Consider the following 288,358-nt stretch of genomic DNA (forward strand, 5'->3'; position numbering starts at 1 on the left):
AATGATGTGGGGATTATCAGTGGGTCATTCACAAATAACGAAAATAATACACAAGGTGAAAATCGCCGATTAAAAAACGCTCAAAATGCCTCTCCGAAATATGCCTCGCATCGGTCTCTGAATTGACTTGAATTTGATGACGTCACTTTCTGTACGAGATGCGTGATTGGCTCTCCCACGTGAAGCTTCACTACTTGCATGCAAAACCTGTTGCGAGGGTACGTTTTCTCCACACTGTCACTGAATACTTCGATCACGAAATGAAAGAAAACCCAGAATTTTATCTAGATTTGGATTTTCAAATTGATGATTTTGAAGATGAAGAGAATGATGATGAAATGAACAACAAAGTGACGTAGTTGGAGGTAAATTGGGGGAATTACGCCGATGATGATGAGTCGGACAATTCAACTTGCAACACGATCACATGCCGATTCGCTACCAACTCATGCAGCTGCTAAGTGCTAGCTACACCGCGCGGGCCAAATTGAATTCATGAAAATGAATTACCACACTGTCCAGACAGAGTCTCTTACCCGCCTCTGTGACTATGAAGAAGGAAAATAATGATAAAACTGTACTTACAAACAAGTGAATGTAATCCGAACCTGAAGGCAACTCAACGAATAGCAGCAGACGATATGCACCGACGATAAACTTCATGTGGCTGGGATAGATTAATTTGACAAAATTACGAAACTCGGGGAATTATTTATCTATATAAAAATATAGCAACATCTCGTATTATTTTTTAAATTACGATAAAACCTTTTAAAAGCTCGTATATGTGATCGTAATCAAAATCACAAACATGCCGTATTGCTTGCTCGCCTTGGCTGAGAGAGTAGATCTATGCCACTGAACTAGAAATACGTACCGGTATTTCTAGTTCAGTGATCTATGCACGTGTTGCACAGCTCTCAATCAAGCTACGCATGTTGGGGATCTTTTACATCTAATTTTAATTTACCTCAACGTTTTCCTTCAAAAAACGTTTTATCGTAATTTAAAAATTATACGAGATGTTACTATATTTTTATATAGATATATAATTCCCCGAGTTTCGTAATTTTGTCAAATTAATGAGATAAAAAATACATCTAACAGAACGAGTGACAATCTATCCCAGCCACATGAAGTTTATCATCGGTGCATATCGTCTGCTGCTATTCGTTGAGTTGATTTGCCTTCAGGTTCGGATTACATTCACTTATTTGTAAGTACAGTTTTATCATTATTTTCCTTCTTCATAGTCACAGAAGTAAGAGACTCTGTCTGGACAGTGTGGTAAGTCATTTTCGTGAATTCAATTTGGCACGCGCGGTGTAGCTAGCACTTAGCAGCTGCATGAGTTGGTAGCGAATCGGCATGTGATCGTGTTGCAAGTTGAATTGTCCGACTCCTCATCATCGATTCCCCCGATTTACCCCCAACTACGTCACTTTGTTGTTCACTTCATCATCATTCTCTTCATCTTCATCTTCAAAATCATCAATTTGAAAATCCAAATCTAGATAAAATTCTGGGTTTTCTTTCATTTCGTGATCGAAGTATTCAGTGACAATGTGGAGAAAACGTACCCTCGCAACAGGTTTTGCATGCAAGTGGAGCTTCACGTGGGAGAGCCAATCACGCCTCTCGTACAGAAAGTGACGTCATAAAAAATCCCCAATTTCGCGGACGTAATTCTGCGTGTTTGAAGCATTCAGAGAGAGAACTTTAAACTATCAATTAACTGAGTTCCATCGGTCTCCATGATAAATGATGTACACCATCGTGTTCTCCTTATTTTCTCCTTTGATTTGATATATGATTCTCCATTTTTACGATTTTCAATATATTTCTCCTTTAACTTACGATCAGCTTTACGAAACGGCCCCCACAGGGCCATGTCCATATAGGATTATTTTATTGTTACTGGGGGTGCTGAGCATTGTCACAGCACCCCAGTAACAATAGATAATCATCCGTGGCCAGATCCCTGGGCCCCTAGGCAGGCATTTCATTAAGGAAGCACTGACTAGATTGTCAGTCAATGCTGACATTTTGTGAAATCCTTGGTGCTGATTGGTTGAGAAGCACTGGCATCTGACTATCACCATTACTGTCAGAGAAAGACAACTTGTCATTGCTGACAGCTTTCATGAAACGGTCTCTAGGACAACACTGCTGATTTGATTCACTGATTCTCGATAAAGACCGTTTGTTATGTAGGGCTTTTGACAAAAGATTACCTGCGTTATAGAAAACGTCTGCGAAGCGAAAATGCCCTATTTTAATATTTAGAACACTGTCCCAAGAACAATAAGTAATTTGGTGTTTAAACGCAGGAGAACAAGGGATATGATTTTTACCCGGGGGCACTGGCACTTCCATTGACGAGTGGATACCAGGCGCGACCATGGGGTTTCGAAAAGCACCCTCAACAAGTATTTTCCATATTCTGAAAATGCACCCCTTAACAAGTATTGGCGTGTGAAACACTACCCTGAACAAGTATTGGAAACAAAACGGTACCCTTGACAAGTATTCCCTGAATTGACCCCTAAGCAAGTACAGCGATATTTTAATTGTTACGTCACGGACCGCCCTACATCCCACACCTCTCTCAAATCACCCTAAACGAGTAGTGTTTGGGCAACATTAAAGTACATCTTTTATAAAGCATTTACCGGTAAGTCTTTTTTTACCCTCGCAAATTTAACCGTAAACACGTAGCTTTATTAGCAAAATATACACCCTTTCTTCAGTGTTTTAGTGTTTTGACACTCTTAACGTTACGTACGTAACGTGCCCAATCTTGAAAAAGAGATCATTTTTACGCCTTTCTTTGGTCACGCCTGGTATCCACTCCCCATGGGGGGGGGGGGGGTTAGAACATCGAAGAACATTGAATTTGATGTGCCCAATCTTGGAAAACAGATAATTTTACGCCTTTCTTTGGCCACGTCCCTCTGATTAAAAGACGAGAGTCGTAACCACTAGACCACGACACCCCCACTGGCTGCAAGTCACATTGTTTTAAGTTGTTATTTATTATTGAATTCATCCAATACATATAAAATATACAATATCACTTTTTTTTACTTTTCGAGTAACATTAAATATCCATAGCAGTTTCATCGTTCATTTGATTTGATCCAAAAACAAGTATCTGTAAGAATATTTACATAAGTAAATATCGCTCATTACAATATTTTACATCGAACTGATTTGATTTGATTATGTCGTTAATCGATTACAGGGTGAAATCGATCTTGCAGAAATAACTTCTGTCATAGCCACTGCACTCAACAGTGTGCCATTCGCCGTCATTCATGTGCATGCAGGCACATGGTTTGTCAGTATCAGGTTGGCCTGGAGTCCAATTGGTGAAGTCCACTGGTGAGCCATCCGTCCACGATACGAAAGGTCCTCCGCCCGGTTGATGGCGTCCTAACCACAAGTAAGCGTTTATCTGAAAAAAATATATACATGTATAAAGAATCGTCGTTATGATTGTATTTTGGAGGGGACCTAGATAACCTAACTGTAAGATTACCATCCACTCGTACTGGTTGTTTCAACTTTCGTCCACCTACCCACCCGAGATGGACAGCGCTATATAGAGTACCGAAGCGATGACGTCATTTGCCGTGGTGTCATGGCAGCCGGGTTCTATATACACAAATGAACCCGCCGAATAAGTGTGTGTTTCTCATAGGAGAAAACGGCTGCTATCGGAATTTGATCGCTTGCAATTTTTTTTTTTCAGATGAGCCAACGTGAACAGACGATCGTCAGTTGCGACTCTGTTTAAAACCAGCCCGCCACGAAATCATGACAACTGACGTCACACTTCGGTACTCTTTATCAATCGACAACGATGGTCAGTAAAATGTCGCTCATAATCATGCTGATAGATAATTGTGGCATACGTCACGTCATAAAGCGCATTATAATTGTGCGCAAATACAAGATCTAAGCCCCGCCGCGCCGGCCACCTATAACTAGTTGTGATCAGGGACCCGTTTCATAAATGCATACAGTTATAACAACTTTGCCATAAATGGTAACTATGTATATGATAACAGTGCTCAGCAGCCATTCACAATCAAGGTTTCCATTGTAATTACAATAGGCCCCTAATGGTAAAGTTACCACAATTGTAATTCTTTATGAAATGGGCACTAGAGTCCCGTTTCATAAAGGACTTACAACTGTTGTAACTTTGCAATTTCGGCAACTAACATGGAAACCTTGATTATGATTGGATGCTAGCTGAGCCCTGTTATACCATGGTAGTTGCCATTATAGCAAAGTTACAACAGTTGCAAGTCCTTTATGAAACGGGCCACAGGAGGAAGTTTCATGACAGTCATCAGTACTAACAATACCAATGAAATTCCAGGTTTTTATTGGCTCAGAAGCTTTTTGCCTCTTACTGTTACAATGTAATTGTCGGAGAAAGACATGATATCATCTTTACGTAATATTGCCGTAACTTGATAGCAAAAAATTTTGTAAGGGCATAGGCCCTGACAAAAAACTTTCATTATATATATATATATATATATATATATATATATATATATATATATATATATATATATAAAACACATACCCACACACACACACACCCGCACCCTCCCTCTCTCACACACACACACACACACGCACACACACATATATATATATATATATATATGTATAATTGTCGTTTTGTGCTTTGAAAACGGGGTTTTGAACAAGAGAGTGCTTCAATAAACAAGTCTCAGGAACGTCATTAGGCTTCAAAGTCAAACTTTTCATTCAAAAATACATACCCCATCCATGTTCCAGATAAACTCAAATTCTTCCCGGCTGTGAAAGGACAGTATGTTTGCTTGTCTTCCCGATATGATGACGTCACTACAATTCGATTGGGCCGTCTCGAATGTAGCCCTCTCAGAGAAGTATCCGTAACAGCTCCCTCGAAAATAGATCCAAGAATCTGGACAAGTCCAGGCTAATTAAGTTTGAAAGAAACGGTGAAGGCTGGTCAGTCAGAGTCCTTGAGATATCAACTAATCACATGCATGCAAGGCACCAGGCAAAAATCTTGGTTGCTGCTTCAGAAAACGGACGAAATACTATGGAAAGGTGCTTGAAATAACGCCATGGCTGGACCCGAACATACCTCCTTCAGTCTTAAAGGAGAGAATCAGAACAGGTGATTACTAGGAAATGATAAATATTGTGCATCGCCTTGCCTGCCCCACCCCCCAAAATATCAAATAAATAAATGAATAAAAAAAACCCCACAAAAACCACTGGTATATTCATTTTATACTGATTTCCGAAATTCTCCTCTAAACATTCCCGAAACAACGAGTTTTCAACCTCAAAATTGGTCGAATCGACCAATTATTTCATTCCCAAAAATCTGACTTTAAAAAAGTCGTTATGCCTCCAGGAACGGGAATTCACCGACTTCTTCCGTAGGCTTACACTATTCTTTTTTGCGGAACTCCCAGGAATGGGGTGCTTCGATCCCTCCCTTCCCCCATCTCCGAATAAGCTTCGGCCATAGACCTACCACAAACCGGTCCATAATATCCTGACTGGCAGCTGCACTCGAAACCATCAAGTGTCTCCATACAGCTACCTCCATTCAGACAAGGTGATGACAGGCAATCTACGGGTGAGTTAAAAAGAAAAAACACATTTTTATTACAATCTTCAATTGTTAGATTTTCAGGGGATTTTATTTGAAAGGGATATTTTTGGCGCCAATCTCGAAATGCAATCCATTGTCCTGAATTGGTTACGATTATCATTGGGGGTTCATGTGGGATCATGGCCTGGGGAGTGTTTCATCAACATTTTCATCCGACAAGTTGTCAGATCTGACATCTTTCTCTGATGTTGATTGGCTGAGAGGTACTGTTACTATGGTAACTGTCGGATAAAATGGGACTTGTCGGATAAAACGTCCGATAAGTCTTTTCATGAAACGCCCCCCTGTTCCTCAAACTTCCCTAACAATTGGAATATGCAGTTTGGGCCGATCTTCGAAGCCTTGCTCCCCATCTGTTCCTAAGGAAATAGGAATATAATAATGATGGGTATCATCAAAATATGATGATGATAATGATAGTGACGGTGATGACGATGAGGATGAGGATGAAGGTAATAATGGTGATGATGATGATAATGATGATTGTTATTATTATTATTGCTATTATTATTATTATCATTAATATTATTATTATTATTATTACTATCATCATCATTATAATTATTATTATTTTTACTCGAAAACTGAAATTACCTGGCTGTTTACAAATCAGTTTGTGAGTGAGAACCCGATCGAACTCAGGTGGCAACCAAATGTTTTCATCGGATACTCTCTTCGGAACCAATTGGATGGTGTCACCATTGCCCAAGACAGAGAAACCACAGGATAGTGACGTAAAGGGGCATTCCTCCGGAATCCCATCAGCTACGGAGGCGACAATAAAAGCTGGACATCAAAATGAAACGGTAAAAAAATTGTTTCTAATGGTTTATACGCTTATGGAATATTGTTGATGGATAATATGTCATTGATTTATTTGGATATTTTTCCATATTTGCTGCGCTCGACCCAGGAGGGATGAATGTGTGCCCGGCTAGGATTTAATCCTTAAGTTTGATGCACCAAGTGCTGGAAAGAATCTAGGGCTAAAGGGACTAAAGCCGAGGTAATAATAGTGCGTCATCGAATAGCCAACTATACAGTGCGTCCCACAAAAAACGAAACCGAGATTTACCGATGATTTATCATAAATTAATCACAAATACAATAGACAAATGACCTACCATTGTAAAGCTTAGGATCTCCTCTTTCATCTGAAATTACTCAGATTATTTCTCATTCACGCATGAGTGAGCAAAAACAATTTGAAGAGGAGATACCAAAAAGTCATTTGGCGGGCTGTATCTGGGTTTCAAAAAGAAAACCACATTTCTAAAAAGTTCAATACCTGCTCTTTAATTTGATACCTCAATTACAGAAAATGATCAAGAAATAACAAAGTTCTGGTTATTTGAAATAAGGCTTCAATTTCAATAATTTCATAAAATTAAGATGTTCTACAGGCTAGCGTTCAAACTCACTTGACACTTCGTTTTGTTGACGATCAGCCATGCATTAAGTATATTGTTAACCATGCGATAGCTTCTGTGGGAAACCGGTGAAAACACGTTTATTTAATGAAATTATGGAAATGCAAGCATTGTTTCGAGGGAACATAACTTTTTTAATTCTTGACCATTTTTTGTGATTAAGGTATCAAATAAAAGAGCAGATATTGAACTTCTTAGGCATGTGATTTTATTTTTGAAATTCAGATACCCCCGCCAAATGAGTTTTTGGTATCCTTTCTTCAAATTGTTTTTGCTCACTCATGCGTAAATGGGGAATAATCTAAGTAATATCAGATGAAAGAGGAGATTCTAAGCTTTACATTGGTAGGTCATTTGTCTATTGTATTTGTGATTAATTTATGATAAATCATCGCTTTATGTCGGTTTCGTTTTTTCTGGGACGCACTGTATATAGATAAACAGCTTTACTAAAAGCTGTATAAAAATAAGTCATTATTACATTACTATGGACTTTCTCGACCTAAAGATCAGTCATATTTTTTTCTGCGTCGCCCGCTGTCATGTAATCTTTGGAAGAAGTAGAACAAATAATGACTGGATTCTTCTAGAACGGTCCTTATCCTGGGGTCAGTCTTACAAAGGGTTACGACAGTTTCAAATCAAACTCAGAATGCAATTGATCTAAATGCCCATTTTCTAAGGCTTATACTACAAGGATTTAGATCTGTCGATCTTGCATGATCGCAATTTGGATTTAATTCGAATCCATCGTAAGTCTTTTTTTTTTTAGACGGGGGCCAGAAAATTGCTTTCACAATAATGAAAAATGAAACTGCAGGACTTACCACAAAATATCAGGAATATGGCAAAAAAATAACCCTTTCCAGTCCCAAGCGTCATGTTTAAAGCCGCTGCGATATTGCGGGAGAATAACCAGTCGGACGGTCGGTGATCGAGCCACACTGAAAGAGATCCTGATTAAGTACCCCAACCAACTTATTCAAAAAAATTGTTCATTAGGTTGAAAGGGGAATAAATATTTTAAACGGTGAATAGCAATGGAATACCATTGATAGTATGATACATTATTGCGTTCCGTAAAACCAAGGTGACATTTACGCTTTCTTTTTCTTTCGTTGCTTGTAATCAACTGGAGTGCGCATCAGAAAAAAAAGTTCATGTTTTTTTATAAGGGTAGGGGCATCATGGATGGAATGAGGGCAGTGGCGTACCCAGGATTTTCCAAAGGGGGGGGGGGAGCAAATTCGTCCGCCAAAAAATTTGACAAGCAAAAAAAAAGGTCTTCAAGTTCAAAAGAGGGGGCCACTTGTGGCTCGTCAGGGATCAGTTGTGACTCGTCGGGGGGGGGGGGGGGGGCAGGGGTACGTCCCTTGCATGAGTTGTGACTCGTCAGGGGGACAGTCTGCCCCCCCTTAGGTACGCTAGTGAATGAAGGTCTACTTTTCAAAAGAGATCGAAACATTCTATGACGTTATATTCTTATAAATCTATCCTAAGTTTTGAATTCGTTTTGTAGCTTATGGTTTGGTTAGAAGTATAATATCAATATGCATAATGTGTATTTCTGAGTTGCTAAGCCCCGATGATTTATTATTTATGCAATCATTTTTCAAAGTATTGAACGTTTTTGCATTTTATTTTTGTTTAATCACGGTCATATCCAAATTCACAATCAATGAAAAAAAAAGTATTTCGTTTTCTTCTTCAACCACCATTTCCATGATCACTACCCCTTAACTCTATTTCCAAATTGAAAAGGGTATAGTGACGATAGATAAAAGCATGCCCGTCAGTAGCTGATTGACAATATCTAATCATCATTATTATACGAAGCCCTCATATATCAATTATTGTAATGTGAATTTGCCTTCTGAATATGCCAAATGGAGCGAAGTAATCATACAGATAATGCAGCTACATATAGGCCTACCATTTCTACAAATCTGGATTGTACAATTATTTAAATTGCGATTAACGCCTACTCGTGCCAAGGCTGTGTATGTGGGATAAAGCTAATATTCATCTTTATTGAATTGATAATTCATATCCCCGTTCGGAAAATTTGCCACTTACCAGTTCAGCAAACGTTTACAAAAAAATATACTTAATACTAACACAAGGCTGATGTTTTGGAACAGTTATGATTGAGAAAGAAGTGCATGGTATTTAGAATCTATTTTTATCATGCAACAAATATATTTGTGCAAAATTTGAAATTTTTAAAGATTAAGTCTCCGTATAAGCACACACCTGGACATTAAAATGGAAGCTCTTAATTAAAAAAGGAAAAGTGAGTTTATTTCCATGCATATAATATTAAAAGGAAAAATGTAGACATTACGGGACTTAGGGATTTAGAATGAGAAAAAAAATATATAAAAAATACATTAAAAGAAATTACTGCGTATGTAGTCCAATCATTTGAAAATTATACATTTTCAATATCATTTTAGATTGCTGATCATAGATGCATTAATAGACCAGTTCGTATTTACTTCATGGACAATTGTGGTCAAATGACCTTTCATTTCTTTCATTATGATAGGCAGATTTCAAAACATGCCTTACATATAGCAGGATGAAGAAATTGATTAGACAATTAAGGGGAGCGTTTCATCAACATTTTCGTCCGACAAGTTGTCAGATCGGACACTTTTACCTGATTTTTATTGGCTAAGAAGTACTGTTTCTATAGTAGGCCTAACTGTCGGATAAGACATGAAAAAGGTCCTTTCATGAAACGCTCCCCTGGGCCCTGTCTTAATTAAGCTCCTTTTACAATTGACGTACGACCATTTGCGACCTTTTGGTCGTGCGACAGGCTGCAACAGGCATCAATCGCTAGTCATCTCATAAGATCGCACAGAAGCTTTCACAAATGCAACAGCTGTCGTACAACAAAAACAACAAGTAAACCTCGTTGCACGAGTAAGTCGCATATGCTCTTATTGTGCTCGTGCGATCACATGCGAGTGTTGCACGATGGATTGCGAGTGGAACGGTTGCATACATGCGAATGCAACGGTAGTGCAATGTTGTAAGCCTTGGAGATCGGTCTTGCAACAGTCTTATGGCCTATATATTATCGCACCCAGTCGCAAGTAGGTCGCTAGCACATGTGCAAGTGTCGTACGACCTCCAGTCGAGTAAATGCGACTACTTAGTTGTGCCAACTCTCGCATCAAGTCGTACAACGTTGAACAACACTCACACGATGATCGCCCGACCGATGTACGACCTGATGCGAGTGAATCGATCGCATTTTATCGCGTTTGGATTTTGAACATGTTCAAAGTTCAGATGCGACCAGTCACGACCACCTCGAGTTCGTTCGACCGTCTACAGCAACTGCGAGTGCTCGCAAGACACCAAGAGATTGATCGTGCAACAACAAGAAAAAACTGTTGCAGGCGGTCGTAAACTGGTCGTACATCAATTGTGAAAGGGGCTTTACAAAGAGTTACGATTGATCCAATCAATCTCAATTGCACAGAAACCCATCCATTTTTTCTACAGGAAATTTCCCTAGTAAACAAAAAGAATCACACTGAATCTTCAAGAGAATGACGAATGTGTGAATATATATACATCATATCTAGAAAACATTTTGAACAAAATTTGCATTTTAGATGTTGGCGTTGCTGGCCGTCCATAGTTGTGGTTGATCGGATCAATCCTAACTCTTTGTAAGACGGGGCCCAGGTGCATGACTCAGAATAGCACATCAATGAACACTCTATGAAGGTATTCGTTGCATTTCCACTTAAAATGCATGTTATAGCATGTTGTACAATGTACTTGACAAACTTTGAAATACCAGTCGTTCGTGGACGCATTGGTTTTTTGTGGATGTAAATGAAAAACACAATTCAAAAGAATATATGAATAATCAAGACATCAGAGTTTTGAGGGCCTTTTCAGATCTTACCCACATTATTGTTGATGACGTTGCATGTCAAGCCCTTTGGAATAATCCAAAAATGAAAATGAATAATAATGTAATATTTTTCAGGTCTTGGTGTGTTAATGGGGTGCGTTTTGTTAATAATATTTTGAGAACAGATGGAAAATTTCTCTCATATTTTGATTTTAAACGCAAATACAAAGTACACGTCAATTTTCTTCGATATTATGGCCTGTGCAAAGCCATTCCATATGGTTTCAATAAACATGTAATACCAAAAGCTATGGAACCTATTATTCCAGAAGCACTGCTTTTGATAATTAAATAAAAAAAAAGTTGTGCTCACATTTACAATATTTTTGAACAGGCGCGCCGGAACACTTTGGGGGGCAAAATCCCGAAGGGGGCACAATATTTTTGACAGCGTGAGATACCGAAGCGATCGAGCGGGAGAGGGTGTGGGACCCCCAACGGTAAGGACTTTGTATAAAAATGGAGTATAAAAGTTGCGTTTCTAAGAGCATTCAAAAAAAAAATTCTTCAGAATTAAACATAAAATTCACTACGAAAGCCTATACTCATAATTTATGAGAACCTTTGAAATCTACGCGAAAAACGATCGCTTTGGAATGTTGTTTTCATGTCTGATCAATTAAATTACGTATTACGCTTATATTGACTCAAAATACCAGAAATTACATTTTTCATGCAATATCCTTTCAGAAACATTTATTTATGTACTATTACATACACGGACGACGCGAGAGAGCACAATCATAAGTTTCAAGTAATTCCTGATGTCAGAACAAGGAGTGTATTAAGCAGAAGAAGCGTAACAACAGAAACAGAAGAAATTCTAATGAATGTCTTTTCAAATTCAAAATGTCATGCTGTTCTGACGTGGCAGACGTCGATAAGCACTTAAATCCCCATTCTATGCAAATCATTTCTGACATCAGCATTGGAGATAGTCCCTGATTATCCGTGCATGGGCAATACGTTTCATATTTTGTAACTGGAGGAAAAAGAAATATGACAAGCTTTTCTGAAAATCATTAAAGCTTAAAACATTACTCGATTTATGTGTTTCCTTTTGCATGTTTTGTATGACTGGGAAGCACTTTTGGATGACTCCTTCAAAATCTTCTTTTTTCTTTACATATTTTCTGGGGAAATTGTGACCATAACTAGGAAATTGCATTCCAGGAAATATTCATTTGTAAATAATCATGAACTGATTAACAAACTACCGCAGTTCATAATGTACATTATGTAACATTATTTAGAAAAAAACAAATACATTCCAATAGCGGATGTGGTTGACGGTACACCATGTGGAGTTTTCGAAAAAGTGGATAGAAGAATAAGTGAAATTGATAGGGGAGGAAGTGGACAGCTGAAAGTCGAGTAATTTTTTGTTTAAATGAGCGTAGTCCTGAAAAAGACAGTAAACCAGAAAAGGTTGAAGAGTTGAAGTCTATACTGAGTTGAAATGACCTTTGTATTTTCTTTAGGGCACTGACTTGTTATCATTGTATTAACTCAATTTATATTTAGTTGAACATGAAATAATTGAAATAAGTTTTCATAATTTAGATCTATATCTTTATTAATCTATACTTACTATTTCAGGGATGACTTACACAGGCAACAAGTATATATGAGATATTGACGACCTCGAGATGATTATGGTTTCTGGGCTTGACAGCTACATATATGACATAGATTCCATATGTTGCTCGAGTAACTAGCGTTCACGCGCGTTAGTGATATCGGGTCTGGGGGCGTTTCATCAACATTTTCGTCCGACAAGCTGTCAGATCTGACAACTTTCCTTGATAATGATTGGCTGAGAGTCACTGTTACCATAGTAGCTGTCGGATAAAGCATTACTTGTTGGATAAAACGTCCGACAAGTCCTTTCATGAAACGCTCCCCAGGTCTGAGCGTATCTGGGCGACCGCGCGTTTGTTAGCCGACACAGCCAGCATGCATTTGTGAACCACTTTCAATTTGCCATTCGGTTTTAGTCTGAAATGTATTCATTAAAAGGTTAAACGTTATCACACTGTAATAAGATGGAAAAGGGGCTTATCAAAAGTATGTTTCACAGAGGGACATGTTCGTCAAAAGACGCGAGGCTTACTCTAATATGTAATTGCCCCGTCAGGGGCGAAATTTTTTCATTTTTGACAATGGAAATTACAATTTTTAGGCAGAAAAGTGCCTTCATCGTTTACTTTTGTCCTTAAATAATTTATCATTTTTCTACTTTTAGGGGGGCACATTGGGGGGAGGCAAAATCTCGTTTTGCCCTCCCAAATTTATTTATTATTATTTTTTTTTTGGGGGGGGGGCATGTGCCCCCCTGACCCCCCCCCCCCCGCTTCCGGCGCCCTTGTTTTTTAAGTATAAGTTGAAAGATTGCAAAAGTCTCAACACATGAAAACAAACGTTTGACTTTGACAACACTATATGGAGGTTCTACTATCAAATACCTTTTTATTCAACTGCAGATGTCATCATGAGGTGGTTTCAGTTCAAAATAGTGAATAGAATTATTCATATGAAAGATGCTTTGTTACGATTTAAATTAGTTACAGATAACTTATGTACTTTTTTTTATAATAATAAAGAATCTATTATGCATATTTTTTGTTCTTGTGCCCACACAAACAAAATATGGTCTCAACTCGAAATTTGGTTTTCTCGTAACAATTTGCATATCAAAATTTCAAACCAGAATAAGCTATTCGGTTTTTACGGAAGCAATAATGGTGCTCTTAATTGTATTTTAATAATCGTTAGAAAAGAATTTTTTGCAGTAAAATGCAAACACTGTCTTTCAGTTTTCGACCATATTTTGTCTGAAATAAAATCTTATTATGGCATGGAAAAGTATAATATATAACACAAATCTGAAAGAGAAGAAATTCATAAAAGGTGGTCATCTTTTACTTTATTACATTAAGTCTCTCAGATATCATTCTAAAATACATATATATAAACCCCTCAAAAAGTTTGGAAATCTGAGTTTGGCCATTATTTCTCCTAACTCCCAATTTTACACAATGAATATTTGACATTATTCAAAAGATCATTTAATTCTCTTTAAAATGGTACCATGCTTGTTATGATCATGCCATCATGAAAAGAGCAGGATTCAAAAGTGTTGGATGAGGTCTGAATTGAAAAGCTGCAAAACGAGCAGAAATAGGCATGAAGTGTCAATACATAACATGATTCTTTTGTCTGTGTCAATACAGATGAAAATCCTTTCAAATCAAGCCCCTGCTTCTTCATTTTTTATGTTTGCTGTGGTTTATGTAGTGATGGTTCTGTGACACTGGCGTAAATCCCGGGGGGATGGGGGGGATATATCCCCCCCCCCCCACTTTTCGAGGAGGGGGGGATGGCCTGTACAAACACCCCCCACACTTTTTACGAAAGAAATGAAAAAAAAATCACAATAGATAATTGTTTTATCGGTGAAAATTCTTCCTAAAATACCGCTTAACAAATAAAACAATATTATTGAATCATAAATGCAAATAAAGAGCCATTTCACCATTTCCAAACGAAATACTTATGTCCTTATTATAACATTGAATAGAAACCCCTGTTTCTTCCAATTCATAAATGTTGGGGTCTTTGGGAAGGGATTAAGATGGAATGTCAATTTTTTTTTAATGTAATCTCTAATAAAACCATTAAACCATCATGGGGTAAAAAAGATAATAATATTGGAGGGGTATTTGCCATATGGACATACAGTGGCGTAACTACGGGGGGCATGGGGGGCACATTCCCCCCATCGGCTGACAAAAAAAAACGGGGAAAGGGGGAAAGGAGAAAAAAGGGAGAAAGGAAGAGAAACGTAGTGGGAAAGAAGAAAATATTCATTATAATGTTATATTATATTATAATTATGTAATGTTACATTACAACTTTATGAAACATAATTTGCCCAGGGCCTACGTCTTTTTTTATTGTTCCTGGTGCTCGCATTGTCTGTTTAACGAGATATATAATCCTGTTGTACTAAAACATCCCGTTTTCAAGTCAATATAAACCAAATATATTTCCTAGCACTTGAGTTATCATTGTTTTATGTAGTGACATATGCTTCTTTTTCATGACTCAAAAGTGATTGCCCCATGTTAAGGTCTTCTTATATATGAAACATTTCCTGTCCATGAATACGTTCGCACTAGTGGATTGGTGAGATATGTCTGATCTTCATGAATTCCTAAAATCAGTCCTTAAAATGTCCCTTCTGATCTGAATATCAAAAATTTTCAGCTCGCGCTTCGCGCTCGCATCATTTGGTTAATGAAATACGTATGGTCCTAGTTAATTCCTACAAAGAAACCTTAGAATGCCCCACTTCAGGTCTGAATTATCTAAGTTTTCAGCTCGCGCTTCGCGCGCGCATTGTTTAGCGAGACAGGTACCTATCATGATTACACACATTTGATTATATTGTCCCTTTTTAGGTGTGAATATAAAAAATTTCAGCTCGCGCTTCGCGCTCGCATTATTTGATCAGTGAGATACACATCCGTTTAATGACATTGTCCTTAAAATGTCTCTATTAGGTCAGTATAACTGGCAACTTAGCGCGCTTCGCGCACTCACTTAGTGATTCAAAAATTTTACTGGTGCCCCCCTCCCCAATGCCGTGACCGACGGTACGCCACTGTGGACATATCAATGACAATTCCTTGCATATCTAAAAACATGATTGCAAAAAAATTCCAAAATATTTCGGTCATCCCCCCCACTCATCAACACGGATTTACGCCAGTGTTCTGTGAGATAACATGGTTTTGGTCGTGGTTTGAAATACCCATGCGTGTTTTTTTGTTTGTTTTGTGTTTGCTTGTGCAGAGGTGTGTTTGATTCCATGTTAATGTTGATGTTAAGGTGCATGAAAACAATTGAAAGAAACCGCTGAGAAACTCACTCATCAACACGGAAAAAAACACAGTGACTTTCAATATTGTGTCATTTTGCAACTTTTGAATTTTGACCTTGCTCCACATTTCAAGGCACTGCACCTCCATGTAAACCATAATCAGATCAAGTAAGGTATTGTTTTAAAGAGGATTAAATGATATATCCATTGATATTATTTACACATTGATATTTACTAAAACCGAGGAGGGATTATCGATCAAAGTCAGATTTCCATACTTTTTTTGAGGAGTTTATATATCTTGTATGGATTTTTTTTTTCTTTGCACTTTTGAACTTTTTTTTAATACAAATGTTACAATTTCATGGAAAATTGTATTATACATTATACTGTCTTAATTATTCAATTATGTATTGTCGAAAAATATGAATTATAGTGATTCCAATAAAGGAATCCTGTGGAAGGGTTAAAAAGAAAAAAAGACATCAAAGTTGGTGCTTATCTCATTAAATTTTAAACCACCATGTCACTTTAATACCAATGACCTTCCTCTGATCATGCGCAGAGTGCAACTACGAACTGAAAATATGCCATTGAAGGGAACTATCTGACCAATCAGAGCACACTTCCGGTTTCGTCACTCTGTTTTATTTACTACTCTGGTATAACTGCGTATATGTTACCACCATCTATGACTTTTGGCAATGAGTTATAAAGGTCTATCACCATAATTATAACTATAATCATTGCCATCACCATGATCATCACCACCACCATCATGTTCACCATGATCACCATTACTACGATCATTACAACTACTACCACTGCCATCATCATGATCATCATAATCACTACCACCACCATCGCCTTCCCCAGCACCACCAACATCGTCGTGATCATCACAACCATCATCATCATCGTCCTCACTATCATCATCATCATCATCACCATCATCATCGTCATCATAGTCACCATCGTCATCATCACCATCATCGTCGTCGTCATCATCATCACCATTGTCATCATCATCATCACCATCATCATCACCATCACCACCATCATTATCACCATCATCTCCATCAAAATAATCACCATCAATATTATCAAATTTATTTTGATGAAATTTTCAGATGGACAATTACTCTATTCATTCAAATATCATGTTCACTCAAAGCATGGAGTACTCCTTTCACACAATGCAGAAACTGAAACATCACCAACTCACAAACAGGTTGTTGAGATAACGTACAAATGACTTTAAATACCATCTATACAGTAATGCTACTTTACAAAGATATCTTGCCGTAGTGCTGCTACATACTTAATTACACCATAAGAAGCCAATAGAGGGCAGCAAACAGCGAGTTACAGTTTCGCAGATTGTCAACTGCTTCACATAATACTAGTATACAAAAGCTCTTTCCCCCCTACATATGAGGGGAGTATTTCATGAAACAAATAGTCATTATTTCCAATAAAAACTGTTATAAGCTACTGAAATGCTTGCACCTGATTGGCTAAGAGCAAATTAGTCAAAGAAAATCACAGACAGTTTGCTTTATGAAATACTCCACATTTGATAACAGCCCTGGCAAGCTTCTACTACATTGAATTCGAATCACAACCCTAATGCTTGCCAGAGGTTCGCCCAACATATCACCCAAGTGAATGGTTCTTATTGTATCAGAGATAGTCGCATGTTAAGATTTATGGTAGAGGCATTCATGTATAAAGTGGTCCATTAAAATGCATGTTAATATATCACACTGCAGACATGTAAAATATAGGCGGGTAAGAGGGGGGGGGGGGGGTTAAAGGAACAAATTCACACTTAATTATGACAAGCCACCTGTGTGGCATGAACATCGTACATCGTCCACTTTCAGGGTGTATCAACCGTAGACAGAGATAGATATTAATGAAAAAAAATTGACAAAAATATTTACTCATAATAGGATGCCATAGGCATCTTGAGTCATGTGACCATGAAAAAAAATATCTGAGAAATTGATGTTTAGAACAAACCGTTAGGAAAAATGCTTGCCATAGTGAAGTATGACTCTAATCAATATTAGTACTTGCACTACAATTTAAGCTTTCATCAAATGGGGCTGAATCAAAAGAGCTTCTTTTTTGTAATTTAACAAATACATAAAATATGAATGGCGTCAATCAATAAGGTGTGATGAGACCTAAAATAACTGTTTGATATTTACCCCCTTCTCTCGAAACCTGCCATTAGACTGATCACGAGATACAGACATTGCCCATGTATCCTCTAATTTTAGCAATAAAAAATATGTTTACGAAAGAGGATTTAGGTTATTTGTCAAGTAGAGCTAAAAAAAGAGTTATTGTTGAAGAATACAGAAAATGGTGGGCACACCTGCTTATCTTAATATACATACATAACATATTGTTGGAAAATATGAATTAATTTTCTGCCTGGTGCATACATAAATTACATTCTGTGTATTTCGATGTCTTCATACGATCCTGTATTTAAATACGGACAATTTTATATTTACCCTGAAAAGATACACAAAACGTACCATAATAGTCAGTATTCCACCAATTTCTTCAATAAAACATAATAAAAAGTACAAAATCAGTAAAAAGACATTTTTCAGCTCACCGTGTTAAAAAAAAGATGACAGATTTACAAACATGTTCATAAGAGGGCAGGCCGTAAAAGTCAAATGTATGCCCCCCAAAAATTGAATTTCTCATGCAAGCCTCACAAACATCACAAACGTTATTTTGTGAAATGAGTAAAGACCTCCTTGGGCCCATAACAAAAAGCTTAGCAATCATTGTTAAAGAATATCTCTACAATTGATTGCATTGTCTACAATGTACAATCAATCATGAAAATCAAGCATACGATTAATCACCAACCTTCGTGTTACCATGGTTACGGGACCCAGGTTACAGTGAAGTTTACTCTGATTTTTTTAATTGAATATATGCTGCGGAGCATTGAGTGGAACTGAAAAATGAAGTTAGCAAAATATTTGATGTCAGCCCAGAATTTATAAACTGTATATCTAGAGATATATATGACAAAATGGTAACCATTCTTTGGCCTAAAAATAGTTCTTTTTTTTTTTTTTTTTAAGAACGGACAGGTATTTATTTGCATATTCCTGAAATATTGAGTTTCAATAAATTATTAAGTTGTTTGAAAATAATTGATGCATGTTAAAACTCTAAATAGCGCTAAAGGGCAGAAACAACCTTCAAACAACTCATCTTTCTTGAAGTCTCTTTTCTCTTCTTCTTTTCACTCTCTTTCTCCCTAGTCTTTATTCTTTCTCTCTCTCTTCGCCATCTTTCCCTTTTTTCTATCCTCCGTTCATTGCGTGTCACTTTAAATGTGTAATTACCACTGCAAATCTTCATCATGCGTACCTGAATCTGTTTGTTCAATTAAGTTATATTAAATTTTATTGATAATGACAATGATTTTCACTACATATATATATTTGCAACTTTATTTAATTGTAATAATTGCTTACAAAAATTATGTTTGCATTATTTCGGCGGATTACAAGTAATAGCGTATTCTCGCATCCACTTCGCGGACGCTTTCTGGAACGTTAAATCTATTGAAAAAGCCCCTCAAGTCACAATGGACAGATTAGAAGTCATTGTCGAAGAATTGATGAACCGCAACAGCACATCGTCTTAGATTCGGACCGGACGAAAACAATTCAAATAGGCCCTTGTCGTTTTTCCAGGAGATCGTTTCATAAAGCTGTTCGTAAGTTTAGAGTGACTTTAAGAACTACCTGTGATCCTTTCTTGTGGTAAGTGGTATAGACCAAAATGTTCATTGGCGATGGTTGCACGCGTACGAAAGGTTCACCATGCAGGCGTTCTCAAAATCACTCTTAACTTAGGAACAGCCTTTTGAAACGGCCCCCAGGTAGGCATTTAATGACAGCTGTAAGCACTGACTAAATTGTCAGTGCTGACAATTTCAATAAAATATTTGGTTTTGATTGGCTGAGTGGCACTGGCCTAAGACTGTTACTATGGTAACTGTCGGAGAAAGACAACTTGTCATTGCTGACAACTTTCATGAAACGGTCTCTAGGACAACACTGCTGTTTTGATTCACCGATTTTCGACAAAGACTGCTTTGTTATGAAGGGCTTTTGACAAAAGATACCCTGTGTTATAGAAAGCGTCTGCCGCGATTGCGAAAAAAATGTCTCATTAATGCTGCCCATAAGAACAATACTAGCGTTGGAACGCAGGAGAACACGGGATATGATTGTTAGAAATCGAAGAACATGGAATATTTGATGTCAAGAAAGCCGAAGGACACTGAATTTGCATTTTAGAAAGCGGAAAACTAGGGACTATGCGCTAAAGCTACTACTACTTGTTCTATGTGACCAGTCACCCTAAAACCAACGATAATTAAGTCGCCAAAGAAAGTTCTCGGTAATAACTTCGTCTTCAAACGTAAATAAATGCAAATTTAGTTTATCTGAAAGAGCAATTCTTCTTCTTCATACTGTCAAAATGCGAGGTTGGAATGTTAAATAAAAGATAAGATCCAGAGTTTTCTTTGCGCAATTTTTTACTGCTTGTAAGTTTGACTGAAAGTTATGTTTCAGTGTGCCCAAACTTCAAACCTTGTTTTTTCCTTATTCTTTGAAGCTCTCAGAGAATTTCTTCTACATCAACTTGTTTTGGTTAATATATAACACGGTTTTTTTTTCGAGTAACATAAAATATAGATAGTTGTTTAATCATTCATTTGACTTGATAAAAAAGAAGTATTCGTAAGAATACATATTAAGTAAATATCGCTCATTATAACATTTTACGTCGAACTGATTTGATTTGACTATGTCAAAATATGTCATTAATCGATTACAGGGTGATATCGATCTTGCAGAAATAACTTCTCGCATAGGCACGGCACATCCTAGTAAGCCATTTGCCGTCATCCATGTCCATGCCGACACATTGTTTGTCAGTATCGGGTTGGCCTGGAGCCCAATTGGTGAAGTCCACTGGTGAGCCATCCGTCCACGTTACGAATGATCCTCCGCCCGGTTGACGGCGTCCTAACCACACGGAAGGGTTTATCTGAAAAAATATATGTATATAAAGAATAGTCGTTATGATCACATTTTGGAATTGGGGTTAACTAAGAGAGAGGGGACCTAGAGAGCTAGGAACCTAACTGTAAGATTACCATCCACTCGTACTGGTTGTTTCAACTTTCGTCCACGTACCCGCCCGAGATGGACAGCGCTATATAGAGTACCGAAGCGATGACGTCAGTTGCCGTGGTGTCATGGCAGCCGGGTTCTACATAAATGAACCCGCCGAATAAAAGTGTGTGTTTCTCATAGGAGAAAATGGCTGCTAACGGAATTTGATCGCTTGCAAACTATTTTTCAGATGAGCCAACGTGTACAGACGATCGTCAGTTGCGACTCTATTTAAAACCAGCCCGCCATGAAACCATGGCAACAGACGTCACACTTCGGTACTCTTTATCAATCGACAACGATGGTCAGTAAAATGTCGCTCATAATTATGCTGATAGATAATTGTGGCGTACGTCACGTCATAAAGTGCATTAGATGTGCGCAAATACAAGCTCTAAGCCCCGCCGCGGCGGGGCTTAGAGCTTGTATTTGCGCAATAATCAAAGCGCGCTTTGATTATTAGTTGCCCATTTCATTCAATATTACCGGAAAATGACTCTTTACGGCCAGTACCGCATGTGTAAATGACACGTTTTAGATATTTCACTGTTTTAACAAATTGGATTGCTTAATGTATTTCCGATTCACGGTGCTCTTTGATGAATGATTGTTTTAAGTGATCGAAGATTATCAAGATAAAATGATAATCCCTTCAGACGTAATTTTGGACGAAACCATTTGACAATGGGGGTTTTAGCAATATTTTTTTTCATGAGCATTTCTTTTACAAATTGCTGCCGATTGCTGCGCTATAAATACCATGGCGGTCTTTGTTATAGTTCATGCTTTACATTGATACCAAATTTAGCTGCATATACGTGCATTTTCTGGAGATATAACCAATTTTCCAACAACATGCTCGCCGTATTTATCACAACAAGTGGAATGCCTCTGGCCGTCTCACCTGCATCACGCGATTCAATATAGCAGCAGTGCTGATTTTGAAAACTACTATAACTCGCACAAGATGTTCAGTGATACATGTACTTGGTTACTCTTATTTCCACGTTTTATGAACTAGACCAATACACTTATAGAGATATGATGGCAATTCAACAAATACCCCCAACGTGGCCAAAGTTCTTTGACCTTACATGACCTTTGACCTTGATCATGTGACCTGAAACTCGCACAGGATGTTCAGTGATACTTGATTACTATTATGTCCAAGTTTTATGAACTAGACCAACACACTTTCAAATTTATGGCTGTAATTCAACAAATACCCCAATTTGGCCAAAGTTCATTGACCCTAAATGACCTTTGACCTTGATCATGTGACCTGAAACTTGCACAGGATGTTCAGTAATACTTGATTACTATTATGTCCAAGTTTCATGAATCAGATCTATAAACTTTCAAAGTTATGATGGTAATTCAACAGATACCCCCAATTCGGCCAAAGTTCATTGACCCTAAATGACCTTTGACCTTGTTCATGTGACGTGAAACTCATGCAGGATGTTCAGTGATACTTGATTAACCTTATGTATAAGTTTCATGAACTAGGTCCATATATTTTCTAAGTTATGATGACATTTCAAAAACTTAACCTTAGGTTAAGATTTTGATGTTGATTCCCCCAACATGGTCTAAGTTCATTGACCCTAAATGACCTTTGACCTTGGTCATGTGACATGAAACTCAGGCAGGATGTTCAGTAATACTTGATTAACCTTATGGCCAAGTTTCATGAACTAGTTCCATATACTTTCTAAGTTATGCTGTCATTTCAAAAACTTAACCTCAGGTTAAGATTTGGTGTTGACGCCGCCGTCGCCGTCGGAAAAGCGGCGCCTATAGTCTCACTCTGCTATGCAGGTGAGACAAAAATCGTTCAAAGTTAGTGTCCCATTATGCACGTGCCGAACGTTGCGGGTGACATTAAACAAAAGCTTCTGAGCCTGTCATTTCGGCAACTACCATGGAAACCTTGATTATGATTGGCTGCTATATAGCTGAGCCCTGTTATACCATGGTAGTTGCCATTATGGCAAAGTTACAACAGTTGCAGGTCCTTTATGAAACGGGCCGCAGGAGGATGTTTAATGACGGTTATCAGTAATAACAATACCAATGAAATCCCAGGTTTTGATTGGCTCAGAAGCTTTGGCAAGACATCTTTCATATCATTCCTACGTAATATTGCCGTAACTTGAAAGCACAAACGTGGTAAGAGCACAGGCCCTAATAAAACAATTTTAATATATATATATATATTTAAAAAAAATATATATATATATTATTTATATATATATATATATATACATGTATATATATATATATATATATATATATATATATATATATATACATATATATATGTATATATATATATATATGTATATATATATATATATATATATATATATATATATATATATATATATATATATATATATATATATATATATATTAATGAGGCAAAGTGGTAATGCATTGTACTTTGTTCCAACAGTTTATTTTGAATTCCAAATTTTTGACGTTAAACATACGTCTTCCTCAGGGATACAATATATATATATATATAAACTCCTCAAAAAAAGTTTGGAAATCTGACTTTGATCGATAATCCCTCTTCGGTTTTAGTAAAAATCAATATGTAATTAATATCAATGAATAGAGCATTTAATTTTCTTTAAGATGATACCCTACATGATATGATTACGGTTCACATGGAGGTGCAGTGCCTTAAAATGTGGGGCAAGGTCAAAATTAAAAAGTTGCAAAATGACGCAATATTGAAAGTCACTGTTCTTTTTTCCGTGGTGATGATCATGAGTGAGTTTTTCAGTAATTTCTTTCAATTGTTTTCATGCACCTTAACATCAACATTAACATGGAATCAAACACACCTCTGCACAAGCAAAAACATAACAAACAAACATGCATGGGTATTTCAAACAACGACACAAACCATGTTATCTCACAGAACCATCACTACAGAAGCAGGGGCTTGGTTTGAATGGATTTTCATCTCTACTGACACAGACAAAAGAACCATGTTCTGTATTGACCCTTCATGACTATTTTTGCTCGTTTTGCAGCTTTTCAATTCAGACCTCATCCAACACTTTTGAATCCTGCTCTTTTCGGGATGGCATGATCATAACAAGCATGGTATCATCTTAAAGAAAATTAAATGATTTTTTGAATGATATCAAATATGCATTGTGCAATATTGGGAGTTGGGAGAAAGGAATGGTCAAACTCAGATTTCCAAACCATTTTTGCTCGTTTTGCAGCTTTTCAATTCAGACCTCATCCAACACATTTGAATCCTGCTCTTTTCGTGATGACATGATCATAACACGCATGGTATCATTTTAAAGAGAATTAAATTATCTTTCGATTGATGTAAAATATGCATTGTTTAAAATTGGGAGTAGGGAGAAATAATGGCCAAACACTGATTTCCAAACTTTTTTGAGAGGTTTTTATATATATATATATATATATATATATTTATATATATATTGTGTGAAAGAAAATGGATGAAGAGAACAATGGTAGGCGTAGCTTAAATGAAGGTTCCCCAGAGCTATCTACCCTTTTTGGAAAAATTGGTGATGCCGAAAAAATGTCCCTGCCGGGAATCGAACCCGGGCCCCCAGCTTTGAACGCCGGTGCCTTAACCACTAGACCACAGAGACGGGTTAGTGGCTAGGGCGACCCCGATCCAATTGACCGTCAGATAGACAGATTTTCGACACCATACCAATTATAATTTCCTTTGTCGGGTGAAGGTGGGTTTTGAACAATGACAAGCCGCCATGCCTCAGCTGGATCAAAGCTATTGCTTTGATACAGTACACGTATATATATATATATATATATATATATATATATATATATATATATATATATATATATATATATATATTTATTGCGCGTTGGTATCATCACCAAATGATGCAACCTGTTTTGGATTTAATAAATTCATCCCTGAAGAAGGTCTATGACCGAAAATTTGGAAGATTATGTCTCCTCACGGCGTTTCTATTAAGTCTTCGTTTGTTTCTATATATATATATATATTGTCATTTTGCGCTTTGAAATTGGGGTTTTTAACAAGATAGGGCTTTAATACAGAAGTCTCGGGAACGCCATTAGGCTGCAAAGTCAAACCTCTTTCCCGATCAAAACAATTTGCGGGGCAACCAGTCCTTGCCAGCAAATGTATTCCAATTGATTTATCAGTCAAAAATACATACCCCTTCCATGTTCCAAATAAAATTCAATTCTTCCCGGCTGTGAATGGACAGTATGTTTGCTCGTCTTCCGGATATTTTGACGCCACGACAATTCGATAGGGCCGTCTCGAATATAGCCTCCTCAGAGAAGTAGCCGTAACAGCTCCCTCGAAAATAGATCCAAGAATCTGGACAAGTCCAGGCTAATTAAGTTTGAAAGAAACGGTGGAGGCTGGTCAGTAAGAGTCCTTGAGATATCAACTAATCACATGCATGCATGGCACCAGGCAAAAGTCTTCAGAAAACGGATGAAATACTATGGAAAGGTGCTTGAAATAACGCCATGGCTGGGACCCGAACATACCTCCTTCAGTCTTAAAGGAGAGAGTCAGAACTGGTGATTACTAGGGATTGATAAATATAGGGTGCATCGCCTTGCCTGCCCCATTGGCGGCGGAAGTCTAAAAATTTCGGGGGGACCACCAAAAAATTTTGACAAGCCAAAAAAAGGTTACATATTATCAAATTTTAGGGGGAGGCCGACAAAAAAATTTGACAAGCAAAAAAAAAAAAAAAAAAGGTCATCAACGAAAAATTTAGGGGTGGACACGTCCTCCCCCCGTCCCCCCGGTTCCGCCGCCTATGGCCTGCCCCACCCCAAAAAATATTAAATAAATAAATTAATTTTAAAAAACCCACAAAAACCACTGGCGTATTCATTTTATACCGATTTCCGAAATTCTCCTCCCAATCTTCCCAAAACCAGAAGTTTTCAACCTCAATATTGGTCGAATCGACAAATCATTTCCTTCCCAAGAATCTGACTTTAAAAAGGTCGTTATGCCTAGTCTCCAGAACAGAATTTCAGTTACTTCTTTCTTTGGCCTATACAAAAAAAATTGGCGGATCTCCCACGAATGGGGTGCTTCCCGCCCTTCCCCTGATCTCCGGATCAGCTACAACTATAGACCTACCACAAACCGGTCCATAATATCCCGACCGGCAGCTGCACTCAAATCCATCAAGTGTCTCCACACAGCTACCTCCATTCAGACAAGGTGATGACAGGCAATCTGCGGGTGAGTTAAAAAAAAAATTACATTTCGCAATCTTTAATTGTTGGATTTTTAGGGGTCTTTATCAAAAAGGTATATTTTGGGGTGCCAAGTTCGAAATGTAATCAATTGTCCTCAATTCGTTACGATTATTACTCTGGGTTTTCTAAATATGTGGGCTCATGACCAGGGATCTGGGAACCGGGGGTGCTGGGGGTGCTGAATCACCCCCAGAAATTTTCCTGGGGGTGCTGCGTGTATTATTTTCCATAGACAGCACCCCCACGAAATCAGGTTCCCCCTGTATTTTTTTAAATATGTTATAATGTACATAATTATCACATCCGACAATCACAGATCATTTACTACTGTCTTTCACATATTCCAATAACATGTATCCCTCCTAACGCGACTTAAACAACAGATCAAGCTCCTCGATAGCAGGGAGGGACCATAGAGATACTAGCAAACTAGTAATAAATTTATATCTCTATTGGAGGGACATGGGTGCGGTTGGACTTGAAACTTCCAGGTTTATGTCGAATCAAGTGTGCGCGCGCCCGAACAACCGTGTTTTGTATAAACAATAACAAGTCAGACAATCGAAATCAAATTTTACAGTCTTTTTCGCTCTGTTCCATTGCCATGGGGAGCGGGGGTGCTGCGTGTGTTTCCTTAGGCACCACCTCCTGGAAATCTGGTACAGGTGTAGTTATGATAAATGACAGAATTGTAATGAAAATGAACGACCTTTTGTAGAAACCTCCCCCTTCAGAATTGTCCGACACAGTACTTGAGATAGCGTTTAAATTCACCCTTTTTCAGATCGGAATATCAATTATTTTCTGCTCGCGCTTCGCGCTCGCATTATTGATTTTTATAACAAAAAGAAATGTACTTAGAATGTCCAGATACTAGGTCTAAATCTAAACACGCGCACGCATGTTTATTCAGATACGCAGCTTGTTTTGGGGGGTACTCCGGGCTGAAAATATTTATTTCAAATACATTTTATCAAAATAAACAAATTTTATCAAAATCTGATAACAAGTGGCTAAGTTATTTAATTTCAAAGTTAAACAATATTTTGTGAAAACGGTAATATGCATGTCGTCATGAATATTTAAAAGGTGGGTTGATGATGTCACATTCCCACTATCCTTTTTCTTATGTTATTACATGGAATTAAAATTGTTTCATTTTTTTCATACCAGTGTGAATGATATGTCTCCCTTATAATGAAAAAAAGTTGCAGCAAAGAATATCTAATGGACTAAATCAGTTTTCAATTCAATTGTTTCGGTTCTTGAAGGGAAAATATTGAATAAATCTAATTTTATATTATAAAATACAAAAGAAGAAGTGGGGAATATGACATCATAAGTTTGCTTATCGAATATTAATGAAGACATGCCTGAAACTGTTTCATCGGCAATGCAATAACTTCGATATTCCTTGTCTGATTTTGATCAAATCTTTATTCTTTTGTTTATCTGATTTTTCTTTATCTGTTCAAACCATATTACATTCCGTCTGGAGTACCCCTTTAAACGTGCTTAATTCATAAAGTTTCAAATTAGAATATCAAAGATTTTCTGCTCGCGCTCGAATTATTAATATAAGAATATATCCAATTACCCATTATTTTCTTGATTTACAAAACATGAATAATGTCCCATTTTTAGGTCTGAAATCTCAATTTTGTTTCGGCTACCGCTTTGCGCTCGCATCAATTGTATAGTTATATACCTATCCTGTTCATGATTAGAAAAGTGCTTAAAATATCCAGTATTTAGGTCGGAATGTCATTTTTTTTTAGCTCGCGCTTCGCTCTCGCATTATTTGATTGTTGATATATGAATCGTCTTCATGGGTAACTGCAAACAGTCCTTGTGACAGGTCCCTTTCGATCAGGCCAGAGCGTATATTAAAAATATCTGCTCGCGCCGATCGCGCTCGCAGTTATTATTTGTTACATACGCATCTTGTTCAGGACCACAAACATTGCTCAAAATGTTAAATTTTCAGGACAAAATACATGAAATCCCCCCCCCCAAAAAAAAATAAATAGCTCGCGCTTCGCGCTCGATTTATCTGATTATATATTTAGGTTCTTTTATAAGAATAAAGCTAAGAAGTGACTGTCATATATATGAATATGTGTATATATATATGTGTGAGGGTGTGTTTGTGTGAGGGTGGGTGGGTGTGTGTGTGTATAAACGAACAATGGAAAATTCAATTGTGGCCCCCCCCCCCCACCTTTGAGGAGAGAGATTTCAGCACCCCCACTGAAAAAATCGTTCCCAGGTCCCTGCTCATGACCTGGTCCTCAACTTTCCCTAAAATTGGAATATGCAGTTTAGGCCGATTTTCGAAATCTTGCTCCCCATCTGCCTCTAAAGAACAAGAAACATTAGTGCAAGTTGTGGTAGAGATTTAAAATTGATTTTAATAATAGTCTGTCTCTGTATAGATAAAAAATATATATTGCCAAAGGATTTTGAACGAATCTGTTTCATATCTTTCATGCATGTTGGTAAAAAAATATATATCTATGCTGGGCAATTATTGTCCAATTGAGCAAATTTATTTCCCAATTATTAGTTTTATTACCCAATTTGGACCCTTTTTGCCCTACCTTTTTAAAAGTGTATTCTTTTCTATCGCGATCGCGATATTTCTTAATTATCATTGGGTAATTAAGTTTCATGAGGAATCAAAAAATATCTCACTGATTTTTAAAATTATCACATTTGTGAATAAGAACCAACTGATTGCCATTCTGGTAAATTGCCACTTGGTCTACGTCAGTATCGATTACTTTTGCAATTTAATCTTATTAATTGGAGCCCATACACCATTGTCTGATCTCCAGTTAGGTTGTCATCATCACCATCACCATCATCATTACCACCACATGATGTTGGTGATTTTGATGATGATGCTGATCATCATCATCATAATCACCAACATCATCATAATCACCATAATCATCATCATAATCATCAGCATCGTCATCATCACCATCATCATCATCTTCATCATCATCACCATCATCAATATCATCATCATCAATGTAATCATCATCACCATCTCCATGCACCAGCATCTCCACCACCAACACCAGCAACAACTTTTACGACCCCAGTCATCATCATCATCAAAATATGATATTATTATTATTATTATTATTGCTATTATATTATTATGATTGTTGTTGGTAATATTATTATTATTATTCGATAAAAAAATACCTGGCTGTTTACAAATCAGTTTGTGAGTGAGAACCCGATCGAACTCAGGTGGCAACCGAATGTCTTCATCGGATACTCTCTTCTGAACCAGTTGGATGGTGTCACCATTGTCCAAGACAGAGAAACCACAGGATAGTGACGTAAAGGGGCATTCCTCCGGAATCCCATCAGCTACGGAGGCGACAATAAAAGCTGGACATCAAAATAAATCGGTAAAAAATTGTTTAAAATTGTTAAAAATGTTTATACGCATATGGAATATTGTTGATAAATAATATGTCATTGAGTTATTAGGATATTTTTCCATATTAGCTGCGCTAGACCCATGGGGGGATGAATGTATACCCGCTTGGAATTTAATTCTTAAGTTAGATACACCCCCGGGCGGTCAAAAAGATTGCTGTACATATGCGGGACCCCCCCCCCCCCAAAAAAAAAAAAAAAAAAAAAAAAAAAAAAAAAACGCGTTTAAACTGGTGGGTTTTTTCACTTTTGGACGGGGGCGCGCGTGCACTCGTTAAGAGTGTCAAAGACACCGATATTCAAGAAAAGGGTGGTTTTGAAAGACTGGTCAGTGGTCAATCGCGGGGTCAAACGTATTTAGGGTATGTGTTATGGGTATAATTTGGTCACGCATGTGTACAGCAACACATTTGACTGCCCCATCCCCCAAGTGCCGGAAAGAATCTTGGGCTATAAAGGGACTAAAGCAAAGGTGATTGCGTCTTCGAATAGCCAACTAGATAAACGGCTTTTTTAAAAGCTTTATAAAAATTATGTCATTATTACATTACTATGGACTTTCCCGAGCTAAATATCAGTCATAGGTTTTTTTTCTGCGGTTCCCGCTGTCATGTAATGAAGATTGATAATGACTGGGTTCTACTGGAACGATCCCAATACTTGGGCTAGTCTTACAAGGGTTACAACAGTTTCAAATCAAACTATAAATGCAATCGATCTAAATGTCCCTTATCTATAATACTAGTAGCTAGTAGATCTGTCGATCTTGCATGATATCGCAATTTGGATTTAATTCGAATCCATCGTATTTCTTTCTGAGACGGTGGTCAAGAAGTTCTTGAACAAAAGTGAGAAATAAAACTGCAGGACTTACCATAAAATACCAGGAAAATGGCAAGAAAATAACGCTTTTCAGTCCCAAGCGTCATTTTTAAAGGACAAGTCCACCCCAACAAAAAGTTGTTTTGAATAAAGAGAAAAATCCAACAAGCACAACGCTAGCTGAAAATTTCATCAAAATCGGATGTAAACTAAAAAAGTTATGACATTTTTTAATTTCGCTTAATTTTATAAAACAGTGTTATATATGCACATCCTGGTCTGTATGCAAATGAGGGAATTGATGATGTCATCCACTCACTATTTCGTCTGTATTTTATTATATGAAATATGAATTATTATAATTTTCCCCTTTTTGTCATGTGAAAGAAAGTTTTGTTTCTCTCTGAACATGTGGAATTACCATAGTTTTAACATTTTATGGTTCAATCAAGTTGGTCCCTATTGTCAAATTTGTTAAAATTGAAATATTGTGTAATTCAAACAATTAAAAAAAAAAAATACATAGTAAGTGAGGGACATCATCGACTCTCTCATTTGCATGTTGCTAACTTGTGCATATAACTATTTTGTGAAAAATAAGCGAAACTTTAAAATTCGATAAGATTCTTGTTTTACATCCGATTTTGATGAAATTTTCAGCGGGATTTTTCTCAATTGATTCAAATCAACATTTTCAGGGGTGGACTTGACCTTTAAAGCCGCTGCGATATAGCGGGAGAATAACAAGTCGGATGCTTAATGAGCTACACTCAAAGAGATCCCGATTAAGTACCCAAACCTACTTATTAAAAATGTTGTTCATTAGGTTTGAAGAGGAATAAATATGTTAAACTTTGAACAGTAATGGATTATTATCAATACTGTAGTATGATACATGATTATGGTATTGTGTTTCGTAAAACCAAGGTGATGTTTGCGCTTTCTTTTTCATTTGTTGCTTGTAAATGGCAATTAATCAACTGAAGTGCGCTGAAGTGCGCATCAAAAAGAATTGGGGCATCATGGATGGAATGAGGGCAGTGGCGTACCCAGGATTTTTCAAAGGGGGGGGGGGCAAATTCGTCCGCCAAAAAGTTTGACAAGCAAAAAAAAAGGTCTTCAACCACAAACAAGGATTTCTTTCCAGAAAAAGAATTGATAAGCAAAAAAAAAGTCTTGAAGTTCAAAAGAGGGGGCCACTTGTGGCTCGTCAGGGATCAGTTGTGACTCGTCGGGGGGGGGGGGGCAGGGGTACGTCCCTTGCATGAGTTGTGACTCGTCAGGGGGGCAGTCTGCCCCCCCCCCTTAGGTACGCTAGTGAATGAGGGTTTACTTTTCAAGAGATCAAATTATTCTATGACGTTATATTCTTAGAAATCTATCCTAAGTTTTGAGTTCGTTTTGTAGCTTATGGTTTGGTTAGAATTATAATATCAATATGCATAAAGTGTATTTTTGAGTTGCTAAGCCCCGATGATTTATTATTTATGCAATCATTTTTCAAAGAATTAAACGTATTTGCATTTTATTTATAAAATCACGGTTAAAAAACCTGCTTTCAGCTGAAAGCTGCTAGCCAGCAAGGTCGTTAACAATGCAAAAATGAAAATGAGTTTACAAAAATAATAACAACGAAAACTAATATAACAATAAATGAAAATAATGCAACAATTAGAAAAATTAAAACTCAAGTTTTAAAAGCTGGACATCAAAATAAATCGGTATAAAAAATGTTTAAAATTGTTTGAAATGGTTTATACGCTTATGGAATATTGTTTATAAAAAAAATTTCATTGAGTTATTCGGATATTTTTCCATATCTGCTGCGCTCGACCCATCAGGGGGAATGAATGTGTACCCTCTTGGAATTTAATCCTTAAGTTAGATACACCCCCCGATGGGGGTCAAATATATTGATGTACATATGTGGGACCCCCCCCCAAAAAAAAAAAAAAAAAGTTTAAACTGGTGTTTTTTCAGTTTTTGGACGGGGGCGCGCGTGCACTCGTTAAGAGTGTCAAAGACACCGATATTCAAGAAAAGGGGTGGTTTTGAAAGACTGGTCAGAGGTCAATCGCGGGATCAAACATATTTAGGGTATGTTCTTTTCTCCAAAACTTATTCTTTTCAAGACTATCCAAGCGTGTTTAGGGTAAGTTTTATGGAAATAATTTGGTCACGCATGTGTAGAGCAATACTTATGACTGCCCCCCCCCCCCAAGTGCCAAAAAGCATCTTGGGCTAACGGGACTAAAGCAAAGGTGATTGCGTCTTCGAATAGCCAACTAAAAGCTTTATAAAAAAAACATGTCATTATTACATGGACTTTGTCGAGCTAAATATCAGTCATAGTTTTTTTTTCTGCGGTGCTCGCTGTCATGTAATGTTTGGAACAAGTAGAACAAATATTGGTGAAGATTGATAATGACAGAGTTCTTCTGGAACGATCCCAATCCTGGGGCTAGTCTTACAAGGGTTACGACAATTTCAAATCAAACTCAAAATGCAATAGATCTAAATGTCCCTTTTCTATAATACTAGTAGCTAGTAGATCTGTCGATCTTGCATGATATTGCAATTTGGATTCAATTCGAATCCATCGTATTTCTTTCTGAGACGGTGGTCAAGAAGTTCTTGAACAAAAGTGAGAAATAGAACTGCAGGACTTACCACAAAATACCAGGAAAATGGCAAGAAAATAACCCTTTCCAGTCCCAAGCGTCATGTTTAAAGCCGCAGCGATATAGCGGGAGAATTGGCACCTTTCGCAATCCTCACGGACGCTAGTATTAGGGTCCCCTAACACAAAAGTAACGCTTAATCATACACTTGATTTTTAAAGATTGATTGTACATTATAGTCAATAGAATCAAGCGTAGAAAACTGCTCTACAATCAATGCTAAGCTTTGTGTTACAGGGGGGTTACAGGCCCTACAGATCTGCTTTTCGTGTGCAAAATTCTTTCCCGCGACACCCGCGCCATACATGCATGTACATTACGACTGATGGCTGGAGATATTCGAAATGCAGGACCTACAATAGATTATGACATGGATAAGAAAGTGGTTTTTCAAACAAATCGAGTACATATTGAGTGAGGAAAAAGGTTAATGAATTAAGGCTTAGATATGGATCATTACAGTCCATCGAATCGATATTGCATTTAATGTGGATTATTGGTGGATCTCTGGCAATTGATTCCATGTGTCAAATCATCTCTCCAGCCGAAACCATTTCGCATGTGTTGATAACAAAGCATGTATACGTCGATCTGAACACGTACCAGCCGTTTTTCCGGTTTTTTTCTTTTGTTTACTCCTACACAAACGATATGCTTCTAGCACACAATGTAATGGGCATTATGTTTTACTTTCCCCAGAAATGGGGGATTAGATTCAAATTCCCGGGGGACCACTTCCATTGATGAGTGGATACCAGGCACGACCATGCGGTTTCGAAAAGCACCCTAAACAAGGGAAGCAAGGCTTTTCCAGATTATGAAAATGCATCTCTTAACAAGTATTTAGCTTGTGAAACGTACCTTACAAGTATTGAAAACATATCCTCCTTTTCAGTATTTTAAACATCGTTTTTGACACCCTTATAACGTAACATAGGCCTATACGTAACGTACTTGCCCACTCTTTCCCTTTTTACGCGTGGTCGCGCCTGGTATCCACTCTTTAATGGAAGTGGACCCCCCGGGCGGCCTCTCGAGCTCTGGGAGGAACCAAATGTGGCTTTGGAAAGTCGTCCTAAATCGGATATATCGCTGTTACCATAGTAGCAACCAGAAGTTTGTACACGAAACGCAGATTGAATGTTTCCGTTCCATATGCGAAACGAAAAAAATCTTATGTCACACAATTTAAATTGCAGGACAGAGTTTTACGACCATGACGACGGGCCCAAAAGTCTCTTCCAATATCAACTACCGTCGCAAATAAGCGTTCGCGTTCTCCAACGAAAGGTCGGGAATAACAAGTCGAACGGTTGGTGAGCCACGCTGAAATAATTCCTGATTAAAGGGAAATGAAACCTTTGGAACAAGTAGGCTTGTGTCGAAACAGAAAAATCAAAGAATAAGAACAAAGAAAGTTTGAGAAAAGTCGGACAAATAATGAGAAAGTTCTGAGCATTTGAATATTGCAATCACTAATGCTATGGTGATCCTCCCATTGGCAATGCGACAAGGATGTGTGATGTCACATGTGAACAACTTTCCCTTTGATGGAGTATAATATACCCTCAAAATTTCTCTTTTTGCTTTTTCTTATGGTGATACAAACTCTTTATCCATGATGTATTCTTTAAATATCTGTATTACATGCCCTCCTTTAGAAAGAACACATAATCTACTGATAGATGTGATAAAAGAGGCAATTTAAGTGAAATATATACTAAGGTAATGGGGAGAGTTGTTCAAAAGTGACATCACACATCTTTGTCGCATTGCCAATTTGAGGATCTCCATAGCATTAGTGATCGCAATATTCAAATGCTCATAACTTTTTCATTATTTGTCCGATTTTTCTCAAACTTTCGTTGATCTGTTTCTTTGATTTTTCTGTTTTCACACAAGCTATCTTCTACCCCAAGTGCCCCAACCAACTTATTAAACATTTTGTTCATTAGGTTGAAATGGAAATAAATATGTTAAACGGTGAACAGCAATGGAATACCATTAATAGTATGATACATGATTATGGTATTGTGTTTCGTAATGAAACCAAGGTGATACTTACTTTTTTTCCTACGTTGCTTGTAAATAGTAATCAACTGGACTGCGCATCAGAAAGTGCATGTTTTTTGGTTATAAGGGTAGAGGCTTCGTGGAATGAGGGTCTACTTTTCAAAAGAGATCGAATTATTCTATGACGTTATATTCTTAGAAATCTACCTATATTCTTAGAAATCAATCGCGGGGTCAAACGTATTTAGGGTATGTTGTATTTTCCAAAACTTATTCTTTTCAAGACTATCCAAGCGTGTTTAGGGTAAGTTTTATGGAAATAATTTGGTCACGCATGTGTAGAGCAATACTTATGACTGCCCCCCCCCCCCCAAGTGCCAAAAAGCATCTTGGGCTAACGGGACTAAAGCAAAGGTGATTGCGTCTTCGAATTAATAGCCAACTAAAAGCTTTATAAAAAAAACATGTCATTATTACATGGACTTTGTCGAGCTAAATATCAGTCATAGTTTTTTTTTCTGCGGTGCTCGCTGTCATGTAATGTTTGGAACAAGTAGAACAAATATTGGTGAAGATTGATAATGACAGAGTTCTTCTGGAACGATCCCAATCCTGGGGCTAGTCTTACAAGGGTTACGACAGTTTCAAATCAAACTCAAAATGCAATCGATCTAAATGTCCCTTTTCTATAATACTAGTAGCTAGTAGATCTGTCGATCTTGCATGATATCGCAATTTGGATTCAATTCGAATCCATCGTATTTCTTTCTGAGACGGTGGTCAAGAAGTTCTTGAACAAAAGTGAGAAATAGAACTGCAGGACTTACCACAAAATACCAGGAAAATGGCAAGAAAATAACCCTTTCCAGTCCCAAGCGTCATGTTTAAAGCCGCAGCGATATAGCGGGAGAATTGGCACCTTTCGCAATCCTCACGGACGCTAGTATTAGGGTCCCCTAACACAAAAGTAACGCTTAATCATACACTTGATTTTTAAAGATTGATTGTACATTATAGTCAATAGAATCAAGCGTAGAAAACTGCTCTACAATCAATGCTAAGCTTTGTGTTACAGGGGGGTTACAGGCCCTACAGATCTGCTTTTCGTGTGCAAAATTCTTTCCCGCGACACCCGCGCCATACATGCATGTACATTACGACTGATGGCTGGAGATATTCGAAATGCAGGACCTACAATAGATTATGACATGGATAAGAAAGTGGTTTTTCAAACAAATCGAGTACATATTGAGGGAGGAAAAAGGTTAATGAATTAAGGCTTAGATATGGATCATTACAGTCCATCGAATCGATATTGCATTTAATGTGGATTATTGGTGGATCTCTGGCAATTGATTCCATGTGTCAAATCATCTCTCCAGCCGAAACCATTTCGCATGTGTTGATAACAAAGCATGTATACGTCGATCTGAACACGTACCAGCCGTTTTTCCGGTTTTTTTCTTTTGTTTACTCCTACACAAACGATATGCTTCTAGCACACAATGTAATGGGCATTATGTTTTACTTTCCCCAGAAATGGGGGATTAGATTCAAATTCCCGGGGGACCACTTCCATTGATGAGTGGATACCAGGCACGACCATGCGGTTTCGAAAAGCACCCTAAACAAGGGAAGCAAGGCTTTTCCAGATTATGAAAATGCATCTCTTAACAAGTATTTAGCTTGTGAAACGTACCTTACAAGTATTGAAAACATATCCTCCTTTTCAGTATTTTAAACATCGTTTTTGACACCCTTATAACGTAACATAGGCCTATACGTAACGTACTTGCCCACTCTTTCCCTTTTTACGCGTGGTCGCGCCTGGTATCCACTCTTTAATGGAAGTGGACCCCCCGGGCGGCCTCTCGAGCTCTGGGAGGAACCAAATGTGGCTTTGGAAAGTCGTCCTAAATCGGATATATCGCTGTTACCATAGTAGCAACCAGAAGTTTGTACACGAAACGCAGATTGAATGTTTCCGTTCCATATGCGAAACGAAAAAAATCTTATGTCACACAATTTAAATTGCAGGACAGAGTTTTACGACCATGACGACGGGCCCAAAAGTCTCTTCCAATATCAACTACCGTCGCAAATAAGCGTTCGCGTTCTCCAACGAAAGGTCGGGAATAACAAGTCGAACGGTTGGTGAGCCACGCTGAAATAATTCCTGATTAAAGGGAAATGAAACCTTTGGAACAAGTAGGCTTGTGTCGAAACAGAAAAATCAAAGAATAAGAACAAAGAAAGTTTGAGAAAAGTCGGACAAATAATGAGAAAGTTCTGAGCATTTGAATATTGCAATCACTAATGCTATGGTGATCCTCCCATTGGCAATGCGACAAGGATGTGTGATGTCACATGTGAACAACTTTCCCTTTGATGGAGTATAATATACCCTCAAAATTTCTCTTTTTGCTTTTTCTTATGGTGATACAAACTCTTTATCCATGATGTATTCTTTAAATATCTGTATTACATGCCCTCCTTTAGAAAGAACACATAATCTACTGATAGATGTGATAAAAGAGGCAATTTAAGTGAAATATATACTAAGGTAATGGGGAGAGTTGTTCAAAAGTGACATCACACATCTTTGTCGCATTGCCAATTTGAGGATCTCCATAGCATTAGTGATCGCAATATTCAAATGCTCATAACTTTTTCATTATTTGTCCGATTTTTCTCAAACTTTCGTTGATCTGTTTCTTTGATTTTTCTGTTTTCACACAAGCTATCTTCTACCCCAAGTGCCCCAACCAACTTATTAAACATTTTGTTCATTAGGTTGAAATGGAAATAAATATGTTAAACGGTGAACAGCAATGGAATACCATTAATAGTATGATACATGATTATGGTATTGTGTTTCGTAATGAAACCAAGGTGATACTTACTTTTTTTCCTACGTTGCTTGTAAATAGTAATCAACTGGACTGCGCATCAGAAAGTGCATGTTTTTTGGTTATAAGGGTAGAGGCTTCGTGGAATGAGGGTCTACTTTTCAAAAGAGATCGAATTATTCTATGACGTTATATTCTTAGAAATCTACCTATATTCTTAGAAATCAATCGCGGGGTCAAACGTATTTAGGGTATGTTGTATTTTCCAAAGCTTATTCTTTTTAAGACTATCCAAGCGTGTTTAGGGTATGTTTTATGGAAATAATTTGGTCACGCATGTGTACAGCAATACATTTGCCTGCCCCCCCCCCTCCCCAAGTGCCGGAAAGAATTCTGGGCTAAAGCAGCGCTTCTCAACCCTTTTTTTACTCGAGGACCACTTTGACTTTCAAATTTTTTTCGAGGCCCACCTACCAAAATTTTAAGAAAGCGATATGACTATACTTGTCTCGACTCAAAGATAGACAATGATTATAATGAACATATTTGTGCGTATAACTTTAGTAGCCCGGCCTTTGAGCCCCTCTTCTAAACATATACAACCATGACAACATAACAACTTAATAACAAGAATACTGAATACCTTCAACATTCGACACACATTGCTTATGGTTTTGCATCACTGCCAGCCATGAAGAATCAAAATTTAATGTATTCAGAGTCATATTTTCTTACAGTTACATTCAGGGACTTTTCAATTTGTTTCCTCCCTCGCTCTTTTAAATCGCTTTAAAAAAGGTCCATTTTGATGACAGTAATTTTTCGTGAAATTTGAACACAAAGCCCTGAAGCACGTTCGAAAGAGCTTACGATAGCTGGCCTCTGCATTAATATTTATTTGTTATTGTTTACATGAATTACGTCTATATCTACTTGACTACTTTACAATTGTCACCTTTGTAACTTGGTCATTATGTATGTTTGATGTTATATCATTGTTATAAATTTGTAATTTTTGATTTATTAATAAATGCAGAAATACCTGCTTTAAAAAAAAAAAAACAGTTCAAGTACTAACTGCATTCGCAAAGGTCCGATAAATGGGCGACAATTAACTAAATTAAATTCTACACAATATGCAAAAATGATGAGGTTCACATCAAAGTTAGATCGAAACCATCATACTGTGTATGCATATTGCAACATGCATAAAGCAATATGCTTTAGCTTTGTTTGACCCACGTAGACCGATCAAACATAACATATTCGGGCTGTCGGACAGGTCCAGGTCTGTGAAACATGCAATAGTCATGATAGTTTTTCCTCCATTTTTTTTTCTTCCTCTGGAGCTTCTCGCGGCCAACCGTTTGAGAAGCGCTGGGCTAAATGGACTAAAGTAAAGGTGATTGCGTCTTCGAATAGCCTACTAGATAAACGGCTTTTTCAAAATCTGTATAAAAATCACATTACTATGGACTTTCTCAAGCTAAAGATCAGTCATAGTTTTTTTTTTCTGCAGTGCCCGCTGTCATGTAATCTTTGGAAGAAGTAGATCAAATAATGACTGGATTCTTCTAGAACGGTCCTTATCCTGGGACCAGTCTTACAAAGGGTTACGACAGTTTCAAATCAAACTCAAAATGCAATCGATCTAAATGTCCCTTTTCTATAATAGCTTAACTACAAGGAGTTAGATCTGCCAATCTTGCATGATTGCATTTTGGATTTAATTCGAATCCATCGTATTTCTTTCTGAGACGGTGGTCAAGAAGTTCTTGAACAAAAGTGAGAAATACAACTGCAGGACTTACCACAAAATACCAGGAAAATGGCAAGAAAATAACCCTTTTCAGTACCAAGCGTCATTTTTAAAGCCGCTGCGATATAGCGGGAGAATAACAAGTCGGACGCTTAATGAGCTACACACAAAAAGATCCCGATTAAGTACCCCAACCTATTTATTAAAAATTTTGTTCATTAGGTTTGAAGAGGAATAAATATGTTAAACATTGAACAGTAATGGATTATTATTAATACTGTAGTATGATACATGATTATGGTATTGTGTTTCGTAAAACCAAGGTGATGTTTCCGCTTTCTTTTTCATTTGTTGCTTGTAAATGGCAATTAATCAACTGAAGTGCGCTGAAGTGCGTATCAAAAAGAATTGGGGCATCATGGATGGAATGAGGGCAGTGGCGTACCCAGGATTTTTCAAAGGGGGGGGGGGCAAATTCGTCCGCCAAAAAATTTGACAAGCAAAAAAAAAAAGGTCTTCAACCACAAAAAAAGGATTTCGTACCAGAAAAAGAATTGACAAGCAAAAAAAAAGTCTTCAAGTTCAAAAGAGGGGGCCACTTGTGGCTCGTCGGGGGGGGGGGGGGTAGGGGTACGTCCCTTGCATGAGTTGTGACTCGTCAGGGGGGCAATCTGCCCCCCCCCCCCTAGGTACGCTAGTGAATGAGGGTTTACTTTTCAAGAGATCAAATTATTCTATGACGTTATATTCTTAGAAATCTATCCTAAGTTTTGAGTTCGTTTTGTAGCTTATGGTTTGGTTAAAATTATAATATCAATATGCATAATATGTATTTTTGAGTTGCTAAGCCCCGATGATTTATTATTTATGCAATCATTTTTCAAAGAATTAAACGTATTTGCATTTTATTTTTTTCAGCTGAAAGCTGCTAGCCAGCAAGGTCGTGAACAATGCAAAATGATACAAAAATGAAAATGAGTTTACAAAAATAATAACAACGAAAACTAATATAACAATGCATGAAAATAATGCAACAATTATAAGGAGTGTATATAATGATTAATGAAATGATAAATGATTAATACAGCGATGCATATAATTCAATACATTTGGTTGCTTTGTCAAATTGTTTGGAATCCCTCTTTTAATGTGAGGATAAAACAAATGTGAGGACACATTCCTTGAAGAGGGGGGGGGGGCTGTGTAGCGAACCCGTCCGCTACGGTGTTGGTTATAATGCATTAAACGTAGATGGCGCTATTGCTTTTGGCGCGTTAGAACCACAGAAATATAATACACGTAGAAGGATTGTTGTCATTCACCGTACACACACCACGATGGCCCCGCTCGAGCGCACACGCCGCCATCTTGTGTAGAGCAAAGATCCCGGGCGTCTACTGTATGCGTTCACAGCTAGAGCACTTTGCTGAATTGAAATTGTGAATTTATTCATCATGAAACGGGCATTTAATTTTGATTATTATTTTTTCTCTCTCTTCTATTTGCCACTTGTTAGTTTTTTCTGCCTTCCCCTTTCATGCTTCTATCTAACAGCTCTTCTGCCCCCTCTCTACTAGCTATATCTGTCTGTTCTTGGTAATTTTTTTCTTCCCTTTTTCTCCTCCTTTATTTTTATCACAAATTTTCTGCCCACCCTCTCCATTTATCCTTCTTCCCTCTATAGCCATCTAATGGCTCTTGGAAATTATTCTTGCCCCTTTTTCTCTTGAATGTCCCCATTCTCTTTCTTTAGTTTTATCCAACATTGCTTCTGCCCAACTTCTCTCTTTATCCCCCTCTCCCTCTCATGTCATCCAATAAATCTTGGCAATTATTTCTGCCCCCTCTCCTCTTGATTTCTCTCTCTCTCACTTCTGCCAGTTCTTTTCACCCATCTCTTTCTCTTCGTTAAGTGCTGAATTTGTATTCGCTCACTTTGCTCGGAGAATCCAATTCTCTTTCCAATTCTGCCTTTCTCACTACCTCCTTATGTTTTTAATATCTTTCTCCTCTTCTGCCTTTTTTTCTATTTGCTAATAATAAATGTCAATATGAGCAAGTCAGTTAATGACATAAAAAATTGATTCCATGGTTTCAAGAGTTTGATGTGAACAATATTTATTTCTGAGCTGTGGCAATAAGAAATGTGATAAAGATTCTTGTTAAAAATACAAGAAATGATAGATAAATATACTGCAGAACAGCACACAAACAAAATAGTACTGAAGTGGTGTACAATACATGTATATTTTCAGGAAATGAGTTGACTCCACAAGATCACAAGTCGTCCATAAGCCAAACGTAATCTTTACGAAAAACCAATCTGAAGCTGAACTTCATGCAGTTACAGCAATAAAATCAACTTATTTGTGTCAATTAACTGCATAAAATCATTAAGGAATACCGTTCATCGAGAAGTGTAAAAACATCTATATTTAATTCGCATACTGTACCTATCCAAAATTTCACAGCATGTTATATGTATGCTGTACTAGTATGAGTTTGAGCAAATATTGAATATCGTATGATAGAATCAACATAGGAGTACAAGGATTCGGAAGTACATGTGTGTATTATTGTGCACGTAGAGTATACTGTAGTTTCCTTTAAACTTGGAACATATTTAAACTTATCCCACCAGTAAAATCAGTTAAATAAAAGAAAAATCAAATAAAACATAGATTGTAAAACACTAAAAAAAATTTCACTTTCCATCATAAACAATTATAGGTACAGTACATCCTGGTTAGTATGCAAATGGGGAGCATCTGCCTACAGGTGCAACAGTACTTCAAAATATAAAAATGATATCTAATTAATGAGCACTAATCACAAGAAATCTAAATGAAAATGTGATTAGAAAAAATAATTGAGTTATTGAATTCCAAATGTTGGCAACTTTTTCTGAAAACAGCTGTTTGCATGCCATGAAGAATATGCAATAGGTGGGCTGTACATGTATAATTTCTGTGGTTGTATTCCTCTTCCAATACTTATATAATTTCAGTGTTTTGTTCGTCAGATTTGCCTCTACTTGTTCACATATTTTTCAAGCGTGGAATATGTACATGTATTACTTAAAAAATAGTGAACATATACATGTAAATTTCAAGGTATGTATAGACTAATACATTTAGCTGTTTTCAAATTTTCATCAAAATAAAGAATTTCTTTATTTAAAACACAAAAAGAAAATGTGTTGCAGATTTAGAATAACCCTAAAAATATATTATTTCTCTACCACTAGGTAGCATACAAAATAAATGACATGGCATTTACCCGTACACGTGACATTTATTTTTTAATCATCAACAATTATATGTATTCATAATGCAATAATGAAAGAGACAAAATATTGCAACACTATTAAGGCAAGTTTTGAATAGATATTTTGGCACTGAACACATGATCAAGGCTTAAGCTATAAATTTACAATTTTGTGTGAGACATGCACACTATACTTGAATACACGGTGCTTGAATGGTTAGACATCTTGTGCTAGCTGTCTTGATAAAATTCTTTTGGATTATCAATAAGTACATGTATTGATATTGCAATAATGAAAGAGTCAAATGAAATGTAAATATTGCAACACTATCAAGGCAAGTTTTGAATAGAAATTTTGGCACTGAACACATGATCAAGGCTTATGCTATAAATTTCCAATTTTGTGTGAGACATGCACACTCTACTAGAATTCATGGTGCTTGAACGGACAGACATTTTGTGCTAGTTGTCTTGATAAAACCATCAGTCCAGATGGATATACCTGGTAATAGTTCATATTGTAATGATAAAGAAAGAGTCCAATGAAATGTTTATATTGCAACACTAATAAAGGCATGTTTTGCATACACATTACGGTACTATACACATGATCAAGTCTTTAAGTTTTCTTAAGATCATTCATCAGCCTGAATGGATAACAATAATTAACATTGCAATGATAAGGAAAGTCAATGTTTTAATAATGCAACACCATTAAGGCTACATATTTACAAATTTGTGTGAGACATGCACACTATTGGTGTTTGAATGGACAGACATTCTGTGCTGGTTTCCTTGCATCAGTTGCATGCTGGCTAAACTTCTAAAGGCATCAGCATGAATTACAATTTTTTCTGGAAAGATGTATTTTTTGTAATTTGTAGCATGCATAAAACAAGGGAAAGTTGCTGGCACTTCCATTCCCACATTTTGCAATCTGGTAAAAAAAAAAAAAAAAATCCTTTGCCGGTGGAATTACAATGTACATGTATATGATTAAAAACAGGTCAACACTATGCAAAGTAATAAGTCATACATCAAACGAGTCCAAAATGACAGTTTAGGTTAATATATTGGCGTATATGGTACTGGTCTGAGCACAGGGTGGCATACTTGCTCGGTGTCCACTTGTCTCTTTTCATCTTGACCAGCCATTCCTTTAGATGGGCTGAACCAGCTTTGGGAAATCTAAAAATGGATAGAGAACAAAATAAAATGATTTAATCAATTTTTAATGTATTTGGCAGATAAAATAAAATAAAGTACTAACCTCACACTAGTGTGAGTGGTCACAACTAGCCAGGAGGCTCCTAGAGATTAAAGTCATACCACTGACGCGTGTAATCTCCACGGAACCAGGGATGGCATACCATTGCACTACACGCACCGCCATTTTCGCATAACTTAATCAAAATCGAAACTTTTCTCTAGGGTTTTGAGCCCAAATTTACATGTATTTTTACAAGTAGTTTAACTCCCCGAACGCACTAATATTTATTCAAATGAAGTGTTAAATTTAAAAAAAATAATACTAGAACAGGAGTGTTTACTCAGTCTGTTATTGTTGCAGTCATGTTTTCTTTGTTATGTAGCTTAGCTTCCAGACACGTTTAGAGGGCGGCAAAATCATGAGCGGTGCTAAATAAGAAATGTGTGCACTTGCCGATAAAGATAATGAATCTTACCTCGATGCTAAATGGCACTTCAACTGGTCTAGCGTGCAGGACAATTTAGCATCGAGGTGAGATTCATATTTATCGGCAAATGCATGCATTTTATATCTAGCACCACTCATAATTTTGCCGCCCTTATAGAAGGTGCAAGTCAGTAAAATTCATAAACTTCACATAATTTTTGTATCCAAAGATGGATTTCCTAGGGAAATCCATCTTTGTTTTGGTCTTTCTCTTATGCGTCTAACCGAAGAGTGTCAAGACGTTAATGATGAAGAAGTATATGTCATTATTTTTCAAAGTCATCATCATTGCGACCTCAAGGCTCACGACTACGGTATATCGTGACAAAGAATCCTAACATCGAGGCACAAACTGGACCCTCAAAAAAAGAGGAAAAGTTAGACCTCTATGTTGCCTACGTTCTCGGTATCGATCAGCCATTTTGTTTTCATTTTTGAAAGAAGAACGAACGAGACAGAACTTTTCCTTTTTGGGGGTCCAGTTTGTGCCTCGATGTCAGGTTTCTGTGTCACGATAGACGTCATCCATATAATCTAGGTTACGTAGGTAAGTGCATAATTCATTTTTTCCTTTTTATTTGGGGTGCTATTGTGACCCCATTCTACCCCATTTGAACTCTTGGAGAGTACCCACTGCCATGGCTAAGTATTGAAGTAAACTAAGGACAAGACTAAGAGTCTAACTTCTTCTAAGCCTAGGACTCGAGGACGAGTCCTGCGCTCCGAGTCTGAGTGACACGCTTGGGACCCGGAGCTCCACATCATCGTCATGCACATGGCCTGGGCTGGGTTAAACATGTTAAACAAACATTATTTATTTGAACATGACACAACCAGTATTCATTCTAATTATGTTCATCACTTTCACACGCATAGGGCCAGGCCACCCACCCAGGCCAGGGAGAATCTCTCTCGAGCTCTCCCTCTTCAGTGTCACTTGATAATATTCACACAAACACAAAACATAACGGATGGGACCGAAGGTCAGTACTGACTACTACTGGCGTGCAATGCGCGATGCGTGAATACAAAACGACTAAAACCTATCTTTAAACTCTTATTTTATCGATTATTTGTGATTAAAGTACCACTTACTTGTGAAATGTTTTTCCTGACCCTTTCACGAGTCGATTAGTACAGTTGATTGCGGCACAAGAAGGCATTTTGAAGGATGATGATGATATCTTTCATTGTAAACATGGTAAAGCACGTACGATCGGAAGCTAATTCTTTTCATGCGCTATCCAAGATGGCCGCCGGCTCGCACCGGAGGAGCCAATCAGCGGCCTTTATAATCCTTCTACCCAGGACCAAAATCCAGTTAAAACCAATTAGGGCAAAACCAATTGAAACCAGTTGGCCAACTGGTTTCAATAGGGAAATTGGAACAACTGGTTCCAATTGAAAACCAGTTGCCAATTGGTTCCAGTTAAAAACCAATTGAAAACCAGTTGCCAATTGGTTCCAGTTAAAACCAATTGGGCAACTGGAACCAGTTGGCAATTGTTGTCAATTGGTTCCAGTTGTTCCAATTTCCCTATTAAAACCAATTGAATCCAATTGGAGGCAACTGGTTTCAATTGGTTCCAGTTGAAACCAATTGGAGGCAACTGGTTTCAACTGGAACCAGTTGAAACCAATTGGTTTCCAACTGGATCCAATTGGAACTTCCAGTTGGAACGAACTTAATTAGTTACAAATTAATTAGCATTTGCAGTAACTATTTCTCATGCCAACACAGAAGCAGTGTTATATGTCTATTAATACCAATGTAAAGGGCATTGATAAAATACAGACTTTCATGTATATATATTTATATGGAAGATCTTCAAATATATGTACTTTTATTTGATGTAATTTGGTAACAGTTAGTGGTGTACTAATTATCCTTTAATCTGTTTTAATTATAATCTATAACATTTATGAACATGGTTTTAACTGCTAAGTATTCTAAATACTAATCTTTAAAAAGTGTGGTACTTGAAATTGTAAAGAATTAAATAGATACATTGTTAATGATGATTAATCTCATAAAACATTAATCTGTGCACACTGGCAAATAATATGCAAATTAACTGGTTTCAATTGGATCCAGTTGGGTAACTGGAAAATTTCCAATTGGAAACCAATTGGAAATAATTTCCAGTTACCCAACTGGTTCCAATTAGAATTCATTTCCAGTTACCCATCTTTCCAGTTAGAAGTCATCTCAGTTACCCAATTGGTACCAGTTAGGATTTCCAGTTACACAACTGAATGGTTCAAGTTAGGATTTCCAGTTACCCAACTGGTTCCAGTTAGAAATCATTTCCAGTTGGAAGTCATTTCCAGTTACCCAACTGGTTCCAGTTAGGATTTCCAGTTGCCCAACTGGTTCCAGTTAGAAATCATTTCCAATTGGAAGTCATTTCCAGTTACCCAACTGGTTCCAGTTAGGATTTCCAGTTGCCCAACTGGTTCCAGTTGGGATTTCCAGTTACTCAACTGGTTCCAGTAAGAAATCATTTCCAATTGGAAGTCATTTCCAGTTACCCAACTGGTTCCAGTTAGGATTTCCAGTTGCCCAACTGGTTCCAGTTGGGATTTCCAGTTACTCAACTGGTTCCAGTTAGAAATCATTTCCAGTTGGAAGTCATTTCCAGTTACCCAACTGGTTCCAGTTAGGATTTCCAGTTGCCCAACTGGTTCCAGTTAGAAATCATTTCCAATTGGAAGTCATTTCCAGTTACCCAACTGGTTCCAGTTAGGATTTCCAGTTGCCCAACTGGTTCCAGTTGGGATTTCCAGTTGCTCAACTGGTTCCAGTAAGAAATCATTTCCAATTGGAAGTCATTTCCAGTTACCCAACTGGTTCCAGTTAGGATTTCCAGTTGCCCAACTGGTTCCAGTTGGGATTTCCAGTTACTCAACTGGATCCAGTTAGAAATCATTCCCAATTGGAAGTCATTTCCAGTTACCCAACTGGTTCCAGTTAGGATTTCCAGTTGCCCAACTGGTTCCAGTTGGGATTTCCAGTTACTCAACTGGTTCCAGTAAGAAATCATTTCCAATTGGAAGTCATTTCCAGTTACCCAACTGGTTCCAGTTAGGATTTCCAGTTGCCCAACTGGTTCCAGTTGGGATTTCCAGTTACTCAACTGGTTCCAGTTAGAAATCATTTCCAGTTGGAAGTCATTTCCAGTTACCCAACTGGTTCCAGTTAGGATTTCCAGTTGCCCAACTGGTTCCAGTTAGAAATCATTTCCAATTGGGAGTCATTTCCAGTTACCCAACTGGTTCCAGTTAGGATTTCCAGTTGCCCAACTGGTTCCAGTTGGGATTTCCAGTTGCTCAACTGGTTCCAGTAAGAAATCATTTCCAATTGGAAGTCATTTCCAGTTACCCAACTGGTTCCAGTTAGGATTTCCAGTTGCCCAACTGGTTCCAGTTGGGATTTCCAGTTACTCAACTGGTTCCAGTTAGAAATCATTCCCAATTGGAAGTCATTTCCAGTTACCCAACTGGTTCCAGTTAGGATTTCCAGTTGCCCAACTGGTTTCAATTGGTTTCAACTGGAAATTGTTAAATTCCAGTTAAAACCAATTGAAACCAGTTGAAACCAATTGAAACCAATTGAAACCAGTTGGAAATCCAACTGGTTTCAATTGGATTTTGGTCCTGGGTACCTAGTTAACAATTCGTTGGTTAGAACCACTGAACTGGAAATACGTGGAAGTCGTGTTCACCCCACTGATCTCTCCCCTATTAGTGGAGAGATCAGTGGTTCACCCAAGCAAAACATCGCCGGCGAACTCGATAAGTCACGTGACGTATTTCCAGTTCAGTGGTTAGAACTAAATTGGTCGACGGACGCAACGCACTGCGTAAGGCAGCTCTCGGAGACTATAAATAACGCAGTGAACCGTTCCAAGACGGAAGATGAAGGTAGAGTATGGTATAGCGAAGCTGCCTTTCGATTTTGGTGTGGAGGGAGACATCGTTGCCATGGTAACAAGAGTTTTTGTGGAAATAGCAGAGATGTCCTTGTGAGCGCTCTACCTGCTGCATTACTTCTCCGATCATCTTCAAATGTGGCATGAAGGTCCATTATGGTAAAGCAAAGCCGCCTATTGATTTTAGTGTGGGCGGAGACATTGTTGCCATGGTAACAAGTTTTTGTGGAAATAGCAGAGATGTCTTTGTGAGCGCTCTACCAGCTGCATTTCTTCTCCGATCATCTTCAAATATGGCGTGAAGGTCCATTATGGTACAGCAAAGCCGCGTAACGATTTTGGTGTGGGTGGAGACTTCGTTGCCATGCAAACAACAGTTTTTTAGGAAATAGCAGAGATGTCCTTGTGAGCGCTCTACCAGCTGCATTTCTTCTCCGAACATCTCCAAATATGGCATGAAGGTCCATTAAGCAAAGCCGCCTATTGATTTTGGTGTGGGCGGAGACATCGCTGCCATGGTAACAAGAGTTTTGTCTCGCCCACCAGAGGTGAAGGCGAGACTTAGGGATCCAAATGTCGTCCGTCCGTCACAAACCTAATGACACATAACTCCACAACCGTAAGTCACTTTTCAACCATGCAAACTTGGATGGTAGATGGACTTGGGGGACCTGCATGTTATGCTGCAGTCAGAGGTCACATGGTAAGGTCAAAGGTCATTTTCAGGTCAACGTTAAAGTTTACATGCAAGACTCTCTTATGACACGTAACTCCGCAACCGTACGCAAGTCACTTTTCAACCAATTTTTTTCAACCGTTTTTTTAACGATCATTGCTAATGTAATGGGACGAGACCAAACGGAGATGAATTGAGCGTCAGAACACAATTTAATATACTTATAGACCGAAAGTTGCATCATCACCACAATCATCACCACTACCACCATTATCATCACCACCATCACCATCATCATTAAGCATAATCACCACAATGATTACCAAATCATCATCATAGTTATAACTAAAATAATTGCCATCACCATGATCATCACAATCACCGTCATGTTCACCATGATCATGCACCATCATCACCACCACCATCACAACCATCATCACCATCATCTCCATGATCACCATCATCATAATCATTACCATTACCACCACCATCGCCATCATCTTCACCAGCACCACCAGCATCGTCGTGATCATCACCATAATTATAACAATAAACATCACCATCATCATCACCATCACAATCATCTCCATCAATATCAAATTCATTTTGATGAAATTTTCAGTGCTTTTCCAGATGGACAATTACTCTATTCAGTCAAATATCATGTGCATTCACAGCATGGAGTACTCCTTTCACACAATGAAGAAACAGAAACATCACCAACTAAAAAACACATTGTTGAGATAACGTACAAATGACTTTAAATACCATCTATACAGTAATGCAACTTTACAAAGAAATCTTGCCGTAGTGCTGCTACATACTTAATTACACCATAAGAAGCCAATAGAGGGCAGCAAACAGCGAGTTACAGTTTCGCAGATTGTCAACTGATTCACATAATATACAAAAGCTCTTTCTCCCCTACATTATCAGGGGAGTATTTCATGAAACAAATGGTCATTATTTCCACTAAAAACTGTTATAAGCTACTGAAATGCTGCACCTGATTGGCTAAGAGCAAATCAGTCAAAGAAAATCAATGACAACTTGCTTCATGAAATACTCCACATTTGATAAGAGCCCTGGCAAGCTTCTACTACATTGAATTCAAATCACGACCCTAATGCTTGCCAGAGGTTTGCCCAACATATCATCTAAATGAATGGTTCTGATTATATCAGAGATAGTCGCATGTTAAGATTTACAGAAGAGGCCTTAAATAAAGTGGTCCATTAAAATGCATGTTAATATATCACACTGCAGACAGGTAAAATATAGGCGGATAAGAGAGAAGGGGAGGGGGGGGTTGAAAGGAACAAATTCACACTTAATTATGGCAAGCCACGTGTGTGGCATGGAACATCAGACACATTTAGGGTGTATCAACCATAGACAGATATAGATATTAATGAAGAAAATTGACAAAAATAATTGCTTGTTACGGGATGTCATAGGAATAACACATCTAGAATCATGTGAACAGGAGTCCAAAAATTATTGAGAAATTGATGTTTAGAACAAACATTGGGAATTGATATTTACCCCTTCCCTCGAAACCTGCCATTAGACTGACCAAGAGATACAGACATTGCCCATGTATCCTCTAATTTCAGCAATAAAAAATATGTTTAAGAAAGAGGATTAGTTAGGTTAGGAGTCCAGTAGAACTATAAAAGAGTTATTGTTGAAGAATACAGAAAGTGGTGGTCACACCTGTTTATCTTAATATACATACATAACATTTTGTTGGAAAAAATGAAATAATTTTCTATTCTGTTAATTATTCTGTGCCTGATGTATACATAAATTACATTCTGTGTATTTCGAGGTCTTCATACGATCCTGTATTTAAATACGGACAATTTAATATTTACCCTGAAAAGATACACAAAACGTACCATAATAGTCAGAATTCCACCAAAATTTCAAATTTCTTCAATAAAACATAATAAAAAGTACAAAAATCAGTAAAAAGACATTTTTCAGCTCACCATGATTAAAAAAAGATGACAGATTTACAAACATGTTCATAAGGGGGCAGGCCGTAAAAGTCAAATGTATGCCCCCCAAAAATTGAATTTCTCATGCAAGCCTCACAAACATCACAAACGTTATTTTGTGAAATGAGTAAAGACCTCCTTGGCCCATAACAAAAAGCTTAGCAATCATTGTTAAAGAATATCTCTACAATTGATTGCATTGTCTACAATATACAATCAATCATGAAAATCAAGCATACGATTAATCACCAACCTTCGTGTTACCATGGTTACGGGACCCAGGTTACAGTGAAGTTTACTCTGATTTTTTCAATTGAATATATGCTGCGGAGCATTGAGTGGAACTGAAAAATGAAGTTAGCAAAATATTTGATGTCAGCCCAGAATTTATAAACTGTATATCTAGAGATATATATGACAAAATGGTAACCATTCTTTGGCCTAAAATAGTTCTTTCTTTCTTTTTTTTTAAGAACGGACAGGTATTTATTTGCATATTCCTGAAATATTGAGTTTCAATAAATTATTAAGTTGTTTGAAAATAATTGATGCATGAGAAAACTCTAAATAGCGCTAAAGGGCAGAAACAACCTTCAAACAACTCATCTTTCTTGAAGTCTCTTTTCTCTTCTTCTTTTCACTCTCTTTCTCCCTAGTCTTTATTCTTTCTCTCTCTCTTCGCCATCTTTCCCTTTTTTCTATCCTCCGTTCATTGCGTGTCACTTTAAATGTGTAATTACCACTGCAAATCTTCATCATGCGTACATGAATCTGTTTGTTCAATTAAGTTATATTAAATTTTATTGATAATGACAATGATTTTCACTACATATATATATTTGCAACTTTATTTAATTGTAATAATTGCATACAAAAATTATGTTTGCATTATTTCGGCGGATTACAAGTAATAGCGTATTCTCGCATCCACTTCGCGGACGCTTTCTGGAACGTTAAATCTATTGAAAAAGCCCCTCAAGTCACAATGGACAGATTAGAAGTCATTGTCGAAGAATTGATGAACCGCAACAGCACATCGTCTTAGATTCGGACCGGACGAAAACAATTCAAATAGGCCCTTGTCGTTTTTCCAGGAGATCGTTTCATAAAGCTGTTCGTAAGTTTAGAGTGATCCTTTCTTGTGGTAAGTGGTATAGACCAAAATGTTCATTGGCGATGGTTGCACGCGTACGAAAGGTTCACCATGCAGGCGTTCTCAAAATCACTCTTAACTTAGGAACAGCCTTTTGAAACGGCCCCCAGGTAGGCATTTAATGACAGCTGTAAGCACTGACTAAATTGTCAGTGCTGACAATTTCAATAAAATATTTGGTTTTGATTGGCTGAGTGGCACTGGCCTAAGACTGTTACTATGGTAACTGTCGGAGAAAGACAACTTGTCATTGCTGACAACTTTCATGAAACGGTCTCTAGGACAACACTGCTGTTTTGATTCACCGATTTTCGACAAAGACTGCTTTGTTATGAAGGGCTTTTGACAAAAGATACCCTGTGTTATAGAAAGCGTCTGCCGCGATTGCGAAAAAATGTCTCATTAATGCTGCCCATAAGAACAATACTAGCGTTGGAACGCAGGAGAACACGGGATATGATTGTTAGAAATCGAAGAACATGGAATATTTGATGTCAAGAAAGCCGAAGGACACTGAATTTGCATTTTAGAAAGCGGAAAACTAGGGACTATGCGCTAAAGCTACTACTACTTGTTCTATGTGACCAGTCACCCTAAAACCAACGATAATTAAGTCGCCAAAGAAAGTTCTCGGTAATAACTTCGTCTTCAAACGTAAATAAATGCAAATTTAGTTTATCTGAAAGAGCAATTCTTCTTCTTCATACTGTCAAAATGCGAGGTTGGAATGTTAAATAAAAGATAAGATCCAGAGTTTTCTTTGCGCAATTTTTTACTGCTTGTAAGTTTGACTGAAAGTTATGTTTCAGTGTGCCCAAACTTCAAACCTTGTTTTTTCCTTATTCTTTGAAGCTCTCAGAGAATTTCTTCTACATCAACTTGTTTTGGTTAATATATAACACGGTTTTTTTTTCGAGTAACATGAAATATAGATAGTTGTTTAATCATTCATTTGACTTGATAAAAAAAGAAGTATTCGTAAGAATACATATTAAGTAAATATCGCTCATTATAACATTTTACGTCGAACTGATTTGATTTGACTATGTCAAAATATGTCATTAATCGATTACAGGGTGATATCGATCTTGCAGAAATAACTTCTCGCATAGGCACTGCACATCCTAGTAAGCCATTTGCCGTCATCCATGTCCATGCCGACACATTGTTTGTCAGTATCGGGTTGGCCTGGAGCCCAATTGGTGAAGTCCACTGGTGAGCCATCCGTCCACGTTACGAAAGATCCTCCGCCCGGTTGACGGCGTCCTAACCACACGGAAGGGTTTATCTGAAAAAATATATGTATATAAAGAATAGTCGTTATGATCACATTTTGGAATTGGGGTTAACTAAGAGAGAGGGGACCTAGAGAGCTAGGAACCTAACTGTAAGATTACCATCCACTCGTACTGGTTGTTTCAACTTTCGTCCACGTACCCGCCCGAGATGGACAGCGCTATATAGAGTACCGAAGCGATGACGTCAGTTGCCGTGGTGTCATTGCAGCCGGGTTCTACATAAATGAACCCGCCGAATAAAAGTGTGTGTTTCTCATAGGAGAAAATGGCTGCTAACGGAATTTGATCGCTTGCAAACTATTTTTCAGATGAGCCAACGTGTACAGACGATCGTCAGTTGCGACTCTATTTAAAACCAGCCCGCCATGAAACCATGGCAACAGACGTCACACTTCGGTACTCTTTATCAATCGACAACGATGGTCAGTAAAATGTCGCTCATAATTATGCTGATAGATAATTGTGGCATACGTCACGTCATAAAGTGCATTAGATGTGCGCAAATACAAGCTCTAAGCCCCGCCACGGCGGGGCTTAGAGCTTGTATTTGCGCAATAATCAAAGCGCGCTTTGATTATTAGTTGCCCATTTCATTCAATATTACCGGAAAATGACTCTTTACGGCCAGTACCGCATGTGTAAATGACACGTTTTAGATATTTCACTGTTTTAACAAATTGGATTGCTTAATGTATTTCCAATTCACGGTGCTCTTTGATGAATGATTGTTTTAAGTGATCGAAGATTTTCAAGATAAAATGATAATCCCTTCAGAGGTAATTTTGGACGAAACCATTTGACAATGGGGGTTTTAGCAATATTTTTTTTCATGAGCATTTCTTTTACAAATTGCTGCCGATTGCTGCGCTATAAATACCATGGCGGTCTTTGTTATAGTTCATGCTTTACATTGATACCAAATTTAGCGGCATATACGTGCATTTTCTGGAGATATAACCAATTTTCCAACAACATGCTCGCCGTATTTATCACAAAAATCGTTCAAAGTTAGTGTCCCATTATGCACGTGCCGAACGTTGCGGGTGACATTAAACAAAAGCTTCTGAGCCAATCAAAACCTGGAATTTCATTGGTATGGTTATTACTGATAACCGTCATGAAATATCCTCCTGTGGCCCGTTTCATAAAGGACTTACAACTGTTGTAACTTTGTCATTTCGGCAACTACCATGGAAACCTTGATTATGATTGGCTGCTATATAGCTGAGCCCTGTTATACCATGGTAGTTGCCATTATGGCAAAGTTACAACAGTTGCAGGTCCTTTATGAAACGGGCCGCAGGAGGATGTTTCATGACGGTTATCAGTAATAACAATACCAATGAAATCCCAGGTTTTGATTGGCTCAGAAGCTTTGGCAAGACATCTTTCATATCATTCCTACGTAATATTGCCGTAACTTGAAAGCACAAACGTGGTAAGAGCACAGGCCCTAATAAAACAATTTTAATATATATATATATATTTAAAAAAAATATATATATATATTATTTATATATATATATATACATGTATATATATATATATATATATATATATATATATATATATATATATACATATATATATGTATATATATATATATATATGTATATATATATATATATATATATATATATATATATATATATATATATATATATATATATATATATTAATGAGGCAAAGTGGTAATGCATTGTACTTTGTTCCAACAGTTCATTTTGAATTCCAAATTTTTGACGTTAAACATACGTCTTCCTCAGGGATACAATATATATATATATATAAACTCCTCAAAAAAAGTTTGGAAATCTGACTTTGATCGATAATCCCTCTTCGGTTTTAGTAAAAATCAATGTGTAATTAATATCAATGAATAGAGCATTTAATTTTCTTTAAGATGATACCCTACATGATATGATTACGGTTCACATGGAGGTGCAGTGCCTTAAAATGTGGGGCAAGGTCAAAATTAAAAAGTTGCAAAATGACGCAATATTGAAAGTCACTGTTCTTTTTTCCGTGGTGATGATCATGAGTGAGTTTTTCAGTAATTTCTTTCAATTGTTTTCATGCACCTTAACATCAACATTAACATGGAATCAAACACACCTCTGCACAAGCAAAAACATAACAAACAAACATGCATGGGTATTTCAAACAACGACACAAACCATTTTATCTCACAGAACCATCACTACAGAAGCAGGGGCTTGGTTTGAATGGATTTTCATCTCTACTGACACAGACAAAAGAACCATGTTCTGTATTGACCCTTCATGACTATTTCTGCTCGTTTTGCAGCTTTTCGATTCAGACCTCATCCAACACTTTTGAATCCTGCTCTTTTCGTGAAGGCATGATCATAACAAGCATGGTATCATCTTAAAGAAAATTAAATGATTTTTTGAATGATATCAAATATGCATTGTGCAATATTGGGAGTTGGGAGAAAGGAATGGTCAAACTCAGATTTCCAAACCATTTTTGCTCGTTTTGCAGCTTTTCAATTCAGACCTCATCCAACACTTTTGAATCCTGCTGTTTTCGTGATGGCATGATCATAACAAGCATGGTATCATCTTAAAGAAAATTAAATGATTTTTTGAATGATATCAAATATGCATTGTTTAAAATTGGGAGTAGGGAGAAATAATGGCCAAACACTGATTTCCAAACTTTTTTGAGAGGTTTATATATATATATATATATATATATATATATATATATATTTATATATATATTGTGTGAAAGAAAATGGATGAAGAGAACAATGGTAGGCGTAGCTTAAATCAAGGTTCCCCAGAGCTATCTACCCTTTTTGGAAAAATTGGTGATGCCGAAAAAATGTCCCTGCCGGGAATCAAACCCGGGCCCCCAGCTTTGAACGCCGGTGCCTTAACCACTAGACCACAGAGACGGGTTAGTGGCTAGGGCGACCCCGATCCAATTGACCGTCAGATAGACAGATTTTCGACACCATACCAATTATAATTTCCTTTGTCGGGTGAAGGTGGGTTTTGAACAATGACAAGCCGCCATGCCTCAGCTGGATCAAAGCTATTGCTTTGATACAGTACACGTATATATATATATATATATATATATATATATATTTATTTATTGCGCGTTGGTATCATCACCACATGATGCAACCTGTTTTGGATTTAATAAATTCATCCCTGAAGAAGGTCTATGACCGAAAATTTGGAAGATTATGTCTCCTCACGGCGTTTCTATTAAGTCTTCATTTGTTTCTATATATATATATATTGTCATTTTGCGCTTTGAAATTGGGGTTTTTAACAAGATAGAGCTTTATAAAGAAGTCTCGGGAACGCCATTAGGCTGCAAAGTCAAACCTCTTTCCCGATCAAAACAATTTGCGGGGCAACCAGTCCTTGCCAGCAAATGTATTCCAATTGATTTATCAGTCAAAAATACATACCCCTTCCATGTTCCAAATAAAATTCAATTCTTCCCGGCTGTGAATGGACAGTATGTTTGCTCGTCTTCCGGATATTTTGACGCCACGACAATTCGATAGGGCCGTCTCGAATATAGCCGTCTCAGAGAAGTAGCCGTAACAGCTCCCTCGAAAATAGATCCAAGAATCTGGACAAGTCCAGGCTAATTAAGTTTGAAAGAAACGGTGAAGGCTGGTCAGTAAGAGTCCTTGAGATATCAACTAATCACATGCATGCATGGCACCAGGCAAAAGTCTTCAGAAAACGGATGAAATACTATGGAAAGGTGCTTGAAATAACGCCATGGCTGGACCCGAACATACCTCCTTCAGTCTTAAAGGAGAGAGTCAGAACCGGTGATTACTAGGGATTTATAAATATAGGGTGCATCGCCTTGTCTGCCCCATTGGCGGCGGAAGTCTAAAAATTTAGGGGGGGACCACCAAAAATGTTTGACAAGCCAAATAAAAGGTTACAAATTATCAAATTTTAGGGGGAGGCCGACAAAAAAAAATTGACAAGCCAAAAAAAAAAAATTTAGGGATGGACACGTCCCCCCCCCCGTCCCACCCGCTTCCCCCCCCCCGTCCCACCCGCTTCCGCCGCCTATGGCCTGCCCCACCCCCAAAAAAATATTAAATAAATAAATTAATTTTAAAAAACCCACAAAAACCACTGGCGTATTCATTTTATACCGATTTCCGAAATTCTCCCAATCTTCCCAAAACCAGAAGTTTTCAACCTCAATATTGGTCGAATCGACAAATCATTTCCTTCCCAAGAATCTGACTTTAAAAAGGTCGTTATGCCTAGTCTCCAGAACAGGAATTCAGTTACTTCTTTCTTAGGCTTATAAAAAAAAAATTTGGCGGATCTCCCACGAATGGGGTGCTTCCCGCCCTTCCCCTGATCTCCGGATCAGCTACAACTATAGACCTACCACAAACCGGTCCATAATATCCCGACCGGCAGCTGCACTCAAATCCATCAAGTGTATCCACACAGCTACCTCCATTCAGACAAGGTGATGACAGGCAATCTACGGGTGAGTTAAAAAAAATTACATTTCGCAATCTTTAATTGTTGGATCTTTAGGGGTCTTTATCAAAAAGGTATATTTTGGGGTGCCAAGCTCGAAATGTAATCAATTGTCCTGAAATTTCGATTATTACTCTGGGTTTTCTAAATATGTGGGCTCATGACCTGGTCCTCAACTTTCCCTAAAATTGGAATATGCAGTTTAGGCCGATTTTCGAAATCTTGCTCCCCATCTGGCTCTAAAGAACAAGAAACTTTAGTGCAAGTTGTGGTAGGGATTTAAATTGATTTTAATAATAGTCTGTCTCTGTATATAGATAAAAAATATATATATTGCCAAAGGATTTTGGACGAATCTGTTTCATATCTTTGATGCATGTTGGTAAAAAAATATATATCTATGCTGGGCAATTATTGTCCAATTGAGCAAATTTATTTCCCAATTATTAGTTTTATTACCCAATTTGGACCCTTTTTTGCCCTACCTTTTTAAAAGTGTATTCTTTTCTATCGCCATCGATGGCTATCCAATTTTATTTCTTAATTATCATTGGGTAATTAAGTTTCATGAAGAATTAAAAAATATCTCACTGATTTTTAAAATGATCACATTTGTGAATAAGAACCAAAGTTCTGATTGTCATTCTGGTAAATTGCCACTTGGTCTACGTCAGTATCGATTATTTTTGCAATTTAATCTTATTAATTGGAGCCCATACATCATTGTCTGATCTCCAGTTAGGTTCTCATCATCACCATCACCATCATCATTATTACCATCTGAATCAAAATTATCACCATCACCATCATCATTACCACCACATGATGTTGGTGATTATGATGATGATGCTTTACGACCGCAGTCATCATCATCAAAATATTATACTACCATATATTACTATCATTATTATTATTATTATTGCTATTATAATTATTATAATTGTTGTTGGTAATATTATTATTATTATTCGATAAAAAAATACCTGGCTGTTTACAAATCAGTTTGTGAGTGAGAACCCGATCGAACTCAGGTGGCAACCGAATGTCTTCATCGGATACCCTCTTCGGAACCAGTTGGATGGTGTCACCATTGTCCAAGACAGAGAAACCACAGGATAGTGACGTAAAGGGGCATTCCTCCGGAATCCCATCAGCTATGGAGGCGACAATAAAAGCTGGACATCGAAATAAATCGGTAAAAAATTGTTTAAAATTGTTTAAAATGTTTATACGCTTATGGAATATTGTTGATAAATAATAAGTCATTGAGTTATTAGGATATTTCGGATATTTTTCCATATTTGCTGCGCTCGACCCATGGGGGGATGAATGTGTACCCGCTTGGAATTTAATTCTTAAGTTAGATACACCCCGGGGGGGGGTCAAATATATTGCTGTACGTATGCGGGACCCCCCGCCCCCCCCCCCCCCCCAAAAAAAAAAAAAAAAAAAAAAAAAAAACGCGTTTAAACTGGTGGGTTTTTTCACTTTTGGACGGGGGGCGCGCGTGCACTCGTTAAGAGTGTCAAAGACTGGTCAGTGGTCAATCGCGGGGTCAAACGTATTTAGGGTATGTTTTATGGGTATAATTTGGTCACGCATGTGTACAGCAACACATTTGACTGCCCCATCCCCCAAGTGCCGGAAAGAATCTTGGGCTATTTAAAGGGACTAAAGCAAAGGTGATTGCGTCTTCGAATAGCCAACTAGATAAACGGCTTTTTTAAAAGCTTTATAAAAATTATGTCATTATTACATTACTATGGACTTTCCCGAGCTAAATATCAGTCATAGTTTTTTTTTCTGCGGTGCCCGCTGTCATGTAATGAAGATTGATAATGACTGGGTTCTACTGGAACTATCCCAATACTTGGGCTAGTCTTACAAGGGTTACAACAGTTTCAAATCAAACTAAAAATGCAATCGATCGAAATGTCCCTTATCTATAATAGCTTATACAAGGATTTAGATCTGTCGATCTTGCATGATCGCAATTTGGATTCAGTTCGAATCCATCGTATTTCTTTCCGAGACGGTGGTCAAGAAGTTCTTGAACAAAAGTGAGAAATAAAACTGCAGGACTTACCATAAAATACCAGGAAAATGGCAAGAAAATAACGCTTTTCAGTCCCAAGCGTCATTTTTAAAGGACAAGTCCACCACAACAAAAAGTTGTTTTGAATAAAGAGAAAAATCCAACAAGCACAACGCTAGCTGAAAATTTCATCAAAATCGGATGTAAACTAAAAAAGTTATGACATTTTTTAATTTCGCTTAATTTTATAAAACAGTGTTATATTATATGCACATCCTGGTCTGTATGCAAATGAGGGAATTGATGATGTCATCCACTCACTACTTCTTTTGTATTTTATTATATGAAATATGAATTATTATAATTTTCCCCTTTTTGTCATGTGAAAGAAAGTTTTGTTTCTCTCTGAACATGTGGAATTACCATAATTTTAACATTTTATGGTTCCCTAATGTCAAATTTGTTGAAATTGAAATATTGTGTAATTCAAACAATAAAAAAACAAAATACATAGTAAGTGAGGGACATCATCGACTCTCTCATTTGCATGTTGCTGACTTGTGCATATAACTAGTTTGTGAAAAATAAGCGAAACTTTAAAAATTGCATAACATTCTTTTTTTACATCCAATTTTGATGAAATTTTCAGCGTTATGCTAGTTGGATTTTTCTCAATTGATTCAAATCTACATTTTCAGGGGTGGACTTGACCTTTAAAGCCGCTGCGATATAGCGGGAGAATAACAGGTCGGACGGTTAATGAGCTACACTCAAAGAGATCCTGATCAAGTACCCCAACCAACTAATTAAAAATGTTGTTCATTAGGTTTGAAGAGGAATAAATATGTTAAACTTTGAACAGTAATGGATTATTATTAATACTGTAGTATGATACATGATTATTGTATTGTGTTTCGTAAAACCAAGGTGATGTTTGCGCTTTCTTTTTCATTTGTTGCTTGTAAATGGCAATTAATCAACTGAAGTGCGCATCAAAAAGAAAAGGGGCATCATGGATGGAATGAGGGCAGTGGCGTACCCAGGATTTTTCAAAGGAGGGGGGGCAAATTCGTCTGCCAAAATATTTGACAAGCAAAAAAAAAAGGTCTTCAACCACAAAAAAAGGATTTCGTACCAGAAAAAGAATTGACAAGCAAAAAAAAAGTATTCAAGTTCAAAAGAGGGGGCAACTTGTGGCTCGTCAGGGATCAGTTGTGACTCGTCGGGGGGGGGGGGGGGGAGGGGCAAGGGTACGTCCCTTGCATGAGTTGTGACTCGTCAGGGGGGGGGGGAAGTCTGCCCCCCCCCCCTTAGGTACGCTAGTGAATGAGGGTCTACTTTTCAGGTTATTCTATGACGTTATATTCTTAGAAATCTATCCTAAGTTTTGAGTTCGTTTTGTAGCTTATGGTTTGGTTAAAATTATAATATCAATATGCATAATATGTATTTTTGAGTTGCTAAGCCCCGATGATTTATTATTCATGCAATCATTTTTCAAAGAATTAAACGTATTTTCATTTTATTTATATAATCACGGTAGCCTGCTTTCAGCTGAAAGCTGCTAGTCAGCAAGGTCGTGAACAATGCAAAATGATACAAAAATTAAAATGAGTTTACAAAAATGATAACAACAAAAACTAATATAACAATGCATGAAAATAATGCAAAAATTAGAAAAATTAAAACTCAAGTTTTAAAAGCTGGACATCAAAATAAATCGGTATAAAAAATGTTTAAAATGGTTTATACGCTTATGGAATATTGTTGATAAAAAATATTTCATTGAGTTATTCGGATATTTTTCCATATCTGCTGCGCTCGACCCATCAGGGGGAATGAAAGTGTACCCTCTTGGAATTCAATCCTTAAGTTAGATACACCCCCGAGGGGGGTCAAATATATTGCTGTACATATGTGGGACCCCCCCCCCAAAAAAAAAAAAAAAAAAGTTTAAACTGGTGTTTTTTCAGTTTTTGGACGGGGGCGCGCGTGCACTCGTTAAGAATGTCAAAGACACCGATATTCAAGAAAAGGGGTGGTTTTGAAAGACTGGTCAGTGGTCAATCGCGGGGTCAAACATATTTAGGGTATGTTCTTTTCTCCAAAACTTATTCTTTTCAAGACTATCCAAGCGTGCTTAGGGTAAGTTTTATGGAAATAATTTGGTCACGCATGTGTAGAGCAATACTTATGACTGCCCCCCCCCCCAAGTGCCGGAAAGCATCTTGGGCTAACGGGACTAAAGCAAAGGTGATTGCGTCTTCGAATAGCCAACTAAAAGCTTTATAAAAAAAAAAAACATGTCATTATTACATTCCTATGGACTTTGTCGAGGTAAATATCAGTCATAGTTTTTTTTTTCTGCGGTGCTCGCTGTCATGTAATGTTTGGAACAAGTAGAACAAATATTGGTGAAGATTGATAATGACAGGATTCTTCTGGAACGATCCCAATCCTGGGGCTAAAATATAGTCTTACAAGGGTTACGACAGTTTCAAATCAAACTCAAAATGCAATCGATCTAAATGTCCCTTTTCTATAATACTAGTAGCTAGTAGATCTGTCGATCTTGCATGATATCGCATTTTGGATTTAATTCGAATCCATCGTATTTCTTTCTGAGACGGTGGTCAAGAAGTTCTTGGACAAAAGTGCGAAATAACTGCAGGACTTACCACAAAATACCAGGAAAATGGCAAGAAAATAACCCTTTCCAGTCCCAAGCGTCATGTTTAAAGCCGCAGCGATATAGCGGGAGAATTGGCACCTTTCGCAATCCTCACGGACGCTAATATTAGGGTCCCCTAACACAAAAGTTAACGCTTAATCATACACTTGATTTTTAAAGATTGATTGTACATTATAGTCAATAGAATCAAGCGTAGAAAACTGCTCTACAATCAATGCTAAGCTTTGTGTTACAGGGGGGTTACAGGCCCTACAAATCTGCTTTTCGTGTGCAAAATTCTTTCCCGCGACACCCGCACCATACATGCATGTACATTACGACTGATGGCTGGTGATATTCGAAATGCAGGACCTACAATAGATTATGACATGGATAAGAAAGTGGTTTTTCAAACAAATCGAGTACATATTGAGTGAGGAAAAAGGTTACTGAATTAAGGCTTAGATATGGATCATTACAGTCCATCGAATCGATATTGCATTTAATGTGGATTATTGGTGGATCTCTGGCAATTGATTCCATGTGTCAAATCATCTATCCAGCCGAAACCATTTCGCATGTGTTGATTATGTACAAAGCATGTATACGTCGATCTGAACACGTACCAGCCGTTTTTCCGTTTTTTTTCTTTTGTTTACTCCTACACAAACGATATGCTTCTAGCACACAATGTAATGGGCATTATGTTTTACTTTCTCCAGAAATGGGGGATTAGATTCGAATTCCCGGGGGACCACTTCCATTGATGAGTGGATACCAGGCACGACCATGCGGTTTCGGAAAGCACCCTAAACAAGGGAAGCAAGGCTTTTCCAGATTATGAAAATGCATCTCTTAACAAGTATTTAGCTTGTGAAACCTTACAAGTATTGAAAACATATCCTCCTTTTCAGTATTTTAAACATCGTTTTTGACACCCTTATAACGTTACATAGGCCTATACGTAACGTACTTGACCACTCTTTCCCTTTTTACGCGTGGTCGCGCCTGGTATCCACTCTTTAATGGAAGTGGACCCCCGGGCGGCCTCTCGAGCTCTGGGAGGAACCAAATGTGGCTTTGGAAAGTCGTCCTAAATCGGATATATCGCTGTTACCATAGTAGCAACCAGAATATTAGAACACGAAACGCAGATTGAATGTTTCCGTTCCATATGCGAAACGAAAAAAATCTCATGTCACACAATTCAAATTGCAGGACAGAGTTTTACGACCATGACGACGGGCCCAAAAGTCTCTTCCAAAATCAACTACCGTCGCAAATAAGCGTTCGCGTTCTCCAACGAAAGGTCGGGAATAACAAGTCGAACGGTTGGTGAGCCACGCTGAAATTATTCCTGATTAAAGGGAAATGAAACCTTTGGAACAAGTAGGCTTGTGTCGAAAATCAAAGAATAAGAACAAAGAAAGTTTGAGAAAAATCGGACAAATAATGAGAAAGTTCTGAGCATTTGAATATTGCAATCACTAATGCTATGGTGATCCTCCCATTGGCAATGCGACAAGGATGTGTGATGTCACATGTGAACAACTTTCCCTTTGATGTACTATAAAATACCCTCAAAATTTCTCTTTTTGCTTTTTCTTATGGTGATACAAACTCTTTATCCATGATGTATTCTTTAAATATCTGTATTACATGCCCTCCTTTAGAAATAACACATAATCTACTGATAGATGTGATAAAAAAGGCAATTTAAGTGAAATATATACTAAGGTAATGGGGAGAGTTGTTCAAAAGTGACATCACACATCTTTGTCGCATTGCCAATTTGAGGATCTCCATAGCATTAGTGATCGCAATATTCAAATGCTCATAACTTTCTCATTATTTGTCCGATTTTTCTCAAACTTTCGTTGATCTGTTTCTTCGATTTTTCTGTTTTCACACAAGCTATATTGTACCCCAAGTGCCCCAACCAACTAATTAAACATTTTGTTCGTTAGGTTGAAATGAAAATAGATATGTTAAACGGTGAACAGCAATGGAATACCATTAATAGTATGATACATGATTATGGTATTGTGTTTCGTAATGAAACCAAGGTGATACTTACTTTTTTTCCTACGTTGATTGTAAATAGTAATCAACTGGACTGCGCATCAGAAAGTGCATGTTTTTTTGGTTATAAGGGTAGAGGCTTCGTGGAATGAGGGTCTACTTAAAAAAAAAGATCGAATTATTCTATGACGTTATATTCTTAGAAATCTATCTATATTCTTAGAAATCAATCGCGGGGTCAAACGTATTTAGGGTATGTTGATTTTTCCAAAGCTTATTCTTTTTAAGACTTTCCAAGCATGTTTAGGGTATGTTTTATGGAAATAATTTGGTCACGCAGGTGTACAGCAATACATTTGACTGCCCCCTCCCCAAGTGCCGGAAAGAATTTTGGGCTAAAGCAGCGCTTCTCAACTTTTTTTTACTCGAGGACCACTTTGAATTTCAATTTTTTTTCGAGGCCCACCTACCAAAATTTTAAGAAAGCGATATGACTACTTGTCTTGACTCAAAGATAGACAATGATTATAATGAACATATTTGTGCGTATAACTTTCAGTAGCCCGGCCTTTGAGCCCCTCCTCCAAACATATACAACCATGACAACATAACAACTTAATAACAAGAATACTAAATACCTTTAACATTCGACACATTGCTTAAGGTTTTGCATCACTGCCAGCCATGATGAATCAAAATTTAATGTATTCAGGGTCATATTTTCTTACAGTTACATTCAGGGACTTTTAAATTTGTTTCCTCCCTCGCTCTTTTAAATCGCTTTAAAAAAGGTCCATTTTGATGAAAGTAATTTTTCGTGAAATTTGAACACAAAGCCCTGAAGCACGTTCGAAAGAGCTTACGATAGCTGGCCTCTGCATTTATATTTATTTGTTATTGTTTACATGAATTATGTCTATATCTACTCAACTACTATACAATTGTCACCTTTGTAACTTGGTCATTATGTATGTTTGATGTTATATCATTGTTATAAATTTGTAATTTTTTATTTATTAATAAATGCAGAAATACCTGCTTAAAAAAAAAAACAGTTCAAGTACTAACTGCATTCGCAAAGGTCCGATAAATGGGCGACAATTAACTAAATTAAATTCTACACAATATGCAAAAATGATGAGGTTCACATCAAAGTTAGATCGAAACCATCATACTGTGTATGCATATTGCAACATGCATAAAGCAATATGCTCTAGCTTTGTTTGACCCACGTAGAGCGATCAAACATAACATATTCGGGCTGTCGGACAGGTCCAGGGGGGGTGTTTCATAAAGAGTCGTTCGTAAGTTAAGAGCGACTTTAAGAACGACTGGTGAACCTTTCTTGTAGTAAATGGTATATTGAATTGGCGATGCTTTAGCGCGTAAGAAGGGTTCACCAGTCGCTGTGAAACATGCTATAGTCATGATAGTTTTTCCTCCATTTTTTTCTTCCTCTGGAGCTTCTCGCGGCCCACCGTTTGAGAAGCGCTGGGCTAAAGGGACTAAAGCAAAGGTGATTGCGTCTTCGAATAGCCAACTAGATAAACGGCTTTTTCAAAATCTGTATAAAAATTACATTACTATGGACTTTCTCAAGCTAAATATCAGTCATAGTTTTTTTTTCTGCAGTGCCCGCTGTCATGTAATCTTTGGAAGAAGTAGATCAAATAATGACTGGATTCTTCTAGAACGGTCCTTATCCTGGGACCAACCAGTCTTACAAAGGGTTACGACAGTTTCAAATCAAACTCAAAATGCAATCGATCTAAATGTCCCTTTTCTATAATAGCTTAACTACAAGGATTTAGATCTGCCAATCTTGCGTGATTGCATTTTGGATTTAATTCGAATCCATCATATTTCTTTCTGAGACGGTGGTCAAGAAGTTCTTGAACAAAAGTGAGAAATACAACTGCAGGACTTACCACAAAATACCAGGAAAATGGCATGAAAATAACCCTTTTCAGTACCAAGCGTCATTTTTAAAGTCGCTGCGATATAGCGGGAGAATAACAAGTCGGACGCTTTATGAGCTACACTCAAAGAGATCCCGATCCCTACTTATTAAAATTTTGTTCATTAGGTTTGAAGAGGAGTAGATATGTTAAACATTGAACAGTAATGGATTATTATTATTACTATAGTAGTATAGTATGATACATGATTATGGTATTGTGTTTCGTAAAACCAAGGTGATGTTTGCGCTTTCTTTTTCATTTGTTGCTTGTAAATGGCAATTAATCAACTGAAGTGCGCATCAAAAAGAATAGGGGCATCATGGATGGAATGAGGGCAGTGGCGTACCCAGGATTCTTCAAAGGGGGGGGGGGGCAAATTCGTCCGCCAAAAAAATTGACAAGCAACAAAAAAAAGGTCTTCAACCACAAAAAAAGGATTTCGTACCAGAAAAAGAATTGACAAGCAAAAAAAAAGTCTTCAAGTTCAAAAGAGGGGGCCACTTGTGGCTCGTCAGGGATCAGTTGTGACTCGTCGGGGGGGGGGGGGGCAGGGGTACGTCCCTTGCATAAGTTGTGACTCGTCAGGGGGGCAGTCTGCCCCCCCCCCCCTAGGTACGCTAGTGAATGAGGGTTTACTTTTCAAGAGATCAAATTATTCTATGACGTTATATTCTTAGAAATCTATCCTAAGTTTTGATTTCGTTTTGTAGCTTATGGTTTGGTTAAAATTATAATATCAATATGCATAATATGTATTTTTGAGTTGCTAAGCCCCGATGATTTATTATTCATGCAATAATTTTTCAAAGAATTAAACATATTTGCATTTTATTATATAAAATCAAGGTTAAAAAGCCTGCTTTCAGCTAAAAGCTGCTAGTCAGCAAGGTCGTGAACAATGCAAAATGATACAAAAATAAAAATGAGTTTACAAAAATAATAACAACGAAAACATAATATAACAATATATAAAAATAATGCAACAATTATAAGGAGTGTATATAAAGAGGACATAACTCTCAGTATGATTAATACAGCGATGCATATAATTCAATACATTTGGTTGCTTTGTCAAATTGTTTGGAATCCCTCTTTTAATGTGAGGATAAAACAAATGTGAGGACACATTCCTTGAAGAGGGGGGGGGGGGGTGTAGCGAACCCGTCCGCTACGGTGTTGGTTATAATGCATTAAACATAGACGGCGCTATTGCTTTTGGCGCGTTAAACCCACTGAACTAGAAATACGTAATTCTAGTTCAGTGGTTAAACCACTGAACTAGAAATACGTGGAAGTCGTGTTCACCCAAGCAAAACATCGCCGGCGAACTCGATAAGTCACGTGACGTATTTCCAGTTCAGTGGTTAGAACTCAATTGGTCGACGGACGCAACGCACTGCGTAAGGCAGCTCTCGGAGACTATAAATAGCGGAGTTTCGCAGTGAACCGTTCCAAGACGGAAGATGAAGGTAGAGCATGGTATAGCGATCCCCTTCAAATGTGGCGTGAAGGTGCATTATGGTAAAGCAAAGCCGCGTAACGATTTTGGTGTGGGCGGAGACATCGTTGCCATGGAAACAACAGTTTTTGAGGAAATAGCAGAGATGTCCTTGTGAGCGCTCTACCAGCTGCATTTCTTCTCCGAATATCTCCAAATGTGGCATGAAGGTCCATTAAGCAAAGCCGCCTATTGATTTTGGTGTGGGCGGAGACATCGTTGCCATGGTAACAATTTTTTTTGTCTCGCCCACCAGAGGTAAAGGCGAGACTTAGGGATCCAAATGTCGTCCGTCTGTCACAAACCTTATGACACATAACTCCATAACCGTAAGTCACTTTTCAACCATGCAAACTTGGATGGTAGATGGACTTGGGGGACCTGCATGTTATGCTGCAGTCAGAGGTCACATGGTAAGGTCAAAGGTCATTTTCAGGTCAACGTTAAAGTTTACATGCAAGACTCTCTTATGACACGTTACTCCGCAACCGTACGTAAGTCACTTTTCAACCAATTTTTTTCAACCGTTTTTTTAACGATCATTGCTAATGTAATGGAATGAGACCAAACGGAGATGAATTGAGCGTCAGAACACAATTTAATATAGTTATAGACCGAACGTTGCATCATCATAAAATCATCATCACCATGATCCATTGATCATCACCACCATCATCACCATTATCATCACCACCATCATCATTCAGCATAATCACCACCGACAATGATTACCAAATCATCATCATAGTTATAACTAAAATCATTGCCATCACCATCACCACCACCGCCACCATCATAATCACCATAATCGCCATCATCTTCACCAGCATCGTCGTGATCATCACCACCACCATCATCAACATCACAACCATCATCATCATCACGATCATCACAACCATCATCACAACCATCACCATCATCTCCATGATCACCATCATCATAATCATTACCATTACCACCACCATCGCCATCAGCTTCACCAGCATCGTCGTGATCATCACCATAATTATAACAATAATCATTGCCATCACCATCATCATCACAATCTTCATAATCATCAACATAATCCCCATCACCATCATCATCATAATCATCACCATCATCATCACCATCACAATCATCTCCATCATCATCAAATTTATTTTGATGAAATTTTCAGTGCTTTTTCAGATGGACAATTACACTATTCAGTCAAATATCATGTGCATTCACAGCATGGGGTACTCCTTTCACACAATGCAGAAACAGAAACATCACCAACTCAAAAACAGATTGTTGAGATAACGTACAAATGACTTTAAATACCATCTATACAGTAATGCAACTTTACAAAGAAATCTTGCCGTAGTGCTGCTACATACTTAATTACACCATAAGAAGCCAATAGAGGGCAGCAAACAGCGAGTTACAGTTTCGCAGATTGTCAACTGATTCACATAATATACAAAAGCTCTTTCTCCCCTACATTATCAGGGGAGTATTTCATGAAACAAATGGTCATTATTTCCACTAAAAACTGTTATAAGCTACTGAAACGCTTGCACCTGATTGGCTAAGAGCAAATCAGTCAAAGAAAATCAATGACAACTTGCTTCATGAAATACTCCACATTTGATAAGAGCCCTGGCAAGCTTCTACTACATTGAATTCAAATCACGACCCTAATGTTTGCCAGAGGTTTGCCCAACATATCATCTAAATGAATGGTTCTGATTATATCAGAGATAATCGCATGTTAAGATTTACAGAAGAGGCCTTAAATAAAGTGGTCCATTAAAATGCATGTTAATATATCACACTGCAGACAGGTAAAATATAGGCGGATAAGAGAGAAGGGGAGGGGGGGGGTTGAAAGGAACAAATTCACACTTAATTATGGCAAGCCACGTGTGTGGCATGGAACATCAGACAAATTTAGGGTGTACCAACCATAGACAGATATAGATATTAATGAAGAAAATTGACAAAAATAATTGCTTGTTACAGGCTGTCATAGGAATAACACATCTAGAATCATGTGAACAGGAGTCCAACAATTATTGAGAAATTGATGTTTAGAACAAACATTGGGGAAAAAGCTTGCCTTTAATAGTGAAGTATTATTCTAATCATTATTTGTATTTGCACTTTCTTGCTTTTATCAAAAGGGGCTGATTGAAGGAGCTGTAATTCTTTTTTTAAACAAATCAGTCAAATACGAGAGGTGTCAATCAATAAGGTGTGATGAGACCTAAAATGACCATTTGATATTTACCCCTTCCCTCGAAACCGCCATTAGACTGACCAAGAGATACAGACATTGCCCATGTATCCTCTAATTTGAACAATAAAAAATATGTTTACGAAAGAGGATCAGTTAGGTTAGGAGTCCAGTAGAACTATAAAAGAGTTATTGTTGAAGAATACAGAAAATGGTGGTCACACCTGTTTATCTTAATATACATACATAACATTTTGTTGGAAAATATGAATTAATTTTCTGCCTGGTGTATACATAAATTACATTCTGTGTATTTCGATGTCTTCATACGATCCTGTATTTAAATACGGACAATTTTATATTTACCCTGAAAAGATACACAAAACGTACCATAATAGTCAGTATTCCACCAATTTCTTCAATAAAACATAATAAAAAGTACAAAATCAGTAAAAAGACATTTTTCAGCTCACCGTGATTTAAAAAAAGATGACAGATTTACAAACATGTTCATAAGAGGGCAGGCCGTAAAAGTCAAATGTATGCCCCCCAAAAATTGAATTTCTCATGCAAGCCTCACAAACATCACAAACGTTATTTTGTGAAATGAGTAAAGACCTCCTTGGGCCCATAACAAAAAGCTTAGCAATCATTGTTAAAGAATATCTCTACAATTGATTGCATTGTCTACAATGTACAATCAATCATGAAAATCAAGCATACGATTAATCACCAACCTTCGTGTTACCATGGTTACGGGACCCAGGTTACAGTGAAGTTTACTCTGATTTTTTTAATTGAATATATGCTGCGGAGCATTGAGTGGAACTGAAAAATGAAGTTAGCAAAATATTTGATGTCAGCCCAGAATTTATAAACTGTATATCTAGAGATATATATGACAAAATGGTAACCATTCTTTGGCCTAAAAATAGTTCTTTTTTTTTTTTTTTTTAAGAACGGACAGGTATTTATTTGCATATTCCTGAAATATTGAGTTTCAATAAATTATTAAGTTGTTTGAAAATAATTGATGCATGTTAAAACTCTAAATAGCGCTAAAGGGCAGAAACAACCTTCAAACAACTCATCTTTCTTGAAGTCTCTTTTCTCTTCTTCTTTTCACTCTCTTTCTCCCTAGTCTTTATTCTTTCTCTCTCTCTTCGCCATCTTTCCCTTTTTTCTATCCTCCGTTCATTGCGTGTCACTTTAAATGTGTAATTACCACTGCAAATCTTCATCATGCGTACCTGAATCTGTTTGTTCAATTAAGTTATATTAAATTTTATTGATAATGACAATGATTTTCACTACATATATATATTTGCAACTTTATTTAATTGTAATAATTGCTTACAAAAATTATGTTTGCATTATTTCGGCGGATTACAAGTAATAGCGTATTCTCGCATCCACTTCGCGGACGCTTTCTGGAACGTTAAATCTATTGAAAAAGCCCCTCAAGTCACAATGGACAGATTAGAAGTCATTGTCGAAGAATTGATGAACCGCAACAGCACATCGTCTTAGATTCGGACCGGACGAAAACAATTCAAATAGGCCCTTGTCGTTTTTCCAGGAGATCGTTTCATAAAGCTGTTCGTAAGTTTAGAGTGACTTTAAGAACTACTTGTGATCCTTTCTTGTGGTAAGTGGTATAGACCAAAATGTTCATTGGCGATGGTTGCACGCGTACGAAAGGTTCACCATGCAGGCGTTCTCAAAATCACTCTTAACTTAGGAACAGCCTTTTGAAACGGCCCCCAGGTAGGCATTTAATGACAGCTGTAAGCACTGACTAAATTGTCAGTGCTGACAATTTCAATAAAATATTTGGTTTTGATTGGCTGAGTGGCACTGGCCTAAGACTGTTACTATGGTAACTGTCGGAGAAAGACAACTTGTCATTGCTGACAACTTTCATGAAACGGTCTCTAGGACAACACTGCTGTTTTGATTCACCGATTTTCGACAAAGACTGCTTTGTTATGAAGGGCTTTTGACAAAAGATACCCTGTGTTATAGAAAGCGTCTGCCGCGATTGCGAAAAAATGTCTCATTAATGCTGCCCATAAGAACAATACTAGCGTTGGAACGCAGGAGAACACGGGATATGATTGTTAGAAATCGAAGAACATGGACTATTTGATGTCAAGAAAGCCGAAGGACACTGAATTTGCATTTTAGAAAGCGGAAAACTAGGGACTATGCGCTAAAGCTACTACTACTTGTTCTATGTGACCAGTCACCCTAAAACCAACGATAATTAAGTCGCCAAAGAAAGTTCTCGGTAATAACTTCGTCTTCAAACGTAAATAAATGCAAATTTAGTTTATCTGAAAGAGCAATTCTTCTTCTTCATACTGTCAAAATGCGAGGTTGGAATGTTAAATAAAAGATAAGATCCAGAGTTTTCTGTGCGCAATTTTTTACTGCTTGTAAGTTTGACTGAAAGTTATGTTTCAGTGTGCCCAAACTTCAAACCTTGTTTTTTCGTTATTCTTTGAAGCTCTCAGAGAATTTCTTCTACATCAACTTGTTTTGGTTAATATATAACACGGTTTTTTTTTCGAGTAACATAAAATATAGATAGTGCGCACTGGCTAGCGTATAGCGCGCTCTCTCTCCCGGGCAAGTCCAGCGATGCGTCGGCGCAGGCACTAATCTGCGTTCCGCTGAGCGCGGTGGCTCGGAGAAAAGTAGGTAATTCAACGCAAGTAACCGGAATTTGCAAGCTCAGCGCATATATTTTGGTTATAAATTATTAAAAGTAGGATATAAAACAAATATATCAGGCGTTTCATTCGAAAGCATAGTGGGAATTATTAATCCTCGGTTGGACTGGCAAAACTACTATATTTCCCTCGGGGCTTTGCCCCTCGGGAAAAATAGTAATTGCCAGACCAGCCTCGGATAAATAATTCCACTATACTTTCTCAAAGCCTGATATATTTGTTTATTATAACATTTTACGTCGAACTGATTTGATTTGACTATGTCAAAATATGTCATTAATCGATTACAGGGTGATATCGATCTTGCAGAAATAACTTCTCGCATAGGCACTGCACTTCCTAGTAAGCCATTTGCCGTCATCCATGTCCATGCCGACACATTGTTTGTCAGTATCGGGTTGGCCTGGAGCCCAATTGGTGAAGTCCACTGGTGAGCCATCCGTCCACGTTACGAAAGATCCTCCGCCCGGTTGACGGCGTCCTAACCACACGGAAGGGTTTATCTGAAAAAATATATGTATATAAAGAATAGTCGTTATGATCACATTTTGGAATTGGGGTTAACTAAAGCCCCTTTCACAATTGACGTACGACCTGTTTACGACCACTTGCAACAGTTTTTTCTTGTTGTTGCACGATCGATCTCTTGGTGTCTTGCGAGCACTCGCAGTCGTTGTAGACGATCGCACAAACTCGAGGTGGTCGGAGGTGATCGTGACTGGTCGCATCTGAACTTTGAACATGTTCAAAATCCAAACGCGATCAAATACGATTGATTCACTCGCAACAGGTCGTACCATCGGTCGGGCGATCATCGTGTGAGTGTTGTTCAACGTTGTACGACTTGGTGCGAGAGGTGGCACAACTAAGTATAGTCGCATTTAGTCGAGTGGAGGTCGTACAACACTTGCACAAGTGCTGGAGACCTACAGAGACCAGTCTTGCGACTGGGTGCGATAATATGAGACTGTTGCAAGACCGATCGAAATTACGGCTTACTACATTCCACTACCGTTGCATTCGCATGTATGCGACCATTCAGCCCCTTTCACAATTGACGTCCGACCAGTTTACGACCGCCTGCAACAGTTTTTTCTTGTTGTTGCACGATCGATCTCTTGGTGTCTTGCGAGCACTCGCAGTCGTTGTAGACGGTCGCACGAACTCGAGGTGGTCGTGACTGGTCACATCTGAACTTTGAACATGTTCAAAATCCGAACGCGATCAAATACGATCGATTCACTCGCATCAGGCCGTACCCGGGTCGTACCATCGGTCGGGCGATCATCGTGCGAGTGTTGTTCAACGTTGTACGACTTGGTGCGAGAGGTGGCACAACTAAGTAGTCGCATTTACTTGACTGGAGGTCGTGCAACACTTGCACATGTGCAAGCGACCTACATGTACAGAGACCTGTCTTGCGACTGGTTGCGATAATAATATGGGCTATAAGACTGTTGCAAGACCGATCGCAACGGCTTACAACATTGCACTACCGTTTCAGTCGCATGTATGCGACCGTTCCACTCGCAATCCCTCGTGCAACACTCGCATGTGATCGCACGAGCACAATAAGAGCATATGCGACTTACTCGTGCAACGAGGTTTACTGGTTGTTTTTGTTGTGCGACAGCTGTTGCAACTGTGAAAGCCTCTGTGCGATCTTATGAGATGACTAGCGATTGATGCCTGTTGCAGCCTGTCGCACGACCAAAAGGTCGCAAATAGTCGTACGTCAATTGTGAAAGGGGCTTAAGAGAGAGGGGACCTAGAGAGCTAGGAACCTAACTGTAAGATTACCATCCACTCGTACTGGTTGTTTCAACTTTCGTCCACGTACCCGCCCGAGATGGACAGCGCTATATAGAGTACCGAAGCGATGACGTCAGTTGCCGTGGTGTCATGGCAGCCGGGTTCTACATAAATGAACCCACCGAATAAAAGTGTGTGTTTCTCATAGGAGAAAATGGCTGCTAACGGAATTTGATCGCTTGCAAACTATTTTTCAGATGAGCCAACGTGTACAGACGATCGTCAGTTGCGACTCTATTTAAAACCAGCCCGCCATGAAACCATGGCAACAGACGTCACACTTCGGTACTCTTTATCAATCGACAACGATGGTCAGTAAAATGTCGCTCATAATTATGCTGATAGATAATTGTGGCATACGTCACGTCATAAAGTGCATTAGATGTGCGCAAATACAAGCTCTAAGCCCCGCCGCGGCGGGGCTTAGAGCTTGTATTTGCGCAACTAATAATCAAAGCGCGCTTTGATTATTAGTTGCCCATTTCATTCAATATTACCGGAAAATGACTCTTTACGGCCAGTACCGCATGTGTAAATGACACGTTTTAGATATTTCACTGTTTTAACAAATTGGATTGCTTAATGTATTTCCAATTCACGGTGCTCTTTGATGAATGATTGTTTTAAGTGATCGAAGATTTTCAAGATAAAATGATAATCCCTTCAGAGGTAATTCTGGACGAAACCATTTGACAATGGGGGTTTTAGCAATATTTTTTTTCATGAGCATTTCTTTTACAAATTGCTGCCGATTGCTGCGCTATAAATACCATGGCGGTCTTTGTTATAGTTCATGCTTTACATTGATACCAAATTTAGCTGCATATACGTGCATTTTCTGGAGATATAACCAATTTTCCAACAACATGCTCGCCGTATTTATCACAAAAATCGTTCAAAGTTAGTGTCCCATTATGCACGTGCCGAACGTTGCGGGTGACATTAAACAAAAGCTTCTGAGCCAATCAAAACCTGGAATTTCATTGGTATTGTTATTACCGATAACCGTCATGAAACATCCTCCTGTGGCCCGTTTCATAAAGGACTTACAACTGTTGTAACTTTGTCATTTCGGCAACTACCATGGAAACCTTGATTATGATTGGCTGCTATATAGCTGAGCCCTGTTATACCATGGTAGTTGCCATTATGGCAAAGTTACAACAGTTGCAGGTCCTTTATGAAACGGGCCGCAGGAGGATGTTTCATGACGGTTATCAGTAATAACAATACCAATGAAATCCCAGGTTTTTATTGGCTCAGAAGCTTTGGCAAGACATCTTTCATATCATTCCTACGTAATATTGCCGTAACTTCAAAGCACAAACGTGGTTAGAGCACAGGCCCTAATAAAACAATTTTGATATATATATATATATTTAAAAAAAAAATATATATATATATTATTTATATATATATATATATATACATGTATATATATATATATATATATATATATATATATATATATATATATATATATATATACATATATATATATATATATATATATATTAATGAGGCAAAGTGGTAATGCATTGTACTTTGTTCCAACAGTTTATTTTGAATTCCAAATTTTCGACGTTAAACATACGTCTTCCTCAGGGATACAATATATATATATATATAAACTCCTCAAAAAAAGTTTGGAAATCTGACTTTGATCGATAATCCCTCTTCGGTTTTAGTGAAAATCAATGTGTAATTAATATCAATGAATAGAGCATTTAATTTTCTTTAAGATGATACCCTACATGATATGATTACGGTTCACATGGAGGTGCAGTGCCTTAAAATGTGGGGCAAGGTCAAAATTAAAAAGTTGCAAAATGACGCAATATTGAAAGTCACTGTTCTTTTTTCCGTGGTGATGATCATGAGTGAGTTTTTCAGTAATTTCTTTCAATTGTTTTCATGCACCTTAACATCAACATTAACATGGAATCAAACACACCTCTGCACAAGCAAAAACATAACAAACAAACATGCATGGGTATTTCAAGCAACGACACAAACCATCACTACAGAAGCAGGGGCTTGGTTTGAATGGATTTTCATCTCTACTGACACAGACAAAAGAACCATGTTCTGTATTGACCCTTCATGACTATTTCTGCTCGTTTTGCAGCTTTTCGATTCAGACCTCATCCAACACTTTTGAATCCTGCTCTTTTCGTGATGGCATGATCATAACAAGCATGGTATCATCTTAAAGAAAATTAAATGATTTTTTGAATGATATCAAATATGCATTGTGCAATATTGGGAGTTGGGAGAAAGGAATGGTCATACTCAGATTTCCAAACCATTTTTGCTCGTTTTGCAGCTTTTCAATTCAGACCTCATCCAACACATTTGAATCCTGCTCTTTTCGTGATGACATGATCATAACACGCATGGTATCATTTAAAAGAGAATTAAATTATCTTTCGATTGATGTAATATATGCATTGTTTAAAATTGGGAGTAGGGAGAAATAATGGCCAAACACAGATTTCCAAACTTTTTTGAGAGGTTTTTATATATATATATATATATATTTATATATATATATTGTGTGAAAGAAAATGGATGAAGAGAACAATGGTAGGCGTAGCTTAAATCAAGGTTCCCCAGAGCTATCTACCCTTTTTGGAAAAATTGGTGATGCCGAAAAAATGTCCCTGCCGGGAATCGAACCCGGGCCCCCAGCTTTGAACGCCGGTGCCTTAACCACTAGACCACAGAGACGGGTTAGTGGCTAGGGCGACCCCGATCCAATTGACCGTCAGATAGACAGATTTTCGACACCATACCAATTATAATTTCCTTTGTCGGGTGAAGGTGGGTTTTGAACAATGACAAGCCGCCATGCCTCAGCTGGATCAAAGCTATTGCTTTGATACAGTACACGTATATATATATATATATATATATTTATTGCGCGTTGGTATCATCACCACATGATGCAACCTGTTTTGGATTTAATAAATTCATCCCTGAAGAAGGTCTATGACCGAAAATTTGGAAGATTATGTCTCCTCACGGCGTTTCTATTAAGTCTTCATTTGTTTCTATATATATATATATATATTGTCATTTTGCGCTTTGAAATTGGGTTTTTTAACAAGATAGGGCTTTATAAAGAAGTCTCGGGAACGCCATTAGGCTGCAAAGTCAAACCTCTTTCCCGATCAAAACAATTTGCGGGGAAACCAGTCCTTGCCAGCAAATGTATTCCAATTGATTTATCAGTCAAAAATACATACCCCTTCCATGTTCCAAATAAAATTCAATTCTTCCCGGCTGTGAATGGACAGTATGTTTGCTCGTGTTCCGGATATTTTAACGCCACGACAATTCGATAGGGCCGTCTCGAATATAGCCGTCTCAGAGAAGTAGCCGTAACAGCTCCCTCGAAAATAGATCCAAGAATCTGGACAAGTCCAGGCTAATTAAGTTTGAAAGAAACGGTGAAGGCTGGTCAGTCAGAGTCCTTGAGATATCAACTAATCACATGCATGCATGGCACCAGGCAAAAGTCTTCAGAAAACGGATGAAATACTATGGAAAGGTGCTTGAAATAACGCCATGGCTGGGACCCGAACATACCTCCTTCAGTCTTAAAGGAGAGAGTCAGAACCGGTGATTACTAGGGATTGATAAATATAGGGTGCATCGCCTTGCCTGCCCCATTGGCGGCGGAAGTCTAAAAATTTAGGGGGGACCACCAAAAAATTTTGACAAGCCAAAAAAAGGTTACATATTATCAAATTTTAGGGGGAGGCCGACAAAAAAATTTGACAAGCAAAAAAAAAAAAAAAAAAAGGTCATCAACGAAAAATTTAGGGGTGGACACGTCCTCCCCCCGTCCCCCCGGTTCCGCCGCCTATGGCCTGCCCCACCCCAAAAAATATTAAATAAATAAATTAATTTTAAAAAACCCACAAAAACCACTGGCGTATTCATTTTATACCGATTTCCGAAATTCTCCTCCCAATCTTCCCAAAACCAGAAGTTTTCAACCTCAATATTGGTCGAATCGACAAATCATTTCCTTCCCAAGAATCTGACTTTAAAAAGGTCGTTATGCCTAGTCTCCAGAACAGAATTTCAGTTACTTCTTTCTTTGGCCTATACAAAAAAAATTGGCGGATCTCCCACGAATGGGGTGCTTCCCGCCCTTCCCCTGATCTCCGGATCAGCTACAATTATAGACCTACCACAAACCGGTCCATAATATCCCGACCGGCAGCTGCACTCAAATCCATCAAGTGTCTCCACACAGCTACCTCCATTCAGACAAGGTGATGACAGGCAATCTGCGGGTGAGTTAAAAAAAAATTACATTTCGCAATCTTTAATTGTTGGATTTTTAGGGGTCTTTATCAAAAGGTATATTTTGGGGTGCCAAGCTCGAAATGTAATCAATTGTCCTCAATTCGTTACGATTATTACTCTGGGTTTTCTAAATATGTGGGCTCATGACCAGGGATCTGGGAACCGGGGGTGCTGGGGGTGCTGAAGCACCCCCAGAAATTTTCCTGGGGGTGCTGCGTGTATTATTTTCCATAGACAGCACCCCCACGAAATCAGGTTCCCCCTGTATTTTTTTAAATATGTTATAATGTACATAATTATCACATCCGACAATCACAGATCATTTACTACTGTCTTTCACATATTCCAATAACATGTATCCCTCCTAACGCGACTTAAACAACAGATCAAGCTCCTCGATAGCAGGGAGGGACCATAGAGATACTAGCAAACTAGTAATAAATTTATATCTCTATTGGAGGGACATGGGTGCGGTTGGACTTGAAACTTCCAGGTTTATGTCGAATCAAGTGTGCGCGCGCCCGAACAACCGTGTTTTGTATAAACAATTACAAGTCAGACAATCGAAATCAAATTTTACAGTCTTTTTCGCTCTGTTCCATTGCCATGGGGATCGGGGGTGCTGCGTGTGTTTCCTTAGGCACCACCTCCTGGAAATCTGGTACAGGTGTAGTTATGATAAATGACAGAATTGTAATGAAAATGAACGACCTTTTGTAGAAACCTCCCCCTTCAGAATTGTCCGACACAGTACTTGAGATAGCGTTTAAATTCACCATTTGTCAGATCGGAATATCAATTATTTTCTGCTCGCGCTTCGCGCTCGCATTATTGATTTTTTATAATAAAATGAAATGTACTTAGAATGTCCAGATACTAGGTCTAAATCTAAACACGCGCACGCATGTTTATTCAGATACGCAGCTTGTTTTGGGGGTACTCCGGGCTGAAAATATTTATTTCAAATACATTTTATCAAATAAACAATAATAAACAAATGGCTAAGTTATTTAATTTCAAAGTTAAACAATATTTTGTGAAAACGGTGATATGCATGTCGTCATGAATATTTATAAGGTGGGTTGATGATGTCACATCCCCACTATCCTTTTTCTTATGTTATTACATGGAATTAAAATTATTTCATTTTTTTCATACCAGTGTGAATGATATGTCTCCCTTATAATGAAAAACAGTTGCAGCAAAGAATATCTACTGGACTAAATCAGTTTTCAATTCAATTGTTTCGGTTCTTGAAGGGAAAATATTGAATAAATCTAATTTTACATTATAAAATACAAAAGAAGAAGTGGGGGATATGACATCATAAGTTTGCTCATCGAATATTAACGAAGACATGCCTGAAACTGTTTCATCGGCAATGCAATAACTTCGATATTCCTTGTCTGATTTTGATCAAATCTTTATTCTTTTGTTTATCTGATTTTTCTTTATCTGTTCATACCATATTACATTTTCTGCTCGCGCTCGAATTATTAATACGGAATATATCCAATTACCCATTTTTTTCTTGATTTACAAAACATGAATAATGTCCAATTTTTAGGTCTGAAATCTCAATTTTGTTTCGGCTACCGCTTTGCGCTCGCATCAATTGTATAGTTATATACCTATCCTGTTCATGATTAGAAAAGTGCTTAGAATGTCCAGTATTTAGGTCGGCATGTCATTTTTTTAGCTCGCGCTTCGCTCTCGCATTATTTGATTGTCGATATATGAATCGTCTTCATGGGTAACTGCAAACAGTCCTTATGACAGGTCCCTTTCGATCAGGCCAGAGCGTATATTAAAAATATCTGCTCGCGCCGATCGCGCTCGCAGTTATTATTTGTTACATACGCATCTTGTTCAGGACCACAAACATTGCTAAAATGTTAAATTTTCAGGACAAAATACATGAAACCCCCCCCCCAAAAAAAAAAAAAAATAGCTCGCGCTTCGCGCTCGATTTATCTGATTATATATTTAGGTTCTTTTATAAGAATAAAGCTAAGAAGTGACTGTCATATATATGAATATGTGTGAGGGTGTGTTTGTGTGAGGGTGGGTGGGTGTGTGTGTGTATAAACGAACAATGGAAAATTCAATTGTGCCCCCCCCCCACCTTTGAGGAGAGAGATTTTAGCACCCCCACTGAAAAAATCGTTCCCAGGTCCCTGCTCATGACCTGGTCCTCAACTTTCCCTACAATTGGAATATGCAGTTTAGGCCGATTTTCGAAATCTTGCTCCCCATCTGCCTCTAAAGAACAAGAAACATTAGTGCAAGTTGTGGTAGAGATTTAAAATTGATTTTAATAATAGTCTGTCTCTGTATAGATAAAAAATATATATATTGCCAAAGGATTTTGGACGAATCTGTTTCATATCTTTCATGCATGTTGGTAAAAAAATATATATCTATGCTGGGCAATTATTGTCCAATTGAGCAAATTTATTTCCCAATTATTAGTTTTATTACCCAATTTGGACCCTTTTTTGCCCTACCTTTTTAAAAGTGTATTCTTTTCTATCGCGATCGATGGCTATCCATTTTTTTTTCTTAATTATCATTGGGTAATTAAGTTTCATGAGGAATTAAAAAATATCTCACTGATTTTTAAAATTATCACATTTGTGAATAAGAACCAATTGATTGCCATTCTGGTAAATTGCCACTTGGTCTACGTCAGTATCGATTACTTTTGCAATTTAATCTTATTAATTGGAGCCCATACACCATTGTCTGATCTCCAGTTAGGTTGTCATCATCACCATCACCATCATCATTATTACCATCTGAATCAAAATTATCACCATCACCATCATCATTACCACCACATGATGTTGGTGATTTTGATGATGATGCTGATCATCATCATCATAATCACCAACATAATCATAATCACCATAATCATCATCATAATCATCAGCATCGTCATCATCACCATCACCATCATCATCATCATCACCATCAATATCATCATCATCACCATCATCGATATCATCAATGTAATCATCATCACCATCTCCATGCACCAGCATCTCCACCACCAACACCAGCAACAACTTTTACGACCCCAGTCATCATCATCATCAAAATATGATACTATTATTATTATTATTGCTATTATATTATTATGATTGTTGTTGGTAATATTATTATTATTATTCGATAAAAAAATACCTGGCTGTTTACAAATCAGTTTGTGAGTGAGAACCCGATCGAACTCAGGTGGCAACCGAATGTCTTCATCGGATACTCTCTTCGGAACCAGTTGGATGGTGTCACCATTGTCCAAGACAGAGAAACCACAGGATAGTGACGTAAAGGGGCATTCCTCCGGAATCCCATCAGCTACGGAGGCGACAATAAAAGCTGGACATCAAAATAAATCGGTAAAAAATTGTTTAAAATTGTTAAAAATGTTTATACGCATATGGAATATTGTTGATCAATAATGTCATTGAGTTATTAGGATATTTTTCCATATTAGCTGCGCTCGACCCATGGGGGGGGGGATGAATGTATACCCGCTTGGAATTTAATTCTTAAGTTAGATACACCCCCCGGGCGGTCAAAAAGATTGCTGTACATATGCGGGATCCCCCCCCCCCCCCAAAAAAAAAAAAAAAAAAAAAAAAAAAAAAAAAAAAAACGCGTTTAAACTGGTGGGTTTTTTCACTTTTGGACGGGGGCGCGCGTGCACTCGTTAAGAGTGTCACCGATATTCAAGAAAAGGGTGGTTTTGAAAGACTGGTCAGTGGTCAATCGCGGGGTCAAACGTATTTAGGGTATGCTTTATGGGTATAATTTGGTCACGCATGTGTACAGCAACACATTTGACTGCCCCATCCCCCAAGTGCCGGAAAGAATCTTGGGCTATAAAGGGACTAAAGCAAAGGTGATTGCGTCTTCGAATAGCCAACTAGATAAACGGCTTTTTTAAAAGCTTTATAAAAATTATGTCATTATTACATTACTATGGACTTTCCCGAGCTAAATATCAGTCATAGGTTTTTTTCTGCGGTGCCCGCTGTCATGTAATGAAGATTGATAATGACTGGGTTCTACTGGAACGATCCCAATACTTGGGCTAGTCTTACAAGGGTTACAACAGTTTCAAATCAAACTATAAATGCAATCGATCTAAATGTCCCTTATCTATAATACTAGTAGCTAGTAGATCTGTCGATCTTGCATGATATCGCAATTTGGATTTAATTCGAATCCATCGTATTTCTTTCTGAGACGGTGGTCAAGAAGTTCTTGAACAAAAGTGAGAAATAAAACTGCAGGACTTACCATAAAATACCAGGAAAATGGCAAGAAAATAACGCTTTTCAGTCCCAAGCGTCATTTTTAAAGGACAAGTCCACCCCAACAAAAAGTTGTTTTGAATAAAGAGAAAAATCCAACAAGCACAACGCTAGCTGAAAATTTCATCAAAATCGGATGTAAACTAAAAAAGTTATGACATTTTTTAATTTCGCTTAATTTTATAAAACAGTGTTATATATGCACATCCTGGTCTGTATGCAAATGAGGGAATTGATGATGTCATCCACTCACTATTTCGTCTGTATTTTATTATATGAAATATGAATTATTATAATTTTCCCCTTTTTGTCATGTGAAAGAAAGTTTTGTTTCTCTCTGAACATGTGGAATTACCATAGTTTTAACATTTTATGGTTCAATCAAGTTGGTCCCTATTGTCAAATTTGTTAAAATTGAAATATTGTGTAATTCAAACAATAAAAAAAAAAAAAATACATAGTAAGTGAGGGACATCATCGACTCTCTCATTTGCATGTTGCTGACTTGTGCATATAACTATTTTGTGAAAAATAAGCGAAACTTTAAAATTCCATAACATTCTTGTTTTACATTCGATTTTGATGAAATTTTCAGCGGGATTTTTCTCAATTGATTCAAATCAACATTTTCAGGGGTGGACTTGACCTTTGAAGCCGCTGCGATATAGCGGGAGAATAACAAGTCGGACGCTTAATGAGCTACACACAAAGAGATCCCGATGAAGTACCCCAACCTATTTATTAAAATTTTTGTTCATAAGGTAGGAAGGGGAATAAATATGTTTAACATTGAACAGTAATGGATTATTATTAATATTGTAGTATGATACATGATTATGGTATTGTGTTTCATAAAACCAAGGTGATGTTTGCGCTTTCTTTTTCATTTGTTGCTTGTAAATGGCAATTAATCAACTGAAGTGCGCATCAAAAAGAATTGGGGCATCATGGATGGAATGAGGGCAGTGGCGTACCCAGGATTTTTCAAAGGGGGGGGGGCAAATTCGTCCGCCAAAAAGTTTGACAAGCAAAAAAAAAGGTCTTCAACCACAAACAAGGATTTCTTTCCAGAAAAAGAATTGATAAGCCAAAAAAAAGTCTTGAAGTTCAAAAGAGGGGGCCACTTGTGGCTCTTCAGGGATCAGTTGTGACTCGTCGGGGGGGGGGGGGGCAGGGGTACGTCCCTTGCATAAGTTGTGACTCGTCAGGGGGCAGTCTGCCCCCCCCCCCCCCTAGGTACGCTAGTGAATGAGGGTTTACTTTTCAAGAGATCAAATTATTCTATGACGTTATATTCTTAGAAATCTATCCTAAGTTTTGAGTTAGTTTTGTACCTTATGGTTTGGTTAAAAGTATAATATCAATATGCATAATATTAAATGTATTTTTGAGTTGCTAAGCCCCGATGATTTATTATTCATGCAATCATTTTTCAAATTAAACGTATTTGCATTTTATTTATAAAATCACGGTTAAAAAGCCTGCTTTCAGCTGAAAACTGCTAGTCAGCAAGGTCGTGAACAATGCACAATGATACAAAAATTAAAATGAGTTTACAGAAATAATAACAACGAAAACTAATATAACAATGCATGAAAATAATGCAACAATTAGAAAAAAATAAAACTCAAGTTTTAAAAGCTGGCCATCAAAATAAATCGGTAAAAAAATGTTAAAAATTGTTTAAAATGGTTTATACGCTTATGGAATATTGTTGATAAAAAATATTTCATTGAGTTATTCGGATATTTTTCCGTATCTGCTGCGCTCGACCCATCAGGGGGAATGAATGTGTACCCTCTTGGAATTTAATCCTTAAGTTAGATGCACCCCCGAGGGGGGTTAAATATATTGTTGTACATATGTGGGACCCCCCCAAAAAAAAAAAAAAAAAAAGTTTAAACTGGTGTTTTTTCAGTTTTTGGACGGGGGCGCGCGTTTGCTGCGTTAAGAGTGTCAAAGACACCGATATTCAAGAAAAGGGGTGGTTTTGAAAGACTGGTCAGTGGTCAATCGCGGGGTCAAATATATTTAGGGTATGTTGTTTTTTCCAAAGCTTATTCTTTTCAAGACTATCCAAGCGTGTTTAGGGTAAGTTTTATGGAAATAATTTGGTCACGCATGTGTAGAGCAATACATATGACTGCCCCCCCCCCCAAGGTGCCGGAAAGAATATTGGGCTAAAGGGACTAGAGCAAAGGTGATTGCGTCTTCGAATAGCCAACTAAAAGCTTTATAAAAAACATGTCATTATTACCATGATTACATTACTATGAATTTCCTCGAGCTAAATATCAGTCATAGTTTTTTTTTCTGCGGTGCTCGCTGTCATGTTATTTTTGGAACAAGTACAACAAATATTGGTAAAGATTGATAATGACAGGATTCTTCTGGAACGATTCCAATCCTGGGGCTAGTCTTACAAGGGTTACGACAGTTTCAAATCAAACTCAAAATGCAATCGATCTAAATGTCCCTTTTCTATAATACTAGTAGCTAGTAGATCTGTCGATCTTGCATGATATCGCACTTTGGATTCAATTCGAATCCATCGTATTTCTTTCTGAGACGGTGGTCAAGAAGTTCTTGAACAAAAGTGAGAAATAACTGCAGGACTTACCACAAAATACCAGGAAAATGGCAAGAAAATAACCCTTTCCAGTCCCAAGCGTCATGTTTAAAGCCGCTGCGATATAGCGGGAGAATTGCCACATTTCGCAATCCTCACGGACGCTTAATCATACCCTTGATTTTTAAAGATTGATTGTACATTATAGTCAATAGAATCAAGCGTAGAAAACTGCTCTACAATCAATGCTAAGCTTTGTGTTACAGGGGGGTTACAGGCCCGACAGATCTGCTTTTCGTGTGCAAAATTATTTCCCGCGACACCCGCACCATACATGCATGTACATTACGACTAATGGCTGGAGATATTCGAAATGCAGGACCTACAATAGATTATGACATGGATAAGAAAGTGGTTTTTTAAACAAATCGAGTACATATTGAGTGAGGAAAAGGTTACTGAATAAGGCTTAGACATAGATCATTACAGTCCATCGAATCGATATTGCATTTCATGTGGATTATTGGTGGATCTCTGGCAATTGATTCCATGGGTCAAATCATCTCTCCAGCCGAAACCATTTCGCATGCGTTGATTATGTACACAGCATGTATACGTCGATCTGAACACGTACCAGCCGAATTTCCGGGTTTTTTTCTTTTGTTTACTCCTACACAAACGATATGCCTCTAGCACACAATGTAATGGGCATTATGTTTTACTTTCCCCAGAAATGGAGATTAGATTCGAATTTCTGGAGGGAACACTTCCATTGATAAGTGGATACCAGGCACGACCATGCGGTTTCGAAAAGCACCCTAAACAAGGGAAGCAAGGCTTTTCCAGATTATGAAAATGCATCTCTTAACAAGTATTTAGCTTGTGAAACCCTACAAGTATTGAAAACATATCCTCCTTTTCAGTATTTTAAACATCGCTTTTGACACCCTTATAACGTTACATAGGCCTATACGTAACGTACTTCCCCACTCTTTCCCTTTTTACGCGTGGTCGCGCCTGGTATCCACTCTTTAATGGAAGTGGACCCCCCGGGCGGCCTCTCGCGCTCTGGGAGGAACCAAATGTGGCTTTGGAAAGTCGTCCTAAATCGGATATATCGCTGTTATCATAGCAGCAACCAGAAGTTTGCACACGAAACGCAGATTGAATGTTTCCGTTCCAGATGCGAAACGAAAAAAATCTCATGTCACACAATTTTAATTGCAGGACAGAGTTTTACGACCATGACGACGGGCCCAAAAGTCTCTTCCAAAATCAACTACCGTCGCAAATAAGCGTTCGCGTTCTCCAAAGAAAGGTCGGGAATAACAAGTCGAACAGTTGGTGAGCCACGCTGAAATAATTCCTGATTAAGTACCCCAAGGGCCCCAACCAAATTTTTAAACATTTTGTTCATTAGGTTGAAATGGAAATAGATATGTTAAACGGTGAACAGCAATGGAATACAATTAATAGTATGATACATGATTATGGTATTGTGTTTCGTAATGAAACCAAGGTGATACTAACTTTTTTTCCTACGTTGATTTTAAATAGTAATCAACTGGACTGCGCATCAGAAAGTGCATGTTTTTTGTTGTAAGGGTAGAGGCTTCGTGGAATGAGGGTCTACTTTTCAAAAGAGATCGAATTATTCTATGACGTTATATTCTTAGAAATCTACCTATATTCTTAGAAATCAATCGCGGGGTCAAACGTATTAAGGGTATGTTGTTTTTCCCAAAGCTTATTCTTTTTAAGACTATCCAAGCGTGTTTAGGGTATGTTTTATGGAAATAATTTGGTCACGCATGTGTACAGCAATACATTTTGACTGCCCCCCCCTCCCCAAGTGCCGGAAAGAATTCTGGGCTAAAGCAGCGCTTCTCAACCTTTTTTTACTCGAGGACCACTTTGACTTTCAAATTTTTTTCGAGGCCCACCTACCAAAATTTTAAGAAAGCGATATGACTACTTGTCTCGACTCAAAGATAGACAATGATTATATAATGAACATATTTGTGCGTATAACTTTCAGTAGCCCGGCCTTTGAGCCCCTCCTCCAAACATATACAACCATGACAACATAACAACTTAATAACAAGAATACTAAATACCTTCAACATTCGACACACATTGCATATGGTTTTGCATCACTGCCAGTCATGATGAATCCAAATTTATGGTATTCAGGGTCATATTTTCTTAGTTACATTCAGGGACTTTTCAATTTGATTCCTCCCTCGCTCTTTTAAATCGCCTTAAAAAAGGTCCATTTTGATGAAAGTAATTTTTCGTGAAATTTGAACACAAAGCCCTGAAGCACGTTCGAAAGAGCTTACGATAGCTGGCCTCTGCATTTATATTTATTTGTTATTGTTTACATGAATTATGTCTATATCTACTTAACTACTATACAATTGTCACCTTTGTAACTTGGTGATTATGTATGTTTGATGTTATATCATTGTTATAAATTTGTAATTTTTTATTTATTAATAAATGCAGAAATACCTGCTTTAAAAAAACAACAAACGGTTCAAGTACTAACTGCATTCACAAAGGTCTGATAAATGGGCGACAATTAACTAAATTAGATTCTACACAATATGCAAAAATGATGCGGTTCACATCAAAGTTAGATCGAAACCATCATACTGTGTATGCATATTGCAACATGCATAAAGCAATATGCTTTAGCTTTGTTTGACCCACGTAGAGCGATCAAACATAACATATTCGGGCTGTCGGACAGGTCCTGGTGGGTGTTTCATAAAGCTGTTCGTAAGTTAAGAGCGACTTTAAGAACGACTTTTGATCATTTCTTGTGGTAAACAGTAGATTCATTGGCGATGGTTTAGCGCGTAAGAAAGGATCACCAGTCGTTCTTAATGTCGCTCTTAACTTACGATCAGCTTTATGAAACGGCCCCCAGGTCTGTGAAACATGCTATAGTCATGATAGTTTTTCCTCCATTTTTTTTTCTTCAGTCCTCTCGAGCTGGGCTAAAGGGACTAAAGCAAAGGTGATTGCGTCTTCGAATAGCCAACTAGATTAAACGGCTTTTTCAAAATCTGTATAAAAATTACATTACTATGGACTTTCTCCAGCTAAATATCAGTCATAGTTTTTTTTCTGCAGTGCCCGCTGTCATGTAATCTTTGGAAGAAGTAGATCAAATAATGACTAGATTCTTCTAGAACGGTCCTTATCCTGGGACCAGTCTAACAAAGGGTTACGACAGTTTCAAATCAAACTGGATTTAATTCGAATCCATCATATTTCTTTCTGAGACGGTGGTCAAGAAGTTCTTGAACAAAAGTGAGAAATACAACTGCAGGACTTACCATAAAATACCAGGAAAATGGCAAGAAAATAACCCTTTTCAGTACCGAGCGTCATTTTTAAAGTCGCTGCGATATAGCGGGAGAATAACAAGTCGGACGCTTAATGAGCTACACTCAAAGAGATCCCGATTAAGTACCCCAACCTATTTATTAAAAATTTTGTTCATTAGGTTTGAAGAGGAATAAATATGTTAAACATTGAACAGTTATGGATTATTATTAATACTGTAGTATGATACATGATTATGGTATTGTGTTTCGTAAAACCAAGGTGATGTTTGCGCTTTCTTTTTCATTTGTTGCTTGTAAATGGCAATTAATCAACTGAAGTGCGCTGAAGTGCGCATCTAAAAGAATAGAGGCATCATGGATGGAATGAGGGCAGTGGCGTACCCAGGATTTTTCAAAGGGGGGGGGGGGCAAATTCGTCCGCCAAAAAATTTGACAAGCAAAAAAAAAGGTCTTCAACCACAAACAAGGATTTCTTTCCAGAAAAAGGATTGATAAGCAAAAAAAAAGTCTTGAAGTTCAAAAGAGGGGGCCACTTGTGGCTCGTCAGGGATCAGTTGTGACTCGTCGGGGGGGGGGGGGGGCAGGGGTACGTCCCTTGCATAAGTTGTGACTCGTCAGGGGGGCAGTCTGCCCCCCCCTTAGGTACGCTAGTGAATGAGGGTTTACTTTTCAAAAGATCAAATTATTCTATGACGTTATATTCTTAGAAATCTATCCTAAGTTTTGAGTTCGTTTTGTTGCTTATGGTTTGGTTAGAATTATAATATCAATATACATAATGTGTATTTTTGAGTTGCTAAGCCCCGATGATTTATTATTTATGCAATCATTTTTCAAAGAATTAAACGTATTTGCATTTTATTTATAAAATCACGGTTAAAAAGCCTGCTTTCAGCTGAAAACTGCTAGCCAGCAAGGTCGTGAACAATGCAAAAATGAAAATGAGTTTACAAAAATTATAACAACGAAAACTAATATAACAATAAATGAAAATAATGCAACAATTAGAAAAATTAAAACTCAAGTTTTAAAAGCTGGACATCAAAATAAATCGGTATAAAAAATGTTTAAAATTGTTTAAAATGGTTTATACGCTTATGGAATATTGTTGATAAAAAATATTTCATTGAGTTATTCGGATATTTTTCCATATCTGCTGCGCTCGACCCATCAGGGGGAATGAATGTGTACCCTCTTGGAATTTAATCCTTAGGTTAGATACACCCCCCGAGGGGGGTCAAATATATTAATGTACATATGTGGGAGACCCCCCCCCAAAAAAAAAGTTTAAACTGGTGTTTTTTCAGTTTTTGGACGGGGGCGCGCGTGCACTCGTTAAGAGTGTCAAAGACACCGATATTCAAGAAAAGGGGTGGTTTTGAAAGACTGGTCAGAGGTCAATCGCGGGGTCAAACATATTTAGGGTATGTTCTTTTCTCCAAAACTTATTCTTTTCAAGACTATCCAAGCGTGTTTAGGGTAAGTTTTATGGAAATAATTTGGTCACGCATGTGTAGAGCAATACTTATGACTGACCCCCCCCCCCCCCCCAGTGCCAAAAAGCATCTTGGGCTAACGGGACTAAAGCAAAGGTGATTGCGTCTTCGAATAGCCAACTAAAAGCTTTATAAAAAAAAACATGTCATTATTACATTACTATGGACTTTGTCGAGCTAAATATCAGTCATAGTTTTTTTTTTCTGCGGTGCTCGCTGTCATGTAATGTTTGGAACAAGTAGAACAAATATTGGTGAAGATTGATAATGACAGGATTCTTCTGGAAAGATCCCAATCCTGGGGCTAGTCTTACAAGGGTTACGACAGTTTCAAATCAAACTCAAAATGCAATCGATCTAAATGTCCCTTTTCTATAATACTAGTAGCTAGTAGATCTGTCGATCTTGCATGATATCGCAATTTGGATTTAATTCGAATCCATCGTATTTCTTTCTGAGACGGTGGTCAAGAAGTTCTTGAACAAAAGTGCGAAATAACTGCAGGACTTACCACAAAATACCAGGAAAATGGCAAGAAAATAACCCTTTCCAGTCCCAAGCGTCATGTTTAAAGCCGCAGCGATATAGCGGGAGAATTGGCACCTTTCGCAATCCTCACGGACGCTAGTATTAGGGTCCCCTAACACAAAAGTTAACGCTTAATCATACACTTGATTTTTAAAGATTGATTGTACATTATAGTCAATAGAATCAAGCGTAGAAAACTGCTCTACAATCAATGCTAAGCTTTGTGTTACAGGGGGGTTACAGGCCCTACAGATCTGCTTTTCGTGTGCAAAATTATTTCCCGCGACACCCGCACCATACATGCATGTACATTACGACTGATGGCTGGAGATATTCGAAATGCAGGACCTACAATAGATTATGACATGGATAAGAAAGTGGTTTTTCAAACAAATCGAGTACATATTGAGGGAGGAAAAAGGTTACTGAATTAAGGCTTAGATATGGATCATTACAGTCCATCGAATCGATATTGCATTTAATGTGGATTATTGGTGGATCTCTGGCAATTGATTCCATGTGTCAAATCATCTCTCCAGCCGAAACCATTTCGCATGTGTTGATTATGTACAAAGCATGTATACGTCGATCTGAACACGTACCAGCCGTTTTTCCGGTTTTTTTCTTTTGTTTACTCCTACACAAACGATATGCCTCTAGCACACAATGTAATGGGCATTATGTTTTACTTTCTCCAGAAATGGGGGATTAGATTCGAATTCCCGGGGGACCACTTCCATTGATGAGTGGATACCAGGCATGACCATGCGGTTTCGAAAAGCACCCTAAACAAGGGAAGCAAGGCTTTTCCAGATTATGAAAATGCATCTCTTAACAAGTATTTAGCTTGTGAAACCTTACAAGTATTGAAAACATATCCCCCTTTTCAGTATTTTAAATATCGTTTTTGACACCCTTATAACGTTACATAGGCCTATACGTAACGTACTTGCCCACTCTTTCCCTTTTTACGCGTGGTCGCGCCTGCATGGTATCCACTCTTTAATGGAAGTGGACCCCCCGGGCGGCCTCTCGAGCTCTGGGAGGAACCAAATGTGGCTTTGGAAAGTCGTCCTAAATCGGATATATCGCTGTTACCATAGTAGCAACCAGAAGTTTGTACACGAAACGCATATTGAATGTTTCCGTTCCATATGCGAAACGAAAAAAATCTCATGTCACACAATTTAAATTGCAGGACAGAGTTTTACGACCATGACGACGGGCCCAAACGTCTCTTCCAATATCAACTACCGTCGCAAATAAGCGTTCGCGTTCTCCAACGAAAGGTCGGGAATAACAAGTCGAACGGTTGGTGAGCCACGCTGAAATAATTCCTGATTAAAGGGAAATGAAACCTTTGAAACATAAAAATGCAAGAATAAGAACAAAGAAAGTTTGAGAAAAATCGGACAAATAATGAGAAAGTTCTGAGCATTTGAATATTGCAATCACTAATGCTATGGTGATCCTCCCATTGGCAATGTGACAAGGATGTGTGATGTCATGTGAACAACTTTCCCTTTGATGTACTATAAAATACCCTCAAAATTTCTCTTTTTGCTTTTTCTTATGGTGATACAAACTCTTTATCCATGATGTATTCTTTAAATAGCTGTATTACATGCCCTCCTTTAGAAAGAACACATAATCTACTGATAGATGACTGCGATAAAAGAGGCAATTTAAGTGAAATATATACTAAGGTAATGGGGAGAGTTGTTCAAAAGTGACATCACACATCTTTGTCGCATTGCCAATTTGAGGATCTCCATAGCATTAGTGATCGCAATATTCAAATGCTCATAACTTTCTCATTATTTGTCCGATTTTTCTCAAACTTTCGTTGATCTGTTTCTTTGATTTTTCTGTTTTCACACAAGCTATCTTGTACCCCAAGTGCCCCAACCAACTTATTAAACATTTTGTTCGTTAGGTTGAAATGAAAATAGATATGCTAAACGGTGAACAGCAATGGAATACCATTAATAGTATGATACATGATTATGGTATTGTGTTTCGTAATGAAACCAAGGTGATACTTACTTTTTTTCTACGTTGCTTGTAAATAGTAATCAACTGGACTGCGCATCAGAAAGTGCATGTTTTTTTGTTGTAAGGGTAGAGGCTTCGTGGAATGAGGGTCTACTTTTCAAAAGAGATCGAATTATTCTATGACGTTATATTCTTAGAAATCTACCTATATTCTTAGAAATCAATCGCGGGGTCAAACGTATTTAGGGTATATGTTGTATTTTCCAAAGCTTATTCTTTTTAAGACTATCCAAGCGTGTTTAGGGTATGTTTTATGGAAATAATTTGGTCACGCATGTGTACAGCAATACATTTGCCTGCCCCCTCCCCAAGTGCCGGAAAGAATTCTGGGCTAAAGCAGCGCTTCTCAACCCTTTTTTTACTCGAGGACCACTTTGACTTTCAAATTTTTTTCGAGGCCCACCTACCAAAATTTTAAGAAAGCGATATGACTATACTTGTCTCGACTCAAAGATAGACAATGATTATAATGAACATATTTGTGCGTATAACTTTAGTAGCCCGGCCTTTGAGCCCCTCTTCTAAACATATACAACCATGACAACATAACAACTTAATAACAAGAATACTGAATACCTTCAACATTCGACACACATTGCTTATGGTTTTGCATCACTGCCAGCCATGAAGAATCAAAATTTAATGTATTCAGAGTCTTATTTTCTTACAGTTACATTCAGGGACTTTTCAATTTGTTTCCTCCCTCGCTCTTTTAAATCGCTTTAAAAAAGGTCCATTTTGATGACAGTAATTTTTCGTGAAATTTGAACACAAAGCCCTGAAGCACGTTCGAAAGAGCTTACGATATCTGGCCTCTGCATTAATATTTATTTGTTATTGTTTACATGAATTATGTCTATATCTACTTAACTACTATACAATTGTCACCTTTGTAACTTGGTCATTATGTATGTTTGATGTTATATCATTGTTATAAATTTGTAATTTTTGATTTATTAATAAATGCAGAAATACCTGCTTAAAAAAAACAACAAACAGTTCAAGTACTAACTGCATTCGCAAAGGTCCGATAAATGGGCGACAATTAGCTAAATTAAATTCTACACAACATGCAAAAATGATGAGGTTCACATCAAAGTTAGATCGAAACATCATACTGTGTATGCATATTGCAACATGCATAAAGCAATATGCTTTAGCTTTGTTTGACCCACGTAGACCGATCAAACATAACATATTCGGGCTGTCGGACAGGTCCAGGTCTGTGAAACATTCTATAGTCATGATAGTTTTTCCTCCATTTTTTTTCTTCCTCTGGAGCTTCTCGCGGCCCACCGTTTGAGAAGCGCTGGGCTAAGTGGACTATAGCAAAGGTGATTGCGTCTTCGAATAGCCAACTAGATAAACGGCTTTTTCAAAATCTGTATAAAAATTTCATTACTATGGACTTTTTGAGGCAAATATCAGTCATAGTTTTTTCTGCGGTGCCCGCTGTCATGTAATTTTTGGAACAAGACAGAACAAACATTTTTGAACATAAAGATAATGACTGGGTTCTACTGGAACGATCCCAATACTGAGGCTAGACTTACAAGGGTTACAACAGTTTCAAATCAAACTCAAAATGCAGTCGATCTACATGTCCCTTTTCTATATTAGCTTAACTACAAGGATTTAGATCTGCCAATCTTGCATTTTGGATTTAATTCGAATCCATCGTATTTCTTTCTGAGACGGTGGTCAAGAAGTTCTTGAACAAAAGTGAGAAATACAACTGCAGGACTTACCATAAAATACCAGGAAAATGGCAAGAAAATAACGCTTTTCAGTACCAAGCGTCATTTTTAAAGCCGCTGCGATATAGCGGGAGAATAACAAGTCGGACGCTTGATGAGCTACACACAAAGAGATCCCGATTAAGTACCCCAACCTATTTATTAAAAATTTTGTTCATTAGGTTTAAAGAGTAATAAACATGTTAAACATTGAACAGTAATGGATTATTATTAATACTGTAGTATGATACATGATTATGATATTGTGTTTCGTAAAACCAAGGTGATGTTTGCGCTTTCTTTTTCATTTGTTGCTTGTAAATGGCAATTAATCAACTGAAGTGCGCATCAAAAAGAATAGGGGCATCATAGATGGAATGAGGGCACTGGCGTACCCAGGATTTTTCAAGGGGGGGGGGGCAAATTCGTCCGCCAAAAAAATTGACAAGCAACAAAAAAAAGGTCTTCAACCACAAAAAAAGGATTTCGTACCAGAAAAAGAATTGACAAGCAAAAAAAAAGTCTTCAAGTTCAAAAGAGGGGGCCACTTGTGGCTCGTCAGGGATCAGTTGTGACTCGTCGGGGGGGGGGGGGGCAGGGGTACGTCCCTTGCATAAGTTGTGACTCGTCAGGGGGCAGTCTGCCCCCCCCCCCCTAGGTACGCTAGTGAATGAGGGTTTACTTTTCAAGAGATCAAATTATTCTATGACGTTATATTCCTAGAAATCTATCCTAAGTTTTGAGTTCGTTTTGTTGCTTATGGTTTGGTTAAAATTATAATATCAATATGCATAATATGTATTTTTGAGTTGGTAAGCCCCGATGATTTATTATTCATGCAATCATTTTTCAAAGAATTAAACGTGTTTGCATTTTGTTTATACAATCACGGTTAAAAAGCCTGCTTTCAGCTAAAACCTGCTAGTCAGCAAGGTCGTGAACAATGTAAAATGATACAAAAATAAAAATGAGTTTACAAAAATAATAACAACGAAAACATAATATAACAATATATGAAAATAATGCAACAATTATAAGGAGTGTATATAAAGAGGACATAACTCTCAGTATTATTAATACAGCGATGCATATAATTCATACATTTGGTTGCTTTGTCAAATTGTTTGGAATCCCTCTTTTAATGTGAGGATAAAACAAATGTGAAGACACATTCCTTGAAGAGGGGGGGGGGGGCTGTGAAGCGAACCCGTCCGCTACGGTGTTGGTTATAATGCATTAAACGTAGATGGCGCTATTGCTTTTGGCGCGTTAGAACCACATTTCTAGTTCAGTGGTTAGAACCACTGTTCTGGAAATACGTGGAAGTCGTGTTCACCCAAGCAAAACATCGCCGGCGAACTCGATAAGTCACGTGACGTATTTCCAGTTCAGTAGTGGTTAGAACTCAATTGGTCGACGGACTGCGTAAGCAGGGGCGGAAATCTCTCCCAAAAGGTAGGGGGGACACGCGGGTGCGGATCCAGCCTTCGCCAATAGGGGGTAGGGGCGGAAATTTGTTTCAGCCATATTTTCCCCGATCGGCAGCTCGAAGATGATTTTTGTTTGTTTCTTTGAAGGGGTAGTCCTCATTAGTCACTTCTTAGCTTTATTCTTATAAATTAATATATAATATCATAATCCTTATTTATATGATGCGAGCGCAAAGCGCGAGCTAATTTTTTGGGGGGAAATTTTATGTATTTTTTCCTAACATTCTGGGCAATGTTTGTTATCCTGAAAAAGATGTGTATGCAACTAAATATTTATTACGAACGCAAAGCGCTTTTATTTTATGTATTTTTTCCTAACATTCTGGGCAATGTTTGTTATCCTGAAAAAGATGTGTATGCAACTAAATATATACTACGAACGCAAAGCGCGAGCAGAAATGAACTGATGGAAAAGATACCTGTTAAAGACCGCTTGTATTTAGCATTTAACAATCTAATAATACGAGCGCGAAGCACAAGCTGAATTTTTTTGACATTTTCACCAAAAGAATGGAAATTCTAAGCCCTTTTTGTAACTCAAGCAGAATAGGTATATAAGTAGACAATTGATGCGAGCGCAAAGCGCGAGCGGAAAATTTTGAGACTTAGTCCTTTAATATTTACTGAAAGAGACACTCTAGTCATGTTTTGTAAATCATGAAAAGGATTAGTATTAATAATGCGAGCAGAAAATTTGTATATACGTTTTGAACTGGTACCTGTTGAAAAGGTACCTGTTAAGGACTGCTTGCACTTAGCCATGAAGGCGTTACATCTTCAACAATCAAAAAATGCGAGCGCGAAGCACGAGCTGAAATTTTTTGAAATTTCTAAAGAAAGAATGGAAAATTTTAATCAATTTTTGTAGTTGTGAACAGGATAGCTATTATAATCTAACAATTGATGCGAGCGCGAAGAGCGAGCAAAAAAAAAATCGAGATTTAGACCTAAAAATGGGCCACTCTGTTCATGTTTTGTAAATCATGAAAAGGATGAGTAATAGCGGGTCTTCCTACATTAATAATGCGAGCACAAAGCGCGAGCAGAAAATTTTTGATATTGTGATCTGAAACTGGATAATAATCTCAATAGAGAACAAGTTGAGTATCTGAATAAACATGCGCGCGCGTGTTTCATAATTATTTAGACCTAGAATCTAGGCATTCTAAATACATCTTTAACCATGAAAATCATGAAACGGTGATATTCCGATAAAAAAAAAAATGAGTAAATTTTAGCTTTATTTCAAGCACTTTGTAGGAAAATTGTAAGGTGGATATGGATCGCATTTAAAAAAGAGCTGATATTTTCATTATTATTACTTTGAGTTTTGACATAGGACCGGGACATCCTTACGACATGTCATTATATGAAAATGATGACTATCTTCCTAAGCGCGAGATGAAACAAAAGGAACAATTTAATTATCAAATTAATATCATATTTATTAATGCTTAATGAGGGCGCGAAATCTGATATTATGGCATAACAAGTGGAATGCCTCTGGCCGTCTCACCTGCATCACGCGATTCAATATAGCAGCAGTGCTGATTTTGAAAACTACTATAACTCGCACAAGATGTTCAGTGATACTTGGTTACTCTTATTTCCATGTTTTATGAACTAGACCAATACACTTATAGAGATATGATGGCAATTCAACAAATACCCCCAACGCGGCCAAAGTTCTTTGACCTTACATGACCTTTGACCTTGATCATGTGACCTGAAACTCGCACAGGATGTTCAGTGATACTTGATACTATTATGTCCAAGTTTTATGAACTAGACCAACACACTTTCAAATTTATGGCTGTAATTCAACAAATACCCCAATTTGGCCAAAGTTCATTGACCCTAAATGACCTTTGACCTTGATCATGTGACCTGAAACTTGCACAGGATGTTCAGTAATACTTGATTACTATTATGTCCAAGTTTCATGAATCAGATCCATAAACATTCAAAGTTATGATGGTAATTCAACAGATACCCCCAATTCGGCCAAAGTTCATTGACCCTAAATGACCTTTGACCTTGGTCATGTTATGTGAAACTCATGCAGGATGTTCAGTGATACTTGATTAACCTTATGTATAAGTTTCAAGAACTAGGTCCATATATTTTCTAAGTTATGATGACATTTCAAAAACTTAACCTTAGGTTAAGATTTTGATGTTGATTCCCCCAACATGGTCTAAGTTCATTGACCCTAAATGACCTTTGACCTTGGTCATGTGACATGAAACTCAGGCAGGATGTTCAGTAATACTTGATTAACCTTATGGCCAAGTTTCATGAACTAGGTCCATATACTTTCTAAGTTATGCTGTCATTTAAAAAACTTAACCTCAGGTTAAGATTTGGTGTTGACGCCGCCGTCGCCGTCGCCGCCGCCGTCGCCGTCGGAAAAGCGGCGCCTATAGTCTCACTCTGCTATGCAGGTGAGACAAAAACTGGACATTTCACTTTTGTAAATATGAATAGGATGCATCAGTTAATATATTTTTAACCATTAATGCGAGCGCAAATCGCGAGCTAAAATTTTTGATAAACTGTCATGAAAAGGTGATTTTAAGTAGTTTGTTGTATAATCAATATTGAAACGTACATAACTTGCCAATCAAAATGCCAGCGTGCGGCGCTAGCTGATACGTCTTGACAATCAGACCTGGAAAGGGATATTTTGAAAACTTCATGGAATACACGAAAATAATAGGTCCCTGATAATTCAAAATTTGCGAGCGCGCAGCGCAAGCAGCAAATGTTGATAAAATTATTCAGACCATAAAACTGAAATTTTTACAGAGCACTTTTTAAAAATCAATTTGTAAATCACACAAAATAATGAAAGTTCGATTTCCGAGGTTTTCCGAAAATATAGGGGGGGGGGGGGTCCGGGCCCCTGGATCCGCCTATGGGGACAAGTGGCTGGAAAACTTGACAAGCAAAAAAAAAGGTTATCATCCAAAAAGTAAGGTCATCTCGTCCCAAAATAATGTTTTATTTCAATTAAGAATGATGTATTTCTTGCCATCATAAAAGACCAAAAATAGTAGGGGGACGTTTGATATTGTGTCCCCCCTACTATTTTGAGTAGGGGGGACACGTCCCCCCTGGGATTTCCGCCCATGTGCGTAAGGCAGCTCTCGGAGACTATAAATAGCGGAGTTTCGCAGTGAACCGTTCCAAGACGGAAGATGAAGGTAGAGTATGGTACTAGCGAAGCTGCCTATCGATTTTGGTGTGGGCGGAGACATCGTTGCCATGGTAACAAGTTTTTGTGGAAATAGCAGAGATGTCTTTGTGAGCGCTCTGCCAGCTGCATTTCTTATCCGATCATCTTCAAATGTGGCGTGAAGGTCCGTTATGGTAAAGCAAAGCCGCGTAACGATTTTGGTGTGGGTCAGGAGACTTCGTTGGCATGGAAACAACAGTTTTTGAGGAAATAGCAGAGATGTCCTTGTGATCGCTCTACTAGCTGCATTTATTCTCCGAACATCTCCAAATGTGGCATGTAGGTCCATTATGGTAAAGCAAAGCCGCCTATTGATTTTAGTGTGGGCGGAGACATTGTTGCCATGGTAACAAGTTTTTGTGGAAATAGCAGAGATGTCTTTGTGAGCGCTCTACCAGCTGCATTTCTTCTCCGATTATCTTCAAATGTGACGTGAAGGTCCATTATGGTAAAGCAAAGCCGCGTAACGATTTTGGTGTGGGTGGAGACTTCGTTGCCATGGAAACAGCAGTTTTTGAGGAAATAGCAGAGATGTCCTTGTGAGCGCTCTACCAGCTGCATTTCTTCTCCGAACATCTCCAAATGTGGCATGAAGGTCCATTAAGCAAAGCCGCCTATTGATTTTGGTGTGGGCGGAGACATCGTTGCCATGGTAACAAGAGTTTTTGTCTCGCCCACCAGAGGTGAAGGCGAGACTTAGGGATCCAAATGTCGTCCGTCGATCGTCTGTCCGTCACAAACCTTGACACATAACTCCACAACCGTAAGTCACTTTTCAACCATGCAAACTTGGATGGTAGATGGACTTGGGGGACCTGCATGTTATGCTGCAGTCAGAGGTCACATGGTAAGGTCAAAGGTCATTTTCAGGTCAACGTTGAAGTTTACATGCAAGACTCTCTTATGACACGTAACTCCGCAACCGTACGTAAGTCACTTTTCAACCAATTTTTTTCAACCGTTTTTTTAACGATCATTGCTAATGTAATGGGATGAGACCAAACAGAGATGAATTGAGCGTCAGAACACAAGTTAATATACTTATAGACCGAAAGTAGCATCATCATAAAATCATCATCACCATGATCATCACCACCATCATCACGATCATCATCGCTACCACCATTATTATCATAATCATCACCATTATCACCACCATCATCATTCAGCATAATCACCACAATGATTACCAAATCATCATCATAGTTATAACTAAAATCATTGCCATCACCATGATCATCACAATCACCATCACCACCACCGCCATGTTCACCATGATCATGCATCATCACTGCCATCATCGTCATCACCACCACTACCATCATCTTCACCAGCATCATCACAACCATCATCAACATCACAACCATCATCACCATCATCACCATCATCATCACCACCATCATCATCATCACCATCATCACCACCACCATCATCACAACCATCATCAACATCACAACCATCATCATCATCACCATCATCACCATCATCATCACCACCATCATCATCACCATCATCATAACCATCATCACAACCATCATCATCACCACCATCATCATCATCACCATCATCACCATCATCATCACCACCATCATCACAACCATCATCATCACAACCATCATCATCATCACAATCATCACCATCATCATCACCACCACCATCATCACCATCATCATCACCACCATCATCACAACCATCATCATCACCACCATCATCATCATCACAATCATCACCATCATCATCACCACCATCATCATCATCACCATCATCATCACCACCATCATCACAACCATCATCATCACCACCATCATCATCATCACCATCATCACCATCATCACCACCATCATCACCACCATCATCATCACCACCATCATCACAACCATAATCATCATCACCATCATCATTACCACCACCATCGCCATCATCTTCACCATCATCACAACCATCACCATCATCTCCATGATCACCATCATCATAATCATTACCATTACCACCACCATCGCCATCATCTTCACCAGCATCGTCGTGATCATCACCATAATTATAACAATAATCATTGCCATCACCATCACAATCTTCATAATCATCAACATAATCCCCATCACCATCATCATCATAATCACTATCATCATCATAATCATCACCACAATCACCATCATCATCACCATCACAATCATCTCCATCAATATCAAATTTATTTTGATGAAATTTTCAGTGCTTTTTCAGATGGACAATTACTCTATTCAGTCAAATATCATGTGCATTCACAGCATGGAGTACTCCTTTCACACAATGCAGAAACAGAAACATCACCAACTCAAAAACAGATTGTTGAGATAACGTACAAATGACTTTAAATACCATCTATACAGTAATGCAACTTTACAAAGAAATCTTGCCGTAGTGCTGCTACATACTTAATTACACCATAAGAAGCCAATAGAGGGCAGCAAACAGCGAGTTACAGTTTCGCAGATTGTCAACTGCTTCACATAATATACATGTACAAAAGCTCTTTCTCCCCTACATTATCAGGGGAGTATTTCATGAAACAAATGGTCATTATTTCCAATAAAAACTGTTATAAGCTACTGAAATGCTTGCACCCGATTGGCTAAGAGCAAATCAGTCAAAGAAAATCAATGACAACTTGCTTCATGAAATACTCCACATTTGATAAGAGCCCTGGCAAGCTTCTACTACATTGAATTCAAATCACAACCCTAATGCTTGCCAGAGGTTTGCCCAACATATCATCTAAATGAATGGTTCTGATTATATCAGAGATAGTCGCATGTTAAGATTTACAGAAGAGGCCTTAAATAAAGTGGTCCATTAAAATGCATGTTAATATATCACACTGCAGACAGGTAAAATATAGGCGGATAAGAGAGAAGGGGGGGGGTTGAAAGGAACGTATTCACACTTAATTATGGCAAGCCACGTGTGTGGCATGGAACATCATACACATTTAGGGTGTATCAACCATAGACAGATATAGATATTAATGAAGAAAATTGACAAAAATAACTGCTTGTCATAGGAATAACACATCTAGAATCATGTGAACAGGTGTCCAAAAATTATTGAGAAATTGATGTTTAGAACAAACATTGGGAAAAAAGGCTTGCCTTTAATAGTGAAGTATTATTCTAATCATTATTTGTATTTGCACTTTCTGGCTTTTATCAAAAGGGGCTGATTGAAAAAGCTGTAATTCTTTTTTTTAAACAAATCAGTCAAATACGAGAGGTGTCAATCAATAAGGTGTGATGAGACCTAAAATGACCGTTTGATATTTACCCCTTCCCTCGAAACCTGCCATTAGACTGACCAAGAGATACAGACATTGCCCATGTATCCTCTAATTTGAACAATAAAAAATATGTTTACGAAAGAGGATCAGTTAGGTTAGGAGTCCAGTAGAACTATAAAAGAGTTATTGTTGAAGAATACAGAAAATGGTGGTCACACCTTTTTATCTTAATATACATACATAACATTTTGTTGGAAAAAATGAAATAATTTTCTATTTTGTTAATTATTCTGTGCCTGATGTATACATAAATTACATTCTGTGTATTTTGAGGTCTTCATAGGAACCTGTATTTAAATACGGACAATTTAATATTTACCCTGAAAAGATACACAAAACGTACCATAATAGTCAGAATTCCACCAAAATTTCAAATTTCTTCAATAAAACATAAAAAGTACAAAAATCAGTAAAAAGACATTTTTCAGCTCACCATGATTAAAAAAAGATGACAGATTTACAAACATGTTCATAAGGGGGCAGGCCGTACAAGTCAAATTTATGCCAAAAAAGAATGAAATTTCTCATGCAAGCCTCACAAACGTTATTTTGTGAAATGAATAAAGACACCCTTGCGCCCATAACAAAAAGGCTGAGCAATCATTGTTGAAGAATATCTCTACAATTGATTCCATTGACTACAATGTACAATCAATCATGAAAATCAAGCATACGATTAATCGCTAACCTTTGTGTTACGGGACCCTGGTTACAGTGAAGTCTCTGAAGTCTCTGATTTTTGTTTAATTGAATAGACGCTGCGGAGCATTGAGTGGAACTGAAAAATGAAGTTAGCAAAATATTTGATGGCAGAATACTGGTAAGCTCCATTTCTAGAGATATGACAAAATGGTACCAATTCTTTGACACAAAAATAAGGAAACTATGTTTAGACAACATAAGGTTGCCAACATTGTTATAATACTCAAGAGATACGCCTCTTTCTGTGCTGTCCTCATAATGTTCAAAATTCTAAGATACAAGGTTTTAATAGCACACTGACAATTTGCCCATGTTACTAATTCATGTGTCCTCAACTGCCACTTTACAATTTTTTACTTCATAAATTGTGATTGGAATTAGCTCATAAATTGATTTTCACTGATATTTATTTTCTACTCATATTAAAGATATATCAAACATAAGCTTTACTTCAAGGTGGTCTTTTCTCATAATGGAGAAAAATCGGCTCCAGCGAGGCATGGAATCTCGAGTTAACCCATATAAAATAATGGGTATCATGCAAAAGTAATTACCGACGCATGGCAAGCCATGCATCCGGTAATTACCAATGTATGGCATATTTACCGGATGCATGGCTTGCCATGCATCAGTAATTACTTATGCATGGTTGTAAAAAACTTGATTTTTAGCCCAAAAATGCCACCATTCTATAAAACAAATGATACACAGGTATGTTCGTGCATCAGTGGGACGAGTGAGCATGCAGTAACTATGGAAGCTTGTCTGAACCCACTCGGCTGCACCTAATGGGTTTAACAGTTCCATAGTTACCTTATGCTCACAAAACCTACTACAGATGCACTCACATCTGTGCATTGTAGTATACTGGTGGTGCTTCCGTAAGGAGGCACTTTCGAAATTTCCCTTAAACGTGAATGCCAGGAATGGCATAACCCTATTCTGTGCTATTATACAAATATACCAGGCTTTAAGTATAGCCAAAATTATTTGTCAGAGGTTGTACTAGCATTACTATTTTACCTGAGGGGAAAATACATGTAGTAACATTGCCGGTTCAACCGGGGATGAATAATTCCCTTTATACTTTCAAAATTAAGGCCTGGTATATTTGTTTTATAACCTACTTTTAATAAGCTAGAACAATGGTTTTGAATATCTAGTTCTCGTACTGACATTTCATCTTTTTAAAATCTGAACCAAAATATAGATAACACGCTGCGTTGAGTGACCTACTTTTCCTGAAGCTACGCGCCCAGCGAAACACGGATTAGTGCCTGCGCTGTCCCTTCACGAGACTTGCCCAGTAGAGACACCTCACTGACCAGTGCGTCCAAGATATTGCATGATCTGTGAGTGAGGTCGAATATGGACTAGTGCACTATTCCAACATTGACATCACGGAATAGCAATTTTCTTTAGTGGGCGTTTTGTTTCAACAGCATAGCTGGAATATGTTTGGTCACATGAAGCTGTATGAATCACTCTACTAGGATTTAATTCATGTCGGATATAAGAATTCATAGAAAATAATGTACTGAATATTTTTACACCACTTGCAGTGCAATATGGATCCCTATGGAGGATAAACAATAACAACCTGTGCATCAAACCACGGTCAATCATTGTTTTTTTTTTTAATGGTCAAATGCAAAGGTTTCTCATTGTTATGTAATCCAACATGGCTGCTTGTGATCCCATGTGGTAACCCCTCTATATGTTGTGCTGTTCCAGAATAAAAGCTGGTTGACTTACGGTAATCATTACACACTAAATTGGCAATGCGATTAAATCAGCAAAAGCACTGTTTAAAAATGCAAATTGACAACTGTTTTGGATAATATTATGCTATTGAGGTTAATTTTAACCGATGTCATACCCATATTGATATCTTTAAATTGTGAAAATAAATGAGCAACCGAGTGTTGCCAGTGTGAATGAATGTTGCCAATTTGAATGAACGTTCCCAATTTGATGAGCAACAGCAGATTGACCTGTATCCCTATGGGTTCACGAGGGGCGTCATCTATCGCATGTGATACGTGAAATTTGATTTGATGTTTGAGAGCTCCCCGGAAAACTCCATGCCAATCTCAAAGTCCAAGTCTCGCTGCAAAAACATACCAAAAAAAAAGCAACAAATTTTGTTAGGGAAGAAAAAGTGGTAAGAAACGGCTATTATATTCAATTGGCTCGACTTTGACATTACGAAGCAAGTAAAGGCCACCACACACCTTACGACCCGACTGGTCTGCGACTGAGTGAAAGGGAATGTGACGTCACAGCTCTTGTCAGCTTGAGAGTCGCAGACCGGTCATAGACAAAGCGCAAGAAAATCGTAAGGATTTGACATGTTGAATCCTTCGCAAGCTCAATCCGCCTTCCAGCCAATCAGACGGGAGAGTCGCGTCGCATACATGATACGCAACGTGCATACACAGTAGTAAGCGTCATTTTTCTCAGTTGCTATGGCAAAAAGCAATTAGCGCATGTGTGAGTCACAGACAGAGTAGTCGGATCGCAAAATGTGCGGTGTCGAGGCTTACGACTGCCTTGCGATTCATCCCCCCTCTCTCAGTCGCAGACCAGTCGTAGACTTAATAGAAAAGTAATTTCCTAAAAAAGAGCAGAAATTGTCTGATATTTATATGAAACCAATGCATTGGCATGCTGGTCAACCAGTTACATCTCAAAGCAGCTCCAGTGTTTTCCAATGACAATTTTTACGACAGGAAGAAATCAATTGGTATAAGAACACATTTAGAACATTATTTCAGTTTGTAAGTGACTTGCTTCCTTATGTCCAATGGCATTCAAGTTCTTTCAGTAACTGATATCGCATAGCAATTTGTATGTGTATATTCCTAATGTTTCACATGTTAATACAGAAACACGAAACGAACAATAAAAATACTGAAAGAATTGGCTTCCTTTTATTTTATGTTCAGAACAAAAAAATATTTTGTAGTTAAGAGAGGGAACAGAGGGATTATTATATCTTTAAAATACTCTGAATATTTCTTGTTGGGAAAATAACAAGGAAAATCTACCGCCCGGATTATGACAGGGATAAATTGATCTTAGGATAAAATGTGTGGTCTAGCAGTAGTGTCTCTCGTCCTTTGAAACAGAGGGTCACGGGTTCAAATACACGTACCAGTCATGGCATGTTTTCATTCACTAAAAGTTAAGTGTGACTTGGAGTCGCACTTACCTTCCCAGTTGGATGCGGTATACAATGCGTCAAGGCATTGATAAGATCGTGCTCAGAGGACATGTGCTTCTGTGCATTAATCAGTGAGATTACGTGTTAAATAGCATGTGTGCATCGGCATTGAGTATGCCTTCAGTCACACATTCATCTTTGTGAAGCGCTCCCTGCCCCCAGTGTGAAAACCCCCATAAGGAAAGAGATGGAGCATTCATACTTACATTGTTCTTTGCGTTGGGTTTCATGGAGAACGTTCCGTAGAGCTCTTCACCTCTCTTAGCAGTGATGTAGTCATCCAGGTAGAACACGGTCTGTTTCCAATGTGTGTAGTGGGAGTCAGGTGCTGTGAAATAGATTGACAAAAGTGATAATCAGTCAAATCTTCAATGTTGCTACTGCATAAAACAATCAAACATTTTACATGTCCTGAGCCAATTTGTCCATGTTGGCTTCACTTCACAAACTGATTGAGCCATGACTATTAGATAGCAGACCTGCCAACCTCTGGGAATGAAAAATCGTATTTCGTGATAAAAAAACTGTTCTCCCCCCCCCCCCCCAAAAAAGTATTTCATAATAAAATGTGTGGCGCGCGCACTCAACGAGGCGCTCAAGCTGCATGCAAGCTAAAATGCGCACTGCTCTTGCAGATGAAAAAACAAAAACATTGAAACATAAGTATATCTCACCCTGGCTTTAACAAAATGATTGAAAAAAAAAAACAAGTTACCTGAAATTACATTGATCCAATAACCATATTTGTGTGAGTTTTATGAAATTGAAACACATATAGACGATTTTTATCAACGAATTACGATTTTTTTTAAAAAAAAGATCAAAAAAAAAAAAGATCAAAAAAAATAAATCAAAAATCGTATTTTTTAAAGAAAAAACGTACTGTTGTTATTTTGGTTGCATAAACCTACTAAACACGCCCAAGAGCATTAATCTTCATATCTTTAAATATTTAATTAAATTTAGGTTACAACTAGTGGTACCACAACAACTATCGCCACATAATACCAGTACCACTACCACTACCAATGTCAGCACCACTACCACTATGACTGTGACTACCACTACAACAGCAATACCAACACCACTGACTAGCACTGCCAGCGGTGACACAAGATAAGCTCCTGCAACATTTGCTCAGGGTCTTAATATCTTAGAGGGATAGGGTTAAAGTTAGGATTGTAATAAAGATTTTTTTTGTTCAGAATGAGGTAAATGTAAGGGTTTATTTAGTTTTTAGAGTATAGGTTTTATGTTTGGCTTAACGTTCAGATTTTCTATCGGAGCAAATGTTGCAGGAGCATTTGTCATGGAGCCTTGCCAGCACCACTATTATGGTCACAATCACCACAACTACCACCATCATAATCATCAATTATATGTTGAGAAGCCAGTCCTCTTGTGGCACAATAGTGAAGTCTATATTGAAGTATGTCACCAACGCCTGGATATAATCACTTCAATCACCACCACCACCGCTATAACTACCACCACTAGTAGGGACAGTGATTTTCCGTTTCAAAAAATTGCCTTTTCCGTTTCAGAAAATCTCAAATTCCGTTTAAGCATGTCAGAAAACGGAAATTCCGTTTCCCCATAGACTTTGTACACACGGAAAAGTGACAATTCCGTTTACACATTGAATAGCAAAATCACAACACGCATACTCGCACTTGTCAAAATTTGTATCTGCTACTGTACCAACAACACAATAAAATCCGTTCTAATCGGATCTATGCGGGTGCATAACATATTTTTACACACCCATTTTGCATGCATACATCCTCACCTTTCATATTATTAGCATTATTTCACGGTGAAATGATATTTCATCGATAATTTTGGGGTTTTTTGGACATCGTTATCATCAGTCAACGGCTATTGCCAATCCGCCATCTTGGATTTTAAGACCACAATATCGTGCTGTTACATCTTCAAACGTAGAGGGCAGCAACACACGACCGTGTAAGGAGTTGAACGATATGTGTGCATGTGAAGCCCAACACCCGGCCGGCCGGGTACGGTGCGGGGTACGGGTACAATCGAGTGTGCTGATGTCAAGTGCAGTCACGATGTGTGAATTGTCATGATAGTAGCGAAGTGAGATCGTGTTTTCTGGGTTTTTTGGGCCATTTAATATTCTCATTTTGTTGTGATTTTGGAGTAATTTCTGTTGCTATTCTGTGTATTTTGAGGGAAAATACGTTTTCCGTGATTTTCCGTTTGAAATGCCACTTTCCGTTTCAAAAGGCCCTTTCCGTGAATTCCGTCCGTTTTCCGCGATCACGGAAAATCACTGTCCCTACACTAGTACCACTAATGCCACTGCCACCACTCCCATCACTGTCTCTACTTACATGTTGAGAAGCCAGTCCTCTTGTGGCACAATAGTGAAGTCTATATTGAAGTATGTCACCAACGCCTGGATATAATCACTTCAATCACCACCACCACTGCTATAACTACCACCACTAGTACCACTAATACCACTGCCACCACTCCCATCACAATCATTACTTACAAGTTGAGAAGCCAGTGCTCTTGTGACAAATAGTGAAGTCTATATTAAAGTACGTCACCAACGCCTGCATGTAATATTTCCATCATCACTTTTACTACCACCACCACCACCAATACTACCATCACTGTCTCTACTTACAAGTTGAGAAGCCAGTCCTCTTGTGACAAATAGTGAAGTCTATATTGAAGTACGTCACTAACGCCTGGATGTAATATTTCCATCATCACTTTTACTACCACCACCACCACCAATACTACCATCACTGTCTCTACTTACAAGTTGAGAAGCCAGTCCTCTTGTGGCACATAGTGAAGTCTATATTGAAGTACGTCACTAACGCCTGGATGTAATCATTTCTGTGAACGATGAGCTGGAACGGAGCCTGGAACGTCAGATCCTCCACCTTCACCGTATACATACTGATCTCCTGTGAGACAATGAGAGTTGCAAGAGAAGTTCAGCAAGGTGGGAGTTTCAAATGGTTACAGGAAAATGTGAGGACTCATAACAGAAAAGAACAGTCATCAAGAAGATGCAAGAAGGAGGAAGATTGGTAAGGGGGCATGGGGAGGATAGGCAGAAGGGCGAGGAAAGGGGGGGGGGGCTGGGTGAAAAGACATAATAGGTAAAACATCAGAAGGGGTACGGGAGTAAATCAAAGGAGGGGGATGAAAGGGGCAAGGAAAATCAACCAAAGAAAGATCTGGTCCAGTCTCCCCCCAAAAAAAATTATAAAAAAAAAATAATATAGCATCACAATAAAAACTAATGATAATGAAATAAAATAATGGTAAAGTTTAATAATAAAAAGATAATACTCAACAAATATTTAAAAAAATGATAATTACTGTAATACTATTATACTTTGTCATCAAATGGTAACTCCACTGGACTCTTATGATTTCAACTGGATGTTGAGCATGAGTTACCATGGTTGATACCATTGGATGGCAAAGTTACCATAATAGTAACATCTACGCAACTGGAAGCTGTGGAGCGTATCATGAGAGGACATGTCGGATGAAACCGTTACCATAGAAACAGTGCTTCTCAGCCAATCAAAATCAAGGAAAGTTGTCAGATCTGACAACTTGTCGGACAAAAAATGAAGATGAAATGCTCTCCGGGAAGGGGGGGGGGGGGGTCTCATGTACATGTAAGTCGTCAGCACTGACTAAATTGTTAGTGGTGAGGATTTCCATGAAACTATTGGAGAAAGACAACTTGACGGTGCGGACAACTTTAATAAAACATTCCCCTGATCTACGAGGAGGCAGCAGCTTACCTTGATTAGAAACGAGTTGGTGACCAGTTGTTTGGGATCGACGACATCTACCAGAGGTTCTGAGATGGCGATATCCCGGATGCAGCTCATATCAAATCCATATACATTGTCCCACCCTAGAAAACACATCAAAACCAGTTACCAACCTATCTACAAAGTATATGTATATGGTTTAACAAGAGTTTAAAATCTTTTTTTTTAAACAAGTGTTAAAAATCTTAAACAAAGTTCAATTTTTTTTATTCTCAATAAATCAAAACCAGTTACCAACCTATCTACAAAGTAAAACACATTGTTTAAAATATCAATACACCGCCATTTCCTCTGTGGAGCTTAATACATTAATTGTTTTAAATACGGTTTAAACAAGAGTTAAAAATCTTAAACAAGTGTTAAAAATCTTAAACAACAAAGTTCATTTTTTTAATCCTAAATAAATTAAGCATTGTTAAATATCTTAAACAACAAAGTTCAGTTTTTTTCAATTCTCAATAAATTAAGCATTGTTAAAAATCTTAAACAACAAAATTCAATTTTTTTTATTCTAAATAAATTAAGCATTGTTAAAATTCTTAAACAACAAAGTTCAATTTTTCTATTCTCAATAAAAAAAAGCATTGTATATTGGCCAATGAAGGTGCATCAGAAAAAAAATCTTCATGAATATAAAGATGAAATTAACTCCTTTAGCATGGACTTTGTACACAAAATCACAACTTGGTACAATTTCAGAAACATGCACCTGGGCCCCGTCTTACAAAGAGTTACTATTGATCCAATCAATCGTAGCTCTGGAAATCCAACAGTGTCATAATTTTTTCTACAGGAAATTTGCACAATGTCCTTTGTAATAATGTTGTAACCCGCACCCGTTGCGGTACGGGTTAACCTGCCGGTATGCCCCCGATCGCGGGTTGCGGGCCGGGCCGAGTTCATTCTCAAACCCGCAGACCGTCATGCAAAAAAAAAGGGAGAAGTAACGACGCATAATAAAAACATTAACAATGAAAATTGAGTTAGGATCATGTGCTTCTTACGTGGCGGATTCTTTTAGAGACGTAGATATTTCCTTTAAAAAAAAAATGCTGGCGTATTTTTGTCTTGTGAACAGTGAACAGGACTGAGACAGTTCGACATAAATACATCGAGTTGCTCTTTCGAAGAAGGAGCGCGCGCCATCGCCAGTGCAGCGCAGCACAGTCTAGTCAAAAGCAATCGCATAGGCCAATGAAACTCGATGTCGAGTTTCCCGTCCCATTTTTTCCAGCTCATAATGAGGATTTCATTATTCATTATTTTCCAGAAGATGAAAGTTTGACCTTTTGTAACCTTTGAACGCACTTTTATTCTGTGGAACTGTCTTGAAGCCAGGGAGCAAATCAATCATTTTTTTGGGGGTTCCATTTTCATTTTTTTTGGTAATATTTCAGGGTCTCCATTTCTACCGTTTTGGAGGCTACTTTTTTCATTTCGGGCTCTTTTCAAATGCTACGTTTTTGTATTTTGAGGAATCCCTGTTCACTTATTAAATTAATTATTACTTATTGTTTAATATTGCATGATTTTAAAGTTATTTTTTTCATGCTTAGAATCTTGGATGTGGGTGTGTTTGTGTGGGTGTGACTATGAGTTGAACTTGGATATAAATGAATTCAATATCTAATTTCTACTCCATCTAATTCCAGTACTTGGCCATGTAATAAAGGCCCACATACCCTAACTTTTCCTGATGTTCTTTGAAAACGCAGATCTCCACGAAAATTGCATTTCTCTATGAGGGAGTCTAAATTTGGTGAGAATGAACTCATTAATAACTTAAATATACATGACAATGAAGAAATCATCTAACTTTATTGGCAGTTTTGAATAATATTCCCGAAATATAAACTCTGTCTGAAACATAAAATCACCATCATTGAGGCCTTTACAGAGCGAATTGTCCCCCAGAGCTCTGGCAGAGAGACAGAGCTCAGACTGGCTAGCTAGTACAAGCGCCAATGCGTACGTGCGTGAGCCTCCCGTCGGCCTTGTAAAACAGATTGAGTTTTGTTTGATGATTTTTTTGTCTGATATGCCGTATGACAACTCACCAATGCGAGGTTACTAGACTATGGGATTTATTGAGGTAGCTCGACCAAACCTCGAGTGATGTTCGTGCAGGCTCCACTCCACTTCACTACCGCTACATCGGGTAGGTAGAGCGTAGTGTAGCAGAAGTGAAGTTGAGTGGAGCCTGCACGAACATCGCTCGAGGTGTGGTTGAGCATGCAGTGTCATTCCATTCACAAGAAAAAAACAAGAAAAGAATTACAGGTATTTACATGATATACAAGTAATTGTGACTGAAAAGCTTATATTAATGTTTTATATCAGTTCTGAATCTATATCTATGTCAAAATAGTAAAATAATGAATTATTTTCAGAATTTGATTTTTAAACGCGGTCCAAATTTCATAACGCGGGCGGGCGACGGGAAACTGAACATCGAATTTGCTGGGCAGCCTGGGCTACATGTAGCTAGCTAGCGCGCGCTGAGCTGCGGCTCCGATCCGAGGAGTTAATTGCGCAATGCTTTCGATTACGAGATCAGAGCCGACCCATTTCGGGTACAAAGTAACCCCCAAAAACATTTTCTCTCCGGAATAAAAGGCGAATTTGCAAATTGTAAGTAAATTCACTCTAGGCTAGGTTTGTAGTTGGCTTATATTTTCGTGATTTGAGCCTGTATAGTGTGGGGGTTGCAGAAATAATTTTCACTTTTCAAAGATAAATTTACTTGCGGGTTAAAACCCGACGGGTCAGCGGGTCCCGCTTGCAAATTATTGGATTATACGGGATGGTACGGTTCGGGTTTTCACTTGCGGGTTACAACATTACTTTGTAAACAAAGAGAAGCACAGTGAAATTTCAAGAAAACAATGAATGCATACATGTATATATGCATCATAGCTAGAAAATATTTTGAACAAACATGCATAGTAGATGTTGACGTTGCTGGCCATCCATAGTTGCGATTGATTGGATCAATCGTAACTCTTTGTAAGACGGGGCCCTGGATGCAAAAAATTTATTCTCAAAGGGTGTGTGAGACTCGAAAGTAAAAATTCAGCGAGTGGTGTGGCCAAAAAAATTTCAAGCAGTGGAATGGTCTAGAAAATTGCAATCGGGGAGGGGGGTGGGGTTGATTTGACCCCCTGGCTTTTCAGGATTTACATAAGGAAAAACTTACAATTGATTTTCTCATCTTTGTACTGCCTGTCCTCGATAGCCGTGACATGTAACGTAGCTCTGTCTGGGAAGATCAGACCGTCATCTTTCTGAAATATGGAGGATTACAAAAACAATATCACATAAGTAGACCAATCAGAGAATACATAAGATATATTTTGCAAATATCCGTAACCCCAATTTAGAGGAATAAAAGCAATATAGCTATATGAAGCTGCTTGCTACTGTTCAACTCGTACTGTCAAATATCCAAGAACCACAAGGCGATAAAAGCTACTTTTTGGCTGAAAAAAAGGGTCGAAAAATTGTAAATTTAGGTAAAATCACCTTTTAACTCTACAAATAATGGTTTAAAAGTACTAATTTCAGGAAAAACAAATACCTGCCCCCAAAAACATATAAATAGACACCAAAACCAGAGAATAAGACAACCAAGTAAAAAAGTTATGGCCGAAAATGTGATTTTGGCGGCCATTTTGGACTTTTGCCCGGCACACTATTTTCTTGGACCCGAGAAAAAAAATATTGTCATTTCATGTTGAGATACGTTAAAAGGAATTAAAAAAAACTGTTGCCATATCAAAATGACAAGTCAAGTTTGTTTTCAAAACCGCAGTTTAATGCCAACACTCCCAATTTTCATGCAGTTTAACTGAACTTTGTGATATATCTTGAACTTTGAGCTGAAAAACGATCACACTGAAGAATGCCAACAAAGATAAGCACATGTGGGTGAAAGCATTATTTTTTTTGTTGAGAAAAGTCCTGACAATGACATGCTTACTGTGCTTTTTTTCTCAGCAATTCCTTCCAGAATTATTTAGCACATATTTTTTTTTCCACATACAGACACTTGAGCGGCATTTTTATTTGATTCTGTATGAAATCATTTGAAATCGCTACAAATGGCATTTATCTTTAAGTGCAAATAAGACATCAGGGGAGCGTTTCATGAAAGGACTTGTCGGACGTTTTATCCGACAAGTCCCATTTTATCCGACAGTTACCATAGTAACAGTACCTCTCAGCCAATCAACATCAGAGAAAGATGTCAGATCTGACAACTTGTCGGATGAAAACGTTGATGAAACACTCCCCAGGCCTACATAAACTGAACTTGAAATATGTACTTACACTGAGCCATTTATCTCTTGCAAAGAGAACGGTGTTGAGCATGGATTCGTAGAAGAGACAGTAGCCCATCCACTCGCTGATGATGATATCGACCTTCTCTACCGGCAGAGTGACCTCTTCAACTTTACCCCTCACAATCTCAATCACTACGAGAGAATAAATGACATGTGATATTATGAACTATTTAACGGTAGAGTGACCTCTTCAACTTTACCCCTCACAATCTCAATCACTAAAGACAATCATATACATGTGATATTATCAACTATCTACCGGTACAGTGACCTCATTAACTCTACCCCTCACACTCTCAATCACTAAAGAGAATAATAAACATGTGATATCATCAACCATCTGCTGAGAGAGTGAACTCTTCAACTTTATCGGCAACAATCTCAATCACTAAAGAGAATAGATGGGATATTATCAACTAACTCCCGGTGAGTGATCTCTTCAACTTTACCCCACACGATCTAAATAACTAAAAGAGAATCAAATAGATGTGATATTATCAACTATCTACCGGTACAGTGACCTCATTAACTTTACCCCTCACGATCTCAATCACTAAATGAAATTCATTAACTATCATATAAGTCTATCAATGCCAGTCATTTGAATAATTAACACAATCCCAACTTACCATGATCCAACTTATTCGCTTTGATGATTTTGTCTGCATGGTCAACTATACTTGAGCATTCAATCTGGAAAATAAATATTATTGATAAAAAGGGAAAAATCAGTCAGTCCTTCACATGAAACACAGAAATGAACAATATGAATACAAAACAACATTTTTTGCCTTTTTCTGCTCATTCCAAGCCTTGTATTGTACTGAGCCAAACAGCAATTTCAAAGTAAATCTTTTCAAACCTCAAAGGAATAATAATGTAATAACAGTAATAAACCACCCGAAAGCATAATTTTCCTTCCTTGTTTAGATCATGCATTAATAATGGTTAGAGACATTAAGTCAACCTGTCATTGCGCCAGAATAATAAATAGCTCCATAGCATTATAGTATCCATTACCAGTAGGCAGTTTTCAGTGACATTACATAATTTATCTGCTAATTAGAAATTCTGTTGTACTCAGTGTGATTGACATAAAAATGGTGTCATATCCCTGTCCTGACAGTTACCTACGGCTATAAACTTTGCCGAAAACATATCTTGCTGGAACATCAAGTTTGCTTTCCCACAAAGAAGTCTCTTTAACATGTTCTTCCATTGCTTTTCATGAAGCCTAGGATCAGCAAATCAATAATCAATTCCCAGTAAAAGCGGACATCCATAAAAGTAGTTGCAGTAAAGACTGATTTTATGTGAAAGTCTGTAAAACCAAGATTAACGGTCGTTATATCATTGTAGATCTAGATCTGGGGCCCGTTTCATAAAGGACTTGCAACTGTTGTAACTTTGCCATTATGGCAACTACCATGGTAACCTTGATTCTGATTGGCTGCTGAGCCCTGTTACCATGGTAGTTGTCATTATGTCAGTTACAACAGTTGCAAGTCTTTTATGAAACAGGCACCAGGTAGTTACATTAATGTTAACTTTGTGAAATCATGAAATTTAAAGCTAAAAAATGATCACACTGAAGATCCCCAACAGAGATAAGCACATGCGGACAGTGCATTGTTGTTGCTCAAGGCTCTGTCACAGCGTTCCATGCAAGCCTTGACTTGCGAGTAACTACGTTTGCTACCTGCAGGTCGCCCGCATTGACAGTATCTTGCACATATCTCACCACGCAGTTAACCGCAGCAGTGCACACAAGTCTGATTTGCACACAGAAAAGTTTTGAACATGCTCAAAACTATTTTGCGGGCAATCACCCGCAACTTACCCGCAAGGCTCGCTTGGAACAATGCGACAGGGCCTTTGGAAAAAGACCCCAAAATTTCATGCTTGTTTTGGGAACTCGGCAATAATAAAAAAAAAATCTTCCAGAACCTTTTTGCAATGATTTCTTTTTTAATTTAGACAGTTCTTAGGAAGTCACTTGATTGGTTCTTATTCTGAAATAGATATTCATTCTGAAATCATTACAACTAGCATATTTGTATTTAACCCGATTTATGAACATGGCTACATCACCTACCCCAATGACTTTGGCAGCGCCGGCTTTGGCAGCAAACATACAGAGTATCCCGGTCCCACAGCCGATGTCAAGCACCGTCTTCCCTTTGAACAGGTGTCTGTTGTGATACATGGCGTTACGATACGTCAAAGTCCTAACCTCATCCTTTAACATTTCCTGTAAAACAAAAACATCAACAGTAATTAAAGGATTAAGCTGATCTCATGCAGGGAGATGGGGGGGGGGGGGGAGTGGACAGCTTAATGCCCCCATTTTAATCCCCAATCACAGTAATAGGCAATAAATAATGGGTTTTTTTATATGTTGATGCGGGTTCTTCTCAAAACCACAGCTGGTCCAAAAAATAGTCATTAGTAGCAGACATTATCAAATAGCCTGTTAACTAAACTGGTGACACGACATTTGCTCCTGCGACAATTGCTCTGGGCTTTATTTTGTCTAAGATCAGAGCTGCCAACCTCTGTTGACCAAAAAACATACTGATCCGTAACAAAAATCATATTTTGAAGGAAAAAACATATTTTGGTACAAAAATTGATAAATTACACATATGAAGCATGCCAATCAAATTTAACAAAAAACATATTTTGCAATAAAAACTCATATTTTGTCACTTTTGATTATGAAAAAACATACTAATATCGTTAAAACATATTAGTTGGCAGCTTTGTAAGATGTAGGGCAAGGTTATAAGGCTTAGGGTTGCAATATTGCTTTATACTAGGTTCAGGGTAGGGTATATTGTTGAATTCAGGGTTGAATTAGTCATTCGATTAGTGTGTGGAATATACAGCAGAGATTGTCGCCGGAACAATATGTCATGGAAACGCTAAATTAAATGAATGGTCACATGAAATAGTTCAGACAATCATTTGATCAGCATCTGTATCCCCATAGTTTTAAAGATGTCAGATAAACTTGCTATCTTACCTCATGGATGCCGAAATGTGCGTAAGAATCAAAGTAGTAGTCTTTTGAGGTCATATCCTCTGTTTTGACCTTCTTATCTGCGTGCCCATCTCCCTGCCCAACGTCTCCATTCACCGGTACTGGTACTTGTGTCTGAAGAGATATAAACAATCATCAAAATATGTTTAATCATCATCATCACCACCATTAGAATCATCATCACCATCGTCATCATCAACACCATCGTCACCATCATCACCATCATAATTACCTCCACAACCAACACTACTGCCAACACCACCACCATCATCATAACCACCATCGCTATAATCATTTTACATCATCATCTTAATTATTTCTATCAGTTAGCATTTCCCTCGAAGGTTTACTGAATATCGCGCCATGAAGACATTTCCTCCTTCCACTCTTTTTATCTTGAGCATCCTCCTTTTTCAGACCAACCTTACTGCTTTTATCATATCTTTCCAAGTAATCTTCCAGATTAAATGCTCTTGTCAAAGGTTCTCCTCTATATGTAGTACATCCATCTGAAACCACTTTATACTCATCACCACTTTCAGACTTGAAATTTCATAATTCACATGCATGTATTCCATGAAAGTTTTATGCAATAGGGACTTGCATATACTTTCAATATTATCTTGAAAATTTTACATCTTAACATTGGTTAAGTTTTTATGCAAAAACATGGTAAGAGTTTATTGACCCTGTTACACATGATTAGGATACACATTTGCTCTCATTGGCGCATGCACATCTAGATGCATCATCTCAGCATCTCACCGCACAAGGAGGATTAAAGAACGCAACCGAGTCAATGCACTTTTGAGTACATGTAGGATCGATGGATGTGTGCGCGCATGCGCGCACAGGTCATGATGGTTGTCTTGTAAATGTAATGAATGCTTGGAATCTGCGACTTCAAATTTACCCATCGTATATTTGCCACTCCGGAAGTGTTGGCCTAATTTATGACGTACTTACTTAAAAAGTGGAGCACTCGGCAATTTCAGAACAAAAGTTTTTCATGAAATTGCCCGCCACTGCATCTCGGGACTCGGGTCATTGTTTCCACTTTTCCAAAAATCAGGGAATTTTTACTTTTTCCAGGAAAAGTTTGGGAAATGAAAAAAAAAGCTGACATTCATTATCTTGATTATTTTCTCTGTTTGATTGCGCCCCTTTTTGCATTTTGCCCATCAAACAGTAGAGCCGCATGGGCCAATTGGGAGACTCTCCAAGTCCAATATGGGAAACAATCTCCCATAACCATATCGGAGGCTTGCTATGTAAAAGGACAAAAGAAACAACACCAACAAAAACATCATTTTTTCCATCCAAACTTTTGTCTCACTGAGCCGAGGTCAGAAGCCCATGGCCAAGCCCGCTGCAACGCATCAACAGCCATCATGCATCACGTTCATTCTTCACGCACGTACATGCACTCACGTATCACGCACTTCACAACAAAGAACGGAATGCATAGCACCACATATTAAAATTCGCGTGCCGACGCGAAAAAGAAAGCCAACAATTTTTTTATAATTTATTACACACCTCAATCACAGGCATTTCAAACTAACATCGACATTCCAACGCACTTCAAATACATTACTTGAATACATACCTCCATCTGTTCTGACATATTTCAGTGTATCTGGTAAAAATTTGACAGTCAAGATCAATTGAGAGATTTTCAACGCACCCCTCAGTAACAGTGAACATGTGCGTAATGAACAGAAATGTGAAATGTACAGCGCCCTCTATCGATAATGATCTTGCTGTCATTTTTCATGCTTCCGCTTGGCACCGCTAGGTGCCATTTTATTTAGCCCAACACCGTGTGCGATCATCAGCGTGCAGCAATTGCCAGTTTCATATATTATTTTGTATATTCGAAGAATTATCTGTTTCTGTTTAAGTAGTAGGCTAACCAGCCGATCCAGACTTCGGCGGCCGTCGGGGGCCAGAAAGTTATTTTCATCCACACAGGGGCAGATCCAGGGTTTTCCAAAAATGTGGGGGGGGGGGGGGGCAAATTTTTCAACCACAAATTTTAATTTTGCTTCTCAAAGGGGGGGGGGGGCTTGATCCGCGCCTGCATCCACATTTCCCCTGTTGGCTAAAGGCTCTGGCATTTCGAGGGATGAGGGCCTATATCAAAAACTAAACTTTTAAGATGGGGATTCGGGTGTCGGGACACGCGGGACACTTTAAAACTTTAAAACCTTCTTTTTGTCTTTGGATTAACACAAAAATATCAATTCATTATTTGCAATCTTTTTTGGATTTGCTCTCTATATTAAAACACTCAATTGTACTAAACATTAATGAAACTTTTGCTTGTTACTTTATCAAAATGGCTGTTTAAAATGAACCGGACACACAACCCGTCCGGACATACAACTGGACACAGGGGCGGAAATCTCTCCCAAAAGGTAGGGGGGACACAGAGGCGGATCCAGCCTTCGCCAATAGGGGGGGGGGGGGCGGAAATTCGTTTCAGCCATATTTTCCCCGATCGGCAGCTCGAAGATGATTTTATTTCTTTGAAGGGGTAGTCCTCATTAGTCACTTCTTAGCTTTATTCTTATAAATTCATACATAATATCATAATCCTTATTTATGTGATGCGAGCGCGAAGCGCGAGCTAATTTTTTTGAAATTTTATGTGTTTTTTCCTAAAATTTGAACATTCTGGGCAATGTTTGTTATCCTGAAAAAAATGTGTATGCAACTTAATAATTACTACGAACGCAAAGCGCGAGCAAGAAATGAACTGATGGAAACCTGTTAAACTGCGTGCAGTTAGCATTTAACAATCAAATAATGCGAGCGCGAAGCGCGAGCTGATTTTTTTTTTGACATTTTGACATTTGACATTTTTTAGACAATTGATGCGAGCGCGAAGCGCGAGCGGAAAATTTCGAGATTTAGTCCTATAATATTTACTTAACGAGACACTCTAGTCATGTTTTGTAAATCATGAAAAGAATGAGTATTAATAATGTGAGCGCAAAACGCGAGCAGAAAATTTTTATATACGTTTTGACATGGTACCTGTTGAAAAGGCACCTGGTAAGGACTGCTTGCACTTATAGCCATGAAGGCGTTACATATTTCAACAATTAAAAAATGCGTGCGCGAAGCGCGAGCTGAAAAATTTCTAAAATTTATAAAGAAAGAATGGAAAATTTTAATCAATTTTTGTAATCGTGAACAGGATAGCTATATAATTCAACAATTGATGCGAGCGCAAAGCGCGAGCAGAAAAAAAAATTTATATAGTGGCACGAAAGATCCTTTTTATTTTCCAAGTCTTCCCCTCATCTTATTTTATGCACTCGTCGTCCTTCTCTTCTTTTTCTCCTCTCTTTTCCCTCCTTTTTTCCTTTTTCCTTCTTTCTTTCCCTTTTTTTTTGCTCCGCCAATAGGGGGGGGGGGGCCCTCGGCCCCCCTGGATCCGCCTATGGGGACAAGGGGCGGGAAAATTTGACAAGCAAAAAAAAAGGTTATCATCCAAAAGTACGGTCATCTCGTCCCAACTCGTCCCAAAATACATGTTTTATTTCGATTTAGAATGATGTATTCTTACCATCATAAAAGACACAAAATAGTAGGGGGGACATTTGATATTGTGTCCCCCCTACCATTTTGAGTAGGGGGGACACGTCCCCCCTGTCCCCCCTGGGATTTCCGCCCATGACTGGACATACATCTTAACTTTATTCTTACAAATAATGTACATTGTATTATTACAAATTCGAAAGTAAAAGCTCTTAATTTTTTTTTTTTTCATTATGATTGATTTGTATTGAATAATGTAATTTATTTGTATTCATGTTTCCCTGATTTTTATGTTGAAAAAATGAATATAGACATGAAAAAAACCAAATAAATTCAATTCAAAAATTCAATTCAATATAGACGAAACATTTTTTTTCCTTATTAGGACAATGAATGAAACATTATTTGATAAGCTGGATAATATAATTTCGTGTTATATGTATCGACAAACACCTGACATGGAAGAAAGATCAGTGTGTAGTATTTTCCAAATTTCATCCTTTTTCATTTCTCAACTTTGCCTTCTATTACTCATCATCTTCGAGAGGACATTACCCTTGGATACCAGTTATTTCCACTCCTTAGCAATAAACATGTCAACACGTGGTCAAGAATGACCCTCAGCACAGCACATTCACCTGTGACTCACTTTAAATTCTCTGAATTGGTACCTCTCTCTCCCCTCTCTCTTTGTTTACATCCTGCATCACATTTGGGATGAAAACTACTACTTTCTTTTCTGAACACACTTCTCAAAGTTTTCTTCTTCAGTAAACACGTGTCTTGAGAACGTCGTCAAATAACTTAATACATTTGTGGATTCCATCATCTCACTTGGAGCAAATTCATCCATTGCATCTTCCACAGCATACCATTTCAAATTTGCGTACTAACCTTTTTTCTCCGTTATTTTCACTAAGAGAAAATCCAAATACCGCTTGTGCTAGCCAAGTTATTTTTTGTGATATAATCTTGTGTGATTTTGTGTCATTGGGATTGTGCAATAATTGGAACACTTTGTTATATTGGAGGATTGTCTGTCGGATCTCTACACGCATAAAGTCGGTAAGTGGAAATGGCTTATTACCATTTCATCTTATAAACCAACCCCCGCTTCACTGGTGACCCCGACGTGATTAAAACCCGACCAACGTGATGAGAACAGTCATCCTTCGTCATATAATGTTCTAATTATTATCTCCCTTCTTCTCATTTCATTGTCGACTCACTCACATTCTTCAATATGTCGACTTGCAATCAAAAGCACCCTTTCTCGCAACCAACTACTAGTACTGGTACTTCTATTCAAGATTTAAGAGCAGAACTATCAAAACTCACAATTGCTATCGACGCTTATCGTCAACGTCAAGCTCGTCACAATAATCATTCTCCCTCACATCAACATGCCGGAGATTATTGTTATTATCATTGGCGCTTTGGTACAAAATCTCACAAATGTGTACCACCTTGCAAATTCAAAAAGGCTTCAAACAAACAGGACACCAACAAACCAAAGCTAGCAACAACTAACCAATCTTCCTCAAAATCAAAAAGTCGCCTTTTCTACATCACTGATAGGAAAACTGGAATTCGTTTTTTGGTCGACACAGGAGCTGAAGTTAGCGTTCTTCCTCCATCAAAAGCCGAAAAACATCATCCTTCATCAAAATTCTATCTACAAGCAGTTAATCGCTCAAGCATTACGACTTATGGAGAGCGAAGCCTGACTCTCGACGTCGGCCTGCGTCGAGCTTGCAGATGGATTTTCATCATTGCTGATATTCCCATTCCTATCATCGGGGCAGACTTCCTTCATCACTTTGGTTTTCTTGTTGATGTGCGCAATCTCAAGCTCATCGACTCTTCTACAAATCTATCTATTAATGGCATCCTTTCTTCATCTCCTTCTATTAGCCCTATGTTTCTGAAGCCAGAAAATCAAGCTGCCTACAAATCTATCCTCGAAAAATTTCCTGACATCACACGCCCTGTGTATAAGGAGGCTGAGATCAAGCACTCCGTCACCCATCACATTGTGACGAAAGGCCCTCCTGTTTCATCCCGTCCTCGTCGCCTAGCAACCGACAGGTACAATATCGCGAAGGCAGAATTCGATCACATGCTGGAACTAGGCATCATTCAACCGTCTAGCAGCAACTGGGCATCCCCACTTCATATGGTGCCCAAGAAAACACCCGGAGACTGGAGACCGTGTGGAGACTATCGTGCACTAAATAGGAATACAGTGCCCGACAAATATCACATTCCCCATCTCCAAGACTTTACATCTGCCCTAGCAGGCAAGCGAATTTTTTCAAAACTCGATCTCGTACGAGCATATCATCAGATTCCTGTCGATCAAGCAGATGTACACAAAACAGCCATCACCACACCCTTTGGGTTATTTGAGTTTGTACGCATGCCTTTTGGGCTACGTAATGCCGCACAAACTTTTCAACGATTCATTGATGAAGTAACCCGTGGTCTTCCATTTGTGTACGCCTACATCGACGATCTGCTCATCGCTAGCGAAAATGAAGAGGAGCACAAGCAACATCTCCAGCTACTTTTCGCTCGACTCTCAAAATATGGCGTCGTCATCAACCCAGCCAAGTGTGAATTCGGCGCATCTTCTCTCACCTTTCTCGGACACATTGTTGATGAGAACGGCATCCGCCCTCTGCTCGAGAAAGTCAAAGTCATCAACGATTTCCCTGTTCCTGATTCTCTTCGCAAACTCAGAGAATTTCTAGGACTAGTCAATTTCTATCGTCGCTTCATTCCTGATTGTGCAACTCTCACTCAACCACTCACCGATCTATTGGCATGCAAGCAGAAAAACAAAGCAATCCATCTCGATGATGCAGCCCTCAATGCATTCAACTCAGTGAAAACAGCTCTCGCTCAAGCTACTCTCCTTTCACACCCAAAACCTAATGCCCCACTCTGCATTATGGTTGATGCATCAGATTTTGCTGTTGGAGGTGTGTTGCAGCAACACATTGACGATGACTGGCAACCCATCGCCTTCTTCTCAAAACGCCTGCAGCCAGCTGAGACAAGATATAGCACATTCGGACGTGAACTTCTCTCTGTGTATCTCACTATTCGTCACTTCAGACATGCACTTGAAGGACGACAATTCTTCATCTATACTGATCACAAACCTCTCACTCATGCCTTTAATGCTAGACCTGACAGGTATTCACCACGCGAAGTCAGACACCTAGACTACATATCTCAATTCAGCACAGATATAAGGCATATTAGTGGAAAACACAATGTAGTGGCAGACGCTCTATCTCGCATGGAAATCAACTCCCTCACTTCAACTCCTACCATTGATTTCAATGCCATCGCCGCTGCCCAGGAGGTTGACGAGGAACTCAAACAACTCACTTCAACCTCGCTCAAACTCGAACCTCTACCTCTTCCTATTTCTGACTCTACTATCCTATGCGATACTTCAACTACCAATCCTCGACCTTACATCCCATCTAAATTCAGACGAGTTGTATTTGATGCTCTTCACAACCTATCTCACCCTGGCATCAATGCTACCCAAAAACTCATCACAGACAGATTTGTTTGGCCTGGAATTAACAAAGATGTTCGAAATTGGACCAAAACTTGCATACAGTGTCAACGTTGTAAAGTACACCGTCACACCAAGACACCGATAGGTACTTTTTCAACACCTGATGCTAGATTCGATCACATTCATATCGATCTCGTGGGACCACTTCCTCCTTCAAATGGCAATGCATATCTTCTCACATGTGTTGACCGTTTCACCCGATGGCCTGAGGCAATGCCTATTCCCGACATATCAGCTGAGACAGTTGCCCGAGCATTCATTTCTAACTGGGTATCTCGTTTCGGTGCTCCCTCAACCATCACTACCGATAGAGGTCGACAATTCGAATCTTCCCTCTTTCAAGCTCTAACTCATCTTCTTGGTAGCTCTAGAATTCGAACTACATCTTATCATCCTGCATCAAATGGACTGGTTGAGCGCTTTCATCGGCAACTTAAAGCGTCACTCAAAACTACCTCTTCTCCACGATGGACTGAAACTCTCCCTCTCGTCATGCTTGGAATTCGAACTGCAGTCAAATCTGATTTGGGATGTTGCGCTGCTGAGCTGGTATATGGAACAACTTTAAGATTGCCAGGTCAGTTTGTAGCACCTAATCAGAAAGATTGTGATTTGGACCCTAGCAACTATATCCATCGACTGAGAAAACAAATGGAGAACCTCAAACCTCAGCCCACTCGTATTCAGCATCGCAAACCACAGGTCCACCCTGATCTCACATCATGCACCCATGTCTTTGTGCGTCATGATGCTGTCAAGAAACCCCTTCAACCACCCTATGATGGCCCATATCAAGTCATCAAGCGAGCTGATAAGTTTTTCACCATCCTACTCAAAGAAAAGCATGAAACTATCAGTCTCGACCGTCTGAAACCAGCATATTTGGAATCACCCATTTCACCAACCGTTCCAACCACTGTTCAACCAAGCCTATCTACTCATGACAATCCTAAACCTTCTCAAGTGACTACTACACCAACCACTAAGCCTCCGCCTCCCTCCATCACTCCTTCTTCATCATCTACCGAGCCTGAAATCAGACAAACTCGTTCGGGTAGAAAGGTGCATTTTCCAAAGCGTTTTGTTCAAGTCCTTCATTTTAATTGAGAAATTATTTTCTTCATTTGGACTATTACTATTTTCTTTGTTATCGACCGTTTCATTTTATTCAACGATCTAGGAGGGGGCTGATGTAGTATTTTCCAAATTTCATCCTTTTTCATTTCTCAACTTTGCCTTCTATTACTCATCATCTTCGAGAGGACATTACCCTTGGATACCAGTTATTTCCACTCCTTAGCAATAAACATGTCAACACGTGGTCAAGAATGACCCTCAGCACAGCACATTCACCTGTGACTCACTTTAAATTCTCTGAATTGGTACCTCTCTCTCCCCTCTCTCTTTGTTTACATCCTACATCACATTTGGGATGAAAACTACTACTTTCTTTTCTGAACACACTTCTCAAAGTTTTCTTCTTCAGTAAACACGTGTCTTGAGAACGTCGTCAAATAACTTAATACATTTGTGGATTCCATCATCTCACTTGGAGCAAATTCATCCATTGCATCTTCCACAGCATACCATTTCAAATTTGCGTACTACCCTTTTTTCTCTGTTATTTTCACTAAGAGAAAATCCAAATACCGCTTGTGCTAGCCAAGTTATTTTTTGTGATATAATCTTGTGTGATTTTGTGTCATTGGGATTGTGCAATAATTGGAACACTTTGTTATATTGGAGGATTGTCTGTCGGATCTCTACACGCATAAAGTCGGTAAGTGGAGATTGGCTTATTACCATTTCATCTTATAAACCAACCCCCGCTTCAAGTGAATTAAAAATGAGCTCGCCCTTAATTCTTGTCATTTTCTCGTTCGATTTTTCTAAATAAGACTTGGTCTACATAATCGAATTTCTCCATAGTGCCTAAAATGTCCATATTTCCAGGACGATTCCAGCTCGATCCCGCTTCGCCCTTGCATTATATAGCCTGTGAATCCCATATGTGTCGTATTCAAGATTACAATGAACTGATGAACTGATAAAGTGCTTATAAAATGGCTTATTATAATCACTCGGGTCGCGTTCGCGTTCGAAATCACTCGGGTCGCGTTCGTAATCACTCGGGTTTTGGATTTTTGGCGATTTTGTTTATTTCGATGCGATTTGATGTCTTCAATGGGACAAACACGCTGGGAAAATGAAATGAAATTGAAATTCTAGTTTCGTGTTAAGCCGGCAAGTGCCTTAAATAAAATGCACTCGCCTACTGCTTAACATAACAAACAAGCAAATCAGCCATGTGGCTCAACTATCCTAGAATACATCCAGACTTCTACTGTTTTTATACGAGGACTCCGAGTCGGAACTTGCCATATCTGCCTCATCGATATTACATCGTCATTCCCATGTGCGGACATGCATGCCTGCATGCAATGGCCCCAAGGCGGGACCCGGCCACGGTCGGACACGGCGTGCATCGGTAGCATGGAGCAAGGTAACGTGATCTACGCCGATATTTTATATCCGATTTTCCCTTCAAGGGGCATGATCGAAGATTGGCAGGTGATCGCCGATTGTGGTAAAATCGGGAGCCGATTTTAAAATCGGTTAATTAGAACAGGTACAATTACGATTTTAAAATTAATTTAAAATCGATTTCCAAAATCAATTTTAAGATCGATCTAAGATCAATTTTAGATCAGTTTTAGTATTATTTTTTAAAAGCCCATTTACATTTTTACTGATGCTGACGAAAAATTAGTTTGGTTGTCAGAGCATTATTTGTCCTGCGTCTAAATAACTATGTCCGATCGAGGGACCGTTTTAATTTCGGAAAGGTAGGAGAGACAGAGAGAGAGAAAAACTGATCCCCGTTCAGCTCAACGTATACGTTTGGCACGCGAGCACAAAGAAGATCAATTAAGCACATCACCTAATGCAATGTTTCGAGAATTTAGGTAGGGAAATTTTTAAGTCTCCAGTTACTTAAAACATGATATGGCCATTTTATCTATAAAATAAAACAAATTTTATGAGAAATGGACAGTAATTAAGAGCAGAATTTTAAAACGCCTATCGGAAAGATCGTCCTCAAAGCTCATTACGTATTAGACAGCTGGCAGCCGTCTGTTTCGAGTTTTTTAACATTTTTATTTCTCCTCGTACACAGACGGCTCGCTATGGTGCAACCATCATTACGGGGTTAACAATGCAAAATCCCCCAGACGGCGCTCATCGATTTTTTGTCTTTATTTCATAAAAATATATGAAAAGAACTGTATCAAATAAAGATTATTATTCCGTTTTGTCCTAAAATGCACCAAAAAAAGGGAAAATAAACTTAAAAGGGGAAACAACAGTATTGCTTCGGCTGTCGCGCAACTTCACTTCCCCGTTTTATTGGAACTTAAAGGGGAATCCAACCCAAATAAAAACTTGTTTTTATGAGAAAAAGAAAAATCAGACAAGTTGATAGGTGAAAGTTTGAACAGTATTGGACAAACAACAAGAAAGTTATGAATTTTTAAAAGTTGTAGATATTGGTAATCACTATACTCATGGCGACTTCAAATTGGCCGCATATGGGATGTCATAGTGATGTAAGGCAAGGACTACTCTTCCATGTGCTCCAATACATATTATGGCTAAAATGTCATTTTTCCCAAAAGTTTTATTTCAAATTATATTTTTCTTTCATGAGGACATTAAACAAAATACTACCTGGGTTATATTTAGATTACTGCCCCAGGGGAATGGGTACTTAGGAGAAAACCACAAATCCCTGATAATAAAGTACATGGCCTATGGAAAAGTTGTCCTTGCCCCTTGTCATAATTTACTTACCCAGTTGCCAATTTGAAATCTACATACTATTAGTGATCTCAATTTTAAAGCAGCTATAACTTTCTTATTGCTTGTCCGATTTCTTTCAAACTTTCACCATCCTGTTTAATTTATTTTTCTCCTTCCCAACACAATATTTTATGGCAAAGGTTGGATTCCCCTTTAATGCATAAACATATGGCCATTGAGTCCCTGTACAGATCGAGCTAGAACTTCCGTCTCTGTATTGGTGAGTGGAGCTAACGGAGTTCAGCGGAACAACGAACATTGCAGAGACCAAAGCTCTTGGTCTAATTACGTATATATGCATTAAACCACGGATGGCTGGCTATGCATACCGCTGAATTAAATACTTTTGGACGAGCTGCAGACTGACTGGCACTGCAACGTGGGATCTAACTCGGCTCGACTCACGTTACCTTGCTCCATGCTACCGATGCACGCCGTGTCCGACCGTGGCCGGGTTCCGCCTTGGGGCCATTGCATGCAGGCATGCATGTCCGCACATGGGAATGACGATGCAGGGGCCGCGGAAGCGGGGGGGGGGGGGGGGGGGCTGGGGGGGCTTCAGCCCCCACTTTTTTCCAAAACCGTGTACAAAAACGTAAAAATTACCATATGATTGTGATTTTTTGCATGGTCAGCCCCCACCCCCACTTTTGGCTCAGCCCCCCCCACTTTGAAAACCGTTCCGCGGCCCCTGCGTGTCATATCGATGTGGCAGATATGGCAAGTTCCGACTCGGAGTCCTCGTATAAAAACAGTAGAAGTCTGGATGTATTCTAGGATAGTTGAGCCACATGGCTGATTTGCTTGTTTGTTATGTTAAGCAGTAGGCGGGTGCATTTTATTTGAGGCACTTGTCAGCTTAACACGAAACTAGAATTTCAATTTCATTTCATTTTCCCAGCGTGTTTGTCCCATTGAAGACACCGTTATAAAAAAAATCGCATCGAAATAAAAAAAAAAATCGCCAAAAATCCCAAACCCGAGTGATTTCGAACGCGACCCGAGTGATTTCGAACGCGAACGCGACCCGAGTGATTATAATAAGCCTATAAAATCGCCCTTATCTATCTATCTATCTCCTCACTTAGAAGAGATAAGATTCCAGCTTATCCAATAAAGTTTCATTCAGTGAAGGCACTTATCTATCTCTTCAGTATTCCAGCAAACAGTCCTTCAAAATAATTCCCCCCTAGTCAGTAGGCCTAATAGTAATAATATGTTCAGCACTCTGCATTTGCATTAGGCCTAATTGTTTTGTGAGATACGCATTCTGTTTATTATAAATTACTTAATTTCACAAAACAGTTATATGCGCATCCTGGTCGGTATGCAAATGAGGGGACTAATGACATCACTCTCTCACTATTTCTTTTGTATTTCATTATATGAAATACTTAAATTTTCTCCTCATTGTCATGTGGAATAAAATTTTATTCCTCCCTGAACTTTGGTCATTATTGTCAAATCGGTAAAAATTGAAATATTGTATATATAATTCAAACAATAAAAAACAAAAGAAATATTGAGTGAGGGATTCATCGACTCTCTCATTTGCATTTCAGTGAGTTGTGCATTAACAAATATAGACCCTAATGTTTTGTGAAAAATAAGAGAAATTTTAAAATGTTATAACTTTCTTATTTCATATCGGATTCTATGCTTATTTTATTTTTATTTATTGATTCAGATCAACATTTCCTGAGGTGGACTTGACCTTTAAATTGTAGTACCCACTGGCGCATCGGGGGGGGGGGCACAGCCGGCCTGTGTCCCCCTTTTGAGAGGCACAATTAAAATTTGTAATGTAAAAATACCGTTAACAGAAGTGTGCCCCCCCCCCCCCCTCTTCGAAAGTGAAGGCCCTTTTTTTTTCTTCCTTGTTTGCTTGCCAAATTTTTCCTCGGGGAAAATGTGCCCCCTATCGAAAACTCCAGATCCGCCCCTGTTATGGTAGTACCATGCACTGTGAAAGTAGATGAGATAAAATCAAGAAAAATGTAATAATTTGCACCCCTGTGCATACACGTACACAGCCCCGATATGATGTTGACGCCGTCTACGTCCTGTCGGCTTGCCTAGATTGGGAATTTCTAAGTATGCCGATGTCTGACTGTGTTCTGCCTTCTGGACTTTTTAACCGGTGATTTGGACTGGAATCAATAGATTTTCGTGAGTATTTTTAGTGTAATTTGCGTTTTTGCTCTGCATTGTATTGTCCTTAGTAGTATGTATTTATCTGGATGGAATAGCTCTTTTTTATGTTCCATATTTAAGCTTTCTCCGCCGTCCGACCGACCAGGATCGGTCGCTGCACCTGACCTGTCCGAAACGCTAAGCCTAAGCCGAACCTCCCCCGTCACCACACCCACTCACTCTGGCCTCTGCAGTCCATAGCACGGCGTTGCGGATGCAAAGTTTTTCTCTCCAGTCTGTGACTGTGTTTGTGTGTTAAGTGTATGTAATTCATCCACAACACACACCCTAGGCCAAAATATCTTTCAAATATTATTGTAACTATAAAACAGTGGGCGCTAAAAATTAAGATTTTGTTCCGAGTTTGCGAACGTTCCCGCAAATTTTAATCTTCAAAATGACCCATCGTCGAAAAAAAATCCTCTTGCCTCTGGCTCTACTCACTCAGTCTAGATTCTAACACTACAGTTAGATCTAATGAGTAACGTAAACATGTTGAGAAAAAACAGAGCAAAAATATTGCAGGAAAGCTTAACGTGCATTTATTTTGTCAGTGGATGATAGAAACAGATTTACTTGTTTTTCAGTAGAGGCGCACGGCCAATATTGGAGACTGTCTCCAATGTGGGAGATTATCTCCAATATCAGAGACTTTTGTAAAGAATTTTGGTATCCAATTTCAGAGACAGTCTCCAGTTTTGGAGGTCAATTTCCTTTGACTTTGTTTACATTTGCTGCAAAAGGCCGGCAAAAGGATTACCTTGGCGGCAAATAAAAATGTGAGAAGCAGATTCCTCATGAAAAATTACCCCTTTTCACCGTCTACTTTAAAAATTCACCGTCTACTTTTGTTTTGATAAGGATTTTTGTTGTCAATCACACACAAAACAAATGGGCTTCTGACCTCAGTGAGACAAAATTTTGGGTGGAAAAAAATCATGTTTTTGTTGGTGTTGTTTCTTTTGTCCTTTTGCAAAGCAAGTCTCCAATGTGGGAGATTGTCTCCCCTATTGGAGAGAGTTTCCCATATTGGCCGTGTGCCTCTACTGTTTTTGAAAAAAAAAGGGGTTCATAAATTTATGAACACCTTTATCAAATATAAAGGTGTTCATAAATTAAGAGCAACTTTGACTGGTAAACATCCGGGGGGGGGGGGGGGGGGCACTTGACCACGAAAGGCTGCGGGCGAGACAAAAAAAACGGGGGCTTTGGATTAGAAAAAAAAGGAAGGTCCTCAGAATGATCAGGACTCGGAACGACAAATGTTTGTAAAAACGGGGGTCCTTGGAACGGTTCGCCTGCGTGTGAGTGCGTATATATGCCTCCCTATGGAACGGGCATACATGCACAGCCATGGGCGCCGGGTGCACTTGTGCAGAGGCAATGGTCGGACAGCGCTCTGCAGGCCGCTTTTCACCAAACATGCAGCTCATTGTGATGGATCAATGTGGCTGGAACGGCGAAATATGTGCGAAGCCTTGGAACGGTTTTCTTTCTTCCCTTTTCTCGATAAGAAAATTATATGCTTTGGAATGGCTTTGTTCTTTTTCTTCCATAAGATAAAAATGCTATGCCTTGAAATGGAAATTTGAGTGTAAAATGTAAAAATGGGGGTCCTCTCCGCGGCACATGCCCACCATGGATTACAATGTATATACTTTTTGTGTAGGCCTACACAATTTTTAGCATTTACCACAAGAAAATGACACCAGTTGTGTTTAAAGTCACTCTTATCACGAACAGCTTTATGAAACAGCCCCCCCCCCTGGTTCAGAAAGCATTAAGAGACAAACTTATGTCCAAACAAAATTAGCTTTTTGAAAAAAAATTAGAGAGTCAAAAGGGCCTAAGCTTTCGATCCTAGCAGAATCTTCGTTGGAGGCAAAATGACAAACAAATAAAGCGGAACAAACATAATATAGACCACAGAAATGCAACAGCAACACTAGAAACAAGGAGACAAAAAGGGCATTAGAGAGTTGCGATGACCAATCAGGTTAGAGAAGGGGATGAAAGCAAAGGAGTTGGCAGACACAAAGGGAAGTTAGTGTAAGTAAGGCCAGTAAAAGACCCTAAGGTGTGAGGGATTGAGATAATTGGAAAAGCAACATCAAACAGGATCTGGAACAAAATGGTGATAGGGGGTATGAGGAAGAGATGAATAACAAGAGAATTAGTGAGAGGTGGGTCAAACAGGTTACGAAAAAAGCCTTAGAAAGGCATAATAAACTGGTGCATAAGATGGGGGGAAAAAGGGGGGGGGGGAAATCTCAAGAATCACAGTGTTTTCTCTCTCACCTGACTTTACACATCTGAAATCCATCTGTTTGGACGAATATTTAAACATTTTTCTTTACTTAAATATATTTTCGCCTGGTGAGTGAAGTAAGACATAGTCCAGCGGAACAACCAACGAAACAGAGACTGTTCAGCTTTTGGTCTAACCAGACTTTTGCTATTTTCTTTCTCTTCTTCCAGATTTGACCTGTAACCCTTGACCTGAATTGGCTTTAATTTGAATCATCAAAAATGGGGTCAAAGTATGACAAGGAACCTTGTTGTGGGATCTCGCTGCTCAAGTATGTTCTCTTCATCTTCAATTTCTTCCTTTTGGTAAGTCATCTGATCACCATGGAAACTTGTTGTTGGATTATTTTCATTGTTATATTTCTGAGCAACAAATTGGAAGAAAGAATGCTGATACTTGTGGTATTGCTCTGGCTGCGTTTATGCATGATTCTCTACAAGTGTGGTGTACAATGTGTAATTTCCATTGATTTACATGTACGGTAGGCCTCCACTATGCTTGGATGATGATGATGATGGTGGTGGTGGTGGTGGTGGTGGTGGTGAGGATGATTATGACGATGATGGTGTTGGTGATGAATATGAAGAAGATGATTGTGTAATGATCACAATGATGGTGAAAATGCTGAAGATTTTGATGATAAAAATGAAGATTACGATGCTGCTGCTGCTGCAGCTGATTGTGGTGGTTGTGATGATGATGATGATGATGGTGATAGTGCAGATACAGGAGATGATTGTGATGAAGGTGATTATGATGATAACTTAGATGATGTCGATGATGATGATGGGGATGGTGATGTCAAATGTATCCAGAATCATTATGTCTTCGGCTACTAAATCCTCCCGACTTGACCCCATTCCTACATGGATTTTGAAAGAAAACATTGTTCATTTATTACCATTGCTCACAAATGTAATCAATCAATCTCTTTCTACAGGTATTTTCCCTGATCAAGCACATTCAGCAATCATCAAACCTTTTTTTGAAGAAATCAGGGTTGGATGTAAATGACATCAGTAATACATTCCTAGGTAAACTCATCGAGAAGGCGGCATGTACTCAACTAGCTGATCATATTGAATCTAATAATATTTTTGATCCTCTCCAATCTGCCTATAGGCCAGGTCACAGCACCGAGTCAGCTCTGATCAAAGTAAAAAATGACATCATGTTTTCTCTCGACTCAAATAATGTAGTTTTTATGGTGCTGTTAGATTTATCTGCCGCGTTTGATACTATAGATCATAACATTTTCATATCTCGGTTATTCAATAGAATAGGCATTAGGTCCACAGTCTTATCCTGGTTCCAATCATACCTGTCTGGATGGACTTCGCAAGTTGATATTGATGGCACATTGTCAAATCCCATAACTCTAGAATTTGGACTCCCTCAGGGGTCAATAGTCGGACCCATAGGCTACTCAATATATACTCTTCCAGTTGGTGATATCATCCTAAATCACTGTATCAATTATCATTTTTATGCTGACGACATACAATTATACGTTTCTTTTGATCTGAAGACTCCTGGAGCTCTCAATAATGCACTGGTTAAACTCCAGAATTGTATATCAGATATATAAAGACAGTGGATGATAGTGAATTTAAGCTAAAATTAAATGACAAAAAAACTGATTTTTTGTTGCGGCCTCTACTTATAACTTGCGCAATCTTCCAAATGTTCAACTTGATGTTGATGGTAGACTCATTAGACCATCAGAAAAAATACAAAACCTTGGTGTCATATTTGATTCCCGCATGTCAATGTCGTACCATATCTCTCATATCTGTAGCACAGTCACTTTTTATTTAAGGAACATTTCTAGAATCAGAAGGTTCATTGACCAGTCTGCCTGTCACAATGCTGTTCGTTCATTGGTTCTGTCTCGTATTGATTATTGCAATGGGCTCCTTTCTACAATTCCCTCTAATCAATTAATCCGTATTCAACGACTACAAAATTGGGCAGCACGATTAATTTTACAGGTTTCCCGAGATCATCCTTCCCAACCACTCTTTAATTCTCTTCACTGGCTTCCTTTTAAACAGAGAATTACGTTCAAATTACTCTTGATTGTCTACAAAACACTGAATAAACAGGCTCCACAGTATTTAAGTAACTGCTTGAATCTGTATACACCAACTAGAGCACTTAGGTCGGCCAGTGATCACCTTCGCCTCACATATTCATTAACTCGTACATTAGCTGGTGACAGAACTTTTACGGTGTGGGCTTCAAAATCCTGGAACGACCTGCCACTAATAATTAGACAGTCTCCAACATTAGCAATTTTCAAAAAGTCATTAAAAACTCATCTCTTTCGTACTTTGTAGTTTTTAAAATATTACATTTAATTAATTCATTGTAAGCGCTTTGGGCCTAATGGGAAAAGCGCAGTACAAATAATAAGTAATAATAATGATAATAATAATGATGGTGATGATGATGATGATCAATGATGATGATGAAGGTGATGGTGAACATAAAGAAGATGTTTGTGATGATGATGATGGTGATGATGTTAGAGATAGGAGATGACGGAGAAGATAATGAAGATTGTGATGATGATGATTAGGATGCTGTTGCTGGTGGTGGTGGTTATGATGATGATGGTGGTGGTGGTGGTGGTGGTAGTTGATAATGATGATGGTGAAGAGGAGGTTGAGGATGATGATGGTGATGATGATGATGATGGTGATGATGTTGGAGATAGGAGAGATGACAGAGAAGGTAATGAAGATTGTGATGATGATGATAATAATGATGGTGATGCTGCTGCTGCTGATGATGAATAGGATGCTGTTGCTGCTGCTGGTGGTGGTGATGATGATGGTGGTGGTGGTAGTGGTGGTGATAATGATGATGATGAAGAGGAGGAGGTTGAGGATGATGATGATGGTGATGATAATGATGGTGATGATGATGATGATGATGATGATAATGATGTTGAAGACGATGATGATGATGATGAAGATGCTGATGATGATGATGATGATAATGATGGTGGTGGTGGTGGTGGTAGTTATAATTATGATGATGATGAGATGAGGAAGAGGAGGTTGAGGATGATGATGATGGGGATGATGATGATAATGAAGCAGAAGAAGGAGATGATGATGATAATGATGATGGAATTTCTATGCCGGTGATGATTTGACAGGGCTTTTCCTGAGGTTCAAATTTTTCATTGTGAATACAAATAAATATATATAATTTTTTGGGGAAAAATAGGGTATATATATGCATAGGGCAAGATAATGTTTTTCTTTTATCCTCAGATCGAGGAATGTGTATTTCACTATTACAAGCAATAAAAAATTAAAGTTCAATTTAACAACATTTGCAATTTTTTTTTTAATATCACATTTCTTCCAATTTCCAATCTTGCAATTTTGTTTAAAACATAAACTTTTCAAATAGACAGTCAAAGTGAGCTGGAAATCAACCCATAAAGAATTAGCATGATATTTTTACTTTTTAATATCCTTTTTATATAATTTCAATAAATAATAAATTGAGTGATAACACACAAAGATTTTAAAACATATGGCTGGAATTTTGCAAATCATACCCTTTGATAAACATCTATTCATTTTATATGGAAGTAATATTACCTTGAAAACAATATTTTCCAGAATAATCAAGCACGTTATACAATGCAGTAAGAAATTAAAATATATAGTCTCGTTGCTTGTTCATGTACACGTACATGTATGCCTACATAAACAAGTATTTAAACATGAAATGTTTGAAATAGAAATCGTGTAGTGTACATTTATAGACAAGTTATCAGGCAGACTTTGAAAAACCCCATTGGGAATCACTGAAAATACCAAGAGACTATGATCACATCTTGAAAATGAAACCTGTGCTGTGCACTGGTACTCCCCTGTATTTGCACGGAGATACCAACCAACGGTCCATGGTATTTGTGTGCACAGTGAGTCATGACTGTAGTGTAAATTGGAGTATGATTGGTCCAGTGGCCATGCATTGCAGTGATACAGTAATTATGAGGTCATCTCGGGACAATGCATTGTCATAAGCTGACTGCCGAAAATGTCAAGGGCGTGTTTGTTTAATCTGTAACATTAATACACCTGTACACAAAATTTAGACCTGCACAAAAATGTACATAATGTGAATATGGTATGTTGTTCTCAATGTACAGTGTACAGTGTAGGTATTTATTGGCGATGTGATGATACCAATAAATACATTTCAATCATTTATTTTTTCCTTCTCTTTCCTAGGGAGATGGTATGAAATGCATACATGTAGCTCCCAGAAGTTTGTGAAATATTGCAAAGAAAATTTATTGGGGCATTTATAAAAAGAAATGTGCATGTACATGTACATTTAAAGTTTTGATCAAGGACTGCTTTGTGAACAGTATGCCTAGATAAGTATGTAGGTCAGTACAGTAGATCATTAATAAAATCATGGAGCTATGTTAAAATCAAGTGGAATGCCAAAGAAAGTGGGGAGGTCTTTTTTTTTTTTGCACACTGCAGTTGTGGGGTAGGCCGGTGTACACATCTATGTACTCCCAATCAACGATAGGTCCAGCTCATGAAATAATATTCGCTGCTAATTTATGTGTACTTGACTTGACCAAGTTGATGTGACCATGGTTGTGACACACTGCTGAATGCATCCCCTCTGGCTCTTAATGCATTTATGATTTAATCTTGGTGATATCACCATGAGTATAAATACATGGTTAGTCTTGGAGGACAGTCAGTGTTTAGATTTTATTGTTGTACATGTAGGCCTAAAAGGCTACTTGTACATTTAAATACAGGCCTCAATCATGCACTGGTGTAAAAAAAAGAAAAGAAACAAAAATTGATCATGATTAAGTACATTTTACGTTTGTCTAAGGAATTCACTGACATAGCAACAACGTTTAATGCTTATTGATCCTATTTTACACAAACTTTTATCATTTTACACACCAATGCTTAGCACAATAATGCATTTTGAAATGTACAAACGTAGTAATTCACACTGTTCACAATCCACTTCCACACAAACTTCATATATTGTCACCACATGTGATCTGATATGGGTCTGTTATTTTAGACTAGGCAGTATGTACATGGAGTTGGCCTGCATACCATAGATATTGAATGCCCAAATCAGGTGTGACATCAGTCATGTTATCCCACTTGGGAGCGGAGGGCTATTTTTGCCTGCCCAAGTCAGGGACAAGGGCAAAATATGAATTATGATGATGACTGGGAAGCCCTTTGAATGGTTTATTGATCCATTTTATGCAGCTTGTAGAAAAACGCATTGATGCAGATATGCAGGAGAGAACCCACCATCCCAGAAGGCAGAAACTACATAGGCCGACATGTGCCTGTACAAACACTTGAAAAAAATGATAAAATCAATATGTAGTTTTAATAGCTGGAACAAATTATGTGATCTACAGAAACAACTCTATTACGGTAGGCTATGATCCAATAAAAAGGAAAGATCCTGAAATGACAGTTTGATATTGTTTGAACATTCTTAAACATTGAGGAAATTTCAAATTTGATAGTTGCTCACATGTATGTATGTATTTATTTATTTATTTATTCATTTATTTATTTATTTTTATTTTATATTCACACATATTTAAACAGGTTCACAAAATCAGATATAAAATTACTGTTGTATGTGTATCCTCCCCTACTGTCATACTAAGTTTGGATGTACATTTATGGAAACTTTAACATAAACAAGGCGTACAGTACATTATCATTTTAAATAAATTGGCATATATGAACAGCAGATTTTGGTGGCATAACATTATAGATTGTGAATATTTTCACTGTTTTGTGTGAAGGAGAAGATCTTTTAAAGACTGGCCATGTAGGCCTATACTGTATGTAGTGTTTGTTGACAATGTAGATTAGCTTTGTAGTTGGCTGGATTTGTTTTAAATGACAATGTGGTAGCCTTATAGTGCACATTATTATTAAAATTAGTTATCAAACAATATGAATAATATTTACATGGGGGTCACATACAGTAGGTTACATGTTCACCACAAAATACTCCCAAACCTCTAGAAAACTAAAAAGGCCCCTGGTAATAATAGGGTCCAATATAAGTTTTGATGGCCGGTATGTATGTACAAGGTAATTAAAAATAGGCTGGTGAGCTGAAAAAGTAGCCACAGAAATTTTTCATAATTTGTAACATTTTTTATTCTGAGATACAAAGCTGCTTTGAATCATATGATGTACTTCATACTGTATTTCATGATGAAAACAAATTACTAAAGCTAGAATTTTTTCCCCCACATTTGGGGAGGTGTCGCAGTGTAGAGGGTTCGAATCCCACCCGGCGCTATTGTCCTTTGGCAAGGCACTTTACTTGTTTGTCACTCTCCACCCAGGTGTTAAATGGGTACCTGGTATGATGTGAAAGTCAATGTGAATGTGATTAGATTGGTATGTGTGCACTGATTAATGGTTACCTGGTCAGGATACTCCCCAGGGTGTGGAGATGGTGCACTTTATGGCCCGTATTCTGAAGTCGGGTTTGATTTGAATTCTGGTTTTAAAGTTGTGGTTTAATTATGGAAAGCCAATCGTGACAGGTACATGTATCTCTAACAGTTGAATTTAATTGCATTAGCTCATTTTGTCTCTCAAATCATTCTTTATTAAACTGATTTGGAAGGATAAACACGATAGCTTTTTTTTACCATTCACGAGTTAGGATAGAGCACTGTAAGCATAAGAAACATACAATGTAAGGGAATTTTTGACATTTTTTGGATTTCCATAATCTTTAATAGCACAGGGTTAGACCATGGTCTAAAGTTAAACCTGACTTCAGAATACGGGCCTATGTGTGGAACAATGATGGATCCTATGACCGGGGTAATAATAATTACAATGTTAAGCCAACGTATGAAGCGCTACATGTATATAATGTAACTATTATTATTCAATGTTATTTATATGTATTATGTAGATTGGTGGAGCGGGTGTTCTAGGCGTTGGAATCTGGACGGTCATATCAAAGTTTGATTACACCGAGGTACTATGCTCGCACGCCTACATCATCTCGACATACGCACTCATCATATCAGGGGGCGTGGTCATCATTGTTGCGGCAACCGGTTGCTATGGTGCCGTGCAGGAGGTCAAAGGTTGTCTGTTGCTGGTAAGGTTTTATATTTTTTAATGCATTTTATACCTCCAGTGTGTATGTATTTTACTCTTTCTGCAGGGCACTTTTCTCTCTATGATATATTGTTTTTTGGGGGGAGGAGGGGAGGGGGTACATGTACTATGTAGGCCTACATACTGTGTTCTTATGCTTGTGAATCTATGATTGATAATTGTTTGTTTTCTCGTCCATTACCACTACTGGGGTACGTTGCAGAAAGAGTTGCGTTTAAACGCAAGTACAAAAATCAATCGCAAGTCCAAAATGCGCGTTGTTGATTGGTTGAAAATCAAGTTGCGCATGATTTTTAGAGTTGCGTTTCATTGCAACTCTTTCTGCAACGGGCCCCTGGTTATTGCCTTTAAAATGCTTTCCAAATACATATGTATTGTTGTGCTCAAAAGTTCCTCACCACAAAATGCACTCCTTAATGCTGAGTGTTGAATGTAGACTTGTAACAACGTTACAATGTTCGGAGAGCCCAGAGAAATGAACTTTAAAAATAAATTACATCATATTTGATCACCTGACTTCACAATTGAAAATCTAAAAGATGGCAGAACTTGAACTGTTAAATGTGCCCAAATTTCCGGTGGGGTTTACTAACTTCTGAGCAACACTGTATTTTGAGTGCTACTAGTATTGTAAATGAATTGAAGTTAATTGAACACATGTACCTGTAGTATCAGGGTAGTGTCACATTTGACTATCCTACATTGTATATTCCAATAGGCCCTTTGGAATCAGAGACCAGAATATGAGCATTGATATGACACTAGTGACACATGTCATGAACCTTGTCTGTACACGGTACATGAGATACACATGCATTAGAGGGGGAATTTTTCACCTAGAAGGCTGCCATTTGTTTTTTTAGGCCTAGACATGCATGCACTGTACAGGTGTACAATACATGAGAGCGGTGTTGGCTCAGTCGGTAACGCGTCTGCCCGTCGAACCAAAGATCCTGGTTCGAGTCCACCCCTGGCGGATGACTGAAGCCAGTGCGTTGTGTGTAAACGTCTCTCCCATGTTTCATAGATGCAGGCTATGTTACAATGGAAAACACTCCGTCCCTCGGATAGGACGTTAAGTGGAGGCCCCGTGTAGAGGAGAGTCACCACCTTTGCACGTTAAGAACCAACTGCACTATTCGTATATTAGGGGAAACCCCGGTGTAGTGGTCCACCTGCATTCCCCCAATCAGTTATATCGGGAGGAGAGACCTGCGGGTCATAGTGATTCAGTTCGCTTTTCGCCTCCCAGGCACAGGTGACGCCAAACAAATAATAATAAAATAATAATAATAACATTCCGCATGTATTACATGTGTCTGAATTCTTAAGTTGTGCGATAATTTTATTACTTCATTACTTTCACTTTCACTGTCTTTCTTTCACTTCCACTCTGTCTTATAATTAATAGCCAAAAATTACAAGAACAAAAGATCAATGATCTCGAGTCCAGGGAATAATTTTGCTTTAATACAAATTTGAATAGCAATTTTGGTCATAAGAGAAAAGCTCTCAACTAAAAGTAATGTACAGTCCTATGTCAAAATATGCTATACAAAAGACTTTATGCATAGCAGTCTTTAAAAAGTGTGGAGCAAATTGCGATGCGATACCAGGAAAATATCCCAATGTCTTTGCATTGCTCGTTTCATCTTCATGACATTAATCATAGCATAAACATGTACATTGTTTCCTTTTGTTTGTAATAAATTTTGCCAATCATCCTTTTTTTTTTAAATTTCAGTACTTCACATTGCTGCTTCTTCTGTGTCTGATTGAGCTAGGTGTAGGTGTCTTTGTCTATTATTACAGAGGAGAGGTATGTATTAAACCTGGAAGAATCCTTGAAGGAACATTGCCATTTTTAGGGTCACCATAGAAAGCAAATTATTGAAAATTGAAAACTTCGTTTCGTAACCAATTTTGAGGAAATTAAGAAAAAAAAATTGCTTCCCCTGATCCTCAGTGTTCTTTGAAATTTATTTCCCTCCATTCCTTTAACAGGCATGATTTTCTCCCGATTAAAAAATCAGAATTCCCATTTCTTAAATTATTTTTTTCAGAAAAAAAAAATCAATTTTTAAAAAATTTAATATATTATTTTTTTAAATGTGAAATCCATTGCCCAAGAACATTCTCATGCTGTTTTTTACCGCTTTAAAATCGAATGATAAAGCTATCTTGCAGACTCGCCTTAAAAAATAATCACTTTCGATTTCTTTACTATGCAAGAGCTTGTAACCCCTACCGAGGTGCCTCGGACTTAGGCGGTGACTTAGCGACCCTTGGCTATCTTTCAGATTTTTTTTCAGAAGGGAATATCATGCCTGCTTAAACTTGGAGGAAAATTGGTAATTCCTCCTAATTGATAAATTTGGTGCACATTGCAATTAATCGTGTATATTGATCATATGTGTTTTTAATTTTCAGTAATTGTAAAAATGAACTCACATTGTTATCTATCAATTTGAATTTAAATTGACTTGAATAAATAACTACCAATATATGTTGTTGAGGTTCTGAATAGCCAGTTTTTGTTGCCTGTACATGTATGTAGTAATGATTTTTGCTGTCCTTTTTCTCTCGCCTTTACTTCCTTTGTTATGCAGCTACAAGTTGAACTTGAGAAGTGCATGAACAGTTCAATGACTAAGAACTATGGACTAGATGGTAACAGTGCTTACACTGCAACAGTAGATGATTTACAGAATAGTGTGAGTATTGGATCTATGCATGCTTGGTCTAAGCATACTTGATCTTTTGTTGATTTGGGCTGTACCCTAGTCTAAGAACTATGGATCAGGGCTCCGTCTTACAAAGAGTTACGATTGATCCAATCAATCGTAATTCTATGTAAATCCATCAGTGTCATAATATTTTGACAGGAAATGGGCAAAATGTCCTTTGTAAACAAAGGAGAACACACCGATCTGTCAAGAAATCAATGAATTTATGGATATACATTAATATCTAGAAATTTTTTTGAGCAAACATGCATTTTATATGATGACTTTGCTGGCTTTCATAGGCCCAATTGATTGAATCAATGGTAGCTCTTTGTAAGATGCGGCCCAGCAATGTACTGCAATGCTTTATGATTTACAGATGAGTGTGAGTAATAAATTATTACTATTATTATTATTTCAATATTCTTTCTATTTTAACTTTTTGAGGGGTACACATTTTACAAGCTTTGCTTTTCAGTGGACCCCTCCATTCTTCTCATGATATATGATTATATTGATTTAATTATATTCAATTATATTGATTACATTGATTTAAATTTGACATGCATGTTAATTTATATTTGAATCACTTATTGAATATGTATATTATTTATTCAATATTGAATTTTGTTCATGCTTTTATTTAAATTGAATTGATTTATCATGAAATTATTTGTATTATGTTGAAGAATGAAAAATAAATTGAATTGAATTGAAATATATGTGTGCTTGGTAGTAGCAGAAGAAGGCCTCCCTGCAGGATACTGGAAACTATTAGTGAAAGATTCTGTTTGGGATTCCTGCCAAAAGTTTCACAAACTTTTTCTCAGGTTTCTTATGGACAGTTCAGTAAAATGTACATGTACCCCTATATGCAAGACCATTATGATATCATCTGTATCTGCTTTGTGCTTCATATGAAAATGTGGAAGTCGATCAAATTATCATGGCTTGAGTAGTTCGTGAAGTGAAGTCAAAATATAGGGGTCGGTAGTAGAAAAAAATTTGATAGAACTGTCTTATAGAAGACTTTGTTGGTGCATCAGCATTTCTGAAATCTAGACTATTTGTTTCCTCTTTTCAGTTCAACTGCTGTGGAGCTGCTAGCTTTGAAGACTGGACCAAGAGCGAGTGGAAGATTAACGGGTTAGCAGGGAATCGTAGCGTCCCTGAGAGCTGCTGTAAAACCATAAGTCCCTACTGCTCTATCAGAACGCATCCTTCAAATATATATCAACAGGTAAGTCTATATATGGGACTGCATATGAAGATAGATAGGGGTAAAATTTACAGGAAGGCGAATGATTTGCAGGGAATGGTAGCATCCCTGAAAGCTGCTGCAAAGTCATATGTCTCTGCCTCTCTGTCAGAACAAATCCTTCAAATAATTTCTACCGGGTAAATTCATTTGAATGTTATGGGTTTACGACATTGCATGTTCGGGTATTCAGTTGTGGCACCAGCTGTAAAGATCATGATATGGCAATATATCGTTCCTGATGAATAATTGTCAAACATTGTCAAGCAATGTTCATAACTCCTTTTTTTACAGCCAAGACTCAAAGAAGGGACATGGTGGAATAAAATATTTGTTTAATAGTGCTGGCATTTTTTTATCCTTTCCCTGGGACTGTGATGAGATGGATTGGAGTAATTGATTTGTTTGTTTTAATAAGATGACCTTTGACCTTCATCTTACATGGTTATGTAGTTGGTCTGTAGCTTATTGTTGAAGATCATTTCATCATAATCGGTGCTGTGCTTAATGACCTTTGACCTTAATATGCCCTTTGACCTTTATCTTTACAGGCTTGTGTTGTTGGTCTGCCACTGGTCATTGAAGATAATTTTATCATGATTGCTGCTGTGCTTAATCACCTTTGACCTTTATCTTACAGGGTTGTGTAGTTGGCCTGTCATTGATTGTTGAAGATCATCTTATCATAATAGGTGCTGTTAGCTTAGCGATAGCGGGTGCTGAGGTAAGTTCACTCAAGTATTCATTTTATTGATTTATAAATGGCAATATGCTAAACTTTGAACATTTTTTGTAACATACCAGAACAACAAAAATCTACCAATAACTACGTTATGCCCAAACAATGGACATATTGTAATGTGTGTCCTCTACCCGTTGAGATGACACTACAGCCTTTGCGGACAGCTTTATGAAACAACATTTTTATACCATTGAAATTGAAATTTTGCTTACCACTTTCATAAAAGCAATCGTGTAAACACTTACAAATCATGGAATGTTGAATATTTCATCAAAAGCAAATTATTGCATATTTAAGAACACTTTCAGGAATAGTGGAAAGATCATTGAGAAGTTACTAAGAACTTGTGAATTGATGATCCTGAAATTACACACCAATTTAAAGCAAAACAAGACAATAAAAACAAAAACAACTAGGGAATCTAGTATAAACAAACATAACGTGAGTATACCAATAATCACCTGTATATTATTTATTTTTTGATTATTTATTATTTCAGATCATGGGACTTATCTTCTCCATGTGTCTTTACTGTCATCTCCGATATGAAGAACAGGAGCCCTACTGATGAATGATGCAACAACTCATTATAATATATGCATAAATTTGCATATCTTATGCTACTGAGATAGAGATCATTCATAAGACATCGATATTGTGCACTCTTTTTGCTGCACTTACAAAATATTAGATGGTATGAAAATAATGAACTTGATTTGAGAATTAATAGGGGCACACAGATTCGGCCTTTTCTCCATATCTATCTATTTACAACTCATGTTTTTTTATAGAATGCCGGCAGTTTTATATATTTTCGACAATAATTTGAAGAAGAGTAACAAAATTTGTTCTTGATTACCTAGTGGAGAATTTAAAGGGGGAGTTCCCCCTGAAGAAAAGTTTATTAAAAAATAGCAGAAAACTAATACAAATTATTGGTGAAGGTTTGAGTAAAATCCATCAAAGATTAAAAACTTAATAGAATATTAATTTTTTAATTGTGAGGCATATATGCGAGCAGCTTTCCCATGTACCGAGTAGTAAAAAAGGTCAATGAAATGTTAAAAAAAAAAAAAAAATGATTTTATTGTATTTTCAATATATTAAAAGGCAAATTATCTCACTCCCACTACAGAAAGAAAAAAAAAAAAGTCTCCATGAACCATAAATAGACATTTCAATGCATTTTGTATTAATATTAATAATATCAATATTGCCCAATAAGTATTTACATAACTTATGGGGCAGCTGCTTGTATATGAAGTCATAAATAAAAAAAACTTACAAGTCTAATAACTTTCTTAATCTTTAATGGATTTCCGTCAAACATCCACCAAATTTTTAAAATTATATTTTTGCAACTGAACTTCCCCTTTAACACTCGATACTTCGGTGCCCAAGGGTGAAGAAATATTATTTTTTTGTGACTCTCCACCACAAAAAACAAGTCAGACTTGAAGTTTTTAAACTAAGAGAGAAAGAGGTAAAATGCAATTTTTTTTAAGTAATTTTTTTTCCCCAGCCAAACATCTGTTGTATTTCAAAGTCACATATGGTTGTCAAACTTTCATTTCCAGGGTTTAAACATATTATTATTACATTATCGGCCAGAAACTCCCATTATCTTAGTCATATTTTTAGAGATGGTTTGGTATATGAGTCAAGTAAGCGGAAAGGATTATATGTGTGCAAACAGTATTCTTCACAATTTTCACATTCATATAATAATCCAATCTTAATGCTTAGTAAGATTGCAGCCTCATAATTTTTTTTTAAACATGAAAACGGAGGGGGGGGGGGGTCTCCCTCCATCCGTAACCCTTCTTTTCTCTGTTATCACTGGTTTTTTTTGTTTTCTAAATTTCTAACATTCTTATTATTTTTTCAAGGCATTTTTCTTCAAGTCATAGAAAGTTAATTATTTCAAAGCTTCAAATACTCCTTTTCTCACCTCACATGCACACAGTTGAAAACAAGACAAAAAAGAGTCAATTTGTATTTTTTAATCATTTGTGGTGGAGTGTCATATTCGATGCCTTAGATATATGTATCTCTGGACATTCTATGGGATTTTCCCTTAGTTTTTAATGGTGCTATTTTTCTTCCTTATGATGTTTGCTTTTTATGATAACAATGACCTAAATAATGCTAAGCTTATGTTATATGAGTTGAAAAGCATTGATGCAAAGGGTGTAATTCCACCATCAAGCATGTTTTTTTATGATTATGATCTATCGACTTACACAATAATCCAATGGGATGCCTTATCGCAATAATCTGAAATTACAAATGACCCTTTGCATGAAAACATGTCTGACTTTTATGGGAATTGTGCTCTATATCGGCAGCATTAATGGTTATCACCGAACACCAAAAATTGCCTGTAATAGGAGGTGATGTACAAGTACAGTACATAGACATGTACATTTTTACAGTCATTCTTGTAAGATGGCCTTAAAAATAAAGATTAATTCATGCATGACTACATCTATGTTAAAAGTTTTTCAAAGTAAAATAGAAATGCAATTTATTCATATCAGCAATAATATGATGGCTTTGCGATGATATATAAAAATGACCATAGATTTAAAAATGCATTTATATTTATGGCTTGCGTGCATTGGCATGGTGTTTTTAGGTAATTTTATATTTGATTTTGCGGTGGTTTTTTTTTTCAATATTTATTTGACTAGATTTTACAAAGCTTTGCCTTTTCATCTGGTGTTAACATTTCCTCATCTTATTTATGCCTTAGTAGTGTCATGTAGTTATAATTGGGAAATTACTTCTATTTTCATAGGATTTAAATATAAAGGGATATAATAATCCGAGCAAATATTTAATTTGGTGTTTAATTACAGGTTTGAACATTGTATTTCAAATGATTGTTGAGATTAAAAAATTTAGGAAAGCGAGGGGAGGAGATAGATTGGGGTAAGAATGGGGGGGGGGGGGAAAGAAGGAAAGAGAGAGAAAATCAAAAGGGGTAAGGTGGAAGAAAGGGGAGATTAAGGGGGGGGGGCAAGAGGAATGATTTGAATTGATCCCCCTCTCCCAAAGAGGTAAAGAATAACTTTAGAAATGATTAATTAAGAGAAATTCATCAACAGCGCGTGTTTGAGTGAAAGATAATTTTTTTTTTTAGATTTGAGAATCTGAAATTTTAAAAGGAACAGTACTTGCTAAAAGTTTCAATTTTTAATGATGTCACATGATTAGCCATGTGATTAGTAAGGGTCATGTGATTTAAGATCATCACGAACAGAATGAATATATTCTACTGGGTTTGTTTGAGCAAAGAGGTTTTGCAAACTAGATTTGAATACTTTAATGTAAGAAGGGACACGACTTGAGATTTTATGAAGGGTTAAAATACAGAAATTCTAGCTTTACAGCTTTCGTTTGTCTTCAAAAACTCAAAAATAAGAATGATTAAATCAAGTGAAGACAAAGGAATTCTCAGTCTCCTTGATAATGGAGACAGGTATATGTTCCTTTCTCAGTGGGGCAGACACTAAAGCTTGTTGGAAAGTATTATATGAAGGCTTGTTCAAATAACTTGAAAAATAACCCTACCCCTCTGCCCTATTGATGTCTGGAGTATGCTTTAAAATACTGCTTCTCCAATACTGATATGATGCATAGAATATACATGTAGGATATTTTTGCCAAACATTTTGCAGGTGTTTTGTAAAACCATGTTTTGTAATAACTTTGATTGTTCACAGCTTATATCATTCCCTCCCAACAAGTACATTTGATCGAGGAAGCCTTTTATAGACTCGAAGGAAAAATTGCACAGAGACAAATTGAAAGTTGTAAAGCTAGAACTCTTTAAACAACCTTCATGAAATTTGACTTCATGCCTCCTAATATTTCAGCATGTGCATGCATGTTTTGTAAATACAAATCGAGCTTCTATTATACAATTTACGGGAAAAGATTATTATGTTTGCTTTAATTTGTGTCCGTCATGTCGAATGTATTTTTGTTTGTAAATTAGTAGTATACTATCATTGTCTCTCTGCATTATGTTTTCATATCATTTTTCAATTTGTCTTCGACCTTGAGACCTTGTGAAGGTTGCCAAAGTTTATATGGCTTTTAGTATGTCCTATGTAACGTAATTGGTAGCGTCATAATGACAAGTGTAACATGTTGATGGAAGTTTTAAATCAGTATAGTTGAAACCCTTTATTATGCAGGTTTCTTCTGATTATGTTACTTCTTTCCAGGTACACAAGTTAACAATTCAAATTGAAGAAATTACCCAATGACGATACTTATCAAGAGGAAATATGGAAATGTACTCAAGACAAATTAAAGGTCTTTTTCATTTTCGATTATTATGATTTCATCTTGTGATTATTCTCAGTTTGTTCCTGAGAAAGGGCAATCAAAATAAAATTCAAGCATATAGATACACAGGACTATTTTAACAACTTGTAATAAGTGGCTTTATAATCCCTATTTAATTTATTTATTATTAATTATAACTCTGAAGGAGACTCATATTTTGATGATTCATGTGAAAAGTACTAATGATAGCTGTCCAGTATATTTGTATTGTACTAAAGAATAATAATACCTATGTACTACTTTGTATACAACTGTTTTAATACTTTGTAATTAATTGTACAGTACACATGCGTCCTTGTTAATCTATTGTTTGTGAATAGAATGTATTGGTTCTAGTGTATTCATTATTTTTTATATTTATTGATACATGTGCACTGAATTCTAGATGATCAATTTATCACACATTTTAATAAATAGATGGGACTGTGTAGTTGGAGTTTTGGTATGATTCCAATGTAGAGCCAATACCCTTTTTCATGGAAATTAACTACCTTTTACAAATATTTGATTTGATTTTAAAGATATTCATGGAGAGTATGTTGTCTTGAGCCCACAATACGAAATTGGTAATTACCATAAAGATATGATACACAACTGAAGGAAGTCGAGCCTAATTAAGAGGACTTTCCTTCAAGCTTATAAGTACTATAAACTTTGTCACTTCAGTTTGAAACACGTGTCAACATTTGTTGATGATTTTACCTATAACTTATCTTTGTAAATCAAGATAGCTATTCAATTACAAATTTTGTGGCTACATAATTCTATTACCTACACCACCGCTAGGATGGGATCCATGACATCTGCTCCGGCAACCATTGCTCCGATCGAAAATCTGCTCATTAAGCGAAATATGAAACCTAACCTCCAAAACTAAATAAACCCTCATACTAATCTCTACATTATTCTGAACCAAAAACTATTACAATCCTAACTCTAATCGCATGCCTTCTGAGATATCAAGACTGGAGCAATTGTCGCAGGAGCGAATGTTGTGTCACCCTAAAATGATATCAAGACTAAGCCAGTTTTTTTAATGACAATCCTCTCATCAAGCCCTTTGTGTAGTAGATATATGCGCTTCGTAAGTTGTACTTAGAGTATCATTATTAACACTGTATTATGTAGTCCATTTCCATTTTACTGGTAGGTTACTACATGTACTATACAGCGGATTTGTGACCACCATTGGCCTATCTTCCTCGCTGTACATCCATCTTAGAAAGGTATCCGTGTTATTAAAGTGGAAAGTAAAGTGTTATAACTATGAAGGCTGAATGAAAGATTGTCATACATTTAGGGGATGTGTTAGGCTTGTACAGTGAAATAGAATTAAGAATGAATTTGATACTGCTGTTTGATCAATGTGAAACTAGTAATGGAGAGTGGATGCCCAAAGCTTAATTGGATTTAGATTCTAAATCATTCTGGCTCATACTCTGATAATAATAGTATGCAACGTTTATATTTACAGATACAGATCTTTCTAAGTGCTGTATGTTAGTTATTACCCTAGCTTTGTGGCTATATTATGTATTTTTTTTAAACAAGTACCTGCACACTTCTGTTATCTGCATGACAGGTTATGAGCAAAAAAAAAATCTCATGTGTGTACAAGTAGATATAAAGTCATGTTATAGGTAAGTGTGAAATATCAATTTAAACCATCTTGCCTAAGTTACAAGACACCTGAGAAGAGACCCACACAACGAAAAAATTATGCTCGAATCCCACCATTTTATTTTTGAATTAATCTTTTTGTGCTGCTGTATATTTCTTTGTAAATCTTCAATTTTATGTTCCTCATTCACGTCTTGAAAAGTACTCTTTGCTGAATGTGAAGAAAAGATTTGTTTTGATTTAAATTGCATGTTAACTGCATTTCTTTTATATTCTATTTGCTTTAAATGTATTCAAAATATAGATGAAAAGTCTTTATATAGACCACTGCTGTTCTGTGCATTTATTTTTCTCGAAGTCACATGGGGTCTCTTAGGAAAGTCAGCACTGACTGAATTGTTAGCTCTGATAATTTTCAGTGAAATCCTTGCTTTGGCTGAGAAACACTGGTTTCTGATTGTTACTATGGGATGGTCAGAGAATGACATCTTGTCAGAGCTGACAAGCTTTCACAATAACAAGAAGAACATCTGTCGCACATGTATTGACAGTGTGAGAAAGTGGGCATTAAGATGAAATAAGGTCTGGATAAATCATATTTTACTCTTTAGACCAATGAGTTTTAATTATATGACACCTAGATAGATCCTTGTTATTTGATTGGTTGTTTAATATCGATCATTCTCCCCATTTTACAATGACATCATCATTCTCCTCCGTTTTTGTCTCACCTGCATAGCAGAGTGAGACTATAGGCGCCGCTTTTCCGACGGCGGCGGCGACGGCGGCGGCGGCGGCGACGGCGGCGGCGGCGGCGACGGCGACGGCGGCGGCGGCGTCAACACCAAATCTTAACCTGAGGTTAAGTTTTTGAAATGACAGCATAACTTAGAAAGTATATGGACCTAGTTCATGAAACTTGGCCATAAGGTTAATCAAGTATTACTGAACATCCTGCCTGAGTTTCATGTCACATGACCAAGGTCAAAGGTCATTTAGGGTCAATGAACTTAGACCATGTTGGGGGAATCAACATCAAAATCTTAACCTAAGGTTAAGTTTTTGAAATGTCATCATAACTTAGAAAATATATGGACCTAGTTCATGAAACTTATACATAAGGTTAATCAAGTATCACTGAACATCCTGCATGAGTTTCACGTCACATGACCAAGGTCAAAGGTCATTTAGGGTCAATGAACTTTGGCCGAATTGGGGGTATCTGTTGAATTACCATCATAACTTTGAAAGTTTATGGATCTGATTCATGAAACTTGGACATAATAGTAATCAAGTATTACTGAACATCCTGTGCAAGTTTCAGGTCACATGATCAAGGTCAAAGGTCATTTAGGGTCAATGAACTTTGGCCAAATTGGGGTATTTGTTGAATTACAGCCATAAATTTGAAAGTGTGTTGGTCTAGTTCATAAAACTTGGACATAATAGTAATCAAGTATCACTGAACATCCTGTGCTAGTTTCAGGTCACATGATCAAGGTCAAAGGTCATGTAAGGTCAAAGAACTTTGGCCACGTTGGGGGTATTTGTTGAATTGCCATCATATCTCTATAAGTGTATTGGTCTAGTTCATAAAACGTGGAAATAAGAGTAACCAAGTATCACTGAACATCTTGTGCGAGTTATAGTAGTTTTCAAAATCAGCACTGCTGCTATATTGAATCGCGTGATGCAGGTGAGACGGCCAGAGGCATTCCACTTGTGTTATTTTGAATTTCCTCCTAATTTTCTGGAACTGTTGACTTGATGCATATTATTTTTTTTTCTTTTATTCAGAATTTTACTCCACACTCTTCTTTGTGTCTTCCTTTTTTCTATTCATCCTAGCTTTTTCCTTCCCCCCAGTTCCTCCTCCCCCCGACTTTCCCCCTTATTTTCTTCTTTTATCAAAAATTAAAAAAATATTTTTTCTTCTTTTGGTACATTGTATAATGATTGAGAGTTATCTGTCAACTTTTGAATGTGTTCAGAAACACTGCTCAAATGGAAGACATATGTCATTGTCTTCAGTTTGATGACGTGTTCCTGTGCAAAGCACTTTAATGGGGAATCCCCAAATATATTTACAATATCTTATAGTTCCTTTGTATTTACATCAGCATTTTATGTATATGTCTCCTTGTATTCTAGGTGAAGTTGTACACTGAGAAGCGTTCGGACCTGGAGGAGCAACAGCTCCATCTCAACGTTGGTCTCCAGAAGATCAAGGAGACAGTGGAACAGGTGGAAGAGCTCCAGAAGAGCCTTGCACTCAAGAGCCAGGAGCTGGAGGCCAAGAATGCTGCTGCTAATGCCAAACTCAAACAGATGGTAAGGAGGCTTGCAGAAGATAGTTCATGACCTTTCTTAACAGAACTACTTCTGGAATAGAAAAGATAGTAAGGTGATGATTTCTTACCTGATTGCTAAGAAAGCAGGAATGCTCGTTAGCAAGCAAGCAGAGAACCGGCGGCTTAAGGTCCTTGCCGAGGGACCTGGTAATGAGGATTTTAATGACTTACCAAAGGGCACTAGCACACCAAGTGGGAATCGAATCCGGGTCACTGGAATCTGAAACCCCTGCTCTACCAACTGAGATGAATTTATTGACTTTAAGAATGAGAGCATATAGGAATAAAAACAAAAGAAATTGGGTATGAAGTAAACTAAACTCAAACATAGAAGAATTGGTATGTATGGAATAAGAAGTTTTTCAAATAAAAAATAAGAGTTATGGAAAACATGGCAATAAGTGGTAGAAAGAGGAGGGGTAGAGAATAGGAAAGAGAAAGGCTAGATAAGTTCTTTATGTTTTTTTTTGTAATATTTGACATGAGAATGGAAACAAAAATACTGGGGATAATGTGCATAAATGGTGCAAGAACTCATCAATTTTTTTTTCATGATTTTACAGGTGAAAGATCAACAAGAAGCTGAGCAGAAGAAGGTTACCAGTCAAGAGATTCAGCACACTTTAGCTGAACAGACCAAACACATTGCAGAGAAACGCAAAGATGTCATGTCAGACCTCTCAAAGGTAGAACCAGCTGTCAAAGATGCACAACAAGGTAAGTAGTATTCTTTTTTTAGAATTGTTGGAAGAATTTCTTTGATGACAATAGTACAATGGTAATGAGTATATGAATGGGTTGTATTCAAACTTGGGAATGTAAAGATCCTCACTTATGAAATGATATATAAGCTCTGGAATATCTTACATTTATTTATTCAAGTCCATTGAAATACATGGAGCATATGAAAAAGATACATAGTAAGATTTTTTTAAAGGCTAAGATTGTAGGATATTTACAGTACATGCATAAAAAATGAACATGAAATGGGAAGCTGCAAAAGAACAAAACAAATGTTCTGTCGAGGCAGTCCCTATGGACAGTAAAATATAAAATTCAAGACTTGTACTGATAAAATAAACATATAATAATTAGGAAATATGATGGGATAAATTAAATTAAGATGTTGGATGGTTGAAAAGAAAGTTTTTCAGCTTGGACTTAAAGGAATTTAAATATGAGATCTGTTTGATGTTACGGGGAAGAGAATTCCAAATGCAAGGTCCTTTGAATTTAAAAGAAAAGGAAGATGCTGCATTTTTACATTCTTCATCATAATAATTTTCAGGATTTCTAGTGGTATAACTGTGCATCAATATTTCACCTTTGATCATACAGGCAAGATTATACGGCATTTTATTTTGTTATGTTTAAAACCCGTTAATGCTACACAACATTGATTCAACTGATATACATTTAGGAAATTAAGTTTTTTAATAAGTGGTTTTGAGGGAGCATTAAAATCAGACATGCAACATATTTTAACAATCTTCTTTTGTAATTTGAACAATCCAAGGAGCCTGGTGGGATACTTGTTCGCCCAGACAGTGTTACAATACATTAAATAAGGCAAAATCATTGAGTTGTAGAGTAAAATTAAAATATACTGTGGCAAGAAATGGCACAGTTTGCTGATGCACCAATATTCCTTGATATTCTATTTGATATGTTCATTCCATGTTAAATGTTGGTCAATAACAACCCCTTGGAAATTTGTAGATCTATTGCACACATTTTATGACAACATTATTCATTTTGATGATTAAATTATTTGATAAGTCATCTGTAATCAAATTTTGCTTGTAACTAAAATAAATGAAACTGGACTTCGATGTGTTAAGTGACAACTTATTACAATTAAACCATTGTGAGACGTATTGTAATTCATCGTTCATAGTTTTCTGTAAGTCGTTAACATTTTCATCACTACATAGAATATTGGTGTCATCAGCAAAAAGAATAAATTTCAGTTTATTAGAACAATTAATCAAATCATTTATGTACAATAAAAACAATAACGGCCCCAAAATTGAGCCCTGAGGCACACCACACTTGACCTTCTTTGGGTCTGATAAAACACCACTAAAAAGTTATTTGAGTTCGATCTTTTAAATAATCTTTAAACCATTTTAATACCGTACCTCGTATGCCATATATTTTTAGTTTTTTTTAATAATTGTGTGATCAATAGAATCAAACGCTTTGCTTAGATCTAAAAATATACCCACATTATGCAATTTCTTATTCAATGAACATATTAAATAATTATGAGAATCAATGAGAGCCATTTCAGTGGATACATTTTTTCTAAAACCATACTGGCAAGAATTCAATATTGCATGTTTTGTTAAAAATATTTCTAGACGATTATAAACAATTTTCTCAAGAATTTTAGAAAAAAATGGCAGTACAGATATTGGTCTATAATTTCCTATAGTATTCATATCATACTTTTTATGTATTGGTGTAATTTTAGCAATTTTCAATTCCGATGGAATTTTTCCAGTACATAAAGAAACATTAAAAATATGTACAAGAGGTTTCAAAATCAAGGCAGATATCTTTTTTAAAACACATGGATTAAAATTATCGATACCACAGCTATTAGTGCTTTTAAGTGATATCTTGTCATGAAATTATTCTTTATCATTTGGGGAGAGTTTCTTTGATGACAATAGTACAGTGATTATAAGTATATGAATGTGTAGTATTCAAATTTGGGAATGTTGAGGTCCTCACTTTATAATATGACATACAAGCTATTGCTTTTAGATATTTTACCATAAATAATTTTTGATGATTTTTTTTTTATAATCGAGCCACATGCAATTCACTTCACTATATTTCCACTTAATTTCCTCCTGTGATTTAGCATTATTTATTGCAATAAAAAATTTGTTGTTGACTTTTCAAAAGTTCATCAATTCAATTTATTTTACTCCACATCCTTATCTTCTACTGATATATACATTCCTCTTTCTTTAAACCCTTTAGCTGTGAAGGGTATCAAGAAGCAGAACCTGGTTGAGATCCGATCCATGGGTAACCCTCCTCAGATGGTACGGTTGGCCTTGGAGTCCATCTGTATCCTCCTTGGTGAATCCGCTGCTGACTGGAAGACCATCAGACAGGTCGTCATCAAGGATAACTTCATCAGCACCATCGTCAACTTCTCAACCGATGACATCTCGTAAGTTGACTATAAGCCAATAACCATTTCTTGCAAGTTTGTGTACCTTGAACCTTGAAGAATCCTTCCTTTCAGCAGCATTCTGTGTATCAGGGGAATGTGCCATGGTGAAGGAAATGGAAATTGTAAATATGTTTGAGGTGGTATGGTCCATAAGATCAATTAAGAATTAATTTCCTTAAAATGCTTGTGCACTTTAAATGCTTCCTGGCTATTCATGGGTAATGATATTCAAAGTATTTGTCTCGCCCACCAGAGGTGAAGGCGAGACTTAGGGATCCAAATGTCGTCCGTCCGTCGTCCGTCCGTCACAAACCTTATGACACATATCTCCACAACCGTAAGTTGCTTTTCAACCAAACTTGGATGGTAGATGTACTTAGGTGACCTGCATGTTATGCTGCAGTTGGAGGTCACATGGTAAGGTCAAAGGTCATTTTCAGGTCAACATTAAAGTTTACGTGCAAGGCTCTTATGACAAGTGTTATTCCATCCCAGTCAATTCACAATTAATTTTCGATACAATTCTGTTGCGTACCCTCGCAAATCACGATATTTCTGGATATTTTCATAAGTGGGCGAGACACAAAATCGCTTTTGCCTTGTTTTGAAGCACGTAGACGTTAGATGATAATGTAATTTGCACTACAAAATAATGTTTTTCTATCATTATTGCTGTTCCATAATTAAAAGGAAAATGATGGATTGAAAATATGCAGCAGAAATGTTTGCCTACGGTTTTCAATTCCTGTCTGAAAAAGAATATCCCTACATTTATATTTTGTCAGCGATCATGGTCTTCATTTTCTATTCACCTTCTTTTTCAGTGATGACATCCGAGGCAAGATGCAGAAGTATCTGAGTAATGCCGACTACAACTTTGAGAAGATCAACAGGGCTAGTGTGGCTTGTGGTCCATTGGTCAAGTGGGCTATTGCTCAGGTAAGAAATGATCTGTTGTCAAAAGAGTTGTATTTAAAAAAAATCAATCACAAGTCCCTAATACACATATTTCATTGGTTGAAAGTCAAGTTGCATTTAATTTTTGGAGTTGCATTTGATTGCGATTCTTTCAGCAATAGGCCCCAGAAGATTACAGGTGTGTATTTGGTGAGATTTATACTGCATAGAAGTGGAATTACAGCCTAAACAAATGCATCTTGGGACCATTTCATAAAAGGTTAACAGCATTGACAAGTGCATTATCTGACAGCTGATGACTTGTCAGAAAGGCAAATGAAAATTCTCAATTGAACTACTTTTACTTTGTTATGCCTTGATCTTTTTATGTATTTATGTATCTTTATTTTTGCTTTGCACAATAGAAACCAAGTTAACATGAAGAATTAAGAGCAGCCTGCTCTGTAAAATATGATTGAAATCCAGCTCTTTTTGAAACAAAGTCTTATTTCATGGAGTTGATTACTGGAATTTTGTTATGCACTGTTATTTTATGTGAAATAATAAACATTTGAAATGTTGACTCAAGGCACTATCCCATCCTAACATTTTCATTTATTTGGCTGTATACAGATTAATTTCTCTGAGATGTTGAAGCGAGTGGAGCCTCTTCGGAATGAGCTTGAACGCCTTGAGGTTGAAGCCAACGGTAACAAGATGAAGCAAGAGGAAGTCAACAAGTTGATTAGTCATCTAGAACGTTCCATTGCTCATTACAAGGAAGAGTATGCTCAACTTATCAGCCAGGCTCAAGCAATCAAGACAGACCTGGAGAACGTACAGATCAAGGTAATCATCAACTGCATTTTTGTCTCACCTGCATAGCAGAGTGAGACTATAGGCGCCGCTTTTCCGACGGCGGCGGCAGCGTCAACACCAAATCTTAACCGAAGGTTAAGTTTTTGAAATGACAACATAACTTTATTTAGTTCATGAAACTTGGCCATAAGGTTAATCAAGTATTACTGAACATCCTGTCTGAGTTTCATGTCACATGACCAAGGTCAAAGGTCATTTAGGGTCAATGAACTTAGACCATGTTGGGGAATCAACATCAAAATCTTAACCTAAGGTTAAGTTTTTGTAATGTCATCATAACTTAGAAAATATATGGACCTTGTTCATGAAACTTGGACATAAGGTTAAACAAGTATCACTGAACATCCTGCACGAGTTTCAGGTCACATGACCAAGGTCAAAGGTCATTTAGGGTCAATGAACTTTGGCCGAATTGGGGGTATCTGTTGAATTACCATCATAACTTTGAAAGTTTATGGATCTGATTCATGAAACTTGGACATAATAGTAAACAAGTATCACTGAACATCCTGCAGGACAGGGACCTGGGAAGCGGGGGTGCTGGGGGTGCTGAAGCACCCCCAGAAATTTTCCTGGGGGTGCTGCGTGTATTATTTTCCATAGGCAGCACCCCCACGAAATCAGGTTCCCTTTGTATTTTTTTTATATATGTTATAATGTACATAATTATCACATCCGACAATCGCAAATCATTTACATAGTCTTTCACATATTCCAATAACATCCCTCCTATAACGCGACTCAATCAAGCTCCGGCACACCGATACAGACGTGGTCGCGCGCGATTCGTGATAGCCATAGTTTACACACTACCATGACTACTCGATAGCAGGGAGGGACATGGCTGTGGTCGGACTTGAAACTTATGTCGAATCAAGTGTGCGCGCGCCCGTGTTTTGTAAAAAACAATTACAAGTCAGACAATAGAAATCAAATTTCACAGTCTTTTTCGCCCTGCCCCATGGCCCTTGGAAGCGGGGGTGCTGGAGGTGAAGCACCCCAAAATTTGGGGATGCTGCATGTGTTATTTTCCATAGGCAGCACCTGGAAATCTAGTGGTAGTTGATGAATGACAGAAATGTAATGAAAATAAATGACGTTTTGTAGACCCCCCTTCAGAATTTTCCGACACGGTACTTATAAAATAGTGTTTAAATTCACCCTTTTTCAGATCGGAATATCAAATATTTTCTGCTCGCGCTTCGCGCTCGCATTATTCATTTTTTAAATAAAAAAATGTATTTACAATGCCCAGATACTAGGGCTAACTCTGAACACGCGCACGAATGTTTATTCAGATACGCACCTTGTTTTGCTGGGGCTACTCCGGGCTGAAAATATTTATATCAAATACAATTTTATGAAAATCTGATAACAAATAGTTAAGTTATTTAATTCTAAAGTTTAGCAATAGTTTATGAAAATGGTGATATGCATGTCGTCATGAATGTTTAATAGGGGGGTTGACATGTGCGGAAATCTGTCCCCAAAGGTAGGGGAACCAGGGCCTAGAAAATTTGAAAAGCAAAAAAAAAAAAGCAAAAAAAAGTTTTTCACCCAAAATGTAAGGTCATTTAGTCCAAAAGGTATTATTTCGATTGTGAAGTGATGTACTTTTCTCCATGAAAGACCAAAAATAGTAGGGGGACATTTGATATTGTGTCCCCCTACTATTTTTGGTAGGGGGAACACGTCCCCCCTGTCCCCTCTGGGATTTCCGCCCATGCGGGTTGAAGATATCACATCCCCACTATCCTGTTTCTTGTGTTATTACATGGAATCAAAATTGTTTCATGTTTTCATACCAGTGTGAATGATATGTCTCCCTCATGTATAATGAAAGACTAAATCAGTTGTCAATTCAACTGTTTTTGGTTCTTGAAGGGAAAATATTAAATAAACCTAATTTTATATAATAAAATACAAAAGAACAAGTGGGGATATGACATCATCAGTTCGTTCATTGAATATTAATGAAGACATGCTTAAAACTGTTTCACCGGAATAATGCTATTCTTTAAAATGCATTAACTTTGATATTCCTTGTCGGATTTTGATCAAATCTTTATTCTTATGTTCGTCTGATTTCTCTTTATCTGTTCAAACCATATTACATTAAGTGTGGAGTTTCAGATCAGAATGTCAAAAATTTCTGCTCGCGCTTCGCGCTCACATTATTAATGTAAGAATATATCCAATTACCCATTATTTTCTTGATTTACAAAACATGAATAGAATGTCCCAATTATAGGTCTTAAATCTATTTTGTTTATGCTCGCGCTTCGCACTCGCATCAATTGTATAGTTATATACCTATCCTGTTCATGATTAGAAAGTGCTTAAGATGTCCCGTTTTTAGGTCTGAAATCTCATTTTCATTTCCGCTCGCGCTTCGCGCTCGCATCAATTGTATAGTTAAATACCTATCCTCTTCATTATTAGAAAAGTGCTTAGAATGTCTCGTTTTTTGGTCTGAAATCTCAATTTTGTTTCCGCTCGCGCTTCGCGCTCGCATCAATTGTATAATTATATACCTATCCTGTTCATGATTGCAAAAAGTGCTTAGAATGTCCAGTATTTAGGTCGGAATGTCAATTTTTTCAGCTCGCGCTTCGCGCTCGCATTATTTGATTGTTGATATTATGTATCGTCTTAATGGGTAACTGCAAACAGTCCTTATAACACTTCCCTTTCGATCAGACCAGAGCGTATGTAAAAAATATCTGCTCGCACTGATCACGTTCGCAGTTATTATTTGTTACATACGCATCTTGTTCAGGACCACAAACATTGCTCAAAATGTTCAATTTTTCAGGACAAAATACATGAATTTTCTCCCCCAAAAAAATCGCTCGCGCTTCGCGCTCGAGTTATCTAATTATATATCTTTGTTCTTTTATAAGAAGAAAGCTAAGAAGTGACTGTGATATATATGTATATATATATATATATATATATGTGTATATATATATGTATATATATATATATATATATATGTGTGTGTGTGTGTGCGGGGGGGGGGGGGGGTTGGTGGGTGTGGTGCCCTTAGAGGTGTGTGTGCGTGTGTGTAATTATAGAAAATTCAATTGGGTCCCCTCCTCCCCCCCCCCCACCTTTGAGGAGAGATTTCAGCACCCCCACTGAAAAAATCGTTCCCAGGTCCCTGACATCCTGTGCAAGTTTCAGGTCACATGATTATTAGGTCAAAGGTCATTTAGAGTCAATGAACTTTGGCCAAATTGGGGGTATTTGTTGAATTACCATCATAACTTTGAAAGTATATTGGTGTAGTTCATAAAACTTGGACATAAGAGTGATCAAGTATCACTGAACATCCTGTGCGCATTTCAGGTCACATGACCAAGGTCAAAGGTCAATGAACTTTGGCCATAATGGGGGTATCTGTTGAATTACCATCATAACTTTGAAAATTTATGGATCTGACTCATGAAACTTGGACATAAGAGTAATCAAGTATCACTGAACATCCTGTGCGAGTTTTAGGTCACATGTTCAAGGTCAAAGGTCAATGAACTTTGGCCATGTTGGGGGTATTTGTTGAATTACCATCATATCTCTGTAAGTGTATTGGTCTAGTTCATAAAACGTGTACATAAGAGTAACCAAGTATCACTGAACATCTTGTGCGAGTTATAGTAGTTTTCAAGGTCAGCACTGCTGCTATATTGAATCGCGTGATGCAGGTGAGACCGCCAGAGGCATTCCACTTGTTGGTCCTTCTTTACCTCTTCCTAAGGCCCCTTCTTCATGTACTTTGCCTATCCCTTCTCTCTCTGACCTGTCCGTCTCCACCTCTGATATTCATTCTGCTCTTCTTCGCCTATCCAAGAACAAACCACCGGGACCTGACGGCTTGTTACCCAGTGTACTTAGTAACATTGCCCTCGAAATTTCACATCCTCTCTCCATTTTGTTTAATGCTTCTCTCCACAGTGGAACTGTACCTTCTTCTTGGAAACGAGCCCATGTTACCCCTGTTTTTAAGAAAGGTGAAACATCCGACATTACTAATTACCGACCAGTTGCCCTAACATCTGTGTTGTGCAGAGTGCTTGAGAAGATGATCGTGAAGGCTATTGATAATCATGTCGAATCGTTTGGTCTCCTTAATAGATACCAGCATGGTTTTACCAGAGGGTAGAGTTGTGTTACTCAGCTGTTGAATGTGCTCCATAGATGGGCGACTGTCTTGGATAAGAGATCCCCACCACGAATCGACGCAGTTTTTCTAGACATGTCGAAAGCTTTCGACAAAATGCCTCACAATGCTCTTCTTGCCAAACTATCCTCTCAATTCAACATTCAGGGTAACCTGTGGAGATGGATTTGTTCGTTCCTTTCTAACCGCTATCAGTCTATTCTCTTTCAGGGCTCAACCTCTCCTTGGATTCATGTCCCTTCCGGAATTCCGCAAGGGAGTGTTCTGGGGCCCAATCTATTCAATCTCTTCATTAATGACATCTCCATTTCCCTTTCTTCTGAAGCTGTTCTCTTTGCAGATTATCTTCTTTTATTCCGTGTTATTTCTTCTGATGCTGACGAAATCATAGTCCAAAATGACTTAGATAGTTTGATACAGTGGACTGCCAGCAATGGTATGTCCTTTAATCAACACAAGACTAAAGTTATGCATGTGACCAGGAAGAAAAGAATCCAAACTCCTCATTACTATTTAGGAAACGCATGCATATCATCCGTATCTTCATTCTTGTACTTGGGTATTACAATTAGTTCAGACCTATCATGGAACCCACACATTGATTCAATTGTCTCTAGGTCGAACCGTCTGCTTGGTTTTATCAGAGTTGTTGCACGTGTTGCTTCTACCAATGCCATATTTGCATTGTATAAAGCTCTCATCTTGCCAATCCTCGAATATGGCATTCCTGCCTGGCACCCGACGACCTTAACTCAATCTAGAAAAATTGAAAAGATTCAGCGTGCGGCAACCCGCTTAGCTCTCAAGCAGAGGCGAGGCGAAATGCCGTACGATGAAAGACTTCTGGCACTTAACTGGTCATCACTCACATCTCGTAGGGATTACCTGTTATGCTCATTTGCATACAAGTGCATATCAGGTTTATGTGACTGTGAATCTCTTCTTGAAAACATACTCATTAACCCACGTCATATGGAAGTTCTTTCCTTTCGACATCTTTCTTCTCGGACACAATCCCTCTTCTGCACACCCTCCAGAAGACTACACACTACCCAACGACATCAAGGATGTTGCTGTTCTTTCACCTACTTTCCTTAGGTCTGTAAAGCAAACAATTCTATTTCCTGATTAGGACTATTATGCTTTTTTACTTTTTCTGCTTAATACAATGATTCTGGTTCTGCCTTGGAGACATTTCTTTTTCATTATCTCTGCCTCTCTTTCTCTTCTCCTTTTTACTTTGTATAAATTATCTCTTTCTCTCCTATCAAAATTATGCAATGATACATTATGCAGTTAATGCATGCTTTTCTCTAGATTTTATCTTGTATTTTATCTGTAAATTACCTTAATTATTTTAAGGCTAGTACAGTGATACTCTTATCCTTTCTCTTTATCTCCTCGATTCGTTAATCCAATGCTTTCTTATCCCAATTTCCTATTCTGATGAGTTTTATCATATGTTATCATGTTTTTTCACTGTACATGTATCGTTATGATATATCAAGTGGTTATATCTTGAAAATGTTTTTACTGTTTTTGATATTAATTCCATTCTACCTTGGACTCCTAACTACCCCCTTCTCTTTTTTTTTCCGAACTCCAGTTAAACCAGATCTGCTTTATCAAATATATTTTAATTTCCAATTCATATTGCAAGTTTATTTAGAATGCCCTTTTCATATTACTGTTCAGCACCGAGGTGTTAATTTTTTACCTTGTTATATTTCTACAATTTTGCAGTGGTATTTTTTTCTTCTTTTTTTTCTAATGCATCTCAAGATTATCTAACTGATTACTTTGGCACCCTTTTTAGTATTCCCTTTTTAACGTGCAATATTTTGTGTAAGAGTATTTATATATTTTATTTATGTCTTGGGAGCGGCATGTGTGGGGGCTCATGCCTTCGGGCAACAGTGATGGATTTCGCTTTTGTGCCCCCTGACCCACATGCCGTTCCCGCATTTCTTTGCATGTTCATGTACTGTAATTTTTTTTATTCTAATGTAATGTGTATGTACTTTTTATATTGGTCAAATAAATAATAATAATAATAATAATCCGTGCAAGTTTAGATCCATTCATCATGGAATTTCGGATCCATACGATTTTCTTCATGAGGTCAAGGGTCTATTTTTAGGTGTCTTTAAAAAAAAAACCATATAATTAATGCTTTTTTCTTTTGTGCCATGGAGAGACTACTTCATTCAGTGAAAGATAAAGTGAACGATCATTTCATCTTTCACTTCGTGAAGTAGTCTGTCCATTGCACTCATGATACATCATTGTTTTTTACCATCCCACCTTTTTTCATGCTGCATGTAGAGTCACACCTCGCACCCTCATCTCAATACCCTCTCTTATCCCCACCCTCTGTTACCCCACACCCTCTCTTTTCCCTATCCTATGTTACCCCACACCCTCACTCATCCAAATAACCTCTATTGTCCCACACCATCCCTTCTCCATTTACCTCTCTTATATGTATCCTCTCTTATATGTATCCTCTATTACCCCACACCTTGACTTTTCCATACCCTCTCTTATCCCAACCCTCTATTAACCCGCATCCTCACTCATCTAAACACCCTCTATTACCCCGCACCCTCATCTCAATACCCACTCTTATCCCCACCCTCTGTTACCCCACACCCTCTCTTTTCCCTATCCTATGTTACCCCACACCCTCACTCATCCAAATAACCTTTATTATCCCACACCATCCCTTCACAATTTACCCTCACTTGTACGCACCCTCTATTATCCCACACCATCCCTTCTCCATTTACCTCTCTTATATGTATCCTCTATTACCCCACACCTTGACTTTTCCAATAACACTCTCTTATTTCTACCCTCTAATACTCCACACCCTCACTTATCCAAACACTCTTCTAATACCCCACACCCTCATTCATCCAAATACCCTCTCTTATCGTCACCCCCTATTACCCACACGCCCACTCATCCAAATACTCTTTATAACCCCACACCCTCATCCATCTCATCCCAACCCTCTATATTACCCCACACCCTCAGTTATCCAAACACCTCTCTAGTGTCGCCCCTCTATATTCCCTCACTCATCCAAACACCCTCTCCTATCCTCACCCTCTATAATAATAATAATATAGGATTTGTATAGCGCTCATATCCACCTTGCTAGGTGCTCAAGGCGCTCCTATATTACCCAACACCCTCATCCATATACCCTCTCTTATCCCCACCCTCTACTACTCACCTCACTTGCCCAAACGCCCTCTCTCATTCCCTCCAATACCCCAGACCCTCACTCATCCCACACATCCTCTATTACCCATACCCTCATCCAAATACTTTATCTTATCCTCACCCTCTATTACCCCACATCCTCTCTTCCCCATCCTCTATTTCCCCACACCCTCTCTTTTCCCCATCCTATATTACCTCACGCCCTGACTCATCCAAATAACCTTTATTACCCAAAACCCTCATAAAAATACCCTCTCTTAATTCTAACCCTCTATTACCCCACATCCTCTCTTCCCCATCCTCTATTTCCCCACACCCTCTCTTTTCCCCATCCTATATTACCTCACGCCCTGACTCATCCAAATAACCTTTATTACCCAAACCCTCATAAAAATACCCTCTCTTAATTCTAACCCTCTATTACCCCACACCCTCTCTTTCCCCATCCTCTATTACCCCATACCCTCTCTTTTCCCCATCCTATATTACCTCACGCCCTGACTCATCCAAATAACCTTTATTACCCAAACCCTCATCAAAATACCCTCTCTTAATCCTAACCCTCTATTACCCCACACCCTCTCTTTTCCCCATCCTCTATTACCACATACCCTCTCTTTTCCCCATCCTGTGTTACCCCACTCTCTCACTCATCCAAATAACCTTTATTACCCACACCCTCATCAAAATACCTTCTCTTATCCTAACCCTCTATTTCTCCACACCCACACTTATCCAAACACCTCTCTATAGTCTCGCCCCTCTTTTACCCCTTACCCTCTCTCATCCCCACCCTCTTATTACCCCACACTCCCACTCCTCTTTAATACCCTCTCTTATCCCACCATCTATTACCCCGCTCCCTCACTTATATAAACACTTTCTCTTATCTCTCCATTACTCCACACCCTCTATTACCCCATACCCTCACTTATATAAACACTCTCTCTTATTCCTTCATTACTCCACACCCTCTATTACCCCACACCCTCACTTATATTAACACTCTCTCTTATCCCCCCCATTACTCCACACCCTCTATTACCCCCACACCCTCACTCATATAACACTCTCTCTTATCTACATGTATTATCATTGCATCACATTTTCACATAATTATACACACACCCTCCCTAACACCCATACACAAATGCACATACCATGTATACGTAAACAAACATAATATATACAAATCTGCATATGAACGTTTAACATTTTGGCGAAATAGGATACAGAAAGAAAAGAACATGCAGATCATATTGATACAAGAGAAGGGTAAATTGAAAGGAAGTAGTAAAAAGAAAAAAAGATAAAAGAAAATCATCAACATTTCACACCAGGATTCACACTCGCACCACACTAGACACATCCCACCTGTTCACATTCCAATCTCTTTTCACTTTCAGTTCATCCCATTTCTGTAAATGTTAACTTAACTTGCCTGACTTCGTTGCCAGGCAACTTTCTTCTTCTATACAACCCGTAATATATTTGTTTATTTTAATGGATGAACCCATTACTCCACACCCTCACTTATATTAACACTCTCTCTTATCCCCCCATTACTCCACACCCTCTATTACCCCACACCCTCACTTATATAAGCACTCTCTCTAATCCCCCCATTACTCCTCTCTCTATTCCCCCACACCCTCACTTATATAAACACTCTCTCTTATTCCCCCATTACTCCACACCCTCTATTACCCCACACCCTCACTTATATAAACATTCTCTCTTACCCCCCCCCATTTCTCCACACCCTCTATTACCCCACACCCTCACTTATATAAATACTCTCTTATCCCCCCATTACTCCACACCCTCTATTACCCCCACTTATATAAACACTCTCATATCCCCCCATTACTCCACACCCTCACTTATATAAATACTCTCTTATCCCCCCATTAATCCACACCCTCTATTATCCCCACACCGTCACTTATATACACTCTATCTTATCCCCCATTACTCCACACCCTCTATTACCCCACACCTTCACTTATATACACTCTATCTTATCCCCTATTACTCCACACCGTCTATTACCCCACACCCTCACTTATATTAACACTCTCTCTTATCCCCCCATTACTCCACACCCTCACTTATATTAACACTCTCTCTTATCCCCCCATTACTCCACACCCTCACTTATATAAACACTCTCTCTTATCCCCCCATTACTTCACACCTTCTATTACCCCACACCCTCACTTATATAAACACTCTCTCTTATCCCCCCATTACTCCTCTCTCTCTCTATTCCCCCATTTATATAAACACTCTCTCTTATTCCCCCATTACTCCACACCCTCTATTACCCCTACACCCTCACTTATATAAACACTCTCTCATATCCCCCCATTACTCCACACCCTCACTTATATAAATACTCTCTTATTCCCCCATTACTCCACACCCTCACTTATATAAATACTCTCTTATTCCCCCCCATTACTCCACACCCTCATTTACATAAATACTCTCTTATCCCCCCATTAATCCACACCCTCTATCATCCCCACACCCTCACTTATATAAACTCTCTTATCCCCCCATTACTCCACACCCTCACTTATATAAATACTCTCTTATCACTCCACACCTCACTTATATAAACACTCTCTTATCCCTCCATTACTCCACACCCTCACTTATATAAACACTCTCTTATCCCTCCATTACTCCACCTTCATTTCCCCAATGACTCTTTCCTATCCAACATCCTCTCTCTATACCCAAACTTTCACTAAGTAGGTGAAGTGGAAATTAGACCAACTGGACATTATACTAATCTACAATTAGACCTGGTGGCTATTAGACCAACTGCTTGTATAGACCAAGTAGATGCATGACTGTAAAAATCAATATATCTAAGAGACATGTGGGTGGTGGAATCCCAAATTGGACAAAAATAAAAGACCAAACAATATATGATTATGGATTTGTATTATTGGGTCATTTATTGATTATGCCTTTGTGTATACATATCATTCGACTTTCCAAGCAATTGTTTGCTTTCATCTTCAACATTCCATTTTCAGTATTCTGATTAAAACAAACATCTGATCGATCAATGTACGTTAGCTCAATGTTGTGAATATGAAAGAAATCAGAAAATATAATTTCTTCATATTAGAAAAATCTGGTGACATCCGTTTTATTTATAAAAAAAAAATGAACTACTTAAAAAAGAAGCCAATTCCAAGATCAGGAAACTGTCAATCCTTTAGATAGTTCCCATGCAGGAGTACAAATAGAACCTCCACAATTATAATTTACAATATGGCAAATGAAATAATTGGCATTGGGTGAACTAACCGGTGGCAAAAAATGTTTATCTCTTGGACCGATATCCCCATAAGATGTCATCAACTTTTCCTCATATTCAACGGTTGTATCATCAACACACATTAAACAATTAGTGTAATACTTATTTTGAGCCGAGAATTCCTCATATATACGTTAATATTCTAATCACTTGTTCATGGATTTTACTGAGTCACCAAATAATTTAAGCTAAAATTCTCATCACCTATTAAATATCTTTACTCTGCTTTATATTAGTTTCTTCGATATTTTAAAAGACAATTTCTGATTGGTCAAACATGTAGCATGATTGACCAATCACAAACATCACATGAAAGATACAGAAAACTTTGACCAATCACGTTAACAGATGTCATTATACAACTCATCTTTCTTTCCAAAGATATTAGACTGATTTCACATCACTAGCCTCACTATCCACTCTTCTTTTAGTGTTCAAAACATAAATGCATCTCAAAATGATTAAATAATGAAGAGAAAATGTTTGAAATCACCTTTACAAGGATAATAAAATACAATATATAAAATCAGAAAGAAGTCATTAGAAAGAGTGGAAGAAAAATATTTGTCACAAATTATTAATCTGTCCAATGCAATTAAAATTACAGCTCACGTCAAGAAAAAAATCACTCAAATCTCTCATCGATTCTGAAACATTTGGTTTTCTACGTACATAATCCTAAATTGAGCTAAAATATCAAACTGAAAATATATGAAATGAAACACAATAGACAGAACATGTGGTACACGATACCATTACATACAAATATAACAAGACTAGTTCTACAACAAATATCATATTGCATTACAATGGAAAACACATTATCAACTTCTCATTAATACACTTGGCATAATTAGTTGTTTATAACAAAACTCTACATGTACAATAAATACTGGATAGTTAAAAACAAGAAATTAATCAATAAATAGATTTCTACAATACAAAGCAACAAAAAGTATTTTTTCTTCTAACTTTAAGTCTTTTTTCCCTTTTTCATTAATTTTTTATGCACACATATGCTTTCACCTAGAGTTCATGAACTAAAAATGAAAAAAAAAATCTCCCCTACGAAAGCCCGCTGTGCAAAGGACAAAAAAACAATAAGTTAAGATTTCTAAAAGTTGAAAAGACTAAGTAAAGCACCATTCAAATATCTTAATCAGATTACATTTAGATCTCTACATTCATAACTGTAAAACAAAATCTGGTTTCATCCTTAATCATAATGAATCTCATTAAGTATATGAAACCAATTACCCTGGATATATTCCCCTTACAACTTGAATAAATTATTCATGTTCATATACAACTGATTAATTTATATATGTTTGCGAAGTATCTCCTGCAACAGGCTTCTATCAAAGCTCTGTTTCACCATACCATGAAATAGAAATCCTTCTTAGTATTCCTCCCTTTCCTTTCTCATTCTCTTTCTCTATACACTGTGCGATCAGGGCCCGGAACACAAAACCATGTTTGGCTGCATGTTTGTTATTTTCTATTGATTACATTGATAATCAAGTGTAATCAATCATTTATATCAGTGTACGATTGACCACTAGGGCTTGTGATACAGGCCTAAGGAAAGTCACTGAGAAATCACACATACAGAGGATGTGATTGATTTTAAGGTGTTCTGAACAGTTCTTGTTCTACCTGCTTTTGATACATGTAGTAGAATTGTTCTTGGTAAGTCGTTTGCATGTAGTGGTCATGTAATGGTCACGGGAAGATCAAGATTGATGAGTCAAAGGTCATCCAGCAATTATGTAGGGGGACATCTACATTAGCTGGTATACCCTAGAGACATCACAAAGCACTAAATGCTAGAACTAGCAGAGAGAATGTCTGTGCCCTTCGCAAACAACTTTGCATCGTCTGGTGACCATTATCAGGTGACTAATATCAGGGTCTAATATCAGGTGACTATTTTTGGTGACTGATATCAGGTGACCAATGTAAGGTGAACAACATCAGGTGACCTATGTCAGGTGGCCAACATCAGGTGACCTATGTCAGGTGACCAACATCAGGTGACAGTATGCTACATAGCCTTCTACTGAGAAACTAGATAATGCATGCAATCGTCATTTGTTTCTTTTTCTTCTGGAGCTGGATATCTTTTTTGCATATCTGCCTAATCTATCTATCTTTCAAGCATGTTGTGAACTTTTCTGTGCACAATCTATTGACCTTTGACCTATACGACTCGGTGTCAAGGTCAAGAAGATTGGGTTCTATCAGTGACGTGACTAGGTGACTAAGAAGGGGGGGGGGTGATTTGTTTAATCCACCAGAGTGCATGTTGTCAAAACCATCTATGGTTAATATATGACATCATAAAAAAGGAAAGTACAATAATGCTTCATTTCATATCACCACACATTCTATAATAGAATTATATACAACATATATATACTGGCAACATGAACAGGATACATTAAGGTCACTATCAACTAACTGATTTATGTAAAATACCGCATAAGAGTGATAGATATTTCATTCTCAGTCCGAGATTGGTTTGGAGATATGTCTTAAACTGGAAACCTGTTCCTTTGAAATAATGCTACATACATTTTTGATTAAGAAATACCAGTTTCTAGTTTGAAGGTAATCTTGTCTTCCTGAAAGTTTATTGTAGGCAAATGCTTGTAAAATGGGTGGCACGGAAGTTGCTATAAGTTGATAAATAGCACATAGGATGTGACCATATCCCTGAATTTGCTCCTCCATAATTAACGAGAGTCAATGAACTTAATAACTTTCATGCAGATACCCTGATAATGATATATCAACATGAATGTATGAATGTTCAAAGGCAGTAGTGACATTTCATACAGTAAACTATTGATAGCTTGTTCCTCCCAGTATTTTTCTAGTACTGAACATTTATCCAAAGTTAGTACGTGGGACTACAGTGAATAATATGTCTAAAAGTTTCTACAGAAGGCAGTAATAGGCAAAGTATTTATACTGAAGCCAATCAAAATTAAACAAATATATACAAGTGCAAAGAGAGTCTCCAAAAGTACATACAAGAGCTATTCATACATGTATGTAGGCATGGCTTTGCAATAACACTGAGCTGCATTGTATGTGAGATATTGCTTATCTCAGGATTATTTTTCTCAGTCTGAATGAACCAGGGATACTCCTAGTCAAGGGAATGACAAAATTAAGGTGTGTTCAGACACAGGGCAACAAAGAGCAAAGCAATTTTTTCTTAAATACAAAGTCAATATTTTATCCAACAAATGTTACAGACAGGATAAATAGTTTGGTTTGTAACTGAAAAATCTGCAGACCGATAAAACAAAATCTAAGAATACTGTAAATAAAATAGGATAACCTGATTTTTTTGCAGTTTTAACACAAGATGATTTTGCTCATTTCAGACCTCACACCCAGCATAACCATTGACGAATCTATTGCCTACTGGAGTAGGGTAGTCCAAATAAAAAGTCTATAGAAATGACAGAATTCAGTAGTCAACAGGCAACGATAAGTGGAGTCATTTGTTGTGCCATGTCTGACCAAGGGGGTATCATGAGAAAAAACTTAAATCCAAGGTAACCCTAATTTTTTAGAATACAACTTCTGTTCTAAATACATCCATCTGGCTATGATTTTGGCACTTACATATGAAATTGTGAATACATTGTGTTGCATCGATATCCTATTGTAATTTTCCCGGGCTCTGTAACACAAAAATTTGCATTCAAATGCTAAATGACAATGGCCAATCATGATCATTGTCATATACAGATTTTGTTCATACCACTGCCCAGGAACCAATCAGAATCATTTTTAATAATTGCAATTGACCACAAACCTTTGTGTTACATGGCCCAGTAACTTGGTTTGAAGTTTTGAGACAAAGACAATCTCATCACACATCAAAGTAGATTATGATACAGGCAGGAAATAGGTACATGGACTACACCGTAGGAACACTTTTAAAGAGCCCTTATTGCCCAGACTATATGTCATTGAGAAATAAATAACTTGCATAGTTTAGGGTGTAGTGTTCTATATAAGGCACTTTGTAATATCATAACTATTTGGAAATGCCAACCTTGGAGGAACATTTGCAGTATTTGGAGGGATGAAATAGTGATGTTTCTATTTGGAGGGATGTAATAGTGATGTTTCTGTTGGCAAAACAGTATTTTCAACTGTTCTGTAATAGATATGTGGATAATGTCAGTTTTGGGAAACAAAATAGTTTTTCATAAAGCCTGCAGTACTTTTCATAAAAAACCGCAATTAAAAATAGTTGGCATCCCTGGTAATTGCATACATCTATAAATATAATGTAGCTATAAACTATCTACTATGTACTCTGAACCCACGAAATAATGGATTTCTTCCAAAAGTTCACTAATGATTTCTGTAGAGCCGAGTTGAACAAAGCCAACGATGCTGCCCTATTTTGACAAAAGAAAGCAAGTTATAAAACTATAATTTTCTGTAAAAGAGCAAACAATTCTGTCATTTAAATAAATCCAAATGCATTTTATTTTTCGACAAAGGTTCACCCAGAAGAGGAAATCAATAATAAAGATGTTTGACAAATAAAAAAAATCAATTTTGGTTAAAATGTCACTTGCTTCCTTTTGTCAAAGTACTGTAGAAATGACCATATTTATCTTCATCAGAGGGGAACATTCTAAGAAACCATATATTTTCACCGAATATGTAACCTCATGAGGAAACATAGGGAGTTGTTATAGTTGTCAATATCTTTCTATAAGACATGAAATGCAATTGGATGAAGGAGGCCTCTACAAGATGAGATGGGCGATCCGATTGGTTGAACTGTATTGGTCTGGCAATCAAGTCTCGGAGACAATAGCACATGAATAAAGAAGATGACGATGCAAACGAGATGAATTAAAGAACCTAGTTTACTGTTAGGATTGAAAGGAAAGAAACAAATAAAAAATAAAATTAGTCACATGCGCATTCTGGGTAAATTTCAGCTCAAACTGCAAATGACGTTGCTTAAAAATCTGAAATTATAATTTTTTGTAGTATCGTGGAGCAAATTGCATAAAATAATCAATCAACCTTTTGTACATTTGACCTCCAATTTTCGCAATTCATACTTTTTTCATGGATTGCTTTATCCAAGAAATTTGAGAGTATAACACCTTTTTTTTAATAATGATATTGATAGTAATAATGATTAGATAGATATAATCTATTTCGGGATGCACATGGCTAAGATCAACACCTATGATCTTCTGATCGAAAGATTATTACCAGAACCACTACAGTGCCGGCCGCGGGAAACGTCACAGTGCCCCCTAGGGCGAACGCGGTAGCCCGTAGCGGACATTTGAGGGGAGCGGACGAGGGAAGACGCCCGCGTCCGCTCCCCTAGGACATGAGTGCCCTAGGATAATGCAATGTACGTACCCTAGGATAAGTGCGGGCACGGCCAATATTATATAGGACGCAGGAAACTGCGGACGCGGCTAAACACCCTAGTCTGCTCCCCTTGAATACCCTCGGTTAGACGCGAAAGCCCCCTAGGGTGTTTGCGTGCTCGGGCGTGACGTTTCCTGCGGCCGGCACTGTATACCATGAAGGCCCCACAAACTTGAGTACAAGCTTGCTATTTTCATAACGACAAGGATGATTTGTAAAAGACACTTAGGTTGTGATTTCTTTCATCACTGAACTCTACATTACTATAAACAGTAATAACTAATGAAATAAAAATGAGAGAAAAATACATGATTAAACACTAATTGAAAACAAACAAAACATACATATACACAACACACGTACAACACAAGTGAGAAATGCAGAAATAAATAAATGGGTTATAAAGAGAAGAGATTCTGGAAAGGCTACTGAATATGATACAAGCATTCAAACCATAAATCATTATAATACCAATTTTTAGTGTTTTTTAGTGTTCTGCTGATTCTTTTAAGCTCCATGCAGAAAACAAATTTTCCTCACAAATCAAGGTTGGCCACAATGAAAATCAATAACAGGGGATGAAATATATAAATATAAATAGAGACACACAAAACGATTCTACTAAAGCTTAGCAAACATAACTGATTTTATCAAAGCCCAAATGTAAGACAGTAGTCAAAAGTCATATCTTTTATGCTGGAATCCAACTCAGCGTCATTTCCTCATAGGAAAATATAGAATGCAGGGTGGAGTTTCATAAAGCTGTTCCTAAAGTTAGGCACAACTTTACGCACGACTGGAACCTGTTCTTAGGCAATAAGCAGTTACATAGGGATATCATTTAGCACAAGAAATGGTCACCAGTCGTGCGTAAAGTCATTCGTAACTTACGAACAGCTTTATGAAACGCGCCCCTGGAATACAATGGAGAGATACCCTGAGCAGATTCCCTGCTTAAATATGTAACAAAGACTTTTATTAAAGGGCCCTATCAATGGTTAGCAATACATTTTTATTAAATTAGCAATGCAATGGCATATTTCATACTGTCACATGATAGAATCGCGAACATAAGGCCATACCGGATATGTTGGGAAGATTTGTCTGAAATTTCACTTTTGCATATTACAGGTGGGCCATCACTTGAAATAAAACATTTTTTTTAATGTTTTGTTTAATTTTAAATGTAAAGTCAAGCAAATTGTGGAATTGGCATTTGAATTTTACCAAAACAGTACAGACAAATGAAGGTTCTATTACGAGCAAGATCTTTGCACACATTTCAGCATGAACAAATGACTTTGAATTCTCAGCTTTTAATTTAACTTTTTATCACAGAAAGCTAACATCAAAAATATAAACACAAAAGTTTGACTTCCTAATGATAGCAAGGTGTAAAGTTGCCAGAGATAAGACATCTCTCTAAGTCAATCTTATTTTTTTGTGAACTACCACAAGATGGCACATGATGAAAGTTAGTATAAACATGCAGTGAACAAAAAAAGCAGAATTAAACAAACAAAAAAACAACAAAAAGCTATCAACTTGTTGGGCAGGTAGAATAGAGCTCTATTAAAAAAGGACAACTCACTGACAAGGTATTGACCCTAAAAATAGTCAATGTAACATGTTTTGTCTACAAATATATTTGAATCACTCATTTCACCATAAAGGTTTGTGTACCTTAATTTTTATTAGCAATTGGGACAGGCCACTAAGGATACAAGTTTATTGCAATTGTCAAAAAAATAAACCTTATGGCCCATACTTCAGCTTTTTGCTAGGGATTCATCAAGTTTTCAAAGTGTCATGAATCTAACTCTTTATGAACAAACAACTTATCACTCCCCCCATCAAAGAAAAGAAAAAGACAATGCCTATTGCTTTAAGCTTTCTTTTCTCTCCAAAGGTTAAAAGATTAAGTGATCAGAGCTCTATTCTAACCTTTCACTATGAAAATTAATTTGTCAAAATAATGGTGTTATTTGCCAAATAATAATTAGTCATGCACATGCCGCATATGCAAAGAAACCCATTTGTGTTGCTCACTGAAGATTCCATTAAAATTCCCTTATAATTTTCATCATCACAAATATTTTAATGAATCATGAACTTTCACTCTTATAAACTGAACCCCAAATTATTGAATAAGAAATGTGTTGCTAATTTGACATTATGTCACAAATTACTTGACAAATTGTTTTGTTACAATTTGTCTTGTAATTTGATGTTCAATTTGAAAAAACTGAAAATATATGACCTATGAATATTCTACAAATGATTCAATGAATAATATGAATGCATGTTTAGCATAATATTTTGAATAATCCAAACATTAATGGTCATGACTGACTTTAATTTGTCAAATAACACCATTTCCTTGACAAATTCAATTAACATGGCTCTGAGATGATAAAAAAGACCAAACAACTAAGAACTCACGTTGCCAATTTAATGCATGTCGTGCACTAAACACAATGCATAATTCAGACACTCTTTAGGGCTGTGATCAAGCTGCGAAAATCAAACCTAGCCTCCTGCCAAGGACAAAAAACAGTGTTCGTGTGTTTGTGTGTGTGTGGCAGAGCAGTCAGGAAGTGCATTGTGGGAAGGTAAAAAATAAGCAGTGATTACAAATCAAGGTAAGAAATCGAAAACCGATCTAAGAAATACTGCACACGTCTGGGTTTAACCCTAGTATGTTTCTTATCTTTACAGTACGGAAAATATTTTATAAATGAAATAGATTATTAGAATCCCCTTGGCATTGTTTTTTTGGACTAGAGATCTTTATCTGCCACAAGTCAATCCCATAGGAATTACAAAATTAATCAATCAAGAGGTAAGACTTGATTGGTGAAAACAAAGATCATCAAGCTGGTGCAAGAACACCCTAAACACCTCACTTTTGCACAATGTATGCACTTAAAATTGCCCTTAGCAGCATGTACAATTGCAAAGTGTACGGGTCATTCTTGCACCGACACAATATCAAATATGTTTTCCAAATATAGATAAATCCAGCTGAAATCTCCTACTTGTATGAAATAAGGCAATGGATTAAACGTCACATTACTTTCCTTTTTATCCTAATAATTTCAATTACAATCAATATTTAGATGCATGTTATCCTGTCTTTTTTTGTCCGAGAGTCCCAAAATGTAATGGTGGTAATTAGAATTTTTTATAATCATAAAATGAAGATAAGGCACCTTATCAAAAGTCTACACATCTAAAAGTCTACAAAATGCCTCTTCTCACAGCAACCTCCCCAGTTTTTCTTTGACAAACTGTGAAGATAAGAGGCGATACATGATTCCTGCATAAGCAGATGTGGCTCAGACTTTTGCCAAGGTGCCCGTAAATGAATCAACATCCAAAGCAATCTATGGCTCATAGCATCAAAATGCAAAATGTAATATAGTTCATGCATATGAGTACGAGTAAAGCTAACAAGAAAACTAAAGTGTGGTTGATCTCTATCAGAATATACGGTTTTATTGAATATTACGTTTGTGAGCCAGGAAAATGACATACCTTAAAATGCAAGTAACTCAAATGTTTATACATTAAGTTCAAAGGAAATAATCATCAAGAAATGATAGTTTCCTTGTTAGCTTTACACATATGGTAAATCAATGAATAAATTACAACAATCAAGTTGAATAAATGGAGTAAAATAATTGCATTCCTATGACACTCTTAACAATATCTTTCAGAAATCTTGTTGCTATAATACAAAATAAATCAATATTTGTTCCTCTCTTTCTATCAAACCATAAGCCAAATCACAAATTCTATAACTAATCAATTTGAGATTGTAAACCAGTAAAAATGTTCTAATCTGCCAGGTACTTCCTATGATTCATGCAAACAAATAATCTATATGATCATGCCGGAATAATGCAATACAACATTGATATTTTTTGTAGCCATAGTATACAAGGTTGTTCAAAAATATATTACTTATCAATCCCAACTCAATGCCTACTTAATCATAGGTGCTTGTTATATAAGTACTGTGATACTCAATACCTTACATACTAACTTATCTTCATCAATTTAATAAGCCTGTGTAAGGCCTATTGATAATCACAGATTATAGCAGTCAATCTCTAAATTAATATTATCTTGATCCCAATCTTACCGTGTCAGACGGTTTGTCTGTATTCCTCTGTACTTTCTTAAGCTCTGGTCTTTCACTGTTAATCAAAGACAAATGATAATATTGATAGTGAAATAACATGAATATTACAAGAAATAATAATAAATTATCACTGCTGCTACTACTACTATCTACTACTATTATCTTTGATAGTTCATATACAAATACTACTACTACTACTACAACAACTACTACTACTTTATTTGATGCTTAACCAGGGCCCTGGGAATGATTTTTTGACTGGGGTGCTGATGTAAATTTGACAAGCCCCCCCCCCCAAAAAAAAAAAAAGGTTTCACTATAAGATTAAGGTTAATTTTGGTCCCGAGAAGGAAATTGGACAAGAAAAAAAAAGATAGGGGAGAAGAAAAAAAAGGTTTCACTACAAGATGAAGGAAATTTTGGTCCAAAGAAGAAATTTTGACAAGCCCCCCCTCAAAGTTTCACTATAAAATGAAGTTTTTTTTGGTCCCTATAAATTTGACAAGCAAAAAATAAGAAGGGTTTTACTACCAAACGAAGGTCATTTTTTTTATATTTCTCCATTTTTTAATGCCTACAAGAATTCCAGGGGGTGCTGTCCATGGAGAATAGACGCTGCACCCCCTCTTTCCAGGGCCATAAACTTCACATGCATATAGAGTGTGTGAAATGAACAGCTCTTTCACTTGCATAAAAAAGGAATGTTGTACATAATTGTACTTGAAAGTCATCATATTTCTATTGTAAACAAGGCAAAAGCGATTTTGTGTCTCGCCCACATATGAAAATAACCAGAAATATTGTGATTTGCAAGGGCACGCAACAGAATTTGTAATGTTGACCTGAAAATGACCTTTGACCTTACCATGTGACCTCCATCTGCAGCATAACATGCAGGTCGCCTAAGTACATCTACCATCCAAGTTTGGTTGAAAAGTGACTTGCGGTTGCGGAGGTAGGTGTCATGAGAGTCTTGCATGTAAACTTTAAACTTTACCTGAAAATGACCTTTGGCGTTACCATGTGACCTCCGACTGCAGCATAACATGCAGGTCCCCCAAGTCCATCTACAATCCAAGTTTGGTTGAAAAGTGATTTACGGTTGCGGAGTAAGGTGTCATAAGAGTCTTGCATGTAAACTTTAACGTTGACCTGAAAATGACCTTTGACCTTACCATGTGACCTCCGACTGCAGCCTAACATGCAGGTTTCCCCAAGTCCATCTACCATCCAGGTTTGGTTGAAAAGTGACTTACGGTTGCGGAGTTAGGTGTCATAAGAGAGTCTTGCATGTAAACTTTAACGTTGACCTGAAAATGACCTTTGCCCTTACCATGTGACCTCCGACTGCAGCATAATATGCAGATCTCCAAAGTCCATCTACCATCCAAGTTTGTTTGAAAAGTGACTTATGGTTGCGGAGTTATGTCTCAGAAGAGTCTTGCATGTAAACTTTAACGTTGACCTGATAATGACCTTTGACCTTACCATGTGGCCTCCTACTGCAGCATAACATGCAGGTCCCCCAAGTCCATCTACTAACCAAGTTTGGTTGAAAAGTGACTTACGGTTGCGGAGTTAGGTGTCATAAGAGAGTCTTGCATGTAAACTTTAACGTTGACCTGCATGTAAACTTTAACATTGACATGAAAATGACCTCTGACCTTACCATGTGACCTCCGACTGCAGCATAACATGCAGGTCCCCCAAGTCCATCTACCATCCAAGTTTGGTTGAAAAGCGACTTACGGTTGTGGAGTTGTGTCATAAGGTTTGTGACGGACGGACGACATTTGTATCCCTAAGTTTCACCTTCACCTCTGGGCGAGACAATAAGGTTTGTGATGGACGGACGACATTTGGACCCCTAAGTCTCGCCTTCACCTCTGGTGAGCGAGACAAAAACTATTCTAATGTAGATCTTAAGACAATTAAAACTTACAATTTGCCCCTTGCTTCATTAGCTCGAACTTTCATGTCTTCAATCTGTGAGGGAGAGGAAAAAATGGCATTGTTATAATAATAATTATATTTGCTTACATAAATATATTGCTTGAATCTAACTTCATCAAAAGCAACTATGTGCTTTACGATAGTTCAAATTCTTTCAAGAATGAAAGAAGACGAAACCAACAATACTAATTCATGTAATCTTAGGCTTATCCAGTCTTCCTCATTATCTACTCTAAAAAAAAACATGATAAACACATAAACACAATCTTACATTAGTATTAGCTTTAAGATTACGTAATTGTACAGTTTTATTCATAAAATGCACTTTCAATCTACGGAAAAAGCATAATACAAATCAAAATTATCATTATTATTGAAATGAACACGACCCTACTGACCTCTAGATCTTGCTTGCGTATAATAACTTCCAGGTCAAATTTGTTACCCTCGGCATCCCTCAGCTGCTCGCTCAGCTCTTCGCAGAGCTCACGAAGACGATCGCGTGACAAGGAATCAATGCTGAGTGGTTTGACATTTTCTTCAACGTACTTATCCCTCATCTCGGCTTTCTGTTCTGCTTCAACCTTCAGGTCAGTCTGGGCCTTCTTCATCATCATTTGCTAAATCATAATGTGGTCAAATTGAAAATAATGTAATCCTTAGTTGTAGACATTAGGTTCAAAATATGAACAAAAGTTTGTAATAATGTTTGCTGCTGATGGGTATCATGCACAAAACATATCAAGTTCAAAATTAAATATTATTTTTCCTGAGCTTTCTTCATCATTATTTGCTGTGGACGGTATCATATTCAAAATATGACATCATGTTAAAAGCAATGTAATAATTTAAAGGTCAAGTACACCCCAAAAAATGTTGATTTGAATAAATAGAGAAAAATCAAATTAGCAAAACGCTGAAAATTTCATCAAAATCGGATGTAAAATAAGAAAGTTAGGGCATTTTAAAGTTTCGCTTATTTTTCACAAAACAGTGATATGCATAATTCAGTGTCATGCAAATGAGTCAGTCGATGATGTCCATCACTCACTATTTCTTTTGTTTATTTTATTGTTTTAATTATACAAAATTTTATTTTTTTACTGATCTGACAATAAGGACCAAGTTGACTGATCCATTGTAGTATTAAACAGTGCTACATGTAATTCCACATGTTCAGGGAGGAATTAATAATTGTTTCACTTGACAATGGGGAGAAAATTAGAATATTTCATATATAATAAAATACAAAAGAAATAGTGGGTGGATGATGTCATCATTCTCCTATTTGCATACCGACCAGGAGGTGCATAAATTGTGAATTTAAGCGAAACTTTGAAATATCATATTTTTCTTATCTTGCATCCGATTATGATGAAATTTTCAGTGTTACGCTTGTTGGATTTTTCTCTTTTAATTCAAATAAACTTTTTGTTGGGGTGGACTTGTCCTTTAGTTCAAAGTAATGTAGTCATCTGTTGAAGATGACATCTTGTCAAAAATATGTAATCAAGTATAAAATATGTAATCAAGTTTAAAATGGGTTATCATTTTATTGGGGTTTTTCATCATAAATCATATATTTAAATAGGATCATTATCTTCTGTAGATCATGGTTGAAATATGAAACCATGCTCGGAACAATATCATCATTTCCTGTAGATGAGATTATGTTTAAAACGCAAAATCAAGTATAAACAATGTGTAATGAAATTCATAACAGCAGTAGTGCCAGAATTTGTGGCGAGAGAGCCATCGGGAGGTACAAGTTATTGTGCGCTCACAATGGCTTGGCCCTCCAAACCTTTGGTCTGGTCAGAATCAGAGCTGCCAAGTTGTATTTTGCATTTTCAGTATTCTTATCCCCCAAAATCAGTATTTTTACCGTGTGAGATAAATATTTTGTATTTTTCCCCAAAAAAGCGTATTTCATAATAAAATGCTTGGCGCACTCGCCCATCACGGCGCTCAAGCTGCATGCAAGCTAAAATGTGCACTGCTCTTGCAGATGAATAAAAACAAACATTGAAACTTGTGTATATCTCACCCTGGTTTTTACAAAATGATTGAAAGTTACCTGAAATTACATTGATCTAATAACCAAATTTGTGTACGTTTTATGAAATAGAGACATATAGAGATGATTTTTCTCAATAAATTTCGATTTTGTAAAAAAAAAAAAAAAAAAACGTACGTACTGCCGTATTTTGGTTGCAAAAACGTACTAAATACGGAAAAATCGTACTACTTGGCAGCTCTGTAGAATGCTCTGGTACAACTGAATAACAATCCAATAAATTTCACATTGCAAGAGTTTATGACAAAGTAATAAAGGTATGTTGCATGTCCCTTGTAATGACCTCTTACAAATAAATGCAAGAGGAAGTATTGTAAAAATAAACAAATTACTAAATAGGTTCATTATTGCGGAATTAAATAATCGCTAGAGGGTATTCATTTGTCTCGCAATCTACTATGGTCAACAAGGAAATTTGTGATCACTCTCGCAAAAAGTGTTCACTAGCTTTCTAGGAAATTCGTGATCACTCTCGCAAAAAGTGTTCACTAGCTTACAAGTTCACAAGCTTTCGAGTGCCGCTGCAACTCTTTATCAAGTGACGAAAATTATCTGATACGGTAGTCAATTTATACCAATCCCAGGACCGTACGCACGCAGATAATTTTCGTCACTTGATAAAGAGTTGCAGCGGCACTCGAAAGCTCGTGAACTTGTAAGCTAGTGAACACTTTTTGCGAGAGTGATCACAAATTTCCTAGAAAGCTAGTGAACACTTTTTGTGAGAGTGATCACGAATTTCCTTGTTGACCATAGTAGATTGCAAGACAAATGAATACCCTCTAGTGATTATAAACAAATTATGTTAGAATTATCAAATCATTTTTTATTTGAAATAAAACCAGACTTTACACTCCCTTATAAATCATACATAGTCTTTTCATAAATGAATTAAGAACCATAAATATCTCCATATGAAACCAGAAATTAGTTTCCTCTCCTATTATCAATACAAATTAGTTTACTGTGTCAAAGAAATTCCCATCATATGCCCATTACTTTGTTATCTTGTGTGTTGTTAAAGGGATGGTCCTGGCTGAAAGTATTTATAGCTTTATAAAAAGAGTAGAATTCACTGAGCAAAATGCCAAAAATTTCATCAAAATCGGATAACAATAACAAAGTTATTGAATTTTAAAGTTTAGCAATATTTGGGGAAAACAGTCGTCATGAATATTCATTAGGTGGGCTGATGATGTCACATCTCCACTTGTTCTTTTGTATTTTATTATATGAAATGAGGTTTATTCAAATTTTTTCCTCCAAGAAGTAGAAAAATTGGAATGACAACTGATTTAGTGCATTAGATATTTAATGATGCAACTTATTTCATTATAAGGGAGACATATTATTCACACAAGTATGAAATAATGAAAAAATTATGATTTTATGTAATAACATAAGAAAACGGAAAGTGGAGATGTGACATCATCAGCCCACCTAATGAATATTCATGACGACTGTTTTCACAAAATATTGCAAAACTTTAAACTTCAATAACTTTATTATTTGTAATCCGATTTTGATGAAATTTTTGGCATTTTGTTCAGTGAATTCTACTCTATGTATTAAGATATACATATTTTCAGCCCGGACCATCCCTTTAAGCATCCATATACAGTACATGTCCTTATTGTGAAGTGTAAAAAAGTTAATGACTTAAAACTATCCCTTATCGATACCAGTATAATTAGGACTACTAAAATAAGGGTATGGGCAATATAAGAAGACAATTGGAGCAAAATTAACAATAGGATCAAAAATTAAATCAATCAAAATTGAATGGATAGTAAAGGCAATATCATAAAACAAAAAACCTAGTGTTGGCATTTGACAGTCATGTCATCAGATTGTATTTGCTTTGGTTGGATTGAGAATACAGATTACAAGTATGGCCATGCTTGAATATGCCATGGTTTAAATCATGGGTTACCATGGCAACTATTCTTACCATAATATTCTTTTTTCTTCCGGCAGTGAGTTTACTACCAAGCTTGCCGCCAAGTTTGGGTTTAGGTTTGGCGGGAGCGGCGGCGGGAGCAGCGTCGGCTGCAGGAGCTGCATCTGTCTTTGCTTGCTAAGATAGAAGCAAAGCGTTAATATGCAAAGAGAGCATGGTTAAAGGTCATCAGTTGGTATAGTGAGGTCATCAAGGGGATTAGTTTTATATTAGAATATCATTTCACATTAGCTTTTGAAAAGGAAATATAAACTATAAATTTTTAAGATTATACAGTTAGGGATGAATCAATATAAGATTTAAAAAATGTAACTCTATAAAATATCAACCTTAATTGAATTTAGGTTGATTAAGTGATGATTATACTTGAGAATATTTCCAATGTTTTTGTTCATTTTATAATTATGTAGTGCCTTGAGTAATGATTCATTAGAAAGTGAGCATTAGAGATACTAATTATCATTATTATTATCATTGTTATTAAGTAAATGAAATCTTTGATTCATCCTTAAGTATAATCCTTTTGGATTGTTGATATATCCAAAAAAATTTAGAGTGTATGCAGTGTCATACGAAATTTGCTATCTTTTAATGTTATGCATGGCAATCAATTTAGGTGCATTTTTTTCATTAAATTTGCAAAATGATTCCTAAATAGAAATATCACAATTCCACAGCACTTTTTTTTGAAGGGGGGAGGGGTAAAGTCATGTAGCATTGGATAGAATTTTCCTATAAAGAGAGTTAAATTAGGATAAAATATGTTGGGACATATTGTTAATCACACATTAACTGTACTTAATCAGTCTTTATTACTACAATAGGTTTTCATTCCTTGCCCAAGTTTGCACAATTAAGAGTTTGAACAGTAACATGATATTGAAAAAGAAGCCTATTACATCCAATGAATTGAGCATTGTTTGTATTTTAAGTCTAAATTAGTTTACAACAAAATATACCATGTTTAAATAAATATTACATTAGAAATTAGGAAAAGATTCTGATTTTCAATGCCATATATTATTAGTTCCATAAGTTCAAATACTAATTAGACGTTAGTATTTAGTATTGCAATGATCTTGCTGTAAATATGTTAGGTATAACGTTAAAATAAATTAATATTACTACTAGTCTATGAATACAAGCAATAGAGTGAAAGAATACAAATAACTTTGAATGCCAATTACTTCTAAATAGAGTTTCTTTTTAAATTTAACTCTAGAAAAGTGGCATGGCCAGTTGAAAAACCCCCCGAAAAATTGAAGAACAAAAAAGAATGATTTGGAGATTTACAGAATGAAAGAATGTTTAATAGGAAAGGCGTTTGAGAGGTGTGAAGAATAGGTACCTCGGCTGGCTTCTTCTCTGCTTGTTCCTTTTTCCGACGTTCCTTAAACAAAATGTTAGTAAACACAGGTTAGAAGACTAAACAATGAAAACAATGGATTTATCATGGGAAAGAAGATTTATTGGAGAAAGGAATCTTGGGATATATCATTTCCTTTTGATGAATTTCAGGTCATATTGGAAATATCATTCATTATAACAGATTTAATATTGATCTTCACATAAAAGATTTTTACAAGGTGGTTGCCAAATATAACACTTTCATGAGAGATCTGTAACTGAATGTGGAGATTCACAACATATGATGACAATCAAACCTATATTTCTTATACGCCTCTTGAAAAAGAAATATAACCCATACAACATAGAATTAACATATATCAATTATAAACATTGAAAATCATGCCATGTCCAAATAGAAAATGATGTAAGCATAGAGTAACACAAAATGAATATATCAACATTGAACAATTATTCATCAAGTGCATACATTCAAAGAGTGTATTAAACATGGAAACAAAAGTATGGAATGCAATGAAATTCAAAAGAAAATGCAACAATAAATATCGTGGATAAAATGTGCTTTGCAACTTCAAACGGGATGCTGAAACAAACAAACAAAAAAATAATCATGTTCTTAAAATTTTCATAAAATCTCTGAAATTGAATGTTTCCAGCTAGACACAAACAAGAACTACTACAAATGAGAACGTTTACCTACCAACAGCATATATTCCAATTTGCAAGTTCAGGCTTTAAATCTGTAACTACCTATCTAATACTTGACCCTCTATCAGCATTTAATATCCCGGCAGTTCCCTTGTATGAGCTATTCAAAGCTTAAATCCCTTAACAAATACCATGCAGGGAGGCATCTGTTGACTGACAAGTTTTCAGATCCCACAACTTGGTTTTGATTGGCTAGAATCACAGACCGTAGGAGTATAACTGTTACTATGGTAACATTTAAATAATGACAACTCATTAGTGCTGACAAATTTCACAAACAGTGCCCGGTATATCAAGGCAGCTATCCATAGCCCCCATTTATAGAAATATGATCAGAAAGCGGAGAATTTGTAAGAAAAATAGACCACACTAAAAGGTAAAAGCCCAACGAATACGGTTTCTACTTTTTGAAGTACCTTTGATAGCAAAGGTATATGTGAAAAGCGCATTCCATTATTTATTTACTAAATGTATATTGTCTAATAAATAAAGGTATACTAACAATCAATGCATATAGAGGGTCATACAAATCTACTCTCAAAATCAGAGCTCATGTGAGGAGCGTTACATCAACATGTTTGTCCGACAAATTGTCAGATCTGACCACTTTCCTTGATTTTGATTGGCTGAGAACATAGTTACTATGGTAACTGTCAGAAAAAAATGGGATTTGTCGGATACAACGTCGGACAAGTCCTGTCATGAAAAACTGATGTGGTCTCCACTCAGTGTGAGATGATCTCACTCCTTTTGGAGTAAGATTTGCATCTTTTGAGAGTGGACTTTAACATTTTTTGGAGTGAAAATGCCTAAAAAGATGCACAATTCACTCCAGAAAGAACTATATTGCACTCTGTAAGGATGAAAAATTCACTCCAAGGGATTGGATCCTAGTAACACTCCGAGAGGTGTTCGATTAGAGACCAGATTAGCTCTTTTGCATTGAGACAGTTATTAATCTAGAAGCCAGTGATACTACAACAAAAAGTGCAAATGCAAGTGAAAGCTTGTATCAAAGTGCACAATAGCAACATACATGTACACACAAACGATAAAACACAATTATTTTATTGGAGAACATCTGTACCGGCTGCACAGAAACACTGTTAGCACTATCAGAAACACTGTAACACAAAATAATGTCACAACAATGTGTTGTTTATATCTTGGTATCATAATCCAAAGATGTGTCTGGCCTACTGTCAGTGCTCTGTTAGCGCTAACAATGTTTCTGTGTGGCTGGTACCGATTGGTAATGATCAATTATGTATTCACCATTAATGCAAATGGCTGAAATTGTGCTTTGATTTGAACTCCAATGGACATGGATGGTCCTTACATCTACCTTATTGCTTTTGATTCTTAAAAAAGTTATTAAAAGTGCAAAAAATATCCAAAGAGAATGAAATAATTAGTGTCCAAGACTATGTGCGGTACTACATGCTACCTGGAATGAATGGTCAATGCTAACGAGTGAACACCATGCACCTGTAATACAAGCAAAAATTGAAGGAAGAAAATCATAGAAATGAGTCTGGATGCAGTTCTATCTAAAATAATCCGAAATAAAACAAATGATGCAGGCAACAATGAGGCTAATGTTATGCAGCATGATGCAATGCGAACTATAGAGGGCGTGGTTTACCTCCTCAGCTGCTTTTCTTTTCTTCTCCTCTTCCTTCTTCTTCGCTTCTTCTTCTTTCCTCTTTCGTTCCTATCAAGAGGGTGGAAAGTCAAATGTTATGTAAAATGGCATCACATCTCTCATTAAGATTATACCAGTATTGTTTGACGATAAAGACAGTTTGAATACACAACATGATAAAATGGAATTCACCTACTACATCAACATATCACATGATATAGCTTTTTAATGTATAAATTGCTTTGCAGTTCCACCTAAATAATATAAAATTGCCAAAAATTAATGATTTATCACCAAAATATAGGCATATAACAATACTTATAACATAATTAATTTCACTCACCTCCAATAATAAGAACAGTAATTATATGTTATTCATTTCTGAAAGATATTAAGGGTAGCTAACTGAATATCACGAAAAGTGGTGGTCTTCAAACATGACTTGATAACTAAGATAATTCAAACTCATCAGAATCATAAAAGGTAATATATCAAATTGGATGGAAAGAAAAAAATAACATGAAAGCCTAATAGAATATACATATTTTAATCTGGAATCTATTTTTTTTTTACAACATAACATATTGGAAATAATTGAATAAGCAATTGCAATCAAATTGCAGTAAAACGCTCAAAGTAAACTACAATTCTTTTAAAGGTATACCATTGTAATGAATCAGCATTCTCAATCTATGCTATCAAACAAGAAAGTGATGACCATATTTGTACAATAGACTCAACTAACATGATAACAGATGGACAAACCCACACACTGCATGAATGGAGAAGGGATCAGGTCTTTGATAAACAAACTAATTTACAAACTATCCTTTACACAAACAGGGGAAACATATGAATGGGATGTGGTCTGATACTATTAGATGGGTATGATGTGATTAATGACTCAGGCTTGCAGTTAGGGGGTTGACTCAGGATTTACCAAACAGGGGGTACAGGATGCTGGAATGGAGGTGGTCCACTAACAAAAAGGGAAAGACATTGACGAGCCCCCCCCCCCAAAAAAAAAAAAATATAATAATAATAATAAAAACATAAATAAAAGGTTGTCACTTCTACCATTCTACCAGGGATCATTTTCCAATATTCTTTTTAAGAATAGAAAAATCCTCAAAAAGGGGGCACAAGCCCCTTTGCCCCCCCCCCCCTACTGCAGCTAGGATCAGTTTGTTGACAGAAGGGCAGAGCTTACATGGCCAATGCATTCAGGATGAAAATGCCACTCTTTAAAAAAGATGTGAAGTCAATTTCATCATTATTAAAACATGAAATGACAAATATTCCCTTTAAAAAAGGACAAAAGAAATCAAATAGTCAAAGGATTTTTTTCTATCCTTATATCTCCCTCAAATCGGAATAGACAGTAATTCGAATGTTTGGAAAATGTTTATAAATTCATCCAGTCATGTAGAATTTTTGTATGTCACCAGACTTATAATAAATCATAAGCAAACTTCGATTAGTCTACTTAAGAAATAGTACACCAGTGGTTCTTTTCCTTCAAAGAATGTTGATGGTGAAGGAATTCAATAAAATAGAGAGGGTTCTAAAATATAAGGGCAACACATTCTTTAAGAAAACTGGGTCAATGTGTAATAATCATATCATAAGAATTCCAAAAATAATCTACTCTTGATGCATCTTGTGGAATGTGCTTTGTTTTAAACTAAACTAAGCTGTTCAAGGCTCAATAATTCAAACATTTTGAACTTTCTTCTTTAACGGCGATATCACACCAATTCAGACATTTCATACATTAGAGTTAATTGCCACTAGTTTAGTTTTGAAGTAGGGCAATTCTGTTTTTGACAATGAGTGTAGGTGAGAAAGAAATTTAAAAATCAGAGTGGGATCTAAAGTATTTGACGTCTAGACACATTCCTTTAAAAAAATGGCAAATATATAGTTTCAGATAGTATAAACTGAGAATTCCCTTAACCCAAAATAATTTAATCTCACACATATTGAGGAATATGCCTTAGTTTAGAAAAAAACTTTTCAAAGCGCAAGATTTCAAACTTTTTAATTTTTACCTGCTCTGCTTTTTTCTTTTCAGCCTCGGCTTTCTTACTGTGTTCCTAGTAAGGGATGTATTAGTAAGATGAGAAACAAAGGGTTAAGATGAATGAAAAGGAGAATGAACAAACGGATGAATGAGTGAATGAACAAATGAATGAATAAAAGAATGTTTGAATGAACAGATGAACAGATGAAGGGATAGATTAACAAATGAGAGACAGAATGTGCAACTAAATGAATGCATGAATGGCTGAAACACATAAGGAAAAATGATCTACTCTAATGACTTCATGGATGACTGAAAGAATGAAGGATATGCATATTACGACATGACAAACAAATCAGTAAATAGGGATTACATGCAGACCACAAATATTCAATGAGAGACAAATAAGTAACCATCCTTTATTGTTGTAAATTATATTTTAATTAACTGTTTAGTTGAAGTAATACTAATTAATAACCAATTACTTCATGTCACCCATAAAGGCAGTGATATGAGGGGGAAGGTGACATCCTGTCCCCTTTTATTTTTTTGCAACGTCTCTCTCCCCTCAAAAAAAGGAAAGAATGAAGAAATAAAATAAAATCAATGAATAAGAAAAAAAATGACATAAAAAGGAAAGAAAGCCAAAATAAAAAGGATAATTCAATTTAAAAACCACAGCTTTTTGGCGATCTTCTTGCCCATCCCCCTAGTCAGAACTAAACAAAACTTTTAATAACTATTTCAATAAGGAGTCCTGATCTATGATGTAATCATTAGTCACTGGTGATCTCGCTGGTGAGACATGCTTGCCCCCCCCCCCCCCCGTTCTTACGCAGTGCCCGGGAATCCAAATAAAATGAAAAAAGTGAAATCTAACCAAATTATCTATTAAGGACTGAATAAACCTCATGCCTTTATACCTCTTCAGCCTTCTTCTTTTCCTCTCCAGCTTTTCTTTCGGCTTCAGCCTTTTTGCGATTCTCCTAGCAATGACAATTGACATGAAAAATGACAGGGAAAGGAAGGTGAAGGACGATATTCTCACAAAACAATAGGAACCAAGAGGAGAACAATGATTAGATATATAATATTGGGCTCACAATGATAGATTACATGGTAATGACAAGTACTTGTATATCAATCTAATGTACATGGAAAATGAATATGCTGACGAAAAAACACAAGACCATCATCCTTAAATGCAATGACACAGATTCATGAACACTACATATGTAAAAGAACAATGACAAACAATCATTTGATAATATCCACTACAATGGCTTGTTCCTGCACAAATCCACACTTTTTCTGAATATATTTACTAATTTCTTTTTACATCAATAGATAGAATTAATCAGATCAATTGAAAACAAAATTAATTTGACATACAAAGGAAACTTCTTTTTTAATCTGTTCTGCCCTGCTTGTGGCACAATTCATGTCAAGTTAATAGACTATCTGGTTTAAGTGATAAAATCTCCTTGCGATACATTCATGAAACAAATAGTCCAGTGATTTTCAGTTGAATTTTGTTAAAAGCTACTGAAATCATTGCATCTGATTGGCTAAGAGCAACTTAGCAACAATGACTGAATGATTATTTCATAAAAACTCCCAAGACCACTTGCAGACAGTGCATAACCTTTGACAAGAAAAAATGGACTAGAAGATGGTTCACTGGTACAACTGAACAACGATGATTACTTGTTTGTAAACTGGCAAATCATCTAAGAAACCAAAATGAGGGTAAAACTAAAATGGAGAGTATATATTATGCGACTTTAAGTAGGGTTTTAAAAGATGAGAGTGGGAGAGATGACAATCTACAGGGACTGATATGAAACTCTGAGAACGATATAAGTGAAGCACAACATTTTTTTTTCCAAAGTAGTATCTCTTTCCCGATCAAAGTTATACCAGAGTACTGGGAATTTTTGCCCCCCCCCCCAAATTAGGAAATTATTTAATTAAGCCTGAATTTGGCTAACATGCAAAGATAAAATATTAAAAATCTGTGATATTTAATAAATGATTTCCAGCAAATTTTAGTGCTAATATTAAAAAGAAATAGCCAATACAGGACATAAATTCCAGAATGAGGTATAAATTTAAATCATCAGAAAAAAATGACAGGTCCTGAAACACACAGCCAATGCTGATTCTGGTGCCTCAAATCTATGAGGACATTTCATTTGATATAGAAAAGGAACTTCTCCGTGGACACCATAAGAAAAACATACAAGAATTTTCAGGAAAACTCTTTGAGCACTTGAGTTTATCCATAATAGAGTGACATGTAAAAGGGACTATAACATTCCAAGACAAGGAGAACAACGATGATGATGAGATGAAAGAGGACTGATGATGAATGAGATGGATGCACTGTTGCCATGGTAACATTACCTCCTCTTCTCTCTCTTCTTCTTGTCTCCGTCTTTCGTCCTCCTCTTCCTGCTGTCTCTGGCGTTCCTGTCGAAATTAAGATCAGGTCGTATGTAACGTTTAACTACTGAAAGTTTTGGTTAAAAATACTTTGTCGGATTAAATATCTGAGAAGACCTTTCACAAAACCCACAGCAAATAATAAATGAAAGCACTTGACTTAAGAAGATGGAGATGTGGCATTCATGATGTCCTTGTCGAAATTCTTGGATAATGGTTGGATGAAAAATACTTTGTAAGATGAAACTTAAGAGAAGACATTTCAAGGAGCCCACAGCAAAAGTGAAGGTGAAAGGAGTACTTGACCCAAGAAAATGGAGATGTGGTATTCATGAATGACCGGTAAGACAAAGCTTAAAAATCGATTGTAGAACAAACAGTAATAATTAACTGCATCGAGTACAATGTACGATCAATTGCAATGATAAATTGTAAGATCAGTTGCTACACCTGTGTTAAAGGTTTATATTAATCCAAGGCCATCAAAGGTGATGCCTTTGAATGTGAATGTTTTCTTATTTTCCAATTTTGGTGTAATAGATGCATAGAAATAAGGCATAACAAAGTGGCACATGGCCTTAAAATATCCAAATTTCAAGGCCAATTTGTTACATTCAAATAATGTTTGCATACATTTTCAAGGTGTGTTTGGAACATATCATTTGGAGTAAAAATAGACCATAATGAATTGAACTGAGTTGAGGCTGCATTTCTCACTCATCAATATTAACTAGATATCTTTGAATCTTCTGTTAACTAGTTTTTCTGTACAGTACACTTTCTTGACTTTCTTTTGTAAAACAGACATCTTCAATGAGACACCTTTTTATTAAATTTTCTTTTGCCTTTTATATCTTCAACAGTGATCATTATTTTGTTAAATTAAAATTGTGGAACATATTATACCTTGTATATCACATAATTGTAAAAACTTCAAATTTTTACACTTGGGAGTCTGTACCATATAAAAAAGACATTAGAATAGATATTGATTTATTGTTCAATGATATAACAAGTAATAATCAGTTTCTAACGTTCTACAGCTCTGATAAATTGCAATAGGTATAGGTATAGTAATGGTTTATTGAAAATTCACTCGGAGCCAAAGGCTGAATTGCAGAATATTGTATAAAACAAGTACAAGAATATACGATAATCAATTGCATAATGACACAGTGCTTAAGAAATCAAAATATTTAAAAAGAAACTTGCCTAAATAGATGGATGCAGGATTTTTATCCATGCATAATCAAAATTAATATAAACAGTTGGCGTTATCATATATACAATGAGAATATTCATAACAGATAATCCAACTGGAGGGCTTAGATGAAGGGAACGGCAAAACCTGATGAAAGAAATGGAGTGAAGAGAAAATAAATGAATGAATATCAGATGGAGCATCAAGTGGATGAGGTGTGGTCCACACAGATTACCTCCTCTTCCCTTTCTGCTTCCCTTCTCCTGCTACGTTCTTCTCGTTCTCTCTCTTCCTCTTGTTGCCTCTCCTCCTCTTCTTCCAACCTCTGGCGTTCCTTGGATAAAAAGTTTACGGATGTTGAAGGATGTTAGTCAATGGTAATGTTCTTCATATTTCAACAAACCATCCATGTAAAAATAATTACCATACCTTTCATAAATCACACACAACTTTGTCCAAGGCATCTCTGAAAACATTGAATACAAGTCATATCCAATTGTAAATCTACAGGTAATTTTATTCAGCATTCAAGATGAAGATCTGGGACAACATATATGAATATTCATCAATCAATATCCAATATGAATATTCATCACCATTCAATATTCAATACAAATATTAATATGCATGATCTAATCGACAGGAAATTGGCTCATTTCATCATCATTGAATATGAACTTGAATAACTATGATCTTTTATTACATATTGGTATTCCTTACATTTGATCATCATTTAAATATACAAATTAAAATTAATCACAATATTCAATATGAATATGAACATTCAAAATAATCTCCAGCATGCAAAGATATGTAAATGTTTGTTAAAGATGTCATAATGGAAGGAATGGGGTACAGTCTCTTCAAAGATCAAATTTGTCTACTCTTATACACTGTAAGATGATTATCATAGGGGAAAATGAATGTCGGTAAATGATCTGGAGGGGTTGGGTTCACAAATATTAAAGTACGACTAAAATTGTACTTAAGTTTCCAGTTGCACTTGTGTGGGGTTTATACCACATCATCACATTGTTCACATCATGCTCTCGGAAGACCCTCTACCGATAATCAAAGAGAAAAACACATACAATACCACACCCACATTTATATGACTTTTGGTCAGACTAAAATCTTTGTGAAAATAACCCCAAGGATTTTGTGAGGCAGAATTAGATTTGGTCAAATCTGGAAAGAGGTGACCTTCCGGGTGAATAAATAGAACTATTACACATCAGTGAGGTCAATAGTAGGAACTATGAATAGAACTATCCACAAAAATCACAGTGCGCTTCTCTCAACAAGTTAGCTTGGATGTGTCCATAAACAACATTTTGTTGACCCAACCATTCAGATTCAGAATGTACATTTGGAACGGTTAAAACACAAACAGGGAGGTTGCGTAGTTTGATTCGGCTGTTTCGAAGGTACTAAGCAAAGCAGAAAGCACAGAACTGTGGAAAATGCTTCAAATCAATACCCTAATACACATAAATGTGGTGACAAAAGTAATCACCCCTCAACACAAAACACCTACCCCCCCCCCCCCCCCCCTCTGACATGACACTGAAATTTATGAACAGGCATATACATGTGCTGAATTGAAAAGAGGGAAGGAGTGAAAGAAGGAATATCAAACAGACTTGGATGATGGTAGGGTCACTCCTTCTTTACCTCCTCTTCTCTTTTTCGTTCTTCCTCTCCATCACCATCTTCTTCTTCTGGTTGTTCTTTCTCCTCCTCTGGCTAAGGAAATAGGTTTATCTTGAGATCGTTAGGATAGTCGGGACAAACTTCCTAAAACATTTTTTTCTAACTTTTTATCACAAACATAGCACTAGTTTATTCCACACAAAAAACTTGCAATATACTGTACACATAAAGAAAAGCTGTGGGAAATCATGTACACAAGATGGGATAAAGAAACAACACGGCCCTAATCTGGCAAAAGGGTCTATCTGCACATTCGCCCTCGAAAAACTTTCTGAGAAAATCAGCTTTTGAAGTTTGAGCATTTAATTTACTTGTAGAATACTTGAGAGTTAATTTTAGTTGGTGGACTCTATTCTATCACTTAGTTTATCTTTGAAAAATTATTTTTAGTCCCTTTTTATTATTTTAATCCCTTTACTTTTCTTGTAAGATCCAATTTAATGCAGATAGACCCTTTTGCCAGATTAATCTCGGGAGCAAAGACAGTGATATTTATCTGGCAAAAGGGTCTATCTGCACATAGACCCTATAAAAATTGGCTGTAATCTGGCAAAAGGGTATATCTGCACATAGACCTTTTTGCCAGATTAAATGATGGCAGATAATATGTTTATTTTATCAGGCAAACGGGGTCTATCTGCAGATACACACTGTTACAGAGGGAAATTGTGTTACTTTAACCAGGCAGAAAGGTATATCTGCACGGTTGGTAAACTATTATAATATTGGACAGGCTGCGCAGGACTCTCAACTTCATGGTCTACAACCACTTGGTTTACTATTCATTTTGTCCAAAACCATTTGGTCTACTGACCGTTTGGTCCATAACCATTTGGTCTACTAGGCATTTGTTACAAAACCATTTGCTATAGGCGTTGTTACAAAACCATTTGGTCTAATAGGCGTTTGGTCCACAACCATTTGGTCTACTAGGTGTTTGATCCATAAGCATTTGGTCTACTAGACGTTGTTACAAAACCACTGGTCTACTAGGCGTTTAGTCCACGACCATTCGGTCTACTAGGCATTGATACAAAAAAACTATTTGGTCCACAAGCATTTGGTCTTCTAGGCGTCTGGTCCACAACCATTTGGTCATTTCATTTGGTCCACAACCATTTGGTCTACGAGGAATGTTACAAAAACCATTTGGTCTACTAGGCATTTGGTCCGTAACTAATTGGTCTAAGTAGGCATTTGGTCCACCAGGAATGTTACAAAAACCATTTGGTCTACTAGGCGTTTGGTCCGTAACTAATTGGTCTAAGTAGGCATTTGGTCCACAGCCAGCCATTTGGTCTACCAGGAATGTTACAAAAACCATTTGATTTACTAGGCGTTTATAACTAATTGACTTTGTTCTGAAAGCAATTGGTTGGATGCACAGGGTGTCTTAGCGATTGGAAAATGTAAAACCTAACCCCCACAACAAAAAATACATAAATAAATAAATAAATAAAATAATAATAATAATGATGACACTATCCAAGATTTTACACTTAATTGGCTAGGATATTGTTGATTATACAAAATTAATCAATTATAAAGTTGGGCATATCAATAATTTTTTTTAAATTTAATCCATCTTATAAGATTTTCATTAATTATAACCAATTGTATTTTGATTTCTCTTTCTCATGCCACAGACTGACGAAGAGTTTTACTTTGCCTTTCATTCTTTAAGAGCTATCTGTTTTTTTCTAAAATCTATGATTTTATTTTTTATATGGCAGTCTAACATCTACCAATTGTGTTATTTAATTTCTTCTATTTTTTGCCTTTTTCTCCTCTCTCCCTTGCTCTCCTGTTCTTTTTCTCTACTCTTCTTCTTTCGTGCTATCCTTCTTTTCTTAAATCTGTATTCACCTTTTGCAATGTTCTGCGGCATTGCACTTTGACATATAGAAGTAGTGTGGGGAGCTTATTTCAAATATTGCTGGCCCTCAGCGATCTGATCTCCCGAGTCAGGGTTTTACGGGCGTAATTACAACTGGCAGGCCAAAGATATTCATTCGAGTAAACCCATTTTAAATCTTTAATTTTTATATTGCTGATTGACAAAAATGAATGAATATGATTGATAATCTTACACTGATTCTAGGGAGGGTAACTTTACTGAACTTTCTTTTTTTCAAATTGGGATGATATATCACCACTTTGGAACTATTTTTATACTGGCGGAAGAAGTATTGCCATTTTACTGTCTCAAGTCATGAATTTGATCCTGTCAGGTGTAGTCTTTATAAATGCCGATTTATTTTTAAAATGAGCTACTCGAGGTACCCTTTTCTGGTCAGATATGGAATGTCAGACATGTATCCTATCCACTGGTAGTAAACATTCGATTCTCGAATTTCATCTTTTTTTTGAGCGCCTCTTTAACACACGAGTCTATGGGAAATGTTTTAGGCCCGTGATACCTTAGCTGCAAACTGGCAGCCATCTTGAAATCCAAGATGGCTGCCATGAAAACAAAATTATTTAAAAAAATTAGGTATTATAATTATAACGTAGATATTATTTTGAAATTTGACACTTGGGGTATTGAAATTTCCCCCAGTAGTCTGTCCAATAGATAGGCTGCAAAATGGCCACCATCTTGAAATCTAGAGAGGATCGACTGTCATGAAAATCCAAATTATTTTCTTGAGTTTTAAATAATTTGAGGCACTGCATTTTAGACATACATGTACAGGCAGGTTTTGGCCTGCTGGTTTTAGAATATTGCTGCCCCATTGATTGATCCACCAGGTCAGCTTAAAATGGCCGCCACTTTGAAATCTAGGATGGCTATTATGAAATATCTTTCCTGAGCTATACATTACATGTGACACTGTAAATTGGTATTATGTACATGTATGTATTTTGTTTTCATGGCAGCCATCTTAAGAAAAGGGTAACTCGAGCAGCTCATTTTAAAAATAAATCAGCATTTATGAAGACTACACCTGACAGGATCAAATTCATGGCTTAAGACAGTAAAATGGCAATACTTCTTCCGCTAGTATAAAAATAGTTCCAAAGTTGTGATATTCTTCCCAATTTGAAAAAAGCAAGTTCAGTAAAGTTACCCTCCCTAGAATCAGTGTAAGATTATCAATCATATTCATTTTTGAAAATCAGCAATATCAAAATTAAAAATTTAGGGTGGGTTTGCTCGAATGAATATCTTTGGCCTGCCAGTTGTAATAACGCCCGTATAACCCTGACTCAGGGGATCAGATCGCTGAGGGCCGGCAATATTTGAAATAAGCTCCCCACACTACTTCTATATGTCAAAGTGCAATGCCGCAGATCATATAAAACTCAACGAAATAATTGCAAAATTTCTATGGCAGCCAGCTTGGATTTCAAGATGACGGCCATTTTTCCGCCGACCAATTGTCAGATTCCTTGGAGCCAGCAATTTTTTTTATTAACGCACCCAGATACCCATATACTACAAATTTTAGTGGCACATATGTAAACTTCAAGAAAATGAGTTCAATGATTTTTAATGGCGGCCATCTTTGATTTCAAATGGCGGCTGACCCGATGGTCAAATCGCTTGAGGCCGGCAATAGTTGAAATCAGCGCCCAAAATTAAGCCTATATGCCAAATTTCAATACCGCAGTTCATATAAAACTCGAGAAAATGATTGCAACGATATTTCATGGCGGCCATCTTGGATTTCAAGATGGCGGCCATTTTGCTGCCAACCAAATGGTCAAATTGCTGGGGGCCGGCGATATTTGAAATCAGTGCCTTAAAATACCCCTATATGCCAAATTTCAGTGTCACATGTCATGTAAAACTCAAGAAAATGACATTTAATGATTTCTCATGGCGGCCATCTTGGATTTCAAAATGGCAGCCGACCTGATGGTCAAATCACTTGGAGCCGGCAATTTTTGAAATCAGCGCCCCAAAATACCCCTGTATGCCAAATTTTACACTTTCTGCCAGATTCGAGCATCTTTTTCACATATCTACTGGACTAGATAGACCCTTTTGCCTGATTAAATAAATACGCCTTCTCCACCATGTAATCTGACAAAAGGGTCTATGTGCAGATAAACCCCTTTGCCAGATTACTACCACTTTTTATAGGGTCTATGTGCAGATAGACCCTTCTGCCAGATTATACACCAGTAAAATGATGGAATTTGATATTGGTGTCCTCTGGTATCTCGAAAACGAAAGCTCGAGCACCACTGAGAGTTGGCCAGATGAAAATTTTGGCCTCATAAACCCTAGATATGAAAAAAAAAAAAAATCAAAAATTTTGCAGATAGACCCTTTTGCCAGATTAGGGCCGAACATCTTCTACATCATACTATACACTTTTCAAGAAAAAACAACAACAATATTTTGAACCAGAGTTCAAGAGCTCCAATCAACTCAAATGTGCTAAGACAGAGCATGGGATCAATAAATTAACTGATACAATACTGTACATCTAAACAGTTCTGGGCACTATTTCTGAATTAGTTAGACTATAAATCCACTCAGGCTTTGCATGTATATAATTTGAAATAATAGGGGACCAAAGAAAAATCCTTGTGGTACACTGTTTCCATCTTATACGGCTGTTGGTTAATTGGTTAATCCATCTTACACTGAGTTAGGAATTCATTAGTTTGATAATTGACCAGTGAGGTATAATGCTACTACATGGAAAAGCATTTACACAAATCATGAATACAAAGTTATTGAAGTAACATAACAGTATCACACTGCCGTATTAAAACCAATATATTTAGATAAATACATAGTGTAATGATATGAATTTTGTAAATCATAAATAATCACTCAGGCATCTTCAATTAAATCTACAGAAGTTATTGCGTAAAAAAGTCACATAAATGAGGGAGTTTTTAGATGAATATACATATCTTTCATGAAGATAGGAATTTTGTAATGCAATGATGATAAAATAATAACGTAGTAAAAGCAAGTCAAAAACAGTTATAGCAAGGATGGATGGGGAGCTGGAGTATACAGAGGGGGAGTATTTTGGAGTATCCCTTGAGCATCAAACACTTTGATTTCTTTGGTAAAGCAGGACTGATTTTTAAGGCAGAGCAAGGATGTCATAATTTGCAGATAATTTGAAAACTGGGATTGAAAGTGATTGTTCATGTGTCTGAAAGTCTCACAAAAAAAGCAAATTCTTTTATTTGACTTCACAGTAGGCCTATATATATATTTTTTTAATCAATGAGAGCTTGAAGCTATACTTACCAATGCTACTCTCATCTTCAAGAATGTTCAGTGGCGCCAGAATGCTCTGGGCCCCAGAATAGTTGTGATCACACCCTCTCCAGAAATATAACTTGATTTTTAACCACTGAAATGTGTGTATGCGGGACCTGCGCTTGTATAAATGCAACTCTTTCTGAAACAGGCCCCCTGTGCCCCGTCTTACGAAGAGTTACGATTGATCCGATCAATCGTAACTATGGACCGCCAGTAACGTCAACATCTATTTTGCATGTTTTGTTCAAAATATTCTAGCTATGATGTATATTCATGCATTCACTGTTTTCTTGAAAATTCACTGCGCTTCTCTTTGCATACAGAGGACGTTGTGCAAGTTTTTCGAAGAAAAAAATTACAAATGATTGGATCAGTCGTAACTCTTTGTATGACTGGGCCCTGCTCAGACAAAGAGTTGGAAGGGGATCAAGCCACTGCTTTAATACGCACAATGCAGACCTGCCAACCTTCTACAACAACAACAAAAGTATTTTTAGAAGGAAAGAAAAGAAGGATTTTTGACAAAAAAAGGTATTTAAAGAAATTTGTCTCAACGTAACAATCGCCAGCCCGTTGTTGTGAGATCGGTGAAAAAACATGTGAAATGACTCTACTTGAAAACTTGATAATTCACCGTTTTAAACATGTGCTCGTAGGCAAGAATTTACTTGTTCTTTTCATGAAACAAGTTACTTGCCTGACAGTGAGTTTCAGGGGCCGCGGAACGGTTTTCAAAGTGGGGGGGCTGAGCCAAAAGTGGGGGGGCTGACCATGCAAAAAATCACAATCATATGGTCATTTTAACGTTTTTGTACACGGTTTTGGAAAAAAGTGGGGGGGCTGAAGCCCCCGCAGCCCCCCCGCTTCCGCGGCCCCTGAGTTTTACCGGTCTGGGACTGTCAGACCAGCGCAAGTGTCACTAGCTGTGTATAATACATACACCATGATTGAAAATAATATAAAAAAAAAACAAATCATGCCAAAAGAATATTGGTGTATTCAGAGCAAAATAGAGGAACAAATACTCTAAAAAAGGGAACGGTTGGCATGTCTGACAATGGTTTGCTTCATCCTAAGCATTGTCCGGCCAGGGTTTTAATGGTGCCACTGACCATGCTTGTTATCTTGCATGACAAAGAATCCCCCTCCCCAATCCAACTGCCCACACTCCTTCAGTGGTTAAAAAGTACCTTGCATCATTCCGGTTCCAGCTGGCTTTTTCGGATTTTGCTTTTTCCTCTAGCGACCAGAATGAGAGACTCCTGTGTACACACTTATTTTCAAGGTGGCTTTATTTTGGCAAACTTCTGCTTCAATACAAGGCTATTTAGTCAATTGAAACATCCCAAAACAGTACACACCCCTTAAGATGTCTGTAAGCGAAATATATGGTGGATACAGTACCTCTTCTTGCCTTCTCTCCTCTTCTTCCCTGGCTGTGGCTGATGCTGCCTCCTCTTGCCTTTGACGTTCTTCTTCCTCCTCTTTCTCACGACGTCTTCGCTCCCTCTCCTTTAAAATAACCATTAAAATCATAGCATCAAAAGCATGTCACTAATAAAGTGCTCATTTCCATTGATACCTAGACCCCAAAAGACTGTCTTGTCAGATATCATAAGAAAAAAAAGAAAAAAAATATATACATGTTTAGGATATTTTGAGATCAACAGATCTTTACTCGTTTGGGGGTCTATTTTGGAACTCCATGCAAATGCATGCTAAATACCTTGTTATTTTTTATGACAGTGGGAACAACCCTCCCTCCTCTAGATTACTCTGTTAACTTTACCTCTTATCTCTCTTAATCTTCTTCTCTCTGTCTCATCCCTTTGCAATCAATCATCAAAATCATTCCTAATGCTAATCTCGCAAGGTGGTTTCAAACCACCTCGATCATGAGAATCTCCGTTACATCACGAGAACTTTTTTAGGCTAAAAAATACCCATTAATTAGTCCTGCATTCACACCGGCCCGAAACATACCCTTCGGGATAAGTTCCTGAAGTTACGAGCATGCGCAGTATGATCTGATAAGCAAGCCAGGCGCGAGATTCAAAATCACTAGCTCAGCAGCCACCCAAGGCGCCCGCGCCAAACTACCCGCTTGGCTAAAAGTTCCCGTAAATTGCTTTCACATTGCCAAAATACCTGCGACCTTGGAAAAATCCCCGCGAAAGTTCTCGTAATTTTGAAAAGTATTTTGCTTTCACATTGCCAATATTACCTGGTATTTTCTGATCGGGGTAAATTTCCCGATCAGAAAATACCTGGAAATGACAAACTTTTAGGCGGTCTGAAACCACCTTAAGTTACTGTGATAACTTACCTCTTGTCTCTGTCTCTCTTCTTCTTCTTCTCTCTGTCTCCTCTCCTCTTCCTCTCTCTGATTCTGTGTATCATCTTCCTCCTGTTGTTGGTTGGATGATGTGTCTTCTACCGTTTCACTCTAAAACATTAAACAATTAGGTAATATTATGTTTTATACAATGGTGAAAAGGATCCTAATCAATTCGGTGGATTCAGAATACGGTGCGCCGTCTATCGGTTGCAGCGGACAGGCTGAAGTTTGCAATGCCTCATGGGAAAAAGTCAACATCTGTCGCTCACGCTATCAGTAAAGTGCATGCATGCATGCGATTATTCAGCGCTGGCCAATGCAGTTCGACTGGATATGCTGTTTACTCGGGTGCATGAGGTGGAAGAGAAATTTACCCACATATTTCTTTGCAAAATTTAAACCGTCTTTGGTGAATTCTTGCCATACGGTTTTCATTTTGAAGCATCACAGTCACATTACAGTACACTAGCACCATGCGCTGCCTGCGCCTGTGTGTGATGTCAACCCAGAAGTTAGAAATTAGGCCTGTTTGCTGCACCCGATAGATGGCGCACCATATTGTGAATCCACTGAATTGATTGGCAGATATATATATTATGTGACCAGCCATTTACTTTCACTGACAGAAAAAATTGTGAATGACTGGTACTTATGACTAGTTCTATTGACCCATCATGGTTTTTAGATGAGGATGGTTTTATCAAATAACAAGGATCCACATCACTATCTTATAAAACAAATAATGCACAGGTTTTGAGATGAGGATGGTTTATCAAATAAGAAGGATCTACATCACTATCTTATAAAACATATAATGCACAGGTTTTGAGATGAGGATGGTTTATCAAGTAACAAGGATCCATATCACTACCTTATAAAAACATATATATACACATCATTTTCCTATGGCATTAGAATAATTACACACACTTGTAATCTTTTAAACCAAAAAAGCTAAAGTGGATATTGGGACCAGAATACATGTAGGTTCAATCCAGTCGCGGAAGACATTATTCATTTTGGTAATGTTACAGAGCTTTTATCTCCATACCCATAAATGTGAATTGAAGTTATCATTTTGAAAACACCAGTGCTTAACTATTTCAGAAATAAACGGAATGAGATCAAAACATAGGAGTCAAAACTCAAAGAGTATTTTAAATTGGAGAAATAATGCATGAAACAACAATTAAGGAGGATTGAAAGAAATAATCATAATTGAGAAATTATAATGATGAAAATATCTGAAAATGAACACATTTGAACATGCACATGTGAGAATAAGTCTACAAATGATATGAGAATGGATGGTCTCTGCATACAAAGAGACTGTATACATGTAGTAATCGTCATGTATTTGCTTGATATTGAATTAAATGTTTGATAGTTCGTAATATGACATTCAACTTCTTGTCTCTTCGTAAAATAAAAATACCTCAATCTTTTTTGGCGTCAAAGATTCATTGTTGTTCTCCTCCCGTTGTCGACGGCGACGAGATATGTATGACGACTACAAACACACATGCAGGGAAAGAAAATCGCATGAGAAAAGGAAGAAAATAAAAACAATAGCACATCAATGGTGAAAACACAATTCATTCCATGAAGTATGTTAAGTGGGGAAAACCATGCATTAGTAAAACCATTCATGAGGGATTAACCCCGGAAAATTGATCAATTCACAATGTTATTTTACTTCACAATATTATACAACCAAAATTAAAACAAATATCATGGAAACAGAAACAAACAATATTTTAGAGATCAAACTTAGTACGAGATATATTAACACAAGGGATTTATCATAAACACAGGACTGTGACTGAACAAAAAAACAACAAAAGAGTTTCAAACCACTTGAATTGTAAACCTATGTTTTGTACCTGTAGATTAAATTCACCCCCCAAAAACACAGATCACGTATAAAAATTGCTTTAAAACTTGCACACCCCTATAAAATGGAATGAACCATGTTGTAATACTTGGGTATAAAGTGAAATAAGAATGTGTAAAGTACTAACTTACTGATCACAATTTCCTAAATCTTGTAAAACTTAATTCAACCACTGTTTGATTGATAAGTAAGGAAGTAGTGTGTATTGAAACGCACATGATCAACGCTGATCAAATGTAGTTTAAGGTAGTGTTGGTAGACCAGATAAAGGCTTGTTACCACAAACATTCTGGGTGAAATATATGAACAATTTCAAGTATATGGTATATGAACACGTTTATACCCAATTTGCATTTACACTTCCTAAACATCAATGTCTTGACTTTTTTGTGATTTTTATAATAAATATTCTAAATCAGTGTTATTGGGACATAACAATGAACTTAACAATTAATAATTAATGTTTCAAAACAATGATTTGGGCACTACACATTTAAACTTAAATATACCCTAACTTCATGTTGCACCAAACTAGACCTTTTCATAAGAGAAATTATTTCTATGGTGAACTTATGAATTTATCATGACATCTTTCACTTTTACAGGAATGCCCCTTTGAATATATATTTGCACTCACTGGTTCATGTACAACAAATCAACCAGTTTCGATCAAAATGGTTGCAGAATTATTATACTATAGTATGACATAGAGGAATGTAAACCACACGATTAATAGATTAAATATAACCAATTGAAGCCAAGTGTTGTTGTTGTTTTTTACTTATGTGACACTCCTACACTCAACGCATTCCACTCGTAAGTATGTTATCCCACTGATCTGCTCAAAAAGAAAAGTGGATATCACATCAGCTCAAACCCCTGAAACCGTCAGATGGGCGGATTCTTCCACCACATTTGGCGGTGCTGCACCAGCCCGAGTTTGCTCAATCTCGAGATCTCGAGATCAGCCCTCTTCGCGATTAATCTCGAGATTCAAGAAACCCAGTCTCCACCATCGCAGGAAGAGTGATTCCTGCTCGAGCGAGTCATCGATGCATTTTGGTCTGACGCCGTGAATACATAATCCTGAGTGCACCTGCAACTGCGAATTAACGGGATAATTCGTAAAATAGCGCGCTATTTTGCAAATAATCCCCAGTTGACTTGGGATTGCAATCTTGAGATTAATCCTGCGAATTAGCTCGATAATTGCGTCTCCATTACAGATAATCTCAAGATTGTTCAGATCGGGATAATTTGCCGGATCTGAAATAGCGCACTAATTTCAAAACTGAAGCTGGTGCAGACGGCCCTATTGTGACCTATGTCCTGATATATGTGGGCTTACATAACAGCCATGAAACAAATCACATTGTTACTTGTTAGGCAAATAAGCATATCAAAATCAAGGCAGTAATAATCATCAATGGAATAAGCCCAAAATTGCCAATTCGTCTACTGCCATTCTGTCTACTGACCACATGATCTACCTTCATTTTGTCTAATGCCACTTCGTCCATCAACATTCGTCTACCACCCATTTCGTCCAGTCACCATTTCGTCCAATAGCCGTTTTGTCTAATCATCAGTTCGTCTATAACCATAACCATTTCGTCTACCACCCATTTCGTCTACTTCCATTTAGGCTAATGCCAACTCGTCCATTAACCAGTTCGTCCAATGTTCATTTAGTCCAATAGCCATGTCGGAGTTGGTCCAATATCCAAATCGTCTATCAACTCGTCCAATTGCCACTGGTCAGTGGCTAGGTAGATATAGACTGGGGTGAGCATTTGATAGTAAAGTACTATGTACTCCTAAAATAAGATGGATGAAAATGTTTTACTGGCCATTGGCTACTTGGATATAGACTGGGGGAGCATTTGATATTAAAGTACTATGTTCTCCTAAAAATAAGATGGATGAAAATGTTTTACTGGTCATTGGCTAGGTGGATATCGACTGGGGTGAGCATTAAGTAGTAAAGTACTATGTACTCATAAACATAGTCCAGCATGTAAATGTTTAACTTTAACTGGTCATTGGCTAGGTGGATATAGACTGGGGGCGAGCATGTGATAGTAAAGTACTATGTACTCATAAATAGTCCAGCATGTAAATGTTTAACTGGTCATTGGCTAGGTGGATATAGACTGGGGGCGAGCATGTGATAGTAAAGTACTATGTACTCATAAACATAGTCCAGCATGTATATGTTTTACTGGTCATTGGCTAGGTGGATATAGACTGGGGGTGAGCATGTGATAGTAAAGTACTATATGTCTATTCCATCTGCCCATGTCACTGTGTATTATCATTGCTAGCCATGGCCATGCAAACATAAAGTTTGGTTTCCTGCACTTTATCTCTCAGGTAGATATGAACGTATTATTTCATGCATTTGAACCATGTATTTTGGTGGAGTGAACCCCCCCCCATTTCAACTTCATTATTAGGCCTATATTATATGAATGAATATGTCCTAAACACGTATGGAGTGCACAATATATATATTTTTTAGTATGTCACCATTTTACATGGAAATTGAATGCACTGACGAGTTTAGGATATTAGTTTTCTTTGAAGTTTTCTAATACATGTGGGGATTATATGCACTTTGTAAGATAAGCACCCTAAGTGCCTGAAGTACAAACTTTTACAAAGGAGGGCACTAAATAATCCAACATCTTTCACAAACTTTCACGAAGAACAGTCACTGCACTTTTGTAAGTTGGAATATCAGATAATACTCTAAGATTTCAAAAGATGCTCGTCTGTGTCAAAAAACAAAAATAACCAAAAATCTGGACTTTAAGGATCCATATTACATCATCTTTCACATGCCTTCATCGATATTTTTCTCTATTTTTACTAATTAAAATTATAATCGTCAGGGGGAACTTTATCTTCACTGATTACTCTTGATCAAAAGATATAGTTCCGTAAACCTATGGGTGGATAAATGAGATATCGTAAAATAAGCCTGGCATTTCTTACTGTTTTTAGCAAAGGACTGAATTTCAGATTTTAACTACCCTAAAAACTGACACGACTGTAGCTCTAAATGGACAGCCATCTTCTTTTTTTTATTACATGCAGTGGTGGATCAAGAGGGAGGGCACAATCCCTTCCCCCCCCCCCCTCTTGAGCCCGATAAAAATATTTCTAGTGGAAAAGTTGGCATACGCAAGTGAAGACCCCTCCCCCCTTTATATCGGTTTGTCAAATGTTTCCGAACTAAAACGTCCCCCCCCCCCCGAAATCCAGAATCCACCCCTGAGCACATGTACTCTAAGCCATAGTTCGGGGAGAAAGAATATGATAACAAATGCTGAGGACAGATAGAGAGCGAGAAACCACATATAGATACACACTGTCCAAGACTGAATGACAGACATAGCTGACATTCTTCAAGTAAAAGGGCTGAGGAAACTGATGTATAGTGATAGCAAGCCCCACATCTTGGACAAATTATAGCTTGAGTTTTGATAGCAAAGGAAAAAAAAATTGACACATATGTGTTCACACTTTGAATTCGGGGAACTTCAAGTCCAGGGGTCCGTTTCATAAAACGTATTAAAATAACAAATTTGTAATAACAGTTTAAAGCTGCTGAAATCATTTGATTTGATTGGCTGATAGTGATAGTAAACTTGTTATAGATATTGTGCATTTGTTATTATAACAAGTATTTATGAAAAATGACCCAGGTTTAATCAAGACTTAAAGCTACTCTATTCCATTAATTATCAGGAGCTCTTGTACATGTAGTACAATACAATATTATACACTCAGTGCTGGATCATGTGTCTCATATAACTATATTACTATATGTGAATAATACACAAGCAAGTATACAAAAGTTGCTAAATTGTGTTTCAGGTAGGCCTTTGTAAAATCTTTGCTGACTTAGTTTTAATAACAAAGCAACAAGAAAAGATATTTGACACACGTGTGTTCATACTTCAAAATCACATTATAGAGCTCTATAAATCTTCATGAATTATGTAGTTTGATAAATAACATGAAAAAAATGTACTACATATGTTTACACAAGACAATAAGGGGAATTTAAACTTACAGGACAAGTCCACCCCAACAAAAAGTTGATTCAAATAAAAAGAGAAAAATCCAACGAGCATAACACTGAAAATTTCATCAAAATTGGTTGTAAAAAAAGAAAGTTAGGACATTTTAAAGTTTTGCTTAATTTCACAAAACAGTTATTCGCACATCCTGCTTGGTATGAAAATGAGGAGACTGACTACGTCATCCACTCACTATTTCTTTTGTATTTTATTATATGAAATATTCAAATTTTCTCCTCGTTGTCAAGTGAAACAACAATTAATCCTCCCTGAACCTGTGGAATTAGCATTATTTAATACTATATGGTTCAGTCAAGTTGGTCCTTATTGTCAAATATGTAAAAAATTGATTATTGTATAATTCAAACAATAAAAAACAAAGAAATAGTGAGTGAAGGACATCATCGACTGTCTCATTTGGATGTCACTGAATTGTGCATATTCACTGTTTTGTGAAAAATAAGCGAAACTTTAAAATGTCATAACATTCTTATTTTACATCCGATTTTGATGAAATTTTCAGTGTTATGCTTGTATTATGTTTCTCTTTTTAAACCAACTTTTTGTTGGGGTGGACTTGTCCTTTAAAGACTATCAAAGTGTAGGCCTACCTACAATAGTTGGAGTGACCTTTCAATATGTAAATTACAATTCTGCCAGCAATGATAATTCTGCTAGTGAGTAATGGCATGAAATGGGACAGCAAGTATAACATTCAAACATTAATTTTGACATTTCTCTGTGACCAAAAATATTCCTTCATGATCACCTGGACACGTTTGGATGAGGGTGAGCCCATATAGCAGCAAATTAAGTGCTGGATTTTAAAGTATGTCAAGCTTAGTAATTCTTTTGATGCTAACCCACATATGGAAAACACTTTTCCTCCTAAAATCATTGCATTTACACAATGATACGTACCGTAACATTGTTCCATCTCATCAACTACTTGTTTTGTTCTGAAATTTCTTGAATTTGGAAATTACTTAAAATAAATAAAAAAATTATCAGGAACCAGACATCAGTTAACATTCTGCAAGGTCATTTTGTCACTGATGTGAAGCCCTGAATCATTTTGTTCATTAACAAATCAGTAAAACAATGAAGTAGTCAGACTTTAAAAGACACATCTTCCAAATATTATGCAATATATTACTTGTCTAACAATTTGAAACTCCATAGCCAAAAATTTAAAGAAATTTTCAGTTACATATTGGGAAAATGTCCACATGAATTAATTAAAACACATCAGAGTTGAGGAATTAGAAAGGTCATTGCAATGTTATCCTATGTGGTTAAAGGGATTGTTTCACTTTGTGAGCAATTTAAAAAATTATCATATTGCTTTTTGAAAATGGTATGAACATTTGACTAACAGCTTAAAAATACCCATGTGAAAGTTTGGGATCATAACATGTTCGGGAAGTGTTTTTAAAAACTGAAAATCTGAGGCAATGTTTGAAGAGAAAAATGCACTTCTCGACGGTTGATTCGTGATTCCGTTTCCAATTTAAATCGATATTATATAGCGCCACCTTGTGATGTATGCAAGAAAGTAGGCGGAGCTTACCACGGGGAATTTCGCTTCTTGCGTGATATGTGGGCGAAGTTAGTTTGTTTTGGGTTTTTTCTGTGTCTCCGCTCGGTGTGTGCGATAAGCGATCGATGCATGTGCGTTGCTTATTGCCTGTGTGAAAGGGTGTAGCTGTGTGTGTCGCTTGTGCATAACATTGGGGGAATATCATAGGTCCATGATCATACTGTCAAACTGTGTCGAACTCGTGAATGTCCATTCCGTCTGTGGTCTGTACATTTGAATATGCTACATGTATGCCTCATAATGAACTTTGTAGACTTACAGACCATGGGATTTTGATGAATTTATATTTTGGCGACGTAAATTAGTAGCAAATAAAACGACAACAACAGAAAAGAACGCGACAAACCGGGGCTACAAATACAATCTCGGATCTACAGTGTAGAGTAGTAGTAGTTTTTTTTTGTGGATCATGGGGGCCGGGGATGGAGCGTGATTTTCCAGAAGCTATATTGTGCCCCCCCCAAAAAAAAAAAAAAAATCCCCTCTGTTCTTTTCTTTAGTTTACCTTTGCATGCACTACAAGATATCCTTGTGGTTGTTGATAATTCTCTTTTACCTGGTAACGATATAGCAAACGTCCGTCGACTGGTTCGAGAAGAGAATGCAATATAGCTCCATGTAATGCAATATCATGGAGCTGTAATATGTATCCGAACTCCACTCTGGTCATGTTACGTCCACGTAGTCACAGGCCTTCGTGTGTCATGTGCATGTTTACATGCACGGGGCATAGCTGGGTAGGAACTCGGAATAAAGGCAGTGACCTCTCCTTCTCCCCCCCCCCCCCCCCTGGCATGGAAACATCCACCATCGTGGTTTTTTTTTTTTTGTGTGTGTGTGTGTGTGTGTGTGTGTTTTTTACGTTCTCCACGAGCTCCCCCAACTAAACAAAGATATTCCCATCCCGGATTTCCCATCCCATCAAAATCTTCGGTAGGCCTATCTTCACGTAAGATGCTTATGAGAAACTCCCGGGGAGAAACTATATGATCAACATGATCAACGTATTGCCCCCCCCCCTCCGATCGATCGGGGCCTGTCCGTTTTGGACTTTATTTTGGAACGTGGTAGATAGGGTAGTTAATTGCAAACCCAAAACATCTCAACTCCTAGACCCCGGACTATAATGACTATTAGACCTACAAATTATTATCCATAAACTTTGTTGGGTTTTTTTTTTTTTTTTTTTTAATGTTTTTTTTGGTAAGGGGTAGGAATCGTATTTAATTTTATCCATGATTGGGGTCAATAATTCTTTCAGTTTCTCCGCCATATAATCCGCTCATGACATCTTTCAAATCATATAACTTTTCTTTTACATTTTCCATTTCTTTCGGCCGCTCTTTTCTTTTCTTCTGCTTCCCCTCTCTCGATCCTCCTTCCGTAAATTCTTTACAGTAAAAAAGAAGTCTGATTTTTTTTACACATCCCTGATTACTATATGAACCTTACGTGAAAACAGTGTTTTGTGTTCTTTTCTAGCTCGTTTACCTGAAAACCTGTAAATTGGTTATTGATTTTCTTCATACAATTTATATGAAACCTCAGCGTATATGAAGCATCCTTTACCTTCGATCTGGTATTGTTTATATTGGTTGGTTGGTTGGTTTTATTCACGATTAAAAAAATGCATAAATATAAACAAAATAACATTACATAATCAAATAATTAAAAAAAAACAATATAACAAATTAACAATATAACAGTAATGAAGCTTACAATGCATGTAATACAGAATCGTATGGATAGACCCGTTTCATATTGGCTATTAATAGCCAACCTGTTCTTCCCCGGGGTCCCTAAAAATAAATTAATTAAATTAGCATTACAATATGAAAATTTCTAATAAATACGAGTATAACAAATCAATATAAAACAAATGTAAAATAATATATCCTCATGATATCATTCATTTGGGGAAAATAATGAAAAATGAAATAGTGTAATTAGTCAAACGTTATCAATCACGAAAGTTCCCTTTTCTGCTCGATCCAATCACTGAAACATTCAAATTCCATGGAACAATTAGTCATACATCATCACCACAACTATCACATAACAATACACTTAAATTCGTGTATTTTAAAACAAATTCTTGTGAATGAGCATAATTGTATTTCCGTCGATATTGAAAGGCCGTCTCTAACAGGGTATGACCCCCCCCCCTTCCCATGTCGGGGTAAGGGGGAGAGGGGGAAAATAGAAGTGAGGATGGGGAAGAAGAGAAAGAAGAAAACTGGAAGAAGGAAAGAAAAAAAATGAAAAGAAAAGAGGCTGTCGGACTGACGCCTACCGGAAAAATGATATATGGGTCACGAAGGAATGTTCCATTACTCCGTGTATATATATGCTATACCGACAGTGATTAGAATATACTGTCACACAGGGCGGTTCTAATTAATTGCTTCATGTTCCGAGAGAGATTTGAATGTATATAGGTTTTAGGTCTAAATCGCCTTACAATCAAGCCCATTTTTTTTTACGTACAGTGATTAAAATTGCCCGGCCATATGTCCCAGTCGCCAAAATTGTTAGCTCGCGCTTCGCGCTCGCATCATTCAGACTGTTCCATTATCATCTTCACAAGTTTCTGACGTGTTGGGCAGCGCTTTTAAAATATTCACTTTTATGTCAGTAAATTTAGTTCGCGCTACAAACAGCTTGTTCTTTATTGTTTTACAACGTCCAGTCATGATCAATTATATATAAAAAAATATATATTGTTGAGCATGATATACCCTTCGTATTCATTATTACAAGAAGTGCAAAAGGAATGTCTAGTTTTTATGTCTACATGTAAAAAATAGCTTATTGTGCTTCGCGCTTGCAATTATTGTTTACTGAGGTACATATAATTTGATATTTACATTAAAAAAACCTGCTTAGAATGTCCAGTTGTCGGGCCATAATAATATTCAGCTCGCGCTATTCGCTCGCATTGTTTAATTTAATGTCCACCATGTCCACAGTGGCGTATCTAGAACAAACGAGGCCCGGGCAAGTGCTAAAATCGCACCCCTTTCAAAATATAGGTCTATTGTGTATATACTCTGCACTCGACCAGTCAAAATAAAACATAATATTCTAGTCCGGGGTTTTTTTATCATGAAAATGATGCGTATCTAACGAAAACAACGTATGCGAGCGCTAAGCACGTGCCTATTATTTTCAGTATTAAGATCTTAAAAAGGAATATTCTAAGCACTTTTTGTAATAATTAACATGATGCATATCCAGACAATGAACGCATTCGCGAAGCGCGAGCCGAAAATTATTGATATTGAGACCTACAATCGGGACATATCGATGCTTGTCTAATTAAGCATTTCATGCAAGCACGAGGGGCGAGCTGAAAAATTAATATTGAGGGGAAATCTTAATAATAATGATGATAATGATAATAATTATAATAATAATAATAACAATAATAATAATAATATTGGTGGCTTCTTATATAGCGCACGCGTCCACCTTTCGGTGCTCATGGCGCTTGTAGAAAAATAAACACAACACCCAACAACAATAGAAAACGAAAAAGAATAAAATTTGAATTCTCCTGAATGTTAATGGGAGATCAAAATTTAGTTTTCACTGGGACTTGAATGTTTCTGTTGATGAAAATTTGGCGTAATTGGATAGGCAATCGATTCCATAGCTTTGGTCCTATAACAGAGAATGCATCCCCCCATTTGTGTTTGGTTCTGGGTGTCTGGAGCAATAGAGCATCAGAATGATGAGCGGAGACTGCGTGAAGGCTGATATTTTGAGATAGAGCTGCGGAGATATGTGGGGGAAGAGAGAATAAATTGAATAATAGTAAAATAATTTTGAAGGAGATTCTTTTATCAACAGGCAGCCAATGTAAGGACTGGAGGATTGGCGAGATGGAGTCATACTTTTTAGTGTATGTTAGGAGACGTTGAAGTTTTGTCCAATCTTTTTGTGGGAGGTTAAAGAACAATGAGTTTGAAAAATCTAATCGGGAGGAAATCAAAGCATGGATAATTTTAGGGGCTTTTTGTAGGAATTCATGAAAAGGATACGTATCTCATCGGGGTAGGCCCTAATGTGAGCGCGAAGCGCGAGATGATATTTTGTATATCCTCACCTAAAAATGTCTAATGGAGAGTTTTTATCTCCCTCATCAAAATCAGAGCGTGGTGAGAAGCTTTGACAAACCAGAAAATTATATGTCCGAACTGTTTGCAAGAATTAATGAAAAGAAAGGTATAAAAATAATGCAAACACGTAGCTATAGATGAAAAGTTATGACATTTGAGTTTGAAAAACTATTTTTTTTTATAAGGAGTGTTTGTTGGAATTCATGGAGAGAATAAAAGTACATGTATATCACTAATTAAAAGTTGCACGAATATTCATCCCTGGGTAAAGACATGCAAGATTATTTTTTTATGTTGAAAAGTGCATTAATGGTACAGAGAACGGGGGTATTACCGTCAGCGGTATTCCTTTTTTCAGCGTCTTAATTCCTTTGCCTTTTCTATTCATTTTTTTCCTTTCTTTCTTTGCATCTATCTCCCGTTTTTGCACCACTGAAAGTAGCACCCGGGGCACGTGCCTCCATTGCCGCCCCGGCTAGATACGCCATGTAATAAAGTCCACTTTTCATGTCGGAAGAAATATCAGCTTGCGCTCCGCGCTCTAATCGATTGTTGAGTTATACATATATATATATATATATATATATATATAGAGCCATTCTGTTCATGGTTCCATTGCTTTTTATGTCTTGTTTTAGGTCTAAATCCAGGGGGAAAATCACCTCGCGTCTAATTCTCTAATATGACGTTTCTTCTTTAAATAAAAAACGGACTTGAACTTTCCAGTTTTTAGATCTGAATTATAAAAAAAAATAATCAGCTCGCGCTTCGCGCTCGCATTAATTGTTTGATTACATAATCATCCTGGTTATGATTTCAAAACGTGGTTAACATGTTCAGTTCTCAATAATACTCATATTGTACATGACAGAAAAAGTGCTTAGATTGTCCGAGTTTCGGGCGGAAAATTAGAATTTCTGTTCGCGCTTCATGCACGCCTCGCATCATAAAGTTGTGCATATATATTCAATTTATGGTTGAAAATGTGATTCGAATATACATTTTTCTGTCCCAGATATTGAAAATGTACAACTCGCTCTCGCATTTTATTGATTGGTGAGATTTGTATTACATGTACATTCATGAGTCACTGCAAAACGAATACTTTTGTAGGTGAGTATATTAAAAATTACTTCTGTGTTTCGCGCTCGCACGAATCTTTTCGTTAGATACGCATCTTCTTCATGATTACAATAACTGCCCAGAATATTCAATTCTCAGTTCTAAATAAAAATATACAATAAATTTAGCTTGCATGTGATGATGTGATATATTTAGACCTCATGAGATAAGGTAAGATAAGACTGTATTAGAACTTCGATCTTTAATTAGGTCAAGCCCTCTAATATATAAATGAATAAATAAATAAATAATAACGTGAATAATGCTCCCCCCCCCAAAAAAAAAAAAATGATTTTGGCGGCCTATCGGGAAAGTGTGAATGATAATTCCCACCCCTACCTTTAACTGATGAAAGCCTGTACTGCCCTGGGTATGGTGGAAGAAAATGTGACTGAGGAGAGTGTTGAACACTTCCAAGAATCATGGTCGTATAGCTGACGTCGGTACACGTTACCGATATACATTTGTAGAATCAAGGGCTATACAGACAAACATTTTGAACATTTACGATGGAGTGTAGCTCGTGAGCAAAAAATAAAATAATATAATCACTTTTGAAAATGAACACCACTCCCCCCCCCCCTCTCCCTTGCATGGTTGTGGAAGTTCTTAGTGTTTTTCGTTTGCGCGGGGGAGGGGCTCAAATAAAGGTTTATAGGTATGTTCGTTTTGATAACACGAACCAAGCAGTGATAATAATACATGGGCACCTTGAGCACCTAACAAGATGGACACGTGTGCTATATAAATATTATATTATTTTATTACTATTATTATCATTACTTAGAACTTATACGCTACTCGCCCCTTCCACTTCCCTCGTCTCCATTTTTTTTTAGGGGGCCGCAGGTATAGGCATAATCTATAGCGTTCCCGCTCCCCCTTTCAATAATTTTAATTTTTTTTCATCGTCTATTCTGGAGATATATGATTTCATCTCTCAGATCCGCCTCGTCAGTGTGTAAATGCGCTAGCGTGAAGGGAGGGGGTCGCTAGCAACCAACCTCCAACCTTGGACAAGACAAGAAATAGGAGAAAAAATAAAGGACATTTTAATATTAGAAACGAAAATGTCTGCTATGTTCTTGTTTGTATTTTCCCCTGTTTATATTCCATAATGATGTAATGATTTTCATTTCAAGATTTCAAAAATCACATGTTCAGACCCCCCATTCCTCCTTGTCCAGGGTTGCACTTTGTGAATAAGAGAATTCAACCTGGTCACACGTCGTTTTATTTTCGTTTTCAGATCCTTTCAATTTATTTCTCTCTCCCAATTTTCTTTCTTTAGTCATGTTCGTTGTGTTGTAGAACAATAGAGTGGACTCTTTGACGTCGAAATAAGGTTACCAGACTAACGAAGGGAATGGGAAAGGTAGCGATAAATGGAAGCGAGGGGAAGGGGCACGCCCTCCTAAATTTTAGATAAGTGGGGTAGTTACCCCCTTAAAAGGAAGAGGGAAAGAAAGAAAGAAAGAAAGAAAGAAAGAAAAAAGAAAAGAAAGGAAAACTGTGAAAATAAAAATAAGAAAAAGATGAATATTACATGTTTACTAAAACCGATAATACCAAAATAGCAGTTTTGACAAAGGAAAATACTTAAAATTTAAAGCAAAATAATCATACAATAAAAAATAAAAAGTTTGTTTTCCGCACCAAAATGAAGGTGTTTGGATCAAACCTGTACATCACCCCCCATATAAATCTTGGAGGTGATTTAGCACCCCCGATTACAAAGGCCATGTGCATCGGTGTTTCCACAGATCCAAAACAAACTTCTCGAATTTATAGACATTTCCTAGAATTTTTAGTTTGATTTTAACAAAAATTGTACAAAAATGTAGCCAGCCGAAACTTTCAGCAAACAATTTTAAAAATATAACATGAATGTTGACAGTTGTTATGTTTAATTATTGTTTACTTGTAATCTTTGGATTTCCCGAAATTTCCTGCATGGATTTGTTTCATTCGGAACCTTTCCTGGAAAAGGTAAAATTTCCCGAAATTTTCGGAATTTCGGGAGGAGTGGAAACACTGATGTGCATCACGGGAATATCTATATATAACCCTTCATAATGCAATGTTATAAGGGGTTATAAGTAATATCACGAACATGCTATTGAAATAAAAATGTAGGATTTTAATATAAAATCGAGAAACTTTTCAAATTCAACTCTTTGCGTTTACTCGCATTTCTCTATTTTATTCCTAAACTTTATATGCCCTGTCGCCGAACCCTGCATGTGTCTTTCCACATTTTTTAAAATCGGATTAAAGTGACATTTTTAGATTGGTGACTTCATTTTTTTGTACAAAATACAATCTGGACGTCTCAGGATTCTGGAGTTTCTTGGGGCTTTGCTATCTATGCCTAGAGAAAGGGTAATAGAGAGGAACGATAAGAAAGGATATAAGAAGAAGAAAAGTGAATGAAATAAGAAAAGAGGAACGATTTGAAAACAGAAAAAGTAGAAATCATTATACAAAAAAAAATCAATCGCGAATATACTTTAAAAAAATCAGCTTGCGTTTTACATGCGCTCTTATCATTATTCAGGAAAATATGCAGCAATATTCCAAAATAGTTTATACAATGTTTCGTATTAAGATCTTAATTTCAACAAATATCAGCTCGCTTGGCGTATAAACTTTATACTTACCATAAGACCGTATTTGATTAGAATGACCCGATTCAGCTCTTCATGTCAAAATATTAATAATTTTCAACTCGTTCTTCGTGCTCCGCGCTCGCACCATTCTGTTGTATAATCAATGCAATTTAATAAGTTTGAATCTCGGGTTTTCAGTTATTTTTTTCCAAGCAATGTGCTTATAATGACAATCCTCGATCCTGCTAATTGTTAATATCATAATATGTTGGGTGTGGATCATTTGGTGTGTGTGGGTTGAATCATATTTTTAATAAGTACACTCTATTATTCATGCCAAAATTTTAAACGATATTATGTTTCTTTTGTTATGAAAATGCTAATACGCATTTACGAGAACAATAAATCAAATCGAATTGTTTAAGATGAACATACCCTGCGTGATTACCAAAAGTGAGTAGAATGACCCGTTTAAGATGTTCATGTTCATAAAAAAGTTCGCGCTCCTATATTTCTTTTCAAGGCGAAATATAAAAATAAACATTACCTTGCGCGCTTCGCGCTCGCATCATTAATTTAGGCCATAGTAGGTCCATGATTGTAAGAATAAAGCTACGATGTACTTAAAAATTCAGACTTTAGTTGCATGGGACACCCCCCCCCCCTTAATGATAATAATTAAGCATTTATCAGCCGATGTGAAAGAAATGTGGATGGAAATATTTCTTACCCCCCCCCCCCCCCCCGAAGTACGTAAAAATATACATTCTGGCACTGGCGGCGGAAGATCATGCTTCAACACCGCCGGAACACCGCCAATCCAGAATCTAATATTTTTATGCTTTCGCCGCCGGCCACAGAATAATGCAATTATTTTTATGTCCTTTTCATCCCCAGCATATACCTTTATATTTTATATATTTTATGCTGCACCAAATCTTTTTATATAATTATTATAAAAATGTTCGTTACATTGGTTGTTGGGCTGTGCAGTTATGTGTTGGAGGGGGGGGGGCAGCTTTACGTTGTGCAGGGGTGGATCCAGGTTTTTCTAAAGGGAGGAGGCACAATTCATGAGAAAATTTTGAAAAGCAAAAAAAAAAGAGAAAAAAAAGGTTTTCATCTAAAAATTTACAATCTAAAGGTATTTCGCCAAAAATTTGTCAAGCAAAAGAAGAAGAAGAACGCACCTCGCGTTCAAAGGAAGGGAGTGCATACGTGAGTAAAATATGGCAGATTTACTACACAAGTTTTGATTACTGCTCTCAAAAAGGTGCTCGGCCCATTAGAGAAACAGTCTTGAATAAATGAAATGTTATAATCATGTGACTGCACAATTAAAAATGAATGTCCTGTATTATGTTCATTTTTCGAGCGATATGGGAAGAGTCTTACGTAATACCAAGTCATTTGCATACCCACATAAACAACGAAACGTTCACGCATGGGATAAAGCCATCCTTCCTCAGCTAGCCATGGTCCATGCCTCAGCTTAGTCTGCTGGGCAAACCCTTCACTCGAGTTAAGGGTCTGAATGTGCAGCCTACTCATGCCTTGTGTACTGAAGGCTCTCTCGCTCCAGCAAGTTTTGTATGTGCTAGTCTTTGCGTGGAGGCATACTTATTGATCAAAGTTCCAATCAGGGTCTGTGCCTGCAGACTAGCCTCAGCTCACGACACACGCAGACTAGAGCTCGAGAGACCACATGTTTTTCTTCTATTCTCAAGTACATGTATGATGTTCTGGATCGCACATATTTTATTCTGGTGCTACACTTTCGCTTTATATTCATGTAATATTAAAAGTACATCGCCCCAAATTTGCCACGTTACTACCATCCCGGCGAGGAGTCAGTAAGTCTGCATTTTTCTTATCTTAGATGGTCTGTACATATCTTTCGTTGCGCTATCAGAATCTGTTTTTCTTCTTTCATACTACTTTCTCTGCTTCGACTAGAACCGTCAAGGCACTATAGAAACGAGCCAGCAGAGAACATGCGCTGCATGTAATGTTTACAATTCTCAGTGCATGCCGGCCGGAGCGGCCTTGCCCCCATTCACTGTTGGTTGATTGACAGTTCTCGCTTGCGTGTCCGTTACGATCTCAACGCAGAGGGAGGCATACAATTTTATTTTCAAATCGGGATGTCACAGTAATTTGGGAGATCGTCTAGTAGACGAGTTCTAATATAATCACATTTTCCTACCTACTAACAACTTTGCATTCAAAATAAAGATGATTTCCAGGGTTTCTTAGAACAAGTACATAAACTCATAAACATAATTCATCTTAATTTGAGAATTTTTTAAATCAGCTTCTCACAATGTTAAACGATCCCTTTAAGTCTGAATCGTTGCTGCTCTAGACAATGGTTGTATAACCGCATGAGCCCTTGCAGTACATTGCATCCCAGTGTAGAATACTCAAGGCTTGCGATTGCCAACATAATATGCTCTCATCAATGGGCCAGCCGTTCCTCGACATGTCAGATGTATTTGTCTGACCCGAGCTACACCGATCATGTATCATTTAGTTACATGTCAAGCAGGCGCGGCTCCAGGGGAGAGGGGAGCTGGGTAGGGGCATGTTACCCCCTCCTCCAATTTTTTAGCTTAACATGTATACTGAGGATCCCTAACACAAAAAGTGACCCACCATTTCCTGGTGGGAGTTCCTCCCTACCCCTCTCCCCAAGGAGCGAGATACATTTAGAGAATTTCTAATAGAAACATGTTCTGCCCCACCCACCCTCATCCTGTCCCCTTATGATAGGTCTACCCTGTATCTGCCTCTATATCATGAACAGTCTATCTTCAACAAACAGGAAGCTATATGTAGTATAACGTAAACAGGGGTGTGAATTATGATTGCAAAATAAAGAGCCAAAAGAAGATTGGAAGAGCTCCAACACTTTCATCACAGAAAGTTCAAACAAGCTGAAAATAATATAAACAAAATAATAAATAGCTGACATTGGCCTTAAACGCTGAACCCTCTCACCCCCCTGTATACAGGTGTCGAAAATACACCACAGGTTTTATTATAACATCAAATTGCAAATATATCAAACAGAACACTTATGGTTATCGAGCTCCAATTGGTGTTGACCAAAGGCTTAGGTCACAACCTCCAAATTAGCCTGCTCTGCGACCAGGCGGCAGTTTTTTTGGGGGCCATCCGGGCACCACTGGTTTTTGGGGCATTGCTCGGTCGCCGCTCAAGATTTAGCGCTAAGTTAAAATTCAGGCGACGCCTGCTCACTTTTCACTCACCACCCTAAATATGCTTGGTGCCCTGGTGGTTGCCGACATGATCGAGCAGTCACTGCCGAATGATTTAGGTCAAAAATTGAACCTGTGGGATCAAAGGCTGTCGAGCGGTCATCAGTCGATCTTGTGGCGAATTCAAGATCGGCCGGGTGATTACTTAAAAATGGGCCAGTGGCCTGTGGGAGACTGCCCGGGAATTGGTGGGTCTTCAGCCGATCAGTACTCGGATGCCAAACAGAAAAGTTTGATTTAACCCAGATTTGGCCTTGAGTAATGGGTAATCGACAGGGCACTGCTCGGCCATCGATATTTTTACAGTCCTCTCGACATCTACAATATTCGTTGAGTGATGCCTAAATTCTAAGGGCGCCCAAGCAGGCCACTAATCAGCAGGTCGCCACTCAAGTTTTGACTGAAGCCTAACACCATGAAACCAGTGTAAAAAAAATTTGTGCAGCCCTCTAAGACACTGACCGGTGTAGTTTAAACATAAACACCACACTCATCATTGCGTTGAGAGGCATTTCACAAATATCATGCAAAATTGTTTGGTCAGGATCAGGACAGGGGGCACCAATGTAGAATATAGGGCTCTCTCTCTTTTCATGTTCCAAATTCATCTATGATTAAGCTCTAGATTAATGATTTCATTTCATGTATCTCTTCCAAATTAATTCTAGAACTGTGGCAGATCCAGCTCAATTGGATACTGTATCATTTCAGGGGAGTATTTTTATACATACTCGGCCATTCAAAAATCTCAAAAACCTCACAACCTGACCCATACTGAAACATACTTATAAAATCCAAGACCTCTGCAATATTAACCAATATATTTAATATGTGTTTAAAAGTTTCATAAGCCTCTATTGGTAAGGCAATGCTCTGCTGATGGCTGAAAATACTGCCGGCAGTAAGAGAGTTAACATCCAATGTTTAAAGGTCATAGGTTTTAACCATCAATTTACTGTAAGCTAGCACATCAACAGTTGACTGACAAATGTTTCAGTCTCGAGTGCTTTCAACGAGGTGTGAAATGTTTGAGATGTGGTGAACCGTTACATGGATGATCAACTCCACTGCAACAGTCGTAGGAAATCAAACTTCCAGATGTTCAATGACTATTTCATAGATTATTTCAAATATTCATTCAGTAATTTCTTAGTATTGCCCAGCTAAAGCTATTTCTAGAAATATAATCCTAGTTCATTGCATGAAAGGTTGTCACTCATATTGAGAGAAATTTATTTATGATTATGTGACTTAAAAAAATATCTGTGGAGAATGTGACTCTGTAACTCCCTGGAGTGCTGTCTGTATAATAAATACCTTTTTTTCTACTGGTCCAACCTGTTCATGTCGGACCAGTAGATCCCCAATTTTTCAATTTTTTACTGGTCCGAACCTAAAATTTGCTGGTCCCCCAAACAGAAAAATATAAAAAGAGACTTGAGTTTATTTTGCTGACTTTAATTGCTTTTATTGCCCCCCACAACATAATTCATGAGAGCCATTTCTCAATTATGGAGAGCCATTTTTGAAGATGCCAGAGCCATTTTCATAATTTACAAAAGATAAAATATCATTATTATCAGTTTGATATATTTTTTACTGGTCATGTCGGACCAGTAAATCTGGGTATGTCTGAAAAACTACCGGCCCTACAGCAATTTTTACTGGTCGGGGACCGTCGGACCAGTGCCAGTGTCGCGCCCTGTATAGTTTCAGAAATAGTTGTGATTAATCCAGTCAGTTACAACTATGGAAAGCAAGCAGTGTGACTATTCTGCCAGACAAGTTGGCCTTTTGGTAGAGTGGCCAACTCGTGAACGGGAGGTCATGAGTTCAATGCCCCACCAAGTTATTCCAAGTTATTCCTACTTGTCAGATACTCAATGTATTATATTTAATGTAGAGGGGAAATACTGGGAGAAGAGTGGCTACCCTGGGTAAATAAGAATTATTGTGAATTTTCATTATTCTAATTGTACCCGACAGATTCTAGTGTTTACACATGGTTGACTTCAAGGCAAAAGTTACATCCCGCATGCATACCTGCCAACCTTTGATAATAAAAAATCAGTATCAATACTACGAGGGCTCCGAGTGGGTGTCCGACCCGTTTTAACGGTAGGCCTAGGGGCTCTTTGCATTTTCAGCATGTAAGAGTAGCGCATTTCCCTACACTTTTTAAAGCAAATATACCCACATAATCTACCTTTATGTAATTTAATATCATTTGTCAATTAAAAGAAGGTCTTTAAATATCACTTTTGTGACAAAAAACACCGTTTCATGCAGGTGTGATTTGTTTTCATTTAAATCTATGAATTTTTCATGTTCACCAGAGCTCTCAAAAACTTTAATTTTGAATATATTTTTGAGAGCCCTCTATTGGTGGAAAGTGAGATTGATGCAGGTCTTCATCTCCACAGATTCTCTTTTTAATTAGAAAAAATTAATTTCAATAAAAATATCAAACATTTATCCAGCCTATATCAAGAGAAAATAAGCCAAACATTGACAATCATATTCATGTTATTTCACCGCACAGGGGTTACTGACTAAGGACAAAACCTAAATTGGATAAGTGCTTGTTGGTATAAGAGAGCAGATTTTCGATTTTCAGCCATGACAAAAATGCGCCCGACCAGCAATGCGCACTTGCGGTGCGCCGGTGAGCTAAGACGGGGAGGCTGAGGCGCAGCAACTCGGCGGGTGCCGGGAGCTTAGGCAAGCGAAGCAAGTAGATTTGGCGTTCGGCTCCGAAGGCTCAACTTGAGATCGAAATTTGATAATCTCTTTTCTTCCTCAAAAATTTGACAACTATTCAAAAAATAAAGTACAGATCAATGTTAAAATTGCGTTGGGATAGATCTAACTTAGAGTAGCGTCGGTGCACGGCTGGCCGGGCGGCGCGGGGGTATGGTGTGCAGCCGTTCGGCAGCAGCTGCAGCATGCAGGCAGCGCAGAAGCTCAGAAATATACCACTGAAATCACCAAACACACTAGACATACACTGCACATTCACTAACTCACTCCCTCACTACAAAATCTTCCGGCGACATGGGCAAAACCTCAAATAAAAGGTGAAATTTTCTTACCTAAATCACCATATTTCGCGTCAAAAATATCACCACCGGTAATTTTTAACATCGTAGTTAGGAAACAAGGGGTCTAAAAAAGTGTATTTTTCACGGTTTTTCCGATGTTCGTGGATTATGAAAACATGTCCTCACTAAAAACTGGCACTTTCGCGAGCCGATGTCAGCCGCCATTTTTTTCCGGAAGTCAACGCTAAGTGCGGTCGTAGCGTGTACGCTCGTTATTTTCACATGCATTTACAATGGAACTGCGCACTTAGCAGTGTTTGCGTGCCGTTTAACGTCGCTCTCTAGCTCTGTGCAAAACTAGCGCATTTGCGTAGCCGTGCGCTCCAGTTGTTTATGCGTTAGTCGCATCTTGATATGAGCCGTGCATGCGTTAGTCGCATCATACAGCCGTTTCAATAATTTCAACACTATATTGATTAACCCAAAAATCTGAATTTTGGTTTTAAAATTCGGAATTCGGAATGGAGGTATAAAAATCGGTATAATTCCGCCAAAATCGGAATGGTTGGCAGGTATGCGCATGTACTATTACGTCTATTACAAAAGTTACATCATGCATGTAACTTTAGTAAAAGTATGGAACAGTCCCCTTGGCCCGGTAACATGAAGCTTAATCATTGATGATAGTGGGCTGATTTCTGTGACTGATCATACACAATTATCAACAGAGACGATTATGAAAATCAGGCCCACAATCAATTGCTAAATTTCATAACACAGGGCCCTAGTCACTGCAAGGTACAGTAGTGTATGAAGTTCACAGACCAGGCCTGTGTATGATATCTCCAACACGTCGCCGATTGAAAGATCGTTTATGTGTAGCGCAGCAATTAATTCACCCAGCGCTAGTGGGCTAACTTGGATGCAGCGTGTCTAATTATCTCTGCCCCTTGCTGTAACTATCGCTCATTAATCTTCTCGATTCTCTATCCCTGCACGTCCCTGCGGAACCTATTCCAGTGAACTTTCAATGTCTCACTCAAATGGAAGAGCAGCTGTCCTGGGGAGATCTAGGGGTTAACTGGTGTCCAGCTTCCTATCACCATTCCTAAATTACATTACAACTGACCATGTTGATGGAGTTGATCAGGGACTAAGTCAACATTGCAACTAACATGGGGGGGTGTTGTATGGCAACGGGTCTTGTCGCATTGTAATCACTATGTACTTTCCAATCTATGAAAAATGTAGCCAATCAATGTACTCAAACACCAATTAAAAACATATTGCTGTAAAAGTATGCGACATACTAACAATTACATTTATTGATTGTAACTTGATAACGTTTTTTTTTTTATTTCATTCCTATCAGAATGTAGCCTCATATGAGCTTATAGGGATACTGAATCGTACACACTCACTTCAATAAGTTTCCAACTCCCAGTCCCCTCAACACAATTTTTGTTCCTTCATTTTGCTGGGGTATGCTGCGTTAGTAATGTACAAAGCTATAGCTGTCGTAGTGGTTGGCCCAGCTGGCACAGATGATTTCTGAGTGACCACTACTCATCAGTGAAAACACTGCTTCCAAGCAACACTCATTTCAAACACAACTCCTTGCAGAGAAGTACTGTACAATTGAAAAGTACAAGCTTACATACACAATCGTAATTTCGTAATTTTCTTCAGCAAGGAATTCATCCAGTGTGCTGCACTTGACCCAGGTGAGGTAAATGGGTACCGGCAGGAAGTAATTCCTCAAAAAGCTGTGTGCACCCATGGACCTATTACGAATGGACATTCAACGAGAGCATTTTATGACCACCACCTGTTTCCAGCTGTCAAAATTGCTGTCTAACCCTTAACTTTTTCTTTACGCGGTTTTTACAACGACCGCCCGGGGCAATTGTTTACACAAGCTCCTTTCGGCCGATGATCGTCACCGATCGATCACTGGCCCTCTTTCGACCAAAGACGGTCATGTTGTAGCCCCGATTGCCAATAGGGAAAGTCCCTACATTACCTAGAATGCAATGCGCAATTCATATCCGGTTTTTCAGTACATTATTTTAGGCTGTCTATAATGTGCGATTGTCGTCTGTCCATCAAAAAAAATCCCGTTAAATTTCATCAATCCTGTGGAATTTTATGCCCAAATGAAAATCAACTTCTGACCGAAGGTAAGTGCTACTATCGACATCAATACTGTCCGAAAAAGATGAAATTTTAACGTTTTTCAGCAGATTTTTTCGTCAAATTTCAACTGCTTTTTTGCCGTAGATATACGGATCTGCAAGGTGATGTCAATGCATTTCATTTCCGGTTGTTAGCGATGTACGTAAAAAATACGTTTATGCACGACTGTTTTCTTGTTTCTGCTATCATTTTCATAGCGCTAACGTTCGCTGCTGTGCGTTGCTTTTGATAAAGTGAACGAACAACATCGCAATGGGTAGGAGCAGCGTACAATTGATTTCCGCTGTCCATCAGTGAGAGCGTGTTTTACGACCGGCTTGATGGGTGTCAGCTGCCAGCGCTCTGTTTATAAAAGGATTAGCGGCGACGGTCTTTGGGTCAAAGGAGGGGATTCGTTGAATGTTCATTCGTAATAGGTCCATGGTGCACCTGAATAGGTAGCCTAGCTTAGCCGGGTAATAATAATAGCAGGGCCCGCTGGGAGAACAGTTTTCAGAACTGAAGTGGCTACCCTGGGATAATATACCGTTATTATTATTATTATTAATATTATTATTAACCTTATTCAATATTAAACTTCCCCAGCAAGTCTTAACATTCCAAGAATTGTGCTTGCACAGATTTCCATTTTTATTCTTGTTTTGGGTACAGCCTAACTGGATATTAGACAAAACAGCAACAGGGCTCAGTGATGATTAAACAAATGGTTACTAGATGAATGGGTTGTACATTATACCAAGTAATTGGTCAAAGCAAATTCTCGGAGTATTTCATTTCATGTCTATTTCGAACAATAAAATAGGGATTTTCATCATTTTTTTTCAAAAAGAAATGAGTGTTTCAAAAAATCACCAAAATGTCCTGTCTGCCGCTTGTAGTGTCTTTGTCTGGGCTTGTTCCTGATGCAATCTATTCTATAAAACCAACTTAGACTAAACAGAAAGTGGACAAAATGGGGGTAGACCAAGTGGCAATTTACCATATGGACACAAATCCTGATGCAATTGCAATCTAGTCTGTATAACCAACTTTAGATCAAAGATCATGTTCGATTGCTGTGATGAAAGTCAGCGATTGGTATCTAAGCGATGGGGTTACTAATGAACAGATGAGAGACAGGAAAGGGGTTTTGTCAACTAACTCACTGAACAAATGTTATAAGCTACCGAAAGAGCTTGGATCTGAATGGCTGATAGCAAATAAGTCAGTGAAAATCACTGATAAAAAATCTGTATGAAATGCTCCCCAGGAATTTCATTTCACACCTATGCGCATAAAATACTCTCATTTGAATTTGATGTTTAATGCATTTAACTCCTGGGTCACATTGCATATTAAAAGCTTATATAGCATTTGCCATCCAATAGTATCTTTTATGAAATCCTTGATTCTGATTGGATGTTGATCATCGTTACCAAGGTAGTTACCTTTGGATGGCAATGTTATCATAATTTTATGCAACAGGGCCCAGATCTGATAATTACTGTCCAAAGAAAAATAAAAACCCAGCAGGAAGTACTACACAGTCAGCTAAGAATACCAAAGCTGTAACAATTTTTGTTAATGTTTTACTGATAAAGTTTTTTGTCTCTCTTGTAATTTTGAATAAAAGGCTTTCTTTCACATTTGATTTTTTTCCAAGACACTTTCCAATGATTGGCAGTGACCCTTTGTGGAAGTAGGATGGGTTTCCAGTCTCTGGGGTGACTATTGAAGAGACAGTTTGTTCTAAAAGAATTATTGCCACAATAGGCTGTGCCAATGTCAACAAAGTACCTGGCATATTAAAAAATATTTGTGTCTTGCCAGTCTTTAATCCAAGCTCTATGTGTGTGAACAGATTCAAGAACACTGGAGGAAAAATAGAAAGGAGTTTGCTCTGCAAGATCCCAAAAGTACTGCTATATCATGTTACCATGGCAAGACAATACCCATGTGTATTGCACATCTTTACTCCAAGACCGATGCATGTGCCTACATCCCGGGGGGGGGGGGGGGGGCCACTTACATTGACGAGTGGATACCATGCGCGACCAAAAAAACACGTAAAAAGGATGTCTTTTTCAAGATAGGGCACGTTATGTACGTAACGTGATGAGGGTGTCAAAAACACCAAAATAATGAAAAAAGGGTATCTATTTCACTAGGAAAGCTTCTACGTGTTTAGGGTCAAATTTGCAGGGATGATAAAACAAAATTAAAATGTTTTATAAAGGATGTCCTTTTTGCCCCAACACTACGTGTTTAGAGTCCAATTTGCGCGAGGTGTGGAAGGTGGGGCCGTACTAACCCAAACTGACGACCGACGGACGGCGTGACATAACAATCGCTGTACTTGTTTAGGGGTTCATTTCAGGGAATACTTGCCTAGAGTATCGTTTTGTTTCCAATACTTGTTAAGGGTAGGGTTTCAGACGCCAATACTTGTTAAGGGGTGCATTTTCAGAATATGGAAAATACGTGTTTAGGGTGCTTTTCGAGACCCCATGGTCGCGCATGGTATCCACTTGTCAATGGAAGTGGCCCCCCGGGGCCTACATGTAGTCTAATGAGCACTGGGTGAAAACTGAGGAAGTAGTTCAATCAGCAATACTTAAAACCAAACAACAGTCCTGCCCCTCAACAGTACTCTGATTCTTTTACACCCAGACCCACTTCAAACTTTGTTAAAACAATATCCCTTTATGCACAGAAATACATGTAAGGCACAAAATAAAGTCATTCAAGTAACAAGGAAATTAATTGTTTAGCCCAGCGCACACTACACAATCCGATACGATGCAATGTTTGAACAAATCACATTTTGTGAAATTGAAGTTCAATAATGCTAGGAATACTTAAATTGGAATTCTGCTTTGCTACAAGCTTTGTGGTCGGAGTAAAATCCAAATAGGCTTCAAGTCGCAGCCGATGAAGACGTCATTGCGATTTAGAATTTAGAAGGTTAAAAACAGACTGAAAATTTTATTTCGGTACTTCATACCACTTTTTGGAACTTTCATTAAGATTTTATAGGTTGGAATGTTCTATCAAATGCTAATTATAATTTCACTGAATATCGTAAGAATCATCTAGCATGTGCCAGGCTTTATCTCTGGGATTATTCAAACTCAGGATTAATCAAACTCGGGAAGTTTAAGGGTTAAAACAATTCACTAGCTTACCTCTTCTTCTGCATCGGCTGCTTCTCTCTCTGCTCGCTCCCTGGCCCTCTTTTCTCTCCTCTCTCGCCGCGCTCTCTCTTCGTCTGTTTCCTCTGTTGGCCCATTAGTCTCCGTCTCCTCTGCCCCTCTACAAGAAGTTAAAGAAAAACAGCTTAAATCTGATACTACTAAAACTCTACATGAATCTATAAATCTGATGACTATTTAATTCTGTAATTTTTATATAATCCTTACACAGTGAGCATTCAAAATAGTAAGAACAGGATAACCAGTTGGCTAGAATGAAAAAATCTTCACATTATACTATAGAGCTCCACACTAACCCTTCTTATCTACTGGTCCAACCTGTTCATGTTGGACCAGTAGGCACCCTGTTTTTCAATATTTTACTGGTCCGAACCTAAAATTTACTGGTCTTCCAAAATAAAGAAAAACATGAAAAAGACTTGAGTTTCATTAGCTGTCTTTTATTGCTTTTATCCCCCCCCCAAAAAAAAAAAAAAACCAATGTAATTCATGAGAGCAATTTCTCAATTTTGGAGAGCCATTTTTGTGACTTCTGAAGGTTTCCATGGCGAAGAAGAATAATGTAGTCGGTTTCACTGTACACCATGTATCTTTCTTTGGTAAGTGTTGGTTTCGGAAAAGGACCACCCAAACTCAATGTTTCGACAAGTGTGTTCTTGTCATCTTCAGGAGAATGAGCATAGTCTGTAAAATTCTCTTGAAGACAACACGAACACACTTGTCGAAATGTCGAGTTTGGGTGGTCCTTTTCAGGACCAACACTTGTCCAAGAAAGATAAATGATGAAACCTTCTACACCAATTTTAAGATGCCAGAGCCACTTTTATAATTTACAATAGAAGAGAAATTATCATTTTATCAGTTTGATATATTTTTTTACTGGTCAGGTCTTCTTTCAATTGTTTATCATACGCTGACATGCCAAGTCTCACGCATTATTTGTGAGACTCCCTCATTCAGGGCTCTTGCTCATCCCCTCAAATCTCTTTGTCATGCACCTATCACAACCTATCCTCATACATATTATACACAATGCCTGGGTCGCACGCCAAATTACACAAAATCTCATGCAAAGCTCGTCTTTGAATTTGGCATCTCTGAAAATAAAACTAGCCTAATAGCAGACCTTTCTGTGCAATCAAAACCCATGACAAATGCCCAAGTGATATATGAGAGAGCCGATGATGTCACACACTCAATATTTCTTTAATACTTTATCATTTCACAATATAGAATACGTAAATGGCAATTTAACTTGTTCAGGGAGGAATAAAGACTTATTTCCCTGTGTAATGAGGGAAATTTAAAATATTTAAAATTTCACATCATAAATGGAAAATAAAATAGGAGTGGATTTTTTTAGGAAATGAAGCAAAATATTTTTGATGCAAAAGTTTCATAACATTCTCATTTCACATCCCATTTTTAATGAAAGTTTCAGCATAATGCTGGCTTAAGTTTTCTCTGTTTATTCCAAACAATATTTTACTGGGGTGGACTTGACCTTTAAGGGCTAATCCTACGATATAACATCCTAACATTCATACGGTAATGATAGCCATCTCCCGGTTTATGCAGCTATCACCCACAGACTACCACCACATGAGCCAGTGAGTTCATGCACACACACAGTAGCACAGGCTGCGACGCGACACTCGGCCAGTACATCTCCCTATGTATACTACACTTCCCAATTAGAATTCCAATAGCCTTATAAGGTTTGCCCATCAATACTCTACAGACTTTATTCTAGACCTGCTGTATGAAGCAATGAGTGATTGGGATTGTCGCTTGTTCCATGATCAGTGATGGACCAGATCGCACTTTGGCAACATATCAATGTACTTGAGATTGAAAAGCTTTAGTTTTTAACCAAAAGATTCCAAACGCAGGGGCAATGGAACCACAGGGACTTGTAGCTGTGTGGGCTTAAGCCCTCCCCGCACTTTTTTCCGAAAACGTGTACAAAAGCACACAACTCACATCCTTTTTATGATTTCTGTTGGATAACAATTTTTAGAAGAACTAATGATCTTGACTTTTTGAGTGAGTGAACTCGGCTCTTCACCAAAACATGACACCAGTGAAAAGGTAGATTACACGATTTAGCTCTCAATTATCCTCTAATAATGACCCTTCTAAGATATATATTTCCAACACTCAAAGATACATGTAGTGGTGACCTTTACATCCTGGGTCAAACTCACTCAGGGTTCCCACAAAAATTGGAAAACAGAATTTCATGACTTTTCCATGACTTTTCCATGACTAAATTGCTGCTTTCCATGACTTCCTGTGACGTCCCAGGAGTAATGGAAATTAAAAAAATGGAAATCATGAGCTCCAATTATAATAACAGAGTATGATCACAGAGTATGAGAGTTGAGAGACACGACAAACTGGAATGCTGAAAAGTGGGTTTTCCACTGATATTATAAAGAAGGGGAAACCAAGCAATTAAAAAAATATAACTGCCTGTGTTTGCATTCAGATTTTCTAAACCTGATGGGATTTCAACTTGATTTGATTAAAAGTATCCATGAGAAGACCTCCATTATTCTAGTGATAAATACTGAGACGTCAATGTAATGAGTAAATATTTGGTTTGGAACATTTGTGTTGCTTCAGATCATTTGCTGTGATGTTTAAAATATGCATTAAGATTTTTAAAAACATGTTTGACGTTTGTTTATTTTAACCACAATTACAATTATACAATTGAAAACATCCCATCTAAGTGAATCCATAGGCTTATTTTTCCCTCGTTGGCAAATGAAAATAAAGAATATTCAGGAATACATACCTACCTATAATATTGTATCTACATGTATACATTCCATATTCTGTATATAGGCCAATGCAAATTTAAAAAATGACCAGCACTATTATATTCTTGCCACGAGGTGAAAGGGTCCATTGATAGTAATTGTGTTTACAGAACCTATCACGTATCAAGGTAGGGAGATATGACCCTAGTATGACATGCAAAGAATGCAGTGAAGATGAGAGAGAAAGACACAGAGGAAAAAGAGGGAGAGGAGGAGAATATGAAATAATCTGTGACTTGCTTCATTCCAACTTTCCACAAACAATTCACATTGAAACTATTGGTCATTTTTTTATGGGGATTGCTTTTGCAAAACGCTAGGGACAAGTAACCAATTTTCTTTCTAATTTGTGTTGAACAGAAGAACATAATTATCAATGCAAACGGGCATCACCAGAGTTTTTTTCAAGCACCCCAATGCATACTTTTCTCAAAATAATACCTTATTAAAGTTATACATACAATGCTTGCGTACAGTTACTAGCATTTAGCTCAGCTATTTATTTATTTAATTTTTTTTTCCAGGGTAGCCCCTTCAGTTACGTAAACTGATTTAAGGGGCCCTGAAAATAATAAAAGACATAGAAACATGTAAACAAAGATAAATCAATCAATACTAATAAATAGTCAAATACATCAAACCGATAAGAATATTTAAGATTACAATTTTTCAGAGTTTCAATAATAGAATCCATAATTTAGTTGAATCAACGATGAAATAAAAAAGAACAACAATTTAAAATTTACTGCATAATATAATTATAGATGAATCAAAGAGCCCCCCCCCCCCCCATATCACCAGATTGAATCCGGATGATGATCAAATGGCCAAGTATTCAAGACTCAGTTCCTACAAGATTCCTGGTTATCTCTATGCAGGCAGGGATACCACCATAGACACATCGCCTCAAAGTGACTTCATTCAGACAGGGATAATACCATAAACCCATTTCTTTAAACACCAACACCAATAGGTCAACACTGAACTTCAAATCACCCAATGTCTCAAAGTGCAAAACTGCATTCACACAGGGATACTACCATACCAATAAATCCATTACTTCAAGTGACTGCATTCAGACACGGATACCATAGACCCATTGCTTCAAAGTGACTGCATTCAGACAGGGATACTGCCATAGACCCATTGCCCCAAAGTGACTGCAACTGGACAGGGACACTACCATTTGACCCATTGCTGAAAGTGACTGCATTCAGACAAGGATACTACATGGCCCCATTGTCTTACAGTGATCGCATTGAGACAAGGATACTACCATAGACCCATCGCTAATGTGACTGCATTCAGACAGAGATACTACCATAGGCCCATTGCTTCAAAGTGACTGCATTCAGACAGAGATACTACCATAGGCCTATTGCTTCAAAGTGACTGCATTCAGACAGGGATACTACCATAGACCCATTGCTTCAAAGTGACTGCATTCAGACAGGGATACTACCATAGACCCATTGCTTCAAAGTGACTGCATTCAGACAGGGATACTACCATAGACCCATTGCTTCAAAGTGACTGCATTCAGACAGGGATACTACCACAGATCAATTGCTGAAAGTGACTGCATTCAGACAGGGATACTACCATAGGCCTATTGCTTTAAAGTGACTGCATTCAGACAGGGATACTACCATAGGCCTATTGCTTCAAAGTGACTGCATTCAGACAGGGATACTACCATAGACCCATTGCTTTAAAGTGACTGCATTCAGACAGGGATACTACCATAGGCCTATTGCTTCAAAGTGACTGCATTCAGACAGGGATACTACCATAGACCCATTGCTGAAAGTGACTGCATTCAGACAGAGATACTACCATAGGCCTATTGCTTCAAAGTAACTGCATTCAGACAGGGATACTACCATAGACCCATTGCTTCAAAGTGACTGCATTCAGACATTGATACTACCATAGACCCATTGCTTCAAAGTGACTGCATTCAGACAGGGATACTACCATAGACCCATTTCCTCAGAGTGACTGCATTCAGACAGGGATACTACCATTTGACCCATTGCCTAAAAGTGACCGCATTCAGTCAGGGATACTACCAAGACCTATTGCATCAAAGAATTTAAACCAAACATTTATGGAATGCTGGGCTTCAGTCCATACTCGAGACAATTATACGCTTAATTAATTCAATAAAATTTGTAATGCTTTTAAAATTTTCATCTCATTTCTCAATTAATTTTTCTATGACAATTTTTTTTAGCAAAATAAGAATATTTCAATTAGTGAATGAGGTGACAATTGGCACTTCATAAAACTGTGGTCTAAATTAAAACCAGGGGCCTGTTAAACACAAAGCTTAGCAATGATCGTAGAACATTTTTCTACGAATGATTCCATTGGCTACAATGTACAATCAATCGTAAAAATCAAGCATATGATGAATTGCTAACCTTTGTGTTACGGGACCCAAGTTTAACTAAACCATGGCTACCAGAATACCACCCATTGCCTCACAGTTCCTGTATTCAGACATGGATACTCCGATAGACAGTGTGATGATCACTGTCAACTGGAGTCATCGCGTCAGCGTGTGGAAGAGTGCTCAGTAACTGCATTCCAATATCAACCACAACTATTTTGCTCTTTTGCTTCACACCCTATGCCCAGAGCTCACAGACTGCTGAATTCTGTCATTCATATAGCTTTGAAGAGGGACCACCAGGCTCAATAAGCTAACACAGGGAATAATGACTGGTATCACATCGGTGTCACATCAAGTTGCTCAGCATTTGCTTCTCACAAAAGATTGTTACAAAATGGTTATTTCTTTTTCCCCCATCAACTAAAACAGCTGACCAAATATGAGAAGCACAAACATTTTCTGTTGAAGATTTGATGGTATACAGTTTAGGTCAAGGTGAGAAATTTCCATTTTGGAAAAAGATTTCTCTTAATGAAGGGGAAAAGTTGATTACTGAACATTGGAACTCATTCTTAGATAATTACCAGAACTTATATTTATGTTTAAGCAAACAAGAAAGTTAGTAATTCTCTATTTGATCCACAGGCAAATCTGTATCACAAAGTTGATGATAAAGCTAGCTATGTACACATCTACCTGAGATAACTTGATAATTCCCTACTTTGGATAAAGCTTAAGATATCATAGGGGTTGTCCCTATGGAACAGATGGGGTGGTGTAAACAGAAAATGATTTAACATGGTACTCCAGCCTGAAAATAAAATACATAATTATAGACAGTCAAATTCACCAAAGCAAAATGCTGAAAATTTCATTGGAAAAAAAGGTGGTTCACGGATCACAAGTCTCGCCTGAATAAAAGATGCAATATGATCTTTTTATCCCTAGATGACCTTTTACCCCATCATCCCCTTGAACATACATGTGGCATTAAAAATCAAGAACAAATAATGTTATTGAATTTTTTATAATACAACATTTCGAGAAAACAAGGGTTTATATACAATCCGTTGTGCACATGAAATATGCAGGCTGAATGCCGATGATGTCATGTACCCACTTTTCCTTTTCTTATGAAAGTCATTAACATGAGATCATAATCATTTGATATTTTCATGCATGTGTGCACGGTATGCCTCTCTTGTAAGAAAATAAGTTGCAGCAGTGATCATCTTGCACATTAAATCAGTAGTCAATCCATTTCTCTTCATTTTGGGGGTGAAAATTAGAACAAAATATAATTTCATATTTAGGATAACTGGGGATACAACATCGTCAGCTTGCTCACAGCATAATAATGAAGACATGCAAAGAACAGTGTCACTGAAATAAGCAAAACTTTTAAATGTTATATAACTTAGTTATTCCTTATCTGATTTCTGGAAATATTAAACGTATTATTATCTGATTTTGCTTCATCTGCTCAAATCATATTATCAGCCTAGAATACCGCTTCAAGTTTGGAGGCGCATCATCATATCTTAGACACCATTCTCATTATGCTTTCTAAAACTAGTTTACCAGAAACCGGTTCTAGTGAGGAAACCAGTTTGATAGGTCGCTTTGCTAGCGTTTCCATTTGATCACCCGAAAGTGACATGTTTCACGCCAAACTCGAAACTGCAGCGTAGGCATTCTACACACAGTGTGTGGAGTAGCGCGCCCAAAATGTGCGAAGATCGCTTCCCGAAGAACGGTTGTGTCCTCATTTACGCTGAATAATAACTTACGCTTACTTCTGAACCGGTTTGGAAGATCGCTTCGACAGTTCTCACTACACGTTAAACTAGTTTCCACTAAACTAGTTTTAGGAAGGTAGTGAGAACGGTGCTTTAAATAGCATACCAATGTGACAGACCAAAGTATCCAACAGAGAGTCAACATGAGATGATGCTCCCAATATCAGTGTGAAGCTACAGAACAGCATTGACAACATGCTGATATCTAGACCTATTGATAAATACCACATTTACTTGATATTCAAAAGTGTGATTAAATGTATTCAAATATTTTGGATATTTAGAAGGTTAATGGAAAACAGAAGATGAAGAAGATAGAAGATATATTGTAAAATAAATACTCTACACTCATTTTTGAACATGCACGGAATCAATTAATCCGACAGCTTCTCATATACAATGTCATAAATCAGTACTTATAATTCTAATGACTTTCTTAACCTTTAATGGATTTTCTTCAAAACTTCATCATTTTTAATAAAATACTCAGTGATGCTTCACAAAAAATGCTAATCACAATGAACTTCCACTTTAAAAGACATGGTTCAGACTTTTCGCGAGGTGCCTAACCTCATTCTTCAACCTTTATACCCACAAAGATACCATCCCAGTTGTCTAAATAATCAAAACGTTCTAATCTCTGACCTCATGGTATGAATACATGGGGAAGTGAGGGACAAGGACAGTGCAGTTTCAGGGGAATGCAAGGCATGGTCAAATATGAATGAACTTGATCCCAGTGTAGCAGCAGAAAAAAAAAATGGTGGAGGAGAACGGACCTTATAGTTGCATGAAATTCATTAAGTACCCACAAAGAATTGACAGAAAATCTAGAGTATAAAGTCACTGATTAAAAATTCTTTAACCAGATAAATTCTTCCTTGTTTGACAGCCAACAATATTTCATTATCAAAATTACTGGGAAGGGGAGAGAAGGACCAGAAAAGATATAATTTCATCTTCAGAAATCATAGTTTTACTCCTCTATGTGCTATGTATCAATCACAATCATGTTCAGGTAATGTTCTGCATCAGTAGATGCACTTGAAAGTAGAAACAAGGTAAAATAATTGGAACTATACAATGTAACACTGACTTTTCAAATTTATATCAAAATTTTAAAGTTGTTATTAATGAATTAAGTGTAGGTTTAGAGACATAATTTCTATTCTCAATGTTGAAAGCTTAGAAGTGTGGATAATGGAATATTTTTTGAGTTTACGAAGAAATACATTTATTCCATTATCAGTCAAGGAAACTCCCGGGTTTCCGAGAACGTTTGAAGTCTCTTTTCCAATATAGTTATGTTTACGATTTCAAAACATGTCAAAAATATGTCTGTCCTAAATCAATCATTGCTCTGGTTGACGAAGAATTAGAAAAAAATATAGTTTTCACCTTCAAAACAAACATACAGCAAAGTATTTGGGCTACCGGTCACCGACTCAAGTGCATTATTCAAGTCTGCCTGTCAGCTCCATGCCAAAACTTCCCCAATTAAACTTCCAACCCAGATGAGTTACAAACAATAGATATAACGAAAACTATCATGATGACCATGACCATTACTCTCCATTCTCAGGCAGATCTACATCATCCATGCTAGCGGTGTACAGGGGTGAGATCGATGGTATTATGAACATGGCCCATGCTCTAGATGGTAACACCGATATCACTGACCGAGAGCTAGTTACCATGGGAACGAATATATTTTCCAGGTCTTTCTTATCATGAATTATGTAATACAGTAACCGAAATAACTTTCAGCCTGATCATGCATGGTAGTACCGTAGGCCTATAGCACTTTACACATTATACAAGCAGTACACACACACAGGGGTGTGAGTGGTCACAAATAAAAAGATCTGAAAAAAGCTGAAAAGTGTTGAAAAAGTCTGAAATAGAAAGAGCTCCCATACTTTTTGTACAGAGGAAGGCCAAAAATAAGCCGAAATTAAGCTGAAAATAAAAAAAAATTCAGATAAAAATCTGAACTCTCACACCCCTGCACACACCACACGTTCTGCTGTTGCAGCGGAGTATCGCGGCACATAGGCTGAACGCAAAGACTAATTACTGTTAGGAGAAATTTTGCTTGCATTTTATTCAACATAAACGTGTCTTCTTTCTTCAATAGCATCTAAGCACCAAGGTGGCGAATTTTCTTATCTCGTATATAGACGAGAAATTAAATTTATTTTAACATATTTGAAAATAAAAATCCGCCACCGTGGTGCTTTTTTATAGATGATTTTTTTAGTGAGGGTATGTCAGAGAACCCCATTCACTTTGTACAGGAAAGCTATTCGGAGAGATCCTAAAAGATTACGTCATGCAGCGATCGATCCCTGTTGTTCGAGATACTGTCGCTCTCGCAATAACCGGGAGTGCTCCTGACTGATAATTAAAATCAATGGGAAGGGGAAGGACCAGTAAAGATTCAATGGACTACCTTGTCATAAAGCCACTTTCAATTACTAATTCTCACATTTCATCATAGGCAAAATAATGGGAAATGTGGGGGCAAATGGAAATCAAATTATGAGTAGCACGTTTAAAGCAGGACTCCTGCGAAAGGATGGTGCACAGACATGGGTGGAAAAGAAATTCTTCATTCAAAATCTAAATAAAACATGCATTTTGGATGACATAACCTTACTTTTTACATAAATACAAAAAAGAGATGACCTTACTTTTTGGGTGATAACCTTTATATTTTTTTTGCGTGTCAAATTTATTTTGGTCAAAATGACCTGACATTTGGGGTGATAACCCGTCAAATTGTCCATCCCCTGGTCCCCCAACCTTCAAGGAGAGTGCCGCCCTTGTGCACAGACTTTTGACAAGGTTCCTAACAAGTAAGAAGAGCAGGCTGAATGCTAAAACACACAGGACTCAACAAGACACAAGGTATTTCACTGTGGATATCAAATCAAATACAATGTTATCTTTTCGGCTTCGTTCAATCTCAGCTTGCTGTTAAACTACTTAAACCATAGTATTTATTGGTAAACCTATATTAAGGTGCCGACTTTCGTCACCCAAATACCAGAAGATTTATGAGAACTAGTTCTGGCATAAGAATATGTGATAGTTATTTTCCACATCAATTTATATCCACATGAACCATATGCTTTCATGGTAAGTTCTTGAATTTGAAGTTATAAAGCAGAGTACATTTTGGCCCGAGTAGCAGGGGATTCAAAATCACTAACTTTGCAAGCTAGCAAACTGAATGCCATACATGTATACCAACCTTGCCCAGTGTAAGTTTTGCTTATTCTACCAGGGTACCCATGACTTTAAAAACAATGCCACAATCCTAGTAATTTTTAAAAGAAGCTACTTAAATAACCCAATATTTACTGTTGGGATAGTATAAATGTCTTGCTTTTACACAAACAAAAATATCTGCTAAATCCTGATCAGGAAATCTAACAAAATCAGAAAACAGATACATGTATTTTCCCTTTTAGTTGTTAGTCTTCTCTGAAAGCACCACTAATGTAAATTGAACTCTGACATATTATCATACTTGATAGGTAAATATTTGTACTTGCAAACCAATTATTGCAAAAACATGATTCTATGATACATGATGTTCTGAATGGAGCCTATATTTGCTTTGACAAGCTTTGGCAAATAATATGAAAACTAAAGAGTCAATAGAATAATCTGGGTAACCTAAGATAAAATCTGCAGAATAATGAGACATGATGCTATTCAATATTGATTCCTAGTTGACTTCGAGCATGTCAAGTGTGGCACTACAATACAAGTAAATATCAATCGTCATTAGATTGCTATTATCTTGATAACAAACTCAAAATATTATTTGATCATAATCAAAGGAATACATATTGTAATACATAAATTCCATGTCATGCTTTGAACGATTCAAAATAGGCCTATCAAACACAAAACAATGAAAAAGTCATATTACATTGAGGGATATCTAAGAATAGGTATGTTCTTCACTAAATCACATGTTACTAGTTATATTGCATGTAATCAACTTTCTATATGGGAACCACCAAGAAAATATGACAGTTAAGATTTTACAAAAATCCATCAAGTTTACATTATTCTTATCATGTTGTTGTGACATGTTAGCTGCCCTCTACATGTATATAGAATGTCATGCACCATGAAATTGTGTTAACAGCAAGTTTGGGGATTCATGATAACTGAAGAAATTTGATAGTTTAAAGGGAGTATGAAATGCATGTTTATGCACAGGTAAACCTAATACAATATTCATAAAATTGCACATTGGCCTCTGGGAACTAATAATATACTATAATAGACACCAAACAGGACCAGGGCCCGTAACACAAAGCTTAACAATGATCGTAGAACTTTTTTTTGCACTGACTACAATGTACAATCTATCGTTAAAATCAAGCGTACGATAATCACTAACCTCTGTGTTACAGGACCCAGGGCCCCCGTGTTACAAAGAGTTACGATTGATCCGATCAACCTCAGCTATATGAAAACCCATCAATGTCATAATTTCTACAATAAATTTGCACAATGCCTTTTGTAAATAGAAAGCACGCTGAATTTTCAAGAAAACAATGAATATAAATATACATCATATGAAAAAATTAGCAAACGAGGAGTTTAGATGATGACGTTGCTGGCTTTCCATACATGTGGTTTAACAGATCGATTGCAACTCTTTGTATTAAAGACGGGGCACAGATCTTTCACATGTGATGACAATGATATAAATTTCTACAAGATAATTACTCCACTATTATTCAAAGACCTTGTTGTCAAATATTCATAGATATTTCTTTCACTTTTCTGGTTTTATTACGACCAACTTGATGTCAGGATGGACTTTGCCTTTAAAATAATTGCAATTTAATCAAATTTATAAGCTGAATTATACCTTTAATACATGTTCAATGCTTGGGTATACAAGTATCCCTCATGCATTGACTATTGAAAAAATGTTATCTACATTGGTGGTATTCAAACTATAGACTATATTCAAGGCAACTTCACTATAGAATCTAAAGATACAATGTTCCAAAGCTTTACGTTTCTTGCAAGAGTTTCAGTAATGAGTGTTAACCAGAGAATAACCTAGAAAGGCCTATGGGCTTTTTCTACTTCCTCGCGTCACATTCATTACCTTATGTATTTTGTTATTTTCTCTGATTTTTACAATTTTCGTTGTTATTTTACTCTATGGAATCATTTGATTGATTTGATCTCAATGTACTGTATCTTGTTTTTAGAAATTATGTGAAATAAATGGTTTGGAATTTGAATGTCTCCATATTTGCATCAAATCTTATGTTCTGAAATAAGGGTCACATACTGATCATAAGGTGTGTGATAGCCTTAAACAAGATTATATAAAATTAATGCATGCCATTCCATTTTTTCTCTCTCTGCACATTCAAAATGACAAACTAGGAACCTTCAAATCAAGGCCAAGTTCGTAAAGAATGATATATAAACCAAACATGACTAATCAGTCAGGCTTGTAGCAAGGCCATACAGTGACTAGCAGTTCAATCAGAGTCTAGGATCATTGTGAAGAGAGATAAAAATAACAACATGCATGAAGGAATGTGGTCTAATGGAGTGTTCAGACTTTATGAAATCGAACACTACCATGACAATCCTTCACATACCAAAATGTATTCTGGGCTACATACATTAATATGCATGTAGGACTATAAGTTTAGAAAGCATTCAGTAACTTATACAGTCAAACCTGGCTTAGACCCCTGTTACATCTAAAAAATCGGTGGCCCCTGACCAGCTCCGTTCATGAAGCGAATCCACTTAATTCTTGTCAAGGTTGCAACTGGGCTCAGGTTGGCCCCAGGTCACCGATTTCCAGTTGTAACAGGGGTCTTGGTAAACACTTTTTTTAGCAGTAACAAGCCTATAGTATCATCTACAAAACAACCATATCTGATGGGAGTATACACAAAATCCAAAACCAACCTTGGGCCACCTTTTAGCACACCTACCCGAGGTCACCTCAAGAGGCAGTCTCGGGCAGGTCCGGGCCACCAATTTCCAGATGTAACGATGAAATATATCAATACATTATAAAAATTTTGTGTGATCTATCATCATATTTGGAGATGAGGTTTACAGTGTATAGAAAACCCTTTGGTGTGTCTACTGAAGAAGTGTAGATGTTAATCTTATAGGAACGTGATAAGAATTCCCTATTCAGTCATGTAAAGACATTCCATGGACTGTATATTTGTACTAAGGATATCTGTCCAAGTGGAATGTTCTCTTAGATCATTATCTTAGCTTCTCTACAGTCAATAACCTTTTATCAATCAAAGCCTTCAGTAACCCTAAAGGGAAGTAGAGTAGCACTGGTGGTGGGTGGGGTCGCTGGGGTGTGTGTGTGTGTGTGTGGGGGGGGGTAATAAATATGATCTTGGGATGATTCCCAGGACATTGACTATTAATTGTGTATTCAATAACTGAACATTTCAATTGAACTGTTCTGATTATGATAATCTACCTTAAAAAAAGATACTAAAACAGTTTGACAAGTGGAAACAAAGGATGACGGAAATTGACTGATATAGCTAATTTTTCTGATCACCCTCCCCCTTCTAAATCATCCACTCAAAATTGATTTGTATTCCCTCCACTGGATCCTTCAATCTCCCATTATCAACTCATACCCTCCATCCACTCATCTCCCTCACACTAGGCGGTGTTGCACTAGCCCGAGTTTGCTCAATCTCGACATTTAGCCCGATCGACCCTCTTCGCGATTAATCTCGAGATTCAAGAAACCGTCTCCACCATCGCAAGAAGAGCGATTCCTGTTTGAGCATGGTATCGATGCATTATGGTCTGACGCCGTGAATAAATAATCCCGAGTGCGTCTGCACCTGCGAATTAGCGGGTAAATTCGTAAAATAGCGCGCTATTTTGCAAATAATCCCAAGCTGACTTGGGATTGCAATCTCGAGATTAATCCTACAAACTAGTGCGATAATTGCTTCTCCATTACAAATAATCTCGAGATTGTTCAGATCTGGATAATTCGCCGGATATGAAATAGCGCGCTAGTTCGAAAAATCGGACTGGTGCAGACGGCCCTACACTCCCTGCTTACTCCTTGATCTCACACTCTTCTCAGTTACTCCATCCACTGAAACCCTCACACAATGGTGTATTTTCAATTGGTAGAATGCCAATTCATCCAAATACCAACTCGTCTACTATCATTTGGTCTACCATCTGTTCGTCCACGATCCACATGGTCTAATTGCCATTTTTCCCAATTATAATTTCGTCTGATAACCAGTTGGTCTAATAACCAGTTGGTCTAATAGCCATTTGGTCCATATGCTATTTGGTCTAATTGGACTAAGTGTTAATTGGGCAAAATGAATGAAAAGAAAAAGGGTTTTAGACCAACTGATTAAGAGACGAAATGGTCATGGACAAACTGGTGATAAGACAAAGTGATTATTGGACCAAATCAGGCGCGGATCCAGGGGGGGGGGCACGTGCCCGCCCTTTTGAGAAGAAAAATTAAAATATGTAATGTAAAAATGCCATTGGACCGAGGCGTGCCCCCTCTTTTGAAATTGAAGACTTTTTGTTTTTATCGTTGTCAAATTTTTTCGGGTACGAAATATCCTTAATTTGTGGTTGAAAACTTTTTTGGGGGGTTTGTTATAATTTTCCTCCGAAAAATTTGTCCCCCCTTTTGGAAAATCCTGGATACGCCCCTAGACCAAATGGTTATTGAACCAAATGGCTGTTAAACAAAATCTTGGACGGAATGGCAAAAGACCAAATGAAGGTAGACCATGTGACGAGTTGGCAGTTTACCCATCCATCCATCCAGTCATATCCTCCCCACTGAACCCAAACACTCCTCCTGAGATTTAAATTTACATAGTAAATACATTTTAGTAAGAGGAAGAAAGAAAAAATTAAAGAATGGAACCCACGATTGCCTGAGCTTTGCCCGACGCTCCTCCCGTCTTCTTCTGATTTCATCCAGGTCTCTGCTAGAAGTACTATCAAAACCATTGGTTGCAGCCGCCGTAGCACTGTTAATGATGCAATCCACACCATGCATGACCGATGACACATTCCAGACAGAAAATTGTAATGCAAAGAGGAAATAAAACACAAAACAACAAGCAAACAACATAAATTGTTAATTTCACACCGTGCACGTGCATTATCTAATTTTTTAAAAGTTTTGTCAAGAGGTATCACTTGTGCCATTCTGTTTTGATCTGGTAAAACATTTACTGCAAATAAAACTTATTCCATCAGGAAACAATGGGAAAAATTGAAACACAAAATGAAGAGGATGTATCTTTTTAGAATTTCTTTTTTCATTTTCTCCATTAATAAAATATTCCATTGTAACACTGGAATAATTGGGAAATCTGATATCATTTTGTAATGGGAAAAATATATTTTTAGTAAAGAAATAATTATTGAACGAAAAAATAATATTTCAAGAACCACCTGCTCCCAGTAAGCAATGATTGTTAAGTATGATTTACATTAGATGGACACATAACTATCATGTAAATACTAGCAGAGAACTACATAAATGTACCAAAAAAAAAACATTGTTCTGGAATGTACAAATGAAAAAATATCAAATATATTGGAACAAGGTAATCCAATTCTTCGCCCTAAGGCCCAAATTCACAAAGGTGGTTTTGAAAACCCACGGTTGAGTCCATGGTTTATGCAGATTTCCTGTATAAATTACGCTTATTTTCAAAAATGTCCATTGCTGATGCACACTTTTGTCACAGTGCACCAAATTGACGCCTGTTGCTGTGGTTATCCACACTATTTTATTCATGAGTCCACTGTTTTGAATTAATGAGTCCACTCTTCAAACAGTGGACTCATTAATAAAATAGCATAATCTAACCATGGTAACGGGCGTCAATTTGGCGCACTGTGACAAAAGTGCGCATCAGCATTGGACATTTTTTTTACACGCGCCCGGTAAATTAAGCGTAATTTATACAGGAAATCTGCATAAACCATGGATTCAACCATAGGTTTTCAAAACCACCTTTGTGAATTCGGGCCTAAGGGTTAAAGTTGTAAACAAATTAAATCACACAACATGCTATGACATTGACATCCTTCTACACTACAGATGAGTGCAAAGATTGAATTTGCTTTCATACATGTAGTTTCATGTGGTAAAATAATTATTATAAAGTTAATGATCATTTCTGAATAGAAAAAAAACCTTGATGAATATGAAATGCATTCCAATTTCCATGTACTTAATAAACATTCAACAGTTAAGTCTCAAGGATTATGACAATGTTACAGACAATTACTAAAGACTAGTCAAACTCCAAACTAACAAAATATTAGAGATGAATGAAATTAAAAACAATACTATATTTATTATCAGACCATTTTCCCTACAGGTTGAAAAAGTTAAACAAGTGGAATGCCTCTGGCCGTCTCACCTGCATCACGCGATTCAATATAGCAGCAGTGCTGATTTTGAAAACTACTATAACTCGCACAAGATGTTCAGTGATACTTGGTTACTCTTATTTCCACGTTTTATGAACTAGACCAATACACTTATAGAGATATGATGGCAATTCAACAAATACCCCCAACGTGGCCAAAGTTCTTTGACCTTACATGACCTTTGACCTTGATCATGTGACCTGAAACTCGCACAGGATGTTCAGTGATACTTGATTACTATTATGTCCAAGTTTTATGAACTAGACCAACACACTTTCAAATTTATGGCTGTAATTCAACAAATACCCCAATTTGGCCAAAGTTCATTGACCCTAAATGACCTTTGACCTTGATCATATGACCTGAAACTTGCACAGGATGTTTAGTAATACTTGATTACTATTATGTCCAAGTTTCATGAATCAGATCCATAAACTTTCAAAGTTATGATGGTAATTCAACAGATACCCCCAATTCGGCCAAAGTTCATTGACCCTACATGTAAATGACCTTTGACCTTGGTCATGTGATGTGAAACTCATGCAGGATGTTCAGTGATACTTGATTAACCTTATGTATAAGTTTCATGAACTAGGTCCATATATTTTCTAAGTTATGATGACATTTCAAAAACTTAACCTTAGGTTAAGATTTTGATGTTGATTCCCCCAACATGGTCTAAGTTCATTGACCCTAAATGACCTTTGACCTTGGTCATGTGACATGAAACTCAGGCAGGATGTTCAGTAATACTTGATTAACCTTATGGCCAAGTTTCATGAACTAGGTCCATATACTTTCTAAGTTATGCTGTCATTTCAAAAACTTAACCTCAGGTTAAGATTTGGTGTTGACGCCGCCGTCGCCGTCGCCGCCGCCGCCGCCGTCGCCGCCACCGCCGCCGCCGCCGCCGCCGTCGCCGTCGCCGTCGGAAAAGCGGCGCCTATAGTCTCACTCTGCTATGCAGGTGAGACAATATTCTAAAATTACCAAACAACATGCATGTCATGGGACACTACCAAATCGGCAGTGTTACTTTAACACCAGATATCTACACTGTAGATCTGAAACACTGGAGAAGGGTTGAAACACCAGATTAGAATCACACTCATGCGGCTTTACTACCGGTGTTATCTGGTGTGAAATGTGGCCAAAAACAATTAATTGGTGCTGTTTCCAACAATTATCTGGTGTTTTGCTATCCAGATCCTGACCTGGTGTTAAATTGAGATCAACATTTTTTTGCAGTGCTTTGTCAAGATAAGGTTTGGGACTTTGGACTTACCGTTCAGCCTCCCTCTTTTTTCTTCTCTCTTCCCTCCTCCTGGCCCGCTCCTCTGCTTCATAATCATCACCCATGGTATCTCACAGCAAGCAAACAAGTTCTAATTTCAAAAGAAAAAAAAACACATAAAAGTTACAAAATTAATGAAAACATATAATATTTAAGAACATACTATAGTGAGCATTATAAACATGAGGCCTATTTTGAAAATAAATGGGTCTCGAGAAGATTTGAAATAAGGATAATGCAGTTGTATATTTAAAGGACAAGTCCACACCAACAAAAAGTTGATTTGAAAAAAAGGAGAAAAATCCAACAAGCAAAACACTGAAAATTTCATCAAAATCGGATGTAAAATAAGAAAGTTATGACATTTTAAATTTTCGCTTAATTTCACAAAACAGTTATATGCACATCCTGGTCGGTGTGCAAATTGGCAGACTGATGACGTCACCCACTCACTATTTCTTTTGTATTTTATTATATGAAATATGAAATATTCGAATTTTCTCCTCCTTGTCAAGTGAAACAAAGTTTTATTTCTCCCTGAACATTTGCAATTATCATTATTTTAACAGTTTATGGTTAAGTTAAGTTGGTCCTCATTGTCAAATCTGTAAAAATTGAAATATTGTATTATTCAAACAATAAAAAACAAAAGAAATAGTGAGTGATTGACATCATTGACTCTCTCATTTGCATATCGCTGAGTTGCGCATTGAACTGTTTTCTGAAAAAAAAGCGAATCTTTAAAATGCCATAACTTTCTTATTTTACATCCGATTTCAATGAAATTTGCAGCATTATGTTTGTTTGATTTTTCTCTATCGATTCAAATCAACAATTTTCTGGGGTGGACTTGACCTTTAAAGATAACAAATTCCAGAGTACACGGGCAGAAAAAGAAAGGGCTCTTTGACCAAGTTTATTTGTATTTATGGAGAGAACAGTGAGATGATGTTGTGAGGATGATTTAAGGTTTAATATGTCTTGGTTTCTACAGTTCTATCAGTTCTGATATGTACATGTTCCGTGGGGAGAGGCAATTCTGGCATTTCTGGTCAATTCGTCTGGGCCAGAAATGAGGGTTAAAGCTGGAAGACTGGCATGCTCTTGTATATAATAAAATAAACATGTGTAACAGCATCTATATCAGAGACCTAAATTTTCCGTTAACTGCAGTTTTGTGTTGATTGTCATGAATTTCTATATATGTTTCTCGTAATTATATTAAGTTTCGCCCAGAAAAAAAATTATTTCTGATTTCTTCAGTTAAATCTGTATTCTTCTTCCTGTATCACAGAAAACTGAGGACTGAAGTCTATGTACTAAGAGGTGTGGTATGGTCTACTTGGGAGGGTAAGTGTTATCTTTGCAAACCAAGCATTAATCTGCTTTCTTTCCTTGGTGCTAAGAGGTTTGGTCAATATTGACAATGTCATGTCAAGAAAAGAGGTCTTCCATGCACTGACCATCTTCTTATATCCGCTCGATTGATCGGAATTTGGTTATAGAGGGTGTTTAAACCAACCCCAAAGAGGTACAATGTCTCCTTTGCCTTTCCGGAGAAACTTCTGCAATATCTCTTCACCAATAATATGCAACATTGATGTAGTGCTCAATTCCATGTTTCCAGGTGCTGCATACTATTACACCAACTTTAGCATACTAGCTACCCTGACCGGGTGCTCAAGCATTTAAGGAATTCCTACGTACCAGGTACCCATTTACTACACCTGGGTGGAGATTGGCAAATGCAGATAAATGCCCTGCCAAAGGTGGCGAGTGTTCTGATGGGATTCGACTGAGACCTTGTGGTTCAAAGTTTTTCAGACTAATCCACTGAGCCACAAGACCTCTTCAATATATGTAGGGAGTTTTCACTTCCTCGATGCACAAAAGATTCAATGTATTGTTAAATGCCCTTCATGACAAAGCCAAGACACAACCAAGAAGTCTTTGTCAAAAATTGGTGAATCTAAACAGCCATTTCGTCCTGAAATCTGGACAAACGACATACCTGCAATTTTTGTCAGCTCCGAAATTTATGTTTCAGTTCACCAATTTTTGACAAAGACCTCCCAGCTGTTTTTTGTTTACTTCACAGGCATTTTCAATACATTTTCCTGTGTTATTGAATCCCTCCCCATTGCAGTTGCAAAACGAACTTATAATGACAGACTCTAGACATGATCACTCTGCTTAGAGAAGGTGCTGTGATGCCAGTGATTTTTGGTGATATCGCTGATGCACATCTGAACTAGCATTTTCAACATCCCCAATTTGGACGCACCTCACTCTCATTATGTGGCATTGTTGCAGTGTTAGCCTACAACTAATGTTAACTATTACATGTAGGTGGTTTCAAACTGCCTCGATCATAAGAATCCCCGTTAAATTACGAGAACTTTTTTAGGCTAAACAATACCCATTATTATTCCTGCATTCACACCGCCACGAAACATACCCTTCGGGATAAGTTCCTGAAGTTACGAACGTGCACAATGTGGTCTGATAAGCAAGCGAGATTCAAAATCCCTAGCTCAGCAGCCATCCAAGCTGCCTGCGCCCAACTACACGCTGGGCTAAAAGTTCCCGTTAATTGCTTTCACATTGCCAAAATACCTGCGAACTTGGGGAAAATCCCTGCGAAAGTTCTCGTTATTATGACAAGTACCTACTATTTAGTGGGCATTTTCTTTCGGGGAGATTACGCGTAATTTGCTTTCACATTGCCAATATTACCTGGAACTGACGAACTTCGGGGCGGTCTGAAACCACCTATTGCTGGCCTGCAGTTTCTGATGCCTTGCAGACAAAAATATAGATGCTTGCCTCTGTAACATTGTTACATGTATGTAGTGCCCATATCTCATTGATTTTGTACATATTTTTTAAAGACCTCAGAAACATATATGCACACAGCAGGCAAACAAATATTTTTGCTTATTCTTGGGAGCTACTTTTCATATAAACTTCTACCTAAAATATCTGCAACATTGGATATAGGCTTATAGCATTGCAATGAATGTGGATTTCCAGGTCTTTTTGGGGCATTTCAGGGGCTAAATAGCCCCCAGTTCTTCTGTAATTTTCCCTGGCACACAGATCGTTGGGGGGGGGGGGTGTAGCAACTCGCTTGTTTTCTGTGGGCCTCAGTGCACAAAATGATATTACAAAATATCTGAATATGATAGGTCACTCAACTCCACCATAAGCCAACTGAAAATTATCTTTTGACTCATGGCGTAACTAAAGTTGTTATCAATTCAAATATCAAAGAAAAAGGCAATTTCATTTTTTTTTATGACTAAAAAATACTAATTAAATTACTTCCTTGCGTGCTAAGCTTCTCTCTTTCACTAAATTTCAATCTAATTCTCTTTCCTGATCAGTCACTAAACTCTCTTTAGAGAGCAAAAAAATACCACAAATATCAACTTCATAACCATAAATATCACGCTTTACATGTGTAGTATTAAAGTCAAGTGGGTATTACAAGCCGTCCTCAAAACCAATTTCCTGTATGTTCTCCCTGTCAGCACGACCTTTGCAGCACATAATTTTCAGAATCAAAACTCAATTTTATACCAGGGGTTTTCTTTATTCTGACACAGACAAGACTTGCAGAATACAAGCAGAATACCACGGCTCATTGGCTGCCAACAATAGGCTGATCGCAAGAAGTAAACAGTTCGCCAGGGCCATGCTTTTCAAATGCATGTGAAGACCATATTCTACTATTCAACCAAGGCAGAAACCAAAACATCAATTGTCATCAACTCATTTTACAGGAATGTACAATGTACCTACATGTAGGCAGTGCATACTGGGTCCCTCAGGTAGACATACAAACTTTGTTAAATTATGCAACAAACTGGGATTATGGGAAAATTAGTTTTCTACATGTAATTAGTTATTTCTAAATAAATTCTAGAATATTGAACATGATAGTTGATACACTTATATGCTTTTCACACCACTTTTTTTCCTTAACCCGGGAAATTGGTAGGGCTAAGGGGGGGGGGGGGTCTTAGACGAATTGCTTCAGTCTTCAAGCAGGCAAAGATCTTGACTGAAACTTTGATTATAAATTGGGTCTTCACACAAGACTATCACAAATGAAAGGGACCTTCCACAAAAGAGTCATACCCAGGGACTTAGACTTCATATTCAGACCACTGCACGGACAAAGTAGATACAAACGGTAGAAGATACCACTTCACCATCACCAAGCACCAGCAGCCATGTCTGGGCAAAGACAGATCTAGGCCTACATGCACATGTAGGAATGTCACATTACTATTCAATCACCCCTCATAGCTGCAGATCGAAATCAGCTAGGATGCTTAGATCTGACCCCACTTGACCTCTGTGGTGACCCCCATTGACCTTTGTGGTGATGGGGATTAAATACCAGTGCTGGGCCTTCAGTGATGGGTCTTCATGATCTCACATTAGATGTGATACTGTGTGGAAATAGAAACATGCGAGGCTAAATCCATTTTGGGAGCTTTCATAAAATTGTAATCTCAAATTTGTTCAGGACTAACCATCAGAGAACTGGATACTCATATGTATATGTACACCTACTGTGTACGAATATATCGTGTTGAAAATGAAAGCACCAGTTGATGATCCAAGAGAGCCACACTTTCAGGTGTAAAATGGAGTTTCAATTTTTTTTCACAGGATTAGTATTTACTCAAGCACTTATGTTACCAAAAATTATTCAAGTCATTGAGGAAATAAACTAGTAAAATACATACATGTACATATACCATCCCTTAATAAAATCCAGTTCTTGCTATCATGGGTTTTATTGGCGAGAAAGTGAAGAAAAAATAAAGTACATAAAGCAGTGAAAAAGTTATCACCCATCCCCCAACCCCCACCAAAAACAACAGCAGAGTGTCTAGTTTTAAAAATTCCCTTTTGACAAGAAAAACAAAACTTTGTCACATCCAGAACCTGTGGCCATGCACAAGACTCCACAAATCCTCGTTCTTATTCCCATTAAAAGTAAACAAGCCTACCAAAAATGTTATCACTTATTCACTTCCCCTTGAAAATAAACTTGAAATGAAACGCTGATCCCTCATCCCTTTCATCTCATTACATCAAGCATATGACAGCTCCATCCCGCTAGGGGATCAGCATATTTTCAAAGTCAAAGGTGAGTGACCTCTGGAGCTCTGCATGTGTTATACAATCCAATAGTTGCCAGTGGCACATATAACATGTGCAGATGGCTTTCTCAGAGTTTGGTCTGAAGATGACATAATAAGAACAAGAAAGGGCAAAAACTGGATAGAAGAACGGGGAGTGATCAAGGTAAAAGCAAATATTCTCTGCTTGTACCATCACATAAATTTAGCTTATAATTTCCATGAAAATTTGTAAAATTGATTGATAATTTTCACAAAGCGTCAGGTAAACTGGATTCGATGTTTCAGGAATTAAGGGGGCCCTTTTCTTGAATAATCGGATTGCCAGATTGGGAATGATAGACAGATGTGATGGCACAATCCCATATTGTCACTGCACGCAAGCCTAATGCGTATCATAGGATAAACCTACATGAATACCATTAAGGGTCAAGTCCACCCCAGTAAAATGTTGATAGAGAAAAATCAAACTAGCATAACACTGAAAATGTCATCAAAATCGAATGTAAAATAAGAAAGTTATAACATTTCAAATTTTAACTTATTTTCACATAACAGTGATATGCACAACTCGGTGCCATGCAAAGGAGACGGTCAATGATGTCCCTCACTCACTAATTCTTTTGTTTTCTATTGTTTTAATTATACAATATTTCATTTTTTTTCAGATTTGACATTAAGCACCAACTTGACTGACCCATATAGTATTAAACAATGCTAATTCCACATGTTCATGTCCAGAGGAAATACCCGTTGTTTCACTTGACAATGATCGAGGAGAAAATTAGAATATTTCATATTTCATATAATAAAACACAAAAGAAATAGTGAGTGGATGACGTCATCAGTCTCATTTGTGTACCGACCAGGATGTGAATATAACTGTTTTGTGAAATTAACCGAAATTTTTGAATGTCATAACTTTCTTATTTCACATACGATTTTGATGAAATTTTCAGAGTTATGCTTGTTGGATTTTTCTCTTTTTATTCAAATCAACTTTTTGTTGGGGTGGACTTGTCCTTTAATACTACTTGGATGTTAAAAAGTAATTGATAAAAAAAATGATCTTTGAGGTCATCTTATCTCCCCCCACAAAAAAAAGTGACCATCAAAATACGTTGCTACTGCCCTAGAGCCATAAATTTATGATTGAGATATGACAAGGTTCATCTCAAAAGTGGTAAAGGCTAACATTAGTGGCTGAATGTGCATCTAAGACACCATTCTCACTACCTTCTTAAAACAAGTTTAGTGTAAACTAGTTTAACGTGTAGTGAGAACGGTCGAAGAGATCTTGGAAGCGATCTTCCAAACCTGTTCAGAAAACCACCTCGCGATGGAGTTTTCAAGAAGATCGCTTTGCCTCGTTAAACTGGTTCTAGCACGAGTGAGGACACAACCGTTCTTCAGGAAGCGATTCCACACGAATTTTGCGCGTAAAGTGTCACCCCACTGAGAGCGTTTCCTTAGCAACAAAGATCGTGTTACATGAAGTGATTTTGAAAACCACTTTCGTGTGATCAAGTGGGAACGAGCGGGGCAATTGCCACCGGAGCAAATGTCATGGAACCCATTTATCATTACTGAACATTTCGAACAAATTTAGGTTTTTAAGAACGCACAGACCCGAATTCAAGACAATAATCAAAAGCAGCTTAGCACAAATACAACAAGTGCAGGGTCCTGCTGTGTTATGAAATTGAAATACAATGTGTAACATATGTGCAGAATTTCCACATGTTTCTACTATGTCTATGAAGGGCTAAGTAATTATGAAAAAGACAGCATTAAAAAAAAAAAGAGTTTGGGGGTAGAATTATCAACAAAACAGGAAGACATCCCTGGCCCCATCTTATAAAGAATTGAGATTGATCCGATCGATCGCAACTATGAAGGCCAGCAACGTCAACATATAAAATGCATGTTTTTTTTGTTTTTTTCTAGATATGTTCATCCATAAATTAATTCATTTCCTGACAATTTGGTGAGTTCTCCTTTGTTTACAAAGGACATTTAACAAATTTCCTGTAGAAGAAATTATGACACTGATGGATTTCCATAGAGTTACGATTGATTGGATCGATCCTAACTCTTTGTAAGATGGGGCCCAGAATGCCATATAAAAAATATAGGCCACACAATGTGGGACAGATCCTGAAATAAGAATACACAGATTTCTAATTCATCAGCAAAATAGATATTCAAACTGTTGAAAACTGGAATGAAAAGTTTATGGTTATCTCAGAAAGCAGGAAAAATACCATGTAAACAAATCTTAAGCATTTTTTGCCTCTCCTAAATTCAGCCCAGAATTAGGTCAATGAAGAATGAAAATTAAGATTTTTCTTCCAACTTCATGGCGACTGGGAGGTCTAAATACATGCCTCTCACATACCTATAGATAGCTAGCATATAAAAATATTGGGAAAGTGAGCAGCATATTTGAGGGAGACCGAGGGGAAATATTTGCCATTTTCGGGCAACATGTGCCAAGATCATTTTGAGCCGAATCGTGAGTAGATGAGTGCAAGTGTAATCAGCACTGACAGCTTGACATGAGCCTTATAATGAGATTTCTTAAGCAGTTTCACATGTCAGCCAGTGTAACCATATCCCAACCTCTTTACGGGTTGGAATATTTAAGCTATTTTCATGATATTTTTTTAAAGATATTTGTGTTACCTTGTCATGTCATGCAGAGGACACTCTTCATAATGTAAAATAGGTTTTGGAAAGGGCGGTCCCTGTACTAAAGCCTATGGGAAATTGGGAATCAGAGAATCAGTGTGAGATTTTTTTTAAATACAATTTTCTCAAGAATTAGCAAGTGGTTTTGTGTGGTGGATGTATCATCAGGCACATAATTTCATACTCCCTTTATATGTATACGAAAAGTATTTTTATTCATCATGTTGAATTATAAGAATGGAATTCATATTATTAGAATCTACATGTCTATTAAAAAATTACCATGCTCGATAAATTGATAAAATGAAGTCTGAAACTATAAAAGTGGGGTAAAGCTAAATCCTGGGAAATTGGTGGGGCTACCACCCCCCCTCACCCACTTGCCCCCAGCTATTTCACGGGGTAAGAAAATTTAATAGCTTAGCTCCATGTTCAATAGTGTTGAAAAGCATAGGCATTAGGATGTCGCTGAGGTAAACCCTGGGGATCGAACTTTCATGCACAGGATGGACCCCTATGTTTGTAACTACATTGTATAAACAAAAACCATTATTAAATATCAATGTTATTTTTAGGGGGGACAGAGTAACTGATCTTAAGTCATTGTCCCATAACAGCCATAAGCTCTTTGACAGTAATCATTAAAAACATTTGTCTGGGTTAAGCAACATCTCAAAGCTCAAAGGGTTACTCATCAATCAAACATTCCACTCTTCACCTGTGTAAGTGTGTGATTACATATTTACACTATTTAGCTCTTCATCAATATATGACGGCCATCACATCAGTAAACATGTAAGACGTAGATGTAAGTGACTTGTCTGATTGGGCAAGTCTTGTACTATAAAACAGCGGGTGCAAAGCAACAATCTGCCTGCCTTGAATTAATCGTTGTTTTACTTTTATCGACTGTCATTCGGGGGCAGACATTTTGTAAGAAAACCTATCGAACAATCATTGATATAAATAAGAAAACGACTGCAGTAAGAAATTAGGGTCGGCATAGATAGTGGCATTGGCGGTAAAAAGGCCGCCAGGCTAAAGCCGGAGTAAGAACATCCGAGTCCTTCGGAAGCACAGAACTGGTAGTGACTTTCAGTACATGTACATGTATATCATGATGTGATTTGCACTGTTCATCTGTGCATTTAATATTGACATTATTTTCACTGCTGTTTTCTTTTTATTGTTGCTGACATTCAATATCATCATCATCCATCCTGTGCTTATCAGCTCCTATTAAAGTTAATATATTGTTAAATGGTTTTCATTATTTTCATTTTCATCACTATCATCATCTTCATCATCATATAGTAACCATAATCATCATCAGCAGCAGCACCATCATTTCATTTTAACTTTTATGTTGTATATGTACAGCGTTGCCCTGATCAAGCAGGTGCTTCTACACTGATGAAGTCTTAAGGACAAGTTAACTCGGGCTAATGAGAACACGCCTAATGACCTGAACCATTTTATACTGGGACATATTTGATTGCTATTGGGGGTGAATCATGGCCCATTAATTGGACTTTAATGGGAGAGTGTAAACACAATTCAAGGGTTTCTCACAACAGTGCCAAATACAACGATCAACAAGAGATTCACTCAAGCATTTTGAAATACATTGTAGTATAGAACAGTAAAAAAATAACACAAAAAATTGCCAATTTGCCTTTATAAGCAGTGATTTCGTTGTTTTCATTGCATTGCCAATTTAGAATTAGTAATGATAGTATGCTTAAATTTAACAACTTTTAGTCAGCAATGACAGGCACCACATACTGCGCATGGAAAGGCACATTTTTGTCAGAACATTTTCTCTTTATCATATTATTCCTTGAATTCATAAATAGAAATTGCAAAAGGAGGTCTCACTATCCCACTGTAGACTAAAAACAAACATGTTAATTTTTGTTTTCAACATGTAATTAATTTTCTCTGTATTCTGCGGATGTTTACAGAAAATTGAAAAATACAAATTCTGGCATCAAAATTTACATTTTCTTTTCTTGGATGTAGGGTGATGGACAGGCTGGCATACATGTATTATCACAAATTCATGTAGATGCAAGATTGAGCTAAAAAAAACATGACAAAAAATCAGATCTTGAATTTGAACCTTCAAAACTGCATTTTGTAGCGATTGCACAGTCAAATCTTCAACACATTCACAATACAGCCAAGTAAACACCAAAAACACCAATGAACAAACAAGGGTAAGTCTGCAATTATTCTATACCTTGGTTTTACATATTATGTCATGATAGCAACATAAGGCCAATTGGCTCCATTTACATTGCAGAACAGGGTTGCCCGACAGTTTTACTCACTTGGCCTGAAAAGAGGCCAGAACAAGTTAAAGACGTATCCCTGTACTCCATTCCTTATTCTGTTGGTTCCCTCCTAAGTTTACTAGCCTATATCTATGTATATTTTCAGTTAAAGCCCTGGTTTTAATTTTGAGACATACCTACTAGACTTTGAATCCAAGTACCATGTTTAAAAATGAAGAAAAAAGAGAAATACAACAGATAAAGAAAAAGAAGAGAAAATAATTTAAAAAATAAAGAAATCAAAAGAAATAACTAGATCCTATTTGATTTTTTATAAAGGCCTCTATATTTTTTCTGAAGAAAACAAACTTGAAGAATATAGATGGCGAAAATAGTAAAACTGGCTGGTTACCAAATAATAAGACACCCCCTTCCATATATTTGCTCTACAAAATATGTTTGGAATTGTCTGAAATGAGAAATTTTAATGACCTTAAAAAACAATACATTAGCCTGGAAACTGGCATTTGACAGTAGATGTGCAAATGAAAAATTTATTCAGTAACTACAAGAGCCAAGATGGCTCAGTCGGTAAAGCCTCTAACTGTCAAACCAAAGGTTGTGAGTTAGATTCTACCCCCGGCGGATGACTGAAGCCTGAGTTTTGTTTAAACATCTCTCCCATGCTCCATAGATGTAGTTTATGTTACAGTGGACAAAAATCTGTCCTTCGGAGAAGACTTTAAATGGAGCCCCGTATAGCGGAGTCACAACATTTGCACATTAAGAACACACTGCATTTTCCGTATATATGAGAAGGGGGAAACCCCGGTGCAGTGGTCCACCTGCAATCCCCCAATCAGTTATAATCAGAAGAAAGACATGCGGATCATATACCCCTTTCATATTGCGCTTTTCCCCAGCGAACCGAAGGGGAAAGTGTCCAGTATGAAAGGTACACAGGAGAACTTCGCCGGTGAAACACTGTTTCCCCGGCGAAGTTCGCCGGTGAAACAGCCAGTATGAAAGCAAACCAGAGAACTTCTCCTCTTTAATGACGTCCCCAATATCCCCTGAATTGAGATTCCACGCGCTAGCTAGCTATTATTTCCGTGGCTAAATGTAGAAGGCCACGCTTTATGAACGATTCTATCATATGTAGAGTTAAATACCCTCGAACATACAATTTATTTTTTCACTAACAATATTTATTATTATAAAAGCGTTATTTTACATGCTGACAATTCGCTTAATATATAAAAATACTTTTTTTTTTTTTTTTTGCTTCTAATATTTCTAGAGTGTGTTGTAATTTTTTTACACCTTTTTGTAATCGGTAAGAAGCAATTTTTACAATTTTCATTTTGTTCGTTCTAATTCTGCATGGACGTGCAATTAATAAGGGAATAGTACGATTAAAATTCAAATTAAAAAAAACGCGCGCTTTCATTTGCACTTACTTCCGCCCGAGGAAATCACCCGTCGACTTTCGCCGGGGAAGAGATGTCAGTGCGAAAGGGTACATTTTTTTCTTAGCCGGGGAAGTGAGGAATGCGTGCCGGAGAAGTTCGCCGGCGAAGTTCGCTGGGGAAAAATGAAGAAGCCAGTCTGAAAGGGGTAATAGTGATGCTTTCGCCTCCCAGGCACAGGGACGCCAAACAAATACTGACAATAACTTCTGGAAAATTCAGAGGTTAGATGATATTTTAAAAGCCCAATAAACATGGTGTTACAAAACTTTTTAGAAGCACTTGCCCAGTCGGGCAAGTAAATTTTAAAATAGTTGGAATATACGTGCCCTAAAATCTATTTCACTTGCCCGAAAAAATCATTGAAAAAAAAGTTCTACCTCTTCAAAAGAAAGTTTTGCGGTTTTATAAACCATTGACCTAAGTTTTCTCTCTTTTGACGTGAACTGATCTACTTTGTTATTGCATTTCTTTTTTCCAAAGTGATTTTATCTAGCCTGCCATGTCCAAAATTAGGGTCAATATATCATATCGACCCTAATTTCGGTCATTCTACTGTGAGAATTTCGCTTGCCCAATTTGGGCAAGTAGTTTTGGTCTTTACTTCTTAACACTTGCCCGACTCTAACTTTTAATTGCCCCAGGAAATCGGGCAAGTGCTTATGTAGCACTCTGCCAGATCCATAGTGAATGTATACCAAAGCTTCAGATTTAAACTGAAATAAACAAAATTATATATGTTTTTGCTCACAGTGTAAATGCACCTCAAAACCAGGAAAGCAACACAACCATAAAAGGTTTTAAACATCAACCAGGTAACAAGTGTACTATAAGCAAGCATTATCTTAAGCAGTGATAAGTGTTTAGTCTATACCCAAACAATCGTGCAAATTCAAATCTCCTTTTTTGGTGTGAGGTTCATTTGTTTACTGTGTAATCTTTGTGGATGTGACAGAGCGTGTAGAGTTTGAATCATCAATGAATGAAGACCTGTAGGCTACAATGCTTGTCAAGTCATGGGTATCAATCTGTATCAGTTTAGTACAATTAGTAAATTATATAGTCATTGGGTAACAGGTCTTATTGTTGATCAACAAAAACTATGCCCTCCCTGTACTAAGAATACAACTTTTTACTTCCTGTTATGATATGTTATTTTCCCCAATAGTCTTATAGATATGTATTGACCATAGTATAAATGCAATATCATTACAAAGATTAACAGCAACTGAATAAGGTGAATCAATCTTGAAATCTAGTGATTTGTAATATAGGAAAACGTATGGTTTGAGTACTAAGAATTTACAAGACTGGAAATATTATTTTTATTACTGGTAATAGAATTCATGATATAATGCTAGTAAATGTGGGCTTAATTGTAATAGTATAGTACACGAGTGGGAATGACTAGGAAGAGAAGTAGGAGTAAGACACTCCTAGTGGTAGTACATAACACTGCATATATACATTCAATAGTTGTAATCATCTTCTGTTTTGTTCTCTATAATATTTCCTAATATTTTGTACTAAAAATTGAAGAAACTTTGCTTGTAAATTTTTCCAAATGACTTTCCCAAATTGATCGTCCGGACACACATCAACATGGTATAGTAGTAGTAGTAGTGGTGGTGGTAGTGGAAGTAGTATTGGTGGTAGTAGTAGTTGTAGTAGTAGTATTAGTTTCTGTTTCTGTTACTGTTTATGGTAACTCCCATAGGAACTCAGCAGGACAGCATTTTTGCTGGTAAACGCCAAGCTGGTATATAACCAATTACCTATGAAACATTTTACGTCTAGGTTAACCAGTCATAGCGGCTGACCTTATAGACGACAGATATTACTCGCGGGCCTTTTTATCAAAGTGGAGACAATGGCAGAGTGAGGATTCCAACTCACAACCTTGCGATTAGGAGTCCAATGCTCTAACCACTGGACCACACATTGTAGTAGTGGTAGTGGTAGTATAGTAGAAGTAGACTACTAAGTAATAGTAGTAGGAGTGGTAGTGGTCATGGACATGGTGCTAGTGGTAGTAGCTGTAGTAGTAGTAGTAGAACTAGTAGTAATAGTAGTAGTAGTAGTAGGGCCAGAAACACACATGCTGGCCTAAGAAATACTTGATACATGATCTACAACATTGCGATGTAATCCAAACATTTTTTTTTTACTTCATTTGTCATATCCTAGCTAGAGGAAAATATCAAGTCCTATTTTTTCCTTCATTTTTATGTCCTAGAATATTTAATCTTTGCTAAAAATCATCCATCACAATGAGCATTGGTCATGTTAATATTATCAGGAAGATAAGCACGATAAGTAATGAGCCATTCTAAAAAAAAGGTGTAAATTACCACAACAAAATAGTGGGATACTTTCTGTTGACTCATAACTGGTCCTAAACTTTCCAGCTCACTGACTTGGCACAAATTGTCGGCCGGCATTTGATTGTATTCCATTGTGGTTTATTCTTTGAGCTGTCGGGGCAGCACCGTTACACTATTGTTCCCCATTCAACGGGTTATCGCTGGCAAAAAAAGGAGTTATTCAGGTCTCAATAAGTCACATTTGGTACCGTGTACATACGTAGCATACCAATAACATTGAGCACCGCATTCCTAGTCATGCATGCACGGAGAGGTTCCCCCAGATAAAAGGAGCAACGCTCCACACACAACTCTCGGGTTGCGATCCCATCTGCATATCTTTCCATTTTTCATCTTTCAGTGTCGTAAATTACAAAGCTGAGGTTCGAAAATGGTATAAATACATTTGAACTAATGTCGAATACTTTCAAAAGCAAAACCAAGATGTAACTTACCTAAGAATTAAGCAGAGAAGTTACCTCTTCAATTTAGTTCCAGCACTAAATTCCAGTACTTGTCTCCGAGCGAGAAATACATTTAGCACCCGCCGATAGCCTCTATTACACGCATGCAGTGGATGGGGGTAACGTAAGCAAGCACGTATGCGACACACACACACACAGAGCGCAGGTAAACACCAGCATCGCACTACCAGTACCAAACTCTACCAAGAACTTTGCTGATCATGTGATCAAAGAACCAGCGCGCCATTGGCCAAATTAGTTTGCAATCACGGCGCTCTTCTGGGCTTCGCTCATCCTCCCGAACCTAGCCACGCCCACGCCTCAGAGAACTTGTGTGCCCTGTGCCGAAATATCTTTTCGTTTAGCTTCCTTTTTAATAACACCTTATACATATTCTCTGCGGTTGCTGAACATAAAGAAATATAATGTTACTAATTGGCAGAACCATCTCTTGTAGGCCCTATATCACGTATATAGAAAATAAATGTGAGAAAGAATGATAGTAATGATGATGAATATAATGATAATGATGATGATAACATTGATAATGAAAATAATAATAGTAATAATAATAATGATACATATAATAATAATAACATTAATAATAATAATAATAAAAATGATGATGATAATAATTTCATAATAATATTTTATAATGATAATAATGATAACAAAAATAATTATTATAATGATAAGGATAAAATTGAAAATAGTCGTGATAAGAAATAATGATTATAACAGGTCTAATACATGATTCCTAAATGCTTTAAATTGCTAACTTAATGGGGGTTTCCCCCATTATTAAATATTTGAAATAATTAATATCTAGAAGAGAAAGAATGTCCCCAGTACACAAATTCAAACACTCTCAGAGATTTCACTAATATTTTAAGTATTCACAATTACATTTCATTACTATTAATACATTTACCCTCCCAAAAAAACAAAAGGACCTTTACATTATTTTAAAGATTCTAGTTAAAATTTAACAGTGTTTAATTTATGAGTTTCATCCTGCTTAATAGATAATCGAAAATCGGTTCATGTAGTAAACGGGATTTATTTTCAAACAAATCCGGGGGATGGTGCATATAATCATTAAACGCATTTCAAATCTATGTTGAAATTTTATCCCCTGTTAAACATCACATTTATGTTAACCCTAAAAGGACTGGGCTATTTGAAATGTATTGAGGACTGGGGGGAGCATGATGCCTCCACCCCTCTTTCGATCTCGGCCGCCGTTCGCGCGATCGCGCCGAAATTTGGCACGCACTGATTCTATACCATATAAACTACAACTGTACAAGCCAGTATAATGAAAATCTGAAAATAATTATTTTTTATTTATTATGAATAAAATATGAAAATTTATTCGTGAAAAACATTATTTGCAAATTTAACACCAAATTTCACTTCAATATTTTTTTCATCTTTGTAATCTAATTTAAATGTTTCCACAAAGAAAAATTGCGAAAGCCAATTTTTCCTCATGTATTTCTTTGTTTATATAATTTTTTTAATGTATTTCTTTGCTTTTTCATCTTTTGTTTATCATTTTTTTTAATGGAAATTATTCAAAAACTAAATTAAGCCACCAATTAGAACGAAAAATAATCACCCTTTTATGAATTTCATCTCCGGCCCATAGACTTTGTACACGAAGTATAAAAATTAGTCATTTTCGGCATGACATTGTTTCGTAAAAAGTCACGTGGCGTCACGATGCTTTACCCGTATGTCACAAATTTGGTGTCAAAAGTTGCGCTAGACTTAAAAAAAAAATCATAAAATTTTGCGGCGCTATCTTTTTGCGTTTTGGAAATATCACGCGAAGCGTCCTCCCAGTCCTTCTAAGGTTAAGAAGAACGAAATTGATTTATTTGATAGTAGATGTACAAATACGATTTTGTTGTCGATTTATTCGTATGTTATATTCAAACTATACATTTAATGTGTTATTGTTTATGTTTTGTATTATACAGTCGGTTAGGCCTATGTCATGTCATCTTTTGCAGTGGTCGAAAGATATTATGAAATAAAGTTGATTTATCAAAAAGAAAAAAAAAATCTTTGAATGCACTGTTTACCATGATACATGTATTTAATTCGGTAAGTCAGGTTTTGTTAACGCTGTCCGATCATTGCCCTGTAAAGAGGGGTTGCTGAAACACAGCACTCGTCATGCTCATTACAAATGTTGTTGTTGTGCTTTAATGTAAATCATTAGGCTTTGTTTATCCTTTTATTATTTGAGAAATTTGACCAAAACCATCGTCATTAGAAAGTGAAAACCTGTTTGTTTTTTGTTTTGCTTGTCAAACTTACTTTTCTTGACGAAAATCACCTTCATCCGGGAGTGATAACCTTATTTTCCTCCTTGCTTGCAGGGCCGTTTGACAGAACTTTTTTTCTGATAATTTTCACAAACTTTACCAAACTAACTGTGCATGATTTTTTTCAGTACCGCTTTCAGAAAATGCAGAAGTGCCCCAAGTAAAAAGCTAGGTCGCTTCGGTCCCTCACTATCGAGTTCTTTCGAAAAAAAAATTACACGTCTTTGAAAATTGTTCCCAGGGCCCTGTGCTCGACCCGTTCGTATTAAATCTATCCAATTCAAATGCACTTCTATCATTAGGCTTTATTTACCCTTTTTTATTTGAGGGATTTAACCAAAACCACCGTCATTCGAGAATGAAAACTTTTTTTTTTGCTTGTCGAACTTACTTTTCTTGACGAAAATCACCTTCATCCGGGAGTGATAACCTTTCCCCCCCCCCCCTTGCTAGCAGGGAAGTTTGACAGAACTTTTTTTCTGATGATTTTTACAAACTTTACCAAAATAAGTGTGCATGAATTTTTTTCAATTTCACTACGGAAAATGCAGAAGTGCCCCAATGTAACAAGCTTGGTCGCTTCGGTCCCTCAGTTTCGAGTTCCTTCAAAACATTTTACGCGTCTTCCCCCCCCCCCCCCCCCGGGAGAAAAAACTTCTGCCTACGCCCATCATTGCCCATGCTCGCTTTTGAAAAGCGTTTCCAGGGCCCTGTGCTCGACCCTTTCACATTAAATATATCCAGTTCAAATGCATTTATATGCAATCTTATCAAGTGGTAGATGCATTTTTAGTGTTCGATATTTTTTGATGGGGATAAAGAAAAAAAATATACCGCGGTTTCATTTTAGGGATTTTCTGGGGGCACAAATTGAAATGATTTAGGCCTACGACAATGATCGTTATTCATAATGCCTCTTTCTGTCCCTCTCTCTAGCCATCCCACCCATTCATTTTGGACCAACGGGCTTTCTTGTTTTTGTTTTGTTTGTCAAATGTTTGGGAGACAAAACGCCCTTCATATCCGACTGATGGCCTTTTTTTCTTGTAATTTTTTTTTGGACAAGGCGCACACCCATAAAAAAAACTGGCTCAGAGGGTGCTCCCTTTCTCTCCCCAACCCCCACCTCCCCCTCTCTCGCCTTGTTCGTTCTTAGGCGTGTTTTTTTCTTTCTATAATGCCCACCAAATGGGAGCTGGAATCACTCTTTCTGAAAAACGTTTAGTTTTATGCGTCCATTAATTGAAACGCAACCCGCGTTTTTCATTGGGTGAAAATAGTTTCTTTATTATTATTGTTTATTCTGTAAATTCTTTTTTTGGGGCTAAAGTCCCACGGGGGGGGGGGGGGCTGCTATACAGGTATCGCACCTATATGCGATTTTCAAAGATCTATATATTATATACCCTTCAAATTTGGATGGAGAAAAAGCATGCCGATACATAGATAACACAGATTTATGGACAACACAACCTTATTGAACAAAGTTATATTTATTTTAAAAGCAAACAAAAATTTCACAATTTATACATAAAATGCAAAAAATGCTTTTTCGGCTACGACATCCGAAGAGTAGCGATAAATTAGAAATAAAACAAAAATTAATCTATATACATTTATGTAGTTAAAATGTATGACATATATTTTAACTACATAAATGTATAGGGGACTGTTGATCAATCACAATTTTAGTGTGATTCGAATCTATCGCATTCTGTCGTGGGACTGGGTCCTAATTAATGCATTTTTAACACAATGAAAGCGATTACCTGATTTATTGTGAATCAACATGACAAACTGAATAAACTCGTCCACATTGGATTTTATGATCTCTGAAAATAAGATTTCTCGAAAAAATGGGGCAAATATATCAATGTAATTGCAAACTGTGATAACAAAATTATCTCCATCGATCTCATGCTCGACTTGCTGTAGTTATTCTTTAAAGGACAAGTCCGCCCCAACAAAAACATGATTTAAATAAGAAGAGAAAAATCTAACAAGCATAACACTGAAAGTGTCATCAAAATCGGAAAGTTATAATAATTTAAAGTTTCGCTTAATTTCACAAAACAGTTAAACATCCTGGTCGGTATGCAAATGAGCAGACTGATGATGTCACTCACTCACTATTTCTTAATATACTTTATCATATGAAACATGAAAATTCAAATTTTCTCCTTACTGTCATGTGAAGCAACATTTTATTCCTCCCTGAACATGTGGAATTACTAATATTTTAACAGTTTATGGATAAGTCAAGTTGGTCCTTATTGTCAAATCTGAAAAATTGAAATAGTGTATAATTCAAACAATACAAAACAAAAGAAATGGTGAGTTATATCATCGACTCTCTCATTTGAATATCACTGAGTTGTGCACATAACTGTTTTGTGAAAAATAAGCGAAACTTTAAAATGTGCTAACTTTCTTATTTTACATACGATTTTGATGAAATTTTCAGCGTTATGCTTGTTTCTGTTTCTCCATCGATTCAAATAAAAAATGTTCTGGGGTGGACTCGACCTTTAAAAATGTATTCCAATAATGTTTTCTTATATTTTCATATAGAAACGTATACGCGTAAACGCTATATAACACAGTTAGATTTATGCATTTTATTGATTGGCCGCTATATATTGTAATTATATTTTCATCAGGATTATCAGTGTGTTAGGTGCTTTGTAATCAACTTGTTAAAGTTATATTATTAGCTTTGTTTGTTTTCTCAAGAGAGCGCCTTATTAAAAAAATTTCGAAGCCACTTTTATATTTTGTACATATAAAAAACAAATAAATGAATCGCGTTGAATGGATAATGAAAATACTAGCATCTACTACATCTACAACAACATGATAAAGTTCTCTTGAATAGAAAATAAACAATTTGCACAGAGTTTGGGTATAACATGACACATGTACATGTACATAGGGTCCTACTACTTTTGATTTGATAAATATATTTTTTTTAACAGCAATGGTCGCATATAATGTTGGGCAACATACTGTCCACTGTGTTGGATAAAGTATGTTGGTAAAAAACATATATATTCTGGGCAATTATTATCCCGTTGAACAAATTTATCACCCAATTATTAGTTTTTATTACCCAATTTGGACAGATTTTAACCAATAGTTGTGTGGACAGTATGTTGCCCAGTGATGGTTAAATATTGGATTTTTTTTAAATCAGAACTACAGTAAGCCTACCTTATATATATAGTAATTCTTTGGTATTTCCAACGCATTTGTACCAAGATCATATTGTAAATTGATATAAACATTTGGATGAAATACAGTAACACAGAAATAAGTCCATCCCATGATATGCACAAAATTGATTCCTTCAAAATACTGTTTACATGATTTATAATATCCAGGTTATTTCGGAGAGACACTGAAGATCATAAAATTTCTGTCATTGTTACCGGAATTTTCGAAATACGTTTCCATAACATTTGCTCCGGCGACAATTGCTCAGCCCTAAATTCCACACACGAATCTAACGACCAACTTCAACCTGGGTTTAACACTATACCCTACCCTAAAACTAACCCTAAACCTAACTTAAAACCCCATTGCAACCCTAACCCGCCACCTCAGACGAAATTAAGCCAAGAGCGATTGTCACCGGAGCAAATGTTGTGTCACCTGAAACATTATAAAAAACAAACAAACAGTTATTAAACTTTTAATGTAATCTTATATATCGCGTTATTATATCGAATCTTGGTACAATAATATTGAAAGCGAGGGGCTGAGTAAAAAGGTTAAACTGTGTAATTAGAATTAAGCGAGTATCATATGGCCAGTGCAATAACGGTAGAAGTACTTGCACACCAGTGTTTTTTTCCAGATCCACCCTAAAAAATATTAAATCTATAAAGCAACCTTAAAATCACAAGATTATAAAAAAAAAAATTATATTGCTTTTTGAGAACCTTTATCATTGCTATTTGAAACAAATATTAACAAAAATTGTATCAAATATTTTCACCAAGTTATAATTTTTTACTCTTATCTGAATTTTTTTTAAAAATCCAATATCTGGGGTCGGAGATCAGCAAATGGCAACACTGCTGAACCAGTGGCGTACCTAGGATTTACCACAGGGGGGGCAAAACCGTCCGCCAAAAAATTTGACAAGCAAAAAAAAAAAAAAAAAAAAAAAAAAAAAAAAAAGGTCTTCGATCACAAATAAAGGATTTCGTACCAGAAAAAAATTGACAAGCAAAAAAAAAAAAAAAAAAAAAAAAAAAAAAAAAGGGTCTTCGATCACAAATAAAGGATTTCGTACCGTAGGTACGCTAGTGTGCTGAACAATTCCTTCATCTTAGACTCGTTACACAGAACGCTGGTACATATTTGTGAAATCTAACTGTATTAGAGGGGGACTCTGAAAATAACACAATTTAAACAGATTAAGCAAAATCAGACCCGCCCAAAAAAGAGACGGATAGAGAAAAACAAATTTATGACAATTCAAAGTTAAGCATCATTTCTGTGAAGCAGTTCTCTGCGTGTCTAATGCAAAGACTAAGCTTATCATATGTCCCACTTATACTTTTGTATTTTCTTAAATGTAAAATTGTTTCGAAAAATTGAATTGACTTTTGATTTAATATCAAGATAATTATTGCTCCATTTTATTTTGTTACAAGGGGGATATACAACACATGTATGAAAGTATGAAATTGTGATGATTTCACGTCGTAACATAAGAATAAAGAGAGTTGGGACCGGGGTTGGGAATCATCAGCCTACCTTTAGCATGTCACCATCATGACCATGGCGAGGATATATATTTTTTTCAAAATAACCATAGAAATCTTGGAATATTTGAAGACTGCTCTACGTGAACAGAGCACAATAAGCCTATTATCTTAATATCAAAATGTATATCTTAATTTATAAATACAATTTCTTTTCATATTTTTCGATGGTATTTTCCGTATTTTACTCGGTGAGTTTTACTTTTTTATTTTGATATAATTTTCAGTCCGGATTACCCTTCAAACAATATGTCATTACATAAAGCGGGAATAGAAAAAGGTTTTGGATAAATAGGAGAAAGGATGCTTAGACAGGCTAGGTGGCGTTTAGCATAAATTGATCTCTGACGTATACATATAAGAAAATAGCATCAAACCAGTTAACGATAAAAACTTCATCAAAATCACATAAATTTTATAATTTTGCATAATCTCGGTGAAACAACTGAAAGCATACAATCTTTGTTTACGAGAGAGATATTGTAGAAATATTTGAATGATTAGAATTTCATTTAATGAAATAAAAAGAAGTTTGGACGCGATATCACATCCACATTGTACTATACATTCTTTTGGAATTTATACGGTCTGGTGTGTCTTAAAAACAATGTCATTATTTGAAACCCGATTTTTTTTTTACTTGTGCGACATCAAAAACCTTGGACGCAACGTCAATAAGAGGATCTGCATAGCATTAGTGATTTCGGCATTCAAATGCTCAAAAATTTCTTATTATTTGTCCAATTGTTATAATTCAAACTTTTATTGATCTTATTACTTGATTTTTCTGTTTTCGTACAGGCTCACTTGTTCCAATGTTTTTTTTTTGTTCCTATAGATGGCGCTATAACAATCCTAGCTAAATGAAATAATTGATTACATTACACTCTGTACTATGTACATGACGAGACTATACAATATCAGTGGGCATAAGCCCCCAAGTGATTGTTTATTGCATTCACTCGTTACCATTCCAGCAAACATATGTTTTCAGAACGTACTCAAAATGAGCTCAAATTATTTTCTAAGTTCTAAAAACGTGATGTGTTTTTTGGGGAAAATAACGTTGAATGCAATAAAGAAGTTTATAAAAAAGACCTAAAACTTTGGTAAAGCTTTGGGTATTTTGAAAGGGCAATGCCATGACGACGACCTGGAAATTACGTCATTTTTTCCTTAATCAAAATTAATTTGATATATATTTTTTCATATCTCAGCTCCAACAATCTCTGTCAATATTATTTTTTAATTTGTTCATTTTGAAAGAATTAATTTTTATAGGTACTTTATTTTATTTTTTTATTTACTTAATTTATTTAGTTATTCATTTATTTTATTTATTCATTATTTTAATTCTCTATCTATTACTTATTCTATTTATTTAGTATTTATTTGTTTTATTATTATTTTATTTTCATCTTTTGTGAGGGGGGACGGGGGTCTCAACAGGCCTTTCTCTGTACGTTACATAGAGAATTAATTTTGAAATTGTCATAGTAGCCTCTTCGGTTCATATCCAATCGAAATCAAGGTTAATAAGGTAGTTCTAAACTTAATTGGCCAAATATACTGTAATGCACATGTGCAAGAAAAGGAGTACTTGTTCTGATTAAGCACATAACAATTTTTTTAAATACCAGTGTTATATAAGTTGCGTCACAAATCGTGAAGGGGAAGTTCACCCTGAAGAAAGGTTTGTTGTACAAATAGCAGAAACACAATAAAACAATTAGTGAAGGTTTGAGGAAAATCCGTGAGAAGATTAAGTTACTAAAATTGTAAAATTTGGATTTGTGACGTACGTCATAAACGAGCAGTTGCCCTATATATTATGTCATCTAAAATGGTACAGTACCATTTTCAATTTTCTGAGAAATGACATTTCATTGATTTTTTTTATTATACGATATGTAGGAAAGCTGCTCGCATACGACGTCACAAATCAAATGCCTAAAATTCTGATAACTATTTTATTCTTTGATGGATTTTTCTCAAACCTTTGGCAATATTTTTATAATTTTTCCCGCTATTTTGACAATAAACTTTTTTGTCCGGGTGAACTTCCCTTTATGCCCCGCGCACACTATGCGATTCATTGCGATCTGATTTTTAAAGAAATTATAATAACATTTGATATGAACTTTCCATCCAATGAAATCTTAGAGATCGGAGATATAAATAATGGTAGGACAACTGAAATCAAAATTCAGTTTAGTTCGAGCATCCCTGTACGAGTAAAAGCAAATTCAATTCCAAATCGCAATGACGTCAACATTGGCCGTGACTTGAAGCCGATTTTACTCCATAAAAAGTAAAATCATGATTTTGTTATTTTTCAACTTCAAATGAAGTAATTTTCTTCTTTGAACTTTCATATTAAATGCAAAATGCAATTTGATGCAAATTCGCATTGTATTGGATTTACATAGTGTGCGCTGGGCTCTAAGCTATCTTGTGGCTCCAACCATATGACGTCACTCTTGACGTTAAAGGAGACTGATTATTTAGAAGTTTGATATTTTAATGTTCTTCTCCTCCAGGACTCCTAGCATTGGAGTCTTCTCCATCGGCATCGAGTGCGACATCGAGCTCATCATCGAGCTGGAACAAGTATTTGCTGCAGAAATGTTCTTGGAGCTGTGCATGCCACTACTGGATAGGGTCGTGTCTTGCTTATGGCCGTGACCAAGGCAGGTCAGTCCCCACTGCTTGCGAACCATTGGTTTACGAACACAGTACAGAAGAAAGATGAACAGGCCCTGGAACGCGTTCAGCATGATGAAGATGGGTTCCGCTATCTGTGAATAAAAAAAAATGGATAATGGAGTTTGAAATTGGACTTGCTTGTAAGTCACTTATCATCCTGCAGGAAAAAAAAACCAACAACAAACAAACACAGTGTCACACGGTGTCTTCATCGTGGAGGCTCTTTGATTACACATTTCTTCTTGAAATGGAAGACTTTAAATACCCGGCAAAAGGAACATATGTACGTAATGATGTTTAAAGTTTTGAATAATTTTGCACCTGATTATATGAAAACACAATTTTCTCGTAAAACATACCCTTACTCTCTGCGTACTGAAAATAATCTCAGTCTCCCAAAACCAAATTCAAACAGCTGTAAACGGACATTTTTGTATAGGGGGGCTACACTTTATAACGAATTACCAATTAATTTATCGTCTAGTTCAACGATTCAGTCCTTTAAATCAAATCTTCAATTGTATCTCGGTTTTCCATAATCATTTTGCCTGTTGTTGCTTTTTTTTTCTTTCTTTTTCTTTTTAAGGGTGGGTAGTGATGTTTCTTTCTTTTCATGCATTAAATTAAGTTTTGAAGTTTTGTGTATATTTTTGTATATTTGCTTTATATGCATGTATTTATGTTTTAAAGGACCCCATGGAAGAACAGCGGTATTTTATTAATACCGCTGAAATGGGCCATCCTCCATATGATCTGTATGTTATGTTAAATTGAGCATGTATATATTTTATCTTTTTTATGGAAATAAATACAAACAATACAAACAAACAAACAAACACAGTGTGTTCCTTGTGTGCTCACAATGTATTCACAGTGTGTTCAGGGTGGAACCTTTTTGCAACAGTGTATTGAAAGTGTTTTTCTTAGTTTGTCCACCCTATTACACAGTTTGTTCTGAGTGTGCCCATAATGTGTTCACAGTGTGTTCACAATGTGATCACAGCGTGTCACTCAGTATGTTCACAGTGGAATGTTTTGGTTACAGTGTGTTGACAGAATGACAGTGTGTTCTTCGTGTGACCACCCACTGTGTAATAGGGTGGACACACAGTGTGTTCACAGTTTGTCCACAGTGTTATTCAGTGTGTCACACAGTGTGTTCCTAGTGGAACGTGCTTTATACACCGTATATGTGTGTGTGTGTGTGTGGGGGGGGGGGGTCACATCCTTCCCCTTCCCTATTTTGCTGCCCTTGATTTTTTATATATATATTTTTATTTCAATTGTACCTGACTGAAATGCGGGATTAAGAGAAAGTAGCCACTAATCCATGTCAGGCCAAGCAGAAGAAGAATACAGATGGCGTTCTGAACCCGTTCAATGGTTTCCCGCCGTTCGGATTTAGCATCTCGAACGCGACCGGCAATGTTTGAGGATTTCATCAGCTGGCGCACCACCAGGGCAAAGATGACGGCGTTGACGAGGACGATGATGGTGATGGGAATGAGGAGACCCCCGATCTGAGACGTCACTTCCAGGAAACATCTAGCGGCCAGGGAGAGAAAAGTACACGAAGAATTGAACGTATGTGTTACAAGGTAAAGTTCATGCATGATCAATAATATTAAAAATCGAATGAATGAAAGTTAAAACTAAATTGTAAATGATAAATGTGCTGGTATGCGCTTGATGATGACGACGACGACGACGATAACAATAATTATGATATTGATGATGATGATGATGATGAACAGCAACAACAATAATGATAACAACAATAAAAGCAGTGATAACAATAATAATCGAAAACTTTGGAAAGTGCAGTTTCCTTCTCCCTAGAACGTTACCATTTTAATATATGGCACAATATGTGAGACATACTTGAAGTTTAAAAAGTTGATGAGATTAAAAAAGAAATGGTTCAACAATGAAATGAGTATGTTTATACGCCTGTATAAGCAAAATATTGAATAATAACGGTTACTAGCATAATGTTAAAGGGAAAGTTTGGCTGGAAGAAAAGTCTATTGTAAAAATACCAGATGAAATAAGAAAAATTATCGGTATATGTTTAAGGAAAATCCACCAATGATTAAAATTTTATTTTTACAGAATTTTAAGTTGTTGATCTTTTGTCATATACAAACAACTGTCCTATGTTTAGGAAGAGAAAATGTATAAATTTCAATTTTAATGGTTTTCTTTCAGGAGCTGGTGTAAACTAAATAATTTGTTGAACTACTAAAGGTAGAATAAAACTAATTATAAAAAAATCAATAAATTTTTTTTAGTACTGACGATATATATGGAAGCTGCTCGCATACGACGTCAAAATAAAAAAAAAATCTAATAACTATTTTAGTCTTTGATTTTCCTCAAACCTTCACAAATATTGTTTATTATTTTTTGCTATTTTCACAATAAACCTTTTTTTAGTAAAGGATGATATTTTCCTTTTTCATGAGGTAGTTTTGGAATTGAGATAGCGCTATGGCATAATGGGCTTAAGGTATCAAATGTTACTCACAGATCCTTATGAATGTATTTTTCTTGGCTACTGAATCCAGTCACGATGACGATAACTGCAGGCAAGCCTGTGATTCGGAATTAAAATAGAGATTATTCAATAATTATTTTAGTCAATAAATAATTCAAATTCAAATTTATTTATTTCACTTCCATCAAACAAAAACAAATTGTATACCATATATAAACAAATATTTGTATCCGTTGCAAAAAAAATAAATAATAATACATATGTTATGAAAAAAAAAAACACTTAGACAATTTGGGCAACACATTGTAGGTTTTAAATATGTATACTATTTTTCAATAGAAATTAAATTAAGATGGAAATGGAGGGACCCACTAAAAAGCAATGCTTGTACAATGTGGGCCCCTCAAAAAATAGATAACACAACAAATAACAAAATAAAAAATACGTCGAGTAGTCACGGATAAGTGTTGACGCTCTCTACGTTCATTTATAATAATTATATATAAAAAAAACATGAAGGCCTACCCCATGCAACAACAGAGGCCTTGTGCATGAATTTCTCGATGTAAGTATCGAAGATCTTGACGATGATAAGGTACGTGTTGTATCCTTCGACTCCCATCCAGGTCATTGACGACAGTACGAAGTAGTGGATGAGACCGGCGATGAATCCGCATCCGATGTCCTTAATGCGGCATTCCTGCCTTGCAGTGTCAAGCATCATCATAACAATGAATAATATGTAGAGACAGAGTAATGTCGCGCAGAGACAGATGAAGATCTTGTTTGTCTGTTTCTCTCTCAGAACCCTGTCAGTAAAATGAATGAAATGACATTAAGTTTACACAGATATAAGTTTAATTTGCCAAATGTGATAATAATACAGCCCAGTCGAAAAGTGTGTTGACAGTGTTACGTGTTTCGCAGTTTGTTCAGTGTTTCACAGTTTGTTCAGACTCTTTACAATGTGTTCAGTGTTGCCAATTGTGTTCAGTCTCCCACAATGTGTTCACATTTAAGCTAATCATGTAAACTTTGCGACACTGTGATCAATATGTTGATACACTGTACGACACAGTGAACATGCTGACATCACTTTTTGACACTGTGAACACACTGTGTGCTGCTGTGAACACATTTTGCGACACTGAACACAATGTGCAATACTGTGAACACGCTGAAAACACTTTGTGACGTTTGACACAACGTGCAACACAACACTGTGGACATGCTGAAAACACTTTGTGACACTGAATACACTGTGCGACACTGAACACAATGTGCAACACTGTGAACACGCTGAAAACACTTTGTAATACTGAACACAATTTGCAACACTGAACACACTGTGTGACACTGTGAACACAATGTGCAACACTGTGAAGAAACAGTGAAACACTGTCAGTGTCGACACATTGTGCAACACTGTGAACACATTAACACACTGTTAAAAGACTGTGAGGCATTTATTTCTTACATAACACTTATGTACTAGTAGTTCAACAAATCTAGCTTAGAGGAAGTTTATATTTTTTAAATTATTTTTTCCTCTATTTTTACAATAATTTTTGGTCTAGGTGAACTTCCATTTAACTGATATCAAAAAGGTGAAATGCAATTAGTCATACTGTGAACACTTAGTTCTTACAGAATACCTATGTACTAGTAGTTCAAATAGTCTAGCTTAGAGGAAGTTTATAATTTTTTAAATATTTTTTTCTTCTATTTTTACAATATTTTTTTGGCTGGGTGAACTTCCACTGATATCAATAGGCATTGGCCGCGGAAGCCAAAAATTTAAGGGGGGGGGACGCAGGAAACAAAATTGACAAGCAAAAAGAAAAAGGTTATCAACCAAAATTTCAGGGAGGGACTACCAACATTTTTTGACAAGCAAAAAAAAAAAAAAAAAAAAAAAAAAAAGGTCATCAACAACAAATTTAGGGGGGGGAGGGGGATCGTCCCCCACCTCAAATTTAGGGGGGCACGTCCCCCCGCCCCCCCCCCACTTCCGCCGCCTATGTCAATAGGTGAAATGCAATCGGTCATACACACTTGTTTGTTAGATATGTTGCCAGGGTGATAAGTAAACTTAAGATGGAAAGACCACATCCTACGAAGGTCAATACTTTGTATGCTTGGTCCGTCGAACGATCCTCTCTGTAAACATCCTACCAATAAAAGCAAATGGAACAAGTTACAGGCAAAATCATCCTACAAATAAAAAAAAGTAAAACATCATCAGGTAAAAAGAATCCTAGAAATAAAGACCAATCAATAACATTTCCGTTTGTTGACCTGTAATACTTTTGCGCAGACCCCTTTTCTTTCGGTTATATCAGTTATACAGTTGTTCTTGAGAGTTCAAACAACTGTTTTAGGTTAAACAACCGTGTTCAAATTTCAAGCAATTAATAATAATCAAACAAGAACAACGCTGTATAACGATTGTGATAAAATTGTAATCAATGCCTCATCAGTTTATATAGTAATCCATGATGTAAAAAAGCATTTTACCGTGTATTAGCGTTCTGTGAAATGTATTACCTTTCACACGACTGGCGACCATTTCTTGTGGTAATGGCATTGCGCCCTACGTACGAAGCTCACTATAAGCATCATATCAGAGAACATATTGCAAACGATGTAACGATTTTTTTTCTTTAAAATAGCTTTATGGAATATCACCCTAGTTGTCTAAAGCATTTTGTACTTTTTCTAAAGCATTCTCAGAAAAATTCCCACCAGTATCGTAAAGTCCCTAATAAACAAAATACGGCCGCCAGAGGAGGGGGTTTGAACTATCAGTTTCCCGAAGTGACGCCAGAATGCTACTATGATCGCATGGTCGCATTTGCGGCACTGAGGGGGACCATAGTTTCACTGAACCTCTGATCGAAAGCCGTATATGTTTGGTTTATATCCGTCATCGGTATTATCATTAGATACAACAGATAGGAAAGTAACTGATAATAATGACAATAAGGAATCCCGGTCTTTGAATGTGAAATTATTAATTATGAAATGTGATAAAGTTGATTGCTCATGTACGCGGGCACGTCTGTTAGAAGATCTCCATGCGATTGACTTTAAGCAACGCTCATTAAGGCGTAAATATTTTTAGAACTATTTGCGACTCGGGGTTGGCCTACTATTCCCAGCTTGTGATGACGTCATGATGTCGGGATTCATGGCATTTGCTGGGTTTTTTTTTTTTACATTGGTTGGAACTATTTTTGGTCACGTGACGGGGTTTTGACCAATCACCTGGTTAGATTATTATTATGACGGATATGATTTACCATAATGACGGCAAAGTTGGTGAGATGGTTACAACCGCAAACGATCTTCTCCTTAGATGGGTCATGACAGTTGGCATGAACATCAGGTTCTCTTATTCCAGACACTGAAAGAAGCTGACATCCCTCGTTAGACCAGTCACCTACGCCCTCATCGTTCACCTTCCAGAACACGCACGCAGGATTGGTTTGTTTGGGCTTTATAAGAAAACAACAAATTGATAGTGTTAAGAAGAATGATAATGACGATCATGATGGAGATAATGATACTAATACTCATAATGATATAATAATAATAATGATAAAAAAACTACTGATATAGGTTAAATAATATAAAAATAATTATTCGTATTATCACAACTATTATCATGAATGTTATTACTATTATTATTTATTATCATTATGATTAGCATCATTGTTAAAGTTGTCAAGTGATTCGCTTTGTAACCAAAAGGAAAAGGCGCTATATCAGATGTCTGTTGGATTGACTAAGACTCTACAACTTCTACTTTATAGAATGATACGGATATTAACTAATCATAATAATCTTACAATCAATCATCATAACACTAATGCTAACAACAATAGTCAATTGCAGTCGCATGCTATTAATCAAAACAATTACTATTTTATATCCTACCTCGAGCGGGCTAAACGTAAAATTGATAGGGTTTGCCAAATTATCAATTTTCTCCTCCCCAACGCTCAGCGATATCACTGGAGTGTTTGCTGCCCTCTTCGGCTGGGGACTGTCATGACTCTCATTCTTCAATGTTTTCGAAACGAAGAGAGATGGATCCGAGAATACAACAAAGAACACGTTGACATAGGTATCCTGTTGTGCGATTTTGCTGGAAATCTCGGGCGGTATGTTAACGACAGCGAGAGTCTCTCGATCAGGAGTACCACCGTCACCTTTATCGCCATCATCACCCTGATCATCATCGGCATCTCTTGATGTTTGTATTTTGGTTTCCGATTCGCTTAGATCATCCGCACTGTCAGACCTTACCGTCAAAACAAGGCCACGTTTGATGTCCTCATGCTGCACGCCTTGAACCTGAAAAGTTCGAAAGAAGGCGATAGTATTGATTATAAAATAGGCGTGTTAATTCAAGCATCGCGATTAGTCAAAACGCGTCACATGATATTCAACTTTTTTCGCGCGTCGTACTGTAATGCAAAGCGGTGTGGAACGACAATATAATGTACATTGCGAACCCCCAGGAGACGTGCGCTATCGTGATAGAGCAAGAAACTCACCCAAAACGGTACCGTAAAAATAACGTTTTAAAGACTCGTGTTTCTGTGTCACGATATCATAAAACATATCATGCAATATTACACTTGCTCTATCGTGTGCAAAACGAAATGAAGTGAAAGTTCTGCTTTGTCAGATGGTACACACTGGACACTCGCACATTGACTTACGTACGTCTACTCTGGTAGCTCTGTGGTAGAGCACTCGACAGCTGAACAAGAGATCGTGGATTCGATTTCCAGCTCATTCATAAAAAAAAAAGATGGAACCCCTTTCGTAAACCTGACCTTGCGCTCGATATTAAATTGGCAGGAGATTACGTCAAACACATTCTACTAATTTTACCAATTGCTACCGTGGCTGAAAAAAATGTCTGGATACTTTCCTATTCCACTAACAAAAGGTTTTCCTTTTGAAGATCATTGCTGGAGTTATATAGAGGGGAAAAACAGAAAGAAAACTGCATTTCAAAAGCGCAATATATAATTGATAATAGGCATTTATAGTAATAATATACTCAAAATGGTAATTATCATTATCCCGGCTTTCGCTCGAGCGCTGTGCATTAAAGAAATTAATCCAAAGGTTAAGAGAGTAACACAATATAGGAAATTTTCTTGCAGAAGGAAATTACGTTATATGACTGGGTTTTGAACCAACAACCATCTGTTTGAAACTCCAGACACTAAATCCACTGACCTACCACGCTAGAGTAAAATGCTGAACGTATATACCTTGACTGCAACTTTTGGTTGTTGAATGTTGACACTTTCATCGGCCCCGGCCGCTTGGATGGGTATATTGTTAATTTGTTCCTCAAATGCTGCAACAATGTCATCAAGGGTGCCCTCGTCACTGTCTTCGGCTGAACTCAATATTTCATTATCGACCTCGACAATATTGCTAACAATGGCAACCACCGACTCAGTCACCTATTATTTGAAACAAAGCAAGAACATTTAATTTACATGTCTGCGCAGCCGCGTACTTTCTTGTGATGTTGGAATAAAAATGGGTACACGTTAAAATGACTGTAATTTTTGCTTTAAAAATAGATTACACATCATCAGAAGCAAGACAAGTGTAGAATTAATGGTAGCTTACAACAACAAGCAAATGCAATTAACTGTTTATAGGGATGGTCCGGGCAGAAAGTAGTTATAGCTTACTAAATAAAGTAAAATTCACTAAGCAAAATGCCGAAAATTTCATCAAAATCGAATAACAAATGGCAAAGCTAGTGAATTTTAAAGTTTAGCAATATTTTGTGAAAACAGTCGTCATGAATATTCATTAGGTGGGCTGATGATGTCACATCCCCACTTGTTCTTTTGTATTTCATTATATGAAATTAGGTTTGTTCAACTTTTTCCCTCCAAGAACTAGAAAAATTGGATTGACAACTGATTTAGTGCATTAGATATTTATTGCTGCAACTTATTTCATAATAAGGGAGACATATTATTTACACAAGTATGAAATAATGAAAAATTATGATTTTATATAGTAACATAAGAAAACGGAAAATGGAGATGTGACATCATCAGCCCATCTAATGAATATTCATGACGACTTTTTTTCACAAAATATTGCTGAACTTTAAACTTCAATAACTTTATTATTTGTTATCCGATTTTGATGAAATTTTCGGCATTTTGCTTAGTGAATTCTACTCTATGTATTTAAAGATATAAATATTTTCAGCCTCGACCATCCCTTTAAGAAAGACAACAATGAATGTTACTTTGATATTATCTGGCGCCTTTCCGTTTTGATCCTGACACTCAATTAATCTTGTAATTCCTTGACAAAGGGGCTATCTCCGATATATGTTCGTACTGTCTTTCACATTTTTTTACAACCATAACCGACCTAAAATTTGACTCTCTCCATTAACTGTGATCTCAAATACATCCACTGAATGTCCATATGCTTCTATGGGGTTGTAAAATGATATCTTGATAATGTTTGAAGTATTCTTCAAACCTGCTGAATATAACATCTTATCTACCATTTTTGTAAATCAATGTTTATTTTTCCTTTTGTTTTAAAAGGAATTAATTGGGAAGCTCTAAAATATGTCTAATAACCGGAACTGTGTTTATATTGCTATAGTACAAACCTCTTTCATTTATTAGTGTCTCTTATCATTGCTCGAAATATTATTTCAAACAGAAGATGAATACGAAATGCATTATAAAGAGCTCCAAATACAATTGTTGAACCTTTAACATCTCTAAGCGACTGGAAAAGAACTTGGATATTACTCTAGTATTAGCTCGACAAGCTGTTTACAGCGCACAATGATGATCAACTAGTCTGTATTTAGATCGTCTAACACCATCATGGCTAATTCCACTTGGTCTAGCTACTCTCATTTGGTATAGTTACTGTTTGGTCCAAATATATCTTGGTCTTATCCTCACTTGGTGTAACTGTTATGAAGGGTGTGTTCAGTGTCGATTTTCAAATATAAATGCAAACCGAATCATGTTTGAAAACACAGTTACAAAACGCGGATACAGTGGGAAACGGTGTGTTCAATGGCCCCAGTAAACGTCTTTCAAATCGCGATCCAACCTACTTCTTAATTTATATTTTGCCAAATGAACATTTCACTTAAAACAAAATAATTCATATTTAACACCAGCCTGGTATCTAATGTCGGTCCACACCAGAGAGGCATTAAAACAACACCAGTCAAGAATCAAACCGATATTGGTTTAACACTAATTGGTGTTGCTTAAATGCTAAATTGGAGTTAGCCTAACGCCAAACCAGTGTTGTTTCAACACCTTTCCCGGTGTGGACCGATACAGATACCAGGTTGGTGTTACATTAACACCGACGTTTTTGCAGTGTAGAAAGTAGAAAATAGACTAAATGATAAATGGGCAAAATGGCAATTACATAGACCAAATCGTTATAAGACCTACTGGTTGTAGAAGAACTAATATAAGACCATGTTAGATGGCGCCAAACGTTTGTAGACGAACTGGCAATTAATGGCGCCGTCACATTTCCCCCACGGCGGCTGTACCGCGAGACGAAAATAGCCGTTTTAACATTTTTGGTACCAGCTACATATAGGTGGTTCGCTTAAAAATGAATAAAACGGCTGTTTTTGACTTGCCGTACGGCCGCCGTTGGGGAAATGTGACTGCAGCATAACGGATTAAATTACACATGCACCTTTTCACTGTAATTATCTTGAGCTACACCACTGATATCAGTTATGATATCAGCAATCTTAGATATATCACCAGACTCAATATCATCAGTATTACTCGTCACCACTGCCACTTCCTTGGTAATCTCGATCACATTCTCATCGGAAACGTTTGCCTTGTGTAAAATTGAAAAGGAGAATATCAGATAACAATTATCATACATATAAAATGACAAATTCATTATTTGAGAAATGCTTACATTATTGTATTTCCTTTGTATCAATATTCACCCATTTACAACAGTAAGTCCATTGTTTTAGTTGTTTTTATCGCTTTGCATTTCTTTATTTCTGATTTGGATGTTGAAAATTGATGGAGAAATTTAATAAAGCGTTATAATTATATTTCAAATCAACTTCAATGGTACTCAATATATGCCAATAATAAGTTAATGATAATATTCAACGATGACGATTTTGATAATGATAATAATAGTAGTAGTAGTAGTAGTAGTAGTAGTAGTAGTAGTAATAATAATATAATGACATGATAATAATAATAATGGCAATAACTAAAATACACACTTAAAATATAGGGCAACATACTGTCCACTGTGTTGGGCAATGTATGTTGGTAAAATATATATTCTGGGCAATTATTATCAAATTGAGCACATTTATTACCCAATTATTAGTTTTCATTACCCAATTTGGGCAGATTTTAACCAATAGTTGTGTGGACAGTATGTTGCCCAGGGATGGTTAAAATTTGGGCATTTTTGCCCAACTATTTGAAGAGTATAAGAAGTGTGCATGGGATCTAAGGAAAACATAGACTCTTATTATATTAGGGAAAGAGGACTGAGATGTACAGCACGATCAGCACCATCATTAACACGGGCATTATGCTTCTAACACTGAAAAATATTCTCTTTTAAAATAAAATATTCATCTCCATTTTGAATTACCTCTGCAAAGTCCCTGAGCAAATCACTAACGTCCCTGATTGGTCCACAGTTATCCCTGGGAAGCCACACACTCTGTGAAATCAGATCCCCGACGCATTCGGCAAGCCCGACCGGTCCGTCAGCTGTTGTATAAATTCACATCAGTCGTAATAGCACTAACAATTATGCTTCCTAAGCACCGAACATGCGGTGTTTACTGGTGTAGTGTTAGTTTAACATCTGATGTTGTAATTACAGCGCCTCTAATACCCCAATTTTTATACAGTCCATTTATTTTAGCAAAAATCTTTACAAAAATACAGCATATCTTCACTGCCTTTTGAAGAACAGCTTATTATATTTCTGAGTATCAATATTCCTGCCGGGTCGCTATTAACCTCACCGCGGTTGAATTCAATTCAATTTCAATTTCAATTTCAATTTTTTCAATTTTTTCAATTTCAATTTATTTGCTCATAAAAATCCATACAAACATACATATACAAAGTATCATATTCACAAAATAGAAGAAACAACAACAACAAATAGAAATAAACATTGGATTGACTATGAGAGGGACAGCAAGAAAGGAACAAGCCTTGTGATTAGCTGACCCTATAACATAATAATTATACAAAGACTTCAATAACAAAGATAGAAAAAAATCACTAAACTACAACGAAGGGGGTGCATATAATGCCTGAATGAAATTTATACAAAGAAACTTTATGAATTACTATTTGAAATAAATTGCCTTGATTTTGACTTAAAAACATTTAATGAAACTGATTGCTTGATGTCTACAGAAATAGAATTCCAGAGTTGTGGTCCTTGAAATAAAATTGAGTTTTTAAAAGATGAGAGTCTTGGCTTAGGTAGATGGAAATCCTTTGCATTTCTTGTGTTGTATCCATGGAATGCAGTACAATATGGATGAATTTCATTCTGAAGGATGTTAAAAACTGGAGTACAGGCGAATGGTTTGAACCCATAAATCTTTGTTCAAAAGACGGTAGTCACGGCAAATACGCAAATTTGTATCTAAACGCCTTTCCTGATTTACTACAAATTTATTATTTTCTCTGAGTTATTAATAGTCCCAAAATGCATGAGGTATTCGTAGGTACAAAACACAGTCAATGAGAGTCCAAGTAGAGTGTTGGCAATTCGCCCCCAGTCCCATAATTAATCTTGGATCTTAACTTGAGGAAAGTTTTGAGATATTCAGTCAGACGGCAGGTCCCAAGAAAGTGGCTTCTTTCATCCAAGTGATATTCATGACTTGAGATGTTTTGCATATTTAATGAGCTTGATGCGTACCGAAACACCTCTTTTCATTCGGTCATTACTGCTCTAATTGTGCATTGAATTTCATGAATTTGGTATCATTGTAAAGAAGAAGAATCATTCTTTCAGGTCATGTGTTTGAATTTATTCAAAGATTTTGTATCATAGGTTAAAATTTTGATCTAAAATATGCTACAAAATAATTATTTTCACCTGACAAAAGCTGCTATTTTCACAATTTATTTTTGTTTGAGCCCAAATGATTTTTAGATCATGATAAAGCTGAATATGTATGCTTTAAAATGATATAGGTTTCAAAATAAGAATTGTTTTAATCGGGTCAAGATCACACTTTTCATTTGCCAAGTACATAAAGCAGCTTGAAAACAAGAATACTGCACTCTGATTGGTCAAAGAGACCACCCACTGGCAAATTCCAACGGTTCCAGAGTCTGTGTTCATGGGAAGGTCACACTTCCCATGTGGTAATCTCCTCAAATACCCCGCGCCTGTTGTTCTGTGAACCTTATCCAGCCAATCAGAACTCTGGGTTTCATGCAAGTACAAAATTTCAGAAATCTCGTCTTGTACCTTGTTGGGAAAAGTGTGATCTTGACCCGATTAAAAGGTGCCGCATATCAAGAGTGGCATTGTGAGAAAGTACAGAAGTTCAGCTTTATGGTGATATAGATATCATTGAGGCTCAAAATAAAAAGTTTTGCACATTTTGCAAAAGAAAACAGAGGAAGAAAATTCAGTTTTGAGGCACATTTTCAGGCCAGAAATTTACTTATTTAACAAAATATTGTATACAAAATAAATGACCAATATGAAAGAGTAACATTTACTCTATCTGATGGTGCTATAATATTTCATTTAACTTGAGATTAAAACAGGTAAATTTTTAGAGAAAGAAAATCTCACGAATCACGAGATTTTGCAAGGAGGAGGATTCAGCCACGAGATGATTTGGATGAATCTGGCCTTTTTGCTCATTAGCATAGGGACCTGCGGTCTGACTGTATTAGAAAATAAATACTTAATCGCAAACATAACTTACCTTTCGTCCGGTTGAATGGACAATTAGCCCCCGATGAGTTTGCCCACGCCCCGTTCTCCCCTTCAGGGAAATAGACTTGTCCATACGGTGAATCCCATGCAGTGTTCTTACAAATCGCTGGAGTATGTGTAATAAAACAACATTAACTTATTAAGGGTGGAGAACTCGAAGGAAAATGACAACCTGTTAAAAATAAGATTTTGGGACCGGGTACATTGATATTTTTCTCAAGATTTTTATTAAAGGAAACCTAAAACAAATAAGAGAAGCAATCTTAATGGAACGAGTGAAACAATTAAGAGGAACAATGTTAAACAAGTGTCATCAAAATCGGTTATGAAATAGGCAAGATATGGACGTTTGAAAAGTCTTGTACTTTCTATGGGGATCCTCAAATCGGCAAACATGCTTCAAAATGGCCAACCGTCCATTTGTTTTGTACCCAAATTTTAAGATCTATCTCCTTTATTTTTCATAATTCACATCATCTCCGCCTGACCTTAACACATATGTGGTGTGAATCATATTTTCTTATGACATATGTTATGCTCAGAGTGAGGCAATATGCAAATTTAAAAAAATAATAGGAAAAATCTGAAAAATTGTGTAAAAACAAATGGAGAGTTGTCCACAAAATAAGCCATTTTGAAGCATGTTGCCAATTTGAGGATCCCCATGGAAAGTAAATTTTAAATTGTCCCTCTTACTTGTCTTATTTTACTCTTTCCAATAATATTGATTTTTATCTTGGGTTCTGGTTTCCTTTAATGATTACATGGGATGTTTTACAAGGAGTTAAGCGTGACTTACTGCCCTTTCAC

At 37.1% G+C, this 288,358-nt stretch overlaps 8 protein-coding genes and 1 long non-coding RNA gene across 11 annotated transcripts in view; 2 read left to right on the forward strand and 7 right to left on the reverse strand.

Moving 5' to 3' along the window:
* Positions 1-19,069: 19,069 nt before the first annotated feature.
* On the reverse strand, positions 19,070-40,227 carry LOC129267763 (brevican core protein-like). The gene is made up of 5 exons (XM_064104311.1): positions 40,112-40,227; positions 29,693-29,884; positions 26,355-26,453; positions 25,402-25,583; positions 19,070-21,059 (listed from the first exon to the last, which is right to left on the reverse strand). Exons 1-5 carry the CDS (start codon positions 40,164-40,166, stop codon positions 20,841-20,843), a joined length of 747 nt encoding a protein of 248 aa, XP_063960381.1. The 5' UTR covers positions 40,167-40,227; the 3' UTR covers positions 19,070-20,840.
* Positions 40,228-42,160: 1,933 nt separating this feature from the next.
* Positions 42,161-46,293, reverse strand: LOC135155497 (uncharacterized). Its single transcript, XR_010294642.1, has 2 exons — positions 46,118-46,293; positions 42,161-44,514 (listed from the first exon to the last, which is right to left on the reverse strand). It is a non-coding gene; the product is annotated as an uncharacterized LOC135155497 (long non-coding RNA).
* Positions 46,294-52,103: 5,810 nt separating this feature from the next.
* Positions 52,104-60,733, reverse strand: LOC135155573 (brevican core protein-like). The gene is made up of 5 exons (XM_064105067.1): positions 60,679-60,733; positions 59,576-59,767; positions 58,495-58,593; positions 57,536-57,717; positions 52,104-54,074 (listed from the first exon to the last, which is right to left on the reverse strand). Exons 1-5 carry the CDS (start codon positions 60,731-60,733, stop codon positions 53,856-53,858), a joined length of 747 nt encoding a protein of 248 aa, XP_063961137.1. The 3' UTR covers positions 52,104-53,855.
* Positions 60,734-70,051: 9,318 nt separating this feature from the next.
* Positions 70,052-96,037, reverse strand: LOC135155498 (brevican core protein-like). 2 transcript variants are annotated; one of them, XM_064104671.1, is made up of 5 exons: positions 95,921-96,037; positions 83,033-83,224; positions 79,729-79,827; positions 78,775-78,956; positions 70,052-74,217 (listed from the first exon to the last, which is right to left on the reverse strand). In XM_064104671.1, the coding sequence occupies exons 1-5, from the start codon at positions 95,973-95,975 to the stop codon at positions 73,999-74,001; spliced, it is 747 nt and encodes a 248-aa protein (XP_063960741.1). In that variant the 5' UTR covers positions 95,976-96,037; the 3' UTR covers positions 70,052-73,998. The 2 variants fall into 2 exon arrangements, with proteins under 2 accessions (XP_063960741.1, XP_063960740.1); XM_064104670.1 differs by lacking the exon at positions 95,921-96,037 and adding an exon at positions 86,786-86,865.
* Positions 96,038-102,961: 6,924 nt separating this feature from the next.
* Positions 102,962-120,828, reverse strand: LOC129268289 (protein arginine N-methyltransferase 1-like). The gene is made up of 10 exons (XM_064104673.1): positions 120,712-120,828; positions 119,085-119,216; positions 118,155-118,310; positions 116,689-116,752; positions 116,046-116,191; positions 114,913-115,000; positions 111,684-111,799; positions 110,675-110,825; positions 108,084-108,205; positions 102,962-106,761 (listed from the first exon to the last, which is right to left on the reverse strand). The coding sequence occupies exons 1-10, from the start codon at positions 120,727-120,729 to the stop codon at positions 106,678-106,680; spliced, it is 1,077 nt and encodes a 358-aa protein (XP_063960743.1). The 5' UTR covers positions 120,730-120,828; the 3' UTR covers positions 102,962-106,677.
* A 2,568-nt stretch (positions 120,829-123,396) lies between these two features.
* On the forward strand, positions 123,397-148,664 carry LOC129268810 (CD151 antigen-like). Of its 2 annotated transcripts, XM_064104674.1 has the most exons (9): positions 123,397-128,029; positions 132,144-132,279; positions 134,782-134,916; positions 141,596-141,787; positions 143,552-143,626; positions 144,417-144,521; positions 145,618-145,773; positions 146,432-146,515; positions 147,033-148,664. In XM_064104674.1, the coding sequence occupies exons 3-9, from the start codon at positions 134,833-134,835 to the stop codon at positions 147,099-147,101; spliced, it is 765 nt and encodes a 254-aa protein (XP_063960744.1). In that variant the 5' UTR covers positions 123,397-128,029; positions 132,144-132,279; positions 134,782-134,832; the 3' UTR covers positions 147,102-148,664. The 2 variants fall into 2 exon arrangements, with proteins under 2 accessions (XP_063960744.1, XP_063960745.1); XM_064104675.1 differs by lacking the exons at positions 123,397-128,029; positions 132,144-132,279 and adding an exon at positions 129,045-129,215.
* A 4,819-nt stretch (positions 148,665-153,483) lies between these two features.
* Positions 153,484-161,352, forward strand: LOC135155499 (dynein heavy chain, cytoplasmic-like). Its single transcript, XM_064104676.1, has 5 exons — positions 153,484-154,843; positions 155,427-155,580; positions 157,858-158,053; positions 158,881-158,995; positions 159,587-161,352. Exons 1-5 carry the CDS (start codon positions 154,841-154,843, stop codon positions 159,836-159,838), a joined length of 720 nt encoding a protein of 239 aa, XP_063960746.1. The 5' UTR covers positions 153,484-154,840; the 3' UTR covers positions 159,839-161,352.
* Positions 161,353-170,186: 8,834 nt separating this feature from the next.
* LOC129267751 (trichohyalin-like) lies at positions 170,187-249,871 on the reverse strand. Its single transcript, XM_064105068.1, has 17 exons — positions 249,773-249,871; positions 246,966-247,067; positions 231,947-232,073; positions 206,266-206,340; positions 204,819-204,938; positions 203,897-204,004; positions 195,776-195,874; positions 194,301-194,366; positions 192,818-192,880; positions 191,923-191,967; positions 189,872-189,940; positions 187,499-187,540; positions 186,142-186,267; positions 182,512-182,733; positions 182,103-182,146; positions 180,161-180,215; positions 170,187-175,490 (listed from the first exon to the last, which is right to left on the reverse strand). The coding sequence occupies exons 1-17, from the start codon at positions 249,844-249,846 to the stop codon at positions 175,488-175,490; spliced, it is 1,440 nt and encodes a 479-aa protein (XP_063961138.1). The 5' UTR covers positions 249,847-249,871; the 3' UTR covers positions 170,187-175,487.
* Positions 249,872-272,726: 22,855 nt separating this feature from the next.
* LOC129268803 (adhesion G-protein coupled receptor G2-like) overlaps positions 272,727-288,358 on the reverse strand; it is a 19,661-nt gene continuing 4,029 nt past the window's right edge. The window contains exons 2-12 of the mRNA XM_064104677.1: positions 287,538-287,654; positions 285,212-285,333; positions 284,267-284,419; positions 281,809-282,006; positions 280,454-280,873; positions 279,817-280,011; positions 278,570-278,685; positions 277,040-277,323; positions 276,545-276,611; positions 275,307-275,562; positions 272,727-274,109 (exon numbers count right to left, since the gene is read on the reverse strand). Coding sequence (XP_063960747.1) covers positions 273,816-274,109; positions 275,307-275,562; positions 276,545-276,611; positions 277,040-277,323; positions 278,570-278,685; positions 279,817-279,819 — 1,020 coding nt within the window. The 5' untranslated portion in view covers positions 279,820-280,011; positions 280,454-280,873; positions 281,809-282,006; ... (1 more) ...; positions 285,212-285,333; positions 287,538-287,654 and the 3' untranslated portion in view covers positions 272,727-273,815. The remainder of the gene's footprint in view (positions 274,110-275,306; positions 275,563-276,544; positions 276,612-277,039; positions 277,324-278,569; positions 278,686-279,816; positions 280,012-280,453; positions 280,874-281,808; positions 282,007-284,266; positions 284,420-285,211; positions 285,334-287,537; positions 287,655-288,358) is intronic.

Source organism: Lytechinus pictus, chromosome 9 (genome assembly GCF_037042905.1).
Source record: "Lytechinus pictus isolate F3 Inbred chromosome 9, Lp3.0, whole genome shotgun sequence".
Taxonomy (NCBI): domain Eukaryota; kingdom Metazoa; phylum Echinodermata; class Echinoidea; order Temnopleuroida; family Toxopneustidae; genus Lytechinus; species Lytechinus pictus.

What these genes read in the sequence shown, in the direction of transcription:
- LOC129267763 (XM_064104311.1), bottom strand. Translation starts at nt 40,166, where the DNA reads ATGACGCTTGGTACTGAAAAGGGTTATTTTCTTGCCATTTTCCTGGTA. An exon ending in ACTGATTTGTAAACAGCCAG is followed by an intron (nt 26,454 to 29,692) that starts GTATTTTTTTAT and finishes ACTCACCCGCAG; the next exon opens with ATTGCCTGTCATCACCTTGT. An exon ending in ATATTATGGACCGGTTTGTG is followed by an intron (nt 25,584 to 26,354) that starts GTAGGTCTATAG and finishes AAACTTAATTAG; the next exon opens with CCTGGACTTGTCCAGATTCT.
- LOC135155573 (XM_064105067.1), bottom strand. Translation starts at nt 60,733, where the DNA reads ATGACGCTTGGGACTGAAAAGCGTTATTTTCTTGCCATTTTCCTGGTA. An exon ending in CATTTTCCTGGTATTTTATG is followed by an intron (nt 59,768 to 60,678) that starts GTAAGTCCTGCA and finishes TTCGATGTCCAG; the next exon opens with CTTTTATTGTCGCCTCCATA. An exon ending in ACTGATTTGTAAACAGCCAG is followed by an intron (nt 58,594 to 59,575) that starts GTATTTTTTTAT and finishes ACTCACCCGTAG; the next exon opens with ATTGCCTGTCATCACCTTGT.
- LOC135155498 (XM_064104671.1), bottom strand. Translation starts at nt 95,975, where the DNA reads ATGACGCTTGGTACTGAAAAGCGTTATTTTCTTGCCATTTTCCTGGTA. An exon ending in CATTTTCCTGGTATTTTATG is followed by an intron (nt 83,225 to 95,920) that starts GTAAGTCCTGCA and finishes TTTGATGTCCAG; the next exon opens with CTTTTATTGTCGCCTCCGTA. An exon ending in TTATTTGGAACATGGAAGGG is followed by an intron (nt 74,218 to 78,774) that starts GTATGTATTTTT and finishes ATATTTTTTCAG; the next exon opens with ATAAACCCTTCCGTGTGGTT.
- LOC129268289 (XM_064104673.1), bottom strand. An exon ending in CAAGAGATAAATGGCTCAGT is followed by an intron (nt 115,001 to 116,045) that starts GTAAGTACATAT and finishes TCCATATTTCAG; the next exon opens with AAAGATGACGGTCTGATCTT. An exon ending in GAGGACTGGCTTCTCAACTT is followed by an intron (nt 108,206 to 110,674) that starts GTAAGTAGAGAC and finishes TCTATTTCACAG; the next exon opens with CACCTGACTCCCACTACACA.
- LOC129268810 (XM_064104674.1), top strand. Translation starts at nt 134,833, where the DNA reads ATGGGGTCAAAGTATGACAAGGAACCTTGTTGTGGGATCTCGCTGCTC. An exon ending in TCTTCAATTTCTTCCTTTTG is followed by an intron (nt 134,917 to 141,595) that starts GTAAGTCATCTG and finishes TGTATTATGTAG; the next exon opens with ATTGGTGGAGCGGGTGTTCT. An exon ending in TAGATGATTTACAGAATAGT is followed by an intron (nt 144,522 to 145,617) that starts GTGAGTATTGGA and finishes TCCTCTTTTCAG; the next exon opens with TTCAACTGCTGTGGAGCTGC.
- LOC135155499 (XM_064104676.1), top strand. An exon ending in TGTCAAAGATGCACAACAAG is followed by an intron (nt 155,581 to 157,857) that starts GTAAGTAGTATT and finishes TAAACCCTTTAG; the next exon opens with CTGTGAAGGGTATCAAGAAG. An exon ending in TCAAGTGGGCTATTGCTCAG is followed by an intron (nt 158,996 to 159,586) that starts GTAAGAAATGAT and finishes GGCTGTATACAG; the next exon opens with ATTAATTTCTCTGAGATGTT.
- LOC129267751 (XM_064105068.1), bottom strand. Translation starts at nt 249,846, where the DNA reads ATGGGTGATGATTATGAAGCAGAGGAGCGGGCCAGGAGGAGGGAAGAG. An exon ending in TGACGCCAAAAAAGATTGAG is followed by an intron (nt 204,939 to 206,265) that starts GTATTTTTATTT and finishes TTAATGTTTTAG; the next exon opens with AGTGAAACGGTAGAAGACAC. An exon ending in CAGAGAAGAAGCCAGCCGAG is followed by an intron (nt 186,268 to 187,498) that starts GTACCTATTCTT and finishes CTTCTATCTTAG; the next exon opens with CAAGCAAAGACAGATGCAGC.